The sequence below is a fragment of the Anabrus simplex genome, chromosome 2 (assembly GCF_040414725.1).
Source record: "Anabrus simplex isolate iqAnaSimp1 chromosome 2, ASM4041472v1, whole genome shotgun sequence".
Lineage (NCBI taxonomy): Eukaryota > Metazoa > Arthropoda > Insecta > Orthoptera > Tettigoniidae > Anabrus > Anabrus simplex.
This window is the reverse complement of record NC_090266.1, coordinates 129,801,564-130,012,754: the sequence shown is the minus strand read 5'-3', so window position 1 is coordinate 130,012,754 and position 211,191 is coordinate 129,801,564. Positions and strand designations below refer to the sequence as shown.

The window sequence follows — 211,191 nt, the reverse complement described above, 5'->3', positions numbered from 1 at the left end:
TTCAAAAAGAGAATAAACAGCAACAGAGAAAATAAATGGAATGTTATAGGGCATTCGACCAGTGCAGATTAATGTAAATAAAAAATGTGTGTGAATAAATTAATTCCATCCCCTAGTCTAAGGAGTTTGGACAGCTAAAGTAGGGGACTGTCTGTAGGGGTGAATTACAGTGGGGACTTCGAGGACCCTGGGACCGCTACGGTAGCTGTGAAGGCCCTTCAGGAACTCTGAAAAGTGGTGGTAAAAGGGGCTCTGGTTAAGACGCAGCAGGTCATTATGCTACTTAGGTTCCAGAATGGGTAAAGGAAAGAAGTAAAAAATGCAATGTAAATTTTAATCTTATACCAGTTGTACAGTATCATTTGAAGTAATTCCACATACTGTATATCAGTTGACTATATTTGTAAGTAGTACAGGAGATATTATAAGTTGAATTTTGTAAACAATGTAAATTTATTAAGGATGAGCTGTGTGTTTAATAGAAAAAATTGTTAGCGTAAATTATATAATATTGTATTATAGGAAAATTTTATTCTCTTGTTAATTTAATATTTAGTGCTTGACAATAATTTATTTTAGTGTACCATTCGCCACCGAGGTAGACACCTCATTTGCAAATAGAGAGATTTTGATTTGATTTGATTGTTCACATGAATGGCTTACTGCTGAAAGGGATAAAATTAGTTTGTGATAAGATGAAGGAGGTTGGAATTATAGGAACATATAGGCCTGGAAGAGAGGAAAGAGACATGGATGTATTTGAGAAAATAATAGATTATACTCATAAAAACAACAACAATAATAATAATAATAATAATAATAATAATAATAATAATAATAATAATGTGGTAATCATTGGGGAGATCTAAACTTGCCTGAAGTTGAAAGGAATGGAGCTGCAAGTGAAGCCCATGAACAGAAACTGGCAAATAAGTTAATTTGGGAGGGAGGATTTACACAAGTAGTACAAGAACCGACTCGTCTCAATAATTCCTAGATATATTCTTGGTTAAACCATGCGAAATTGTTGATAAAACTGAGGTAATTGAAGGAATAAGTGACCATAAGGCTGTAATTAATGGATGTAGGACCCATAGCAAAAATGCTTAATAAGAGGGTCAAACAAGACAACAAATTATACAGAAAAACTAAAGTTGATGAATTTGGTACTTACCTTAAATCACAATTCAGTTGTTAGGTAAGTGAAAGGAGTAATGTGGATACCCTTTGGGCTAAATTTAAAGGAATAATTTGGGAAGGAGAGAAGAGATTTGTACCTGTCAAGAAGGGTAACATTACCTCAGGTCCTGTTTATTATACAAGGGAAATAAGAAAATTAAAAAGAAAATGCACAATAGTAAACAGAAAAATCAAAGATGGTAGGGAGAATAGAGAAACCAGAAAACAGCTAATGGGGGAACTGAATAGAGTGAAAAAGGAAGCAAAAGAAAATTATATGAACGGCTGACTTCAACAGGGTAATGACCAGAAAGGGAAATGGAAAAAACTGTTGTCACATATTAGAAATCAAATAGGAAAAGGAATCCAAATTCCTACAATTGTGGGAGAAGGGGGTGAACACTATTTAACAGATACTGAGAAAGCAAATCTATTTAGTAGGGAATTCAGAGATTCAATAGAAGATTGTCAGGAGTAGGAAACCGTAACAGAAGATAGAGAGGGAGAGAACATGGGGAAATAAGAAGCTTCTCATTCAAAAATGAAGCTATTTTCAGAGAAATCCAACTGCTTCAGCAAGGAAAAGCAGCAGGAATTGATCAAATTACTGGGGATGTATTAAACACAATGGGGAGGTACATAGTGCCTTATTTAAATTTTTCTTTTTTTGACAATGTCATAAATAATAGCGTAATACCAAAGCAAGGGAAGGAATCTATACTAATACCAATTTATAAAGGAAAGGGTGATAAAAGGAAACCAGAGAACTACAGACCAATCAGCCTGACCAGTATAGTTTGTAAAATACTGGAGAGTTTAATAGCAAAGAACATTAGAGGGATACGTGATGTTAAAAAATGGTTCATGAGGAGCCAGTATGGGTTTAGAAAGGAACTTTCTTTTGAGACATAACCGGGGGGATTTCAGCAGGACATATCAGATCAGTTGGATTCAGGAGGCCAGTTAGTTTGCATAATCATAGATCTTCACAAAGCCTTTGATAGAGTGGAGCATGGAATATTATTAAAGGAACTGGTGGAAATCGGATTGGACGTAAGGGTTATACGTTGGATAAGAACGTTTCTAAATTCAAGGGTTCAGAAAGTCAAAGTAAGAAATAATATATCACAGGAAGAGAAAGTTTGTAAGGGAATTGCACAGCGTAGTATAATCGGTCCGTTACTTTTCTTAATTTACGCAAATAATTTAGGGAAATATATAACATCAAAAATAAGATTGTATGCAGATGATATAATTGTTTATAGGGAAATAAATAACATTGAGGATTGCTCAGAATTACAAAGGGAACTTGAGAGTATCCAACAATGGGTTGAAGAAAATAATATGAAGGTTAATGGAGGCAAATCAACTGTTACAACATTTACAAACAGGAGCTTTAAAACTGAATTTGAATATACATTGGATGAGGTAGTTATCCCAAAAGATGGCAGGTGCAAATACTTAGGTGTGAATTTTTAATGTAATTTGCACTGGAAGGGTCATGTAGATGACATTGTTGGGAAAGCATACAGATCGTTACATGTCATAATGAGGCTACTTAAAGGATGCAACAAAGAATTAAAAGAAAAAGGTTACTTAAGTATGGTTCGTCCATTATTGGAATATGCAAAGAGTGTTTGGGATCCTCACCAAGAATACCTAATAAAAGAAATAGTGTGCAGAGGAAAGCAGCAAGATTTGTAACAGGGGATTTCAGGAGAAAAAGTATTGTATCAGAATTGTTAGAGGAACTTGGATGGGAAACTTTAAGTAAGAGAAGGGAGAAAAGTAGACTTATAGGATTATATAGAGCCTATACAGGAGAAGAAGCATGGGGAGATATCCGTGAGGGGCTTCAGTTGGAAAATAATTATATCGGCAGAACTGACCACCAGTATAAAATTAGAAGGAATGTTAGCAGAAGCGATTGGGGTAAATTTTCATTCATTGGGAGGGGCGTGAAAGAGTGGAGTAGTTTAGCAGGGGTAGTGTTTGATCCTTTTCCAAAAGCTGTACAGATATTCAAGAAGAGAATAAGCAGCAACAGAAAAAATAAATGAAATACTGGAGGGCCTTCGACCAGTGCGGGTTATTGTAAATAAACGTGCGTGTGATTAAATTAATTCCGTCCCGTGGTCTATGGAGTTTGGATAGTCGAATTAGGGGACTGCCTGTAGGGGTGAACTACAGTGGGGTCTTCTAGGGCCCTTGAACCGCTACGGTAGCTATTCTAACCGGACACCACCCTCTAGGACCCCGGAAATATCCCAGCGGTGATGAGGTTAATAACCTTACCCCACCAGTTGAGGGAAAAGAAGGAGATAGGAAAAGAGAGAGAGAGAGAGGGAGAAAAAGAGAGAGAGAGAGAGAGAGAGAGAGAGAGAGAGACAGAGACACTGGTGTGAAGGTTGCTATTGTGTCCGCCCCAAGAGGGTAGTTTAAGCGAACACAAGAGAAAACAAGGGCGAAAAAGAAGCAACAAGTCACAGTACATCAAAAAATTCCAAGGATAAAAACGGCACCAGCCAACAACATGATACTAAAATTACCCAAAGGAAGAAAAAGAGACACTTACCCAAAACGTGGAGGAAAAGCGACTTAAGGTCCGTGGACAACCAAACAAGAAAATAGTTGCAGCGCTGCACCAAATGTGGTAAATGAAAACCAACTTTTAAGTGATATGAAAAAGGAAACTTTAATAGACATTTAAATGAGAGGTAACATTTCAAGATAATATTAGGAGTGGACCTAGGTTCATTATTAATTCAGAAAATACTTTGAACCATATTGTTTAAAAGAAAGTAAATACTTGACTAACAATAATTGGATTAACCTGCAAGAAATTAATATGATTAATAAATAAATACCCAATGAGGCAGCTTTAAAAAAAAAATGCAGACTTCATTTAACAAAATAAAGGAACTAAATCGTAAAAATCAACAAGGAAAAAAAAAACAACAGTGACCTCCATACCGTCAAACAAGATAATTAAATATTGATTTAAGTGTGATCGATCACGCGTTTAAGAAAAAAAAACAAATACCATGTTTAGTAAACAAACCCTAGTCCCATGACCTTTAGGCCGGTTGCCTTTTAACTTTACCACAATTCGTTCCAATTTCTACCAAGGACAATTTCCAAGGGCACACGAAATTAAAGGAAGGAGTTACACTTTCCGCCCAGCAAAAGAACGAGACGAAACGACCAAAGGTAGGCCGAAATAAATCACTTAATATGAAATAAATGCCAACGATACCAGGCAACAAAAATATTTTCATCCCACAAGAACACATCAACCAACAACAACCGCCGTAAAACAAAACCCCACAACAATTACCCAAACACACGTTGCCATAGTAACGGACAAAACAAAGCACGGTCTACAAAAGAGAAGAAACCAACGGTTTAAACTCAAAAATAAAACAGAGATCCCGGAAACAATGCAAAAAGAACAAAAAGGAGGAATAAAACCCAAAAGGCAAGGAACCCGAAGGAAAGCTAACCCCGCTACCTTGGAAACTGCGCCTTGGTTCACACCTTATTGTACAATCAAGTGCAAAAAAAACTTTTACAGAATTTTACGATAAACATACAATTTTTTTCCACCGTGCGAACTGCATTCTAAAATGATTAATTGCCGAAACCGTTTCCTAACGTTCACAGACGCACACGATATCCAGCACAATTTTCGAAGAGGAAGTCTTAATCCAAATATTATTATTATTATTATTACAGTTATCTTGAAGTACGCCGAAACACATAAATCTTCTTGCTTCCCCAGAAATACTTTAATCCAAAACAGTTACATACCTTTGAGTCCAGAAAAATTGAGAAGTTCAAACCTTGGCCATTGTTATTGAAGACCGGCAACCACGAGGCCGTGAACTAAAGTTGTTCACCAAGGATCCTGGGGATTATCGTAGCAAAAACATAATCCAGTGAAACAGTAGGAGGCCAGCAACTAATAGAGTAAGGGATAATCCCTCTTAAGTTGGTTTCATGGGGGTTTCAGCACCACCATCCGCCGCATAGCGGAACACTCACATACACGTCTATCCATGGCGGCTACAGGACGCCGACTCACATCGGCAAGCAAGCGAGGAGCAGGCCAGTTTTGCCTGGTAGGAGGACTGCGCATGCGCGACCAACCAGAGCTAGGAGAACGCCCCACGGCTTACATTAGCATTAAACGGGAAGTCGAGCATTGAATTGACACAGAAATTCTAGGGCTCACAGGCCAGTTCAAAATGTTTATAGGAGTGAGGCTCACATTATTTAATATCGTCTCAGCCCTCCCGCCCCGAATCGACGACAAAATTTCATGCATATGCCATCAATGATGTGGTGGTCCCACATATATACTAAATTTGGGCGAAGTAGTCCAACAGGAAACGACCACCAAGATTAACTAATTTCAGTTAGAAGTTCACATGACCAGGTTAATAGTCCAATACACAGTTCCATATCACATAGTTTTTAGAAATAATTGGCGGGGTGCGATCAACAACAGTGTCCAGAAACGTTAACCGAGCACTCGGAAAATCACCAGAGTAAAGTTTGTCATCAAATAGAGTGCACAATGACCAGAGTTCGCCAAATATTCAGTTTCACCCAATACACATAGTTTTCAATGCATCAGACAATGATATAGTTTATGACACATGACGCAGTTCACCTTGAGGTTCGGCAACTCTCACACTAATCACAGATACACTGACCAAAACTAAACAAACCACATGATTATAAGTCCACGCATCCAGGTTATTTTCTCAAGCACGGTGGTAAATTAATTTTTAATGCACGAATGCCTTTACAAGTCTCCTTTGATATTAAGGAAATGCATGATCTTGTGTTGCAAAGGGAGACAACAGGGGAAATGAAACGCACCGGAAAACCCGAATGGGGGCAAAACCACAAGAAGAGGGAGAAAAAAAAACAAACCAGGAAACATAAAGTAGGTGAGTCTTCAGTTACAGGATCCACAGATCCGCCAATTAACTTTACATAGGCTAGTTACCAACAAACTAGCTGAAGCCCAGAGCTCTCCACTTGGTCCAATATAGTACCGAAGGAAAAGAAGGGTCCATACCACGACAATTAAGAAATCAAAGGGAAACTACATAAAATATACCATGTTACTCTTCCACGAAGGACACTTAGCCATGATACGTGGAGAAACAATTAACAAGAACACATAAAAACATAGGGTACAATCCAACACCTAATACCAACCATGACTAAGACAGATATCCCGAAGAATCATGAACATAACGGAAGGGAAAGCAGTAATATTACTCAAGCACAAATCATCCACAAGAAAAATATATAAGTAAGGGTACGGGACCACTCCAAAGAATAGTCGTCCTTGGAACATATGGTTTAGAATAGCAGGAGTTAAACTAAGAGGGCACATGAATGACCTATCAAATTACACTTTTAGATATTGGAGTGACACACCCACAACTACAGAGTGGCGAACTCGTCAATCAGTCCGAGGGTCAAGAACGAGGGGTTGAGCAAAATACAAACCACACTGGGATCGGCAACTAATCCTAGATCACCAACAAAACACAGGTAAGGACTCAAGCAGAGAAAACTAATTTTTGAACAGACCAACGGGAAACCATCAGGGAGAAGGGACGCAGAAACCCTAGAGTTACAGAGAGGGAAGACAGGCAACAGTAGCATCGATGGGCAATCAGGAGACTCCTATAGGTTACCAGATGGAAAAATCGCGATCAGTCAGTCATCCATAACAGCCACATCAAGGTACAACTACCAAAAATAAATGCACGGGGCAACGTGGTACAGAATAGTAACCACAAACCTAATTCTGCGTGAGGAAGAACAAGTCGAAAATCCCAGAGCCAACAGATAACTAAGAATTGCCCACCCGAAGGTGTACTTCCTCGGAGTAGTGGATACCAAACCAACAACCAAATCTACCGCGACACAGAGGTAAATTAAAGGACAAATCACATCCCAACCAAGGTGTCTTGACAGCCAAACAACGTAATCCAAACACGATTACCTAAATAATGACAAGCTAGCAGCACGGGTTATTCATAGAGAGATAAAGGATAACTATCCTCAACGCGTGCTCACAGACCACACAAAACAGCACAATACAAAGCAGAAATTACAACAGCAAACCAGGTACAGATTAAGGACTAGGTCCATCCCACAGAAGCACAAAAGGAGAAATATCCTCAGGAAGGAAGTCCGACGGTACCACCGAAAACTCCACACGCCAACCGGTAGATAAGGAAAATTACACAACGTTACTAACGGTCCACATTTCAAAAGGATCCTAACAACTCACTACAACATTACCAAGTTACAACACAGGAGATACAACCATAATGCTGGCAGGAGTGTACCAACCGAACGCCCACAGAAAAAATCGGAGACAGATTTTCTACATAACCCCAAAACCAAAAGGTTAGGAAGATAAATTCAGCCCAAAAACCCATTACAGGAAAAATAATATAGAGGGTTCACGCATAGAAAACCACCTTTAGAACAGCCGCGAAGAGTGCCCCAAAGTAGGAGTGTCAGATCTCTCAATCATGAATGAATACAAACATCAGTATCCGGAACAGAAACACCTTTAAGACACGGAGTCCATGCAGAAGGCAAACAGGGAACTTATCCGACACCGAATGATCGAAACACACCACAATCAGAAATCGTACAATACTAAAATGGCACAAATAGCAACCCAATCATGACTAAGCACCACACATCTTCAGACACACGCACACAATGAAAGGATGACAAAATGGTAAACACTCAGGCACCAGACACACTCCCTTACATTCCATCTCAGGCACACCATAGCTCAGCAATGATTAAGTCACAAGATGATCAAAGGGTTCAGCGGGAGGAAACCATGCGGAGCCACAGAAGAAACAAAACTTTGAAATTACATACTAAAAGCCTAGAGAAAACAGAGGGACAACAAAGCACAATTTAAGTTAGATGTCATCAGATTTCCCCAATGGAACTTCGTTAGCGCAATACATAAGCATAAGGTTAGATAACGAGGATATCAATTCCAAGGTATTAATACCACCATCACAAGACAATAAAGGAAAGACAATTTCTAACTCAAGGATCCACACCTAGAAACCGTAACATACAAGAAGTACTAAATTAGAGTCACCAACACGAGGCACAGAAGGACCAGATTGGCTCGCTCGCCACCCCACAGTATGTGTGCTAAATTCACTAACGATACAGGTCAGTTACCAAAGGTGCATCCATCCAGCGGAAGATGCGGTACAATTTGCCAGATTAACCGGGTTTAATTTGAGAAACATGAACGCGCCTAATACGCCTTGCTACAGGGTCGCTTACTAAAATAGAAACGGGAGACAAGAACTCCAACACAGTGCACGGGCCTTGGTACCTAGGGGCAAGTTTTGCCGAAAACTTATTCACGGCCTTACTCATTGGGTAGGACTTAACATACACGAGATCACCAACATTGAATTTTGACGGTTTCCTACCTTTATCGTACTGCCTTTTGACCTTTTCGTATGACACAGCTAGATTCCTTTTTGCTTCGTTCCAGATCTTTTGAACATCATTAGGCCTAGATAGGTCTGGGAGAAGATCCTCAATACATAGCAGGTTAGACATAGGGGAGTACGGAGTATAGCCAAACATTAAAGACATAGGCGTCTTACCATGGGACTCATGAGTAGCGGAATTGAAAGCATGTGCCAACCAATGCAGACAGGAGTCCCATTTGGACTGGTTGTCATGATGATACGCTATCAACGCAGATTTTAAGTTCCGATTCAACCTCTCTGCATAAGAAGGATTTGGATAGTATGGAATAGTGGTGACATGTGAAATGCCCAACTCAAACAGATATCTTTTGAAGGAGTTACTGGTGAAAGAACTAGCGTTGTCAGATACTAAGAACTTAGGTGGGCCAAATGATGCAAAGATGGAATTTAGACAGGAGATAGAGGTACGTGAATTAGTGGACCTGGTGGGAAAGATCCAACAGAACCGGGAGAAGGCATCTATACAGACAAAAATGTGGGTGTTTCCCAAGGAAGATCGGGGGAGGGGTCCTACGAAATCTATGAACAGTCGTTCCATGGGGCGCGACGCTTGTGATGAAGACAATAATCCCACCCGGTTATTCAAATTAGGTTTGCTGATGGCGCAAGATTTACAAGATTTGACCATGTTCCTGATATCACTATCCATTTTCTTCCAAACAAAGAATTGCCTGATTTTCAAACGAGTTTTGAAATTTCCTAGATGACCGCCAAGGGGTGAACAGTGGTAATACTTGAAAATGACAGGTACCAGAACTTTAGGAACGACAATTTTGGAATTATGGTCCTTGCGACCCTTACAACAGAGAACACCCTTAGATAAGGAGTAAGGTTTCACTTCGATCCCGCTACTGATTGTATCAATGATCCTTTTCAGATCCGGATCAGTTTTTTGATGATCTCCAATTTCTTGATACAGCAATGGGGAGTCGGTGAGGATGGCACTAACTCCAACGGTATTGACAGCAAGCTTATCGACACATGGGTTGGCTTCCGCACAAGGATCACCTTCAAACATCCTGCTCAAGCCATCGGCAATGACGTTCTCAGACCCACGAATGTGGCGAACATTGAAATTAAAGGATGAGATCCGTAATGCCCATCTAGTTATCCTACCGGTCCTTTTGGGTCGGTTCAACACCCAAGAAAGAGCCTGATTGTCGGTTTCCAGATCAAAGTTGACGTGTTCAATGAAAGATCGAAATTTCTCCAGAGCAAATAGCACAGCTAGACACTCTAGTTCATAAATGGAGTACTTAGACTCCAGATCATTGAGGACCCTGGATACGTAGGCCACGGGCCTACGCCCATCTTCATGTTCTTGTAACAGAACGCCAGCGATAGCACGCCCAGAGGCATCAGTTTGGACAATGAAACGTTTCTCGAAATCAGGAATAGCTAACAAAGGTGCATTAATCAGAGCGACCTTCAATGAATTGAAAGCTTCCTCCTGGGCTTTACCCCAAGTAAACTTTACATTCTTTTTCCTAAGGTCGTTCAACGGGGCAGCCACTTCAGCAAAGTTAGGGATGAATTTTCTAAAGAAATTGACCATACCAATGAATCGAGCAACGCCCTTGACATCTTTGGGAGGTGGAAAATCCCTAATGGCTTGAGTTCTGGAATGATCTATGGAAACGCCTTCAGAAGAAACTACATGTCCCAAGAAAGACATGCTGGGTCTGGCGAAAGCTACCTTTGATAACTTCACTGTAAGGCCTGCTTTCCTTAACCGTAGCAATACTTCCCTAACGTGCACCATATGTTCCTCGAAGGTATTCGAATAAATTAATAAATCGTCCAGGTAATTAAAGACATAGCTGAACTTAATGTCAGAGAGAATGGAATTTAACAACCTCGACAACACAGCTGCTCCACAGCTTAGCCCGAACGGGAGTCTGAGGAACTCATACAAGTTCCAGTCGGTGATGAAGGCAGTGAGGGGAATTGATCTCTTCGATAATGGCACTTGGTAATAAGCCTGGTTCAAATCCAGGACAGTGAAAAATTTCGCACCTGAGAACCATCCAAAACAAGTATGAAGGTCGGGTAGGGGAATAGATTGGAGTACAATCTTATTATTTAGAGCCCTATAATCAATCACAGCACGATAACCACCAGAAGGTTTGGGTACCAAGAACACAGGGGACGCATACGGGGAAGTCGAAGGTCTGATCACTCCGTCTCTTTCCATTTGATCAATGATTTTCTTTAATTCCAACATACGGGGTGGGGAAAGGCGATAAGGAGGGGATCGAACAGGCTGCAGGTCTGACAACTCAATGTCATACTCGAGTACGTTGGTCAAGCCTAACTTGCTAGTGAACACATCGGGAAATTCCCTGCAAAGATCACGAACTTGCCGTGCTTCGGCATCTCCTAAGTGATTCAGATCAAGCCGATCGACGTCACTAGACATATCTGACACAGGATAACCCACACACAAAACTTTAGGCAATTTCAAGGGAACGTTAATCAATTCAAATTTCAGGTCAGGAGAAAATTTAAAAAAGAAATTTCGACACTGAGGATCCAAAACGACACCAGCCCAAGATAGAAAATTGGTACCCAGAATAATGTTACATGATAAATTGGATGTCACCAAGCACTTGATCTTCCAAGTGAAATTCCCAATCCTTAACTTGACCTTCACAGTCCCCAAAATATTTAAAAACTGACAATTAGCCGAAACGCATCTTAGATTAGTGGGTTTTATTTCCGGAAGTTTACACGAGGATTTCTTTTGACAATACCAGGCATAATTCATCAAGCATACTGCGCTTCCAGTATCAAGAAGAGCATCTACGGGTTCATTGTTGACTTCGACAAATGTGCACGTGCCAGAGGAGGGGGCATGAGCAGAAATACTATTGCACCTAGGGGGACACACCGGTTTCTTACGAGATTCAGGGTTTACAAACTTAGAATTGGCAGACTTTGCCCTTTCCCTTTCTAGTCATTGAGTACCATTTCTGTCTACCAAGGGGCAATTTCTTTTAACATGCTGTCTAGAGCCACAGGAATAGCAAGCGCCTGGACCACGTATAACGTCAGGGCAGGAATTTCTTAGATGACTTCGGGACCCACAGTTGTAACATTTACGGGCATTCCCTACTTTAGGTGTTGACGGAAGGACAGGACAATTGGTAGTAGTAGGGGGAGGGAAATTCACAGGTCTGGAGGCATCCCCATGTTTGACATCTTCAGCAAAGGAACAGGCCTCTTCCAATTCTTGAAAGGTAGTAGGGCAACGGGTTAAGGAAAGATAGGAGCGGTACGCAGGAGATATTCCTTTTAAAATTCTAGAGACCATTTCACTTTCTGGCACAGAAATTCTAAAAACCTTGCAAAAGAATCGCAGATCCAGCACATAAGTTAGCAAGTTCTCATGCAGGAACTGGGTCCGGAAACAGTGTTGGGGCACAAGACTTTGGAGAGCAAGAGAGGGAATAAATTTGGAAAGGACAAGTTCATGAAAGGTACTAATCGATAAATTTTTAGAGATAGCTTCAGAAATTTCTCTCTTTAGAATCCCTTCACAGTGAGGGAAGAGGGCGCGGAAAATCCCCAAATCGTCAACTGAGTACACATTACCAGTCTCGGTTAACTCCACCAGAAACCGTAAGAATCGAATACACTCATCGATAGAATTTACAGAAAAGGACTTCACTCCCCGAAAGACTTCCTTTAAACAGTTAGGCGATGACGCCGAATTTAGCTTAGAGACTAAGGTTTCCAGTAAAGGAGCAGTCACACAGCACTGACCTTGGGCATGGGTCGAGGACACAATTTGGTGGGAAGGGACACTCGGGGTAGGTACAGTAGGATTAAGTGCAGTAGAAATAGAACAATTCTCCATATCTCTGTTAATCAACAGCAAGTCTAGATCAGAGGTGATGCCAGAAACCACCGTTAACAATCTAGCACATTCTGACACAAAAACAGAATCAGGCTTAATAGATAATAAATCCTGAATTCGACCCGAGTAGTGGTCAGCTCTGGCCCTCAGCCGGTTTACTTGGGCTTTGGACGGAGGCAATTCAATAAACTCTTCGCGAATAATATTAATTTCGTTAAGATTGTCACAGATCAGGTTAAGGTACTCACCCACTCGACTCCTGTCAATAGAAAATACATTAATGGGGACCTGGGAGTTGGCTGATAGCAAGGCAGCACACTCAGCGACAGTACGGGCAGGTTCAAGGCCACGAATTGATAACTCGTACTCCAATTCGGCACGACGCAGGAAGGAGGGGTTCGTAACGGCACGCGCCATGGTAGCAAACATGGAACAAAATAATCAAAAAAAATTACACAAGATCCTTGCACTCCCTTTTACAATAGTTATTGACAATAACACCTTTAGTTTTTTAAGTCTTTGGTTTCCATTCACCAACATTCACTACAGCACTGCGCCAAGCAAGGGTAGGAGGGGAGGAAAATAGGCTCACAAGGCAGAAACAACAGAGATTAGGCAGCAGAGCAACAACAGTGGAACAACAAACAACCACCGCTCTGATACCACTCTAACCGGACACCACCCTCTAGGACCCCGGAAATATCCCAGCGGTGATGAGGTTAATAACCTTACCCCACCAGTTGAGGGAAAAGAAGGAGATAGGAAAAGAGAGAGAGAGAGAGGGAGAAAAAGAGAGAGAGAGAGAGAGAGAGAGAGAGACAGAGACACTGGTGTGAAGGTTGCTATTGTGTCCGCCCCAAGAGGGTAGTTTAAGCGAACACAAGAGAAAACAAGGGCGAAAAAGAAGCAACAAGTCACAGTACATCAAAAAATTCCAAGGATAAAAACGGCACCAGCCAACAACATGATACTAAAATTACCCAAAGGAAGAAAAAGAGACACTTACCCAAAACGTGGAGGAAAAGCGACTTAAGGTCCGTGGACAACCAAACAAGAAAATAGTTGCAGCGCTGCACCAAATGTGGTAAATGAAAACCAACTTTTAAGTGATATGAAAAAGGAAACTTTAATAGACATTTAAATGAGAGGTAACATTTCAAGATAATATTAGGAGTGGACCTAGGTTCATTATTAATTCAGAAAATACTTTGAACCATATTGTTTAAAAGAAAGTAAATACTTGACTAACAATAATTGGATTAACCTGCAAGAAATTAATATGATTAATAAATAAATACCCAATGAGGCAGCTTTAAAAAAAAAATGCAGACTTCATTTAACAAAATAAAGGAACTAAATCGTAAAAATCAACAAGGAAAAAAAAAACAACAGTGACCTCCATACCGTCAAACAAGATAATTAAATATTGATTTAAGTGTGATCGATCACGCGTTTAAGAAAAAAAAACAAATACCATGTTTAGTAAACAAACCCTAGTCCCATGACCTTTAGGCCGGTTGCCTTTTAACTTTACCACAATTCGTTCCAATTTCTACCAAGGACAATTTCCAAGGGCACACGAAATTAAAGGAAGGAGTTACACTTTCCGCCCAGCAAAAGAACGAGACGAAACGACCAAAGGTAGGCCGAAATAAATCACTTAATATGAAATAAATGCCAACGATACCAGGCAACAAAAATATTTTCATCCCACAAGAACACATCAACCAACAACAACCGCCGTAAAACAAAACCCCACAACAATTACCCAAACACACGTTGCCATAGTAACGGACAAAACAAAGCACGGTCTACAAAAGAGAAGAAACCAACGGTTTAAACTCAAAAATAAAACAGAGATCCCGGAAACAATGCAAAAAGAACAAAAAGGAGGAATAAAACCCAAAAGGCAAGGAACCCGAAGGAAAGCTAACCCCGCTACCTTGGAAACTGCGCCTTGGTTCACACCTTATTGTACAATCAAGTGCAAAAAAAACTTTTACAGAATTTTACGATAAACATACAATTTTTTTCCACCGTGCGAACTGCATTCTAAAATGATTAATTGCCGAAACCGTTTCCTAACGTTCACAGACGCACACGATATCCAGCACAATTTTCGAAGAGGAAGTCTTAATCCAAATATTATTATTATTATTATTACAGTTATCTTGAAGTACGCCGAAACACATAAATCTTCTTGCTTCCCCAGAAATACTTTAATCCAAAACAGTTACATACCTTTGAGTCCAGAAAAATTGAGAAGTTCAAACCTTGGCCATTGTTATTGAAGACCGGCAACCACGAGGCCGTGAACTAAAGTTGTTCACCAAGGATCCTGGGGATTATCGTAGCAAAAACATAATCCAGTGAAACAGTAGGAGGCCAGCAACTAATAGAGTAAGGGATAATCCCTCTTAAGTTGGTTTCATGGGGGTTTCAGCACCACCATCCGCCGCATAGCGGAACACTCACATACACGTCTATCCATGGCGGCTACAGGACGCCGACTCACATCGGCAAGCAAGCGAGGAGCAGGCCAGTTTTGCCTGGTAGGAGGACTGCGCATGCGCGACCAACCAGAGCTAGGAGAACGCCCCACGGCTTACATTAGCATTAAACGGGAAGTCGAGCATTGAATTGACACAGAAATTCTAGGGCTCACAGGCCAGTTCAAAATGTTTATAGGAGTGAGGCTCACATTATTTAATATCGTCTCACTATGAAGGCCCTTCAGGAATTCTGAAAAATGGTGGCAAAAGGGACTCTGGTTAAGACGCAGCAGGTCGTTATGCTACTTAGGTTCCAAAATGGGTTAAAAGTAAATAAGTAAATAAATGCAATGTAAATTTTAATCTTATACCAGTTGTATAGTATTATTTGAAGTAATTCCACATACTGTATATGAGTTGACTGTTTGTAAGTACAGGAGATATTATAAGTAGAATTTTGCAAACAATATAAATGACGTGTGTGTTTAATAGAAAAAATTGTTAGCGTAAATTGTATAATACTGTATTTTATGAAATGTTGTTGTTCTCTTGTTATTTTAAAATTTAGTGCTTGATAACAATGTATTTTAGTGTACCACTTGCCACCGAGGTATACACCTCATTTATAAATAAAGAGATTTTCATTTGATGAAGTGGCTCGCCCTGCTCTGAAAACAACTCACCACAGCTCTTTCTCCTTTTCCGATTATCGATTGTAATAATCTGGTAATCTAATTGTACTTCTTTGTTTACAAGCTGCCTTGTGTCTTTTCAACACAGACAGGTCCTGTGGCGATAATGGGACAGAAAAGGGCCAGGACTGGAAATGAAGTGGCCGTGGCCTTAATTAAAGTACAGCCGCAGGATTTTACCGGCGTCAAAATGGGAAACAATCGAAAACCATCTTCAGGGCTGCCGATAGTGGGGTTCGAACCCACTATCTACAGAATACTTGATCCATTTAGCGACTGCAGCTATCGAGCTCGGTCTAATTGAACTACTCTCCTCACCAAAATCAAATAACACTTAGCACGTGCTAGGCGGCCGCGAGGCATCTCATTAAAAATCGGCCGGTGTTGAATACCCTCCCTAAATACGATCCACCTTGCAGAATGTCACATTTGTGAGTTGGAGATTATGTGGTCGCCCCGACCAACCACCTGACATGAGCTGTGTCGGCCAGACACGTCCCATTAAGCCTACACACCACGCAATCTCACGGGTCCCAGAAGATTGGGTCGTGTATAGAGACTTTTATGCATCCAAACAGCTAGTAACATATTTGATACTTCTACAATTTGTTCTGAGGTATGGTTAACCATATAAGAAACATTTAACGGACGTTGGAAGCCTGAGTCTCGTAATTTGAGTATAACATATTAACACATGTTACAGCATTATTGTTGGCATGTCATGCATTGGTAGTCTTCTTCTTCTACTGCTTTTTCTAATTTTATTTGTATGGCAGTGGCACGGCCAGACTTTCGTCGCTGGGGGTTCAACAGACGTAAAAATATGCCTCCCCCTCAATCTGCATCAATGGTATGCACGTATACCCCTCACCTCTCCCGTCGTGGACCTTAACCTAAAATAAGATAGCAGTTTTGGAAATAAGATCGAATACGAGAGAATAAGACAACACATGCCGAAATTTACCACAGGCATAATAAAAATCTGTCACAATCAGTTACCGTATGGAGACAGCTTATACATAAAATCCAATCTGCGCTTTTTGAAGGACGCTAACATTATCTATAACTCCTTCGTCTTCGTTGAAGTCCACAGAGTATCGAACAGAGTCCTTTTCAACTGACAACATTGCAAGGGCATTATGTCTATCCTTAGACATTTTGCTGCGCAAGAAAGTCTGAATTCTCTTCAGGGTTGAATAGTACCTTTCTGCTTCCGATATCGTCATGGGAGTAGTAATAACTACCGTATATTTAAAAGTTTTATGCTTTCGCCAAAGACACTCTGCAATTTATTTTCTAAACGAAACTGCCAAAAGTCGTAGCCCCAGAAACAGGCCGAAAATCATTGCTCATGTTTAATAATTCAAGTCCGGTTCTCAGTCATGGTTTGTCGATAAATGGCTAGGCTTCACATAATTTGTACTAAAGTGAGTGGGAAAACTGCTTCTCAATGCTGCCGAAATTCTCAGCTTGAAACAAGCTTGCTGCAAGAGGGTGGTTTGTGAATTGAAACCTTTCCTTTCCTTGAAGAATGGTCGTGTCACTAATCTGTTTTGCCGCAACTCGTTTCGAAGTACGCAGCGGCCCTCGTGATACCTTCACTAGCGGGGACAATGTATCATGTTCAAAAGTGATGTGTAAATTTTATTTTCCCAAAACACTTTCATAGCAGCCTCGAAACCAGAATGTGCACCTTAGACTTCAAAAAGACCTGTACTTCGCTTTTGCGGCTGACTGTTTACAATGTCTACATGACGTATTATCTGATGGAAGACAGCTAACCAGAACTGAAATAACGGGCGCTCCAATTTTAAACGCAAATCTCTTGCTTGCGATATGGTGTTTGGCAGTCGAGATGTAGTTTTCATTTAATTCAGGCATTCGATGAGGGCATCTCTGTTCTCGTAAACTACTGCAACCGTTCTTGATTTAAAATTCCACCTGATGTTTGTAGCATAGGATGCTCTTCTACCAATAACTTCGTTCGTTACATCTGATCGCTGTGGACAGTTATGAAAGGAGCTGGGGATTTCACTTAAATATGAAAAAACTACGTGGACATACATATTCTGGCTTGTCGTCTGTGTTATAAGTTCAAAGAATGGGCATAACAGTGAACACAATGTGCATGCTTAAAATCTTCCCTGATGACAGCTTGCACCCTGAATTGAAACTCATTACATTTGCCCCATCGTACCTTAGTGAAATTAACTTATCTGGATTGTCCACAACTTCGTTCAAAGAAGATTTTAAACACTCTACTATTGTCTTAGCATCATGACTAGCGGGCGAGAGGAAACCCCAGATTCTTTCAACTGGCTTACCTTTGGGAAGAACACTGCCGTAGTTGATATATCGATGGTCTCGTCTGCAATTACAGAATTGAAGTGCGCTGTGGCCATTTCCTTCTCTATTTTCTCACGACAGGATCAAAATATGCAAAAAATAAATAATTATGAATGTCTTTAGAAGTGCCTTTGAAAACAGTAGCTTTGGACAAATGTCCCTTAATGCAACGTAAATATCGGAACCAAAATTAGGCTAACGAGGCTTCGAAATATGCCAGAATTCGACGATTCACTTGTTTCGTTATGTCCGCGCAATACCAACTCAAATGCGCCACATACCTTTACACAGTCGATATTTGACAGCATATAACGATTTTCCTGTACACGATCGTTGTCTATTTCCACAGACGTCCTGAAAGCAGAGTCGAGTCGTTATCGGATATCGTGTCAGTAGGTGTGGTAGAGGGACTCTGGATCACCTCAGCCTCTGCGCCAGCGCGGGTTCCAGCTCCCCCGCGGGCGCCTCTCACAGGCCAGGCTAGGCGCGTGTGGAATGTAGCTCCCTGCAAGGGCCTCTTGTTACCAAGGCTACACAAGTGTGGAATGTCGCTCCTTGCGGCGGCTTTCTACTGCTAAGCCTAGGTGTGTGTGTGTGTGTGTGATGGGTAACTCCACCTGTCATGGTGCTTGATTTAGTATCCTGTACTGAAGTCTAATGTGAGAGCAAGCACGCTAACTATGTTTTACTAACCCCACTCTCCCAGAGAGATAAAACTCTATGGAGTGTAACTAAGGGGTCAGTTCATACAAACCTTTTTAGTGATTTTTTCTAACCTACTTACCTGTAATCATTTATGATCTTGATTAGCTCTCGAATCGTTCATGTTGGTGCCAGGAACGGCATCCAGCCGTAAATCTTCATGATAGATAATCGCATTGTCCACGAACTTTCAATTGTTTATGTAGAGATAAATATTTTTCCCTACTAACTTACTTAAAATTATTTTATGTGAATGATTTTAAGCTATGAAATATCACTGTACTACTTGTCACATATCGAAGATAATTATTTTACTCAAGTAAAATCTGAAAACTGAGGTTGATTAAGAAATACCGTTGTTACTAGCCCGAAATAAGTTTACGTACTTACGAAATGAAAACAGATCGCCATTATGTTACATTCCGCTGCTTGCGCCGCCTTTTGTTTGAACTCCGAGGTCGACACACATATATGGGTGTGCTATGTCTGTGAATTCTTATTATATTTGTCCAAGGTGTCTAACGAGAGTATTTTGCTGAAAGAAAAAGTAGCATGATCTCAGAACTAATAAATAATTTAATGAATCAATTAGGGCACATGAAGTGCCAGCTCTTTAAATTATATCAGATATTTATGTCTAGCGCGGAAGAAAAACATCATGATCCTGGACTAATAAATCGTTTAATGAATCAGTTAGGGCACATGAAGTGACTGCTAGTCAAATTACATAGAAAGAGAAAATCAACGACATTAAAAATATAGACTGTTAATCTGATGGCCATCTTTGAACCTACTTGGACTACTGGCAGCCACGATGCTTGCAGGCAAAACATATGCTTATTTCCTCTGAATCTGCCATAGAAAGGATCTGCAGAAGTTATTGTGTGATGGGGGTACGGTCTATGAGAAAGTGTGCAAGGTTGAACTAACTAACTAACTAACTAACTAACTAACTAACTAAATGTAGGCTATGAATTCAGTAGAATGAAGTCATGCGAGGTTTGACCAAGAGAGGTCCGGTAGAAATATTAAAGTGGTAAAGCTGGTAGGATACCGTATGTGGAAGGAATGTTACACTCAGCCAGGGTGTTCTCAACTTTAGAATCTGGGGTTACCCCATTTAGTGGCCCATTACGACAGGCAGAGGATGGCGTAGAGATATTCTACCCCGCAACCAACGGACGTATGTGCTGCATGTCGCACAGCAGTCCTCAGAATGTAGCCATAAGTAGTAAAAAGCATAAAACATAACAAACCAGACAAAGAAGCAAAATTCAAAAGTTATACCAGAATGACACAAAGTATGTCATGAAAAGGCAGTGGTATCTTTCTCTACGCGTGTGAATTCCTCAATGAACTGCTGTACGTATAACATGTCTTTCAGTAGTGAATGTCTTTATTGTCAGTGCATGACGCTGAATTATCCATCCTTCTACATACGTAATTCTTGTTTTAACCAAGCAAATGCTCGGCGTATTCACTGCGCTTATTTCATTATAACATCAGTGCAACATTAAGCATGTTTGAAAATGTCGTGTTTACTCTTAAATATATCTTTAATTTGCAATAACGTATAATCTCATCAATTCATTGAACTGATAAGGGCTAACTGTCAAGTCCAAGAAGTGGCAGCCGCCTTGACAGTTGCAGGCAAAAGTTAGTTCGCTGTGCTTCAACCAGGGGCGCTGTAACGAGTATGTTTAGCAGCCTATATCTTTCATGTCGTTGGAGAAAATAGATAAAACGACACCAGAGAACTTTAGTGAACCATCGCCCTCTACTATGACTGCGTTAATACGCCTTCCCAATACAGCAATATGAGCGATATGGGCCTAGTTCCCATTTCTACCACCGAGCGCTGCTTCGCTGGCATTGAAACACGATTGATCATTACAGCACACGTTAAGTGTTTAGTATATTTCTGTTCACATATAAAGCCAATCACTCAAAAAACATATATAAATCACACCTTACACCTTAATAAATTCAAAGAAGAACATACCCCTCCGCAGCGGAAAAACTGTACAAAATAATGTTAACGGTTGGTAGTAAATACTGTAGAGAACAGTGGCGGCTCGTTTGGGAGGCGCTAAGGCGCGCGCCCCCCACGGGGTTCCATTAAATTCGGGAATTTTAATCTTAAATGTTAACAAGGGAAATATGTTACGTACTATAAGATTATTATCAAGGGCGCGAGTGGTACTGTACTGCGGCACGATGCGCTGCTGGTCCCGCGCAGGAGGGCGCTCTCTCATAGCGGACCAAATACTCCGAGTCTCACTTGACTGGCCTTGAGGGAGCCAATCAGAGGCGCAGTAGAGATGTGCTGTTCTACGGAGATCCCGGCGCGTTTCTGCCGCGGCCAATTGTTGCAGCCAACCTACCCGAAACACTGGTGATCTGATTTCTATTTAATAGGGGTCAGTTTATGGCATTTCTCTCCTAAAACTAGGGACTATTTTACTGAGGCACTTACCTGAGTTAAATGTGCCGGTATATATTTAAAATAGTCTTGTAATTTTTAGGATTATTAACTAACGAAACGAGTAACGACTGTAACTACTGTCTACTCGCACTTGACTCATGTTGGCCATACTCACTTGGAGAGCGCGATGTTTAACTTCGTGTTGATGAATGATTTCGTGAGGTGACTATGACAAGGTGAAATTAGGAGAAAGGTTGTGATTTATATGTAGGCGTAGTGTTATGTTTGCACTTCGTACGGTATGATTACCGTCGAACATATTAAAGTACTAACGTTTCCTTCTCTTTCTATCGAGAAGAAAGTCGAACTGAAGGAGTGTTTTAGGCCGACACTAGACTTCTTGTTGAAAAGACCGGAGACCAAGAAAAATGAAAATAGGGCTTTCCAAAGACAAATTAATTCTCCTGACGTATATAATAAGAACTCGCGGATATGTGGAAGTGATATCTCAGAAACCTTTTACTGCTTTCCTTGCCTGCTATTCTCCCGTTCTAGGAAAGGAGATAAATGGGTCACCACAGGGGTGGTGTCAATAGTACCATGGACTTTGAAATGCTTGGTGAAGTCAATGTCGTATCTTGTTTAAGTGATCACTACAGTGAAACTAATTCGTAAACATAACTCGATCGTGGACAAGAACAGGCAAATATTATTATTATTATTATTATTATTATTATTATTATTGAACAATAATAATAATAATAATAATAATAATAATAATAATAATAATAATTATGTATTATATTATATAATTATTATTCAATAATAATAATAATAATAATAATAATAATAATAATAATAATAATAATAATAATAATAATAATAATAATGTATGTGTATGTATGTTCAATGGTGGTGGTGATTATTGTTTTAAGAGGAAGTACGACTAGGCAACCATCCTCTATATAACACTAATCAGAGGGAAAAATGGAAGGGATCCGACACTTCGAAAAATGAAGATATCGGTCAAAGAAAGACAAGGGCCACGAAGGGCGTGAAAATGAAAGACTCCCTAGCCCTCGCAAACCTAATAACGTCGGGGTAGGAAAAGAACAAGAGTTGACCAAGAGAGTTCAGACAGGATAGATGAAAGTGAGGAGCCTGGCACAAGTAAGTGGAAGCAATGCCAGGACTCAGCTGAGGACCCCGTGGTCGCCAACCCACGCTCCAAAGTTCAGAGCCCTTGGGGCTCCTTTTAGTCGCCTCTTACGACAGGCAGGGGATACCGTGTGTGTTATTCTACCGCCCCCACCCACAGGGGGATGTATGTTCAGTCTTCAGCCCTAAGGCTGGTTGGATCCTCAACAGCTCTGCCATCAGCTGTCATAGATGGCCTACGCATCACTGAAGAGGCATACTAGGGAAATGAGGAGTGAGGTAGTTTCCCGTTGCTTTCCTCACTGAGTCAGAAGTTGCTGTTACATATCAGTCTGCCAAGCCCACTGAAATGCACGCACCAACCGACCCTATGAGCAACATTTTCACACCATTCATAGCAGGGACTGGCTGCAGAAGGAATGGCATTACTAGCATCGCTCATACCTCAGTCACTTTCATATTGTCAAAGCCAAGGATAAGACAGAGACAGATCAATGAAAGTAACAAAATTGCTCTAGCCCATACCAGAAGACATAGTGCACTGTAAACACTAGGTCCTGCCAGTAAAGGCATATAATAATAATAATAATAATAATAATAATAATAATAATCATCATCATCATCAAAACAATTGCATATGCATTGCACCGGATAGTGTTCGAAGTGTGTATCTTGATAACATGGTTTGAAGAACTTGAGATAATTGTGCAATTATGAAACTAAGGTGCGCCCCCCACTGCTGATATCCACGAGCCGCCACTGGTAGAGAATTATATTCACACAATTTTCTGTGGAAGTGTTTCGCGTCCTCGCGTTCAAATCTTGAAAAGATCTCTCTTATTCATGTGGCTATGTTATTTAAGAATACAGGAATAGCACACTCGCAAATAACTTCGTTTCCGGGCGAGTTGGCCATGCGGTTAGGAACGCACAGCTGTGAGCTCGTATCCGGGAGAAAGTGGGTTCGAACCCCACTGTCGGCGGTCCTCAAGATGGTTTTCCGTGGTTTCCGATTGTCACACCAGGCAAATGCTGGTGCTGTACCTTAATTAAGGGCACTGCCGCTTCCTTCCCATTCCTAGGCCTTTCCTGTCCCATCGTCACCATAAGACCTATCTGCGTTGGTGCGACGTAAAGCAACTAGCAAAAAGAAAAATAACTTCACTCAATAACTATGAATGTCCGATTTCAGAACAACTGAAGTGAGGAAAATCACGCAACACAGGCACTCAATAGTCACTCATAGATGCAAGAGAATTTTTATGAACAAATGGTTGTGCTTTCAATACAAAATCATGAATAACTTTCAAAATCCACAGTGGCAAATCAGATGTGTACTGCAGCATGCTGTTTTAATCTCTTTTATAAATCATGTCCATTAGCACTGTTGAGCACCTTGGTCTTTGTCAAAGGAATCAAGCATCTTGTCCGGCTACAATGTTGCTCTTTGTGCTACGGACACGTATGTCGAATCAATTTTTTATCGATAACTTATATTTGACAGTAGTACCTGCATTAAAAATCGTGAATATATGTATACGAATGGTATTTTAAATATTATAAGGCTGTTATTACTTCCGTCGCGAAAATATCTTTCAGGCGCAGCACATTCATTTTCTTAAACTTAGGCGGCTCGATGTTTTTGCATGTAAAAAAAATGAACCTGTTTCACAGTTTAATTTGATTGCATCTGATTCAGTTTCTTGATAAAATCGCCATTTATATCCTGAGAAACATCAAACATAGATATTTTTTGTGGGGAATTTCTTACGTTTTAGAATGTGTTATTTGTCAAAACCAAGAGGCATTTCACTATCAACAGGATAACAGATCTTCGGTTTAATGTGTTTTGAAGAAGACATTCTTCTTATCCTGCTAACATTAGTCTTACGATTGTCACTCACAATGCGCAACACGAAAATACCGCAAGCTTCGAATTCCTTTATTGTTTTGAGTGTTAATATATAGCTCTGTACCTAAAAGCCCCCTAAACAAGAAAAATGCTGCTGTAACCTTTATTTTGTAGTCACAGCAGAAATTATAAAACAGAAAAGGTTATTGACTAGGGTAATTCGATTTCTACTTTCGCTTGCACGACAATCATCTTGAGTAGTATTTATTCGCTCAACACGGAATGAAGCGTCTTGCTGTTGAAAGAAGGTGTCGAGTTTCTTGTCATATAACAACTGCTGTTCGATGGACTACCAACAAACACAATCTCTCTGCTTCATTTAGGCGCTGACTTTCTGCTAAGAGGCGCTCCTTTACTGAGAGTGTTAATGCAGTCTCGCAGTTATAATACTGACCAGGAAAACTAGTAGAAAGAGCCAGCTGTACTTCAAGCTGGCTCAGTCAACTAGAAAAAGAAACTCAGGATAGTAAGGAATTTCAAGTTACCCAATTGCACCAGTCAAGTTTTAGGGAGGAAGGGGGTCTGAGATTGCTCTTAGTAAACTGTCAAAGCGTAGTAAATAAACAATTAAAATTTGGTACATTGATGGAATCTTATGAGACTGATGTGGTGATAGGAGTGGAATCGTGGTTGAAAGAAGGGGTGGGTAATAGAGAAGTATTTCCAGAAGGGTACACAGTCTATCGGAGAGACCGAGGAGATAAAAAGGGAGGGGGGGTGTTTATTCTGGTGAAGGAAACTTACTGTTCACATGAATGGTTTACCGATGAAAGGGATGAAATATTAGGGATAAAATTAGTTTGTGATAATATGAAGGAGGTGGGAATTATAGGAACATACAGGCCTGGAAGAGAGGAAAGAGAAATGGAAATCTTTGAAAAAATAATAGATTATACTCGTAAAGACAATAATAATGATATGGTAATAATTGGGGGAGATCTAAATTTGCCTGAAGTTGAATGGAAAGGAGCTGCAAGTGAAGCCCATGAACAGAAACTGGCAAATAAGTTAATTTGGGAGGGAGGATTTACACAGGTAGTACAAGAACCTACTCGTCTCAATAACTTACTAGATGTATTCTTGGTTAAACCATGGGAAATTGTTGATAAAACTGAGGTAATTGAAGGAATAGGAGACCATAAGGCTGTAATAATGGATGTAGGACTCGTACCAAAAAGGCTTAATAAGAGGGTTACACAAGACAAGAAATTGTACAGAAAAACTAAAGTTGATGAAGTTGGGACTTACCTTAAATCACAATTCAGTTGTTGGATAAGTGAAGGGAGTAACGTGGATACACTTTGGGCTAAATTTAAAGGAATTATTTGGGAAGGAGAGAAGAGATTTGTACCTGTTAAGAAGGGTAAAATGACCTCAGACCCTGTTTATTATACAAGGGAAATAAGAAAATTAAAAAGAAAATGTAGAATAGTAAACAGGAAAATCAAAGAGGGTAGGGAGAGTAGAGAAACTAGAAAACAGCTAATGAGGGAACTGAATAGAGTGAAAAAGGAAGCAAAAGAGAATTATACGAATGGCATACTTCAAGAGGGTAATGACCACAAAGGGAAATGGAAAAAGCTGTATTCATATATCAGGAATCAAAAAGGAAAAGGAATCCAAATTCCTACAATGGTGGGAGAAGGGGGTGAACACTATTTAACAGATACTGAGAAAGCAAACCTATTTAGTAGGGAATTTAGAGATTCAGTAGATGATTGTCAAGAGTTGGAAACCGAAACAGAAGATAGAGAGGGAGAGAGACAGATGGAAACAAGAAGCTTCTCATTCACAAACGAAGATATTTTCAGAGAAATCCAACTGCTTCAGCAAGGAAAAGCAGCAGGAAGTGATCAAATTACTGGGGAGGTATTAAAGACAATGGGGTGATACATAGTGCCTTATTTAAAATTTCTCTTTGACTATGTCATAAATAATAGTGTAATACCAAAGGAATGGAAGGAATCTATAATAATACCAATTTATAAAGGAAAGGGTGATAAAAGGAAACCAGAGAACTACAGACCAATCAGCCTGACCAGTATAGATTGTAAAATTCTGGAGAGTTTAATATCGAAGTACATCAGAGGGATATGTGATGATAAAAATTGGTTCATGAGGAGCCAGTATGGATTTAGAAAGAAATTTCCTTGTGAGGCACAACTGGTGGGATTTCAGCAGGACATATCAGATCAGTTGGGTTCAGGAGGTCAGTTAGATTGCATAGCCATAGATCTTTCCAAAGCCTTTGATAGAGTGGAACATGCAATATTATTAAAGAAATTGGAGGGAATAGGATTGGACGTAAGGGTTACACGTTGGATAAAAGCATTTCTAAATTCAAGGGTTCAGAATGTCAAAGTAGGAAATATTGTATCTCAGGAAGAGAAAGTTTGGAAGGGAATTGCACAGGGTAGTATAATCGGTCCGTTACTTTTCTTAATATACGCAAATGATTTAGGGAACAATATAACATCAAAAATAAGATTGTATGCAGATGACATAATTGTTTATAGGGAAATAAACAACATTGAGGATTGTTCAGAATTACAAAGGGACCTTGAAAGTATCCAACAATGGGTTGAAGAAAATAATATGAAGGTTAATGGAGGCAAATCAACTGTTACAACTTTTACAAACAGGAGCTTTTAAACTGATTTTGAATATACTTTGGATGAGGTAGTTATCCCAAAAGATGGCAAGTGCAAATACTTAGGTGTGAGATTTGAAAGCAATTTGCACTGGAAGGGTCATATTGATGACATTGTTGGGAAAGCATACAGATCATTACATGTCATAATGAGGCTACTTAAAGGATGCAACAAAGAATTAAAAGAAAAAAGTTACTTGAGTATGGTTCGTCCATTATTGGAATATGCAAACAGTGTTTGGGATCCTCACCAAGAATACCTAATAAAAGAAATAGATAGTGTGCACAGGAAAGCAGCAAGATTTGTAACAGGGGATTTCAGGAGAAAGAGTAGTGTATCAGAAATGTTAAAGGAACTTGGGTGGGAAACTTTAAGTAAGAGAAGGGAGAAAGCTAGACTTATAGGATTATATAGAGCCTATACAGGAGAAGAAGCATGGGGAGATATCCGTGAGAGGCTTCAGTTGGAAAATAATTATATCGGCAGGACTGACCACAAATATAAAATTAGAAGGAATTTTAGCAGAAGCGATTGGGGTAAAATTTCATTCATTGGGAAGGGTGTGAAGGAGTGGAACAGTTTACCAGGGGTAGTGTTTGATCCTTTTCCAAAATCTGTACAGATATTCAAGAAGAGAATAAACAGCAACAGAGAAAATAAATGAAGTGTTAGAGGGCATTCGACCAGTGCAGGTTATTGTAAATAAATAAAAATGTGTGTGAATAAATTAATTCCATCCCCTGGTCTAAGGAGTTTGGACAGCCAAAGTAGGGGACTGCCTGTAGGGGTGAAGTACAGTGGGGACTTCGAGGGCCCTGGGACCGCTACGGTAGCTGTGAAGGCCCTTCAGGAACTCTGAAAAGTGGTGGCATAAGGGGCTCTGGTTAAGACGCAGCAGGTCGGTATGCTACTTAGGATCCAGAACGGGTAAAAAAAAAAAAAAAAATTGTAAATAAAGATATGCAATGTAAATAATTATGTTATACCAGTTGTATAGTGTCATTAGAAGTAATACCACATACTGTATATCAGTTGACTATATTTGTAAGTAGTACAGGAGATATTATAAGTAGAATTTTGTAAACAATATAAATTTATTAAGGATGAGGTGTGTGTTTAATAGAAAACATTGTTAGCGTAAATTGTATAATATTGTATTATAGGAAAAATTTTCTTCTCTTGTTAATTTAATATTTAGTGCTTGACAATAATGTATTTTAGTGTACCATTTGCCACCGAGGTAGACACCTCATTTGCAAATAAAGAGATTTTGATTTGATTTGATCTCCTACGTAGCGTGAAAGTGTGGATTTATTCGGCGTGCCAAACATATCGTTTCGGTGATCTTGAATTGAAATTAGACGAGAAATTCTGTTTTGAAGTAACATTTAGCCATTGATGACGTTATTCATTGAAAGCAAATTCATGAAACCAAATCCCACTTGCCGATCTGCTTTTCATCTTACATTAAGGCACACAGTAGTAAATAATATTATGAACATAAACATTAAAACGGTTCACGACCAAAGAAACAAGCCAAATAAGGAAAACACTGGCTCAAATTACACCAGGACTATTAGCAATGATCACTGAGTGTGTCTCGTCAAGCAGACTAATGCAGCTTCTCAGCGCTCCTAGCGCCTGAACTTGTAACTACGCCGTGTTCGCTCGTTTACATGTGTGACTGGGCGAATGAGAAGGCGTATTAGCGCAGTCATAGTAGAGGGCGATGAGTGAACAAAGACATCACACACGACAGTGTTCGACAAACAAAACACGGAAGCGCAGCGACGTAGCTGAAATAGTGGTTGTAAGGCAGTAAAGCATTTATAGCCTAAGGTTCCGGCATAATTTGTATGGTACTTTGTACCTTCGTTCATACATCGACTAAAAGTGAATAATTACATTCCTATAGGGCCTGTCGTAATAATATTGCAGTTCAAGCCCCCGGCGGAGTTTTGACAGAAATTATTGTAGACAACTTCTTATTTTTCGGCATTTAAGGACACAAATATCCTCCGTCCCGCATAGTAGGGAAAATAGTAGTAATCCATGAGCGGTAAAATTAATATAGGCTTAATTACATTTCAGTTTAGAATTGTAGTGCAGATACGGTATATTTAGATAGTACAGTATCTTACGTGCTACATTCGTGTGTATCTAGGTAAGGTAAGGGTTATTCTGCCCGAAGGCAGGTCCGAACCTCCGCAGAGGTGTTCCTGAGCCGGAGTTTACGTACGGTAGGGTGGCCAGTTCCTTTCCGCTCCTCCAATCCCTTACCCCCCACCAACAGCGCGTAGCAACCCATCCAACTCCTGACCATGCCCAATGTTGCTTAACTTCGGAGATCTCACGGGATCCGGTGTTTCAACACGGCTACGCCCGTTGGCCGTGTGTATCCATTAGAGCATAGTACTAATAACAATCTGCCTAATCATTTAGCTTTGTTCGTAATTTTTGCGTACAGTAGTTCATGCAAATTTCAAACTTGCAATTTCAATTTTTGTTTGTGGTTAGTAGTGACATACGGTACCGTTTTGTAATTAGGATACGTCTGAACGTAGTTTAAAATTATTGTAGTGTACTGTACAGTAGTATACGAGTAATATCTTACTAGAAATAGGCGTGCTTATTTTATTATTGTAGAATTTAGTGTAGTATAGCAGAGGTATCTGTAGAAACCCTCTTATTAAATTCTATTGTTATAATTAGGAGAGGCTTAGCTGCAGTATACAGTTGTGTAATTTGGTGTATTCATTTCGTTATTCAGTAATTAACAGTAGTTTTTATCTGTTAGGGTGTTGTAGGATAAACATAGAACACGACTAAGCAGTAGTATAGTGCAGTAGTATATTAATTACCTAATTGTTGTGTGATCTTTGAGTAATATCCTAGACAATATTTCGTTTCGTTCTTTTTTTGCACAAAACAAGTTATTTTATTTTTCCCTTTATTTACATTTTTTTCTATAAAGAATGGCTAAAGTGTGCAAGTGTAGGAACTGTGGTTGTGGCGAGGCATTGAGGGGTATGAGGGAGGAGTCTGAGAGTTTGAGGGAGATAATTAGGATTCTCTCAGAAGACAGGAAGGAAGATATGACTCCCTCAAACAATGTATAGGTTACAGTAGGTGTACAAAAGGAAGGGGGTAGGAAAGGGGGAACTGCAGAAGACAGGTTGTCTAATGTTCTATGGGGAAGGAAATTGCAGGCTAAGGGCTCCATTCAGGATCAAAACTTAGGACAGATGTCTATGAGAAATCGGTACGAGCCACTCCAGGTAGAGCAACAGAGGAAAAATGAGGAACAGGGAGCTGTTGCTGAGATGTGTGGAAGTAGCAGGAAGGAAAAAGGTAGGATAGGAAAATGTAGAGTTGAGGATAGGAAAAGGCAGGTGGAACAAATTCATGGGAGGGATAAACGGGAGGAAGAAGTAGCTTCTGCAGCTATCAGGAAAGATAGGGGTGACCAGGAGAAGAGGGGATCAAAGGAGGTGGGTAGGGTTGAGGGTCTGGTCATGGGAGATTCCATCGTTAGACACGTGGGGAAAGTGTGTGGAGGAAAGGGAACCAGGGTAGAATGTTATCCAGGAATCAGGTTGAGGCAGATGTTGAGGAAAGTAGAAGAGAGGGAGGAGGGGAAGGAGAAGGTGGTAGTGTTTCACGTTGGTACCAACAACGTAAGGCAAGCTGATATAAGTACCAACATAGTTGGAGATGTGTGGGACCTGGTAAATGCAGCACGGGTGAAGTTTAAGAAAGCGGAGATTGTTATTAGTGGAATATTGTGTAGGAGGGATACTGACTGGAGGGTGATTGGGGATTTAAATGAGACTATGGAGTGGGTATGTGGGAAACTGGGAGTGAAATTTCTAAATCCTAATGGGTGGGTAGGAGATAGGGATCCGCGCACAGATGGCCTTCACTCAAATCGCAGTGGTACGTATAAGTTACGAAATATGTTTAGAATGGTAATAGGGAAGTACATTCAGGGAAACGGTGTTGTCTAGGGAGCGGTGATGAGGGTACAGAGATCTGGAAGTCAGTAGGGATGACATAAAAATGTTAGTGTTGAACTGTAGAAGTATTGTAAAGAAAGGAATAGAATTAAATATCTTAATAGATATACATTTACCAGGTAGGAGTTGAATCATGGCTGAGGAATGATATAATGTATAATGGTGGGGAGGGGGAAGTATTCATTCTGGTGAAAGAAGAATTTGTAAGCTACGAAAAAGTTAAAGAATAGAAACATGAAATTCTAGGTGTAAGGCTCATTTCTAGAGATAATGGGCAACTTGATGTCTTTGGAGTGTACAGACCGGGAAAGATTAGTGCTGACACGAATTCAGAATTATATGATAAGACAATCAGCTACGTGGGAAACGGCATGGAAAGGAATGTGATTGTAGCGGCAGATCTTAATTTACCAAATGTCAGTTGGGAAGGAAATGCCAACGACCGGAAGCATCAATCAATACTGATCTGCATTTAGGGCAGTCGCCCAGGTGGCAGATTCCCTATCTCTTGCTTTCCTAGCCTTTTCCGAAATGATTTCAAAGAAATTGGAAATTTATTGAACATCTCCCTTGGTAAGTTATTCCAATCCCTAACTCCCCTTCCTATAAATGAATATTTGCCCCAGTTTGTCCTCTTGAATTCCAACTTTATCTTCATATTGTGATCTTTCCTACTTTTATAGACGCCATTCAAACTTATTCGTCTACTAATGTCATTCCACGCCATCTCTCCGCTGACAGCTCGGAACATACCACTTAGTCGAGCAGCTCTTCTTCTTTCTCTCAGTTCTTGGCAAACCCAAACATTGCAACATTTTTGTAACGCTACTCTTTTGTCGGAAATCACCCAGAACAAATCGAGCTGCTTTTCTTTGGATTTTTTCCAGTTCTTGAATCAGGTAATCCTGGTGAGGGTCCCATACACTGGAACCATACTCTAGTTGGGGTCTTACCAGAGACTTATATGCACTCTCCTTTACATCCTTACTACAACCCCTAAACACCCTCATAACCATGTGCAGAGATCGGTACCCTTTATTTACAATCCCAATTATGTGATTACCCCAGTGAAGATCTTTCCTTATATTAACACCTAGATACTTACAATGATCCCCAAAAGGAACTTTCACCCCATCAATGCAGTAATTAAAACTGAGAGGACTTTTCCTATTTGTGAAACTCACAACCTGACTTTTAGCCCCGTTTATCAACATACCATTGCCTGCTGTCCATCTCACAATATTTTCGAGGTCACGTTGCAGTTGCTCACAATCTTGTAATTTATCACTCCATAGAGAATAACATCATCCGCAAAAGCCTTACCTCCGATTCCACTCCTTTACTCATATCATTTATATATACACAAGAAAACATAAAGGTCCGATAACACTGCCCTGAGGAACTCCCCTCTCAACTATTACAGGGTCAGACAAAGCTTCACCTACTCTAACTCTCTGAGATCTATTTTCTAGAAATATAGCAACCCATTCAGTCACTCTTTTGTCTAGTCCAATTGCACTCATTTTTGCCAGTAGTCTCCCATGATCCACCCTATCAAATGCTTTAGACAGGTCAATCGCGATACAGTCCATTTGACCTCCAGAATCCAAGATATCTGCTATATCTTGCTGGAATCCTACAAGTTGAGCTTCAGTGGAATAACCTTTCCTAAAACCGAATTGCCTTCTATCGAACCAGTTATTAATTTCACAAACATGTCTAATATAATCAGAAAGAATGCCTTCCCAAAGCTTACATACAATGCATGTCAAACTTACTGGCCTGTAATTTTCAGCTTTATGTCTATCACCCTTTCCTTTATACACAGGGGCTACTATAGCAACTCTCCATTCATCTGGTATAGCTCCTTCGGCCAAACAATAATCAAATAAGTACTTCAGATATGGTACTATATCCCAACCCATTGTCTTTAGTATATCCCCAGAAATCTGATCAATTCCAGCCGCTTTTCTAGTTTTCAACTTTTGTATCTTATTGTAAATGTCATTGTTATCATACGTAAATTTTATTACTTCTTCGGCCTTAGTCTCTTCCTCTATCTCAACATTATCCTTGTAACCAACAATCTTTACATACTGCTGACTGAATACTTCTGCCTTTTGAAGATCCTCACATACACACTCCCCTTGTTCATTAATTATTCCCGGAATGTCCTTCTTGGAACCTGTTTCTGCCTTAAAATACCTATATATACCCTTCCATTTTTCACTAAAATTCTTATGACTGCCAATTATGCTTGCCATCATGTTATCCTTAGCTGCCTTCTTTGCTAGATTCAATTTTCTAGTAAGTTCCTTCAATTTCTCCTTACTTCCACAGCCATTTCTAACTCTATTTCTTTCCAGTCTGCACCTCCTTCTTAGTCTCTTTATTTCTCTATTATAATAAGGTGGGTCTTTACCATTCCTTACCACCCTTAAAGGTACAAACCTGTTTTCGCATTCCTCAACAATTTCTTTAAACCCATCCCAGAGTCTGTTTACATTTTTATTTGCCGTTTTCCACCGATCATAGTTACTTTTTAGAAACTGCCTCATACCTGCTTTATCAGCCATATGGTACTGCCTAACAGTCCTACTTTTAAGACCTTCCTTTCTATCACATTTATTTTTAACTACCACAAAAACAGCTTCATGATCACTAATACCATCTATTACTTCAGTTTCCCTATAGAGCTCATCTGGTTTTATCAGCACCACATCCAAAATATTTTTCCCTCTGGTTGGTTCCATCACAGCATGACCAACAAATAGCAAATAAGCTAATATGGGAAGGAGAGCTGATTCAGAAAGTGACAGAACCAACTAGAGGGAAAAATATACTGGACGTGGTGCTGATAAAACCTAGAGAAACTGAAGTAATAGATGATATTAGCGATCACGAAGCAGTTTTTGTCGTAGTTAAAAATAAATTTGATAGAAAGGAATGTTTTAAGAGTAGGAGTATTAGACAGTACCATCAGGCTGATAAAGCAGGAATGAGGCAGTTTTTAAAAACTATTTATGTTCGGTGGAAAACGGTCAATAAGAATGTAAACAGACTCTGGGATGGGTTTAAGGAAATTGTTGAGAAATGTGTAAACAGGTTTGTTCCCAGGAGGTGTAGACTGGAAAGAAATAGATTTAGAAATAGCTGTGGATGTAACGAGAAATTGAAGGAACTAACTAAGAAATTGAATCTAGCAAAGAAGGCAGCAAGGATAACATGATGGCAAGCATAATTGGCAGTCATACAAATTTTAGTGAAAAATGGAAGGGTATGTATAGGTATTTTAAGGCAGAAACAGGTTCCAAGAAGGACATTCCAGGAATAATTAACGAACAAGGAGAGTGTGTAGGTGAGGATCTTCAAAAGGCAGAAGTACTCAGTCAGCAGTATCTAAAGACTGTTGGTTACAAGGAAAATGTCCACATAGAGGTGACTAATACTAAAGAAGTATTAAAATTTGCATATGATAAAAATGATATTTAGAATAAGATACAAAGTTGAAAACTAGAAAAGCGGCGGTAATTGAAAATATTTCTTGGGATATACTAAAGACAATGGGTTGGGATATAGTACCATACCTGAAGTACTTATTTGATTATTGTTTGCTTGAAGGACCTATACCAAATGAATGGAGAGTTGCTATAGTAGCCCCTGCATATAAAGCATAGGGTGATAAACATAAAGCTGAAAATTACAGGCCAGTAAGTTTGACATGCCTTGCATGTAAGCTTTGGGAAAGCATTCTTTCTGATTATATTAGACATGCATGCGAAATTAATAACTGGTTCGTTAAAATGCAGTTCGGTTTCGGTAAACGCTATTGTACTGAAAATCAACTTGTAAGATTCCAGCAAGATATTTCAGATATCCTGCATTCAGGAGGTCAAATGGACTGTATCGCGATTGACCTGTCTAAAGCATTTGATAGGGTAGGTCATGGGATACTACTGGCAAAAATAGGTGCAATTGGACTAGACCGAAGAGTGACTGAATGGGTTCCTGTATTTCTAGAGAAACGATCTCAGAAAATTAGAGTAGGCGAAGATTTATCTGACTCTGTAATAATTAAGAGGGGAATTCCTCAAGGCAGTATTATTGTACCTTAACATTTTCTTATATATATATATAAATGATAGGAGTGGAATCAGAGGTAACGTTTTTTTCGGATGATGTTATTCTCTATAGAGTAATAAATAAGTTACAAGTTTGTGAGCAACTGCAAAATGAACTCGATAATGTTGTGAGATAGACAGTAGGCAATGGTATGATGATAAACGGGGTTAAAAGTCAGGTTGTGAGTTTCACAAATAGGAAAAGTCCTCTCAGTTTTAATTACTGAGTTGATGGGGTGAAAAGTTCCTTTCGGGGATCATTGTAAGTATCTAGGTGTTAATATAAGGAAAGATTTTCATTGGGGTAATCAGATTAATAGGATTGTAAATAAAGGGTTACAGGCCTTTGCACATGGTTATGAAGTACGTAGGGGTTGTAGTAAGGATGTAAACAAGTGGGCATGTAAGTCTCCGCTAAGACCACAAATAGAGTACGGTTCCAGTGCATGGGACACTCACCAGGATTACGTGAATCAATAACTGGAAAAAATCAAAAGAAAAGCAGCTCGATTTGTTCTGGGTGATTTCCGAAAAAAGAATAGCGTTACAAAAATGTTGCAAAGTTTGGACTGGGAAGGCTTCGGAAAAAATATACAAGCTGCTCGGCTATGTGGCATGTTAGCTAACAAATTTATGTAAATCATCCAAGACGATTTTGTATTGATTAGGTGGTCTAATAAATAACTTAATGTTATTATTTCAATCAAATATCATCAATACGGACCAAAAATGATATTTATTACATGTAATATGTGGCATGTTCCGAGCTGTCAGTTGAGAGGTGGCAAGGAATGATATCAGTAGACGAATAAGTTTGAGTTGTGTCTTTAAAGGTAGAAAAGATCACAATATGTACATAATGTTGGAATTCAAGAGGACAAATCGGGGCAAATGGTATAAGCAGCCTGAAGTTCTCTGCGATCCAATTATTTAATAACATCCATGTGGATGTAAAAGCAGCACCAACTGTGGCAAAATTCAAATAAAGTGTCAAGCATTATTTTTGGGAAAAGTACAGTGCTGTTAAATCAAAATATCGGTTGTAATTGAAGTCATTCTCCCAAACAATGTTGCAAACTGTCCGGATTTATTCTTGTACCTCTGCAACTTTTATGTTATGTAAATGCATATACTCGGCAATCTATTCTATGCTCACCCATTTACTAATAATCTTATAGACACAAACTATAGTTCATATGTAAGTGCCCGACAGTATGTAATGTCCCGTACAATTCCTATGTATGACCCTACAGGCTCGTTGGAATAACTGAAATAAATGAATGAATATTCATTTATAGGAAAGGGGGTTAGGGATTAGAAGGACTTATCAACGGTAACGTTCAATAAATTTCTAATTTCTATGCAATCATTTAAGAAAAGGCTTGGGAAACAGCAGATAGGGAATCTGCCACCTGTGTGACTGCCCCAAAAAAGGCCAAGAATTTCAAATTTTAGAAATGAGAAGAAATAGAAAATGCTGCAATTCTAAAATTAGAAGTTCATCGGATTTTTTCCATCACTTGACACACACATTTCACCTGGCTTGTTATCTCCTCTCAAACTTGGATTCTCAATCTTTTTCACTCCTCTCCTAGCCATTCGTGGTGATGGTGACTACAAAGACAGACTGTCAGTTCTGAATTTCCAACACAGCGATTTCGTCCTGTTTTTTAATTGTATCATACTGCAAAATGTTTAGACTAAGAGCTCCGCAACCTCTCTATAAGCACTTATTGTTCGTTTCCGTCTGTATTAATTGTTTTAAATTCCTTTCTTCTTAAGTTTGTATTGTTTTTATGTCCCTCATGACTCTCTTGTTTTTCATTCGTCCTTTCATCATGTTTTTAGCACTTTTTAGCCTGTATTGTGTAAATAACTTTAAACACCACTTATTTCGCTGAAGATGGCTCAAACGCATCGAAACATGTTTGAATTTTATTACCCCATCTAATGATGGAATTACGTTATGTATTGAATAGGAGGATACATTAAACATTTTTCCTTTGTGAAGTGAAAACCGTCAATACGGAATTATTATAATATCTTATAATAATACATGCTTTTACAATGTGCACATATAAAAGATGTTACATAGAGAACAATAAAATACAATGGAGTTTTATTGGCGACTACTTAACACCACTTAAACAAAACATGTGTCATGCATGCTTATTACCTACAACAATTGATTGTTATATCAACAATTTAGCCTTTATTCTTGAAAGCATGACACATAGCAATATTTCCAAATACGACAATATAAAATTTAGCGATGACCTTAACAAAAATTGGTTCAACTTCAGCAGCAAGAATAAGGAATGTGGATGGCTTGGAACATAGTGGTTAAAAGACTATTGCCCTTACTCTGTGATAACCTCAGATCTGTATTATTGGAAGCCATCTCTTTCCAGTTTCTACTAGGTTAATTTATAACCGTTCAGTCTTCAGTCTGTCAAAACTAACCTTGAGTAAATAAATTTATAAACTACCTGGAAGAAAAAGCATATTATAATAATAATACTGCTATTTGCTTTACGCCTCACTAACTACTTTTACGGTTTTCGGAGACGCCGAGGCGCCGGAATTTTGTCCCGCGGGAGTTCTTTTACGTGCCAGTAAATCTACCGACACGAGGCTGACGTATTTGAGCACCTTCAAATACGACAGGGCTGAGCCAGGATCGAACCTGCCAAGTTGGGGTCAGAAGGCCAGCGCCTCAACCGTCTGAGCCACTCAGCCCGGCAGAAAGCATATTGTAACAGCATTACCCCTGAAAAGAAACAACCTAATTAACATAGAATAACATGTTTCGTTCTTGAAAGAACACCATCACATTCTATCAAATCACACTCAAATATTTAGAAATAAATATTTAGTTTAATTCTGTTTAAATACTTAGGAATTTATCTTAATTATGTCCTCCTTTGTCTCTACTCCAGCATTTACTGCAAGGTTTTTGAAAAACCGATGATCTGTGATTTGCGTGGGTCCAAATGGCTTCAGTCCATCGACCTGCATCCACCAAGTCATGCCCCTCCCGTTGGCAACCCGATAAAAAAGCACCTTAGACTATCCCTAAATAGTTTGCAAACATATTTCAAATTACGATAACAATGATAATATTAGATAAATATAAATGAACTCAAAAATACTTTTCCAAAAGTGTTGAATAGGCGAAAGTGAAATAATGAAAATTACCAGTATAATATGCAGCCCATTAGATGCTCAGTAAGAACAACACTTGCACAGTTTACAAATGAGTTGTAATGAAACTTGTAACAACAACAACAGTATAACTGTTGGAAGTGCTAAAAATAAAAACACCTAAAAGTAATACATAGTGTGTCATTGATGACCTAGCCGAGGGGAGGGGAGTGACGTGACGGAGTTAGGTCAACGGACTGCAGCCATTGGATCTGTGTCAATGACAGAGCAATCTTCTTCTTCTTCTTCTTTTCTAGCCTATTTCAATCCACTGCTGGATATAGGCCTCTTCCATGTGCTTCCATCGTCTTCGGTCTTGAGCCACTTGGAACCAGCGTGTTCCAGCCAACAGCTATGGTTTTTCAAAAATCTCACAGTAAATGCTGGGGTAGAGACAGAGGCGGATATCATTAATATAAGTTCCAGATTTCATGAATCTAAGTACACTGACTGACAGAGCAAATGCAACACCAAGAAGGAATGGTTCGAAAGGGATGAAAGTTGGGGAAAAAACAGAGACGGCACGGACGAATAATTGATGTTTATTTCAAACCGATATGCAGGTTACACAATGCGCACGGCATCGACTCAGTAGGATGTAGGACCACCGCGAGCGGCGATGCACGCAGAAACACGTCGAGGTACAGAGTCAATAAGAGTGCGGATGGTGTCCTGAGGGATGGTTCTCCATTCTCTGTCAACCATTTGCCACAGTTGGTCGTCCGTACGAGGCTGGGGCAGAGTTTGCAAACGGCGTCCAATGAGATCCCACACGTGTTCGATTGGTGAGAGATCCGGAGAGTACGCTGGCCACGGAAGCATCTGTACACCTCGTAGAGCCTGTTGGGAGATGCGAGCAGTGTGTGGGCGGGCATTATCCTGCTGAAACAGAGCATTGGGCAGCCCGTGAAGGTACGGGAGTGCCACCGGCTGCAGCACATGCTGCACGTAGCGGTGGGCATTTAACGTGCCTTGAATACGCACTAGAGGTGACGTGGAATCATACGCAATAGCGCCCCAAACCATGATGCCGCGTTGTCTAGCGGTAGGGCGCTCCACAGTTACTGCCGGATTTGACCTTTCTCCACGCCGACGCCACACTCGTCTGCGGTGACTATCACTGACAGAACAGAAGCGTGACTCATCGGAGAACACGACGTTCCGCCATTCCCTCATCCAAGTCGCTCTAGCCCGGCACCATGCCAGGCGTGCACGTCTATGCTGTGGAGTCAATGGTAGTCTTCTGAGCGGACGCCGGGAGTGCAGGCCTCCTTCAACCAATCGACGGGAAATTGTTCAGGTCGATATTGGAACAGTCAGGGTGTCTTGCACATGCTGAAGAATGGCGGTTGACGTGGCGTGAGGGGCTGCCACCGCTTGGCGGCTGATGCGCCGATCCTCGCGTGCTGACTTCACTCAGGCTGCGCCTGTACCCCTCGCACGTGCCACATGTCCCTGCGCCAACCATCTTCGCCACAGGCGCTGCACCGTGGACACATCCCTATGGGTATCGGCTTCGATTTGACGAAGCGACCAACCTGCCCTTCTCAGCCCGATCACCATACCCCTCGTAAAGTCGTCTGTCTGCTGGAAATGCCTCCGTTGACGGCGGCCTGGCATTCTTAGCTATACACGTGTCCTGTGGCACACGACAACACGTTCTACAATGACTGTCGGCTGAGAAATCACGGTACAACGTGGGCCATTCGCCAACGCCGTGTCCCATTTATCGTTCGCTACGTGCGCAGCACAGCGGCACATTTCACATCATGAGCATACCTCAGTGACGTCAGTCTACCCTGCAATTGGCATAAAGTTCTGACCACTCCTTCTTGGTGTTGCATTTGCTCTGTCAGTCAGTGTATTTAAAAAGAAATAAACAAACAAGTTTATAAATACAATATTTGAGTGTGAATTGATAGAAGCGGATGAACGAAACATCATTCTATTTTAATTAGGATGCTTCTTCTTCGCGTGTTATTTTGTTACAATATGTTTTCTCTTTCCGGTAGTTTATAAATTTATGTAGTCAACATTAGGTTTAGCAGACTGAAGAGCCCAACATATATTAAAAACTGAGATCTACTGATATGTATACTCCTGCGCCCCAGCCCCCAATCATTTATGGTGAGTGCAACAAATGTCAAATTAATATAGGATATCAAAGATAAGGGGTGTGGGAGGCTTGGAACATAGTGCTTAACAGCCTATTGACCTTACTGTATGATAAACCTGAGATCTACTTAGAAGTGTATCAACATCTTTAAAAAGATACAAATTAAGAGAATATCAACTGAAGAAAATTCACACTCCAATTTTATCAGTCAGTTTCGTTACACCACGTCAATATGAGCCCACAACTCTGCTCTGAACTGTTGAGATAAAAGTCATAGATGGATTACTCAATTCAATATTTAACCTTCCAAAACCAGACTAGGACTCAAATAGCCATGCTGTATTTTAATCGACGTCGCAGAACATGAGCCACCTGGACAAGTGTTGTTGGATATATCCTCATTGGAAGATTCCACACCGTAATTTCAACGTCTGAACTACTAGGTGCTCGCCACACACCTTTACATTCATCAAAATGACAGGTAGATGGAGCAATTGTAGTGACAAATTCAAAATGGAGCCTCCATTTCAAAGACACTGCAAAACAGAAAAACAAAGAATTATGAAGTTATTTAGAAAAGTAAATATTTTGAATTAATAACAAGACAATACACTAATAAACAAAATGTCACTAACTAAAAATAAGAGAGGGATATCCACTGCAATTCATAGCCCCCCAATAATTTATGGTGACTGCAACATGGTGGTTAACAGCCTACTGTCCTTACTGTATCATAACCGGTGATGTACTGAAGTGTGTAGTGTATAATTGCATTGATAAGAGCAAGAATTGAGACAGAAGAGACTATGTCAAAACATTCTTGGAGTTGCCACCCCACCCTGGTCAGGTCAATGACACCTTGTATTTTAGTTTTAGGTATTTTTATTTTTAGTGGGGTTGGCGTGGCGGACTGGCTAGCCAGCTAGACTTATGCCACTAACAGAGCAACGGTTTTTCAACACCTCAGGCATACCAAACCTGGAAAACAACAGCAAGCGTTCAGCATACGAAGGAGTACCCAAAAATAACCGGAATAACATTGCCGTGGCGAAGTTTGTGTAGTACGCATTTCTGCCACTAGGTGTGTAGGCCTATAGCGCAACTCACTGCCAGTTCAGTGCAGCCTGTGTTGTCGAACTGGCTTGTTCTGTTCATCTGCAGTGATTGGTTTCGCTAGCGCTGTTTTGTTCTTGCTTTGTTTTCTATGATGACAAGTTTAACTGAACAATGTGCAGCTGTAAAATTTTGTTTTCTACTCAGTAAAATGCTGCTGGAACTGTTTAAATGTTAAAAAAAGCTTATAAAGAAGACGTTATGGGAAAAACTCAAGTGTACGAGTGGTTTGCTCAGTTTAAAAATGGCGATATGTTGATCAATGATACATCTCGTTCTGGACGTCCATCAACTGCCCGAATCAACGAAAATGCTGAAAGAATTGGAGAGCTTGTGCTCACAGTCCGTCGACGGACAATTGATAACCGTCAGAGATTAGAGAGTTATCTTGGAGCTCGGTTCAGCAAATTTTAACGGATTTCCGGGAATGAAATGGGTTGTTGCCAAGTTTGTTCCTCGGGTTCTGGCTGACAATAAAAAAGAACGTCGAGTTGAAACACGTTGTGTTTTGAAACAACAGCCTGAAACTGATCCAGATTTTTGGTCAAAGGTCATTCCTGGTGATGACTCATGGTGCTATGGTTACGACCCAGAAATAAAGCAACAATCATGCCAATGTAGGACGTCATTGTCACCCCATCCAAAAAAATGTTGTCAAGTCAAATCAAATATTAAAAAAAGGCTCATTTGCTTTGTTGATGCCAAGGGCATAGTTCATGCAGTTTAATCCCCCAGGTCAGACCATCAATCAAACCTTTTAGTTGGAAGTTTTAAGAAGATTGCGGAAGAGTGTTCGTCAAAAAAGACCAGATTTGTGGCAGACAGAAGACTGGTTCTTCCACCAAAACACGTCTGCACACACAGCCATCTCTGCTAGACAGTTTCTGGCTAAAATGGGATGGTTCCGCTGCCCCACGCACCTTACTCGCCTGACCTGGCTCAGTGTGACATTTTCTTATTTTCACGCATGAAAAGGGGCATGATAGGACACCGAATTGACAAAATTGAAGAGGTCAAGAAAAAGAGGGAGGAGCTGTCTGCCATTTCTAAAGATGACTACAAAAAAATGTTTCGAACAGTGGAAACACCGGTGGGGCAAATGTGTTAGTTGTAATGGAGAGTATTGTAAAGGGATAAGGTTGTTTTGTAAAAAAGTGAAAAAACATAGCTTTTAAAAATAATTCCATTTTTGGTACCCCCTCGTATGCAAAGTTGCCCACTTAAAACTTTCACCGCAAATATGTCTGGAACAACGAGAGATATTGAAAAATGGCTTTCATAGCCATGAAGGCAGGGAAGGGGCTAATAAACGTATATACTATGAATCAGTCAAAAACGTAAGAAAATATTATTTTCAACATAAACATACGTTTTCTAAATGGACACGCTCTATTGTTTCTTGCGCAATCGTTAACATGAAAAATCACTTAAGGAATGGAATGTATTTCATGGCAACAGGTCAATTACATCCCGACATATTGCAATGAGAAGTTGAGGCTTGAGATGAACGAAACGCGCAGCAGTTGCACATCCCGAGATTCAAGCGTGAACCTCACGTTTCTCTTAATCGTGATATGATTCACGTACGACGTATTTGCACTGTTATGAAGAGGCTTGAAACAATTCCTATTTCCAGTTACACACAATGGAAAATAAAGAAAGGTTTTGCTCGTTTGTGTTCTATTGATTTTTCCTACTGTACAGTACTAGAATGGACATAACGCTAACGAAATTGAACATCACCGGTAGGGGTATTACAAAATCAGTCGCTGACCAAGGATCAAGCAGAGGGGGAAAATGCTAGTATACTGTATGTAGTTGTACGTCAATTACATAATGTTACATCACAAGTACAGGACATGTTACTGAAGACTTTTAATTACTACATTACAACTGAAATTTTGCACATGGTGAAGTGATGATATAAACGTATGTTTGTACAGTTGTACGTAGAAAACAAACTTATTAGTAACAAACAAACATGTAACTTTGCTGTACGAATTATGTACATTCTGAAGTGATACAATACAGAGTACTGTACTGTACTGTCTTGTGTAGATAAATAAAACACGCAAGAGAAAACCGTTATTTACATATCCCTCTGCTGTGGCAGGAAACCCTATTCTTATTTCCATCCCTCTTAATAACAGAGCAAATATCATGAAGTACAGCGCCTGTCACATCGTAGTATGTCAATCACATCGCGATTAAGAGGAACGTGAGGTTCGCGCTTGAATCTCGGGAAGTGCAACGGCTGCGCATATCGTTTATCTCAAGCGTCAACTTCACATTGCAATATCTCGGGATGTAATTGACCTATTGCGATGAAACAAACGATATTCCTTATGAGATGTTTCATGTTAACGACTGCGCAAGAAATAACACAGGGTGTCCATTTAACAACGTAAGTTTATGTTGTATATAATATGTTCTTACATTTTTGACTAGCTCACAGTATTTACTTAAATCAGTACATCCCCTGCCTTCATGCCCGTGAAAATCATTTTTCCATATCTCTTGTTGTTCCAAATATATTTGCGGTGAAAGATTTAAGTGAGCCATCCTGTACATAGACGGACAAAACCCTCTACTCTAAGTGTAGTGTGGAACAGTGGTAATGAATACTGCTAGATAGTGCTAGTGATCAGTATACTGTACCGTGCATATATCCATCATGTTTCGTACCACCGTTGCAAGCACATGCACCACCTTCACCACCACTACGATCATCGTAACCCAGAACTCCATGGACTGTATGTTATAGACCCTGGCTCACTCTCGATCTGTTATGTGCTCCAGCACCGACCTACATCAGCCAACACGTACCTCGCACCAGCTCCCTGTAACCCTGTTTCCAACCTGGGATTCTCCACGTGTGGTCTCAAAGCAAATCATCTCCAGCCCTGCCAAAAGCATTGCCTCTAGGCCGAAGAAATTACCACAGAACAGCCATCTACAAGCGAATTTTCAGACTCAGAAATATAATCAGACAGTCCCCATCCCCAACACCTAACACATCTTCCAGTATCGAATTTGCCCCTCTGAGGAGCCAGACGACACATCACCAACCCTAGAACCCTCCAGAAAACCCCTACTGGAACCCACTCTTTTGTCCTCCTCCAACCACCTCCCGAATACCAAAACCCTAGAACAAACATCTCCAAGCTCTTACAATTTAATTTTAAGTGGGAGGACATTGCCGACATAGCCATACCAACAATGAATTAATTATTAAAATCAATGGTGAGGAAGCCGCGCTACACAACTCCGTTCAACATCACTAGGGTTCGGAAGTTTATGACCTTAAGAAGTTCAAAATATGCAAAAAATATGCCCTAAAAAGTAGCTAACTTTGACCTGAAAGGGGTAAAATATGATAGGGATTTTAGGGATAGGTAGCAAGTATTAGAGTGTCACTAACATTAAACGTATCAAAAAGTGATAAGCAGTAATACAGCACACACATTTAATTGTGCAAACTGTCAGAGGTGCAGTAGGTAAATTAAAGCTTTATACATTCATTCAGTATTGTAGTCCTGAGGTGCAGTTGTCATCTCATTCTTTTTCCTAAGCATTAAACAGAAAATAAGTATCAGCATGCTTTCTGGTATCCATCAGCGTATGTTTGTACAGCATCTCTTTCTCGGAATCATGACTTCTAAACTTGTTTCCTATATCTTTTGAGGGGGGAGGGCAGTGGGGGAGAGGAATACATCTACCACACTATTTTGAAATCCTGTCTTTTGAAAATCGACGCAGATAACGTGTACCTTATTAAAAGCAACAGCTCAATTTAAACAAAAATGCTCAAAATGTAACCAAATATGACCTTATATCACTAAAATGAGCAACACATGACTAAAGCAATAAAAATGGCCTAAATGTGCATTTATCTGCATCATAAAATTGCTTCAAACGGCGTCAGGAACCCATCATTCCTAGTTATTTCTCAGATTTAGGGTGAAATGACCTCAGGATAGAAATATCACTTTTCCTTAACATCCCAACCTTAAACATCACCCTTGAAACCTCTTTCCGTCCCCATAACCAAAACCCAATCCCCACCCAAACCCACCCCACAGCCTCTTCAGCTGTGTGATATGAGGGGTAGGCGTGGGAATCTCCAAAGAGACTATTATTCAGAAACTGAATGCGGAGGGCATTACGGTAAGGAAGGTCTTTCACATCTGGAACATTTCCGGGCCCACCTACATGGTGTGGATTCTCCTCCCCACATCCCAGGATGTTGATCGCGACTTGGCCAGTGGGCACTACCACCGGGAGGAACCCACCCACGCCCCAGTACCACAACCTATCCTTTGTGTAAGATGGCTGTCCTACTACTATCATGACAGTACGCACTGCACTGCAGAACATCCGTTATGCAGTCATTACTCTCAGGCTCATCCCACGTCATTATGCGCCGAAGTCCAGCTCCCCGCAATATACACACCTGCGTAGAATCCCATCTCACCTACCACTCCTCCCGCCGCCCACTTGTCCTCCCAACTCACGGCTATCGCTAACCAGGCAATCAACATCCACTTCTAAACCTCCAACTCCAGCGTCAGCACTCGCTTTCACTTCACTCGCGTCAAGTTGCTAGTGTAATTACGGCCCTTGTCCCACCCAGATAATCCGGGCCTCCAGACCCAATCCCCATCTTGCTCAGTATCCTGTCATTCCAATCCGAACCACTACACTTTCCAGCCCTCACCACCCAAGACCTCTCCTATGCCATTCTCCTTAACGAGATAATTCCCCGCCCCAATCAGTTCGCACACATCACCGGCTTCACCGTCCATAGGGCAGACCACCTCGAAGGCATACGTCAGGGGGGCAACCTGTTCACCCCTTCCCACCTGTCTCCACACCCCACTCTACTCCCTCTCCATATCCATCACTGTCTTAACTCCGCTCCCGGATCCTCCACCTAGCCACAACCTACCACCGGACCCATGTCTACCCCCCCCACACTTTGACTACACTACCTACCTTAGCAAAACTTTCCTCTACTTCCTGCTATCCAACCTCAACCACACCTTCAGATCCTACCGTGCCACGGATTGACTCCAAATCCTCCTAAGCGACCAAGGTTGCCCTTTCAACCCCATCCCCAGACACACCTGCCCCGTCTCCAACATCACCCCAGATGCTGTAATAACCCATAACTCCCTCATTCACCTACTCAACGCCCAGCTACGCCCTAGCATCAGAAGCGACAACCTCCCGGACCTCTTCCAAATATCATCCACTAATCCTTGCCCTGTCCTCCCTCCCCCAATCACAAATCCGAAATTCTCCAAAGCCACAGCTACCCCTCTCTGATCAAACCACCGTCGATACCCTTAACACGTTCATCCTGTCTGCCATACTCTCCGCCTCAGAAACCAGTATCCCCACCGCTCTACACCACCCGCCCCCGTCTCGACCCCGACCTTCACACCCACCCCACTTGGCCCACCTCCAGAAACTGTCCCAATCCTACCTCCATGAATCCATGACCATTCGGGATCCCCTTCTTCCTTCACCTGCATCGCCAAACCCTACGTACTATCAGAAACTACCTAGCAGCCCATAACTGACACACCTGGTCCCAAATCTGTACCAACCACAACTCCCTCCACACCCAACCTGCCACATTCTCAATAGCCTCCCTACACCAAGGAGAAAATGGAGGTCTTCACATGCCATTAAAAATCACTGTTTCAACACCTAATGCAACCCCACATAGATAATACCGACGCTCAACTATATCTATCAGTAGCCTCCTTGCCCCAATCACCCAACACCCACTAGAGACCCCTATCGCGCCAACCCAAATCCAATAAGGTCGGTCCCAATCCCGCAATACAGTCCTGGACCTGATAAAATGCGCTACCTTCACATCCGCCACGCTCCACTCTCCCTCCTAACTATCCTAGCTGACCTCTACACTTTCATCCTCTAAAACTGATTCCACCTCACATCGTGGAATCGCACCACAATACTCCTGTTCTCCAAATCTGGCAAACCCCCATCCGAACTAGACAATTACCCGATCACAGTCCTGGCCAAAACGCTCTATAAAATCCTGGTCCGCCCGATTCGGCTTCCACTCTAAACTATCCACAGTCTAACCAGGGCGAGTGAGGAGTACGGACGTGCAGTGTGAATTGTACCAGGTGAGCGGAGTGCGACGGAGGTGCGGGCAGGAAAAGTTGAGTGATATAAGGAAGATATCTAGCGTCGAGCAATATAGGGCCATCATTGGAAGATGGCAGGGTGGTAAGAAGATTTTTACAGCCCAAAACAATGAAGCCAGCTCAGGGAGGAGGCTGTAAGGCGAGATGCTGTTGGTGGCTTCGGTGGTCACTGCCCTACTGGTTACTGGGGTGTTGAAGTAAACCCAGGACCACAGGGCAGTGGCAATATGAATTGGAAGGACGTGGAAGCAATAAGGTAAGTGGTCAAGAACGTTATAGAAGAACTTTGCCCCTTTGAGCAGTTAAAACAAATGCTACAAGAACAAGGCAAGGAGCATGAGAAGATGACAGGTGGATCCAAGAAAGCACTAATGAAGTCAGAGGCAAAATTGAAAACAGTGAGAGAGAGGTAGTACTTTTAAAGGAGAGAATAAAAAACATGGAAAAGGAGGTAGAGACGTTGAAGAAAGAAGTTGAAGCCCACAGACATGAAACCATGAAGAAAGCTATCTTTATTTATGGAGTACAAGAAGAGCAGAATGAGTCTAGGGTGAACATAATATACAAGGTAGTAGATGTAATAAAAAAAAATGAAAATAAACTTCAGTGAGGTAGATATAGATGACGTAAAGCGGATAGGAAGGCGGAGGGGATGCAGACCTATAAAGGTCACGTTGATATCCTCATTGATGGCGGACATAATAATCAGGAATGCTGGAAATCTACGGGAAAAAGTGTGGATTAAGAGAGACTGGGGCAGAGATGGGATTAGAAATTTCAAAATCCTGAGAAAGCATTTGATTAGGGCAAAACTGCAAGGGTTGAGAGCTTATGTTATAGGCCAAGTGCTGATGGTGTCCAATGGAAAATGGTCTCGGGAGTGGGGAGTAGAGAAGGTTTTATCCATGGAGGACGATTTACATAAGGACGATACGAGTGTAGATGAGGGAGTGCAGGTGGAAAATGTGCATATCACTAAGAGAGGAGCAACGTGTAGAAGTGATTCCTTTGAAGCAATCATGACAAGAGTTGATGAACAAGCAAATGGTAGGAGAATGGAAGTAGCCAGGAATGTAATAAATGAACTAGTGATGGAGGTCTGCGCGAGAGAAGAAAGTAGGGGACAAGAAGCAGTGATGGAAGCTGAGGCACAGGAAAGGTCGAGTTGGCATAAACGAAACGAAAATAATGGTTGCAGGGAAGGAGCTGATTAAGGGGCGCCTTGACTAAAGGGAGAAGCCTGAGTCTGAAGGAGCTATGGGGTAAAAAGGGCAAAACTAATGAAGGAGTAATTGCGAGAAGCAAAAAGACAAGTGGCAGTAGTAAGTAATATGGAGTGTCTTCGAAATGATTAATATTGAACGTGATTTATCTGATAAAAGGTAATTGTATCTGAAATGTCCAGTGTCTTGTGTATATAGTACAAAAAGGAAGTTGTATTTGGTACGCAAGTGAACGGTGGTCTGTGGTGAGAGTAGGTGTGGTCATTGTGAGAAAGAGGGAGAGGATGAGGTGGAGCTGGAGGTATATATTATTGAGTCGGTAAGTATAGGTAGAGAGTTTGTTAGTGTGATAGTGTTATCTGTATGGAGGGAACCTGCTGAAATGTTTAAGTGTGGAGATGGAGAAGTGATGGATCACGGAATAACACGATTCAAGAAATGAGAGGGAGGAGAATTGATAAGTGGTGTTTGTTTATAGGAAGTGTGTTGTGTTTATTTTAATGAGTCGTAATGGTAAAATTTTACGATAAGAGAGGTAGCGAGGTGACAAGTTGTTTTTAAGTGTATTGTAATTGTATGTATGGTATTATTCAAGTGATGGTGTATTTAGGTATAAGATGGATGAATAGTGAAGTTCAATAGAATTATGATAAGAGAGGTAGCGAAGTTTAGAGGGTACTTATTCAAGTGAAGGTGTCTTAATGTGTATTATGAAAGGTGATGATGGCTGGATGATAAGAGAGGAAGCGCAGTTTAAATGGTATTGGTAGATTTAAGTAAAGGTGTCTTTATGTGTATTGAGATCGTATTGGTGAGTGATTTATTAGTTAATGATAAGAGGTAGATATGTAATGATGTTTAGATGTTAGATCAGAGTTTAGTTGGATGGATGATAAGAGAGGTAGCGAAGTTTAGATGGTATTTACTGAAGTAATGGTGTCTGTATGTGTAGTGTAATTGTTATGAGTTTGGAGATATATAGGAGGTTGGATGGTATTTATTCAAGTGATGGTGTCTTTAGGTATAACATGGGTGGATTGGGGAGTTCGATGGATGGATGATAAGAGAGGTAGCGGAGTTTAGATGGTATTCATTCAAGTGAAGGTGTCTTAAGGTGGTTGTATTTGTAAAGTAAATGAGGAGAGGTAGCGAAGTTTAAATGGTATTTATTCAAGTGGTGATGTCCGTATGTGTATTGTAATTGTTAAAGTTAATGTGGCCTGGAAAATGGTATTTATTCAAGTGATGTTGTCTGTATGTGTATTGTAATGGTTGAAGTAGTATGTGGCCTGGAATAGAAGTGTTAAGGGAGGTTGGAAGAATGTGTGTATCGGTAAATATGTGACCCGGTGAGGTCTTAAATCATCCTCCTGTACACTCACATGTTATTTGTGCGACCCCCACAACCTATGGTCTCATCACCTGGGCAGCCGTAGGCAATGCCAACCCCAACCACTTTCGTCCTCTCATCTCCATCGGACGAAGGACCGTATGCCACACACTCAGTCTCCCATTCTGTTACTCTACTGCTAACCTCAATGACTATGACATCTTCCCCCTCCCTAAACTCGACTCCTACGTCCTCACCCAATTCCAACGTTTCTACCAGCAAGCCCTCGACGGAAATCATACCGACCTAAACCAACTCCTTCATGGTTTCCCCCTATGCCCTCCCTACATTTCACCCAAAACACCTTCAACTAATACCGGTCACAACCCCAACCCTAAAGTGGTGCCTGCAAGAGTACTGTGATGGAAACCGTCTACCCTGCAAAAGGTCCCTCTCTCCCCATAACCGTCCAGCTTCCTATCCTCACCCCATGTACCCGCACACCCCCACCCAACACAAGGCAATGATCAACTGAATATTTCACTTAACAGTACAGACTAAAACACGTCAGGATGGTGAGCCCCGTCGACTCCTACCCATTCTGGACACAATTGGGTAAAACCAATGTAAATCCTGTTTGGTACATACATATGTAAATTCAAATCAGAAAACCACTGTACACTCTGTTAAACATACCGTACACAAGACAAAACCCAGTCGATGAAACGCTCAGAATACAATGTACAAGACTTTGCAACCATAACGTTGGTAACCTCCCACAAATCCATACAAAATAACCAGTATCCGCTGTGAAATAACCATGTAAATTATGACCAAGATAAATTATATTCTTCATGGATAGGCTGAATTCTGTACAATATGCTATACGTAGACTAATTTCACCGATACCAAACAAGACGACAACATGTTCATATACGATAATAACAAAACTATTCCATAGTAGACCCAATTCCCTATCCAATGTATAATGCTTAAATAGGTTTTGTAAATAGACCCAACTCTATACCGAATATGGAAATGTATTCTCTACTTACCAAACCTAGAAGAAAAAACCTGTTACCCCTACTGTAGTGAATGTAACAGAGCGATTGTCAGAAGAGCTGTCACAGCACCGGAGTCGTCGTTATCAACGATCCAGCGTGTGACCCGCACACATGACTGTGTCCAACATGACCACCAACATACGCCTGAGCGAGAGAAATTTGCTCTCGCGCAGCCCGTTACGTCGCTTACCACTCACGCCTGTTCACCGTCTAGCCAGATTACAGTGGTGCCGCGCTCGAGCAACGTGAAACTCCGCTGACTGGGGACGTATAGTTTTTAGTGACGAGTCTCGGTGGCCTGACGACAACAGCAGACGTGTTTGGAGACGTCCAGGTCAGCTTGGGGATCCTGCCTTGAATATCGCACGCCACACAGCCCCACAACAGGGGGTGATGGTCTGGGGTGCCATCTCCTTTGATAGCCGGACCCCTCTGGTAATCATTCCTGGCACACCGACAGCACAGCGGTATGTTGATGACATACGGCCGGTTGTGTTACCGTTCCTTCAGCGACATCCAGGCCTTACTTTCCAACAGGATAACGTCCGGCCGCACACGGCACGTGTTGCTATGAACTATCTTTAACCTTGCACTAACCTTCCTTGGCCAGCTCGGTCGTTGGATCCCTCTCCCAAAGAACACATTTGGGACGTCATGGGAAGGCGATGGCGAACATCCCGGAATGCTGCCGATTTAGCCCAACAGTTGGAGACCATTTGGCACGAAATTCTGCAGGACACCCATCCGGGAAATTTATCAGTCTATGCCAAGTCGAGTGACAGCTTGCATCCAGGCCAGGGGTAGACCAACACCGTATTGACGTCCTCAATTTGCAACGCTCTAACGCTGCAATAAATCATTCAATTGTTCTGCACTTTAGATCGTTTGTTTTTCTATGTCTTTTCGACACATCCACTGATTTTTACCGCCATCGAACAATTCCTTCCTGGTGCGTCGTTTTTTGTTATACATTGTATTACCATTATAAATATTATTAATGTTCACAGTACTGTAACCTATCAAATTTTCCTGAGGTTCATTTCAAATTGCTCTCCAGAGGTAATTATGATAAATTCATAAGTGGCAGACGAGGGTGACCTTGCTTCTCAAAATGAAAGTTATTGTAATGCACGTCATACCTAGTCTTGCCCTACCTAGTAAGTTGAAGTTTGTACATCATTATTTCGGCCCAGTCGACAAGACTTTCACACACGCTTAACGTCTGTCGTTTGTTTACACGCCCGCGGCCTTCTCGAGAAGGGTGTTGTCAAGCGGTGCTCAGAACTGCCAACCTCTGTACTTAAGGACTAATGAGTGAGTAGTGCTTCGATAGGTGGTGTGGTGATTAATCATTAGTTCAATCCGTGAACCAACATTTACACGGACGCGTAACGACTGTCGTTTGTTTCCTTGCTCGCGGCCTTCTCGGAATGGATGTTCTCCAGCTGTGCTCAGTGCTGCAAATCTCTGTGCTTAGGAACTATGCTTCGATAGCTGGTGGTGGTGATTAGTTACACCATTGTTACACGGACACGATTCTAGCTGTGCAGTCGGATAGGATAGGATCTGGACAAGACCATTGGTCTGGACGGTTAGAAGCCGCGAAGCGGCCTTAGGCCTCTAGTTTCGTGAGGAAACACGACTGGCCTGCACGGTTAGGAAGGGATCTGGACAAGATTCTTGCCGTGCGGACGGTTAGGATAGGATCTGGACAAGATACTTGCCATGCGGACGGTTAGGATAGGATCTGTACAAAACCATTGATCTGGATAGTGAGAAGCCGCGAAGCGGCCCTAGGCATATTACATTTACTTGCGCTCTTATAGTGCTGCGGTTGGTAACGGATTATGATTAATTTTCTTCACGGGAAGGAGATCACATGCCATTTTACATTGGCCAATAGGAATACAAGTAGCTACTTCAGAAGTGAAAATGGCGTGTAATAATCTTAATTAAGTTATAAAAGTAAATATACTTCTTGGGGAGGGATGGTGGGTTCCTGGAACTCGCAATGAACACATCTCTCCTCTGAGACGCTCTACAAGTAAGATTGCAGTAATTTCCACTTACTTGTAACATTAGAAATATGTTGGCTCACGGGCTGAACTAATACCGGTGATTATTGTTACACGATAGACCATTAGTCTGGAGTGGTTCTTGCCGTGTGGGCAGTAAGGATAGTATCTGGACAAGATCTGTTATACAGGCACATGCAAAGGGGGTCTGGAGGCGTAAGCCCCCATGTTAGAAGCCGCGAAGCGGCCAAAGGCCCCTAGTTTCGTGTTGAAACACGATTGGTCTGGACTAGTTCTTGCCGTGCGGACGGTTAGGATAGGACCTCGACAAGGCCATTGGTCTGGAGTGGTTCTTGCCGTGCGGACGTTTAGGATACGATCTGGAGAAGACCTGTGATATAGGGACAAACAACGTTACATTTTCTTGCTCTTTTATTGTGCTGAGGTTTGTAACGGATTATGATTAACATTATCGACGGGAATATCACGTGCCACTTTACATTGGCCTATGGGATGCAAGCAGCTACTTCAGAAATGAAAATGGCGATTAATACTCTTCATTATGTTATACAAATAAAGAATCACGAATCCTTATTTGCCATTGACCATACACAATGAAATAGGCTTCGTCAACTCATAATAATTTAGTTCTTAATATTACTTGGGCTAAATGAACATACACCTTTTAAAAAAAACTTAATACTAACATTATGCATTTCTAAGAATTCAAAGGTATTATAAAATGGATTTTCTATTAATCAATCATACATTTTCCTTTCAAAATTACTTAAAGGATTAGACCGTGCAGAATGTGGTAATTTATCAAATAAACTTAAACAACTGATTTTATGCGAGTGAGCAGTTTTTGACAGCCTGTGAATTGGGATGTCAATGTCTGCCTTGCCCCGAGTATCATGAAGGTGAATGTTTTCTCTAGTACTGAATTCATTTATGTTGTTTTTAACATCTGTTAAAAATATATAAATATACAGATTTATAACTGTCAGTTTTTTAAGCTTAATGAAGAGCGGTCGACAATGGTCAATTGCATCAGCCCTACACATTGTTCAGACTACCTTTTTCTGTATTAGAAGAATATTATATACATAAGAAGAATGCTCCCATAATAACAGTCCATAAGTAATGTGTGACTGGAAGTGACCAAAATATGCCATCCTTATGCTAACTAAATCTCTCAATTTCCATATCAAATAGGCCACTCGTGATATTTTTTACAAACATGATCAGTGTGTGTTTCCAAGTTCAATTTGGCATCAAAGGTATATAAAACCAAAAGTGTGACTGACTGACTATCAATATCTTTGGATAATCATAGTGTAAGAAATTGAGTTTTATCCTAATTGCACAATAGGTTATTGGATGAAAACCAATGCATTGCAGTTGCAAGAGCTTCCTGTGACATCTGATTCAAACCTGAGATGCTCTGTTGCTTTGTAATTAACGTTGTATCGTCCGCATACGATATAACAGCATGACATTTGACATTTTGCGGTAAATCATTGACTGCCAGAATGAATAAAAATGGACCGAGGACAGAGCCCTGTGGCACACCAGTTGTAACGTTCTTCAAAGTGGAATACCTATTTTTAATTCAGACAAACTGATATCTGTTATTTAAGTATGACTTAATTATGTTCAGTGAGGGATACTCGACGCCATACATCTCAAGCTTTGCAAGTAAAATTTCATGATTAATACAATAAAAAGCTTTACTTAGATCACATAACACCAAAGAGATCGCCTGCTTATTTTCGAAAGCCATTAATATCTGATTAACAATTTCAAGAACAGCAGTAGTAGTACATTTACCTTGTCGAAACCCAAACTGACAGTCGGATAGGAAATTGTAAGTTTCAAAATAGTTGCTAAATTGATTGTACAAAAGTGATTCAAATATTTTAGAAATTATTGGAACAATTGAGACTGCATGATAGTTCTGAAGAAATTCTTTGTCCCCACTTTGAAATACTGGAATAACTTTAGAAATTTTAAGTAGATCAGGAAAAACTCCATTCAAGATAAAAGCTAGAGGTTCAGAAAACAAATGTATTATTCTTTTGATGATGTAATCAGATAACCAATAGCAATCCATAATCTTAGAGTTTGATAATTTAAGCTAACATTAATTACTTCATCAGATGTGATTTCAACCCAATGGAAAGTGTTTCGGCAGGGGGGTTGATTGTGAAGAAAGTCACGCGCAGCTGTACCTGTTGCCTTAATTTGATCTCCGATTTCTTTTACAGAGTTTATGTAATAATTATTCAGTTTTTCCAGAACAAGAAATGTGTCTTGAGTTCGAGTAGGGATGTTTTCTTGTACTATAACATCCCATGCCACCTTGCATTTGTTGGGTGCATTCTCAATATATTTTTCACAAGCGAAAGTTTTGGCGTGGATAAGTTTTCTTTTATATAACATTTTACAATTAAGATAAGCTTCATACACGCCATTCTGATCGGTTCCTCCTTGACAAGAGTTTTTATAAATTCTATACAGCAAAAGCATTCTTTCTCTATACTGAGTCAATTCATCAGTATACCAGTTCAACTTCTTGCTTTTAAGTTTACCATTATGACCTATTTCTACCAGTGGTGAACATAAATGCCACTATTCAACCAATTTATTTAGAAAGTTTCCAAATACAGCTACAAGATCATTTTCACCAACTTGAAATTCAAATACAAAGCCCCATTTAATTTGTTTCAGATTTTCAATAAATATGCAAATATAATCATCACCCTGACATTTTACCCACATCAGAACAGGTTCGTCATTGTAAATTATGTCAGGCTGGTTAAGGTATAAGGATATAAGCAAGGGGTCATGATCTGCAAAATCCCCACCAACAAGTCTAAGTTTATACAAATCTCTCGAAAAATGTACAATAATATGAGGATTGGGGCAAAAGTCATGGCAACTGTTTTTTTCTTGTAGATATGTGAACGGATCACAAACGTATGTGTCGTGTGGAAGTTCTCCAGGCATAATGTGTATGCAGAACAACAGATGGCTCTGTTATAGCTGGTAGTAGCGCAGCGAAGGCTGTGAAATCAGTCAGTTGGTGAGTGTCGTGCGAGATGGAAGTAACCCGTGTTGAGCAGAGCGCTTGCATCAAAATAGCCGTTCCCCATGGGAGAAATGCGATGGAATGTCACAGTGAATCAGTGGAAGCCCTTGGGAATAATGCCCTACCATACTGTACAGCAGCACGGTGGGTAGGAAAGTTTCAGCAAGGACGTGTGTCAATCAGTGATGAGCAACGTTCGGGACGACCTGTCAGTGTACGGACCGACGTGGCACGTGCCATCATCGAGCAGCTCCTGGATGAAGACAGATGATGGACGCTACTGGAGTTAGAGAGGGCAAGTGGCATCGAGAAATGCAGTCCACAGGATATTGCGCAATGAAGTGCAACTGCGCAAACTCGCATCGCGGTGGGTACCGCATGCACTGATGGAAGTTAAAGGGAGAGTGCGTTATGCAATAAGCTCCGACCACCTTGCACGCTGGCAACAGGACGTCGATCAATTCTTGTCACGAATAATCGCCATCGATGAATTTTGGGCCAGGGCATACGAATCAGAACTGAAACGTCAATCCGCGGAGTGGCGACATGCTGGATCACCAAGGAGGCAGAAGGTTCGTCAGAATCCTTCCCCATTCAAATTGATGGTGATCGTCGCGTATACGTCAGGGGTGTCATTGTTTGCCACTTTGTTCCACATGGCAGAACAGTGTACGCACAGTACTACAGGGACTTACTGGTGCGACAGGTACGACGTGGCGTTCGGGAGAAACGTCCAAATCTTGTGGACGGTGCAATAATCCTGCACGACAATGCAAAACCACATAAAGCAAAGTATGTAGGGCAGCTACTGCGACGTTGGTGATGTGAAGAATTGGAGAACCCACCGTACTCTCCCAACATTTCGCCCTGTGACTTTCATCTCAGTCGAAGGATTAAGGAACCACTATGTGGTAGGCGGTTTGCAACACGAGAGGACATTGCTAACGCTGTGCGCCAACAGGTGACCCGATACACACATGGTATGGCAAATGCTGAGGCAGATGGTATTCAGCGCCTCCCCAATCGTTGGCAGTAGTAGAGGACTATTTTGAGGGTCTTTTGGGCCCAGATTTGTCATGTTAATTGTATGTGTACTGTGTTGTCATTCTTTTGCACCGGGAAGGCCACATTGCCCTCTATACTACCGTAATAAATTAGTGTTACGATATTTCAGTGCTATTTACTGTCCACACATGTAGTTCATGTAGTTAACAACTTGTCCTTTACTCTTATATGCACATTTTCGAACCGGACTGGTATCTTCAAGAAAAAAAAGTTGCCATGACTTTTGCCCCAACCCTCGTATTATCCAAGCATGCATTATTACGTGTAGGTAGCTTGTGCAAGTTAAATTTGGAGTTCTTAGTAAATTCAGAAAATTTCTAGAAATCAACCCATCTGAATATGCCATCTCTATGTTATAATCCCTACAAACAGCAAATTTGGCCTTAAACTTCAACATTTTTTCCATTACTAATTCAAAATTCTTAAGAAATACATAAGCATCAGCATTTGGAGATCTACACAAACTAACAATTATCAAATTCTGATCAACCAGCTTCACACAACTAAATTCTCCCTCTAATTCCACACAAATTTAAAACACCCTCTAAGATCCCAAACCAAACCAAACCAAACCCCATGGCAGTACAGCCCTTGTAGGTCCTTGCCCTAAAAAGCGACCGCTGCTCAGTCCGAAGGCCTGCATATTACGAGGTGTCGTCTGCTAAGCACGACGAATCCTCTCGGCCGTTATTCTTGGCTTTCTAGACCGGGGCCGCTATCTCACCGTCAGATAGCTCCTCAATTTTATTCACGTAGGCTGAGTGGACCTTGAACCAGCCCTCAGGTCCAGGTAAAAATCCCTGACCTGGCCGGGAATCGAACCCGGGGCCTCCGGGTAAGAGGCAGGCATGCTACCGCTACACCACGGGGCCGGAACCTCTAAGATCCCAGCACCCCCATTTTTCTTTTTACTCCTACAAAACATATCTACAACAGTATATCCACGGGGCACAAAATATTTTACTTGATTTTCAGAAAGCCAATGCTCCGATACACAAATCACATCAACTTTCTCGGTATGGCAAAAGTGTTCTAATTCTAACAACTTATTTCTAATGCACTGGATATTCACTTGCAATAAATTGAGAGATTTACTCTTGCTATCCTTCTTTTGGATGCCATTTACCTCTCGGCAACTACTTTTTGTATCACTTATTATTGGTGGAAATGTATGACCTGGAGTTTCATGTACTGGTATTTTATGAATAGGAGAATAACATGGTACCTGTGTTTGGCTACTTACTAAACTATCTTTGATTTGATTTGGTGACCGATCTGATTCGGTCACAGATGCTAATTTTGGTTTACAATTACATGGCCTCTTAAAATTCATAACATTTTCTAGTTGACTGAGCCAGCTTGAAGAACAGCTGGCTCTTTCTACTAGTTTTCCTGGTGGGTCTAATAACCTAAGGGAGTTGCATTTTTCAAAGTACCGGTATCGGTACGTATCTTATGATAAATAAAATCGTGAACAATATTAGCAATCTTTCGTTTACTTGAATTGTTTAGATTGAGGTCATGTTTTGTATCAAAGTGTCTCTCGAAACTGCTGCATTCAATGACCTGAATATTCCGAAAATGTTTACAAATTTTAACAATATCTGTATTGACCTTGTCCACTTCAGTGTTCACACACGAGTCTACTCAAATCATGCCTGTGGGGCACGTTCACTACAAAGACGTTAGTGTGAGTCAACTACCCTAGTGTATTTTTAAGTTGTGACCTTACATTCTTGGCGTCGTCGTGAGCTAAGTCGTTCGTCCCACCGATGATAAGCACTGCATCGCCGCTCCCGAAGTTCCTAGTTGCTTCTTCTACGTTTTCCAGGACAGTGCCGAAAGAAGCTCCTGGATATGTTTCTCCGGTTGCTGCTATATTCTCGTCGTTTATCACTCCTGCAATTCCCCTTCCTTGGCTATCACCAAACACGGCTACCTTTGCTGATTTAGGCCTAGCTGGGTCTTGATTCTGAAATCTAGGCCTAATTTTTAACCTCAGCAAGGCAACGGTTCCCGATGATTTGGTTTCACGCGTGCGATCACTTTCTTCCAGAATTAAATTATTTAGGACAGAAAACATATTTCTGATGTTTATTTCCGGAAATTCAGTTGCAGATTTCTTCTTAGCCGGCCATCCATGAACTACTTGACACCACGTGCTCGAGTTTGTTACTGCATCGCTCTCTACTATGACTGCGCTAATACGCCTTCCCAATACAGCAATATGAGCGATATGGGTCTAGTTCCCATTTCTACCACCGAGCGCTGCTTCGCTGGCATTGAAACACGATTGTTCATAACAGCACACGTGAAGTGTTTTGTATTTTTCTGTTCAAATATAAAGCCAATCATTCAATAAACATATTTGAATCGCACCTTACACCTTAATAAATAAATTCAGTGAAGAACGTACCCTTCCGCAGCGGAAAAACCGTACAAAATAATGTTAACGGTAGGTAGTAAATACTGTAGGAAATAAATATATTCACACACTTTTCTGTTTAAGTGTTTCCCGTACTCGCGTTTAAATCTTTCAAGGATCTCTGTTATTGATGTGGCTATGTTATTTAAGAATACATGAATAGCACACTCGCAAATAACTTCACTCTATAACTATGAATGTCTGATTTCAGGAAAAGTGAAGTGAGGAAATTCACGCAACTCAGGCACTAAATAGTCACTCATAGACGCAACAGGATTTTTATGCACAAATGGTTGTGCTTTCAATACAAAATCATGAATAACTTTCAAAATCCACAGTGGCAAATCAGATGTGTACTACAGCCTGCTGTTTTAATATCTTTTATACGAGTAAATCAAGTCCATTAGCACTGTTGGACTGCTGGTCTTCTCAAAAGAATCAAGCATCTTGTCCGGCTGCAATGTTGCTACATTTGTGCTACTGACAAGTATGTCGAATCAATTCTTTTATCGATAACTTGTATTTGACAGTGGTACCTGCATTAAAAATCGTGCATATCTGTATACGAATCGTCTTTTAAATATTATAGGGCTGTTATTATTTCAGTCATAAAAATATATTTCGCGCAGAGGACATTCATTTTCTTAAACTTAGACGGCTCGATGTTTTTGGATGTAAATGAACCGGTTTCACAGTTTCATTTGATTGCATCTGATACAGTTTCTTGATAAAATCACGATTTATATCCTGGGAACCATCAAACATAGGTTTTTTCGAGTAGGCTAAAGAATTTTTTACTTTTCAGAATGTGCCATATGTCGAAAGAAAGAAGAGGCATTTCACTGTCAACAGGATGACAGATCATCAGTTTAATGTGTTTTGAAGAAGACATTCTTCTTATCATGCTAACATTAGTCTTATGATTGTCACTCTCAATGCGCAACACGAAAAAACCGCAAGCTTCGACTTCCTTTATTGTTTTGAGTGTTAAAGTATGCAGCTCTGTTCCTAAAAGCCTCTTAAAGAAGAAAATGCTGCTGTAACCTTTATTTTGTAGTCACAGCAGAAATTGTAAAACAGAAAAGGCTGTTAACTAGGGCAATTCGATTTCTACTTTCGCTTGGATGACGGTCATTGTGAGTAGTTTTTATTCTCTCAACGTGGAATGAAGCGTCTTTCTGTTGAAAGAAGGTGTCGAGTTTTTTGTCATATAACATCTGCTGTTCGATGGACTACCAACAATCACAATCTCTCTGCTCCATTCAGGCACTGACTTTCTGCTAAGAGTCCTTTACTAAGTGTGTTACCATTCCAGTCTCGCAGTATCTCCTAGGTAGCGTGAAAGTGTGGATTTATTCGGCGTGGCAAACATGTTGTTTCGATGATCTTGAATTGAAAGTCGGCAAGAATCCTTTCTTGAAATAACATTTAGCCATTTATGATGGTGCTCGTTGAGAGGAAATTCATGAAACGAAATCCCACTATCCAATCTGCTTTTCATCTTACATTAAGGCACAAAACAGTAAACAATATTGTGTACATAAACATTAAAACGGTTCACGACCAAAGAAATAACCAAATAAGGTAAATACAGGCTCAAAATTACACCAGTACTCTTAGCAATAATCACTGAGCGTGTCTCATCAAGCAGACTAATGCCAGCTTCTCAGCGCTCCGCGCGCCTGAACTGGTAACTACGCCGTGTTCGCTCGTTTACATGTGTGACCGGGCGAATGAGAAGGCGTATTAGCGCAGTCATAGTAGAGGGCAATGGTTACTATTAGCGGTATATCACCCGAAGAATGGTCAGTCCCATATTCAAGCGATCGCAGTCTTTCTTTTAATTCTTGATTTTCTACTTTAAGAGCCTCATTGTCCTTTTGTAGAATGTTTATAATTTCTAAAGCACTTCTGTATTCTTCATCGTTTATTTTTGGTGCTTCATCGTCAACGCTGTCGCCAACTACAACATTCCGAACACACTGCTCACAAATCCAGTCAACATTTTCATTAGTTTTTACGTCTCTAGGGCAATTTCCGCACTTATAATGCCACCATCGATCAATGAATCACACAACATTCCATTTTTCACTAATCTTCGACATTTCCCGCACTTTTCGTCACATTTTACTGTTAATTTACTCGAAGGATAAAACACTACGTCGTCATTGCTGGGCTATTTGAGGCGGGACGGTGAGTTCCTGGACATCACAATGAACACATCTCTCCTCTAAGACGTTCTCCAAGAAAGATTTCATTAATTTCCATTTACTTATAAAATTAGAAATATGATGTCGACCGGGCTGAATTAATACTATTTGTAGGCCTACATCTCTTAGAGGCAGAGTGTAGCTGAAATTCCGAACATTTGAATTTGAATGTACATTTGAATGTACCCTCTAAAAATTGATGTCCATGTTCCTCTCAGCAGGCAAGGATCAATTTTTGGAGACAGTGAATATCAAATTTGCAATAACAGTAACTTTTTCTTCATTAATTTCAACCAAACATGAACAGGGCATCCTTCAATACAGTCAACTGCTTAACAAATTTAGGTGGACACAACTTGCTCAATATAATTTTATTCCTGTTTTTCCTACCTTAAGAACTGTAGGAGGGCCATAATAACTGTAGATGTTAATGAATGAATGACGATGTAAAGAGATTTGAAAATGCTTTCACAGTAGTACAAGAGAAAAAATTTCATACCTTACTTAGTGTTTAAAAAATATATATAGTTGTGCCTCTACATGAGTCTGGTCCTCGGTCAGGTCCTTTAGCTGCTACGAGAAAATGTGCGCTTTTCATTTGATCGAGTATTTTATATGATAACATTGATTTTAATCGCTACAATCCTACTGAAGTCATTGTAATGACCTATGTTGACTGCAGTTGAGTAAACCACAAAAAGCAGTCTTTTTGGGAATTCCGTAGCGAAGCAAGGGTACATCAGCTAGCTATTACATATGTCCATATTCATTCATGATGTATGTAGTGTTCTCCCATGAAATTTTCATTACCTGGGTGGCAGGAATGAGTAGCCAGGCGGGGAATACTACGTAAAAAATAAATATGATAAAATTTCTACTTGTTCCCCTAAGGCGATTAACACTAATATTAGACAGGTAAACATTAACTGCAAAAATAGCTATTTTAGTGTTATAACGAAGAAGACGTAACATAGTAGTTTGAACTTCTAGTGTTCTACTGTTCGTTCATAATCACTCCGGTTGCTGTGGAGAGTCAGACAGGTTTGGTACATCCCACAGAATCGAGTGCTCGCATGCGATTCCACACCAATCCACACATCGCTCATGCACAACACTACGGGGTAACCGGAACTCCAATATAACTCGTGCAATTATCCTGACAATAATGAAGATTTTTCATTTAAATAAACAATTTTACAGTGTTTACATTTCGATTTTGAACACATAATGACTGAAATATGTGTAGCCTCCATAGCTCAGGTGGCAGCGGGCCAGCCTCTCACCGCTGGGTTCCGTGGTTCAAATCCTGGTCACTCCATGTGCGATTTGAGCTGGACAAAGCGGAGGCGGGACAGGTTTTTCTCCGGGTACTCCGGTTTTCCACGTCATCTATCCTTCCAGCAACACACTTTACTATCATTTCATCTGTCAGTCATTAATCATTGCCCCTGAGGAGTGCTACAGGCTTCGGCTGCCGGCACAACCCTATCATCGCCGCAAGATGGGGCCTCATTCAATCCATCCCTGACCTGGTCACTGACTGGAAAACAGGTTGTAGGTTTTCAATGACTGAAATATGTATTAATATTATGTAAATCGAGTGTGTTAGGAGCACGCAGCCGTGAGCTTGCATTCGGGAAATAGTGGGTTCGAACCCTACTGTCGGCAGCACTAATGGTGGTTTCCCACTTTCATAACAGGTAAATAGTGGGGCTGTACCTTAATTAAGGCCGTGGCCGCTTTCTTCCCACTCCTAGCACTTTCCTATCCCATCGTCGCCATAAGACCTATCTGTGTTGGTACGACATAAAGCAACTTGAAATATTATGTAACTAGCACATATGTAAGTTATGATAGCTGGGTGGTCAGTGAAAGGTCCTAGGGAGAACACTGTGCATGGGTTAAATATTGTTGAAGAGTTCAAATTCAATAATTTCAATTTGTAAAATTGTAATGATTGGGTATTAATGTATTTAATTTTGTATTACAAAACACCCGGCAAGTAGGCTACACAGTGTGGTCATGTATCGGTGAGATTGCGCTCGGGCAGTGGTGGGTTCGAACCCCACTGTCGGCAACCTTGAAGATGGTTTCACTTCACAGCAAAGTCCCTTGGACACGGTAATGTCGCGGAAGTTAGCAGCATATTTTTCATAATACTGTACGTAAATTGGACGTCGATCTTAATAGGTGGAGCTATCTTGTGACGTGGCATGGGAATGATTTGTGCATGATCAGCTGCCATTTTATTGTACGTAGATCCTGATACTACATATTTCTTTCACTTTATTGGAACTCCTCTCCTGCGGATGGACTGAAAGGAAGCATTATTGGTACGTCTTGCATGTTGTGAGATGGAACAATCACAGAATCTGTAATTGCTCTCTTGTCCTTTAAGCCCACAAACATATTCATGATTCTATCCTTTTCTGTATAGCAGAGAAATTTAGATATATCCTACTGTCACATAAAATAGAACATTTTAAAGTACTGTAAAGAGTGCAGAACAATGAATACAAGGGATGCATACAATATTGTACCTTGACATTGTTCATCTAAATGCAGATGATTGATTGAACGATATGTTGTGTTTTGGTGCAATATGTAGAAACAGAGTACATGCTATCTTGTCTTGTTTCTTCAAAAACTACTCTGCCAGAGACTTGCCATCCTTTAGCAGATGCAACAGAAGTACAAATCTCAATATTGCTCAGTGTGTGGCCCTAGGTGCTTCATTTGACAGACTGAAAGATGTATCATATAGTAAGTTTCTTGAGAAAATACAAATGGTGTTGCCAAAATCTTTTGACATGTCAGTGCAATGTTAGACTGCAAAAAGAGATAAAAGTATTATGTTGTAACTTGTCAGTTCCAGTCTTTCTATCATAAATGAATGATTTCGTACTTGTGTTGTATTGTTTTCTAGCTGATGAATATTAATTGATGATTAACACTACTGAATGTAATGTCATGAAATTATATTATACTATGATCACTAAAATTTTGGGAAAATTTCTACACAATTCTTATACGTGTAATACTGTGGACAGTAGGTAGAATATAGCTCCATAAATCAAAAGAGCAGTTTTCATTTCACTTTACAGCTGCCTCTGTGGATCAGCGGTAGAGTGTCGGCCTCCGGATCCACGATAGCGGGTTCAAACCCTGCAGAGGTAGTCGGATTTTTGAAGGGCGGAAAAAAGTCCATTTGACACTCCATGTTTGACACTCGGTTTAATCGGTCCGCCATCTAAAGGGGGCCTAGAGTGAAACGGAACGTCGAAATTGACGAACAGACAGCCAGATGGCGTCAAATTGAAATGTCTGCACACGGTAGCTGAGGCCATACGATTATTATTATTATTATTATTATTATTATTATTATTATTATTATTATTATTATTTCAGTTTACCTTAGAATCCTACAAACTTCCTCCTTAGCATATGAGTTTCCTTTAATCACTTAGGTTCCTGTATGTGGCTTTCTTTCTTACAATGTATTTATATTTCATTTCCTGCATAAGTGGCATAACATGGTACTACTGACTGTTGAGGTTGACTTAAATAGTGTTAAAGAGGACTGACGTACGAGGTGATGTTAGTGTCTATTTCTGTCGTAGTTCTTAATCTGTGATAAGGATTGCCAATCCCACTCACCTTCTGGTCACTTCCTTTTCCTTCCTTCCTCCCTTTGTGAGTTAGTTTCTTTCTTCCCCAGCAAAAAAAAAAAAAAAAAAAAAAAAAAAAAAGAAGCACAGGCCAGGCCGGTCACTCCCATCCTTCATGAGTTTGTGAATTAGTAAAAATAAAATTATAATAAGCAGCACAGGCTGGTAAGCTTTCCTCCAACAAAAATATTATTAATAATAAAGCACAGGCCAACCTCCAGGTGTATCATTGTTCAGAATGAAGTCTTTCAGAAAAAGGTAACAGAAAGAAAAGAAAATGAAAGGAAAGATTTGAAAGAAATGAAAACAAAGAAATGAATATATGTAACATAATATTTAAGTGTGAGGGGGAGGATGAGAACCTGGGTACCCGTCGTGCTAGTCGATTTAAATCGCCCGCCCGGTAATTTAGTTCAGACCTCCTGATGGCCACAGACGCTAGCGTGCAATTCCAGGCAATCTTTATGGCAGCTCCCAGCAATCTTTGCAGCAGCCGTTGCGTACAGAAGTGAAAAATAATGTTGAGAGTCGCCTCGTACTAATTCTCTTTGATCAGACATTAATACAAAAACAACATGGCCGAAGCATCGGTTGAATGTAAACAAGCTTGTGGTACATAAACATAACCTTCTGATTATCATATTGAATTTGTAAGTTGTAATAATAACGTACAGAGCACTTTTCTTTGGGTATCGGTAATAGAACAAATGCTATCTAGAAATGTCTATCTGGACAAGCAATATGTGAAAAATTCAAAATATACGTCTTTTCTATCAACTAGTAGGGTTGAGGAAATAGGTAAGACAGGATTGCATTCTAAAATAACAGTCCTCGTGGTAATATCTGATGCGTTTCACAGAGTCGTAGTTTAAATTCAATTAAATTCAGTCAATCACCAATGATCTGAATTTAGGGCTGTTGTCCAAGTGGCAGATTATTTATGAATTGTTTACCTAGTCTTGTCTTAAATGACTTCAACGAAGTTGGAAATTTATCAAATTGGTGTAGATATGGTAGTGGGCAGGCACCCTTGGTAAATTATTCCAGTCCATAATCCTTCTTCCTATAAATCAATACTTGTTTTGATGATGATGATGATGCTTGCTGTTTAAAGCGGCCTAACACCGAGGTCATCGGCCCCTAATGGTACGAAATGAGATGAAATAGAATGACAAATTAAAAGTCCAAAATTCTCCACTGACCAGAATTCAAAATGTGGGGACGAAGAATGAATGGATGGATGTGAATTTAAAACAATCAGTGGATGCGACCCGCAATGCCTTACATTCACAGATTCTGACATAAAACAATATGATTACTGACCAAGGGACTGCTGCTATAGCATAACATTGAAACGATGAATCTTGCAGTTTAAAGGGGGTCCAAAATCCAAGTTATCGGCCCCTCATAACGGTACTTATCGCTAGGAATTTAGAACCATGCTATTTGTCATGCTGCAGTACTAATCAAAAGTAGCAGAGACTCACGGTATTCCACACATTATGGTACTACTCACAGGTTATGAAATTCGACGTATACTACAGACCAATGGTTTTCCTCACATTGCGGCACCATTTACAGGCAACACAACCCTATGGTGTTCAGCACATAAGAGTACTAACCACAGGGACCTTTCCCTATCCCATGGTGTTCTTCATATAGCGGGTACTAATCATACGCAAGGCAGAACCATGGTAGCTATCATCCCATGGTCCCGCTCATATGGTGGTACTAAGCACAGGTATTGCAAAAGCCGACCGCACTGTGCTCCTGCATGCTACTAATCACAAACCTATTTGGTACCTAATATAGTGGTACTACGCGCAAGTAAAAGCGACCCATGATGTTCTCCACGTTGTGGTACTTATCACAAGTAGTTTCATGGTTGCAAGACAATCATCCCTTGGTCGCACCTTTTATTCGCCTCTTACGACAGGCAGGGGATACCGTGGGTGTATTCTTCGTCTGCGTCCCCCACTCACAGGGGGTTGTGTGTTTGGTCCGCAAGAGGTATTTTATTTCCCTCAAGTCCCCACTATCCGACACCTGGGAGTATCATCTCTCCCCCTGCTACGCCAGCGTAGTGGGTTCGTGGAATACTTGTTTTAGAAATACATTTATTTGAATGACCTTTTCATTACCATACCCTTTTAAATATAATAGCCTACCCCGTTCAAGAGGTTTATTAGAAACATAACCCGGTCATTCATTTCAATTCTCTCCTAAAAATTATTCTGATAATGACTCACCTAGCTGTTATACTGCATCTGTTTCACTCCAGAATAATCTTTGTCTCTCGGTAGAAGAATCAATTTGAAATTCTCTGATGGCATATGCATTTTCGTATCAAGCAAATTAACACTCAAATTGTTGACAACGTAAATAAGTACTGCAAGCGACAGTATATCATTGATACCTTGTCCTCTAATTTCTAATTTCTTCATTCACAGATAGCTTTATCACTTTTTATAACCTCAAAAGGCATATTAATTAGAAAATATACTATAGAGCGTTCCAACCTTAAATTGCAGTACAGCAGTAATGGGATAATTCCGTCTCTTTCCTTCTCCCGTGTTTTGCGGGTAGCGCTGTCCTACTCTAATGCAGCGGGTTTGCCAAATATCCGTAAATCAGAATGTTATCGTTGAAAATGGGTGAATATCGTGTTGTGTACAGAATTTCAAGGCGCATTTGATGCCGTTAACAAAAAAAAATGTAAAAAAATAATTTAGTGTGAAAATGGCAATATAAAGGAAAGTTTCGCCAAATGCAAAATCTTCATTGCATTGAACTTATCATGTCATAACTCATATTTTATATTCATAATTTTCCTAATTTTTTCACTGCTGGTAAAGAAACATTTCAGCTCGATGTAGATAAGTTTATTCTTAAATTTAAAAAATAACAAAATGCAGTTATATGCGTTTATTTTCAGTCATGTTCCGGGAATTTTATGTGCAGGCACGAAAAAGTCAGTCGCTGGCCAGCGCCTTTCCTATTAAATTTACATGGGGGGTCAAAGCGAGGCAAATGGTCTTCAGATATGGAAGTTATTTTTAAAACAATCCCGAAGTTCTTATCTTGCTTAGTTCTTAATTTGTGATAGGAAGAATATCTCCTTGAATTTTGGTTTCGCGCGTGACTCGGCTGGCTGGCTGGCTGGCTGGCTGGCTGAAGTACGGTAACGATCTCCCAAATATGCGCTTTTAACATTTCCAGACAATCGCACGCAGTGCAGTACTCATTTCGTCAGTAGTATGTATAATAGTGATTAAATACATATCAGTGACATATGTACAATTCTTGAGGGCAAGTGTATTTCGTTTGTGTGGTTCGTGAGTTCGTGCTCGTGCGTGGGGATCTAATTTCTAAGAAAAAGTGCAGAAGGATCATGGCGTGGTTAAAGCAAAGCAGACGGTCTTCGGATATGGAAGTTATTTTTAAATCATACCTCAAGTCTTTATCTCGTTATCTCTTAATTTATGACAGGGAGAACGTCTCGTTTGTTTACGTTTCACGAGTGACTCGGCTGGCTGAGCTTTTAAATATACTGACAGCCGTGTGCAGCGGTGTTCATTTTATCAGTATTATAAGATTGATTATATAAATATCAGTGATATATATAATATTTAATGGCATGTGGCCTCCGAGGAGACCGAGTGCAGGTCTTTCGAGTTGACACCACATAGGCGACCTGCGCGTCTATAAGAATGTGGCCCTACCTGTGATGAATTCTAATGCTGAAGACGGCACACACACCCAGCCCCCGAGCCATTGGTATTAACCAATGAAGGTTAAAATCCCGGATCCGGGCGAAAATCGAACCCGGGGCCCTCTGGACCAAAGGCCAGCACGTTAATCATTTAAGCCATGGGGCCGGACAAGATCAGTAATAAATGTATAGTTCTTGAGGACAAGTGGATTGTGTTTGTTGTGTTTGTGTAGTCTGTGTAGTTGTCAGTTTGTGCTCTTGCGGGGGGTTATTAGCTCGAAGAAAAAGTGCAGAAGGATGTACAATGGATCGTCAAATTAAAAAGAAACGTTCCGTAGGTAAACTCAGGGGAAAAGAACGCAATATTATAATGAGTGTCCTGGATTATTTTTTAAAGACTATGACTATGAGCAGCGCAGTCAGTGAAACAGCTAAAGCTACAGGTTGTTCCGAAAGAACAATCTATGCTATAAGGAAGGAACACACACACATGGTCCTTTGCGAACTCCCGCAAAAAAAGCAAAAAAAGAGAAGGACGGCAGAAAAATGCAAGGAAAATTAAATATGATGAAATTGTGCGAAGTGGAGTGCGTCGGGTGGTTCACTCTCTTTTATTTGCTAACATACCACCGACATTGAACGTGATTTTGAGCGGGTAAATGGAGAAGATTCTTTGCCACGATTTTCCAAAACTACGTTGTATCGCTTCTTACATGCTATAGGTTTCCGTTATTTAAGACGGGGTAATAAAGCAGCTTTCATTGAAACCGATGAAATTATTAATTGGAGGCACAGATATCTCAAGGGAGATAAAATGTTGAGGGCACAAAATAAAGCTATAATTTACACAGATGAATTGTGGGTAAATATTGGGCAGACAGTGACAAAAGAATGGAAGGATGCGACAGTGAAAAGTGCACGGCAGGTCGCCATTGAAGGGGTGAGTTCGGGACTTAGGCCACCGAAAAGCCGCGGACCGTGATTTGCCTTAGTCCACGCGGATAATGAACATGGTTTTGTTCCAAATGCTGAACTAACATTTTTATGCCATAAAAACATAAGACAATTAGGCAAATTACGTGAACGAAGTAAAGAAAAATGAAAGATTTGTGGAAAGCAGACGAATTACAGGACGATGTCGACGATGAAAAGTTTTTAATACGACTTTCTTCATCGTCCGGATCATCCTCAAGTTCATCTCCCGAACCCGGTTCATCCAAAGCGGGAACATCAGGCCTTGCAGAAATGATAGAAGATGTACGTCCAATGTCTGAGAGCAACGCCAGTGATTAAGGTACGCTGTATTTATTTTACCATCCTACAAATATTAATTTATGAATGAATGAACTTAAAATTACAAAATTACAAACGAAAAATGTGGAACTGTGACGCCCTGTTTGAGTTACACTCGAGCGTGATCTTCACGAGTCGATTTCGCAACAGCGCGCTCCATCTACGCTGTACTGCAATTTAAGGTTGGAACGCTCTATAGGATAGGCACCAACACAGAGTTTTGGACTTATCTGGAAAAAATAGCTCATAAATTCTTTGAAATCATTTAAGAAAAGAGTAAGTAAAATCTGATAGAGAATCTGCAATCTGGGTGGCTATCTTAAATGCAGAGCAATGATGGCTGATTGATTTATTGATTGATTAATCATCTCCAGAACAAAATAAGGATACAATACTGTAAATTTTTCTTTTAGTTGGTTACATAAATCTAGTAGATATGACCATGAAGTATTAAAAATAGTCCAAACAAATCTAGAAGACAACAGAAGGACCTTAACTTTATGATTACAAAGGTGAGGGACAAATCAGCAAAGGAAGAATTTCCTGTGAATTGTTATTTTCACTTTGCTGTATTATTAACCATGTCAACAAAGCTGGATTAGAAAATAAGATCAACAAGGTGATGATAATACTTGCTATAAACTACAAATTATGGTGAAACTCTTACCAAGTTCAGTTTCAAATGCTGGAGTTACATACATCGGAATGGGTAGGACGAGTCGAGAACGTCTCATACAGAAGGACATCTCATGGTGCTTGCTGTAATTCGTGACAGAAGAACTTTGGTTTGTCCAACGCCGGAATCCAGGTGCTATTTCTTCCTCACTTTGCAGTATCACTGAAAAATAAAATACAACCAATCAAAAGATATATCCCGGCAATTTCATAATTTCACAGCCATCCTTTTTCTTTTAGACTACATTATTTTATAAACTGAAAAAAAGGAGTATCTTTTCCTTTTGCCACTTTTCCCACTCTCCAATGGGGTCATTGGTACGAACTGTCATACATGTGGACTTGGCCTTATTTTAGAGCCACATACCCTTTCTCATGCCAACCGTATGCAGAGGGATGTATTCATTACTGTGAGTTCTGTGGTAGCAGGTGGTGGTGTGTGTATGAAGTGGGTGTTCTGGGACAAACACAAGCACCCAATCCCCAAATCAATGGAATTAACCAAATGCACTTAAAATACCCAAACCAGGAGGGAATCAAACCCAGGACCCTATGAACCAAAGGCCTTGAAGCTGAACATTCAACCAAGGAGCTGGATCCCATTTAATCACATGGTTCAGATTTCAATAAATAGTTATCAATTCTACAGATTTTCTACCTGCAATCACTTATGACTAAGATGGTTTATACAAGGGATGGGGGTGTAATGTCTGACTACTCTTTATTTCTTGCAAATATGCAGGTCTGATATGAAACATAGAAATATAAGAATGGAAGGGAGCATGTAATGTTCCGTGGAATATTTGAAAAGTGCAGATTATGTGTATCAGGTGTAGGACCAAAAAGCAAGCAATCTTTCTTAAATGACAGCCTCATGCAATATGTATTATTATTCAGGAAACATAATCAGCATTAGAGAACCAAAAGCAGAGCACACATGTCAAAGAAGTTCCCAAACCATGCACAACAAGCTGTCAATGATTTGAGAAAAGTAGAACACCAACATGGACATCCATCATGACATCTAATGCTTCACAGCGCAGGCAATGTCTTCTTGAGTCTACAACGATCTTCTGCACAAAAAATTCCTTGACTTTGGCTTTAGTCAAAATCACATGGAGATGGTGAGTATGGTGGGTGTTCCAATATTTTCTAAATCCACCACTTGAATAGTTTTTGTATACCCCCCCTGCTGAATGCAGTGTTGTGCTGTCATGGAAAATTATGGTATTTCCATGCAGTACAGCGTTACTGCACACGACACATCGGTTCAGTCACAGATCACTCCAACTGGTTCCAGCTGCTGGTTATTTCAAGTTGCCACTGAAATGTTGTCTACCATATGACAGTTCAGTATGAAAAGACACTCTTCCCGAGAGTGTCATACAACATTCTCAGCATTTCCTTCCAGAAAATGGCAATTTTGTTACTGCCCATTCCGCACAAGTGACTTACCACTGAAATTGTAACCTGCCATCTAGAAACGTGTGTATTTATTCTGGAACATACAATCATATTGTGGTACCATAGTTTGTACCTTTGAGATAGAAATGGTCGGAATGATGTATGAGGGTAGCCCAAAAATTAATGCACCATATTTTTTTTCTTCAACAATTATTTATCGAACACAATGCAACTTACACAGAAGAAAGTATTATGTTTCTTCTACACTCAATATTTTTCCAAGTAATCTCCTTCCCATTATATGGGTTGGACTACAATGAATGTACAGATTGTTAAAGTGCATATGGAAACAGAAACATGTGTCAGAAGGGTGAGGAAAGTCAATAATAATACCAGTCTTTAAGAAATGGGACAAAAAAGTGTGTGATAACTATAAAGGGATCACACTCTTACCACAAGTGGCAAAAATACCAGAAAGGATATTAGAAAGGAAAATGAGAAGAAAGGTAGAAGGAGAGTTGCAAGTGGAACAGTATTGCTTTAGCAGTGGGAGATATACAGTTGGTCCAATCTTCAACATGAGACAATTAATGGCAAAAAATTTGGAATATGGAAAGGATCTGCACACGACATGCATAGATCTAACAAAGACATCCGATAGTGCTCCCAGGGAAAAGGTTTGGGAAACCATAGTCAAAGAGAGACCTGGTACACAAACTGAAGAAATGGTACAAGCAATGTACAACAACTACATAAGTAGCACACAGACTCCAGTTGGAAAGGCAGAAGGGTTTAGAAATGAAACAGGACTAAGTCACCTCTTTCATTTCTGATGGTTATGGATGAAATTGTAGAGGAGACACAGGAAGCAAAATGGAATAGGGAGATGAAGTTAATACTATTTACAAATGATATCGTGGTCTGGGGAATGAACAGTAAAGAAGTACATAGACAGCTTGATGTGGAGAATTGAAAAGTATGGCATGAAAATCAGTGCTGAGAAAAGCAAGACCATGGTGATATCATGGGAAGCCAGACAAGGGAAAGGCACTGTGAAAACTGGTGGTCAAAGCCTTGAAATTGTTGACAGTTTTAAATATCTAGAGGGTGAATTAATGCACAATACAAGGCTGGACATGAAGATTAACAAAAGTAACAAGGCAGTGCATTCTATCAGATACAGGGATTAGAAAAGAATTCAAGACTGCGAAATGAGGATGTGAGAAAGGTCAGAATGGAAAAACTAAATGAGAGAATTGATAGGAATAAACCAAGATGATTTGGACATGTAAAGAAGATGGAGTAGATAAGAATACCAAAACAAATGATAGAGATGAAGTTCGAGGGAAAGAGAGGAGGAGGGAGACCTAGAACCAGGTGGATCAATTCAATAAAGAGGAGTGCACGAAGAAGAAACCTGGAAGGGGACAAAATGATGGGCAAGGGAAGGTGGATGGAGATAGGAGGACAAGGATGATGATAGGTAGCAGCAGATTTTGAACTTGTAAGTGAAAGGAGATTTTTTAAATGAATATCTTGAGGCAAAGAAGAAACTGTTTCTAAATAAAAAGGGAGCTTTTTCACTGTTAAGTTTCAAGTTGCCCCTTCTTTATTTTAATGGATTAGATATTCTGGAGCTATTGGGGCAACATAAGTTGCAGCTAGTTTAGCAACTACCGGGCGAGTTGGCCGTGTGCGTAGAGGCGCGCGGCTGTGCGCTTGCATCCGGGAGATAGTAGGTTCGAATCCCACTGTCGGCAGCCCTGAAAATGGTTTTCCGTGGTTTCCCATTTTCACACTAGGCAAATGCTGGGGCTGTACCTTAATTAAGGCCACGGCCGCTTCCTTCCAACTCCTAGGCCTTTCCTATCCCATCGTCGCCATAAGACCTATCTGTGTCGGTGCGACGTAAAGCCCCTAGCAAAAAAAAAAAAAAGTTTAGCAACTTGGCAAACTGAATGGGTAAGCATGCATGTGTGTGACTACGGTTTATATTGAAAATACATTGAACTGTAAGCAAAGAAGTCAAACAACAAGTTTTCATGTCACCTTATTGGTTAACAATGATGGACTGATCAATCCCCAATTGTTCATTGGCTGCAGACTACCTATCTTACTCTTGCTTGGGTTTGGGGCCCATAGCGTGGTCTCCATTGTCCATCGAAAGCTTGCATTATTATCTCTGTAATCGTGCTAGTGAGCGGACGCAGGCTCCACCTGAGGTACTCTTGGTTGTGGTATGTTTATGTAATGGCATTCTTGTTCGATCTTTTATTTTTTAAAAGTCTACAGCCATGACATTAGGAATTTTCTGGTCTCCGTTGGACATTTACGTACATATTGGACCATGGGATTAGGCTGTCTTTTCTGTTATGGACATTTGTGTATGGTGGGCACTTTTCTTTGTAGACTGTTGTGTTGTGGATATACTTAATTGGACATCATTACCTACAACCAAAAATTGTACTGTAATATCAAGGAAACTGAATAAACAATTATTGTTCCACGCTGTTGCCGTGAATATTCATACCAGGAGACAAGTTAAAATATTTTGTCATAAAAGGTTGCTGCCTGTTGATTTAACCAGTCGATGACAGCCTCTTCCCGTTGTCAACATTGTCAAATTGTTTTCTAGAGAGCTGCTCCTTCATCTAAGGAAGCAGGTAAAAATTTGACAGTGTGATGTCCGAACTGCAGGGTGTGAGTGAAAAAGTCTTTCAATGAAATTTCAAAGGCAAGTCCTGTGCTCCTCTGGAAGTACGGGATCAAACATTTTCATGGAGGAGAACAATTTGCAGAGAGAGTACATCTATGGGACGGTTCTGAACAGCCTATCAAAGATGTCCAAGAGTGGCAATATGGGCATCAGTGGTGCATCTAGGTACAAATTCAATTATTAGGACTCATATAAGGCACCAGAAAAGAGATGCCATGTTTCTGCGGTGATGCATTTTTAATTTGTGAGACTTTTTTGATGAGTCTGAATGATTAATTTAAAAATGATCCAAAAGTTTATTGAGATCCACCTATTCAATACACATTGGGTTCTTAAAAATTAAGATTTACATCTTGTCATTCCAATTTAACGGGACATGTTTTGCCCATTGTATGGGCATCATCAGCCGTAATCACATGCCTACAAGATAAAGATCAGGATCCTGATTACTCTAGTCAAAGTGTTACATAAAGAAATATATGTGTTATAAAAATGAGGAAAACTTGTTGTAAGTTCCCAAAATACAATTCACACAATTAAAACATGTTTAAAAATATGTACGAGATAAATGAGTAATGTTGGTGCAATCTTACAATGAAATCCTTAAAACATTTTTAAAATAGCCAAACAGTCCTTATTTACGTAAACGATACGAAAGTCTACGGCTAAAATTATGGCCTTGAGGTACAAAATCAAAATGAATGGAATCTGGTTAAAGGCAACCCAAATTTGAAGTCGTAGAATGATAACAATGAACCTTAAGTGGCTTAGTACCGGGTGAGTTGGCCGTGCGGTTAGGGGCGCGCGGCTGTGAGCTTGCATCCGTGAGATAGTGGGTTCAAATCCCACTGTCGGCAGCCCTGAAGATGGTTTTTTGTGGTTTCCCATTTTCAAACCAGGCAAATGCTGGGGCTATACCTTAATTAAGGCCACAGCCACTTCCTTCAAACTCCTAGGTCTTTCCTATCCCATCATTGCCATAAGACCTATCTGTGTCGGTGCGACGTAAAGCCATTAGCATAAAAAAAAATAAGTGGCTTAATCATTTAAAAAGGATGTTAAATATTTTTCTAGAAAGTTTATAATAGGCCTCTTTTCATAGCAGTTCACCAGGAAGGAAATGGGTGCGATTCCCAGCCAGGAAGTCGAAAAATTTAAGAAACAAGATTTCCAATTCTGGAGGTGCATATGGTCCTGAGGTTCACTCAGCCTACACCAAAAAAGGGGAGCAGATTAATTCCCGAGGGCAAAGGTGACCGGGCGTAGAGCTAACCACTCCACCCCATAAAGTGCAGAGGTTACAGATAGTGGAAGCCTTTACCTGACTATTATCATAGAGTCATCCCCTGCGAACCATATGACCTTGCCGCGGTGGGGGAGGCTTGCATGTCCCAATGAAGCAGATAGCTGAGCCGCAGGTGCAACCATAACGGATGGGTATCTGTGGAGAGACCAGACTAACGAATGGTTCATCGGAAGGGGGGTAGCAGCCTTTCGGAAGTTGCAAGGGTGGTAGTCTGGATGATTGACTGGTATGGCCTTGTACTAATACTCAACATGGCTTTGCTGTAACTAACTCCCGAGCACATGCAGCTCTCTCTGTATGAATGATGCACTGATGATGGCTTCCTCCGGGCAAAATATTCCGGAGGTAAATTAGTCCCACATTTGGATCTCCGGGTGGGGACTACACGAGACGGAGTGATCATCAGGAAGATGGATATTGACATTCTGCGAGTAGGAGCGTGGAATGTTAGAATTTCGAATCGTTGTGGTAGATTAGAGAATCTGAAAAGGGAGATGGACAGACTAAAGTTAGATGTAATTGGTAAAAGTGAAGTACGTTGGCAGGAAGAACAGGATTTCTGGTCAGGCGACTACCGAATTATCAACACAAAATCAAACAGAGGAAATGCAGGAGTTGGTTTAATAATGAATAAGGAAATAGGGCAGCGGGTAAGCTACTACAGCCAGCATAGTGAAAGAATTATTGTCGTCAAGATAGACACCAAACCAATGCCCACCACAATAGTGCAGGTCTATATGCTTACTAGCTCAGCGGATGATGAGGAAATCGAAAGAATATATGAAGGTGACAAGAATCTAATTGTGACGGGAAATTGGAATGCAGTGGTAGGTCAAGGCAGAGAAGATAATACAGTAGGAGAATTTGGACTGGGACAAAGGAACGAAAGAGGAAGTCGGCTGGTTGAATTCTGCAGTGATCATAATTTAGTCTTTGCCAATACTTGGTTCAAACACCACAAACGACGGCTTTATACATGGACAAACCTGGAGACATTGGAAGGTATCAAATAGATTTCATTATGATTAGGCAGATTTAGAAACCAGGTGTTGGATTGCAAAACTTTCCCAGGAGCAGACGTGGACTCTGACCACAACTTGTTGGTCATGAAATGCTATCTGAAACTGAAGAAACTGAAGAAAGGAAAGAATGCAAAAAGATGGGATGTAGACAAGTTGAAAGAAAACAGCGTGACGGATAGTTTCAAGGAATATGTTGCAAAAGGACTAAATGAAAAGGCTGAAGGAAACACAATAGAGGAAGAGTGGATAGTCATGAAAAATGAAGTCAGCAGAGGTGCTGAAGAAATGTTAGGAAGGAAGGAAAGATCAACTAAGAAGCAGTGGATAACTCAGGAGATACTAGACCTGATTGATGAACGACGAAAATACAAGAATGCTAGAAATGAAGAGGGTAGAAAAGAATACAGGCGATTAAAGAATGAACTGAATAGAAAGTGCAAGATAGCTAAGGAAGACTGGCTGAAGGAGAAGTGCATGGATGTCGAAGCTTGTATGGTCCTAGAAAAGGTAGATGTTGCATACAGCAAAATCAAGGAAACCTTTGGAGAAAGGAAATCTAGGTGTTTGAATATTAAGAGCTCAGATGGAAAGTCACTTCTAGGGAAAGAAGACAAAGCAGAAAGATGGCAGGAACATATCCAACAGTTGTATCAAGGTGAAGATATAGATAATTTGGTTCTGGAACAAGAAGAGGCTGTTGATGCTGATGAAATGGGAGACCCAATTTTGAGGTCAGAGTTTGACAGAGCTGTGCGCAACCTAAATAGGAACAAGGCACCTGGAATTGATGACATTCACTCTGTATTACTGAGTGCCTTAGGAGAAACCAGCAGGGCAAGGTTATTCCATTTAGCGTGTAAGGTGTATGAGACAGGAGAAGGCCCATCCGATTTTCGGCAGAATGTTGTTATACCTATTCCCAAGAAAGCCGGTGCTGACAGGTGCGAAAACTATCACACCATCAGTTTAGTATCTCATGCCTGCAAAATTTTAACACACATTGTTTACAGAAGAATGGAAAAACATGTTGAAGCTGAGTTGTGAGAAGATCACTTTGGCTTCAGAAGAAATGTAGGAACACGTGAAGCAATCCTGACTTTACGTCTGATCTTAGAGGTTTATTTTTATTTTTATCAGTTTCATTTTCCGTATTGACAGATGTTGTATGTTATAGGCAAGAAAGTTTCCACCTTTTCAATACAAATTTATTTATATAAAAATTCAATCTACAGTACCGGTTTCGAACTTTTTACATACGGTCATCCTCAGCTGTACACTATTACCTTCGCATAAGTCAAGTTTTATTGATTTGCCTTGTCCATTATACAAGTCATGATATAGAGTATGTCTTACGTTCTAATTGGGCATACTTAAAGTTAAAATTGACTATATATACAATCTAAAACAACTGTGGGTGAAATTTTTAGGCCTAAAAATCGTGTATGTGAATTATTATTAAATATACAGATATATTATCATTTTTAAAATATGTGGTACATGTTGAATTGCATGTTAAAATATACAGTTCGTGTTAAAATCTGTTACAATAAATAGGAAGACTTTGTTAAATTGAGTTTGGCGTCTTGGATTCGTCGAATTTTCTTGTTTTCCAGTGTGAATGGAGAATGTCCGTATTTCATTCGTGAGCAAGGTTCTTATTTTAGTCCTATTATGAATTATGCTCATTCATTAGTTTAATTGATGGACTTCTTCAATGTTAATAACATGTTTGATGTATAGCCAGAGGTAGTTATGTGCAGTTGTGGTCAAATATTGCCAGAAGTATTGGATCCAGTATATTTTGCAGTAAGTGTCAAATGCAGAATGGTGGATCTTTTCTGGTCTATAGTTGCTGATATGTGTCTGTAAGAAACGAAAGGTAGAATTAAGAAATTTACCTGAAGAATGCTTGTTTGTGTATGTGTTTCTAGTAGAATACTTACTATTGCTGCTATGGTTGGGTTGTGCTAGCTTTGGCTGCCTGGCATGTACTGTATCGTGTTCTTTTGGTGCTAGTGTCCGCTGCTGTAAGGGGAATGGAGGGGTGGGTGGGGAGAGTTGTTGTCGTAGGAGTAGGGGTGGAGTTGGGCCTATCAATGATCTGCGCAATGGCGCGTGTTGAACGTGTTTGTTGATTATTTTAAGATAATAGTTTTTTAAGGCAGGGATGGCTTTGCTGAATATGGTGTTGGTTTTTTCTGTAATTTCGTTTATATTGTAATTAGGATTGGTATATTGATCTAGTGATATGTATAGTTCTTCTGTAATATTAAGTAAGGGGCCTTTGGGGTTTATGTTAAGTATTTTCATGTCATTCTCAATGTTCGTAAAATTGTGTTTATATTCATTAATGTGTTGGCCTATTGCGGAGAAGTGATTATGTTTTACGGCATTGACGTGTTCATTATAACTGATTGCAAAATTCCTACCGGTACGTCCTATGTAACTTATTTCGCAGTTGATGCATTTAATACGGTATATTCCTGAGTGGTGGTATTTATTAGTATTAATGACTGTCTTGGTATTATGTAAGATATTAGTGCTATTGTGTGATGTCTTGAAAGCTATTATTAGGTTGTGTTTCTTGAATATATTAGTTAGTGGATATACAGGGTGAAGCGTAATTCGCGCACTCGGGCGTCGCAGCGCGACTCCTCACATGCCAGCAATAAAAAAATGTCTCTTACAAATTTTCGTCTTGCGAGTATATCCGGTAGAAAACGGACGTTGAAGAGTAACAATCTGGCAACACTGTAACCATATGTAGGGTAACTACCGCTGTCAGCACGTTTTTGTCGTGCTGCACAGTTGGTGCAGTGGATAGAGTTTTTGGTTGGCATGCAGGAGGTCAATGGTTCGATCCTGGGTTGAGGCACATTTTTTATTTGCTAATTTCCATCTGACATTACCTACTGTAATACAGTAAGACACCGTTTCTGAGGTCACATGTATCCTACATTTACAACATTTTGTAACGCTGAAACAACAAATACCTGGTTAGACTAATAGAAATAGACAGCTGAAACAAACAGGTTTCACATCTAGTAGATGAAGTGCTGCGAATAAATTCACGCCCACGACGTGGAAAGGGTGCCTTTCAAAGCTGACCAATGAAAACGATTGTTCGTCCATTTCTAGGATCGTAGTATGTAAGTGCAAATGGTTTCTAGAGGACCCACTGCAATCGCTGTTGACGATTAAGATGCCAGATACCATACCACCTGGACTACATTTACGAAATAAAAAACATACGCCTCAACCCAGGATCGACCACTCGACCTCCTGCATGCTAACCCAAAACTCTATCCACTGCACCAACTGTACAGTACGACTAACTTCTGCTGACAGAGGTAATTACCCTACATATGGTTACAGTGTTGCCAGATTGCTACTCTTCAACGCCGTTTTTTGCCGGATATACTCGCAAGACAAAATTTTGTAAGAGACATTTTCTTATTGCTGGCATGTGAGGAGTTGCGCTGCGACGCCCGAGTGCGCGAATTACGCTTCACCCTGTATATGCGTATTATTGAAAGTAAATAGTGCGTTGTCTTTTTTAGGTTTGTCTATTTTCGTTAATCTAGTTTTTGGTAGAGATTTGATTTTTTGAATGATAGTATTGATCATTTCTTTCTTGTAACCATTATTTTTAGCTATCTTGTGGATTAATCATATTTATTCATTAAAATCAGTTTTTGATAATGGTATGTTGAAGACTCTGCGGATCACACTGTAGTACGCTGCTTTTTTTATGAGTATTGGGGTGGATGGAGTCTATTTTGATTGTCTTCATTCTATGTGAAGGTTTCCGGTATATTTTGTATGATAGGTGGTTTTCGTGCCGGGATATAGTCAGATCAAGGTAATTTAATTTCCGGTTATTTTCAGTTTCTTTTTTGAATTTTATATTCGGGTCTATTGTGTTTAATTCTTCCAGTAAGAGGTTTTCGTTAGTATGTCTATTGTTGATGACGACAAATATGTCGTCAACAAATCTACACCAGAAGAATATGCCGTCTGTTTTGTTAATGAAAGTGTGTTCTAGGTGATCTATGTATATTTCAGCTAATATACCGGAAGCAGGTGATCCCATTGGAAGGTCTTGTTGTTGGTAAATTGTGTCGTGAAATTTGAAATAGTTATTGTTAGTGGCAAATTCTAGTAATTTAATGAATTCTTCAATTTTTGTTTGCTTAATTTACTATGATTTTTGAGATTGGATTGAATAATTTCTATGGTTTTTTATGGTAGGAATGCTAGGGTACATATTGGTTATGTCGAATGAGGCAATGGTATGGTATTGTTCTATTTGCATTTCCCTGGTTTTATTGCAAAAATCTATTGATAATTGTAAGGTCCTGTTCGATAGTTGTGAAACAATGCCCTGTACCCTTCATGTGAGAACTCATGGCTGAGAACTTGTTGTGATTATTGGCATTATAGTGCTCTTGATATCTTGTAAAGAAATTCCTGCCTGTTTGTCTGATATACTAAACGTCACATTAGGTGCATTTGAGTCTGTATATGCCTGAACATGAATAGATGCTACTGTTTGAGTTGAGTGTGTTGGGATTGAGAAACAGGTTGCGGTTAGTGATTGTTGTCCTAGAGGCAATGTTGATATTTTGCCTTTTTAAGGCATTTGTTACCTGGTAAATACCTGGATTTTTTTGGTTTATCTGGGACGAAGTTTGTTGCTAATTTAAGTTTAATTTTGTTAATTATTCAGTTGACTATTTCTGTTTTAAAACCCTTACGTTTTATCAAATTCTTTACATAATTGATTTCTGTTTTTAGGTTCTTAGGTCTTAAAGGGATTTTTAAGGCTTTGTAAATTAAACTGTAGAAGGTAGCCTGTTTGTGCGAGTTAGTGGGTCCTGATGAATTTTTAATTGTTTGTGGGGTATGAGTAAGTTTTCTAAAAATTTGGAAATCGAATGTATTCTTATTGCGTGTTACCGTGATGTCTAAAAAGTTGATGGATACGTTGACCTCGTCCTCCTTGGTGAACTTGGTCGAGAGTGTTTAAAAAAATCTAAAATATTGTCCCTGTTGTTAAGATTATTATGAATTATTGCAAAACAATCGCCTACGTACGTAAGCCACAGGCTGAGTCCCTTTATTTTTAACGTTATTTTGTGGTGTTCTAATGAATTCATGTATATGTCGGCCAAGATGCCTGACAATGGATCACCCATTGCTAGGCCATATTGGTGATAAATGTTGCCGTTGAAAGTGAAATAGTTGTTCTTTAATGCAAAGTTCAGAATCTTAATAAACTCATCTATTTCAAGCGTGATTAGATTACTGTGTTTGGAAAGGTTTTCCTTAATAATGTTTACTGTTTCTTTTGTCGGCACGTTAGAATACCTGTTTGTAATATCATACGAGCACATTAAGTGGTTGGGCAGTAAGGTGAATTTCTTTAAAATTCTACAAAAGTCAACCGAGTTCTTTACCGGGGATTTGTTGTTAAATCTATAAAGACTTTTGAGAAAATGATGAATGTACTTTTAAGTCTTATAGGTTGGGCTGTTTCTGCAATTGATATTGGGACTCATGGGTATGTCTTTCTTGTGTAATTTAGGTAAGGCTATGGCCGTGGGAATATTAGGGTTCATGTGTATTGGTTCTTGCTGCTCTTGCTCATTGAGTAAGAAAGTTGAACTCTTTATTAATGTCTTTAAATTTGGTTGAACTGTAGTAGTAGGGTCCTTGTTGACTACCGGTACTGAAAATGTCCCATCTGCAAAAATGTTTTCTGTTTTTGCAATATAATCACTTCTGTCTAATAAAACTGTGGTTTCTCCTTTGTCTGCTTTAGTTACTAATATGATATTGTAATTAATTTTAGTTTTCAATCTTTGAATTATATTTGTGTGGTTGGAATCTGAAGTTTTATTTAATTCCTTGGTTACTGTTGGTAATATCTTTTTTATTTCATACCTGGCATCGTTTTTTATTTCTAAGGGGGGTTTGGAAATATTTTCCCCGTTTCTACCGTCATGGTAATTTTCCCCACACTAGTCAGCCAATCCCAGGCGTGCTCAGTCCAAACTATGTTAAAATAATGCCCTAAAATACATACACCCTGGATTTAGATGGAGAACATATAAGTAAATACGGACACGGTGAGGTCAATTTAAACTACAAATAAAGCAAGGCGAAGCATGACGTCAGTTTTGGAGGAAAATCTGTTTATTAAAAATAAACAAGATAAATATTTAAATACAGCAAAAGTATCAAATAATCCAGATTTTACATGACTCAGATTGTTGTTTTTTTCAGCTTGATAAAGTCTATCTTGAGAATCAGAATATATTACAAATTTACAATGTATTCTGACACGCATACTTGACATATCAAATCAAATCTTGAAGTTTCATTAATTTGAACACATGGGCTTGCGTGCTCGCAGTATGCTCCTGGCTTACTTTTTATGAACACTTTTAACTGTAGATGAGTACGCTCCCCATTTCTGCACACTTGACATTGCAGTGGGGTCCCTAACCTTAAGAAAAGACGTGATCTAATGCACAAAATGGGAGGGGGGGGGAATATTTAACCTAACTGTACAATATATATAACACGCTGAGTGGTAAAACATCCTACGTACAAAATATATATACACCACGAGTCATGAGCAATTTCATGAGCATAACAAACTATGTGGATAGGAACCACACAAAAATCAAAATCATATAAATGGCAAAATATATACATTCAAAGAAACAAAAACATGATATATTTTCCAGGGCTCACCAAGAAAAGCATGTGGCATTCACGCAACTCGCATCCACTCAAAGCCTCAATGGAAATAAAAGGAAACATAATTACACGTTAAGCAACACTTCCTATTCAACGTAGGATCCTGAAATAAAGTATATGGCACAAAATCAATAAACAGGTGGACTTTAAAATATCACACACAAATCATCGTGGATACCTGAAATGAAATTGCGTGACACAAATTTTTAAAAAATTACAGAGAGGCTTTACCTTTCAACACTTAATTCAATGTTGTATCCTGGAAAAGGTTACATTACACAAAATATTCCTCAGTGCGGTTATATCATAAAAGAAAATCCGAACAAACGTCGCAATGTAAAACTCTCGTCAACTGCAACAACTGTAGAGACATGGACAGAAACAATAAAACCACAAAGATTAGGCCACTCAAATAAAACTCTCCTCGGTAGACAAAAATATCAGCCTCGCCAACACACGGCGGGATGACTCAAAGTGGAGATCCACGTCTCCCAAAAATAAAGCAGCAAATACCAAAACCACAGGGTCCAACCCTTTACACACGCTGCTCAACAGTCTATCCGAGGCAAGTCACATAAATAAGAAAATGCAGGCCTTTCAGATGAGGAACGCGTCCTCTTACACCAAATCACACTAAATAAAATCTCATGTCCAAAAGTTGCAAAAAACGGAAGAAATAAGAAGGACGTCATCTAACAATTGCTCGCATGAAAAGAAACAAGACTGCGCTGGTCACAAATCAAAGCACACGTACTCAAAGTAAACATGAATAATAAAATGGCCAACTCTGTAATAAATATGATAAACTGAAAATAAGAAATTGCCATACTGACAATCGATTGAGCTCCCATTAATGATACTTTAATCTAGTCCTTCCTGACTTTAATTTGAATCCTTATTTACATTTACAATTAAGCACCGAGAGGTACACTGCGTCTCCAACATCAAAGCAAAACAAATCAAAACAATATTTATAAGGCTAAAATAAAAAGACTGACTCGTAAAAGAAATGACGCTAAACACTCAGCTAAATAAATCAGAATAAAATCTAAGAAAGCAAGCTGCGACCTCATGGAAACGATCCACATTTATGTTACAACATGTTTTCAAAATGGCGCCCGGTAATGACGACGTAGTGTTTTATTCTCCGAGTAAATTAACTGTAAAATGTGACGAAAAGTGCGGAAAATGTCGAAAATTAGTGAAAAATGGAATGTTGTGTGATTCATGTGATCGATGGTGGCATTATAAGTGCGGAAATTGCCCTCGAGACGTAAAAACTAATGAAAATGTTGACTGGATTTGTGAGCAGTGTGTTCGAAATGTTGTTGTTGGGGACGGCGTTGACGAAGCACCGAAAACAGTCGATGAGGAATATAAAAGTGCATTAGAAATTATAAACATTCTAAAAAAGGACAATGAGACTCTTAAGGTTGAAAATCAAGAATTAAAAGAAAGACTGCAATCGCTAGAATTTGGGACTGACCATTCTTCGAGTGATATACCGGTACAAGTAACAAACTCGAGCACGCGGTGTCAAGTAGTTCGTGGATGGCCGGCTAAGAAGAAATCTACAACTGATTTCCGGAAATAAACATTAGAAATAGGTTTTCTGCCCTAAATAATTTAATCCTGGAAGAAAGTGATCGCGCGCGTGAAACCAAATCATCGCGATCCGTTGCCGTGCCGAGTTTAAAATTTAGGCCTAGAATTCAGATTCAAGACCCAGTTAGGCCTAAATCAGTGAAGGTAGCTGTGTTTGGTGATAGCCAAGGAAGGGGAATTGCGGGAGTGATTAACGACGAGAATATAGCAGCAACCAGAGAAATATATCCAGGAGCTTCTATCAGCAGTGTTGTGGAAAACGTAGAAGCAGCAACTAGGAACTTCAGGAGCGGCGATGCAGTGCTTATCATCGGTGGGACGAACGACCTAGCTCGCGACGACGCCAAGAATGTAAGATCACAACTTAAACATACACTAGGGAAGCTGACCCACACTAACGTTTTTGTAGTGAACGTGCCCCACAGGCATGATTTGAGTAGAGACTCGTGTGTGAACATTGAAGTGGACAAGGTCAGTACAGATATTGTTAAAATTTGTAAACATTTTCGGAATACTCAGGTTATTGAATGCAGCAGTTTTGAGAGATACTGTTATACAAAACATGGCCTCCATCTAAACAATTCAGGTAAACGAAAGATAGCAAATATTGTTCTAGATTTTATTAATCTTAAGATATGTACTGTAAAACAGGCAACTCCCTTGAGTTATAATACTGACCAGGAAAACTAGTAGAAAGAGCCCGCTGTACTTCAAGCTGGCTCAGTCAACTAGAAAAAGAAACTCAGTATAGTAAGGAATTTCAAGTTACCCAATTGCAACAGTCAAGTTTTAGGGAGGAAGGGGGTCTGAGAATGCTCTTGGTAAACTGTCAAAGTGTAGTAAATAAACAAATAAAATTCGGTTCGATGGAATCTTATGAGACTGATGTGGTGATAGGAGTGGAATCGTGGTTGAAAGAAGGGGTGGGTAATAGAGAAGTATTTCCAGAAGGGTACACAGTCTATCGTAGAGACCGAGGAGATAAAAAGGGAGGGGGGGTGTTTATTCTGGTGAAGGAAACTTACTGTTCACATGAATGGTTTACCGATGAAAGGGATGAAATATTAGGGATAAAATTAGTTTGTGATAATATGAAGGAGGTGGGAATTATAGGAACATACAGGCCTGGAAGAGAGGAAAGAGACATGGAAATCTTTGAAAAAACAATAGATTATACTCGTAAAAACAATAATAATGATATGGTAATAATTGGGGGAGATCTAAATTTGCCTGAAGTTGAATGGAATGGAGCTGCAAGTGAAGCCCATGAACAGAAACTGGCAAATAAGTTAATTTGGGAGGGAGGATTTACACAAGTAGTACAAGAACCGACTCGTCTCAATAACTTACTAGATGTATTCTTGGTTAAACCATGGGAAATTGTTGATAAAACTGAGGTAATTGAAGGAATAGGAGACCATAAGGCTGTAATAATGGATGTAAGACTCGTACCAAAAATGCTTAATAAGAGGGTCACACAAGACAAGAAATTGTACAGAAAAACTAAAGTTGATGAATTTGGGACTTACCTTAAGTCACAATTCGGTTGTTGGATAAGTGAAGGGAGTAACGTGGATACACTTTGGGCTAAATTTAAAGGAATTATTTGGGAAGGAGAGAAGAGATTTGTACCTGTTAAGAAGGGTAAAATGACCTCACAGACCCTGTTTATTATACAAGGGAAATAAGAAAATTAAAAAGAAAATTTAGAATAGTAAACAGGAAAATCAAAGAGGGTAGGGAGAGTAGAGAAACTAGAAAACACCTAATGAGGGAACTGAATAGAGTGAAAAAGGAAGCAAAAGAGAATTATATGAATGGCATACTTCAAGAGGGTAATGACCACAAAGGGAAATGGAAAAAGCTGTATTCATATATCAGGAATCAAAAAGGAAAAGGAATCCAAATTCCTACAATGGTGGGAGAAGGGGGTGAACATTATTTAACAGATACTGAGAAAGCAAACCTATTTAGTAGGGAATTTAGAGATTCAGTAGATGATTGTCTTGAGTTGGAAACCAAAACTGAAGATAGAGAGGGAGAGAGACAGAGGGAAACAAGAAGCTTCTCATTCACAAACGAAGATATTTTCAGAGAAATCCAACTGCTTCAGCAAGGAAAAGCAGCAGGAAGTGATCAAATTTCTGGGGAGGTATTAAAGACAATGGGGTGGTACATAGTGCCTTATTTAAGATTTCTCTTTGACTATGTCATAAATAATAGTGTAATACCAAAGGAATGGAAGGAATCTATAATAATACCAATTTATAAAGGAAAGGGTGATAAAAGGAAACCAGAGAACTACAGACCAATCAGCCTGACCAGTATAGTTTGTAAAATTCTGGAGAGTTTATTATCGAAGTACATCAGAGGGATATGTGATGATAAAAATTGGATCATGGGGAGCCAGTATGGATTTAGAAAGAAATTTTCTTGTGAGGCACAACTGGTGGGATTTCAGCAGGACATATCAGATCAGTTGGATTCAGGAGGTCAGTTAGATTGCATAGCCATAGATCTTTCCAAAGCCTTTGATAGAGTGGAACATGGAATATTATTAAAGAAATTGGAGGGAATAGAATTGGACGTAAGGGTTACACGTTGGATAAAAACATTTCTAAATTCAAGGGTTCAGAAAGTCAAAGTAGGAAATAATGTATCTCAGGAAGAGAAAGTTTGGAAGGGAATTGCACAGGGTAGTATAATCGGTCCGTTACTTTTCTTAATATACGCAAATGATTTAGGGAACAATGTAACATCAAAAATAAGATTGTATGCAGATGACATAATTGTTTATAGAGAAATAAACAACATTGAGGATTGTTCAGAATTACAAAGGGACCTTGAAAGTATCCAACAATGGCTTGAAGAAAATAATATGAAGGTTAATGGAGGCAAATCAACTGTTACAACTTTTACAAACAGGAGCTTAAAAACTGAATTTGAATATACTTTGGATGAGGTAGTTATCCCAAAAGATGGCAAGTGCAAAGACTTAGGTGTGAGATTTGAAAGTAATTTGCACTGGAAGGGTCATATTGATGACATTGTTGGGAAAGCATACAGATCATTACATGTCATAATGAGGCTACTTAAAGGATGCAACAAAGAATTAAAAGAAAAAAGTTACTTGAGTATGGTTCGTCCATTATTGGAATATGCAAACAGTGTTTGGGATCCTCACCAAGAATACCTAATAAAAGAAATAGTGTGCAGAGGAAAGCAGCAAGATTTGTAACAGGGGATTTCAGGAGAAAGAGTAGTGTATCAGAAATGTTAAAGGAACTTGGGTGGGAAACTTTAAGTAAGAGAAGGGAGAAAACTAGACTTATAGGATTATATAGAGCCTATACAGGAGAAGAAGCATGGGGAGATATCCGTAAGAGGCTTCAGTTGGAAAATAATTATATCGGCAGGACTGACCACAAATATAAAATTAGAAGGAATTTTAGCAGAAGCGATTGGGGTAAATTTTCATTCACTGGGAAGGGCGTGAAGGAGTGGAACAGTTTACCAGGGGTAGTGTTTGATCCTTTTCCAAAATCTGTACAGATATTCAAGAAGAGAATAAACAGCAACAGAGAAAATAAATGAAGTGTTAGAGGGCATTCGACCAGTGCAGGTTATTGTAAATAAAAAAATGTGTGTGAATAAATTAATTCCATCCCCTGGTCTAAGGAGTTTGGACAGCCAAAGTAGGGGACCGCCTGTAGGGGAGAAGTACAGTGGGGACTTTGAGGGCCCTGGGACCGCTACGGTAGCTGTGAAGGCCCTTCAGGAACTCTGAAAAGTGGTGGCAAAAGGGGCTCTGGTTAAGACGCAGCAGGTCGTTATGCTACTTAGGATCCAGAACGGGTAAAAAAAAAAAATAGTAAATAAATAAATGCAATGTAAATATTAATGTTATACCAGTTGTATAGTATCATTTGAAGTAATTCCACATACTGTATATCAGTTGACTATATTTGTAAGTAGTACAGGAGATATTATAATTAGAATTTTGTAAACAATATAAATTTATTAAGGATGAGCTGTGTGTTTAATAGAAAACATTGTTAGCGTAAATTGTATAATATTGTATTATAGGAAAAATTTTCTTCTCTTGTTAATTTAATATTTAGTGCTTGACAATAATGTATTTTAGTGTACCATTTGCCACCAAGGTAGACACCTCATTTGCAAATAAAGAGATTTTGATTTTTTGATTTTGATATTTACATTTGTACCGCGAGGTGTATCTGAGGGTACTTGAGGGGTCCGGGCGACCTCAACTGGATATCGGCAGTGGCGGCAGGACTTGCCGTCAAAAATATTCACATGCATTTACGGCAGCAAAGACACTCTAAAGCTGAAGTTTAACAGGTTTCCACCCATCAAGAAAAAACTTTGAAATTTGCTTTTGTTTTCTCCAAAATGAAATATTTTTTTTTTCAAAATTCCTCTGTGTCACCCCTTAGAAGGACATTGAGGGGGTGGGGGGGAGGTCTGTACCGGGAGGTACATCTCTACGCCGCACATTTAAATCTTGCGCCTAAAAGAACTCCTCTACAGGAGAAACACTGAACTTGAAGCATTTAAACATTTACTCAGAAGATGTCACTACCATAATTTTGTTATTGTGAATTTTCCAGTACTTAGTGAATTTTAACTTGTTTTTGTTTTCCGTTCATCAAGAAGTTTGGACGCTCTCACATAGATGTCACGGCTAGAAAACTATAATCATGCACCCTGGTGTGAAGTGAAAGAACGTTTTTGAAGAAGTTTTTATTCATAAGTTATTTTTTTACTAAATTATGTTCATTAATTTTGGGTTGGCAATATTGATCTTTCTTTCCGCCAGTTTTGAATTTAGCCAATAATGAATTTTTGTAATTAATTTTCAGCCTATCACAGGCTTCTTCGATTCTGTGTGTAACTTTTATATCCACCAATAAAACCCTGTGGGTGTGTCTTGAAAGGTCTCCAACTTTCCCCGAGGGTTTATAAAATGCACATTTTCACATCTCTTGGCCATTTGATCGTCATCTAACTTAGTGTGTGCGTCAAGCAGGAGGCAGGAGGTGCCTCTTTCCCAGGCAGCAGTTTTTTAGCAAGGTAATGGCCGTTTAACATCTTTCTTTCTTGCTAGCTCCGCAGTTTAACCCGAGGGATAGGTCCGAAATTTTAATATGTAACCAACTTCTCTAATTTGCAAGTTCTGCCGGCTAATGTGAAAATTTCATAAAATCTGTAACTGTAATTCGGGGATAGAGAGTGATTTACCCTCCTGAGCTCCCCTTCATATTGGTTTGAGGTGACAACGTTTTGTAACTGGTTTTCTTCCTTTCCATAGTGTCTTAAATTATTCTTATACAAGTCACCTCCACAGTTTGGGAATAGCCCCTGTTTCATCGGCCTAGTGCCTTTTAGGTTTCAAGAATGCATATTTAGGAGTGCACGTACACGCCTCCATTCAATTTGAGTTTCGGGCCATTTACTTAACCTGCTATTTCTTCTACACAAAGGCCTGGTAGATTGGGTATGCGATACCCGTTTCAAATTTTTGTAAGTTGGGCAATGGAAGGCCAAAAGTGTGTAAGATATTTTTGGTGTCGCCTTGTATAGGCGTGGAAAAGTGAGAGCATGTTTGCTCTTTCTCTAGAGTTGAAAAGTGCCTCTGCGAGGTCTGATATTGTAATTGTTAGAGTAAGGGCTCCATGTATTAGGGGATTTCTGTCCTCAAGTAAAATTGTGTCTTTGTAAATTTTGAGCTGCTCAATAATTGTGAAGCGAGGGGCTGGAAGCCCTGATTATTAAACAGTCACTAAATTTTGGATGTTCTTGCCTTGTATAAACCTTGTCATGGTACCTGAAATGTCATCGTTATTTAACGAAGTGAAAAGTTGTTAAAATTTTGTTGTTGATTTTTGAAATTCCAAAGAAATATAACCTTTGTTAAAGTTTTAAATCCATTCATGAATTTGTACTTAGACCCATTCACCCCGGCACCGTCTTTCACCTCTGCTGATCCACGGGTAGCCCCGTAACAACATTAACAAGCTTCCTATCATTTACTTTAAATAGGACGTAGTATTTTCAAACAAAGCTACATCTACTGAAATTAAATATCAAAACTAACCTATCCCCTTTTGCAACATTAAACACGTTCACACTCACATAATTACATTGAAAACTCTGCACTCATCTGTTTCGCTTAATTATCGCCGCCCATCTTTAGGAAACAGCCGACCCAATCTTGTTCTTAGCCAGCCATATCGATGATGATGCTGCCTTCAGAAAAGACTTCGATCAGTCCTTTTGTTTCCATTGAGGGGTAGAAAGGTGATGTCGTATTTTCCGTTGCTGCTTCCGCTTCCGGATGTCGTCTAAAACATCCCCTCGGTCACGATATAGAAACTAGGTCAAAATCAACCTGCCGGTTACTAGAATACTTCAGCCAGGGGTGTATATATATAAATAAATGCACAAAGTGGGCACTCTTGAACAGTGTGTTATATGGTTTGGCCCTCCACTCCACAGTCACATGCAGCAGATGTACGGAAACCCCATTTCTTTAAGGTGTGACCACACATCCCTTGACCCGTTCTAATGCAGTTCAGCTTCGACCACGTTTGGCAAGGTAGTTGGAATCCCTTTACCTTCTTTGTAGGATCTTCAACCAGGTAAGCATTGTCGGGTCGATGTTCGTTTCAACATTGTTGCCACTTGAAGGTAATGTTGAAAGAACTGATACCTTCTAAATCAACCCAGGGTGGCTTGTGTGATTTCAAACACGTTCTTGGTGGATCCTGCAGAGCATCATACAACGGAGAGTTCTTATGAGAGGTGATCATCATGAGCAAGCTTACCTTAGCTGCTTTCCTCCTCAGATCTTGCAGAGTGATATTAGCTAGGACTGGTAGCCACTGTGTGGGAGCAGATCTAACAGTACCAGTGAAAACAATCATGGTCTCATTGAGTTGCACGTCAGTCTTAGTGGTATGAGCACTGTTTTCCCATACAGGGGCACACTATTCACCAGCAGAATACATAATAGCAAGTGCAGCAGAACGTAGAGTATAAGCGTCTGCACAACAGCAGCTTCTGGCAATCTTGCGAAGTAGATTCACTCTTGAGCCAGGGTTCCTCGATAACTTGATGCACTGTTGTTTGAGTGGCAAGGACCGATCCAGAGTGATTTCAAGATATATTGGATTGTAGTAATAATAATCATTTCGTGTGGCCATTTCTAGGCGGGTTCAGCGCTTGTTATGCTGCCCCTCCGATGAGGGTGGGTGGCTTCTGCCATGTGTAGATAACTGCGTGTTATTGTGATGGAGGATAGTGTTATGTGTGGTGTGTGAGTTGCAGGGATGTTGGGGACAGCAAAAACACCCAGCTCCAGGGCCATTGGAATTAACCAATGAAGGTTAAAATCTCCGACCGGCCAGGAATCGAACCGGGAACCCTCTGAACCGAAGGCCAGTATGCTGACCATTCAGCCAACGAGTCAGACATTCGATTGTAGTTATGAGGTATTTCGATCCATCGATTATTTAGATGGAATGCAGTAACCTCAATCTTGTTCCCATTCAGTCGTGGAACCACTTCTCTTATCTACTCCCGTAACTAGGTCAAATATTTACCATTTATAAAAGGCTGGACTGGAAATTGCAAAGTTTATGCCCTCGGAAAACTATTTACACAGGCAGGCGACTACGCATTTTGAAATGATTAAATGGAACTGTTCTCTCCCTTTGGTAATCGTAAGTTAAATGACATTCTTCCAGTTTTAGAAAACTTGAATAGATTAAATGCAGACCGAGTGTATTCCAACAAAATTTTAAAAGTCCCCACACGATCAATCGCATAAATAAAAACTTCTTCTTACGATGTTACCTGCACAGAATCTCGCCGAATGATAGGGTAACTAACTGACGCGGTCATCGTTTTTATTAACTCGTCCTCGAAGACGCCATCGTATCCTCGATCGGAGCCATCTCTTCCCTAGACCAATGCTTAGCAATATCAATGGTGGCCCTATCGTTTCATTTTTTTTTTTTTTTTGCTAGTTGCTTTACGTCACACCGACACGGATAGGTCTTATGGCGATGATGGGACAGGGAAGAGCTAGGAGTTGGAAGGAAGCGGCCGTGGCCTTAATTAAGGTACAGCCCCAGCATTTGCTTGGTGTGAAAATGGGAAACCACGGAAAACCATCTTCAGGGCTTCCGATAGTGGGGTTCGAACCTACTATCTCCCGAATACTGGATACTGGCCGCACTTAAGCGACTGCAGCTATCGAGCTCGGTATCGTTTCATTGGCTCAACACATCGCGTACCCGACGCTTACTTGAAACATATCTTGAATTACTAGTTTCATTTCCGTATTGATAGTTCACTTATGTATAGACAAGAAAAGGTTCCAACTTATCAATACAATTTTATTATTGTAAGAATTAGCTTACAGGACCAGTTTTGACTTTAAATAGTCATCATCAGCTGTACATGAATACCTTTACATATGTGTCAAGCGTTAGTTAGTATGCCTTATTCTAAAGGGAGATGCGATGGGGATGCATCTTGTCAAAATGTCCAAATTGGGCATGTTGAGTGTAAAATGGTTGTATATTATAATTCAGATACTTAGGTATAGAGCTGTCTCCTTAAGACTAGAATTTGTTTGTGGAACCTAACTTAAGCTTGAATCTAAATTACAAATACATCAAACACATTATAATACACAGTACATGTTAAAATCACACATTAAAATACACAGTACATGTTAAAATCCTTTAAGATAAAGAATATAAAACATTTCATAGAAATGAACGTATGCGTCTTGCGTGTATTTATGTTCTCGTTTTGAGTCCAATGTTGTAAATAAATCAGTGCTTGTGTTCATAGGCAATGCTGTAGTTCTCTTTGGAAGAATTACTGTATATTTAAATGTCTCCACTTGTATGTGGTGAAAAGCCTCTGTTGTTAACAAAATCCAGTTATATAGACAGAGGTAAGTATTTGCAGCTGTGAGTGGAATATTATCTTTAAGTATTGGAGGAGGTTGTGGTCTTGGTTGTATGTAAGTATTTCTTGATGCAGAGTGGTGGCTCCTTCCTCATCTATAACTGTATGCTGATATATATTATCTGTGGAAGACGAAAAAAAATGTGAGTAGGGTTATAAGCCGAAGGAATGCCTGTATGTGTGTGTGTTAATGTGAATGTGTACTTACTATTGGTGCCATGGTTGGGTTGAGTTGGATTTGAGAGCTTGGCGTGTACTGTAACACGTTCTCCTTGGGTTTGTGTCTGCTGCTGAGAAGGGAATGGATAGAGGGATAGGGAGAGTTGCTGTTGTGGGGTTATGGGCGGAGCTGGGCATGTTGTTCGTCGGTACTATGACGCTTGTTATCTTCTGTTTGTTGATTGCTTTGAGATAGTCATTTTTTAAGGCGGGGATGGCTTTTTTGAAAATGGTATTTGTTTTTTCTGTAATTTCATTTATATTGTGATTGGTGTATTGGTCTAACAGTATGTACAACTCGTCTGTTATATTGAGCAAGGGGCCTTTAGGATTTATATTTAATATTTTCCTGTAATTTGCGATGTTCGTGAAGCTGTGTTTATATTCTTCGATGTGCTGGCCTAGTGTGGAAAAATGATTTCGTTTTACGGCATTTAGGTGTCCATTATATCGGATTGTCAAATTTCTACCGGTACCTCCAACATAGCTGGTCTCACAATTGTTACATCTGATACGGTATACTCCTGATTGATCGTACTTGTTGTTACTATTGATTATCTTGGTATTGTGTAAGATGTTAGTGCTATTGTGCATGGTCTTGAATGCCATTTTTAAGTTATGTTTTTGCATTGTTGAAAGCAAATAATACTTAATCCTTTTTAGGTTTGTTTATTTTTGTCAATCTGGTTTTAGGTTGAGATGTGATTTTATGAATAACTGTATTGACCATTTCTTTCTTGTATCCATTATTTTTTCTATTTCGTGGATTAGACGTATTTAATCTTTTAAGTCATCTTCTGTTAAAGGTATATAGCTTTGTCTAGTTTTGTTGTATCGAGATAGTTTAAGGTGTGATTGTTTTCAGTTTCTTTGGTAAATTTTATGCAGGGGTCTATTGTGTTAAGTCTATCCAATATGATATTTTCGTCAGTGGATCTATTATGAATGATGACGAAAATGTCGTCAACACATCTGCACCAAAAGAATATATTGTCTATTTTGCTGATAGATGTGTATTCTAAGTAGTCTATGTAAATTTCGGCCAGTATGCCAATAGCAGGAGACCCCATTGGTAGGCCCTGTTGTTGGTAGATTGTGTTGTAAAATCTAAAATAGTTGTTATTAGTGGCAAATTCAAGTAGCTTCATAAATTCTTCAATTTCTAGAGTGCTTAAATTGCTGTAGTTTCTTAGATTAGATTTGATTATTTCTATAGTTTTCTTGGTGGGAATATTGGGATACATGTTAGTTATATCAAATGATGCAATGGTATGGTACTGCTCTAGACACGAAAACCACTTATCATACAAAATATACAAAAAACCCACACATACATCGAACATGATCAAAATAGATCCCTCCATCCCAATAGTCATAAAAAAGCAGCTTACTGCAGCATGATCTATAGAGCTTTTAATATACCGTTAACAGAAGATGACTTAAAAGAGGAAATACGACTAATCCAAGAAATAGCTAAAAATAATGGATACATGAAAGAAATGGTCAATACATAAATACATACATACATAAATACATACATACACACACACACACACATACATACATACATTATCATTATAGACTGTTATGCCTTTCAGCGTTCAGTCTTCAAGCCTCTGAGAATTTACTAAACGTAGCCACAATTCTCGATTTGCAACTAGTGTTGTGGCCTCATTTAGTTCTATACCTCTTATCTTTAAATCATTAGAAATCGAGTCTAACCATCGTCGTCTTGGTCTCCCTCCATAGCAGAGTCCATTATTCTCCTAGGTAACCTATCCTCCTCCATTCGCCTCACATGACCCCACCACCGAAGCCGGTTTATGCCTACAGCTTCATCCATCGAGTTCATTCCTAAATTAGCCTTTATCTCCTAATTCCGAGTATCCTCCTGCCATTGTTCCCACCTGTTTGTACCAGCAATCATTCTTGCTACTTTCATGTCTGTTACTTCTAACTTATGAATAAGATATCCTGAGTCCACCCAGCTTTCGCTCCCGTAAAGTAAAGTTGGTCTGAAAACAGACCGATGTAAAGATAGTTTCGTCTGGGAGCTTACTTCCTTCTTACAGAATACTGCGGATCACAACTGCGAGCTCACTGCATTAGCTTTACTACACCTTGATTCAAGCTCACTTACTATATTACCATCCTGGGAGAACACACAACCTAAATACTTGAAATTATCGACCTGTTCTAGCTTTGTATGACCAATCTGACATTCAATTCTGTTGAATTTCTTACCTACTGACATCAATTTAGTCTTCGAGAGGCTAATTTTCATACCATACTCATTGCATCTATTTTAAAGTTCCAAGATATTAGACTGCAGGCTTTCGGCACAGTCTGCCATTAAGGCCAAATCGTCAGTATAGGCCAAACTGCTTTTTACATTTCCACCTAACTGAATCCCTCCCTGCCATTTTATACCTTTCAGCAGATGATCCATGTAAACTAAGAACAGCAAAGGTTAAAGATTACAGCCTTGTCTAACTCCTGTAAGTACCCTGAACCAAGAACTCATTCTACCATCAATTCTCACTGAAGCCCAATTGTCAACATAAATGCCTTTGATTGATTTTAATAATCTACCTTTAATTCCATAGTCCCCCAGTATAGTGAACATCTTTTCCCTTGGTACCCTGTCATATGCTTTCTCTAGATCTACGAAACATAAACACAACTGCCTATTCCTCTTGTAGCATTTTTCAGTTACGTGGCGCATACTGAAAATCTGTTCCCGACAGCCTCTCTGTGGTCTGAAACCACACTGGTTTTCATCCAACTTCCTCTCAACCACTGATCGCACCCTCCCTTCCAAGATGCCAGTGAATACTTTGCCTGGTATACTAATCAATGAGATACCTCGATAGTTGTTGCAATCTTTGCTGTTCCCTTGCTTATAGATAGGTGGAATTACTGCTTTTGTCCAATCTGAAGGTACCTTACCAACACTCCAAGCTAATTTTACTACTCTATGAGGCCAATTCATGCCTGCCTTCCCACTATATTTCATTTCAGGTCTAATTTCATCTATTCCTGCTGCCTTATGACAATGGAGTTTATTTACTATCCTTTCCACTTCCTCAAGCATAATTTCACCAACCTCATTTTCCTCCTCCCCATGAGCTTGGCTGTTTGCAACACCACCATGATGATTTCCTTTTACATTGAGAAGATGTTCAAAATATTCCCTCCACGTCTCCAGTGATTCCCTGCGATCTATTATGAGTTCACCTCAATTACTCAAAACACTGTTCATATCCTTTTTCCCTCCCATAATAAGATTCTTTATTACTGTCCAGAAAGGTTTCCCTGCTGCTTGACCTAGCCTTTCCAGGTTAGTACCAAAATCTTCCCACGACTTATTTTTGGATTCCTCAACTATTTGTTTCGCTCTGTTTCTTTCATCTACGTACAAATCCCTGTCTGCCTCGGCCCTTGTTTGGAGCCATTTCTGATAAGCCTTCTTTTTACGTTTACAGGCTGCTCTCACTTCATCATTCCACCAAGGTGTTCGCCTTTTCCCATCTTTACACACAGTTGTTTCTAGGCATTCCCTTGCTGTTTCTACTACAGCATCCCTGTATGCCACCCATTCAATTTCTATATCCTGAACCTGCTTACTGTCTACTGTTCGAAACTTCGCACTAATCATATCCATGTACTTCTGTCTAATTTCCTCATCCTGGATATTTTCTACCTTTAATCGTTTGCGGACAGATTTCACTTTCTCTACCCTAGGCCTAGAGATACTTAGTTCACTACAGATCAGATAGTGGTCTGCATTATCGAAAAATCCACGAAAAACTCATACATTCCTAACAGATTTCCTGAATTCAAAGTCTGTTAAGATAGAGTCTATTATGGATCTGGTACCCCTAGCCTCTCATGTGTAGCGGTGAATAGCCTTATGCTTGAAGAATGTATTCGTAACAGCTAAACCCATACTAGCACAGAAGTCCAGCGAACGCTTCCCATTCCCATTAGCTTCCATATCTTCCCCACATTTACCAATCACCCTTTCGTATCCTTCAGTTCTATTCCCAACTCTAGCATTGAAATCACCATTAGCACTATTCTATCCTTGCTGTTGACCCTGACCACGATGTCACTCAATGCTTCATAAAACTTGTCAACTTCATCCTCAACTGCACCCTCACATGGTGAATACACGGACACAATTCTTGTCCTAATTCCTCCAACTGACAAATCTACCCGCATCATTCGCACAGCTGCAGTCTCCTAAAAAGCATGTAGAAAAAATAAAAAGCATCCCACCTTATAACAATTCACCAACCAGCCATAGTTAACACGACAAACACAAAATTCTCAGAAAAACGAATTAACGAAAGGAAGGCAACGTGATCAATACTATGTTACCGGTTGAGTCCAATATTTCCAAACTCCCCTTAGAATTACAAACCATACCAGGTACAAATTAAAAAAATAAATTACCAACAGTAACCGAGGAATTAAATAAAACTTCTGATTCCAACCCCACAAATCTAATTCAAAGATTGAAAACTAAAATTAGACAGAAACTGATATATTACAAAAACAAAAAAGTTTTTTGCAGATGGGACATTTTCAATACTGGTAATCAACAAGGACCCTACTACTACAATTCAACGAAATTTAAAAACACTAATAAAGAGCTCAACTTTCTTACTCAATGAGCAAGAGCAGCAAAAACTAATCCACATGACCACTAATATTTCCACCGGCGGAGCCTTACCTAAATTACACACGAAAGACACATCCACGAGTCCAATTATCTATTGCAGAAACAGTCCGACTTATAAGACTTCATAGTACATTCATCATTTTCTCAAAAGACATAATAGATTTAACAACAAATCCCCATTAAAGAATCGGTTGACTTTTGTGATATTTTAAAGAAATTCACTTTACTACCCAACCACATAATGTGTTCTTATGATATTACGAACATGTATTCTAACGTGCCGACAAAAGAAACAGCAAACATTATTACGGAAAACCTTTCCAAACACGGTAATCTAAGCATGCTTGAAATAGATGATTTTATTAAGATTCTGAACTTTGTATTAAAGAACAACTATTTCACTTTCAATGGCAAAATTTATCACCAATATGGCCTATTTAATGGGTGACCCATTGTCAGGCATCTTGGCCGACATATACATGGATTCATTAGAACACAAAATAACATCAAAAATAAAGGGACTCAGATTGTGGCTTAGGTACGTAGATGATTCTTTTGCAATAATCGATAATAATCTTAACAATAGCAACAAAATTTTAGATTTTTTAAACACCCTCCACGAAAATATAAAGTTTACCACGGAGGACGAGGTCAATGGATCCATCAACTTTTTTTTAGACATCACAGTAACACACGATAAGAATACATTCGATTTCCAAATTCTTAGAAAACCTACTCATACCCCACAAACAATTAAAAATTCAACAGTACACTCTAACGCCCACAATCAGGTCACTTTCTACAGTTTAATTTACAGAGCCTTAAAAATCCCATTACCGAGCTCGATAGCTGCAGTCGCTTAATTGCGGCCAGTGTCCAGTATTCGGGAGATAGTAGGTTCGAACCCCAAAGGCACACCTTAATCAAGGCCACGGCCGATTCCTTCCCACTCCTAGCCATTTCCTGTCCCGTCGTCGCCATAAGACCTATCTGAGTCGGTGTGACGTAAAAGCAACTAGCAAAAAAAAAAAAAAAAATCTCATTAGACCTAGGAACATAAAAAACAGAAATCAATTATATAAAGAATTTGGCAGAACTTAACGGTTTTGAAACAGAAATAGCTAACTGAATAATTAACAAGATTGAACTTAAATTAGCAATAAACCTCGTCCCAGATAAACCCAAAAATGTAATTTTGCCACTTTCACCTACAATAATCCAGGTATTTACAAGGTAACAAATCCCTTACAAAAGCAAAATATCAATATTGCATTTAGGGCAACAAACACTAACTGCAACCTGTTTCTCAATCACAACACACTAAACTTAAACAGTAGCATCTATTCAAGTTCAGGCATATACAGACTCAAATGCACCCAATGGGACATTTCGTATATCAGACAAACAGGCCGGAGTTTCTTTACAAGATATCAAGAGCACTAGAATGCCAATAATCACAGCAAGTTCTCAGCCATGTGTTCTCACATGAAGGATACAGGGCACTGTTTCACAACTATCGAACAGGACCTTACAATTATTAAAAGAGTGGGCAAAGGAATATTAATGAATGAATTAGAAAGCATTTATATTTATTTAGATCAATACTATAGCAAAAACCTTAATCTGAATGACTTCGTTGAAATAAAAAATCCCTTATATGAGGTTTTGCCGAACTTGTTACAATCACTAAATTTAAATGAAAATAAAATTCTTAAAAAATCTTAAAATAACATCCGTAAAAGCTCCCACCATTAAAGATAACTCCCTCCGTGTCTGCCCCTACTAACCTCCCACAGCCAACAGCACGTAAGCTTAACGCTCCGACCATCTCCTCTCCCACACCACACACCCCTCCCTCAATTCCACACAGATACAATATAAGAAATGCAAGTGTCACTCGTTCTGATGCTGCAAAGGCAACTAGTTCACACCGCAAAAATCAGGAGGGTAAGTAAATGTATACACAATGTTTCCTGCCAAATACTGCAGTCTCTTCTTTAAATATTTAAACTTAATGTCTTTCTACCCTCCTTTTATTACAGATTCTTCACCACACAATCACCAATAGTCGTTCTCAACATTCAAGCTATAGCCCACATCAAGCATGAGCGTTCCCATTTGACTATTAGCACAACGAAGAAAGACTCATATCAGCTAGTAGAGACATACACGGCAACACTCAGCAGTGAACCTTTCATCATTTCTTCAACAAAAAAGAAGACTGTGGACTCACCTCACAAATACGTGTCAAACAACAGTAACAATAACTCCATCAAACACACAGCTGTATACTCTATGATACTAGGCCTACTATAAACATTCTACAAAAATATTTACGACTTTTTTAACTGATTAAGCCACTTAAGGATCATTAATATCTTTCTACGACTTCAAATTTGGGTTGCCTTTAATCAGATTCCTTTCATTTTTGATTTTTAGCCATAGACTTTCTTATCGTTTATGTAAATAAGGACAGTTTGGCTATTTTAAAAATGTTTTAAGGACATCAGTGTAAGATTGCACCAATATTACTCATTTTACTCGAACATATTTTTAAACATGTTTTAATTGTGTAAATTGTATTCTGGGAACTTATAACAAGCTTTCCTCATTTTTATAACACATATGTTTCTTTATGTAACACTTTGACTAGAGTAATCAGGATCATGATCTTTATACATTAGGAATCAGATTACGGCTGATGACGTCCATACAATGGGTGAAACATGTCCCGTTAAATTAGAATGACAAGATGTAAATCTTAATTTTTAAGAACCCAATGTGTATTGTATAGGTGGATCTCAAAAACTTCTGTATCATTGTTGAATTAATGTACATTTCAATACGGATCAGTCATGAGATTTGCAACATGTAAGAGCCTGAATGATGTCACTCAAATGACTGCCATTTCCTGGTCATGTGTGTTGAGCAAAACCAGTTTTTCATCTCGTGTGAAAATTTGGTCAATGAGCTCATTGCCATAATGTTGAAAATATTCCAAGAAAGTTAATTCAGAACCCATCCATTCAGCTTTGTGCCCATCTGTGAGCATCAGTGGTTCTCAACAGGCATTGTGGACCTCCAAATGTTAAGTGATAATTTCAAATGAAACTGTGCAACACACTTCAGGACACTGTGCACGCATCTCAGTAATTGCAAAGCGCAAATTATCTCATATGATGCAATCAACCTTTTGTTTCAGTTCACCGCTGATGAAAGTGGGCAATCTGACCTCTCTGCATCATGAAAGATTATTCTCCCTTGTTTAATTGCATGAACCAAATCCTAACACTGGCCGCTTATATTCTCCACAGTCCCCCATGAATATCAATTCGTCGAATGTTTTCAGCATTCAAAAAATGAATAAATGATTGAATTTCATAGTTTGTGGGATTATCAATATGCCACTTCATTTCTAAAGAACGCAACACTCAACAACTGAATACATTATGTACCCCCAAAATCCACCAAGCAAACGTATGTACGAAAGTCAATAAGTATCTGCATTTTTGCTCTAATTGTCTTTAGGTTGGCTCTATGGCGTTGTGTGCTCACCAGCCGCTAGACGGCACCGTTGTCTACATCTGTGGTGGGTTTCAGCATTATCAGATCAGTACAGCTTGCCCTAATGTGACATAAATATGGCTGTACCACGTTTTGTTTGCACCAAGGAAGAACAGTGTTCTGTAATCCTATTTTTGTGGTCTGAGGGTGTAACAGGAGCATAAATTCGTAGAAGACTTTCAGTACAATACGGGGACAATGTTTTGCAACAGTGAAGTGTTTGCCAGTGGATTGAACAGTTTAAAAGGGGTCACACGAGCGTGAAGGATGAGGAAATATCCGGGCATCCATCTGCAGCCGTAACTGATGTTAATATTGAACAATTGCGTGATATGATCCTGAATAACAGAAGAGTGACTGTTGATGACGTGGCAAACCATATGCACATTAGCCATGGTTCTGCATATGAAATCATGCATAACAGGCTTAACTTTCACAAAATCAGTTGGAGATGGGTTCCAAAACAACTCAATGAAGAGCAGAAGCACAATCGTGTGAGAATCTGTCAGCATCTACTGGACTGTCATGCTAACGAAGGTGAAATGTTTCTGAAACGCATCATCACTAGAGATTAAACATTGGTTCACCACTTCGAACCAGAGAGCAAACATCAGAGCATGGAATGGAAGCATCCCGGATCCCCAGTCAAAAAGAAATACAAGAGTCAACCTTCTGCAGGAAAAGTGATGCTCACAGTGTTTTGGGACCCTCAAGGACCAATCCTGGAACATTACCAGGAAAAGGGGGAAATGTGAACAGTGAATAATACAGTGATATGCTGGTAAAGAAGCTGAAACCTGCAACTAGCAACAAACGCAGAAGTCGATTGTCACAAGGAGTTCTTTTGTTGTATGACAATGCACATCCATATACCGCCACCCACACCACTCAAACTCTTCAGATGCTGCGTTTCAAGGTGTTGGAGTATCCTGTGTACAGTCCTGATCTCGCCCCATCGGATTACCATCTGATTGGTCCACTTAAAAATCATCTAAGAGGCCAACGATTCAACTCCGATCAACAGGTTAAGGTGTTTGCTGTGCAAACAAAAACCTTTTTTGCAGAGGCTATCAGAAAGCTTGTGAAATGGTGGTCCATGTGCATTGAAAAGCAGGGTGACTATGTAGAAAAATGATATCATTAAAAAGTGCGTACACTTACAGGAAGGTGGAGTCAAGGAAAATATGGGTGGAGCCAACTAGCACAACCTTGTTCTATTCTGCCTCCATACAGCAATGTTGTGTTATCTAGCGGTGCATTATACTACTTACTGCACAATATACTCACTACAGCAGTGCTAGGGCCGTTATAATTTGTTAGGTCTCGTATATAAAGCGTGTGAATTCGAGGGACGTAATATTACTGACACTGCAGTTTTAGTCCACTGTCTTACGCCATAATATTGCGACATCTGGACGATTAATGTTAAAGGGTCAGGCAGTTAAATTTAATACACTGCTCAGTAGGGGCTAAAACATTTTGGCTTTTGTTCATTGACTACAACCCTCATATTCTATGTTCCAAATCAAAGTAAAATATGAGACAACAAAGTGATAAAATGTCAGTCAGATATAGTGACACCTTTTGTTACATCTAACACTGATTAAGGACTATGTACTTAAGAAATGTACTTGGATTTTCCAACAGAGTCATATGAACAAAATCCTCAATTACAAATCATGCAAATACCGAACCTAATTTTCATCGGACAAAGCTTCATTAAATATGGTGTAAATGCCAGATATTTTATTTAATTCCTATTGAATTAATACATGCTGCAATATTGAACCATAAATTTATGTTATTTCAATGTATTGCAGATATGCACCAACACCTGTTGTAAAACGAGCTTCTAATGCACTAGGTATTCTAAGTAACAATAAGCTATACATCATCATCCTACATTTGGTTGGTTATACAAATGAATACTTCACAACATGCAGATAAAATAATACAGAAATACCCCACCTGTACGCATTGGACAGTGGCTTCTGTAAAATCAAACATTCCAATAATATCTTCACCCAGCTTATATTTTCGCTTGATTAACCAGAATCGTACCACTCTCCCTCGACGATTTGTAATGTTGTACAAGCACGCTCTCCTCCTGGCCATAACATTCTGAAATAACAATATAATTATAAAGACAACAGTGTCAATTTCAGTCTTATTCAACATCAGTAAATATGTCAGTCTAATAAGCCAATGTTTGTGATGACATCCAAAAATTAAGTTTTCAGTTAGTTCCTACAGAATCAAATTTGAAGACATTTTGATTCATATCAGAGAGATCATTGAAGGGAACATACACTGAGTGGCCTAAAGTCAAGGGAAGGGGTGTCCCATTAGAGAATGTCCCGTGTATGACCCCTGAGCGTTGCGGCTAGCTGAGCAGTCTCCCATAGACAACAGAGTCCTGAAGATGGCAACACGTCGCAAGTAAACAGACAATGAACGTGGGATGTTCATCGGCGCAAGGGTCATAGCATAGCGGAGATTACACGCAAATTTGGGTTTCGGAGGTCGATAGTATCGAGGGTGGATCTTCAATATTGCAGAGAGAATGTTACCATCCGCGTAAACCGCCACACGGGAAGACCACAGGTGTTTAACGAACGGGTGTCACGTCGCCTCCACAGAACCATACTGGGCGCTTGGCGAGCTACTGTGAGTCACATGACTGGCCAGTTAAATTTTGGGAGTCAGGAACCCATTTCTACCAGGACTGTAAGAAGGCAACTACAACACATAGGTTTCACCAGCCGACAGCCAACTTGTGTCCGTTTGCTGACTCCTCGACAAAGAGGTCAAAGACGTACATGGCCCTCTGAACATCGGCAAATAACCATGTAACAGTGACGGTGTGCGGTATGGTCCGATGAATTCCGGTTCCAGTTGTATAGAGTTGATTGGGTACATGAGCCTGTGGCGTATGTCCCATGAAGTTATGGATCCTGTGAGTCAACAAGGTTTTGTCCAGGTGGGAGGTGGTTAAGTTCTGGACTGGGAGGCGTTCTCATGGTCGCAATTAGGCCAACTGTCTGGCTGCAGGGAGCGCTGACAGGTGCACGTTATGTGGACATTCATTCAGATCATCTGCATCCCTTTCTGAACCTAGAGTACCTTGATGTAGATGCCATGTTTCAGAAGGACAATGCGCCATGTCACCATGTCACTGATCTGTGGTGGCACACAGGTGGTTGGAGGAATACTCCAGTAAATTTACAACCATGGATTTTCCCTGCAGATCCCCCCATCTTAATCCAATCAAGCATTTATTGAATGCTGCCGATTCTAGTGTACACTCCATGAACCCTGCACCAACTACATAAGAACAATTGTGGGTAGCAGTGCAAGACGTGTGGGTCCAGATCCCTCCACAATGATTCCAACATTTTGTAGAGTCAGTGCCTGGCCGTATTGCTGCCATTTTGAAGTCTCGCGGATTAGCGACTCATTTTTAACATCACATTCAATGTCTTCCCATGACTTTTGGTCACTCAGTGTAGAGCAGTTTAGCTGTGAAATATTATATACCTGCAGTAATTGAACACCCAATTCAAGAGGAGTCTCTCCTTGTTGAATCTCCAAAAATGGATTACTGCAAGTTAATTTTTCGCTATCACCAAATGCACTGCTTTCTGGCGAACCTGGGAAAAAAACACAAAAAGGTAATGTACTTTTCTATTGGGTATCCTGTTCATCACAACAAAAGCTGAACAAAGGCAAAACTGTCAATCTGCAAGGAAATAAATAGAGAGGAAAAAGCAACAAGTCAAGATAAGAAATAACCAGACCAGACGTAAAAAATTATTTTAACAATATGTAACTGTCAATCAGATGGAATAAGGAAGAGGATGAGTTTGGCAACAGAAAGGAGGCTATGACGGAGGACTTACAAATTAACTGGTGAGCAATATTGAAGAATCTCAAAGTAAGGAGAAAGGCAGAAGAAGATAATCTATTGATGAATTTAACAATAAAATGTTTCGCAGTGGGCGTTAACATGTATGTCACTGAAGAGGCACCTGTGTTGTGTGCATATACATCCACTGTTGTTTCTCTATGTGTACAGAAAAGTTGAAGAGTCACATAAAAAATAATTCCATGTCCAAACAAACAAAGTTAAAAGAAATTTTACGTTTATGTTTGGGTTTCTCCTAAATATTTCCCTTTAAAAAAAAAACCCACTCAAAACTGGCCCCTTCAGTTTTCCTAGGGTTATAACACAGAGTATGTCAAAAGCAGCTGATGCTCATGCCTGCCAATACCCGTGGAACTGTTTGCAATGGGCGGGAGTTATACTCCCGAATGTTAATTGTGAATGAGCCACCCGCCCGAAGGTCAATGTAAAGTGAGTGCCTTGAGAAACAAGCTCTCTTCAGGCAGCAAGAATTGGAACACAAATAATTTACACAATTTTATTTAATGGATGGTATTCTCGGCAACTACAAAGCACAATTCCACTCCCTCTTCATCAGAAAGAATTATACAACACCACAAATGATAAATAGCGAATTAAACTTCGTAACAAAAAATTGTTTATTTTTATTCCTTCCTTTTATTGTATAAAACTAACATAATCAACATCAATATAATGTTAGTATTTTTTGAAATGTCAACACTTTTGGATATTTTAACGGTTTTTGGAAAGTTGAGATTTTACCACTTTTTCTGGCAATCGTAGTTATTCAAGGTGATCACCACTAATCGCTCTAATGTGATGTTCCAACTTTATTGGTATACATCTGGAAGGGTTTAATATTACATGTGATAAATATCATTCTTGATCCGTATTGATGATATTTGATTGAAATAATAACAATAACAATAATAACAAGACTTATTGTATTGATTAGGTGGTCAAATAAATAAATTAAACAAGGGTTTAACAGGTCGACTTCTTTTAAAAATCCAACTGCATGTATTGATATACATAGATATTTTTCAGAAAATGTCTGTGTCATTTGTGAATGTAGATGCAGTTCTGTGGTTATAAGTAACATTGATTGTTGTCTTTTAACGTAAAATGTCAACATCCAGAAGTTGTAAATTGACAGCAGACACGCTCTGTTGTGTTTGTGGACATTACATTGGATCAAAACAAATGAAACATAAAATTGTGCCCAGTACAAAATTCTGTGAGGCGTACCGTGCTTATTTCAGTGTGCATGTTCAAGACCAACAAGTTACATGGGCTCCCCATGTGACATGTGGCTGCTGCTCATCTGTTTTAGAGGGTTGGCTACGTGGAACAAGAAAATGTATGCCATTTGCATTCCCTAGATTATGGCAAGAGCCTACAAATCATCACGACAACCATTACTTTTGTACGGTGGAAAAACTATATTACACATCACCAAAGTACCAAGAAAAGAAAAAAATATTCCACATCCTAGCCTACCGTCATCTATTGCACCAGTACAACTTAGTGAAGAGCTGCCAATTCCATCACAGCCAAAACAGAATATTAATGAAAAAGACATAGAGATGAATTCAAGTGATGACAGTGTTTTCAGTTTTAGTGATGACAGCAATTTAGAACAACAACTCTTTACTCAGCCAAAATTGGAAGAGCTTGTCACGGAGTTGCAACTAACCAAATCAATGGCTGAACTGCTTTCAACCAGTCTGCCACAATATAACTTGCTCAATAAATCCTGTAAAATAACAAAATACGGGGTAAGGCACAAGAATTTTGCCTGCTTCCACCAAATGTACAGAAATCTTTGTTTATATCGTGATGTTAATTGTCCCTTTGAACACATTAAGATTGCTCATCAATCTGATCAATGGCATCAATGTACAGACAGTTCAAGAACAAGTCTCAAAGCTGTCGCACTACACAATGGGAACAAGTTTCTTTCCATACCAGTAGCTCATTCTGCACAACTTAAGGAGACTTTTGAAAATGTGAAGCTGCTCTTGGAAAAACTAAAATATGGATGTTACAAATGGGATGTTTGTGGTGATTTTAAGATTTTGGGATTTCTTCTGGGGCTTCAAGGTGGCTACACAAAATATTCTTGCTTCCTCTGCCTGTAGGATAGTTCAAACTATCACATAGGTAATAATTTATTACAGTAAATAACACGATAAGCCTGTAAACATCGATTTAAAGTGAGGTTAAAGAGAATTCACGGTAATTTCACTGGATAATTACGATACTTAACCGTTTTTTTGGATTGTTGACGATTCTTGCTACATGCACATGATAGTAGTGTAAATAAATACAAAGTCAGCTGATTCATTATTCCGATAATTTGCAGTCTTAGTTCCCTGCATACTTTGTACTTTCCACCTTCGTTTATTCATCGAGTAAAAGTTAATAATCAAATTCCTATATCCCAGTAATATAGTACTTCAAACCCCCGGCGTGTTTTGACAGAAATCATAGTAGACAACCCCTTATTCTCAGCATTTAAGGACACTTTTATTCTCCGTCCTGCGTAGTAGGGAAAATAATACTAATCCACCAGCGGTAAAAGTTCATATAACCACACTTCAGCTGAAAATTGTAGTGTAGATACATTCTAGTATACTGTACAGTACATTTAGATAGTGCCGTATCTTGCCTGTTATATTCGTGTGTTATCTTGTGTGTGTATCTATTAGAGCGTAGTATTAATAATAATTTGTCTAAGCATTTAGCTTTGTATGGTTCATGTTTGTGGGTTACTGTAGTCACATCCTAGTTCATGAACCATGGGTAACGGCTGAGTGGCCTAGTAAGTGGTCCTGAGAGTCGGGATACCAGTTGCTATGGAATGGGAGTGGGCATCTCAGACATATTCTGAGTCATGGCCCTAATTGTGCTCAGGCGACTTGGACTATACAATTCACCGGTGGTCCATAACACTTTAGAGGAGGGATCCTCACTTGGACTATGTGCAAGTAGGGTAGCATCCTGCTTCATGAATTTGCCGAGCTCAGAACATTTTAAGCAAGCCTCGGACCTATGGGAGTAATGGAGTCCCACTCCAATTTGACAGGCGAGGGACTCCTTGGAAACAACATGGCGAACGAAATGGAATTCGATGGGGAGCTATCAATATTAATGGGGCTTATGGAAGAAAGAAAGTAGAACTGGCTGAGTCAGCAAAGTGGATGCATCTGGATGTGCTAGGAGTAAGTGATATTCGGGTAAGGGGAGATAACGAGGAAGAGATAGGAGATTATAAAGTGTACTTGACGGGTGTTAGAAAGGGAAGGGCAGAGTCTGGGGTAGGGCTCTTTATCAGGAATACCATTGCACGCAACATAGGAAACTGCAGCTGTGCGAATGATGAGGGTAGATTTGTCAGTTGGAGGAATTAGGACAAGAATTGTGTCCGTGTATTCACCATGTGAGGGTGCAGATGAGGATGAAGTTGACAAGTTTTATGAAGCATTGAGTGACATCGTGGTCAGGGTCAACAGCAAGGATAGAATAGTGCTAATGGCGATTTCAATGCGAGAGTTGGGAATAGAACCGAAGGATACGAAAGGGTGATTGGTAAATGTAGGGAAGATATGGAAGCTAATGGGAATGGGAAGCGTTCGCTGGACTTCTGTGCTAGTATGGGTTTAGCTGTTACGAATACATTCTTCAAGCATAAGGCTATTCACTGCTACACATGGGAGGCTAGGGGTACCAGATCCATAATAGACTATATCTTAACAGACTTCAAATTCAGGAAATCTGTTAGGAATGTACAAGTTTTCTGCGGATATTTCAATGATACAGACCGCTATCTGATCTGTAGTGAACAAAGTATCTCTAGGCCTAGGGTAGAGAAAGTGAAATCTGTCTGCAAACGAATAAGGGTAGAAAATCTCCAGGACGAGGAAATTAGACGGAAGTACATGGATATGATTAGTGAGAAGTTTCAAACAGTAGACAGTAAGCAGGTTCAGCGTATAGAAAGTGAATGGGTGGCATACAGGGATGCTGTAGTAGAAACAGCAAGGGAATGCCTAGGAACAACTGTGTGTAAAGATGTGAAAAGGCGAACATCATGGTGGAATGATGAAGTGAGAACAGCTTGTAAACATAAAGAGAAGGCTTATCAGAAATGGCTCCAAACAAGGGCCGATGCAGACAGGGATTTGTACGTAGATGAAAGAAACAGAGCGAAACAAATAGTTGTTGAATCCGAAAAGAAGTCATGGGAAGATTTTGGTAATAACCTGGAAAGGCTAGGTCAAGCAGCAGGGTAACCTTTCTGGACAGTAATAAAGAATCTTAGGAAGGGAGGGGAAGAAAGAAATGAACAGTGTTTTCAGTAATTCAGGTGAACTCATAATAGATCCCAGAGAATCACTGGAGACGTGGAGGGAATATTTTGAACATCTTCTCAATGTAAAAGGAAATCATCCTGGTGGTGTTGCGAACAGCCAAGTTCATGGGGAAGGGGAAAATGATGTTGGTGAAATTATGCTTGAGGAAGTGGAAACGATGGTCAATAAACTCCATTGTCATAAAGCAGCAGGAATAGATTAAATTAGACCTGAAATGGTGAAGTATAGCGGGAAGGCAGGGACGAGATTGCTTCATAGAGTAGTAAAATTAGCATGGAGTGTTGGTAAGGTACCTTCAGATTGGACAAAAGCAGTAATTCCACATATCTATAAGCAAGGGAACAGGAAGGATTGCAATAACTATCGAGGTATCTCATTGATTAGTATACCAGGCAAAGTATTCACTGGCATCTTGGAAGGGAGAGTGCGATCAGTGGTTCAGAGGAAGTTGGATGAAAACCAGAGTGGTTTCAGACCATAGAGAGGCTGTCAGGATCAGATTTTCAGTATGCGCCAGGTAATTGAAAAATGCTACGAGAGGAATAGGCAGTTGTGTTTATGTTTCGTAGATCTAGAGAAAGCATATGACAGGGTACCGAGGGAAAAGATGTTTGCCATACTGGGGGACTATGGAATTAAAGGTAGATTATTAAAATCAATCAAATGCATTTATGTTGGGCTCAGTGAGAATCGATGGTAGAATGAGTTCTTGGTTCAGGGTACTTACAGGGGTTAGACAAGGCTGTAATCTTTCACCTTTGCTGTTCGTAGTTTACACGGTTCATCTGCTGGAAGGTATAAAATGGCAGGGAGGGATTCAGTTAGATGGAAATGTAGTAAGCAGTCTGGCCTATGCTGATGACTTGGTCTTAATGGCAGATTGTGCCGAAAGCCTGCAGTCTAATATCTTGGAACTTGAAAATAGGTGCAATGAGTATGGTATGAAAATTAGCCTCTCGAAGACTAAATTGATGTCAGTAGGGAAGAAATTCAACAGAATTGAATGTCAGATTGGCGATACAAAGCTAGAACAGGTAGATAATTTCAAGTAAATCTAATGCAGTGAGCTCGCAGCTGCGATCAACAGTATTCTGTAAGGAGGGAGTCAGCTCCCAGACAAAACTATCTTTACATCGGTCTGTTTTCAGACCAACTTTGCTTTACGGGAGTGAAAGTTGGGTGGACTCAGAATATCTTATTCATAAATTAGAAGTAACAGACATGAAAGTAGCCTTAATGATTGCTGGTACAAACAGGTGGGAACAATGGCAGGGGTACTCGGAATGAGGAGATAAAGTCTAATTTAGGAATGAACTCGATGGATGAAGCTGTACGCATAAACCAGCTTCGGTGGTGGGGTCATGTGAGGCGATTGGAGGAGGATAGGTTACCTAGGAGAATAATGAACTCTGCTATGGAGGGAAAGAGAAGTAGAGGTAGACCAAGACAACGATGGTTAGACTCGGTTTCTAACGATTTAAAGATAAGAGGTATAGAACTAAATGAGGCCACAAAACTAGTTGCAAATCGAGGATTGTGGCGACGTTTAGTAAATTCACAGAGGTTTGCAGACTGAACGCTGAAAGGCATAACAGTCTATAATGATAATGATAATGTATGTATGTATGTATGTATGTATGCATGCATGTATTTAGCTTTGTTGGTAATCTTTGAGTACAGTAGTTCTTCCAAATTTCATTTCTGTTTGTGCTTAGTAGCGACATAAGGTACCAGTATCGTAATTAAGATATGTCTGAACGTAGTTTAAAAATTACTGTAGTGTACTGTACAATAGTATACGAGTAATATCCTATTAGAATTTAGTGTGCTTATTTTATTATTGTAAGAAATATTTGTGTAGTAATGGTGTAATAGAAGTTTCAGTAGAAACTCTTACTAAAATTCTGTTGTTGTAATTAGGGTAGGCTTAATTGCAGTTTGGAATTGTGTAGTTCTTGTGTATTACTTTCGATATTCAGTAATTAACAGCAGTTTTTATCCTGTTAGGGGTTGTGGGATAAAAAATAGTATACGACTAAGTAGTATTGTTGCTTGCTTGTTGTTTAAAGGGGCCTAACAGCGAAGGTCATCGGCCCAAGTAGTATTGTAGTGTAGTTGTATATTGATTACCTTATTGTAGTGTAATCTTTGAGTACTATCCCAGACAATATATCCCTTCGTTCATTTATTTTTTGCAAATTTATTTTATTTTTATTTTCATTTTTTCCGTAAAGAATGGCTAAGGAGCGCGAGTGTACGAACTGTGGGTGTGGCGAGCAATTGAGGGGTATGAGGGAGGAGTTGGAGAGTTTGCGGGAGATAATTAGGATTCTCACAGAAGACAGGAAGGAAGATAGGACTCCCTCAAACAATGTACAGGTTACAGTACAGGTTACAAGAGGGTGGGGAAGGAAAGGGGGGAGTTGTAGAAGACAGGTGGTCAAATGTTCTAAGGGGAAGGAGATTGCAGGCTAAGGGCTCTATTCAGGATCAGAATTCAGGACAGGTGTCTGTGCGAAATCGGTACGAGTCACTCCAGGTAGAACAACAGAGGGAAGATGAGGGACAGGGAACTGTTGCTCAGATGTGTGGAAGTAGGAAGAATGGAAAAGGTAGGTAAGGGAAATGTAGAGTAGGGGATAAGAAGAGACAGGTGGAACAGGGTCATGGGAAGGAGAAAAGGGAGGAGGAAGTAGCTTCTGCATCTATCACGAAAGATAGGGCTGACCAGCAGGGGAGGGGATCAAATGAGGTGGGTAGGGTTGAGGCCCTGGTCATGGGGGATTCCATCATTAGACACGTGGGGAAATTGTGTGGCGGAGAGGGAACCAGGGTAGAATGTTATCCAGGAATTAGGCTGATGAAGATATTGAGAAAAGTAAAAGAGATGGAGGAGGGGAAGGAGAAGGTGGTAGTGTTTCACGTTGGTACCAACAACGTAAAGCAAGCTGATATAAGTACCAACATAGTTGGAGATGTGTGGGATCTGGTAAATGCGCACGGTTGAAGTTTAAGAGAGCGGAGATTGTTATTAGTGGAATACTGTGTAGGAGGGATACTGACTGGAGGGTGATTGGGGATTTAAATGAGACTATGGAGTGGGTATGTGGGAAACTGGGAGTGAAATTTCTAGATCCTAATGGGTGGGTAGGAGATAGGGATCTGCCTTCACTTAAACCGCAGTGGTATGTATAAGTTAGGAAATTTGTTTGGAAGGGTAATAGGGAGGTACATTCAGGGAAACGCGGTGGCCTAGGGAGCGGTGATAAGGGAACAGGAAACTGGAAATCAAGTAGGGATGACATAAAATTGTTAGTATTGAACTGTAGAAGTATTGTAAAGAAAGGAATAGAATTAAGTAATTTAATAGATATATATTTACCAGATATTGTAATAGGAGTTGAATCATGGCTGAGAAATGATATAATGGATGCAGAAATTTTCTCACGGGAATGGAGTGTGTATCCTAGAGATAGGATAGGAATGGTGGGAGGGGGAGTATTCACTCTGGTGAAAGAAGAATTTGTAAGCTAGGAAAAGTTAAATATGAGACACATGAAATTCTAGGTGTAAGGCTCATTTCTAAAGATAATAGGCAACTTGATATATTTGGAGTGTACAGACCGGGAAAGGGTAGCACTGACGCGGATTCGGAATTACTTGATAGGATAGTCGGCTATGTGGGGAACGACATGGAAAGAAATGTGATTGTAGCGGGAGATCTGAATTTGCCGGATGTCAATTGGGAAGGAAATGCGAACAACAGGAAGCATGACCAACAAATGACAAATAAGTTAATATGGGAAGGACAACTGATTCAGAAAGTGATGGAACCAACCAGAGGGAAAAATATACTGGATGTGGTGCTGATAAAACCAGATGAGCTCTAAAGGGAAACTGAAGTAATAGATGGTATTAGTGATCATGAAGCTGTTTTTGTCGTAGTAAAAAATAAATGTGATAGAAAGGAAGGTCTTAAAAGTAGGATTATTAGGCAGTACCATATGGCTGATAAAGCAGGCATGAGGCAGTTTCTAAAAAGTAATTATGATCGGTGGAAAAGGGCAAATAAAAATGTAAACAGACTCTGGGATGGGTTTAAAGAAATTGTTGAGGAATGCGAAAACAGGTTTGTACCTTTAAGGGTGGTAAGGTATCGTAAGGACCCACCTTATTATAATAGAGAAATAAAGAGACTAAGAAGGAGGTGCAGACTGGAAAGAAATAGAGTTAGAAATGGCTGTGGAAGTAAGGAGAAATTGAAGGAACTTACTACAAAATTGAATGTAGCAAAGAAGGCATCTAAGGATAACATGATGGCAAGCATAATTGGCAGTCATACAAATTTTAGTGAAAAATGAAAGGGTATATATAGGTATTTTAAGGCAGAAACAGGTTCCAAGAAGGGCATTCCAAGAATAATTAATGAACAAGGAGAGTGTGTATGTGAGGATCTTCAAAAGGCAGAAGTATTCAGTCAGCAGTATGTAAAGATTGTTGGTTACAAGGATAATGTCCAGGTAGAGGAGGAGACTAAGGCCAAAGAAGTATTAAAATTGACATATTATAACAATGACATTTAAATAAGATACAAACGTTGAAAACTAGAAAAGTGGCTGGAATTGATCAGATTTCTTGGGATATACTAAAGACAATGGGTTGGGATATAGTACCATATCTGAAGTACTTATTTGATTATTGTTTGGTCAGAGGAGCTATACCAGATGAATGGAGAGTTGCTATAGTAAGCCCTATGTATAAAGGAAAGGGTGATAGATGTCTGTCTGTTAGGTCATCAGCCCAGAGGCTGGTTGGATCCTCAGATAGCACCACCAAAGGTTATGCGGTTATAAGGAAACCCCAAAAACCAATGGCAGCACCAAAATGAGGCTACTAGGCAAGATGAGGAGTGAGATAGTTTGCCATTGCTTTCCTCACTGGGTCAGAAAGTACTATTGCAGCACGACTGACCCTATGAACAGCACCTTTCATAACACTCAAACGCACTAGTCATGCTCTGAATGCCATTACTCAGCACTACCCATACCCCAGCAACTTCCATATTGTCACAGCCATGGATGTTGACTGGGACTTCGGTGGAAGCTACACTTTACTCTGGCCTGTGCCAAGAGATATAAAGCTGAAAATTACAGGCCAGTAAGTTTGACGTGCATTGTATGTAAGCTTTGGGAAAGCATTCTTTCTGATTATATTAGACAAGTTTGTGAAATGAATAACTGGTTCAATAGAAGGCAGTTCAGTTTTAGGAAAGGTTATTCCACTGAAGCTCAACTTGTAGGATTCCAGCAAGATATAGCAGATATCTTGGATTCTGGAGGTCAAATGGACTGTATCGTGATTGACCTGTCTAAAGCATTTGATAGGGTGGATCATGGGAGACTACTGGCAAAAATGAATGTAATTAGACAAGACAAAAGAGTGACTGAATGGGTTGCTATGTTTCTAGAGTAGGTGAAGCTTTATCTGACCCTGTAATAATTAAGAGGGGAATTCCTCAAGGAAGTATTATCGGACCTCTATGTTTTCTTATATATATAAATGATGTGAGTAAAGATGTGGAATCGGAGGTAAGGTTTTTTGCGGATGATGTTATTCTCTATAGAGTAATAAATAAGTTACAAGATTGTGAGCAACTGCAACGTGACCTCGAAAATGTTGTGAGATGGACAGCAGGCAATGGTATGTTGATACACGGGGTTAAAAGTCAGCTTGTGAGTTTCACAAATAGGAAAAGTCCTCTCAGTTTTATTTACTGCGTTGATGGGGTGAAAGTTCCTTTTGGGGATCATTTTAAGTATCTAGGTGTTAATAAAAGGAAAGATCTTCATTGGGGTAATCACATAAATGGGATTGTAAATAAAGGGTACAGATCACTGGACATGGTTATGAGGGTGTTTAGAGGTTGTAGTAAGGAAGTAAAGGAGTCTGGTAAGACCCCAACTAGAGTATGATTCCAGTGTATGGGACCCTCACCAGGATTACCCGATTCTAGAACTGGAAAAAATTCAAAGGAAAGCAGCTCGATTTGTTCTGGGTGATTTCCGACAAAAGAGTAGCGGTACAAAAATGTTGGAAAGTTTGGGATGGGTGGAATTGAGAGAAAGAAGAAGAGCTGCTTGACTAAGTGGTATGTTCCGAGCTGTCAGCGGAGAGATGGCGTGGAATGACATTATTAGACGAATAAGTTTGAATGGCGTTTATAAATGTAGGAAAGATCACAATATGAAGATAAAGTTGGAATTCAAGAGGACAAATTGGGGCAAATATTCATTTATAGGAAGGGGAGTTAGGGATTGGAATAACTTACCAAGGGAGACGTTCAATAAATTTCCAATTTCTTTGAAATCATTTAGAAAAAGGCTAGGAAAACAACAGATAGGGAATCTGCCACCTGGGCGAATGCCCTAAATGCAGATCAGTATTGATTGATTGATTGAAGTAGAGCAGATGATCAGCATTAAACCAGGAAAGAGTGACCAACAAGAATGTAACTCATTCCAAGGGCACACAATGTAAAAATTGAGTCCCATGTGTCCAGAGAGAAGATTCTGTTACTACGACTCCATGTCAAACAATGACTTGCTAAAAAATTCAACAAAGGTTTAAATACACACATTGAAGCTCTGGGCATCATCAGACAAATGTTTCCCAAGTTATCTGAAGCAAAACTAAAAGTGGAAATTTCACCAGACCTCGGATGCGTGTGATGATAAAATGAAAAGAATTTATAGATGTAATGACTCTCGATGAACGAAATGCTTGGGATGCTCTTAGAATGGTATGCTGCAACAGTTCTTTTGGACAATAGAAGTGAGAATTACATGAAACTGATAGAGAATTTGATGCAGAGTCATCATGTACTTGGATGTAAAATGTTGATGAAAATGCACTATTTGTTTTCTCATATTCATTTCTTTAAGCCAAATTGAGGAACTGCAAGTGAAGAACATGGTAAATGCTATAACCAAGTCATTCACTGCATGGAAACAAGGTATCAGGGATGCTGGGACTGTGCTATGATGGGAGACTATGTGTGGGGTATAGTATGAGCAGAGGGGTCACAAGGTCATGTTCTAATTAACATTTTTGAATGTCACCACTGTTGTATGAAGAACGTGTTATTCAAAAATTTTTGCACTTGATCCCACCCATTCTGGAGGTACTATATGTTAAATTTCTATAGGACTAAAGTTGTATTAAATAAGCATGCAATATTTGTAGCTTTTAAAAAATTGAAAAATTCATCATCACATACAAAATAATGGCACTAAAATGATAAACAGAAACTTTGTCAAATTTTGTTACGTAGTGTCATTCACAACTATATATACAAACATCTAAAATGAACAAATGAATGTGTAAACTGAAGAAAGAAATGTATATTTCAGCGCTGTAAACTGCTACTAAATAGGGGAGACTACGGTAACTTGCACCCTGAAAAATATACATTATGTTGAATACGTTGCAACTATCGTAGGCAATAATGTGTTTCATAAAGCTACAAGAAAACAAAATGAAATAACAAACGGAGATATTAATTCTAACACATGCTTCCTCAAAGTGAATTAAATTTGACATTATAAAAAAATTAGTATTCATCTTCTCAGATTGGTGCATAAATATATAAAACGAACATATAAGTATGTAAACCTGAGGAAAGAAAGATAAACATTATATTAGCACTTCATTTCATTGACATATTTAGGAAAATTATATTCCCTAACAAACCTAAAATCTGCTTCTTTCCACTATAATATGGACCGGGTGAGTTGGCCGTGCCATGAGAGGCGCGGCTGTGAGCTTCCATCTGGGAGATAGTGGGTTCGAATCCCACTGTAGGCAGCCCTGAAGAAAGTTTCCCATTTTCACACGAGGCAAATGCTGGGGCTGTACCTTAATTAAGGCCACAGCCGCTACCATCCAACTTCTAAGCATTTCCTAAGCCATCATCGCCATAAGACCTATCTGTGTCGGAGCGACCTAAAGCCACCAGCAAAAAAAAAAAAAAAAAACTTATAATAAGATGCTCAAGCTACCAAAACACAAAGAGAAATGGCACAGAAACAAACTGATTAAAAGCTCAGATATTTGCTTTATTGTGCACAATGAGAATAGCATGCTTGGTTTCTGGAGATAATGGTGTTTTTCACATTTCTACAACAATTTTTGCCTTAATAAAGTTTCTTTCGCTGGAAGTACTGGTGTCTGGAATACAAAAAACTCTTTTTGACCAGCAAAGCTAACTTTGGGTACGCATGTTCATATTTTATCCATCAAAAGATAACTTCTTTCACTGCAATATTAACGTTAATGGCTACAGATATACAGTATATCTGCTAACTTCATCACTTCCTACAGGAACAGATACCTATCTGACAATCGCTTTCTGTTTCCTACGAATGTTGCAACACCAAAGGAGAACCTAATGAAGAGTGGAAACATTTTCTCCTTTCAGTCTCAGTCTTCCACAATGGACCCTTTCTTTTGTGCTGCTCAGCAAAATTTCTTTTCTTTCTAGTCCGGCTCCATGGTAAAATGGTTAGCGTGCTGGCCTTTGGTCACAGGAGTCCCGGCAGGGTCGGGAATTTTAACCATCATTGGTTAACTTTGCTGGCACGGGGACTGGGTGTATGTGTCGTCTTCTTCATCATTTCATCCTCATCACGACATGCAGGTCGCCTACGGGCGTCAATCTAAAGACCTGCATTTGGCGAGCCGAACTTGTCCTTGAACACTCCCGGCACTAAAAGCCACACGCAATTTCATTTTTTCTTTTCTTTCTTACTTTTTTTTTTTTTTAAATTTTTTTTTACAATCAACTTTACAAATGTTATGGCAGTTTTAGGAGATATTCTACCTTTACAAAACAATTCAATTTATTTCTTTTCAGAATAACAATAAATCACGGTACATGTTTTGACCTCACTGGAAGACATCTTCAGCCATCAGTGTTCAAAAGACAAAGAGAACAAGGATATATTTAACATTTCTAGATACTGGATAATCTTGGTATCTAGTCATGTCTCTGACCAAAATCTGACACATTAAATATCGTCACACTATCACGCATGCATCTTAAATTAAAACTATTAAGTCTAGTCAAAAAACCAATTATAAAACATACAAGTTCCATAACACACATTATACACACAAGAACACATTGTGGTTGTTAAGTTTGAGATCTGTTAATAATGGACTTTAGTTGAATACAGATCTTCATAGAAAGATATTATTGTTGTATGTAACAGTGCTTAAATATATAAGTTAGTATTCGTTAAAATATTAAGATTTTTACACTTCTCTGAAAACAAGAATAAAATAAAATAAGTTCTACACTTTTTGCTGAAGGCTGTGGTTCCTATTAGAATCAACTGTTCTTGAGGGGGAATTTCCCTTAAAAGTCTGCGAGACGAATGCCAGGCTTGATTTCATAAAGATGTTATATAGGAGAAGTATCCTCGCCTGTCTCGCACCAGCTAGGTCAGCCTGTGTGCTGCCTTGAGTTGTACAGTACCATAACAATTGTTAAGGTCAACAATACAGGCTTAGAATGAATTTTATTTCTTGTAATTTGCTTTACGTCGCACCGACACACATAGGTTTTATTGCGATGATGGGACAGGAAAGGGCTAGGAGGGGGAAGGAAGCTACTGTGGCCTTAATTAACGTACAGCCCTAGCATTTGCCTGATGTGAAAATGGGAAACTATGGAAAACCATTTTCAGGGCTGCTGGGGTTCAAAGTTTCGAATTCACTATCTCCCGAATGCAAGATCACAGGCGCATGATACAAACCACACCGCCACTTGCTCAGTAGTTATGTTTGAATACATCGAATTGATCATTAAGGGACTCCAGCATTTGAACATGGCTATTCCGCCTTGTCTCCGTACGATGATAGTCGATTTTCATTTTGTTATCAAATCACTCTTTCTAAAATGAAATATGGTGCATTTGGATGCTTCCTTAGACAAATATATCTCTCCAAAGCTCTCACAATAGTCTATCTCTTTCCTTCTACAGTCCAAATATGTGCTTTAGAATGATATCCAATGGCCAGAATCATGATTTAATATTATAAGTAATATGTGACATGTTTAGCCCGTATTGTCAACTTTGAACACTTTAAAGATATTAACATGAAAAGTTGCACCGGGTCACCATGATCAAATGTTCTGAATGTGGATGTTTTAAAACCTGTCATGTTTATATAAAATCATATACATTGACGTACATTTACAGATGTCCTCAAATTAAAATCAAAATGAAACATGTTACCAATCTACACCAACATTATTAAATCGGAAGGAAGTGGATTGCAAATTTACACCTATTAGAGTTAGCTCATAAGAAAATACAAAAATACCTGGTATTCAGTAATACTGTTATAAAAATGTCATTTCTAGGTGTCTTACATAGACAACAGACCATCCATGTGTGTGCCTCACTACATGCAGTCATTACATACCACCTATCCTTGATTTCCACAAACAAACTTGTTACAAAGAGGACAGTAATGATATGTCTTTGTGTCCTTCTTGTAGGGACAAAACTCATATCACTTCCTTTCTGGAGGGCTTTCGTAATGGTCTGTTACCTCTGTGAGAGTTCCCTCATGTTCCTCGAGTATAAATAAGATTACAGACCTTAATCTCTTTGGCAGACTCGTCTGGCTGCAGTCTCAATCTCATAAAATCCACAACCAGTTTCTGTCCTAATAACTTCAGGAAATTTCTGTGAACCATACACCTGATCCCATGTTTTTGCCATTACAAAAAAAAAAAAAAAAAAAAAAAAAGAACCACTACATGTCCTTTGATTGCAGGTAAATTAAGGATAAAGTGTTAATAAATACAAATGTACGAGGGCCAATGGCCATAGATGGTAGGCCCCTTTAAACAACAAGCAAGCAACAAATGTATGAACAAATTAAAAGTATGACAGTGGAAACAAACTGCGCACGAAACTAGTAGTAATGGGTCACTGTGACACGGACATGCCAACAATGCACAAGTAATGGGCGCGAACTGAGATATGGTGGCCGGGTTGTGTAGGGAAGGGGCCGCCAGAAAGGTACTACTAGGAGGAAGAGCAGTTACTGGCCGGTTGAGGAATTGAAAGGAAACGTGTGGTGATGGGTCGTGGTGACCCAGCGCCACCTTTCTCAGGTATTATAAACATGGAACTTTTAACGTCAATATCTTTAAACTGTTCATGATTTAATATTCACCCCTTGGTCTGAGACAAAGGTTATACTCCAGTTGTTGTATGTTTGAGTCATCAGTCCATAGACTGGTTTGATGCAGCTGTACATGCCACCCTATCCTGTGCTAACCTTTTCATTTCTACGTAACTACTGCATCTTACATCTACTCTAATCTGCTTGTCATATTCATACCTTGGACTACCCCTACCATTCTTACCACCTACACTTCCTTCAAAAACCAACTGAACAAGTCCTGGGTGTCTTAAGATGTGTCCTATCACTCTATCTCTTCTTCTCATCAAATTTAGCCAAATAGATCACCTCTCGCCAATTCGATTCAGTATCTCTTCATTTGTAATTCGATCTATCCATCCCACCTTCAGCATTCTTCTGTAACACCACATTTCAAAAGCTTCTAATCTCTTTCTTCCTAAGCTAGTTATCGTCTATGTTTCACTTCCATACAATGCCACACTCCAAATGTAAGTCTTCAGAAACATCTTTCTAATTCCTATATCAATGTTTGAAGTGAGCAAATTTCTTTCCTTAAGAAAGCTAGTCTGCATTTTATGCCTTCCTTATTTCTGCCAGCGGTAGTTACTTTACTGCGCAAGTAACAATATTCACTACTTCCTTTCAGACTTCATTTCCTAATTTAATATTTCCTGCATCACCTGCCTTCGTTCGACTGCACTCTATTACTTTTGTTTTGGACTTATTTATTTTAATCTTGTACCCCTTACCCAAGACTTAGTCCATACCATTCAGCAGCTTCTCGAGATCTTCTGCAGTCTCGGATAAAATAACAATATCATCGGCAAATCTCAAGGTTTTGATTTCCTCTCCTTGGATTGTCATTCCCTTTCCAAATTCCTCTTTGATTTCCTTTACTGCCTGCTCTATGTAAACACAGAAAAGGAGGGGGAACAAACTGCAGCCTTGCCTCGCTCCTTTCTGGATTGCTGCTTCTTTTTCAAAGCCCTCGATTCTTATCACTGCAGACTAATTTTTATAGAGATTGTAGATAATTCTTTGTTCTCGGTATCAGATCCCAATCACCTTCATGGCCAAGTGCACCAACCTCGTTTAAGATTCAGCTAACCAGTGTGTACGTAAACATGGTTTAAATTTAAGGACTGGTTAGAGGGAAGTGTGGAGCACCATTCTTAATCAATGTTTAGTTAAGCATGTTTAGCTGGCAGTAGAATTAAACACTACCCTGATGTTTAACTTGGTAGCGAAGAATAGTGAACGCGCTTGGACGATTTCGTGTTTCCTTTGTTAGAACCACACCTCTCAGGAAGGAGAAGAAGAAGAAGGAGGAATATTAATTTATTCTTTGCTGGAAGCTGGAAGTACTTATTAGAAACATGGATGAACAAAAGAGGAAAAGGTCGTCCAATTTTTCGGATTTTGAAACCGATATTGTGGCTGAATTAGTGATCAGACACAAAGATGTCATAGAAAATAAAAAGACAGATGGAGTTACAGTAAAGCAGAAACATGAAACATGGGAGAAAATCGCAGAAGAATTCAATTCTATTGCAGGTAAGCATTATATTTCTCTGTACTATTGTGAATTAATACAGTATTTCGAGTTAGGTTATGAAAATCGGTCAACAGAATATATAGTATGGCAGATTATTTCCTGTACAATACGAGTACCGGTACTACAAAACTACAACTAAAAGGACTTGGGTTTATTTATTCCCGTAAAATTGTACGAAAAACAATATTAATACACCCGAATATTATCATTCTATTTATCTGTGCTATTGCGATTTAAAGCCTTCTAAATTCAGATTAATTTTCAAAAGCAATACTTCAAAACTATAATTAAAAGTAGATGCTCCTTAATTTCATAAATAGTGAAAGCAAAATAGTGTTGTCACTCCAGCATGTTATAGTTCTGTTCTGTGTTTTTTTTTTTTTTTTTTTTTTTTTTTTTTTTTTTTTTCAGGTGTCTCTTGCAGGAGTGCAAGAAATTTGAAGACCTGTTATGAGAACTTGAAAAGGAAAACAAGAAAAATATGTGCAGACAAAGTGATGATGAACGTAACTGGTGGTGGTAACTTTAAGCCCACATTGTCTAAAACTACTGAAAAGGTTATGGCCCTAATACAACCGACTATCACACCACTTATGAACGCTCATGATTCGGATGCTTTATACCAAGGACATGTGAATGAAGGTAAGTGTATGGACACAGAGTACACTAATGCAATTTGTATCAGGCATTTAACAGTTAACTTCCAACTGAACATATTAATTACACGTTTTCTTCTTTTTTCAGTTTTAGTCCTTCCGTTTGATGACGTGGAACTGGAAGAAAGATGTAACGAAACTGAAGCACACGAAACAGGAACACTGCCAGCTGTAGTAGCACCATCTGCTGACGCGGCAGAAACTTGTAATCAAAGTCAAGGTCAAGCGGAAGCACTGAATCCCTTAATCAAACCTCCCATAAATTCATTGACTCAACCATGCCTACCGTCTTCACATACAGCAGTACAACCTTCAACATCAGCTGATACTGTATTATCAAATAGAGATAAATCTCGTCGGCGTAGACTGTCAACACCTAGAGATAAAATTACAGATGCCTGTGAAAGAAGAATTTCAGTGTTGGATTATCAGTTAGAAGTAATGAGAAAGGAACATGAGAAAGAAATGGAAATAAACGAGTTAAAACTAAACATTATGAAAGAAAAACTAAAATACTGGCAAAATATGAACAAGAACGAAGATAGGCCAAACTAAGTGGTTTTGTAAAGCAGGAAGTGTTAAGATTAGCGTACTTTTATTTTCATTTTCTATAAAAGTCAAGTTCATTTGTGCTAGTAGGTTAGGACGATGAGGAGTGTGACCGGTCGATAGAATACTAATTTGCTAAAGTGTATGGTTTTTCTAAAAGTTAATAAATTTCACTCACCTGAAATGACCATTTATTAAAGCCTGGCGCACTGCTGTGCCAGCATTGTCATCATTTCTGTACATTTGGTGTACTGGATTTAATTGTTCGCCATCTTCGATATCAGGACCTCGAGCTTGCTGGAGCTCTTCGATAATGTGCTGAACCATTAAATCATCCGGAGGGTTTTCTTCTCTTGTTGAAATTGCAATATTGTTCAATACTGCTGTAGCAACAATTATATTTAGAGCTTTATGGACTTCACACCTCAAACCAACAGAAAGAGCAGGAAACCTCCGCTTCCATACACCACACTGTCTTTCTACGGTATTTCTTGTCTTAATATGTGCCATATTGTACATATGCTCTTCTCTGGTTTGCGGATTAAGCAGAGGTGTTAAGAGAAATGGCTTGCACGGATATCCACTATCTCCCAATAAATAACCATGTTGTATTTCACCTCTCTCGAATTGTGCCCTCTTACGGCAGTTCTGAAATATTGTACTGTCGTGGACAGAACCAGGCCACCTAGCTACAATATCTCTCATGAGTAAATTACTGTCACTTATTGTCTGACAATTTATGGAAAAATAACCTTTTCTATTCCGAAATATCTCGGCATTTTCTCCACCTGGAGATCTGATGCGAACGTGGGTGCAGTCGATGGTTCCAATTACACCAGGGAATCTAGCAATATTAAAAAAGCTTTCCATCACCTCCCTCTTTTCTGCTTGCGATGTTGGGAAATAAATATAGCGTTGACTGAAGGAAGCTATAATATTACTCACGTCGTGTATAATCCGAGCTGCTGCTGTTCTGTGTATATTAGTAGTATCACCTACAATTATGTTAAAGGAACCAGTAGCATAATACTTCAATGCAGTGAGCAGTCTGTTGATAGCAGAAACAGGATTATTTCTCTGCGTTGGAAACTGTAGGTTATTTTGCACTGTTTCCAGAAGAAATGAAACTGTTTGTTTAGATAAGCGAAACCTATCCAAAAATTTCCTATCACTAAGTTCTTCAAAAGGATCACCTCTCTCCACTATTATACCTTCGCGCTCATTTCCATTCTGCTCCAGATATTCCAAATATAAAAGTTCATCTTCAATATCATCTCCAAATCTGGCAGCCATTTTGCCTTCACTGCTAATCACTGTTTATGTTTGGTAACCGCTCGAACTTGACTGGTTAACTTTAACCGACAATAATCAGGGATTAAAGTATTAATCAGGAATGATGCTCCGCAGTTTCATTTAAACAAGGTTTTAGAAGAATCTTAAACGCTGATTACGCTAAACGGGGTTCGTGCACTTGGCCATCAGAATCTTAAATAGCTTGGTGCTATTAACATTATCGAATGCCTTTTCTAGATCTACGAATGCCATGTACGAGGGGCTTGTCCTTCTTGATTCGATCCTCCAAGATCAGACATAAAGTCATGATTGCTTCATGTGTTCCTACATTTCTTCTCAAGCCAAGTTGATCTTCTCCCAATTCAGCTTCAACTTGTTTTTTAATTCTTCTGTAAACAATACATGTTAAAATTTTGCAGGCATGAGATACTAAACTAATGATGCTATAGTTTTCACACCTGTCAGCACCGGCTTTCTTGGGAATAGGTATAACAACATTCTGCCGAAAATCAGATGGGACTTCTCCTGTCTCACACATCTTACACACTAAATGGAATAACCTTGCCATGCTGGTTTCTCTTAAGGCAGTCAGTAATTCGGAGGGAATGTCATCAATTTCAGGTGCCTTGTTCCTATTTAGATCGCTCACAGCTCTGTCGAACTCTGACCTCAAAATTGGGTCTCCCATTTCATTAGCATCAACAGCCTCTTCTTGTTCCAGAACCAAATTATCTACATCTTTACCTTGATACAACTGTTGGATATGCTCCTGCCATCTTTCTGCTTTGTCTTCTTTCCCTAGAAGTGGTTTTCCATCTGAGCTCTTAATATTCATACACCTAGATTTCCTTTCTCCAAAGGTTTCCTTGATTTCCCTGTATGCAGCATCTACCTTTCCTTGGACCATACAAGCTTCGACATACTTGCACTTCTCCTTCAGCCAGTCTTCCTTAGCTACCTTGCACTTTCTATCCACTTCATTCTTTAGTCGCACAGGACACGCTCTATTGGTGAAAAATATCTAATTCCCTCCATGGGAATTTAGAATTTTCCATTCGGAATTGCTAGGCGGGCAATAATTCCATTGTGGAGATTTATCTCCCGTATGCAGTTATCAGACTGTGCTCTTATAAGGGCTTCTGATAAGTTCACCTGCATTCACCCCAGCGTCAGTGGGTAGGGTCTGACACATCCCACTCTGATGAGTCTAGTTTCAGACCTAAGACGAAACGCTGGTTAATAGAGCAAAACGCCTGCAAAGCCTTACATCTGATATGTTTTTGACAATGTAGCCAACTCGCTCAATTAGATGGCCTTTCTCATTAGTCATTACCAATCACTTTTGCCCAGGTAGTGATGCTGTTACTTTGGTGTTGCACGAGGAACTTTTCACAATGGAACAAGCCATGAGAAAGTACAGGCTGGAATGGATAAAGGAGAGCAAATTTTGAAGTTCATACACTGGCAAAACATGAAGATGAACAACATTTGGGAGGCATCTTTGCACATCTGAAAGATGATGCCTATTCAAATTTGTTCATTATTTGACGAAGAGCCAGTAACACCACTCTGACCTTGCAAAGCAAGCTTGCTTCAAATACATGCTGTATATTTCGTGAGCGTTGGTTCATTATTAAGTTCGACTTTTTCGATAATGCTCTTGCACACTTGTCTTTATGGTATAGTGTTCCTTCTTTTTCTAGACCTTTCTTACTGTTAAGTGGAGATTATGTAGATTGTTGGTCGAATTGTTCAGATTTCATTAAGTTGGATAGTTTGGAGTACGACCTGTAACCGGCAGGAAAATGTTACTATTAATTAAAAATTATTTGAGGGTATGTTGCCTAAAGAAATTGTTTGCATTTAAAAAAATGAAACTGTAAAGATTTAAAACATATCCCTATCCTTAATAATGAAACAGTGCAAGTGACAACGAATGAAATCAAGATGTTTTAGTTTAGAATTTGCATAATTTTAATCTTAACTAACAAACACAACCGCCCCCATCCACCCTCCCTCACCACTTAAACGACCCTTACTAATACATTTTAATTTTAATTATGAAATTTTTATGCTTTTTCACCTAAGCTTTAAACGAAACAGCTGATGATGAATGCTAAGCAATCGAAACATATTCTGTAAGTTTTTAACGACAAATTTAGCCAAAGGCTAAATAATAAAAAGTATCGATCAGGTGGAACCTTTTACTTAATTGTTATCTTGAGCAGGAGAACTCTCGTCGTTATTCCAAGGAATTTGACAGCGGATTTGTACATCAGATTGGTGACTGAACTGTTCGTCCGCCATTCATTCGCAGTATTCAAGGAAGGTGTTTTTCAACAGGATAACGCTCGTCTTCATACAGCTGCTGTCACCCATCATGCTTTACAGAGTGTCAACCAGTTGTCTCGCCTGCGAGATCACAAGACCTTTCGCCCAACGAGCAAGTATGTGACATTATGGGATGACAAATGCAGCATCATTCATTACCAGCATTAACTGTTGCTGATTTGACTGACCCAAGTACAATAGGTGTAGAACCCCATCCCACAAAATGACGTATGGCACCTGTATGATACAATGCATGCACGTTTGCATTCTAGCATTCAAAATTGAGGCAACTACAGCGGTTAATAATGTACCAACATACTTGAACATGTCACCTGGAATCTTTAATCAAATAACTATGTTGCCTAGACAATTGCTTAGTCTAAATTCCATTCCCCTAAACAAATGTCTTCTTGGTGTTAGGATTTCATTTTCTGCCAGGGTAAAAAAGGGAAGTGAAGAGAGGGGGAAAAACTGGCAGAGGAGGTGGTTGATCTTGGATAGTCCAGGATGGTTCTAAGCGACAAGTGGCTGACAGTCTGCAGTATCACAATGGACTCTTCTTTCTCTCTGACTGATGACATAGTAATTACAAAATATTACCAACTCTAATTGTCCATACTCTTGTCTGTTCCCCCCCCCCCCACCCTCTAGTTTTCCTTTCCCTTTTTTCAACCTTATTACTAGAGCCCGGATTTCCATGCAAATGCATGTTTTTAAATACGCTAGCTACACTTCTCAAACTTCGCAAATATTCATTTTATGGCTTAACAATTCCAAATAACCGTTCCTTTTCCCTGCATGTTTGCATATTTTGGTCTTTTTAGGAGGAAATTCATGCATAATGCATATTTGGATGATTTTGGATTTAATGGTGAATATTTGGACGTTTAATATTGCATACTACGACTTTTATTCTGACTTTGATGCATATATATTGTTAACTTCCATGATAATGCCTTTTATGAATGTTAGTTTGCAGAATTTGGGACACTTTTTCCACGTTATAGGCTACAGTATGTCTATTACTGAGAGATGGAGAGAATGTATTCCTGGCATCCTATGTGACATCCAAAGTTAGTAGCCTACATACGGTACAGGTCCTATAATCCATTTAACCAAACACTTTCTTATCTGTAGCTTGAGTAAACAATGACGTAAGTCGGAAGGCCCCATGTCGATCTCTAAATCTCAGGAATAAGGTGTCCCAGTTTTACAGTTGTGAATTGCTATAAATTGAACCGTAAATTGTGCATTGATCATTGACGGCTCATTTTTCGTCTATGTTAGACGAACAAAAGGAAACTTGTATCGCACTTGTGTGGTGCCGCGTTACTGAGGTAGCAGCTTACAAACTCTGGTTTTGCATTGAACTCTCTTCCGTTGTTATCCTGGAATTTCCTACCCGGAACTCTCACTCGTCACACGTCTCTGTTATCGCAGCAGGCAATCGTTACCAGTTATTGAGGACATTCAAATGTGTCTGCAATCATCGCACGGAGAAGTAGCTGCCGCAGCTAGAGATAAGTTGGAACAAATTAATTGGTTGAAATTCTGATTTTGAATTCGTCAAACTTATAAAAGACGTATTGTGGTGAAAATGCAAAAGAAGTACAATTTGACCTCACTTTGTCAAAATGTCTTCATTAAGGTATGCATCTATCACTTCTTGTGATGTAATAAGATCATTTTCTGTGCTTAAAAATGTGCTGACAGATAAACGGATGAACTTAAATCAAGACAATTTGGAGAATTTACGGTAGTATTTGTACAACGTTTCAAAAGGAACTGAATTTTGATAGTGCATATTTTCCAGTTTATTGTGCATGTTTTGCCATATGAATGTATGCATATTTTGAGATTTGATAGTGCATGGAAATCCGGGCTCTACTTATGACTAACATTACCTTCAGTCAGAAGAACACGCAGCGGGACACGCAGTAATTTTATTGGGCAGTCGACCCTCTGCATAGCAACAGTTATGTAATAAGCGTATTTAACTGCCTGACCACGATAAGAAGGAGGTGCGTCACTAGGCAAATCTTCACTATAGAGATCTGTGAAAGAGAATGAAATTAACAATATTAGTCAACACATCTAAATAAAGTAACACAATACAATGAAATAAACTAGTGTCCAAAATTAAAGGAAAACCACAAAACAAAAATTTGTGTTCAAGCAATGCTACCAAATTTGCCAGAGTGCAAGCAAATATTATACTATGAGCATAGTGCAGTGTTTGAAACAGAAGGTGGAGTTAATGTCCTACGACAATTATCACAGGGCTACATCTTATACTATTAAAGAAGCAATTCCTGTATGTACTACCTTTCCCCAAATGGCCCCAGAGATTTTGAAGAAAATCACAGACTACAGGTTTTTTTGGAACTAGAAATCGATTGGTAATGGTCTCATTTTCGAAAAGAATGGCTTATAAAAACAATATAATGATGGCTATGACAATTACACTGTTTAGTGAAGAGATCCAGCAGTACATGTGGTGGCTGAGGTTGTAAAGGCGTCTACGTAAATCTTATGGTTTGGTGCCCAGCTTCAATGGTTCAAGTCCCAGTAGTCGCAAACATTCTTACCATTAGACCGTCCACCAGCAGGTTGTTTTAAATACGTTTGTGTCAACGAAGTGATTGTACTTCACTACATTAATGTGACAATCGTCTGCTGGCAAAACAAGCGTGCACAATGTTTATCTATAGGGCTATACAATGATGAGAGAACTAGAAGAGGAAGTAAATCGGCAAGCTACTGCACAAGGAATGCCACCAACCACGTTAAAGATTTATGTAGAATGCCAGAGCAGGCTGATCACAGAAGGTTTAATATACTCTCCTATAATGAGGTTTGTGCACTCTCTGCAGTCTTTACACTTAAGTAACAATGGTTATCATCTTAATTTACAATTGCATACTCCATATGCCCACCTCCGTGGTGTAATGGTTAGTATGATTAGCTGCCACCTCCACCCAGAAGGCCCGAGTTTGATTTCTGGCTCTGCCACGAAATTTGAAAAGTGGTATGAGGACTGGAACGGGGTCCACTCAGCCTCAGGAGGCGAACTGAGTAGAGGGGTTTTGATTCCCACCTCAGCCAGCCTCAAAGCGGTTTTTCGTGGTTTTCCACTTCTTCTCCAGGCAAATGCCGGGATGGTATCTAACTTAAGGGCACAGTCGATTCCTTCCCTCTTCCTTGGCTATCCCTTCGCATCTCCATCTGCTCAGTATAGCAAATGAGACCACCTAGTTGAGGTACTGGTCCTCCTCATTTATTCCTCACCAAATATCTCACGCTCCAGGACACTAGCCATGCGACGTGTATGGTCAACAAAAATGGACTAAGAATATATTGATTCAACCATCCTAAATCATTTCAAGAAGTAACATCTTTAGTAGACAATGAAAAACCGAAGTATCAGTGAAACTACGACATGAAGTTGGGCCCTCATAGAACCAAATTTTTAAACGAACATAACGTGTATCACAAGGACATAAAATCATCACAGGTGAAAAATCTAGCAAAGAAACGCATATTATAAAAATCACCCTCATCTAGGATGTACCATGCAACAACATCACTTTCAAGCAAGACATGCATTTGCTATTTCAGTGCACAGAGAGCAGGGCCAAACTTTCGAGTTTGTTGGTGTGGACCTAATAAACATCAGTTTTTAAACATTTACATGTCATTTTCTAGAGTCAAGAGGCCGAACACATTAGGAGTACTACTGCCACAGGAGAATCTACATCATTCTCACAATATAGTGTGGAAAGACGTGCTGGTTAACATGTTTAACATTTATTCATATATTTTTAGAATTAAGGTTGTACTCCATTAATAATTATAAAGCACTTATCATATTTTTGTTCAAAATACACAATAAATGACTTATATATAACTATATTTTTTCATGATAATTTATCACCCTTCAAAAAGTATAAATAAAAGTTTACAATGATTCCGAGCAAAGCTTGTTCGAACCGGTACAGAAACTAAACCTCACACATGCTACTAGGATCAGTTTCTCATCAACAGGTGAAGATGTGTACAGAAATTAAAAGTTCTAGCTATGGAAGAAAGAGGTCATTTGAAAACTGCATTCTAGTGGTGAGAAACTGTGTGACTTACGACAGGATAGTTTACAATTCTGAAGCGGCCTGGTGGATGAGAGTGATTCATTGTGCTGTTTCTTGAATGTGGCAGTACGGTGTAGGGACAGGAAACAAGGCCTGAATTTGACCCCGGGTGACATAATTAAGAGATCATTATATGGCACTCACAGTAAGAAGGTACTGTGAGAGAACAGCACACCAGTTCACATCAGACCTTGTAGCAGCATCTGAAACATCGCTATCCCCACAGACTATCCAAAGAAGGCCAAGATTTGTAGCCTTCTGATGTTATAAAAAAAGGATACCTCTAAATTGGTGCAATCAACTTGTCAACTTGACTGTGTGAATAGTGGGTCAATGTTCTGTTCACAAACATAACAGAACTCACTCAGTCTCCAAGATGTTTCTTGAAGGATTTACATCTGGAGAGAATGAGGAATTTTATTTCAATTTGTAAACATTTGTTCTCATGGATGTCAACGCTCGTCGTCATTGACTACACCAGGGGGGTTGATTTCTTGGTAGGTGAAGATATTCAGTTCATGGAGTATCCTGTTATACTTCTAGATTCAAATCCCATTGAGTAGGTTTTGGATGCTGTTGGGGAGAGGGACAAGTTGTTACACACAAACTCTCCAAGAGATACAGCACGTAGAGCTCAGCTGGCGAGTTGCACCACTTGCACATGGTTTCAGTCCATGGAATGGATTCAGCTGTCCAAGTTCTGTTAGGGATATCAGTTCAGTCTGTAACAAGCTGCCCGGTGGGTAAATTCACTGTACAGTAGAACCTCGATTATACGTTCCCGGAAACGACATTTTCCTGTATTATTCGTTCAAATTACGTGGTCCTGCGAGCATCCTAATTAAATCACGTTGTAAAAATCCTGCATTATCCGTTCCTGGAAGAAACGATTTCCCGGATCAACCATCCAGAAATTTCAGTCTAATCAACGCTAAATCCTCGATCACACATTTTTCAAGAAAAGGACGGCTACGGCATATTTAAGGATCTTGGTGTTGACGTCCCGTCATTGTGGTACTGGTAATTTGAAGAAGTACTGTACGGTACTGGAAAAGCGATCGGCTATGAACCTGCATAAGGGATCATCTTAGCATCGCATTTGGGTAGTATTGTTTAGAAAATCATCAGAAATCATAAAGCAGAGAGTGCCCACGACAACTGGAAGGAGACAAAGCGCATTTCGACAGCTCTATTTGAAGATGGAACGAGTTTCGTCTAATGTTCGTACTTGCAAAACGTCTACATTATTTCCAGGGTTAGATGTTTATTTTTTTACTTTCTTTGAGTGTATCGCCGAACAGTTTTTCGGCATTTCCCTCCGGGCACTGTATAGTCACTGGGCTTTCAGGCAGGAATTGAAACTGCTCCTTCTTATGTAACACAAATTTAGTATTTGAAAGTTATCGTATAGGATTATGTTGTCGAGACCAGAACAGATGTTGCACCTTACATACATAAAGCCATGTGAGGTTTTGGGATTGCCTATTACAGTTTTCGTCCCAATTTAAGACTGGGAATTTCATGTTTTTGTTATAAAAGCAGCAGTCGTTTTATTTGCGCACGTTACATTAAAAAAATTTGTATCATTTCTCACTCGTACTGACTTGTACACCAAGCGCGCTTTTCAGCTGAGCTCAAGGTTGCGAATAATCGTAATTTCGGAAGTGTTAATGATATTTTTCTCTTTCCAATTTGATTTTGAATAGTGACAGGCAGAACTAAATATAATGCATTCGAGAACTTGAGGACTGATACATTCGAAATCATATTCTCAAGTTCAACATAACCTTTAAAAGTCGATATAGGCCTAATTTGCGCGGTAGCAGATTTCCATAAACTAAGAACAGTATACCGGTGACCAAATTACAATGCAAGATTTAAAAAAAAAAGGATTTTGCCATCATGTTGGACGGTTTTTTATGTAATGTGCTTTATTTTATTAGATTAGCGAATGAAGTTTGGCTTGGCGTTACGGGTACCGGTATTACTTCTACTACTACTACTACTACTACTACTACTACTAAACGTTTTCATTCCTCCCCTGAAGGGGGAGGCGGTCCTCTTAGACTGTGACGCCGTTGCTCAGGCCGGGAGATTTGTTACGGTGAAGGAGATGTGCAGAGAAGGTGAGGGGGTTGGCGACCGTGGCCTATACTACGAACTGTCCCAGCATTCGCATTAGTGCAGGAGAATGGAAAATCATTTACAGTTATGAATTTCATTGGTTCCGTATTGAAGGGGGATTACAATAAAATTAAATTCTTTCAAGGTCCACCTATTCAATACAATGACGTTTTATTGTGATTTAATCACATGTCAAATAGTCAAATGGTACTAGTTTCGGCATCTATGTGCCATCATCAGCCTTGAGTACAAATTAAAACAAGATATATATTCCTAAAACATCTAAAACACATTTTAACTCATTATAAAATAACATACAATTAATGTGGTGATACATGAAATACGATAAAATTATGATACAATTGGTGTGATATAAAATTCTTAAAATTCCAGCTGTTCGTTACATAATTCAGTCTGTGTGCATCCGGGATAAGTGAATTTTTGCAGTTGTATGCTGTCTATGTGAATGACATTTGTTCCTTTAGATATTAGGTGGTTCCAGGGAAGTTTACTTTGATCATATAAGATCGTGATGTAATTAGAGATGAATTCCCACTTCAATTTGAACCTTCAGCAGCATGTAAACGTGTTGTTACACAGACGGAGCCGGACGAATTCATCTCTAATTACATCACGATCTTATATGATCAAAGTAAACTTCCCTGGAACCACCTAATATCTAAAGGAACAAATGTCATTCACATAGACAACATACAACTGCAAAAATTCACTTATCCCGGATGCACACAGACTGAATTATGTAACGAACAGCCGGAATTTTAAGAATTTTATATCACACCAATTGTATCATAATTTTATCGTATTTCATGTACCACCAAATTAATTGTATGTTATTTTATAATGAGTTAAAATGTGTTTTAGATGTTTTAGGAATATATATCTTGTTTTAATTTGTACTCAAGGCTGATGATGGCACATAGATGCCGAAACTAGTACCATTTGACTATTTGACATGTGATTAAATCACAATAAAATGTCATTGTATTGAATAGGTGGACCTTGAAAGAATTTAATTTTATTGTAATGGAAAATCATGGAAAACCATTCTCAGGACAGCCGACGGGTGGTACCAGGCATGATGTCCGGCACTGTGCCACTGGCCCGTCTCCCGAATGCAGAGGCGTGGAGCCACGGTAGAGCCGGTGCCAACTTTCCTCTGCTCGGTTGGCCGGTCCGAGTACAGAGCGTATGAAACAACAACCCACTCTGCATCTACCGACGTACCGGTATTAGATTTTTCGAAGAGTTTGGCTGATCAAAGTTGCTGAACTGTAATAAGTTTTCAGAGGAATATGACGAAGTTTTCGGAGGAAACTGACGAAGTTTCCCCGGTAAAACTGAATGTAAAGTTTCGAGATTTTTAAGTCGCGTCCCGGTAATAAAATTTTGTAGCCAGCCCCGCAGTCTATCTTGCCTGCCTCTCACCCGGAAGGGCCCGGGTTCGATTACTGGCCAGGTCAGGCATTTTTACCTGGATATGAGGGCTGGTTCCATGTTCAGTCAGTCTACGATTACCTTTAATTGAGGAGCTATTTAATGGTGATATGGAGATCCCGGTCTCGAGAGCCAGGAATAACGGCCAAGAGGATTCGTCACACTGACCAAGCATCACCTCGTAATCTGCAGGCCTTCGGACCGAGGGCGGTCGCTTGGTAGGCAGAAGGCCCATTGGGGCTGTAGTTTGGTTTGGTGTACGGACGTTTGTAAGATTAAAAGTATACATATTTCATTTTTTGTGATGTTTAGCCAAATTGTTGATGGTCATTCGTTCCCGGATTTTCAGTATTCCCGTGTTGTACGGTTTTTTTCCGTGGTCCTTCCAAAAACGGAGAATCGAGGTTCCACTGTAGAATCCTGAGTTCCCTGTCTCACTCTGTCGATTCTCTGGTGTACACCCCATCCTCTTCTTTTTCTTTTCTTCTTATTATTATCATCAATATCATTATTATTATTCTACTTCTTCCCTGGTAGTCTAGCTCACTTGATGTGCATTTTGGTGTCACAACATTGCAGCCAAGCTCTACTGTAGGAGGAATGGTAGTTACTGGCACAAAATGTGATTAGGAATCTTATATACGGAATGACGCATTACTGGCAAAGTGGTGTTGCTGCCACAGGTGATCACACACAGTATTAGGAGAATCACAGGTTTCTCTTTGTTGGAAGTTCCATGCAGTTTCTTTTCTAATGGAATGAAACTTCTTCAAAGTCCATGCAACTTTCACTCCGATACAGCAGAGTCCATCTGAAAACAGACTGATGTACTGAAGCAAGTTAGCCATGTGGTTAGGGGCACGCAGCTGTGAGCTTGCATTCGGGAGATAGTGGGTTCGAAACCCAAAGTCGGCAGCCCTGAAGATTGTTTTCAATTTTTTCCCATTTTCTCACCAAGCGAATGCTGGGGCTTTACCCTAATTAAGGCCACATCTGCTTACTTTCCACTCCATGTCCTTTCCTATACCATCCTCGTCATAAGACCTATCTGTGTCCATGTGTCGTAAAGCCAACTATATTAAAAAAACAGACTGATGTAAAGGACTTCAGCTCAGCACCCACTTCTTTCTTACAAAATAGGGGCCGATGACCTAGATGATGATGATGCTTGTTGTTTAAAGTGGCCTAACATCTAGGTCATCGGCCAATAGCTGGTACGAAATGAGATGAAATGTATTGACAATTTAAAACTCCAAAACGATCCACTGACTGGAATTCAAAACGTGATGGCGAAGAATGAATGGGTGAACATGAATTTAAAATAATCAGTGGGTCCAACCCGCAATGCACCACATTCCCAGAAACTATCTTAAAACAATATCATTACTGACCAAGGGACTGCTTCTAAACTACAATCCTGAATCAATCCAAAATCCAGGTCATCGGCCCCTCATAATGGTATTTATCGCTAGTAAAGTAGAACCATGGTATCTGTAATGTTGTGGTACTGATCAAAAATAGCGTAGACTCACGGTATTCCACACATTACGGTAATACATAAGAACCTTGTTTATCTGGATTAAGTGGGACCGGAACCAATCCGGATTGTTGAAAATCCAGATAATCCGGAAAAACTGAAAAACAAATACAGTACATGTTATATAATCTATTAACATAAGTTGTACAGTAAGTTAATGCCTTTTTCAATTGCACAAAGAATATAAGAACACTTTTCTTACATTTACGACTCTGTTTTATGCACTAAAATAATGTGAGTTTTTTTCTGTTTTACATTTGCATATCATTTGCGCGCAGCACGATCATGAAGATGTTTTACTAACAAGAGTTCTGCTGGTGTGGTTTCAGTCAAGGATTCTAAATAGGCCATCAGTTTGTCCAGCATCATTGTTGCCTCTCCATGAGTCATTGTTTCATCTGATGGAGTGCCGGTTTCATTTTCAAATTCACCATCAGTGAATTAGTAGTGTGTTGTATTCAGAAGAGCCATCCTCGGCCATCCTGGGAATGGTTTTCCACGGGTTCCCATTCTCAGTTCCAGGTGAATGCCGGGACGGTACCTTTGATAGACCGTGGCGGAATTACTTCCAATTCCTATCCTTAATTATCCTTAGCGGAGAACACATTCAAGAAGAGTCAACTCTGTAAAAGAAATACTGTACAAGTATTTCTGATCCGGATAAACCGGAGATCCGTATTAATGAGGACCGCATAAACGAGGTTCTTGTGTACTCACAGGTAATGTAATACGCACGTGTAATGCAGACCTATGGTGTTTCTCACATTGCGGCAACACTAACAGGCAACGCAATCCTATGGTGTTCCTCACATAGGTGTACTAATCACAAGGACTCGCACTATGCCGTGGTGTTCCTCACACAGTGAGTAGTAATTGTTACCTCTACTACAGTGGTAACACAAAACAAGGCATAAACACAGTTAAAAGGGGAAGGTAAGAGCACAATATCAGAAATCACCACACACTCGGAAAAACATTAGCTGGCATTACGCGGATCTTCAACCAAAACATGTACGTAAATATCAGTAGGGCCAACTAGTGAACAACAAACCGGGAAGATGAAAGGGGTTGGGAACCTACCAAAGGCATAGACACGGCTTAGATAGCGGATTCCAAAAATAAATCGCCGTGATCCTTGGATTTGAAAATATTATTTACAAAATAATTTTACAAATACATTCCAAATACAATTCCAAGTTACGAGCTTTAAGTTCAGTGATATACATAGCTTATTTCGTAGCAGTGTAAATTCAAATTTCAAATCAACTATACATCTAGTTACCAATGCAGTGTTACAATGCAATTTACAGTGATGTGAAAAGAGTTATCCAAAATCTAGCGTACCTCAAGTGATACACAACTACCAGAGGCAAACCCCACGGGAAATAATATTAAACTACAATCTACATATTTTAGTGAAACAAGAAATGGGAATGCCTTGGAAACGAACAGGTACGTTCAGCTGAAAAACTAAGGCGTCATAAGTAACTAATTTGGTGAATCTAGGCGAGGTTAGGGCAGACTCCTGTATGAAAAGCAAATCGGAACATAACGGAAATTTTGGCAGGAACGGAATTCAAGAGTGCTTACCCGAGGAGAGTGCCATCCCGGAAACCGGAGGACGTCAACCAGATAGGCTGCTCGCAGACAGATAGACCAAGACCGACAAAATTCAGGATACAGAATTCATTCGAACACTGCCTCGCTCACTATATATAGGAACTTCCGGCCTTGGAGCAGCCAATCAGCGTACACGAGTTCCCTATCACCACCTAGACTCACCAATCACAATCTTACTTTCGATCGCGAACTTTGAATAACATTCTAGAATACGCCTGATCGCGAATGTCGTCTTTCCAGAACAGTCAGAAATATTTTCTAGAATACATTACCCACAAAACAACACACCCTGTTCCATAATTCATGTGACATTCTGGATCCTTCCAGGAAATATAGAACAGACAGTACAGGTTAGGTCATTACGTTATATCTTCCTTTACAAATAACAGTACAGGTTAGGTCATAATAAGTGAAACATCATATTGTACTTCACAAATAAAGTCTTAAAAAAAACCACTTTCTACTTGCACTACATAGTTCACTTGTGACAGTAATCATAGACAACGCAGACCCACGGAGCCACTCATATAGTGGTACTAATCGCTGGAAACGTCCAAATCTGCAGTGTTTCTCACATAATGGTAATAATTACAAGCAGTGTAAGCCTGCGGTTTTAGCATGTAGTGGTACTAATCACAGGTACTGTAAATCCCATCCTGATTAAGACTCTGTGGCTAGTAACCACAAACCTATCTCGCACGTAACATAGTGGTACTACAGGCAAGTAAAGGTGACCCATGGTGTTCCCTGCGTGACAGTATTAATTATCAAGTACTCATGGTTCTAATTCGATCATTCCTTGTTCACCCCCTTTTGTCGCCTCTTATGACAGGCAGGGGATACCGTTGGTGTATTCTTTATCTCCGTACCCCGCCCACAGGCAGTTGTGTGTTTGGTCCCCGAGAGCTATTTTATTTCGCTCAAGTTCGCCAGCAAACCGGTTAGGACCCCTATACACCACATGGGTGTATCACCTCTACCCCTGCTATGCCAGCGTACTAGGTTAAGAAACAAGCATCACCATCAACTTACAGAATTTGTTTTACAAGTTGCCTTATGTCACATTGACGCACATCAGTCTTATGGCGCCAATAGGATAGGAAAAGGCTAGGAACGGGAAAGAAGCAGCTGAGGCTGTAATTAAGGTACAGGCCCAGCATTTGTCTGGGGTGAAAATGGGAAACCATGGAAAACCATCTTCAGGTCTGCCGACAGTTGGGTTCGAACCCACTAGCTCCAAATTCAAGCTCACAGCTGCACACCCCCAACCGCACGGTCAGTTTGCTCCCTATCTTACAGAATACCGCTGATTTCAATAGCGAGCTCACTGCATTAGCTTTATTATATCTCGGTTTGACTATATTAACATCCAGGGAGAATACTTACTTACTTACTCCTTGACGCTACGGTCCTTGCAGAACCTTGGTCTCCGCAACAATCTTCTTCCAAAGCTCTCTGTCGATTGCCTTGGTCCTCCATCTCCGGACTCCCATGGTACGTAGATCAGCCTCCACCTCTTCTATCCATCGCTTTCTTGGTCTACCTCTACATCGTCTTCCACCTGGATGCCCCTCCAGCACTTTCTTAGGTTCTCTTGTAGTCTCCATTCGATGGACATGTCCTAGCCAACGCACTCTAGCAGTCTTCATGAAAGATACTATATCCTGCTCTTGGTACAGGTCTCTAAGCTCCTGATTAGATCTAATACACCATCCCAGTGCAGTTTTAACTGGCCCAAAAATCTTCCTCAATACCTTTCTTTCCCATGTCATTAACCTATATTCTTCTGTTTTATTTAATACCCAGGTCTCAGCTCCATATGTAACCACGGGTCTAATGACAGTCTTATAAATGGTCAACTTAGCTTTCCTGGATATTTGTTTATTTCTTAATGTTGGAATTAAGGCAGCCAGTCTAGAATTTATTTCCTTTTTTGTTTCATTTTGTGAAGTAATCAGAGAGCCTAGATATCTAAATTCCTGTACCCTTTGGAAACACTTTTCTCCACACCTAAGTGCATTTGGAGGTTGACTAGATCTGCAACTCACTAGGAACTTAGTTTTGTTGTTATTCACTACCAGGCCAATTTGCTGTGCTCCCCTCTCCAATTCTTCATAGGTTTCGAGAAGTGCATTCTTTGTACGAGAAATAATGGCCACATCATCTGCATATGCCAATATTTGAATTAGTCTATGATATATGTTCCTTTCACGATTTGCAGTGATGGTACGCACAGCTGTTTCTAAAGCAATATTGAAGAGGACAGCAGACATTGGATCTCCTTGCCTCAAACCCACTTTTACATCGAAGGTTCGCGATACTTTCCCTTGTACGCATACCTTAGATTTACTTCCACTCAAAGCTGTTTTTACCAACCTAATCAGCTTCCCAGGATAACCAAGGGCTTTCATTTCGATGAGTAGTTTTCCTCTTTGCACTGAATCGTACGCTTGTTTAAAATCAACGTACAGTTGATACAGTGGTATGTTATATTCATAGCACCTCTCCAGGATGATCCTCATTGTAAAGATATGATCTATTGTTAAACGGTTTGCACGAAATCCACACTGATATTCTCCAAGATCCTGCTCTGCTTTGTGTGTTAGACGCTTAGCTATTATTATGCTAAAGATCTTGTAGCCTATGCAAAGCAGAGATATCCCTCTGTAATTTTCACATTTCAATTTATTTCCCTTCTTAAGAATTGGGTACACCAAAGCTGTTTCCCATTCTTCTGGTAATTTCTCTGTTCGGCGGATTTCCAGTATCAACTTATACAATGCTTGTATCAATACCGTTCCACCATATTTTAACAACTCAGCTGTTATTCCATCTTCTCCTGGTGACTTATTATTCTTCATCGATAAGAGGACACCTTTTACTTCCTCCAAAGTGGGTGGTTCACTATTGCATTCCTCAGATTCATCTTCATTAGATTCACTATTTGGCAATTCTAATTCATATTCTTCATTTTGTATTTTAACTGGATTCAAAACCTCCTCAAAATATTCCGCCCATCTATCTAATATTTCCTGGGTATTTCCAAGTAGTTGCCCATCCTTATTTTGTATGCAGCTTACTCTTGGTTGAAATCCACTTTTTCTCTGCTTTACGTTTCTATAAAACTTTCTACTTCTCTTATGCTCATAATCTTGTTGCATCTCTTTTATCAGATCTCTTTCCATTTCTCTTTTCTTTTTTCTACAAAGATTCTTGGCTTCCCTTCTACATTCCACATACGTTTGGTGAGTAGCTCTTGTTGCCCGTTGCATATATATCATCCTTGCTCTATTTCTTTTCTCCAAGGCTATCTTTACTTCCTTATCATACCAATCCTTCTTTGGCTGTTTCTTTCTTTCTCCTAGTACCTCCTGGGCTGCATTTGTGATGGCTTCTTTAATCACCCGCCATGATTCATCCACTGTTACTGCATTTTTATGGTTTTTCAAACCTTCTTCAACCTGTCTTTCATACTCCTTTCTCCTTCCATCATCATTAAGTTGTTCTTGGTTAAATCCTTTCCTCCTTTCTGCTTTACCTCTGACTCTTACCGCAAGCTTTTGTATCAATTTAGCTTTCACCAAATAGTGGTCTGAATCTATATCTGCACCTCTATAAGTACGCACATCTTGTACATCAGACGCATGTCTTTTATCAATCAGTATGTGGTCGATTTGATTCTTGGTGTTCCCATCTGGTGCCTCCCAAGTTTCTTTATGAATTCTCTTGTGCTCAAATGTAGTGCTACTGATTACCATATCCTTTGCTGTAGCGAAGTCAATAAGCCGTAACCCATTGTTGTTACTTTCCAAATGTAAACTCTGTGCTCCTATTGTGGGTCTAAATTCTTCCTCTTGTCCCACTTTTGCATTGAAGTCCCCAATTACTATTTTAATGTCATGTCTAGGTGCCTCATCGTACTGTTTCTCTAGTTCTTCATAAAACTTATCCTTTAGTTCATCCTCCTTTTCTTCCGTAGGTGCGTGTACGCTTATAAGTGTATAATTGAAGAAGCGGCCCCTGATTCTCATGATACAGATTCTTTCATTTACTGCCTTGTAAGACATTAAGGTATGCTTCAGTTGTTTAGATATCATATAGCCTGTTCCACAGATGTTATCGCCATTCCCACTGTTGATTAAAGTATAATCCTGTAAATCAAACATCTCAATTTCCCGCCATCTAATTTCTTGTAGAGCAGCGATTTCAACATTATACTTTCTTAGTTCCTCTTCTAGTTTTCTGCTATTCCCTGGCTGGAGTAGGCTTCTCACATTCCAAGTCGCTAATACCAATCCATAACCATTTCCTCGCCTAGGTCGTATGTCAATTTTATCCGTCCGGTTTGTTCTTACTCTTTGCGGCTTCTCAACAGTTTATTTTTTTAATGGGATAGAGTTGACAACCCTATGCCCAACCCCCAACCTGGAGGACCAGGGTATCCCTTTTAGTCTGGATCATCACCTTCGACCTGTCCGGCAAGGGAGGCCCTACCAGTAGCTAAGCTACCGCCGGCATAGCTCTCAGGATCTTTTGACCACACAAGCCCCACCACCACGACAAGGTAAAGATACCATCGATGGGGCCAGGGAGAATACATACCCTGAATACCTGGAAGTGATCCATCTGTTCCACTTTTATATTTCCCACCCGACAATTGAGTTGGCCATGCAATTAGGGGTGCACAACTATGAGCGTGCATTCAGGACATAGTGGGGTCCGAACCCCACAGTCGGCAGCCCTGGAGATATTTACCCACCAGGTACATGCTGGGGCTGTACCTTAATTAAGCCCATGGCTGCTTCCTTCCAACTCCTAGCCATTTTCTATCCCGTTATTGCCATAAGACCTATCTGTGCTGGTGCAACGTAAAGACAATTGAAAAATTTTAATGTTATTGGCTTTACATCCCACTAACTAGTTTTAGTTTTCAGAGGTGCCGAGGTGCCAGAATTTAGTTCAGTGGTAGTTCATTTATGTGCCAGTAAATCCCACAAGGATGGCGTATTTGAGCACCTTTAAATACCACCTGACCCAGTCAGGATCGAACCTGTCAAGTTGGGGACAGAAGGCCAGCGCCTCAACCACCTGAGCTACTTAGCCAGACTCTGAAATTGAAATTACTTTTTCTGAAATCTTATACCCTTTTTCCAAATACTACTGAACTTAAGATTGAGAAGATATAGTAGCAATCAAGAAACAAAAACAGAGACATCTATCCAAAGAACCAGAAAATCAAAACACAGTGGCCAGCACTGAGCTGAGATCTCAAACAGGGGTATGGCCTCACGTGCAGTGTTCTGGAAAAGATGAAATCTCCCGAAAACCAATTAATGTACAAAACAAATGGAAAGGGTAGAAGTAAATGGCTCAGAGGAAATTATCACTGAAAATTATGGATCGCAGTTTATACCAATCCTTGGCTGACAAGTACCTTAAAGGCTAGGTGTCTGGAGAATTTAAACAACGACGAGAGGTTATTGCCAAGGATATATTTGTTGCCAATGATCTTCAAAACCTATAGTGAGCCCTTAATGGATGGAATGGTAGTAGAATGCACTCATTGCTCATAGCAGTGCTCCTTACTGCTGTCACAAATGCAAGTGCCATGAGGAGACTACAAAGAAATTTGCACAAAACCAACATGATGACAACTGACAAGGCAAATCTGTTAGCTAGAATGCTAGCGCTCCAAGGAGTATAGCTTGTATAGCTTGTTACAGATTTATTGTCCCTTAATTCAAACATCTGCAGTAGAAGAAAATATAATACTAAAATCAAAAGAATAACTGCTATAGCCAAGATTGATATTATTGTTATTAGTGGAATACTGTGTAGGAGGGATACTGACTGGAGGGTGATTGGGGATTTAAATGAGACTATGGAGTGGGTATGTGGGAAACTGGGAGTGAAATTTCTAGATCCTAATGGGTGGGTAGGAGATAGGGATCTGCGCTCGGATGGCCTTCATTCAAACCGCAGTGGTACGTATAAGTTAGGAACTTTGTTTGGAAGGGTAATAGGGAGGTACATTCAGGAAAACGGAATGGCCTAGGGAGCGGTGATAAGGGAACAGGGAACTAGAAATCAAGTAGGGACGACATAAAATTGTTAGTGTTGAACTGTAGAAGTATTGTAAAGAAAGGAATAGAATTAAGTAATTTAATAGACATATATTTACCAGATGTTGTAATAGGAGTTGAATCATGGCTGAGAAATGATATAATGGATGCAGAAATTTTCTCACGGCACTGGAGTGTGTTGATATAGATGTTGATTCCCATAGGGAATCTGAAATATTTGTCCTGAATGAGTAAATTTATAATACCAATATAAATGGTCCGTTATTGGACATTATAAATTTTCCAGCTAACTGGCAACCAAGAATGAGTTAGCTGGAAAATTTATAATGTCCAATAACGGACCATTTATATTGGTATTATAAATTTACTCATTCAGGACAAATATTTCAGATTCCCTATGGGAATCAACATCTATATCATCTGATGGCCAAGCAGGCATCAATTTTTAGTGATGAGATAAAGTCTCTTAGTGCATTGGCACTGCCGGTGGCTCCAGTTAGCCTACGCAGTGGCCTCCACGGTATGCACCAGCCAGCGTATTGGTAGGTGTGCTAGGTACCAACTGATGAGCCCACCCTAGCACACGAGGGCGAAATGCTGGCAACCAAGAATGAGTTAGCTGGAAAATTTATAATGTCCAATAACGGACCATTTATATTGGTATTATAAATTTACTCATTCAGGACAAATATTTCAGATTCCCTATGGGAATCAACATCTATATCATCTGATGGCCAAGCAGGCATCAATTTTTAGTGATGAGACAAAGTCTCTTAGTGCATTGGCACTGCCGGTGGCTCCAGTTAGCCTACGCAGTGGCCTCCACGATATGCACCAGCCAGCGTATTGGTAGGTGTGCTAGGTATCAACTGATGAGCCCACCCTAGCACACGAGGGCGAAACGCTGGCAACCAAGAATGAGTTAGCTGGAAAATTTATAATGTCCAATAACGGACCATTTATATTGGTATTATAAATTTACTCATTCAGGACAAATATTTCAGATTCCCTATGGGAATCAACATCTATATCATCTGATGGCCAAGCAGGCATCAATTTTTAGTGATGAGACAAAGTCTCTTAGTGCATTGGCACTGCCGGTGGCTCCAGTTAGCCTACGCAGTGGCCTCCACGGTATGCACCAGCCAGCGTATTGGTAAGTGTGCTAGGTACCAACTGATGAGCCCACCCTAGCACACGAGGGCGAAACGCTGGCAACCAAGAATGAGTTAGCTGGAAAATTTATAATGTCCAATAACGGACCATTTATATTGGTACTGGAGTGTGTATCGTAGAGATAGGATAGGAATGGTGGGAGGGGGAGTGTTCATTCTAGTGAAAGAAGAATTTGTAAGCAACGAAAAGTTAAAGATGAGACACATGAAATTCTAGGTGTAAGGCTCATTTCTAAAGATAATAGGCAACTTGATATTTTTGGAGTGTACAGATCGGGAAAGGGTAGCAATGACGCAGATTCAGAATTATTTGATAGGATAGTCAGCTATGTGGGAAACGACATGGAAAGAAATGTGATTGTAGCGGGAGATCTGAATTTGCAGGATGTCAATTGGGAAGGAAATGCGAATGACAGGAAGCATGACCAACAAATGGCAAATAAGTTAATATGGGAAGGACAGCTGATTCAGAAAGTGATGGAACCAACCAGAGGGAAAAGTATCCTGGATGTCGTGCTAACGAAACCAGATGAACTCTATAGGGAAACTGAAGTCATAGATGGTATTAGTGATCATGAAGCTGTTTTTGTGGTAGTTAAAAATAAATGTGATAGAAAAGAAGGTCTTAAAAGTAAGACTGTTAGGCAGTACCATATGGATGATAAAAGCAGGCATGAGGCAGTTTCTAAAAAAACTATGATCGGTGGAAAATGGTAAATAAAAATGTAAACACACTCAGGGATGGGTTTAAAGAAATTGTTGAGGAATGCGAAAACAGGTTTGTACCCTTAAGGGTGGTAAGGAATGGTAAAGACCCACCTTATTATAATAGAGAAATAAAGAGACTAAGAAGGAGGTGCAGACTGGAAAGAAATTGAGTTAGAAATGGCAGTAAGGAGAAATTTAAGGAACTTACTACAAAATTGAATCTAGCAAAGAAGGCAGCTAAGGATAACATGATGGCAAGCATAATTGACAGTCATACAAATTTTAGTGAAAAATGGAAGGGTATGTATAGGTATTTTAAGGCAGAAACAGGTTCCAAGACGGACATTCCAGGAATAATTAATGAACAAGGAGAGTGTGTATGTGAGGATCTTCAAAAGGCAGAAGTATTCAGTCAGCAGTATGTAAAGATTTTTGGTTACAAGGATAATGTCCAGATAGAGCAGGAGACTAGGGCAAATGAATTATTAAAATTTACATATGATAACAATGACATTTACAATAAGATACAAAAGTTGAAAACTAGAAAAGCGGCTGGAATTGATCAGATTTCTGGGGATATACTAAAGACAATGGGTTGGGATATAGTACCATATCTGAAGTACTTATTTGATTATTGTTTGGTCGGAGCAGCTATACCAGATGAATGGAGAGTTGCTATAGTAGCCCCTGTGTATAAAGGAAAGGGTGATAGATATAAAGCTGAAAATTACAGGCCAGTAAGTTTGACATGCATTGTATGTAAGCTTTGGGAAGGCATTCCTTCTGATTATATTAGACATGTTTGTGAAATTAATAACTGGTTCGATAGAAGGCAATTCGGTTTTAGGAAAGATGATTTCACTGAAGCTCAACTTGTAGGATTCCAGCAAGATATAGCAGATATCTTGGATTCTGGAGGTCAAATGGACTGTATCGTGATTGACCTGTCTAAAGCATTTGATAGGGTGGATCATGGGAGACTACTGGCAAAAATGAATGCAATTGGACTAGACAAAAGAGTGACTGAATGGGTTGTTATATTTCTAGAAAATAGATCTCAGAGAATTAGAGTAGGTGAAGCTTTATATGACCCTATAATAATTAAGAGGGGAATTCCTCAAGGCAGTATTATCGGACCTTTATGTTTTCTTATATATATAAATGATATGAGTAAAGGAGTGGAATCGGAGCTAAGCCTTTTTGTGGATGATGTTATTCTCTATAGAGTGATAAATAAGTTACAAGATTGTGAGCAACTGCAACGTGACCTCGAAAATGTTGTGAGATGGACAGCAGGCAATGGTATGTTGATAAACGGGGTTAAAAGTCAGGTTGTGAGTTTCACAAATAGGAAAAGTCCTCTCAGTTTTAATTACTGCGTTGATGGGGTGAAAGTTCCTTTTGGGGATCATTGTAAGTATCTAGGTGTTAATATAAGGAAAGATCTTCATTGGGGTAATCACATAAATGGGACTGTAAATAAAGGGTACAGATCTCTGCACATTGTTATGAGGGCGTTTAGGGGCTGTAGTAAGGATGTAAAGGAGAGTGCATATAAGTCTCTGGTAAGACCCCAACTAGAGTATAATTCCACTGTATGGGACCCTCACCAGGATTTCTAGAAAATAGATCTCAGAGAATTAGAGTAGGTGAAGCTTTATATGACCCTATAATAATTAAGAGGGGAATTCCTGAAGGCAATATTATCGGACCTTTATGTTTTCTTATATATATAAATGATATGAGTAAAGGAGTTGATTTACTCGATTTGTTCTGGGTGATTTCCGACAAAAGAGTAGAGTTACCAAAATGTTGCAATGTTTGGGTTGGGAAGAATTGAGAAAAAGAAGAAGAGCTGCTCGACTAAGTGGTATGTTACATGTTATAAACCTCATTTTAGGTCCATATTGAAAATTTACAGTTCAACAATAAAGGTGTTTTAATTTGTTCCACCTATTCAATAATTTTATTTTCACTTATAGTGGTTACATAAATAGAATCTTAGTTTAATGGGATATGTTTTGCCCTCAATTAAGGGCATCTTCAGCCTAAAAACAATCATCAAAATACAACTAATATTAAAAGTGAAAGCTAAAAGTTTAGCCAGTTATTAAACATTTTTATGTTCTGAATTTTTACATTCTAAAATGACAAGAAAAAATAAATTTGCCAAACCACGTAACAAATTGGTGTACCAAATACAGTAGAGTGAATGTCAACACACATGATACCGTGACACAGCAAAGGAGTCTGTACTATACACACAACAGGACAGAATGTCTCAACATCGTTGAACTTGTTGTTTACAACAAGAGGCATTGCACACAGCTAGAAGAAGACCCAGTTTGAACACACTGCACATAATGTAACACTGCAACAAGCCTATAATGGCAATAATTAAGACACAAGTATGTTTCTAAAACGAGCGAAGCAAATTTTATAATTTTCATACAAGTGTCTTAATTACCGTTATAATTGAGTTGCATATGACTGTTTATGATAGACAATAATTATAACTATATTTTTTAAATATTAATCAATTTCTGTTGAGCTGTCACTTGACAGTTGAGTTTACTGAACAGAGCGCAGAGCGCATGCGCTGGGTTATTGATTTTCCGTGAGTGGATCAGAGACCTTGACAATATCATATATTTTCAAAGCTTTGATAGAAAGTTATCATAACCTAGCTTTATTTCAAATACAAATTATTTATTGTACAGTTGGTGAAGTGAATTTGTGGGAATGTGCCGTGTGGTTGTCGAATATTGGAAATAGAAGGTGCAGTGATATTAATATGTGTGTCCGATACGTCTGATTTTGGAAACACCGGGCGAGTTGGCCGTGCGCGTAGAGGCGCGCTGCTGTGAGCTTGCATCCGGGAGATAGTAGGTTCGAATCCCACTATCGGCAGCCCTGAAAATGGTTTTCCATGGTTTCCCATTTTCACACCAGGCAAATGCTAGGGCTGTACCTTAATTAAGGCCACGGCCGCTTCCTTCCAACTCCTAGGCCTTCCTTCCCATCGTCGCCATAAGACCTATCTGTGTCGGTGCGACGAAAAGCCCCTAGCAAAACAAAAGATTTTGGAAACAAGTGCGAAGCTAGTGCGTTGAGCGCAGGTGCGATGCTATCCTTACCTAATTGGTCAAACAGTTATATCATAATGAAAATCTAAACTCTGATTGGTGGAGAACCTGTATCATAATGAAACTTGAACTATAATGAGCCTCATTAAGATACAGTTTTCTGGCATATAATATTTATATTTTGGCATCGTCGAGCAGAAAATATTTTAAAAGCTATGGTACGTGTGTAAGAAGTACATCAGAGGACATGGTACTATGCTTAAGTGACAAAAGCATTTCAAGGGAAGATGTGGATGTTCAAGCCAGCAGGAATCCAGAAGACAGTATATGAGATATATTAAATAAGCCATCAAAATAGAACACAATCAGTGAATGACATCATTAAGCGATATCAGTTATAGTCAAAACTCAGCAGTATATAGACAAGATCTAAATATGTCTAGTCTGGCCATCATTCTCCAACATCCCATGATCTGATGCATGAATGACATGAAGTCTGTGGTTGATTTTCTTTTTGTAACTTCATAGATGGTGTTGATTCAGATCCTGACGTACAAGGAAAACATGCAATTAAAAAACCATTCCAAGCTCTGTCCGCTTTTAGTTCTGTGCACCAACTCACATAAACTGCCCTCACTGCCAAATGACTGAATATCTAAGTTCATCTGCATGTCAAATATCTACTGATGGTATACATTAGGATTTACTCTGCACTATTGTTAAGTATCACAACATGGTAACCAGGCCACAAACTAAACTGATATGGTATATAAGTATTGGAAAGGAACAAATAAGCGCCAAATCAAGTGATATACAGAAGGACAGGAACGAGAAAGTAACACACAATAGGACGAACACAATGACAGGTGGGAAGAGGGAGTAACAGAAATAGGAGACAACAACAAATACAGAAACACATATCGTTCTACATTGCGATTTTATTTTACGTAAATAAATATCACACGAGAACACGTTCGCTTCCTTATATAAATTACTTTATTTACACTGTATGTCACAAAATTCAATTATAAACAGTCGCAAATGACACTGTATACAACTCTCAATAGCGGGTACCCTGAAGTCGATTTTGAGCAGTACAGATATAAACAACACTGACTCGCGTACTATAACATGCACTCTCTTGAATTCACCGCCTCACTCACTCAAGTCCAATACTCAGACTGTCTCACTGACTGACAGCTCGATATTTATACTACTCGATCAGCCATCTAGAATGATCGACTTCTGGAAGAGTTCTTACAACACTCTAATCGAACACACTCGAAACATCGATCGAACAGCTAGTTGAATGGGTACTCGAACATTTGTTGACTATTTACTAATCCATATGGAAACATCTACAACATTCGTAATGTCTCTAAATGTATCTGGATAATAAAACCTTACAGTAAGTTTCCAGAACCATTCATATATACCAAATTATAGTACAGTAAGTCTAACATATGAACATTATGGAATTTTCTACCGCTTTCGACTATATAGGGACAAGGACTATCTCCACATCTACATGCACTTTTGTTTTCAAGTATCTAGGATGTCCCCTGATCAATCCCTATTAAGACTCATTGAGGGACCATCTTTGACAGTGTTGATGACCGTCCTCCTGATAAAGCTGGGAAGAGATGGATGTTGAAAAACTAGGATTGATGAGGGGAGAGCCGATCCATTTGAAGATGGTAGTGTATGAAGATGTGGAAATTGTCATCATCCTTTCGTGCTTTCAGGTTTGTCCTTGTATCCTCTTTCTGTTCCTCCCTCTTCCAACACAGACCTACCAATCTGTTTGTCCTATTATGTGTTCCTTTCTTATTCCCATCTCTTTATATATGATTTGGTACAGTATATAGCATTCATCAATGTTAATCAAGTAAAATTTGAAAATTCTCTGCCTTTATCCTATTTTTCATGAAAATATGCTAGTAAAATGGAAGAAATTATTATCATGAAGTTCAATAAAGTATAAGAGCAAGCAGATCTCATTGGTTTATTTATTCTCCAAGAGAGATATCAGCTTATAAATAGTAAGCGCCCACGGAAGTCCTCAAACAAGAACACAATTACTTTCATTGTTGAGTACCAGTTTATTAACAGGTACTGTGCGCATTGCAAGTGTGACGGCAATGTGTGCATCAGCTTTCAGGAATCAGTGTAATGTGTATGCTTACACGTCGCGGTAGTTGAGGGCGAATCTTTTAGTTCAGATAACTGAAGTCAGTGATTGTGGTCCTAGTAAGGTTAACAATAATTGTTCTGTTGTGGGGTGTAATTTTACATACAAAAATTGTTACCTTGGAACAAACTCTCTTCGTTTCTGAATGAAAACCAGCATGCAAATAGACATTCATCATCATTTTACAGTTCCAGTTTCCCGGGTACTGTTGGCAAGCCTCTTCCATTCTGTCTTATTGAGATACGTCCCGTTGTTAATGACGTCCTCCAGTGTCCTTCCCCGATCTGCAATGTTTATTTTTATGATGTCCATTCAGTAGGTTCTTGGTCTTCCCACCATCTGTTTCCCTGCTGCATGTCTCTCCAAGTTAACATATGCTGTCCTTGTTGGCATCATCCTCATTACATGCCCAAACCACCTCAGTCTGGACATCAAACAACGATGTAACAATCCCAGCTTCCTTCCTAACCACGTCATTCCTTAACTTGTCCAGTTTGGTTTTTGAATTGTGGACCTAAGGAACTTCATCTCGGATGCCTGCAACCTTGATGAGTCCTTCTTAGTGAGGGATCAGATTTCGATACCGTAGGTTAAGACTGGTATGAAATACTGATTGAACATCACCGGCCTTGATTTTGTTAGTACTCTGGGATCCCAGAGGAGTGTTTGTACTTGCTGGTAAAAGTGACAGCTCTTCTGCACTCTATTTGCCACCTCCTTTGTAGCTAGTGTATCTCGACATATTACACTGCCGAGGTATGTAAAGCTTTCCACACTTTCTAGTGCATGGTTTCCAAGCATGATGTTCGCTGGTCGTCCCTCTCTGTTTATTGCCATCACTACTGTTTTGAGTTCGCTTATCTTGAGATTGAACTCCTGGAACTTAACCTTCCATTCATTGAGTCTCAACTGTATTTGTTACTCAGTTTATCCCCAGGTCATAACATCATCAGCGAAGGCCACTGCATTTTGTTCACCAGATGTTTTGGATTTTTGCTTTGAGGAGGGACACTATTGACAGACGACCATGGCCTCCAACAAATACGAGAGCTATTTTTTTTTCAAGGTCCGATTGGTCACGAAATGAAACAGCAGTACAAATTTGACACTTTTCTATTAGTAACACTTACTGATACATCACAGCTATTTTTCAACATAGTCGCCTCGCAGATTGAGACATTTGTCGTAGCGTGGTACCAACTTGTCAATGCCCTCTTGATAGAACGTTGCCGCCTGCGCCTGTAACCATCTTTGTACGCCGGTCTGCAGCGCCTCGTCGGTGTCGAAACGCTGTCCTCCTAGCCAGCGTTTCATGTGAGCAAAGAGGTGAAAATCTGATGGAGCCAGGTCCGGACTGTATGCTGGGTGATCGAAAACGTCGTACTGGAAACGCTGCAGGAGGTTCGTGGTGGCAGCTGCAGTGTGCGGCCGAGCATTGTCATGGAGGAGGACAATGCCTGATGACAACATCTCTCTCCTCTTATTCTGAATTGCCCGTCGTAGACGTTGAATAGTCGCACAGTATGCGGCTGCAGTGATGGTGGAACCACGTTCCATGAATTCCACCAACAGAACTCCTTTCCGGTTCCAGAACACAGTAGCCATACACTTTCTGTTGGAGAATGTTTGCTTGAATTTTTTTGGATTACTCGGGGAGTGCGAATACATCCACTGTTTGCATTGCTCTTTTGTTTCTTCCGTTTCAAAATGAACCCATGTCTCGTCCCCTGTGACAATTTTTTGTTCAAAAAATCCGGTCCTTCATCATGGTTGCGCTGGAGAAACGCTAAAGCGGCGCCCATTCGCTGTGTTTTGTGACGGTCAGACAGCATCTTCGGAACCCATCTCGCACAAAGTTTGCGGTACTGAAGTGTCTCACTCACAACTGTGTAGAGAGCTGACCTGGAAATTTCAGGAAACGAAGCACTCAACACAAAAATTGTGAACCGACGATTTTCTCGAATTGCCTGATTCACACGCTGAAGACGATCATCGGTTGACACACGCTTCCTTCCCTGGCCGCCTGCATCATGGACATCTGTACGCCCTGCTGTAAAGTTCCTGCACCACTGTCGCACTTTGCTGTTGCTCATGCACGTTTCACCATACACACGACTTATTCGGCGATGAATTTCGGCTGCATTGCACCCCTCAGCCTGAAGAAATCGAATTACACCGCGCACTTCACACTTGGCGGGCGAAGCGATTGTTGTAGCCATGTTTACGAGCGCGTTGCACGTTCACTACTGACGGGACTGAGGTTAGGCGCATAACAGTCATTTTAGAGACGTTGCGCAACACATCTGAGCAGCGGTTCATCATATATTCGCGGGCGTTTGACTGTCACGACCGATCGGACCTTGAAAAAAAAAAAAATAGCCCTCGTATTATCAAGTCTACAGTCAGCATTTCATTAATGACACACCTACGAGAGAGCCCGATAGCCCAGAATATATACCAAGATTACACATGGCCCTGCAGTCACACAAGTTGCAAGATGCAGTAGATAATGGTACAATGGGGTACAAGAGAAAACTCTCAGCCATAGGAAATAAGAAATAGAAGAGAATGTCAACATTGCAGGAATTTCCTTCTCGCTCGATAACAAATGATGCAAGTACAAAGACAAAATCTGGGCTGCAGTATAACCACGGTTGTTCTTCTTTAATGCACACCCCCAGGCGAATTACGGAACATTATGTGATAAGGAATACTGACCCACGTTCATGTGCTCATTAGTCCTGCCATACCTAACAGCAGTAAAACTGGTATGTTTATTTTGAAGGAATTACCTTACCGCATGGTCGTAATCAGCAACTTGCAATGTTTTAACTTTATGAGCTTGCTGACTGTCAGATATTCGTTGCTTCCTCTCATGAAACCATGCTGGACACCCTGACTGCTCCTAGGTCCGAAATGCAATATCACATGTCTGTCACCTTTACACTGGCATTATAAAATTGCCACTCGCACTCAGCCTGCATAATCTGGATAATTATTGGTCTTATTTGAAATTTCAAATTAGGCAAATTAACCACTCGCTTTCAATAATTGTATAACAATTATCAAAATTATTCTTTTTGCTCTATTCGACGACTCCACTTCTCAATTGTTCCACAATTGAACTTAAAATTACAGAAGCTTCATTTTCGTATTCTCTTTTTAGTACGTGAGAACAAGCACAGCCAATGTCTTTTATTTTTCCAAAAGGCTCTTTGTTAGAATGAGGTTCCTATATATTTCCCTAGAGTAAATCGCAAGTTTCATTGCTTTATCGTGAAATGTTTCTTGGTTGTAAATTAATTTCTGAAACCATATCTCAATACTGTGCAACGTATGCTTAGAAGGAACAAATACGCATTACTACTTACAAATTTTATGTGGAATAACATACAGTTATCCCTCACCCTGCGCAAATCGTCTTTGAAACAGCTCCTTTAGTTTTCAAAATTCCCTTTCACATAATAACTTAAAGAAGGAGCTCAAATTCCTAAAAGATCTGGCCTCAATTAGTGGATACAAAATAAATATGGTCAATCGGATCATTAATAAAGTAAAACAGAAGTTAGCAACTAATCTTACTCCTGAAAAAAGTCCAAAATCGCAACATTTACATTTTCTAATTCAGCCATTTTTCAAATAACTAATTCTATTTTTAAAAAACGAGATGTTAATATAGCATTCAAGACACAAAATACAAACAGAAACATTTTTTTCAACCACAATAGTATAAATTCTAACAATAACCCTCATCTAAATTCAGGTATCTATAGATTAACATGTGTAGAATGTAAATGTTCATGCGTTGGCCAAACTGGAAATAGCTTTCTCACAAGATACTTAGAACAAGTGATTGCTGCAAAACACAACAAATATTCTGCGATGAGTGCTCACATGAGAGAATCAGCCCAACATTTTACAACTATAGAGAAAGACCAAAAAATTATCAAAAAGATAGAAAAGGGAAATTTAATGACAGAATTAATATCTATATCCATTTAGACCAGCATTTCAATAGGGGAAAAAATTTAAATGATGAAATCAAAATAAAAATCCTTTACATGAACAACTGCCTAAACTTTTACAAACGCTTAATGTAAAAAAAATGTAATTTTGCCAAAATTTTCATCCCCAAAAGAACTAATAATCACAGAACGTTAAACAACACAACCCCTCCCAGCGCCCCTACTAGACATTCCCCTTCCAAAACCACACCTACTAACATTTCTCCACCTACCCCTACTCCCTCCCCTCAAATCCTACCACATCACTCTTACAAGACAAGGAGTAGACGCGGAACAACATGCAGTCACCACACAACCTTGGATAACACCAAACTGACAAGCAGCAATTGGAGGGGTAAGTGAAGTTTCCAGAAGTGCACACTTAGCTATCAAAGCAACTTCCGATACTTACAAGATTCCTTTTCTTGTTACAGACATTCATCAAAGATAATCTAGTTAACAACTTTTAACCACATGTTCGTCGATTTACGGCCTTTTCAATTAGGCCTTATTAAATCCATTAGCTCGACTCATGGTTACTGACGTCAACAAGAGCATACTCATTCAACAGCATTCGCTGAGGTCAAATGACAACAAGTATTTGAATTCCATGAAAACCAAAATTCATCCTGTCACAAATTCAATTATCCGATCGACAAGATCTTGGTATTTTTATAGACTCTTATCCTCAAGGGATAATAAAAACTTTTTAACCCGATCTCATTTGCAAATAAATTTTCAAACTTAGTTCTTAAGATTGAATTTCATGTCATTATAAGATTTTAGACATGCTACTTGTTTTTTAAATATTTTAGAACAACTCGTTCTACCATAATTTTAATGTATCTTTTCCTGGTAAGCAATTGTTATTAAGGCATGTCACCAAAGATTCTGTATTTTATAATATTATAGTAGAGTAAATTTAAGATTGATTTTTTTTTTTTTAATAGGATTAATATTTCTTAAGTCATTATTTATGAACATAACCACTCTTCGAGATTTCAGGTTTGGCTGATGATGCTCTGTAAGGGAGCGAAACATGTCCCACATATAACTCTCCATTAATGAAGATATTTTAAATGTAACAATATTTTAATATATTGAACAGGTGGATAATAATAAAGCTTTGTTATTGTAATTGTTCCAGTGTGCCGGTTCACTGTGACAATATCAGCTCATCTAAAATATCTTTTAGAGGATTCACAGAGTACTTCCTCATGGGTTTCCCATCCTAATGATCTCAAAGAAGAGGCTACAGCACTTCTCACTTTGTGATATCTTGCGTTCACCAGCAATTCACCTTTGGGGCATATGCCCAGCATGTATCCAAGAGTTCCAATCTCATTGCAGTCTGGAAAACACAGCGGGGTATGCTGGAACATTGACCTCGTATTGCGCGAACTGCTGTAATGTTGTATGACATCTTCAGAACGTTTGCCCATTCGGAACATGACACCCATTTTTATAGCTCACACATGAATTAATTTGAGGGACATCGGAGTACAGAACGACTCCCTTTCCTCCCAAGGTATGCCTTGACCACATCATTTATAAGTTCATTATGTACGCATCTACCTGTCCTGGTTGGCAAGTTGTTTAGGTTTGATAGGGCTGAAGCCTTTTCCACTGGAAGATTTCTGAGGAAGTGAAAATGAGCATCACTGACGTGTAATAAGGTATTACATAGTTAATGTGCTGAACTAAGGCTTCGCGGATGGTCCTCATCAGCGCTAGACCTCGATATCTTATCAATCTTATCAATGTCCTCTAAAACCCCATGTTTGATCTTTGTTAATGGCATACAATGAAGACAATTTACTTTGTCATTAAAGTTTGTACTGGAAAGGAACAAAGCAAGTTTGACACTTGTTTGTACCTTTCCAACAGAGGATGGATGCCCAGTTGTACTTCCTCTTAAAACAATAATCACCACCATCCACCAACACATTTTCAATACTATCCTACACTTCCTGCATCAAAACAGAAGATCTTTAAAGATGGCCCCTCAATGAGCATCGATGTCCACCCTCCTGATGAAGATGGGAAGGAGAAAATGATCCCTTTGCAGGTTAAGAAGAGATCTGTGTAGAAGAACAGGGATTGATGAGGAGATCGCCTATATAACTGAAGATAGCAGTACATGAGGATGCGGAGACTGCCCTGGTATTTTTTGTAAATTCTTGTCTTTCTTTGATTTTTTCTCTCTGCCTACACTGAACTGACATTATGTTCATCCTATTATGAGTTCCATGATTTGTCATTAAAGTTGATGAAGAGTTATACAGTAGTGCTAAGAAGTATTTTGTGGATAGTAGTTTTTTGTAAATTCGTTTAAGAAAACAGTTTAAATTACATAACATTAGTTAACAATGTACACACATTGGAATTAGTGTTAAATAAACTCCTATTTAAGCACAACTATCTTCCAATTTAAGAAACTTTAAATTTCATTAATAAAAAGTATATTGTAAACAGAAAAAATACATCAACACACAAACAAATTGTCAGATGCTGAGATATAAATTTGTTTCAATCAATTTAGTTACATATCCGTGAGCACTGATAACTGCAACAAATCTCCATGGCATAGAATCAAAAAACTTCTGCAGAAGTACAGATGAAAGATTGGTCCATTCCTCTTATAAAGCAGCAAAGAAATGACCCTTATTTCAGCAATTCGTACAACATAAACATAGGACCAATTTCTCAGCGACATATTCAATGGGGTTCAAGCTCAGTCCAAAACTCTTTTCTTTGAAAACAAATGTCGCATGGCAGAGGATAATTTTCTTATTGAAATATCCTGTTTTGAGGCATATTCTTCCTTCCATGTGCTATCTTGTCACACCCTACAATGTCACAATACATAAAACAGTCTAATATCCATTCTATTTGTAAGACAGGACCAACTCCATGGCTAGAAAACCCACCCCATCCCATGGTGCTACCTCATTCATGTTTAATGCTTGGTACTTTGTATGTATATTGTTTCTCTGGTTTCCTGGTTGGCAAATATACCTGATACCACCAAAACAGATGAGGCTAAATTTACTTTCATCACTCCATAACATCTTTAACCAACGTTTACTCTTCCGTGTGACATACTACTCTGCAAACTCTAATTCAGTTTTTCTATTTATTTTTGGACTGATCAGTGGTTTTATTGCAAGTTGTCTACTTTTTACATCAGCACCTGCTCAATGGTGCTTTACAGTGAAAAACATACTCAGGAGCTAAGTGCTACCCACTTTTTCTATCCCTCCGAATGGTAGTTTTTCAAGGCCGACCTGAAATGTGTTTGTTGTGTACACTTCCTTTTTTTTGTTTCAATCAATTTTATTCACTTACCACCGAGGGAGATGGCCATGTGGTTAGGGGTGCGCAGCTGTGAGCTTGCATTCGAGAGATAGTGAGTTTGAACCCCATTGTCGGCAGCAATGCTGGTTCTCTGTGGTTTCCCATTTTCACACCACGCAAATGCTGAGGCTGTACCTTAACTAAGGCCAAGGCCGCTTCCTTCCCACTCATAGCCCTTCCTTTTCTATCGTCGCCATAAGACCTATCTGTCGGTGCGGCGTACAGCAACTTCTTAGAAACTATATATATATCTTTACTTACCAGCTGTTGAGAAATCCTGAACTCCCTAGCAATATCAGATCGGGATTTCTCCACTTTTAATGCATTTAAGGCAGGCTGTTTTAGATCTACAGAATATTCCTTCTATTTAGCATGTTCACAACAACATCTATATTCCCATTTAATTGTATGATATTGTATTCGGAATATTTCACAAAATACTTAATGAGTCACATAAAATAAGCTTCTATGTATGCTAGTTAAATATAACTGGATCTTAGACATGCGACAATGGTAACATGTTGCTACACACTGCATGACTCAACTGGGACCCCTGCCCTGCTGTGTCTACATGCAAACAGTGCTGATAACACACAATAAATAGCTACAAAATACTTGTGAGCACTTCTATACCTAAAAATACTTACAAGACCTGTTTTCTCCAGTGGTGAGGCGAATATTGCAAAAAAGGATTCTTGGTCTAGTTGAAAACACGATGCGAGCCCTCTCTTCTCTACAAGGCGCAAAACATGTATCTGAAATGAATCATTCAGTTACATAGAACAGGTAAACAGACACATTGTATTAAATATGATGTTTGAATGGATATGAAGGATTAGTGCAATGAATGAGAAATCACTGATAATTAATACTGACAATTAGTCAAATAGTACTATCAGCGAGGCTTTATAAAAAACATAAGCAAGAACATATTCCTTTTACATCCTCAGAAGTTCAGATAGACATATATATGCAGTTGTAAGCAAATGCCACATCCAAAACTGGACATTGGTGAACAAGTCAAAGGCCCCAGCTAAGCCGGAAAACACCGACCAGCCATTCAGAGCCAGAGTTTACATGTGTAGAATGATCAGTTCCTTTCAGCTCCTTTTTTAAAATTATTTGTTTTGTGTCACACCGGCAAAGACAGGTCTTATGGAGACGATGGGATAGGAAAGAACTAGGAATGGGAGGTAAATGACTATGGCCTTAATTAAGGTATACCCCCAGCATTTGCCTGCTATGAAAATTGGAAACCATGGAAAACCACCTTTAGGGCTACCAACAGCGGGGTTTAAACCTATCATCTCCTGAATGCAAGCTGACAGCTACGCGATTCAAACTTTACAGCCACTCGCTTGGTCTTTCCCCTTCTCCTCACATCGAAAGGACGTGGGAAACCTATCCAAGTAGTGAACAGGTCCAAAGTTCCTTAACTTAGGAGATCTCACAAGATCCAGTGTTTCAACATGGCTATGCTGTTGGCCTCAGATACATAGTACCATTGCCTTTTTGTGGTGTTACGCAGTACCGGCACCATTTTCTCAAAAGAAAAAATTAATTGTATATTATTAAGAATATTCCTATCTCATTTCCTATGAAGTGTTGGCGTATGGCTTAAAATCAAGTTTATCTGTCTGCTCTTGTTACATTTCTACAGATACAATGTGTACAAGTACACGACTGAAATTTCTGTAAACTGTCATTCTAATATGCCTGTTCTATTAATCATTTGTGTCGTCAGTTCGGAGTTGAGGAAAAAGATAGAGATAATCTTTGTCTTGCTCTTTCTTATCATTCCAAATTTTGGGCTACTGGAATAAAATAAAACAGGGGATTGGTTTTCTCACCCTTCAGCAAACTGTTCCTCTCAAGGATAAGCTAACAGTATCTGTACTGCACGAAGTGGCATTAATACCAACAAAGAAGAAAATAACTGATAAATAGCTTAGTTAATCTGGGGTTAATATGTTTAAATTTAACTACTTTCATTGTTTTGAAATAATTTGAAAAGCATAAAACACTTGATTATGCTGCCGAGACAAGCAAACTCATAGTTACTTAGTAAGAGCAATAATGGGTGCATGTGATACACAAATTAGAGAAGTGAAACAAATAAAATAACTACCTATTTGTACTGGTGTGCAACAAAAGAAAAAACATGACATTCTTTTGAAGTGAATCAAGAAAACTTAATGTTATTGGCTTTACATCCCACTAACTACTTTTACGTATTTTGAGATGCCGAGGTGCTGGAATTTTTTCCGCAGAAGTTCATTTATGTGCCAGTAAATCTACCGACACGAGGCTGACGTATTTGAGCACCTTCAAATACCATGGGACTGAACCAGGATCGAACCTGCCAAGTTGGGGTCAAAGGCCAATGCCTCATCCGTCTGAGCCACTCAGTCCGACTGAATCAGGTGAATGTGAAGAATATATCGCAAGTACTGACAGAGTTACTGCAGCTCAAGAGGAAAATGATTCTGACCATGGTGAGCCCAATTGTTGAATATCAACTCAGAAAAATAATTTCTTCCAGAGAAATGACTGGTTTTATGAAGAAAAAAAAAAAATGCTAGGTTGTAAGGTGTGCCAAGATTTTACAAGTATAGGATTGGCAAAGCAGCAGTCATTGCCTTAACTAAAGTACAGCTCCAGCATCTGCCTGGTGTGAAAATAGTGTAATATGTATTTATTATCATTAATTGCCATTCCTTTGCCCTGGTTTATTAGGACATTCAAATATGATATGATACCATAAGATTCATGTTTCTTGTTTATATACATACTGTATGTGTATATATACTGTATTTGAAGATATAGGTGTAAGTAATCACCATATGCTAAACATACATACATACGTACATACATACATTATCATTAAAGACTGTTATGCAAGCCTCTGTGATTTTGCTAACCGTCACCACAGTCCCCTATTTGCAACTAGTGTTGTGGCTTCATTTAGTTCCATACCTCTTATCTTAAAATCGTTAAAATCTTCTCTCACCCTTCTCTTACCCTCCATAAGAGAGTCCATTGTTCTCCTAGGTAACCTATCCTCTTCCATTCGCCTCACATGACCATACCACCAAAGCCGGTTTATGCGTACAGCTTCCACCATAGAGTTCATTCCTAACTTAGCTTTTATCTCCTCATTCCAAGTAACCTCATGCCACTGCACCCACCTGTTTTTACCAGCAATCACTCTCGCCACTTTCATGTCCGTTACTTCTAACTTATGAATAAGATATCCCGAGTCCACCCAGCTTTCGCTCCCGTAAAGCAAAGTTGGTCTGGAAACAGACCGATATAAAAATAGGGGTAATTTCATCTAGGAGCTGACTTCCTTCTTACAGAATAGTGTTGATCGCAACTGCGAGCTAACTGTATTAGCTTTACCACACCTTGATTCAATCTCACTTACTATATTACCATCCTGGGAGAACACACAACCTAAATACTTGAAATTATTTACCTGTTCTAGCTTTGTATCACCAACCTGACATTCAATTTTTTGAATTTCTTACCTACTGACATCAATTTAGTCTTCAAAAGGCTAATTTTCACACCATACTCATTGCACTTATTTTCAAGTTGCAAGATATTAGACTGCAGGGTTTCGGCACAATCTGCCATTAAAACCAAGTCGTCAGCATAGGCCAGACTGCTTACTACATTTCCACCTAACTGAATCCCTCCCTGCCATTTTATACCTTTCAGCAGAAGATCCATGTAAACAACGAACAGCAAAGGTGAAAGATTACAGCCTTGTCTAACCCCTGTAAGTACCCTGAACCAAGAACTAATTTTACCATCAATTCTCATTGAAGCCCAATTGTCAACAAAAATGCCTTTCATTGATTCTAATAATCTACCTATAATTCCATAGTCCCCCAGTATGGCGAACATCTTTTCGCTCGGTACCCTGTCATATGCTTTCTCTAGATCTACGAAACAAAAATCAAATCAAATTCTCTTTTTTTGCAAATGAGGTGTCTACCTCGGTGGCAAACGGTACACTAAAATACATTGTTGTCAAGCACTAAATATTAAATTAACAAGAGAAGAAAATTTTCTTATAATACAATACAATTTACACTAAAATTTTTTTCTATTAAACACACAGCTCATCCCAAATAAATTTATATTGTTTACAAAATTCTACTTATAATATCTCCTGTACTACTTACAAATATAGTCAACTGATATACTGTACAGTATGTGGAATTACTTCAAATCATACTATACAACTGGTATAAGATTAAACTTAACATTGCATTTATTTACTTTTCTTTCTTTTAACCCATTCTGGAACCTAAGTAGCAAAACGACATGCTGCGTCTTAACCAGAGCCCCTTTTGCCACCACTTTTCAGAGTTCCTGAAGGGCCATCACAGCTACCGTAGCGGTCCCAGGGCCCTCGAAGTCCCCACTGTACTTCAGCCCTACAGGCAGTCCCCTACTTTGGCTGTCCAACTCCTTAGACCAGGGGATGGAATTAATTTAATCATACACATTTTTTATTTTATTTACAATAACCTGCACTGGTCGAATGCCCTCTAGCACTTCATTTATTTTTTCTGTTGCTGTTTATTCTCTTCTTGAATATCTGTACAGATTTTGGAAAAGGATCAAACACTACCCCTGGTAAACTGTTCCACTCCTTCACACCCTTCCCAATGAATGAAAATTTACCCCAATCGCTTCTGCTAAAATTCCTTTTAATTTTATATTTGTGGTCTGTCCTGCCGATATAATTATTTTCCAACTGAAGCCTCTCACGAATATCTCCCCATGCTGCTTCTCTTGTACAGGCTCTATATAATCCTATAAGTCTAGTTTTCTCCCTGCTCTTACTTAAAGTTTCCCACCCAAGCTCCTTTAACATTTCTGATACACTACTCTTTCTCCTGAAATCCCCTGTTACAAATCTTGCTGCTTTCCTCTGAACACTATCTATTTCTGAATATTCCTCTCGTAGCATTTTTCAATTACCTGGCGCATACAGAAAATCTGATCCTGACAGTCCCTCTGTGGTCTGAAACCACACTGGTTTTCATCCAACTTCCTCTCAACTAATGATCGCACCCTCCCCTCAAAGATGCCAGTGAATACTTTGCCTGGTATACTAATCAATGAGATACCTCGATAGTTGTTGTAATCCTTCCTGCTCCCTTGTTTATAGATAGGTGCAATTACTGCTTTTGTCCAATCTGAAAGCACCTTACCAACACTCCATGCTAATCTTACTACTCTATGAAGCCTTTTCATCCCTGCCTTCCCATTATACATCACCATTTCAGGTCAAATTTCATCTATTCCTGCTGCTTTATGGCAATGGAGTTTATTTACCGTCCTTTCAACTTCCTCAAGCATAATTTCACCAACATTATTTTCCTCCTCCCCATCAGCTTGGCTGTTTGCAACACCACCAGGGAGATTTCCTTTTATGTTGAGAAAATGTTCAACCACCTCTTCAGTGATTCCCTGGGATCTGTTATGAGTTCACCTGAATTACTCAAAACACTATTCATTTCTTTTTCCCGCCCTTCTCAAGATTCTTTATTACTGTCCAGAAAGATTTCCAAGCTGCTTGTCCAAGCCTTTTCAAGTTACTACCAAAATCTTCCCAGGACTTCTTTTTGGATTCAACAACTATTTCTTTCGCTCTGTTTCCTTCGTCTATGTACAAATCCCTGTCTGCCTCGGCCCTTGTTTGGAGCCATTTCTGATAAGCCTTCTTTTTGCGTTTACAAGCTGCCCTCACTTCATCATTCCACCAAGATGTTCGCCTTTTCCCATCTTTACACACAGCTGTTCCCAGGTATTCCCTTGCTGTTTCAACTACAGCATCCCTGTATGCCACCAATTCTCTTTCTATATCCTGAGCCTGCTTACTGTCTACTGTTCGAAACTTCTCACTGATCATATCCATGTACTTCTGTCTAATTTCCTCATCCTGGAGATTTTCTACCTTTAATCGTTTGCGGACAGATTTCACTTTCTCTTCCCAAGGCCTAGAGATACTTAGTTCACTACAGATCAGATAGTTGGCTCCATCATCAAAAACTCCCCGGAACACTCGTACATTCCTAACAGATTTCCTGAATTCGAAGTCAGTTAAATTATAGTCTATTATGGATCTAGTGCCTCTAGCCTCCCATGTGTATCGGTGAATAGCCTTAAGCTTGAAGAATATAAAAAACATATCAGATGTAAGGCTTTTCAAGCATTTTGCTCTATTAACCAGCGCTTCGTCTTAAGTCTGACACTAGAATCATCAGAGTGGGACGTGCCAGATCCTACCCACTGACGCTGGGGTGTATGCAGGTGAACTTATCAGAAGCCCTTAGAAGAGGCACAGTCTGATAACTGCATATGGGAGATAAGCGCTGGTTAATAGAGCAAAATGCCTGAAAAGCCTTACATCTGATAGGTTTTTACATTTTTGACATGCTCTATTGGTGAAAATATATAATTCCCTCCATGGGAATTTAGAATTTTCCATTCGGAATTGCTAGGCGGGCAATAATTCCATTGTGGAGATTTATCTCCCGTATGCAGTTATCAGACTGTGCCTCTTATAAGTGCTTCTGATAAGTTCAGGTGCGATCCTTCGTACCTCGCATGTCCACGATTGTTTTGGCTGGCCCTCTTCTCTGCTGTTACTCAGTCGGCCCATGAATAATTAAATCGGCAGATGCCTAGTTGGCTCTCGCCTCCTCCATCCACCATGGATACCCGACTCATCACTGGCGTGGACACCCTTCTCACCGCAGATCACATTGTCGATGAAATTCAAAACTCTGGCTCCTCCATCTGTGATGTTCTCCGGCTTCGCGATCGCTCCAATAATAGCTGGTAAACGCAGGTCTTGGCCTACTGCCACGATCCAGATGACGCGACAGCCCTCCAATGCAGCGGAGCAACCATCAACGGCAGGCTTCATGAAGTCCTACCTACTCCTGAGTACATCCTACAACAAATGCGCTCTCACCCCAACGGTATTCCCAGTGTTCACACCCGCATCCACCTTGCTCACTTCAGCATTCCCTACCACCCCCCACCTCCAATTGGTCCACAGTCATTACTACTACTACTACTACTACTACTACTACTACTACCTTCACTGCTTCTGCCCTTTCTACCATTACTAGTCACCCCTCTCTTATCATGTCCACATTTTCTACCTCCCTCCCTCCTACACTACACAGTCCCCAGCAACCCTCTGCCAATCACACGGATGATACCCCTGCAGCTCAACCTGCTTCCCAAGGACAAGAAGATGCCTCAACTTCCATCCACCAGCAGTCACCATTTCTGAGCTGTGTCATCCATGGTATTGACCCCGCTATCACCGAACGGGATATACAGGATGAACTCCAAATGGCAGCATCCCAGCCCGTCGGGCGTTTCATATCTCCAACACCAACGGCCCGACCTTGATAGTTCGCCTACAACTTACCTCAGCAGCTGACGTAGAACATCTCATCACCACCGGCGTCCCTTTCCGCAGGAGAACTTACCGTGTGGAGCATTTCCACTCCCCACCACGTACCGACCACCCTCCAACACTTGCCCCTTCTCATAGCCCCCCACCAGCCCCGCCACCACCAACCGTCAACCCACCCGCTCCACAACCGAACTTCATCATACCGCCCTTCCCGATATTAGACCTTCTTCGCCTACTTGCCACTTCCATCACCAATATTACCACAACCCTCTACTACCTTCTATCACAACACTACCCTACTCCTTACTCCACCTTCATACCGAACCCACCCAATATACCAGCTCAATATATGTAACACACTTATGAAACTCTATGTAGCAACTTTTCTGGACTGCGCACCCGAGATACGTCGATATGTCAATAAATTTCTCCTCCCCTGGTGTTTGTAGGGGTTCTGCCCATGTGGGGTGCTTTGCGGTTCCTCCCTGGGCCCCGGTTTGTTGTCACGGTGTCCTTGCGCTGATTCATCAGCTACTCAGTCAGCCCAAGAATAATCAAACGGCAGACGCCTAGTTGGCTGTCGCCTCCCCAATTCACCATGAATACCTGTCTCAACCTTGGTGTGGACACCGCTATCGCAGAATATAAGATTATCGGCGCACTTCGACAGTCCAGCTCCCCAGTCCGTGATGCTCTGCGGCTCCAGGATCGCAGCAATAATCCAATGTCAACGCAGGACTTGGCCTACTTCAGAGATCCAAACGACAGCCTTCCAAACCACCGGAGCAACCATCAACGGCCATCTTCATGAAGTGGTACCCACTCCTGAGTACATCCTCCAACAACTGCACTCTCACCCCCGCACTCTTCCCAGTGTTGATCCGTATCCACCTCGCACACCTCCGCAGTCCCCACCGCCCCCCACTTCCATCTCGTCTACCGTGACTACTACTACTACTACTACTACTACTACTACTACTACTACTACTACTTCTTCTTTCACCATTTGTGCCCATACCCCCCTCCACTTCCATCCTTACCACCACTACTAGCCACCCATCTCTTATCATGTCAACGTATACCACCTCACTACCTACCACAATATACAGTCCCCAGCAACCCTCTGCCAACCACATGGGTGCCACCGTCGCAGCTCCGCCAGATTGCCATGGCCAAGCGGATGCCACAACTCCAGCCCAACAGCAGTTTCCATCTCCGAGCTGTGTCATCCGTGGCATTGACCCTGCCTTCCCCGAACAGGATATACTGCACGAACTGCAACTGGCAGGCGTCCCAGCCCGTCGGGTGTTTTGTATCTTCAACACCAACAGCCCGACCTTCATGGTTCGCCTCCAACTCTCATCCGCTGCCCACGTAGACCATCTACTCACCACCGGCGCCCGTTTCCGCAGGCGAACCTACCGAGTGGAACACTCTCGCTCCCCACCCTGTACCGTCCGCTCCCCTCCTCCTTCCCCTTCTCATACCACCACCGGCCCCGCCGCCCTAAGCCATCTACCAACCTGCCCCACAGTCACCCGTTTTTCTACCGCCCCTCCCCATCGTGGACCTACTTCGCCTACGCGCTACCTGAATAACCAACATTACCACGACCCTCTATTATCTCATGTCACAATACTACCCTACTCCTTACGCCAACTTCACCCCGAAACTCCCCATTGTACCAGCTCAATATATGTAACTACTTCTGTAACTCTCTGTTATAATCTGTCTTTTTATGCTCCTGGCTGCGGTGGTACATCACCTCCCTCCGACATATATCTATGGCACCGCAAGTGCCATCTTTGAACTGTGTGTTTCCAGTGCAGTGTTAGTGCTCAAGCTCCTTTTTCGCAGTGTTGTTCCTTACTTCGTTCTTCCCCTGTTGAATTCTGTTTTTTGTAAAGTGTCCTTAATGGTGTTGATTAAGTTTTCTAATACGTGTTTTCACTTCAAACCTTTCAACACATTTACTTCATCTGTGTACTGACTTATTACCCATACTCGTATTCTCTTAACTTTTATGTTCTTTCTGTTGCTGGTAAGTTCACGCTGGGCTCTGTGCTGGTTTACACTATTCTTACCTTTTCTTACAGATATGCACAATGCATACCCCTATACTTACGTGTTTTACTAATTTTTCTTTCTACTTATAGGGCCTAAGAGCGGCCCTGAATAAACCCCAGCGTCCGTGGTTAGGGTCTGACACATCCCACTCTGATGAGTCTAGTGTCAGACTTAAGAAGAAGCGCTGGTTAATAGAGCAAAACGCCTGAAAAGCCTCTGATATATTTTTGACATGCTCTATTGGTGAAAATATCTAATTCCCACCATGGGAATTTATATTCGTAACAGCTAAACCCATACTAGCACAGAAGTCCAGCAAACGCTTCCTATTCCCAATAGCTTCCACATATCTTCCCCACATTTACATTTTGTATCCTTCAGTTCTATTTCCTACTCTCGCATTGAAATCGCCCATTAGCACTATTCTATTCTTGCTGTTGACCCTGTCTACGATGTTACTCAATGCTTCATAAAACTTGTCAATTTCATCCTCATCTTCACCCTCACAGGTTGAATACACTGAGACAATTCTTGACCTAATTCTTCCAACTGCCAAATCTACCCACATCATTAGCTCATTTACGTGGCTAACAGAAACTATGTTGCGTGCAATGGTATTCCTGATAAACAGCCCTACCCAATACTCTGCCCTTCCCTTTATAATACCCGTCAAGTACACTTTATAATCTCCTATCTCTTCCTCGTTATCTCCCCTTACCCGTATATCAGTCACTCCTAGCACATCCAGATGTATCGTCTTTGCTGACTCAGCCAGTTCTACTTTCTTTCTTCCATAAGCCCCATTAATATTGATAGCTCCCCATCAAATTCCATTTTGTTTGCCAAGTTGTTTCCAAGGAGTCCCTCGCCTGTCAAATGGGAGTGGGACTCCGTAACTCCCATAGGTCCGAGGCTTGCTTAAAATGTTTTGGGCTCGGTAAATTCACGAAGCAGGATGCTACCCTACTCACACATAGTCCAAGTGGGGAACTCTCCTCTAACGGGTTATAGACCACCGGTGGATTGTATAGTCCTAGCCACCTGAGCACAAGGAGGGCCATGACTCAGAATATGTCCGAGATGCCCACTCCCATTCCATAGCAATTGGTATCCCAATTCTAAGGACCACTTACTCGGTCACTCAGCCGTTGCCCATGGTTCACGAACTAGGACGTGACTACAGTAACCCACACCATGAACCACCCATATGCTAGAAAGTAAATAAATTGGGTAAAGATTTAAATATTTCACAGCAACCTTATAAATACAAACAGAGGTGAAAGAAAACCTCTGTCTCTTCCCCTCAGTTGCATGATGGTATGAAATGATTGCACTGGTTGTTTGGTTTTCTCCACTCCGTCTCTGCTGTAGCCAGACTTGATGGCCTTGCCAGTTATAGACGGCCATTACAGTCAGTTTTGCTTGAGATGTCGTGATACACACATACTTTATATTATTTTGTGGGGAATTTTCCACACTTTCATACCTTTTGGGATGGAAATGTTTTGTTAGTTCATCCTTTAACTTATTTATATCCGGAAATGTTTTAAATCTCCGTTGAAGTTGCTACTGTGACATCCCCAAGAAGTGTGGTGACTGTTAAAATCTTCAATATAATCTCCAGGGTGAGTTATAGCATGCAGAAGGGGATTTGCTGATGACTTGTTTGGTGGTTTACTCAGAAGTGATCACTACCCAGGAAACCATCAATGGCACACCCGTAGATGCTCTTGTACACTGACTATGTTTCCGTGGCTAGTGAAGAAGGATAGAGGCTTGAGGCCAGGGATGCAAAGCCAGATTTGCTGATAAACTTAGATTAAACATTGCAAAAACAGATAACATAGAGTAAAATACAGATTGGTCATTTTTACTTCTTGTTAATATGTGGTTTTTCCAAACTAGATCATGGTCTCTCTAAATAGGAGTGTGCCCTGTACCCTTCTCTCAGTTTTTCTGATAACCACAGAGTAATCATTTCCATTTTAGGAAACACAATTGCTATGAACAAATGTGAACATTTTGACAGAGCTGACCCGTAAGTATGGTCAGTGCAACAGTTCCAATATACATTCGTGATATCTGCAAGAGGAGAAATAAAGTATCTACAAAATTTACCTAAAATATGTGAGACAAGACAGAATTAATGGTAGTCCCTCTCATTGCTTGAAAAACTGAAAATAAAATACCATGTGCATTTGGACAAGTTTTAGGGTCAGACATTACACACAGGTTGCACAATAAATTCTTTATAACTGTTGTTGTTTGAGTCATCAGTCCATAGACTGGTTGGATGCAGCTCTCCATGCCACTCTATCCTGTGTTAACCTTTTCATTTCTACGTAACTATTGCATCTTACATCTGCTCTAATCTGCTTGTCATATTCATACCTTGGTCTACCCCTACCGTTCTTACCACCTACACTCCCTTCAAAAACCAACTGAACAAGTCCTGGGTGTCTTAAGATGTGTCCTATCATTCTATCTCTTCTTTTCGTCAAATTTAGCCAAATCGATCTCCTCTCACCAATTCGATTCAGTATCTCTTCATTCGTTATTCGATCTATCCATCTCACCTTCAGCATTCTTCTGTAACACCACATTTCAAAAGCTTCTATTCTCTTTCTTTCTGAGCTAGTTATCGTCCATGTTTCACTTCCATACAATGCCACGCTCCACACGAAAGTCTTCAAAATCATCTTTCTAATTCCGATATCAATGTTTGAAGTGAGCAAATTTCTTTTCTTAAGAAAGCTCTTCCTTGCTTGTGCGAGTCTGCATTTTATGTCCTCCTTACTTCTGCCATCGTTAGTTATTTTACTACCCAAGTAACAATATTCATCTACTTCCTTTAAGACTTCATTTCCTAATCTAATATTTCCTACATCACCTGCCTTTGTTCGACTGCACTCCATTACTTTTGTTTTGGACTTATTTATTTTCATCTTGTACTCCTTACCCAAGACTTCATCCATACCCTTCAGCAACTTCTCGAGATCTTCTGCAGTCTCAGATAAAATAACAATATCATCGGCAAATCTCAAGGTTTTGATTTTCTCTCCTTGGACTGTGATTCCCTTTCCAAATTTCTCTTTGATTTCCTTTACTGCCTGTTCTATGTAAACATTGAAAAGGAGAGGGGATAAACTGCAGCCTTGCCTCACTCCTTTCTGGATTGCTGCTTCTTTTTCAAAGCTCTCGATTCTTATCACTGCAGACTGATTTTTATACAGATTGTAGATAATTCTTCGTTCTCGGTATCTGATCCCTATCATCTTCAGAAGCATAAATAGCTTGGTCAAATCAACATTATCGAATGCCTTTTCTAGATCTACGAATGCCATGTACGTCGGCTTGACCTTCTTGATTCGATCCTATAAGAACAGACATAAAGTCAGGATTGCTTCACGTGTTCCTACATTTCTTCTGAAGCCAAATTGATCTTCTCCCAACTCAGATTCAACTTGTTTTTCCATTCTTCTGTAAATAATACGTGTTAAAATTTTGCAGGCATGAGATACTAAACTAATGGTGCGGTAGTTTTCACACCTGTCAGCACCGGCCTTCTTGGGAATAGGTATAACAACATTCTTCCGAAAATCGGATGGGACTTCAACTGTCTCATACATCTTGCACACTAAATGAAATAACCTTGCCATGCTGGTTTCTCCTAAGGCAGTCAGTAATTCAGAGGGAATGTCATCAATTCCAGGTGCCTTGTTCCTGTTGAGGTCACTCACAGCTCTGTCAAACTCTGACCTCAAAATTGGGTCTCCCATTTCATCAGCATCAACAGTCTCTTCATGTTCCAGAACCAAATTATTTACATCTTTACCTTGATACAACTGTTGGATATGCTCCTGCCACCTTTCTGCTTTGTCTTCTTTCCCTAGAAGTGGCTTTCCATCTGAGCTCTTAATATTCATACACCTAGATTTCCTTTCTCCAAAGGTTTCCTTGATTTTCCTGTATGCAGCATCTACCTTACCCAGGACCATACAGCCTTCGACATCCTTGCATTTCTCCTTCAGCCATTCTTCCTTAGCTACCTTGCACTTTCTATCCACTTGATTTTTTAATCGTCTGTATTCTTTTCTGCCCTCTTCATTTCTAGCATTCTTGTATTTTCGTCGTTCATCAATCAGGTCTAGTATCTCCTGAGTTATCCACTGATTCTTAGTTGATCTTTTCTTCTTTCCTAACATTTCTTCAGCAGCCCTACTGACTTCATTTTTCATGACTCTCCACTCTTCCTCTATAGTGTTTTCTTCAGCCTTTCCATTTAGTCCTTGTGCAACATGTTCCTTGAAACAATCCCTTACACTCTTTCCTTTCAACTTGTCTAGATCCCATCTTTTTGCATTCTTTCCTTTCTTCAATTTCTTCAACTTCAGATGGCATTTCATGACCAACAAGTTATGGTCAGAGTCCACGTCTGCTCCTGGGAAAGTTTTGCAATCCAACACCTGGTTTCTGAATCTCTGCCTAATCATAATGAAGTCTATTTGATACCTTCCAGTGTCTCCAGGTCTCATCCACGTATACAGTCGCCGTTTATGGTGTTCGAACAAAGTATTGGCAAGGACTAAATTATGATCAGTGCAGAATTCAACCAGCCGACTTCCTCTTTTGTTCCTTTGTCCCAATCCAAATTCTCCTACTGTATTACCTTCTCTTCCTTGACCTACCACTGCATTCCAGTCTCCCATCACAATTAGATTCTCGTCAACTTTTACATATTGTATTAAATCTTCTATCTCCTCATATATTCTTTCGATTTCTTCATCATCTGCTGAACTAGTAGGCATATAGACCTGCACTATTGTGGTGGGCATTGGTTTGGTGTCTATCTTGACGACAATAATCCTTTCACTATGCTGGTCGTAGTAGCTTACCCGCTGCCCTATTTTCTTATTCATTATTAAACCAACTCCTGCATTTCCCCTGTTTGATTTTGTGTTGATAATTCGGTGGTCGCCTGACCAAAAATCTTGTTCTTCCTGCCAACGTACTTCACTTATACCAACTACATCTAACTTTAGCCTATCCATCTCCCTTTTCAGGTTCTCTAACCTACCACAACGATTCAAACTTCTAACATTCCACGCTCCGACTCGCAGAATGTCAGTATCCAGCTTCCTGATGATCGCCCCCTCTCGTGTAGTCCCCACCCGGAGATCCGAATGGGGGACTAGTTTACCTCCGGAATATTTTACCCGGGAGGAAGCCATCATCAGTACATCATTCATACAGAGAGAGCTGCATGTCCTCGGGAGTTAGTTACGGCTGTAGTTTCCCGTTGCTTTCAGCCATGTAGCAGTATCAACACAGCTAAGCCATGTTGAGTATTATTACAAGGCCGTATCAGTCAATCATCTAGACTGCCGCCCGAAAACTATCGAAAGGCTGCTACCCCCCTTTCGATGAACCATTCGTTCGTCTGGTCTCTCAACAGATACCCATCCGATATGGTTGCACCTGCGGCTCGGCTATCTGCATCATTGGGACACGCAAGCCTCCCCACCGCGGCAAGGTCACATGGTTCGCAGAGGCAGCTTTATAACTATAAATGAATAAAACTAGAATTTCCACTCCAGTGATTTGTATTTTATAGTAATGGCTTCACAAATGCATTGGAAGTGCTCAGGCTAATCAATGATAGAACCAAAATTGTTAGCGAAGGAATATAGATGGCAGTCCAAGAAATGCATACCCTGGGACACATTTCACAAATACAGTCAGCTCTTGATTTAACAGTCTATTAGGTGCTCAGGATTGTTCGTAAAAGCAAAAGATCATCACGTCTCAAATCTCAGAAATATTATGGACAAGTAGCAGTTGTGTACCCGTCATTGACGGATTAGTTTCTGCAGTTTCAGCAGTAATACTATCTGGAAATGAACGACAGCACAACAGACAGAGCACATTTAAACCTAAGTACAACACGCAGAGAAATGTTAATGCTGATAAGTTTTAGCGGCTTAGGACATTACAGGCCATCATATTTTGTTTTCTTCCAGCTTGGTGATATGGCATTCAAGACCTCAGCTTTCAACCTCCCCTTCCTATTTATGATTCCTTCATTCTTTGAGTGATCACTATTTCATATTTTTCTTAACAGTCGCTGAACTCGTTGCTCGCTTCTGCCTAGTTGAGAGGGGGTATACTTTAAGTCAAAAGAAAAAACTTTCTCAGCTTCTAATTAACAGATTGAGATTTTTTTCTATTTTCTTTACGTCGCATGGACCCAGATAGGTCTTATGGTGACGATGGGATATGAAAGGTCTAGGAATGGAAAGGAAGTGGGTGTGGCCGTAAATAAGGTGTGAAAATGGGATATCAAAGAAAACCTCCTTCAGGGCTGCCGATAGTGGGGTTCGAACCCACCATCTCCCTTATGGGAGCTCACAGCTGTGCGCTCCTAACCGCACGGCGAACTCGCCCGGTATAGATTGAGATAAAACCAAGTGCAGGAAAATTCTGAATATGTATACCTTAATACTGGTAAGTTCAATTCAAAATGGATTAAGCAGTTCTTGTATTTATTCAATTCAAACAGAATGGCAGGCAGAGAAAACATTAAAATCTATGGAGATTGTCTCCACACAGTATATATTATCAACACTCTCAAAATTGTGACAAACATATTCGTAATAAGCAGTCGCCTCTGGATCTGACAAGGCAACTAAGAACGAGATAATGTCATTCAGGTGTGTTCTCTAACCACCAATAGTTTTGGATCTGCTGAAACACTTCTTCATCCTAGTCAGCTTTCAGATTGCCCCATAGAATATCTTCAGCTATCTCCTCCTGGGTCACCGTCTTTGATGCCTAGACATTCTTCATTATCACTCTCACTGATATTATCACCAGCCTACTTTAAGGTTTCACATAAGTCAGAGGTTTTAAAACCTCTAGAACTGTATTCTGTTTCCTTTCTATTCAATAATTTTTTACAGCCACTACGTAATGTTTATCTCCTCGGACACTCCTGGCGCTAAAAGCCATACGCCATTTCATTACCTAGTGTTGTATCGATTTGTTTATGGACTTTTCCATAACTCATAGCATTGGGGCCATACACTTCACAAATCTGGCAATGAATCTCTGCCAGCAAATACTTACTGTCAAGAACTGGATAACTGACCCTATCTCAACAGCTGATGGGGTGCTCCATCATCTTAATAAGATCCACTTACACACTATGATGACATCACAGTACCAATGTAGCGAAAAGTGTGTGTTTGTGCGCAAGGGATGCCAACAGTCAGTGCGGAAGCGTGAAAGAACGAATGCATAGGATTTTAAAAGATATGGACAGCCAGTTCTTAGTTAACAAATAGCCTTCGTATTTGTCAAATTATGTTCACTCAAACTAAAGTACACAGAATCATGGTCTGCTGAATCGAAAGTTTACAGCACCTCTCAAATACAAACAGTTCACCCACATCACCATGATCGTTCAGGAATTAATATTAGATGCAAAAGCTAATGATGAAGGACAACTGTTCCAGCTGAAGAGAAAGCCAAGTCCCCAAACTAGATTTTGATGAGTCTACGAACAGTCTACACTTTATAATTTTAGGTTCGTAATCACATGTCTCCACTTTATAGTTTTAGGTTCGTAATCACAAATATACACGAGAATCAAACGAGTGGTTCATGGCATGTAGCTCTTAGCTTGCATTCGGGACATAGAGAGTTCGAACCCTACTGTTGGCAGCCCAGTTGGTTTCCCATTTTCACACCAGGCTGTACGCTAATTAAGCCCATGGTCGCGTCCTCTCCCAATCCTAGCCTAGTCACATGGAATAGTCACAGAAAGACTTCTAAAAGTCAGTGCAATGTAAAACAAGTAGCAAAGAAAGAAAAAAATACATGAGAGTGCATATATAGCTACAGGAGATTTAGAATGTAAAACTAAAAGCCCTAGTTAGCTGCCACTAAAGGAACACTCGTCAGTATCATGCTGGAGGAGATTCCAGTCCTTCAATGCAGAAACCGAAAATTTCAGTCTGATTCAGAAGATGTACTTGCTAGAAAAAAAGAAAAAGAAAAAAAAAAGGATTATCATGGCCCTCATCTCACAAATCAAAATTTAATGCTAGGTTAATGGAATAATATACACAGGAGTCCTCATTGTCAGTACTTCACCGTGTGTTTTGATTTGGCTTTTTTTTCCTTCAATTTTCTGTTGTAAAACAGAACAGTTTGATGAATGAATTCTGTGATCCATACCACATAATGAATCACTCACACCAAGTAGCTGATATGAGGGGTCTATTTATCATCTTAGCCTTTGACAATAAAGTCAAAATGTACTAACTCATAAGATTGTTGAACTAATGGAGTAAAAAACTGGCAACATTTCTATCATCAACAAGTTCTTTCAACATTGCCAGAAATTTGATCTCCTGGATGCTGTTTGCATGCTGAGTAAGACCTAGAGACATATCACTCTTCAGACAATTACAAACTGTTTCTGTAAGATATGTTTCAAACTTGAGTCTAAACAGGAACAGTTTGAAGTTTCAGATTTAGCAGATGATGTACAACTGATGACAATGTGCCATTTACAGAATGAATGAATGAATGAATGAATGAATGAATGAATCAATCAATCAATCAATCACTATCGATCTGCTTTAAGGCAGTCGCCCATGTTGCAGGTTCCCTATCTGTTGCTTTCGTAGCCTTTTCTTAAATGATTGCAAAGAAATTGGAACTTTATTGAACATCTCCATTGGTATGTTATTCCAATCCCTAGCTCCTCTTCTTACAAATGAACTCTTGACATAACAGATCAAGGAACAAATGCATTATCGAGTCTTCTGATAACAAAAATAAACCAGAACTACAGGCACAAGAAACCACTTCTCAAGCAGTATCATCATCATCCTTCTCCACCCTTCCCCTTATCCAGCTTCTGCAGGCTCAGGACATTTATGGCACTTCTCCATCTTCCTCTCTCCTTCCACCATTCCTCTTCCATCATTTTGTCCCATTCCAGGTTTAATCCTCTTGCACTCCTTTCCAATGAATTGATCCACTCTGTTCTAGATCTCTCTTAGTCTCTGTTTCCCTCAAACTTCATCTCCATCATCTGTTTTCTTTTCTTTTCACCTTCATCCTCTTTACATGTCCAAATAATCTCCTATCAATTCTCTCATTTAAGTTTTCCATTCCAACCTCGTTTCTGAATCTGTCTTTCTTCTCATACTTCTTAGATATTTCATTACCCTGGCTTGAATGCTACTCTCTTCCCTACCTGTCACTGTTCAGGTCTCAGCCAAGTAAGTCATAATACATTTTGTACACTATCTCTTTACATTTCATTGGAATTTCCTTATTCCATACAAGGATTCTTGCACTCTTGTCCTGTTGCATCCTCCTCTTAATCTACATCTCCAGCCTTGCATTCTGGAATGATGAAATTGTCAATATTTTCAAGACTTTGATGCCCTTCCCTTGTTTATTCCCTCTTGTTATCACCATGGTCTTGATTTACTCTGCACTGGTTTTCATACCATTCCTTTCAACTTTCTTGTTCAGTGCATCAAGTTGTACTTCTTATCAGATCATTCCCCAGACCACAATATCGTGTGCAAATAGTAATAACCTCATATCCCTATTCCCATATGCTTCTGCTGTCTCCTTTAAAATTTCATCCATAACCATTAGGAACAAATGAGGTGACAACACACTCCCCTGTCTTAGTCCAGTTTCATTTATAAAGTCTTTCCAACTGGAGTCTGTACGCCGTTGACGCAGTTGATGTAGAGTGCTTGCACCATTTCTACGGTTTGTGTACCCAGTCTCTTTTTGACCATGGTTTCCCAAACCTTCTCCCTGTAACTTAAATATCTAACCTTTACTTGAGTATTCTTGTACACAGAAACGGTAATAAAAACGAAAAAAATTGGATGTGCATTGGACTAGACAAAAGAGTGACTGAATGGGTTGTTATATTTCTAGAAAATAGATCTCAGAGAATTAGAGTAGGTGAAGCTTTATCGGACCCTGTAATAATTAAGAGGGGAATTCCTCAAAGCAGTATTATTGGACCATTATGTTTTCTTATATATATATAAATGATATGAGTAAAGAAGTGGAATCAGAGTTAAGGCTTTTTGCAGATGATGTTATTCTGTATAGAATAATAAATAAGTTACAAGATTGTGAGCAACTGCAACATGGCCTCGATAATGTTGTGAGATGGACAGCAGGCAATGGTATGATGATTAAAGGGGGTTAAAAGTCAGGCTCTGAGTTTCACAAATAGGAAAAGTCCTCTCAGCTTTAATTACTGCGTTGATGGTGTGAAAGTTTGTTTTGTGGATCATTGTAACTAGATGTTAATATAAGGAAAGATCTTCATTGGGGTAATCACATAAATGGAATTGTAAATAAATGGTACAGATCTGTGCACATGTATATGAGGGTGTTTAGGGGTTGTAGTAAGGATGAAAAGGAGAGGGCATATAAGTCTCTAATAAGACCCCAACTAGAGTATGGTTCCAGTATATTGGACCCTCACCAGGATTACTTGATTCAAGAACTAGAAGAAATCCAAAGAATAGCAGCTTGATTTGTTCTGGGTGATTTCTGTCAAAAGAGTAGCGTTACAAAAATGTTGCAAAAGTTTGGGCTGGGAAGAATTGGGAGAAAGAATACGAGTGGTATGTATTAAATAACACTAGAACATGTCTTAGTTCAGTTTCATTTATAAACCATTCCGTCTTTCCAACCGGAGTCTGTACACTGTTGACGCAGTTGTTGTAGAGTGCTTGCACCATTTCTATGGTTTGTGTACCCAGTCTCTTTTTGACCATGGTTTCCCAAACCATGGTACAGTAGGCTTCACAGTAAAGTCCTAACTTTTCAGATTGTATTGTACTGAATAGGTGGGAGAACAATATAAACATTCTAGTGTCATTTAATACAAAAACTTCCAGTAGGGACCAAAAAATGAATTTTAACACATGTAATAAGTGGTATGTGATACAAATTCTTATAATTTTATTAAATACCACCTATTCAGTACATAATATTAGATCTTCAATACGGACAAAAAATGAAATTTATAACCTGCAATAAGTGGTATGTTCCGAGCCGTCAGCAGAGATATGGCATGGAATGACATTAGTAGACGAATAAGTTTGAGTGGCGTCTTTAAAAGTAGGAAAGATCACAATATGAAGATAAAGTTGGAATTCAGGAGGACAAATTGGGGGAAATATTCATTTATAGAAAGGAGAGTTAGAGATTGGAATAACTTACCAAGGGAGATGTTCAATAAATTTCCGATTTCTTTGAAATCTTTTAAGAAAAGGCTAGGAAAACAACAGATAGGGAATCTGCCACATGGGCGACTTTCCTAAATGCAGATCAGTATTGACTAACTGATTGAACACTATCGTATGCCTTTGTTAGTTCTATGAATGTCATAACCAGATCCTCTCCATATTCCCAATTCTTTTCATTAATTACCTCATGCTGAAGATTGGATCCACGGTGTATCTTCCACTTCTAAAGCCATACTCTTCCTCTTGCAACTCACATTTTACCTTTCTTCTCATTCTCCTCTCTAATATCTTTTACAGGATTTTTGCCACTACTGTAGTGATAAGAGTGTGATTCTTCTATAGTTATTACTAGAGCCTGGATTGTACGCAATATAAAAATGAGAAATATGTACATAAATATATAGCTAAAAATGACAATATATGAAGTTAAATATGTAGTAAATAAAAAATATGTAACTTAAATATCTGAGCTTTATTGGATGTGCCCGCCCCGTGGTGTAGGGGTAGCGTGCCTGCCTCTTACCCGGAGGCCTCGGGTTCGATTCCCGGCCAGGTCAGGGATTTTTACCTGTACCTGAGGGCTGGTTCGAGGTCCACTCAGCGTACGTGATTAGAATTGAGGAGCTATCTATGGCGAGATAGTGGCCCCGATCTAGAAAGCCAAGAATGACGGCCGACAGGATTTATCGTGCTGACCACACAACACCTCGCAATCTGCAGGCCTCCGGGCTGTAGTGCCATGGGGTTTGGTTTGGCTTTATTTGATGTATTCTTGTGCACAGAAACGGTAACAAAACCGAAAAAAGTTTAAAGTGCAGACATTATTTCATTGCTGTTCGGGAAAAGGTCATATCTCATAATGCCCCTCCTATCCATTATTTTCCTTAAGACTGGTCTCGCCTCCCAGCCACATATGGATGTGCAGTCCATGGTAACAATTTTCGTTTGTGTTCATTTTCGTATGTTAATGTGTAATGGAAAATGAACCTTAAGTACATTATACTGTAGGAGTGCATATATAAGTCATGCAAACATACATTCCTAAAGTGTGGCACAGTAAAGTTCATTTCCCTTTGCACATAAGCATACGAAAATGAACAGGAGCATCGTTCAGATCAACTGCACATTCATATGTGGCTGGGAGGCGTGGCCAATCTTAAGGAAGAGTTTTGGGAGATACAACCTTTTGCCCAAACAGCGACGTTTTAACCTCTAATTTTCATTTGGAGAGGCAATTAATAAATAAATATTTTTCCAAATTTTCTGCGGTCATCGAATGCCTTCTGTCTGTTAGGACGTCCTTATATATAACTTTCATCTTCACATGAAGTCACTGGTGTGTATTTCAAATGAGGAATAGGACTGGTAGATACGTTCCCATTTTCAGGGAGCTGCACAGACTCACCAATAAGTACAGAATTTGACATACATTCGAAGAAATAATTGTATCCTGGGTTCTTTTTCAATACATCATTTCATTTTAGTGAAACACACTCACTGATTGCTCGAGGAACACCACTCAATTTACTGATTGCATCTTCCACTATAGACATGGAGGGGCTATCCAGAAGTTTCCAGATTTGTAATGCTGTTCTGAATCCAACTAAAATGGCTTGTGATGTACGCAATCGACGAAGCCACCTTCGAATATTGAAACGCACCCATACACTCATGCACAGACGCTGCATTTTCAGGAGGAAATGTTTCCACCACTGACTTCCCTGCTTCAAAAGTTTCATTAAAGGATTTCACAGCTTCTATCCACGCTCCCCATTTGGTAATAACACTCTATGAAGTTAAGGCACATCTGGTAACAATTTCTTGTAGCACTGCACACAATAGGGAGATTGGCAGAAAACGTTTCTTGTTGCTGATACTAAAACTTTCACTTCAGGAAACTGTTCCCTTATGGTCTCAACCACTCAATGTAATCCATGTTGCCAAACATGTTAAGTGGACCACATTGGGATAGAACAAAGACAACACAACTGCAGCATTTAGCATATAGGATACAGCATCTGAGCAGAGCACAAACACTTCTTCTTCATTAATCCCTAGCACTTTAAGCCCATTGTTGATGAATCGCAAAATTGCAGCATGATTTGTCTGTTCCAGTGGTTTGCAGCAAAATTAACCCTTTGGGGTCCAATTTAACATTAGGCAAGTATGGGAAGGAAAAACTCACATAAGTAAAAAGGTGAATATTTACATTAAAAATATGAACTGAAAATTTATTAATTATCAGGCAAATTAACCACATTATCAGGGATATGTTTTCAAACTATTGTACTTCCGGAAGTATTTGTTCAGGTGTAGTCCTGGGTTCACTGGAGAGGTCTCACAAAAGAAGGATATCTCCTTTCTGCGTCCTTTCGTTTTCTTGTCGGAACACATGGCACAGTCCTTGGTTATTTTGTCCTCATGAGCATTTATGATGTGTAGCTTCCCGTTCAGTCGAAATTCTTCTTCACAGCTGCTCCGTAGGCCGTGTTTATGGGCATTTTTGTTCCTAACGTCCCCAATAAACCCCGTGATAACTTGGTGTCTGAAAGTCTTGTGATTTACCTCAGGCTTACTGTATATTCTGCATTTTGTTGCATATTATATAGGTGAAAACTGTTCACCAAAGCTACCTCCAGCACCCAGAAGTACAACTTCCTCCACCACTTCAGGATTTTCACTACAAAAACGTAGGGTGAGCAGTAGTGATCAGGACGATCGACCCCTCCCACCCGCTACATTACTGCTTTCTTGACTATCTTCCACCTCAATTTCCTCCCCCTCCTCACTCGAATTATCATTCTCAGATTCGGGAATACTAATCTCACTACCAGAATCCATGAACATCTCATCGTCAATATCGCCACTATCACATAACTGTTCGTAAATATCGCTAGATTCCATACCACGGCTGGTGGACGCCATGTTGATAATGAATGTAAACACAGCAGTGACAGTGAGGAACTATCTCCAAAGAAAATACAATTCAGCTTAAAGAAATTATTAGCTGATGGTAGCAGGTAACAGAGAAATGCCACAGTTGTATACTGCGTACAGCTCAGCACCATTTCTGCTCCAGCAAACGAAATATATAAGCTTAAAGTTATGTCCGACTAGGACTGACATAGGACCGGAACTGAAAATTAACAATGTTGGACTGAGCCCGACTTTGGGCTCCAAAGTGTTAAGTAAGACTTACGTGGAGCCTCTGGATTCAATTTACTTTCTAGGGCATTTGCAATGAAACAACCAAAGTCATCAGTCGATTCATCAATCACAACCCATACGTATGAATCGCCAAGTTCAGCTCTAATCGTTCCCAAAGTGTCAATGCAGCAGGAGTTCAAATTGTTTTTCCAGAGTATTGATTCATCCGGAATACTGAAGTTGCAATATTTGCGTAGGAATCATTGAAACTTTGGCACTCCAATTTTATACCATGGTATGTCTGCAGCGGCCAATGCCATGCATAAATCTCTATTAAATTCACTGATAGAAGAAGAAGAAGAAGAAGAAGAAGATTTCAGCGCCCCTTGTGTCAGAAGAACTTGTTTCTTCGATGGAGCACATTTTATATTTCTTATATGAAGATCAATTTTTAAATGCTGTTCTAATTGTGACTTCATGGAGCACCGAATACGTTTGTCACACACCCTGCATAGCACGATTTTACCATTACTCATCAAGAAGGGATGCTAGTTTGGATGGGACTGGTACCATAGAGATTCGCTAACTATGACTCAGAATGTGGTTTGAGCAAGTGTTTACTTTCTCAGGTTGTTTTTGCCAAGCAGTCATCCCAGCCGCAGGGTAACTTTCAATTTGTGTCTTTCTCCGTAGTAGCAGCGACATGTCATTGACCCACCCTTCACACTGTATTGTTTCTTCTTAAGTAATGTACAAACCATCAACATAGTTAAGGGATGCGATCCTTTTCTTTTTTTGCAATCTGCTTTATGTGGCACCGACACAGATAGGTCTTATGGCAACGATGGGACAGGAAGGAAAGGCCTAGGAAAAGGAAGGAAGTAGCCGTGTCCTAAAGTAAGGTACAGCCCCAGCATTTGCCTGGTGTGTAAACGGGAAACCACGGAACCATCTTCAGGTCTGCCGACAGTGGGATTCGAACCCATTATCTCCCGGATGCGAGCTCAAAGCTGCGTATCCCTAACCGCATGGCCAATTCGCCCGGTTGACAGAATACTACACTTTATATATTATTCAATTATTTTTAGATGTTAGAGACATACAGGCTTCTTAAACTACTTTCAAGTGTTTAATTAAACACTTAGATCTATGTAATACTAGTGACAAAAGAGTGTGTTTTCTTTGAAATGCGAAATATCCTTCTAAATATTTAAAACTAGCTGATGTACCTGTGCTTCACTACGGGATTCTCAGAAAGACTGTCTTTGTGGTTTTCCTAACTACAGTTAACTTAGGCCATTACAAAAACATCAGTAGGAATGTAAGAATTAAAAAGCAATGTTATCATATGAAATACTCGCTCAAATGAAAAACCGCACTTTTTCTCACTTATTATTACTATAGACAATTTAGCTATCTAAAATACGTAAATGCTGATTATTCATTGGATGTATTCGCATGCTGTGTTCTACTTCTAGCTAGTTTTCATTTTAGCAATTGGCAATGCATACCACTAACAGCAGTAATCCCTCTGACCATTGCAATACTTTTCCTTGTCACACTTCCCCTTCCCCGCCCAGCCATTCAACCTGTCTACCTGCTAGTCCATTACCCGAACCCCACCCCTTGAAGCTACAACACACATTCTCCAGTCAGCTCTAAATAGACATAAAAGCGCACTTCACATGTCACCTTAATGCCCAGAATTTAGTTTCTCAAACTCGTATAGATGAACTAAAAGCGATTTTCATTCCACTGTCCTTTGATATCATCTTATGCAGTGAAAGTTGGTTGAAAGTCAAACATCAAGCTAAGAATCTTGAATTACCTGGCTACTGCCTTCTGAGGAATGACAGACTTGACAAAGGGGGAGGTGGGGTCTGTGCTTTTGTCTCTTCGCGCTTGAAACCTCAAATTATCTGTCAGTCGCCTCAACAGTACGAGCGTAAACCTGAGTACATGTTCATAGAGATACAGGTCGCTACTGTTAAATGCTTGGTTGGTGTAGTATACAAACCGCCTAAAGCTCGCCGTCTGAATGACTTAGAGACTGATATTAACAGACTGTTACCTATGTACGAACATTTTATAATGATGGGAGATTTTAATACAAATCTTCTAGATCCAGATTCTTCCGAAGCCACCAATCTATTGAATACGTTTCAGGCATGCAGCATGGCGGTCCTCCCACTTTCTCCCACTCACCACACTAAAACTTCACACACACTACTGGACCTAATAGTAACGAACAACCCTGACAGAGTATTACATTACGGCCAGACATCTGCTCCCGGACTGTCAGCCCATGACATCATCTTTATGTCTTACGCACTGCAATGCCCTAAACATAAACCTAAGTACGTGACTTACCGAGACTATAGCCGTATTAACAACGAAAAATTATTGGAAGACGCTTTTTCGATGCCGTGGCAGGAGATAACTCATAAAACTAATATTGACGACATGGTCACCACTTTCAATAACATGATACTACAAATTTTTGACAAACATACCCCTATACGAACAGCACGCGTCTATAAGAGACTCTCCCCGTGGCTAAATGATGATATTAGAGCAATGATGGCTAAGCGGGATGCAGCTCATAGGAAATATAAACATTACCCGACAGAGGAAAACTTTATCTATTACAAACGACTATGTAATAAAACGACTCAGACAGTAAGAAACGCTCGACTATGGTACGCCCATGACCTTATAAAACCTGACGTAAGACCCGCTACTTTATGGAAGCCAATCCGCCATTTTGGACTAAATAAACCGGACAAGGTAGACGATTTGGAAGTTTCTCTTGATGAATTGAATAATCACTTCGTATCCTCCCATGTACAATTAAACGAACAAGCAAAAGAAAATCTTTTGTGTGCAAATTACAACACACCACCCGTAGGCAGAGACAAATTTTATTTTAGTTATGTCTCACCACTTCAAGTGAAAGCGGCTATCATGCGAATCAAAACTAAATCCACAGAGGTGGACAATATATGTATTATAATGCTAAAGAAAATTATCTACGCTATTATTCCAGTATTGACATTCATATACAATTTCTCCCTTCAAAATAGTGTATTTCCAACTGTCTGGAAAATGGCCCTGGTGCATCCTTTACCAAAGATAAAATCTTCTTGACTAAACAGTGACTACAGACCTATGAATATACTGTCAATAGTAGCCAAGGGACTTGAACACATAGTGCATAATCAAATCACCAACTATCTCAACGACCACGACATATTAGACCCACACCAGTCAGGTTTCCGACGCAATCACAGTACATGTACTGCCTTACTACGCGTGACTGATGATATAAGACAGGCTATTGACAAGCAAAAACTGACTATCCTAGTATTATTGGACTTCAGCAAAGCATTTGACTCTGTAGACCATGAGTTGCTCCTATCCAAACTTTATCACCTAGGGTTCTCCTACAGTACTCTGAGATGGTTGGGAGCTTATTTACACGAACGTCAACAACGTGTCACCAATCAAGGTGCATTTTCTTCGTGGCAATATGTAAAAAGAGGTGTCCCACAAGGGTCAACCCTTGCTCCTTTGCTATTTTCTGTCTATATCAACGACCTAGCTAATCAGCTGACACATTGTAAACGTCACATCCATGCTGACGACGTACAATTGTACATCCATGCAAAACCAACAGACGTTTTGACAGCAATCGAGAAAATTAACATGGATCTAGAGGCCATAAGTAAATTGTCTTACCAGCATGGACTTATTTTGAACCCAAAAAAGTCCCAAACTATAGTAATTGCCCACCCAAGACTTATTTCCGACAATTTCCGCATGTCCATCCCCGACGTACAACTTCAAAATCAAGTTTTGCCCTTTTGCAAGAGCGTAAAAAATCTCGGAGTAACCATTGACCAGCACCTCTCATGGACGGATCAGGTAATATCTGTGAGTAGACGAGTTTTTCCTACGTTGCACACATTAAACAATTTCAAATTTACTTTTCCGATCAGTTTAAAGAAGAAACTAGTTGAAACCCTCGTTCTTCCAATATTCGATTATTGTGATGTAGTTTACAAAGATGTGAAAACCGAGCTTCGAGATAAACTACAACGTGCACAGAATGCCTGTGTAAGATTTATATGTAATCTGAAATTTTCAGATCATGTTACCCAGTCTTACGTCGACCTCGGATGGCTACGCCTTGAAGACAGACGCAAGCTGCATACCCTGACTTCATTGCACCGAATCCTTACCTTACAATCCCCATCTTACCTGTATGAACGATTTCATAGTCTTTCTGAAAACCATGATAAAAACACCAGAGCGCTGAGCTCGACACTGCTCGCTATTCCTAAGCATAAATCCTCAACCTACAACAATTCCTTCACTGTTGTGGCCAGCCGTGAATGGAACTTCCTTCCGCAGGAGGTCAGAGGGATATCAAACCACGGAAGATTTAAATGTATGTGTTCAAAATATCTCTATGAAACGAGCTCGTAGTGCGACAGTCTTCTTCTTCTTCTTCTAATGGCCATTCTTCTTCTTCTTCTTCTTCTTCCCATGGTCCTTCTTCTTCCTCCTCTTCTTATTATCATTATTGATTATTATTATTATTATTATTATTATTATTATTATTATTACTATTCATCAGTAGTGTTAGAAAGTACTCAGCTGTGCTTTTCCTGCATAGTTATCCTTATCCCTATCCCCATTTTGCAATGTTTTTCACCCACAGTAAACACATGAAAACTGAACATTCGTCAATGTGATATACTTCTGGAATTGGACAAATTAATTGTAAATATTAGTAGGTTTATCTATATTATTATTATTATTATTATTATTATTATTGAAATTGTAATTCGTTCTTTGTTGTATGTTAATTTCTTCGCAGGAAGCAAAATGTTAATTTATATTGTGTATTATAATAGTTATTTTTATGTACAGCAGGATAGCATAGTACCGTAGTAATTTGTTTCAGTCTCTTTTTTCATTTATTCAGTATGTTATATATTTTTATGTTAATTATGTATTTCACTGGTTAAGTGTAAGACAGGGACACGTGTCCCTAACTTTGCAAGTTAAAATAAATCATGTCTATCTATCTATCTGTCTACTACGGTGCCGATCTAACAGTCCAAAGTTCCAGAGCTGGTATGACCAGGCCGCAGACAGCCGTGAACACTCCTCTGCCATTGTTCCGTTAAATATACACACTGTTCATTCCAATCAGTGCCTCAGGGTAGGGATTGAACAGCTCGAATGCTATGATGAGCCAGTTTGTTACGTACCAGTGGTATCAGAAAATTTATGAAGCAGAGGAATGGCAGGCTTAAGAAGAAAGTTATTTAACTCCCCAGCTACTTCCCGCCAATATTCAGACAGGCTGTTATACTCGGTATGACCGGGCAAGTTGGCCGTGCGGTTAGGGGTGCGCAGCTGTGAGTTTGCATCCAGGAGGTAGTGCGTGTGAAAACCACTGCCGACAGCCCTGAAGATGGTTTTCCGTGGTCTCCCATTTTCACACTAGGCAAATACTGGGGCTGTACTATAATTAACACCAGGGCCCTTCCTTTCAACTCCTAGCCCTTTCCTATCCCATCGACGCCATAATACCTACCTGCGTCGGTGCGACGTAAAGCAGATTTAAAAAAAAAATACTCGGTATACAACAGTAATCCCATCTATCAGGCATGACTGGCAACAGAAGACACAGAGCACATTTACAACAAACAATGGTCAATGTAATCTTATTGTTGTTCAATGTTATGAGCTTTCTGTATTGTAGTCCTTCACATTTACTTTTCTTTCAACTTTGTGATAATAGGGCGTCATAAAAATTATCTCTAGCGTAGACTGTAGTTCCTTAATCCCCGACTTAACATAACGATTTTCATTAAATCCTGTTTACCCATTTTCTCATGACTTGGCGCTGATATGGACTTAACAACAAAAATCCAAATTCATGAATATCTCTGTTATCATAACCGGTACGGTAAAATGTACAAGACATAAATGATTGGAAATTTAATACGAAATAACCTTAGTAATGTAGCATTTGTCGATAAGACCACATAACACAAAAATTTGAGAATTAAATTTTAGACCTTTCACTAAAGTACCATAACACTCAGCATTAATAAAATTATTTATGGCCTAGATTGTAGTGACTTATCTTCCGACTTTGCATATCGATTTTCAATACGATAGGACCACTTATAACATAAAAAATTGAAAATTTGAATTTAAGCCTTCCCCTAAACTAGCATTTCTTTCAGCGTGGATAAGATTATTTATGACCTAGATTGTAGCGACTTATTCCCGAACACTACATACTGACTTTCATTAAATTATCTTCAGACGTTTTCTCGTGATGCGTGTTCATACATACATACATACATACATACATACATACATACATACATACAGACAGACAGACAGACAGACAGACAGACAGACAGACAGACAGACAGACAGACAGACAGGAATTACATAAAATTAAAAAGTGCATTTACTTGTTACTATGGACACGACCGATACAGAATTACCACATTTTATAAATTCTGAGCAATGTAAAGATAAAACTCTTATTTTATATGTATAGGTATGGAATATTTAGGTAGCAGGTAAGGACCCTCTTCAGAGGTAGCCCTGCCCAGGGATTGGCGCCCCTGCCTATGTGAGTCCCAGAGCATACTGACCCGGTGTGTAACATACGGTAAGGGTCTCAGCTCAGGGTTACGAGTGAAGCCCTCAACGGAATCTACAGCAGAGAAGATGGACCTCTGAATGGTGGAGATTGCGGAAGAGGCAGCCCAGTACTCAGGGAATAATATGAGTACGGTTGGCATCAGCAGCATCTGTTTCCCATATTAGGGGCGGCTGCTAGGGCGTCTGTTCCCCATGTAAGGGCCGGCCTAAATAATTATAGTAAATTTCTTTACTAGTTCACATACGATGATAAACAACGACGCAGATGTCACTAACCCAGGGGGGTATCCAATCTCCCGTCACCAATGGTGGCACATTCAGGCCTTCGGATTCTGGGGAGCCTGAACTCATCGTGCGGGGAAAGTCGGAGTTGCCCAATATCACCAATTTATTGAGACCCAAAACTGTCACACACTTTGGAAACATCAATATTCAAACCCTCTGTAAGACCGGAAAACTCAAGCAATTGACCGACATCCAGCATAAGCGCAAAATTGCAAAAACAGCAGTCCAAGAAACCCAAGTTACTGATGATGTGGCTTTTGAGTCAGAAGGTTATAAGTAATTAAGGGGAAACCAGTGTCCAAGAACACACATGGATCCAGCGTTTTTGGTACAGCCATTTTAGTACGACGTGACATAATGGATTCTGTCATCGGATTTACATCAGCTAGCGAACGAATCTCCCTGTTATCTCTAAGATGTGGCAACAAGGGATACTCTATTGTAAATGCACATGCTCCAGTGAATGATGACAATAAGAAGAACCCTGAAAGGGTCCAAAGTTTCTGGCAGATGCTAGAAGACGAGATCGCTAAGATCCGCGGTCATCATGTCAAAATCCTCGTAGGTGACTTCAACGCTCAGCTGGGAAAAGAACAACAGTACCAAGATATACTGGGGCCTTACACAGCACATAGACGAACAAACACCAATGGCAAGCGCTTAACTGAACTGTGTAGATTATAACAGTCGAAGATCATGTCAACAGTTTTCCACAGATAGGCAAAATATCAGACCACCTGGCAGTCACCAAACGCAGCTATAGGATCATTTTAGATCGATCATGTAGCAATCAGTGTAAAATGCAGCAAAGAGATCATGCTTGGTGATAGTCTCTTTACAAATGTATGTGTGTGCTTATATATAGTGCTTGGCCACAGGAAAAATTCTGAATCTGTTTTAAGGTAAGAAACCACAACCAATACTACCCTAGTACTTTATTTTAAGTAAGTGGCGTAAGGTATCATCACTGGGTGATTTAAATTTTGAATACTGTATTCCAAAGTTATTTTAGATATGCCCAACTCAGTAGTGTAACGGTTAGCAACCCTCTTATGGTTCCGTATTGACTTTAAATATCTAGTATAAAGTCCACCTGTTAAATAAACACTTGCCATTTGTTAAATGGTCTGTCTAAAAAGCTTGTTAAAGCTTAAATTCTTTGAGAATTCTATCTTAGATAGTTAGCTACCCTCCTTGGAGGCCCAGGTTCGACTCCTGGTAATGCCACAGATTTCAGAATGGCACGAGGGCTGGTATGAGCTTAAATTTTATGTGTGGCTCACCCCCATTGGGGGTGTGCCTGAAAAGAGCTGCACCACCTTTCGGTAAGGATATGAGTTTAGTTATCCCTAAGACTTGGAATTTAGAATGTTGTTCTGCATAAGGAAGTTTCAAAACAACTAGCTTTTCATTCTCTCAATATTGTTCACCAAAATTATGGAACAGCTGCTAAGTTTAGGGAGTTGGTTATATCGGTTAATCCATAAAATCAAGGAAATGAATAAATTTTTAGGGAATCAGTTTGGCCATTGATAAGTAGTCTGCCAGGCTGAGTGGCTCAGACAGTTGAGGCGATTGCCTTCTGACCCCAACCTGGTAGGTTCGATCCTCGCTCATTTCAAGGTGCTCAAATACATCAGCTTCATAACGGTAGATTTACTGGCACATAAAAGAACTGCTAAATAAATTCTGGCAATTCGGCATCTCCAGAAACCGAACAGGTAGTTTAGTGGGATGTAAAGCCAATAACATTATTATTATTATTATTATTATTATTATTATTATTATTATAAGTAGTCTTGTGTGATATGCATGCTTACAAGGCAAGGACTGACTCGTGATGTGATATGATGACATGAAGATTCAGGGAGAAAAAAAAAGTAGTCAACTTTTTGTCGTAATCGAGTTAGCGATGATATACTGGGCACCGGCAAAGCTTAACTGAGTCTACTACATTTCCAACTTCAGTTGTTCAAAGCATATGATTTTGTAACGTTTTATTTATCTAGTAATATTTTGAAATTAAAATGTTGTTATCTTGAGTTCTGAAGGAATTGACTAATTTGTTTTTTTCTCCTGACCCTTCATATGACTCATGAAGGAATGTAAATTATTACCTCGGTTGAAAAAAGAGGCCTGCTCGGCAGACAGGGAGTTGCTCTCTGGAAGGGCAACCTTACTGTTCGTTGTACAGTGGCAGTGGATCTGTGCACTCGCCCAAGCCAGGTCTTTGAATGTATCACTGCAACAAATTATAGACAGCACTGAATATAACATATCTTTCTTTATTAAACAGTAAAATGTAACGGTAAAATTTTTCAGTCAGTCAAACACTAATTATAACCTATAACACTATAATATACCTGTAAAACAAGAAGAAACGGATAAAGAATGGCATGTTTTGTTCTTGGAAGAACATAATCAGATTCTATCAAATCACATGTTTTACTTTTTTTTTAATTGATGAAAACTGTTTAGGACTGTAAAAACATTCATGTTTAAATTCTGATCATACCGTTTAATACGTGAAAGTTAGAACTCATCTTAATGAAGTGCAGCAGCAGTAAGTCCTCTCTCCTTGCTAATCCAACAAAGAGTGCGAGTGTAATGCTCCATCACTAGTGTGAGGCCAGCTGGCTAGTTTGTTGGTAACTCTCTGTTACATAAAGTGATGACACCGGGTACTTTGAATTGTACCTTTAGTTTTATTATTATTGTATTTTTTTTAAATGTGTGATTTGATAGAAATGCTGTGACTTGATAGAATCTGATGATGATCTTTTAAGAACAAAACATGTCATTCTTTGTTTGATAGAATCTGATGATGATCTTTTAAGAACAAAACATGTCATTCTTTGTTTAATAGTGTGTTTTTTAAAGGCATGTTATGGTTTTATAAGTGATATAATTTAGTTTCCATATGTTGTGTCAACGACCGATAATTAATTAATTGATCAAAACTATAACCGTAACATACTTATGTAAAATAGGGTCCAAACTAATAAATAAATAAATAAATAAATAAATAAATAAATAGATAAATAGATAGATAGATAGATAGATAGATAGATAGGCTGAAAAACTCCAAAGTTTGCTTAATCACTGGAAATTATGACTTCCATCTCAACAAAACAGGCTGTAAAGTTTTTAAGTACAGGTAAGTTATGGTTATGACTATATATTTTTAAAAATATTGTAACCCATCACTTTCCTTTCCTCTTCTTTGTTCCTAAATTGCATCCTTTGAAATGAATTTAAAACTTGCATTTATAAATCACTAGCTGTATAGCAAAGAAAAGTAATGTGTATGTAATGTAAATGTAATGTAATGGTATTCTGCACGGCATGTGCGCATTTTTCAATAATAATAATAATAATAAATCACTAGCTGTAATACTCATCATTAACAGGAAAATTACTAGCATCCACACGATTACCATTTTTTTTGATGCCACAACTTGTTTCTGAGATTATATGGCACATGGGTGAACATGCAGCTGTCAGCAGCTTGTCATGTATTACTTCTATGTAGTTCTGTGTGAAACATTTCAGTTTCATCTATATTGCTGCTCTTGATTTGTTCTCTTCTTTCCAGTATAAAAACCAAGAACAGTATCAGGTTAATATTCAATAAGTAGACTGCAGACGAATGGACAAAGCCTTTAAAAGTTGCCAGGATGAGTTCCATAGCAACTCTCCATAGAAATATTTACTGGTTCCTGGACTTAAACTTTCCTAGGACTAAATATAACTTAAAAGCTTTTCAGGCTGTAGAACACACAAGTTCGATATAAATATTACACTATAACATAGGTGTAAAAACATAATGTACTATTAAACAAGGAATAAAAATGCAAACTATTAAACAAAGAATGACATGTTTTATTCTTAAAAGAACTACATCAGATTCTAGATTCTATCAAGTCACAATATTTGGAAACATTTATGTTTATTTCTGTCCAAAAACCAGGAATGTGAAATATAGAACTTATCTTAATGAAGTCTTGCTTTGTCTCCACTCCAGAATACAACGTGAGGTGTTTTAAAAACCGTTGCTCACAAATGAATTTCATACAACTGGCACTGGTATTTCCCTTCTTTTTCACTTGAACAGTAAAAGGTAAAGAACAAAAAATTTTGTAAATAATGAAATGAAAACGTACAGCCTGTTTTCCAGTCTTTGACCGGGTCAGGGATGTAATGAATGAACCTGATATAGGCTATTATTACAATGGGGTCGCCACTCCCAAGGTGATATTAATGACTGATAAATGCTATAAAATGATAATGGAGAGTGTTGCTGGAATGAAAGATGACAGGGAAAACCGGAGTACCCGGAGAAAAACCTGTCCCGCCTCCGCTTTGTCCAGCACAAATCTCACATGGAGTGACTGGGATTTGAACCACGGTATCCAGCGGTGAGAGGCCAACGCGCTGCCGTCTGAGCCACGGAGGCTCTTTGTAAATAATACCCTAAACAAATTCTGTCAAGAGCAATATTTTCTGTAAAACCATCAGTAAAAGATATACATTGAGTTTTATATTTAAGGGTCTTAAAGAAGACCCCTCTCCTGCTTCATATTTTTTTGAACAAATTGTAGCTATGATCCTACTTGCCTTCATCCTAAACTAAAAAACCAAGTTTCATAATAATCCACCAATCCATTCTCCCATGACACTGTAACAGACAGACAGACAGACAGACAGACAGACATAAAATATTAAACTGAACCCGACAACGGCTATTACTCGTCCTGTCTGGTATAAAGCCAAGCAAAAAGGTACCATTCAAAATGTATGGACAGAAATACAATTTCATATACATTCACTGGCAAAAAAACCAAAAACTTATGTATTTCCGACCACATTTAATACCGGAGCTTCTCCAATCCTTGTATGAATAAAATATTATGACATTATGACAAAATGGCAATGTGTCGTAAGTTATTTAGCCCGTCTGAGAAGTTTCAGCGCAATAATTGGGAAACTTTAATGATCATGACAACACCACCACCACCAATATTGCCATTTCCTGCCTTTGGACAAGAATAAGCACATATATCTGTATTAAAGTTACATGCTGTGAATTCTCATGCCACATATTTATGTGGATAGGCCATTCTTGCCGGGCTGAGTGAATAAAGACAATTGAGACGCTGACCTTCTGACCCCAACTTGGCAGGTTCTATCCTGGCTCAGTCCGGTAGTATTTGAAGGGGCTCAAATAAGTCATCCTCGTGTCGGTAGATTTACTGGCACATAATAGAACTCCTGCGCAGTAAATTCCACCACCTCGGCATCTCCGAAAACCGTAAGAGTACTTAGTGCTATGAAGCCAATAACATAAATTCTGGGCCACTCTCCACAAGAGGGCAGATTTTGATAGAAGTTTTTAAAATTTTAAATATGTTTAGTTTTACTTGATATTATTTTCTAGTGTTACATTTCATTATGCAAAATACTACATAAGTAGTATATGTGAAGTTTATATCTTATGACTACTTAAGTAGGCCTACTGGTACCAATCACTGATCAGTACAGTTTTGTATATAACCTCTTTTAAAAGTGGTATGTTCACAGATGTAAGAAAATAATCACAGAGATGAGAAAATGATTGCACAGAGTGGAGTATCTGTTGCTGTATGAATGCTATCTTACACCTAACCTAACCATTGTAAAACCTTCAACTATTTTGTTTAATTTATTTTAATTATCTTTTATTAAATGCTAAGTAAGTCAAACATGTGATTTCCCTGTAAATATGTAGGATAAATCTGTATAACCTCAACTATGTACGGTATTGTATATTTATATAACCTCAAAATCTATTGACTAACATATGATTTCCCGGTAAATGTAAATTCGTATAAACCCAAAATCTGTTCAGTTCAAAACTGTAGAAGACACTGTAATATCCGTATAATCCACTATCATTCTGATATATATGGAGACTTCTGCAAGCTGACCATAATGTTTTATTATCCAGAGAAGTGTAGAAACTACAGGAATTATGTAGATTCCTTCATTGTGGGTTTGTATATTGTTATCATTTAATCGAACATTCAAGTTCATGTAACAATACAATTCTGATTAGGATTGATGCTTCTCAGTGATTGAAAAAGGTCACTAATCATCCATCATTTGGAAATATAGTTAAATTTGTTAGAAGGACCCATAAAGAACAATTACGCGCCAGGTACAAGGTCAAGCAAAACTTATCCACAACCCAGGTCGGCACGTCAACTCCCAACCAAATCTATAACAGTCAGTTGCCCCAACTAGAAGAGTTTTATTTAAAGGTGAAGCAGCTGCTACGTGAAAAAGACTATAAATACCTCTGCATTGGTAGAAGTGGAAAGATCATGATTAGGAAGGTAGTTGGAAGTCCTATACAAGTTATCAGTAGTATTGAGGATCTGAGTAAACTGTGATCTCCATGTATTTGCATTTACAACTACAACATGTGACAAAGTTCGGATGTACTATCAACATAGATGAACAATGCATGACAGTGACCTTGCCGTCCTTCAAAGTAGTCCTCTCCCATAACTATGCATTGCTGAGATCCGCAATACATGTCCTGGAAACTTTGCAAGAAGGCTTCCTTTGGGATGGTGTTCAAAAGCCTCGTCACGTTTCATTGGATGTCAGGAATATCCTCAAATCTCTTTCCTTTCAAAGCGAGTTTGAGTTGTGGGAATAGGAAGAAGTCTGGAGGATTGAGATCTGGTGAGTATGGGGTTGTTCAAGTTGCACCACCCCCTTTTTTGCCATGAACTGTTTGACGATTATTGGCTGTGTGTGGGTGAGCATTGTCATGGAGAAAAAACCGTGAACCTCGTTGTGCGTACTAGGGTCATACCCTAAGTAGATGTTTCATGAAACGGGGGTGGAATGTTACTTAGAACAGATAGCCAGTGTGTGTTAGTAGATCTAATACATCCTGTGATGAGGCGCACTGCTTGATTGAGCTGTTTGTCAATGATTTTAGTGTGAGCACTGTTTAACCATGTAGAACAGCAGTATTCTGCAACTGAGTACGAAAGAGCCAGAGCTGTGTATCTAAGGACTGATGCATTGGCACCTAAGGTGGTCCCTGTTAACTTCTGTAATATGCTGTTGTGGGTTTTAATTTTAGCTGCTACGTTCTTGAGATGCATTTTGTATGTCAGTGATCTGTCCAGAGTCATCCCTAGGTATTTGGGTTACTGCAGTATTGGAGAACCTCATCTCTGAAACTGACTGTAGGATTGTAATTTGAATGTTTGTTCCGCAGATGGAAAGTTGATACAAATGTCTTTTGAGGATTCGGTCGAAGAGAATTATGTTCAAAGTATTCATGCAATATCTTCAGATCTGATGTTAATGAAGCATCAGCTTCGGGAAAACTTTAATCCTGGGCTATCAAGGCAATATCAGCATAAATAAATTTCTTGGACTTGGTATTTGGAAGATCGTATGTGTACAAATTAAAAAGTAGTGGAGCCAGCACAGAGCCCTGCGGGAGCCAATTATTTATTCTGTGCAACCTACTTGTAGATTTTTCTGAAAATACTTGAAAATATCTATTGCTCAGCATATTGCCTATTAGAGTGGTTAGTTTTCGACAAGGGATGACACTAATGAATTTGAGCACCAGTTTTTCATGCCAAACGGTATCATAAGCGGCAGTTAGATCTAAGAAGACACCCATGCTTATCAACTTCTTCTCAAAGACATTTTCGATATGAGTTGCTACTGCTAGCACCTGTTCCTCACATCCTCTTCCTGGTCTAAATCCAGCTTGTTCTATAGGGACAACTTTGTTGATGGCTGAAGAGATTGTATTGTGGATCAGTCTCTGTAGTAGTTTGAATGTGACACTAAGGAGTTTTCAACTTTTGAAGGGTCTTTGTTTGGTTTTAGTATAGCAATGATCTTGGTTTTCTTGAATAGTGGAGGCAGATGACCTGTTTCTACAATGTTGGAAAAGAAGGTGTTCAACCATCTAACAGTAGCTGGACAACAGTGTAACAGAAATTCAGGGTAAATGCCATCAACACCTGCTGCCTTTCCAGGTTTCATGCACTTCATAGCTTCTATAGCCTCTTTCAGTTTAAATGGGGCAGAGAACTCAGATGATTGTGGAGCTGACCTTTTCCTTTTATTCAATTGATGTCTGACTTCTCTTATGATACGTTTTTCCTTTCTTGATTTGGAGGTAGTGATCAGGTGTTTGGCCATATCATCTAAGTTTATGTTACATTTTTGCCTGATGGTATTTTTTGCTGTATCCAACTTCCGGATTAGACTTGGCCTTTCTTCTGGAGTGGGTATGGTCCACGGACTCAACGGTTTCTTGCCATTTATTTCGTCTGTTTCCATTTAGTGATTGTAGAAGGACAAAGGCAGTTGCAGGATCATCATTGTCTTCATAATCCTTGAGAAGCTTTTCGCTGTTTTAATTCCAGCCAGAGATATACTCTTTGCAGTAACCTCTTGGTACGCATCATTTTGCTGCACATTTTAGTATACTAATAAATCAGCTGTAGTTGTTGAAAGTGGATTTTATCCATCTTATATTGGAGTCAGTCTCCTTTGAAAATTCTGTCCAATTTGCTTTGTTGAAGTTCCATTGTGGTCTCGGGTAGGAGAGGATACGAAGGTTATGCAGAAAGTTTTTAGCCGTGCTTAAACCGTAATTCTGAGGACAATGGGATTATTTCCATTTGAAAGAGCAATGTTTTTTTACCTTGGAACATGAGCGCGCAACCCCTCCTAGCGGTAGTTCCTCCACAGCGAGGGAAGAAAGCACAGGCAGTGCTGAGTCAGACACGGTGCAAGGTGGATCTGTCGCGCCGCGATTTTCGAGCAATGATTTTTTTTATTATAAAAAGGAATTAAGTGCCGAAGAATGCCATTTTTCTTTGCTGCACGCTTTTGGTAAGGCTGCGCCTTCTAGAGCCACAGTTGGAAATTGGTTTCGCGAGTTTTCAAGGGGTCGGTAGTCAATTGAATATGAACCTCATCCCGGTCGGCCAGCAACAGCTGTGACTCAAGAAAACATTGATGCTGCGAGGGAAATGATCTAAGCAGACCCACATCTTACATTTTGTGACATTGAAGGGACCTTAAATATTGGGTCAACAGCAGCGCAGACCTTCGTTCACGATTATTTAGGCCTTACCAAGGGATGTGCCTGTTCGGTGCTACATTCCCTGACAGGAAGCCAAAAGGAGGAGAGAGTGGACTGGTGTCATTTCATGCTAGAAATATGCAATGGAGGGCAGTCCGAAGACACCTACAATATCGTCACAGGTGATGAAACATGGGTCTACCATTATGACCCTGAAACAAAGAGACAGTCTTCTGTGCAGTGCTTTCCAGACGAGGAACCACCCACAAACATTCGAAGAAGTCGGAGCTCCGGAAAGAAGATGTGGCAACTTTTCCTTTTTACGATAATGGGGCATCTCACCTTTGTGACCCTGGACACACGTCGTACAGTCAATGCTGAATGGTATGTGAATGACAGTCTTCCCAAAGTCCTCGCCACTTCGAGGTCACAGCACCCAAAGTCCATGAGTGGGCACCTTCTGCTGCATCACGACAATGCATCTGCACACAGTGCTGCCAGAACAATGTAATTTTTGGAAAGGGAAAAAGCGCGAGTGTTACCTCATCCCCCCTATTCACTTGACCTGGCCCCATGTGTCTTCTTTCTGTTCCCTAAGACCAAGGAAAAACTACATGGGCAGCGGTTTTCATCAGATGAAGAGGCCATTGCAGTGTACGAGAGTGCACTAAGTGACATCCCGAAAGAAGCTTGGACTGAAACGTTTTCTAAGTGGTTTCAGAGAATGGAAAAATGTATACGTGCTAATGGAGAGAATTTTGAAAAGTTGCAATTGTTGCTTCGCAAATAAATTTTTTTTCTCACACTCTGCTAAAAACTTTTGGACATAGCCACCGTAATGGGTATGAACAGACCTGTCTGGAGAATTACTGGCTGGTGCTGGCTGTGAGGGAACCTGGCTAGCACTGTGCAATGTACAGCAGTGGGAAAGTTTGGAGACTGTGTAATGAAGCACAGGTCAGGTATATAGCCATGATTCCATCATGCAGAGATAAAATTTGCCTTATCTTTACCATCATAAACAAGTTTGAGGTATTCTGTATCCATCCAGTCAACAAGTTTCCATCCATTTTCATCACACTCCTGATATCCCCACAGAGTAGGGTACAACCTGTGACAATAAAGTTAGCTGAAGGAAGTCAGAACGGTCGATCCGGCAACACTGGCGACACGCAATGCTGCACCTGCGTACCAGCAAGTTTTGACCACCTGCTCCCAACGTTGTTCAGTTGAGCATCGTGTGTGTGCCGAGTACGATCTCTTTGACACAGTGCGTGTATAGTGTGTTAGTGCTTGACTGCGAACAGGAACATAAACAACCAAAAGATCATCTACACTTTTGTTTTAAGCTTGGCAAGACACCAAAAGAAACGCATGAGATGCTGGTACGTGTTTATGAAGATCAAGCACTGTCCTGGAAGTGTGTGTACGAGTGGTTTGCCCGATTTTGAGGAGGCCGGGAAAGTGTTTCTGAGAACCCAGATAGCGGACGAGTGGCGACCGCCGTCAGTGAAGAAAACATTGACAAAGTGAGGACATTAATCATGAATGATCGGCGATTAACTGTGCGCATGATAGCGGATGAACATCAGATTAACTGTGAATCTATGCGACAAATCGTTACCCAGAAGTTAGGGAAGAGGAAAACGGGTTCTCGTCTTGTGCCACATCACTTGACTTATGATCAGAAGCAGGCACGTTTAGAGGATTTTGTCGTAATGGCGGATGCGACACCAAAGTCCTTGAACTGTAATAGTCACCGACGATGAAACCTGGTGTCACAGGTATGACCATGAAATGAAACGGCACAGCACTGAATGGCGTTCTCCGGTATCCCCTCGTCGGAAAAAGGTCAGAGCCAAAAAGTCACACATCAAAATGATGCTCATCAGCTTTTTCGATAGTCAAGGCATTATCCACAAGGAATTTCTACCTGAGGGAACGATGTTGAATGCTGCATGGTACACTGGAATTTTGACCCGTTTAATGAAATTTCTATACAGGGCACGTCCCCAGTATGCACAACAAGCTTCGTGGTTTTTTGTTCGTGACAATGCTCGCCCAACACAGCCAACATAGTCAAACTGTTCAAGGCAAAAAGGGGGGTGGTGCAACTTGAACATCCCCCATATTCGCCAGATCTCAATCCTCCAGACCTTTTCCTATTCCCACGAATCAAACTCGCTTTGAAAGGAAAGAGATCTGACGATATTCCTGACATCCAACGTAACGTGACAAGGCTCTTGAACACCATCCCAAAGGAAACCTTCTTGCAAAGTTTCCAGGACATGTATCGCCGATCTCAGCAGTGCAGTTATGGGAGGGGACTATTTTGAAGGGCAGTAAGGTCACTGTCGTGCATTATTAATCTAATGTTGATAGTACAGGACTATTCACCAAACTTTATTGTTACAGGTTGTATATACGCTATTAGTTGCTGATAGGAGAAATATCTTCCGTTTTATCTGCCATTGGGAATGAAGTCCTCTTCCACCATCTAAACTGCTGACATTTTCTCCTTTCCAGTGAATTTATTTCTCATTTTCTACACAAAGGCTTCACCTGGCCTTCAGAGGGAGGACCACACCTTTTGGTTACCCCTTTAGGTGACAAGTTTTGTAATGGCAGCTTGACCCTCAGCCAGACAGTCACAGTAGTACACAGTTAAAAAAAGTACACGCAGCTGACCTCCACTGTGGGTGTGCCAGGAAAGAGCTGACCACCTCGTGTTAAGAACGTAAATTTTCATTTAGCTGCAAGTTTTAATTGGAAGGTTCTGAAAGCAAAACCAAAATCTCTAGAAACATAATAGTATAACTCCACGGGATGTTAGAGTTACGACTGGGCAGCCCTCATAACTGACAGATTACATAAACACACGCTGCAGTCAAGCGCGCGTCCCACAACTCGCTCGAGTATCTGGAACTGTTTAGGAATGTCGAGCTGCTGCTAAGTAACTGCTATCATACAGCACATTCAAGGTTCGACTTTGGAAATTTCCAGTTGAACCTCACAGTTAATTTTTGGAACGGAGCTTCCTATACGACGTAGTTGATTTTAGCAAAATTTCAAGGTAGGTTTCGATATGAGTTAATTGATAGTTCCCTTGTTAGAGGTTTCTAGACCAAACATTGAAGAGTACAACAGTCCCCAATGAGGGTATACGTATGAAGGCTTAAACAAATGGGTGATATTCACTAGAATGGTCAACAGCCCCGTGCATTCAATGCCGTAGTGTCCATAAAGGTGAGGGCATTTGTCATTAATATGGACTACAATCAGGAAGGAATCAGCTGTGTCCTATGAGATAGTTTCATTTCTGGCATTCATCTGGAGCAAAAGTTAAACACTATCAAATCACTTTTAAAAAACACTTGTTTTTTTTCTTTTTTCTCTTTTCCATGGTGTTTCTCTTCTCTCCCGAGTTACGTAAAGTTGAAGAGAAAACCTTCAAACTAGCCTGAAATTTACGACAGAGGACACAATAAAACCCACACTGAACAGACAGGAGTTTTAGCACAAACATCTAAAGCACAGAAGTAATTACAGTCATTTCATTTCAAAGAAAAAACTGCCACCAAAACAAACATAAAGTTAAAGATGAAATATGTGTGTATTCATAAAAAAAGACTTTCCTTTCCACAAATGGAACATCACCCTAAGCATGAACAAAAGTTCTGGAGCACAAATAGCCATGGAAGATAAACTCTTCAGAAGATAAAAATTACTGGCAAGGTTGCAAAGGAGAGGTCAAGAATCCATCATGGCCCAGCCTGCATGACAGCATAACATGCTCCAGAATGCTGTCAACTTAGGAGCAGCTCGTGACAAGCCCAATGGTTTGGTTTGAATAGATTACTGGCTAGTGACAAGACCAATGGTCTGGGGACAAGCAAAAAGGGCCTACAGTTATAAGCCCCAGGTTTCTTGTATAACCTGCACAGTATTGACTAGTGACAAGATCTTTGGTCCAGAGGGGTTAGAACATAGGCTAGGGACAAGCACATGAGGTCAGCACATTCTATATTCAACAGTGGACAAAACTCCAATTAATGAATATTGACTTACCCACTATGAGGGAGGAGGTATACAATGTGCTCAAGCTAGAATAAATTTGACCAACGCCTGTTTCCCAGTAACCACAAGGCTATGAAATGTGTACAAAATTTATTGGGGAAAGGTTCCTCTCCAAAAATGTACCCTTCATGGCCCATGAAAAAATTAATTGAAATCCCCACACTTCAACTTCCAAATCTCTGCAACATATTCCACAATTCGATTGCTTAATTAACCCGTGACTAACTAAAATTTCAGTGAATTTCCCTTGCTGCGTACTTAATAAATTAACGTCAAGGATACTGCAACTACATTTGGCACACGCATGACATATCATTTTCCAACTTAGAGTGTTTCATTATTTTCAAGAAAGGTGGCAACTGGGGACCATATATGAGGTGAACTCTATCAGAGACAATAGTAAACTGCCCTTCAACCAATAGGAACACAGAAAATGGTTGCATTTCACAGATTAACACAGTCTCATTTTTAATTTTTCGGTGGCAAAAGATAGGTTAGTGATCCAAAATGATGCAGCTTGGGCAACGTCACTAATAACAAACAAGCGCTGCCAACCTTGGGGAATAAAGAGGAGAAAATTAACCACTGTACTGGGTATATTAGGTTCATTCCAACACGAATAAGTGACCACCCAACGCATGCGCAGTTGAGTGACAGCGTTTCAACAACCACCAAACCGATCCCAAACTGAACCACGTACTCACACTGTGCGTTCCAACACACCTCAAAATGCATTCACAGAATGTCACAACACGTCCACGCCCTGTGGCATTTACCAGTAGTATGAGATATGCACAACAGAATAAATGCATGAGAGAGGAATCTCACTGGATAGACCACATCCATTTCCACTCTTGTTCTTCTCACAAATTATTTACATTGCCGTTACATCTATTATGATATTTGTGAACTGCGGAGTAATAAAAATGGAAAACGATGATGATTTTCTTGAATCTTTATCTAGGGAAGATGAGTTGGATATGCATTCAGCACCGCCTAAGAACAGAAATGAAAATTATTTATGTCAGTTTTATTGTTTCTTCCGGAATTCCTATGGTTTGAATCGTGCCATTCTGATTTCACTGTCCAAACTCAATAGTGATTTTTCTAGTTTTTTTTCTTTTCTTTTTCTAATGGTAGGAAAATCAGGAAGACACAGGGTCACGGCTATATACAAGTTAATTAGTAATTTAAAACTTGCAATACTGGTAGATTAAAACAGAAACCTAATAACCGAAACATACTTCCCAGGAGGAACAGTACCGCAGTACGACGATGAAAATTTTTTCTATCATTTCCGAGTTTGTCGCGGTGTAAATGAAAAATTTCACACCAGTTCCAAAAAGGTGACAAACATAAAAAGCACTATGGACAGTACAGAAAAATTTCTGAAATTTACCAGGATACTGTCAAGTTAAAGAAGTATCCGACTCCTTGGCGCAATGGATAGCGTTGAGGCCTTCGGTTCAGAGGGTCCCAGGTTCGATTCCCGGCCGGGTCGGGGATTTTAATCGCCTTTGATTAATTCTTCTAGCCAGGGGACTGGGTATTTGTGTTTGTCCCAACACTTTCCCCTTCATATTCATACAACACACCACACTACCAACCACCACAAAAATATGTAGTAGTGATTACATCCATCCATATAGGGTTGGCGTCAGAAAGGGCAACCCGCCGTAAAAGCAGGGCAAAATACACATGTGCAACACAGTTCGCACCCGCGACCCCACAGGTTGTGGGAAAACCGGTAGAATAAGGAAAAAGAACCGTCAAGTAAAAGAAGTCCTGCCTGACAAAAATTCAGTACCTCGGCGTCTCTGAAAACCAAAAAAAAGTACTTTGTGGTATTCAAAAACAATAGCATTACTATTTATTTTGCTAATAATAATAAAATTTACTCCTTGGATTCCACGTGATTTTAGGGACGGATGTAATTTATTGTATTGCAATTCAGTACCAGTATTAGTAATGTAAACTGTGCATTTATTCCCCTTAGTCATTAAAAATAAGAACGATCTGCAATCATCCTCTATCTTCTCTTTTTTTTAAGAATTTTCTTTACGTTGCACCTACAGAGAGAGTACTTATGGCAACAATGGGATAGTAATGGGCAAGGAGTGGGAAGGAAGCGGTCGTAGCCTTAATTAAATTAGACCTCCAGCATTTGCCTCGTGTGAAAATGGGAAACCATGGAAAACCACCTTCGGGCTGCCGACAGTGGGGTTCAAACCCACCATCTCCCAGATGCAAGCTCACAGTGTCGCTCCCCTAACTGCATGGCCAACTCACCCGGTGGAATAGTCTTCTGTTTTGGATTTCAGGTTCTAAATTTTCTGCAGTACATTGGTCACCAAACAACCAGAGTTCGAGATAACTCAGACAGGTTTGATATAACCATAAGTTCGCTGTACTGGGTAATCAAGAGAGTGGTATTATTTTTGAGTAATTTATGCTTTCCATTCTTTCCCTCGACAAAACTACAAACAACAGAACAGCGCAAGATGTTGGGATATACATGTGAAATGCCTTGTTTACACATCAGATAGCTGTCCACGAAGTGTTCCAACACGACCCAGTTTGGGACCAGCCCCAGACCAATCCCAAACCAGCGCAGGCGCAGGAGATGATGCATGAATCCGTTGGTAAACGTCAGCAACCTGAGCGTTGGAACGAACCTATTAGCATATTGGTGTGGATTGCTTAGGATATAATCTCGTCAAAACCACTACTTTAGATAGCTTACGATATGGTCATGCCAAGAACACTGCACAAGGCCACCCACAGCCTTCTAGCATCATGAGACGAGACCAAAGGTCTGGACAAAACCACTGGTCTGTAGTAACATCGTGGATAGTGCACTCACATCCTCCACACACCATGACAATTTCCAAATTTGCAGTTCTCTTATTTTTACCAAATATGACAGCCCAGTGCCCGGCCATAGTGAGCCCTATCGGAGAAAATATGAAACTAGGCCGGCCAATGACACAGTCTTACGATTTTTTTTAATGCTATTTGTTCGGGGCGTCGACCTATGAAGATCTTTTGCCCCTACTTCCACCACATGTGAGGAACCTGCGTGTGTTATGTAAATGGCAGAACTGTAAAGTGGTGAATGTGAGGAAAGCAACGTTAAGGACGACACAAACACCCAGTCTCCAGGCCAGGGATATTAATAATTTACAATTAAAAGCCCCTGGACCGCGGGGTTGAACGTCTTAGTTTTTACTCTTCTATGGACAGGACGACAGACTCCCTGGGAAGTAAAAAAGAAAGATATCTCTTCCTACTACTCACGTACAGTATTGCTGAAAATCAGTTTTATATGTCTCTTCTCTTTCCTAAATATTCCCACCAGGTATGGAAGTGCCACCAATATTTCTATATACATAAGAATACTTCACAGGGTGGATTGGTGGGTCCCTGGCAAATATAAACATACATAAACATACAAACCTGCCAGTAAAGTACTACGCTCCAGAACATAGGGATAGAATTCAACTACATTTAGCTAATGTCCAAAGGTGCAGTTGATGATGCAAAAGATATGAAAACAGTACAAACCAATTTTTCTCACATATACTGTCCAGTGGTTTTCTAAAAAATAAATTTGAGGCTATGCGCTGCAATCTACTATACGTTAAACGGTGTCACTTAACCTTTAATTACTCGCGCGGGGTCTTTGAGGCCCCACTCCCTTTTTAAATTGTTATATTTTCCCGAAGTGACTACGTGTGACCTTGATACATGCAATAGCTTCATGTAGTGGGGAGTGGAGCTCAGTTCAGTAGTTGGCTCATTGTTGCCAAGTAAGGTACTCAGTGGAGAGCAGTGACCAGGCCTGAAAGACCCCACGCGAGTAATTATGTATGAAAATAAAGTAAGGTAACTCTTTTCCTATTCTGACACATATTGCTTATAACTAACTATTTATTTAGTTTTGATGATGTGAACGTGTAATACACATATTTTGGCCAGCATCCGAACCTCTTGTGATGTCTGGGAATTGTTAGTATACAAGAAGTAAGCATATAACGTACAGAATTAGGAGCTTCTTTGACATGAGATGCAGTGCAGCAAATAGAGCGATGTGTTATTGATTTCTCTCATATTTTCGGGTTACTTCGATTTGTATTTCGCTTTCAGATGAATATGGCTGGAAGGCACAATCGTCAAGTACAGGATATTAACAGTGGCTTTTAGAGGAAGAAGAAGATGATGATGTCCCAGTTGCTTCTGATCCTGATCCAGACTGTGAAATATTGAGCAATCACAGAGCGGTAATAGTGATCTCCAGCATGCATCATGACAGATACAGAAGAGGCTGAGAAGAAGAAATCGGAAATAGTTCTGTTTTATAACAGCACGAAAGGTGGTGTAGACACAAATGACAAGTTATGCCAAACTTAAAACGTAGCACGACAAACCAACAGATGGACACTCGTTGTTTTCTATCATCTCTTCAATGTGGTTGGTATCAACGCTTTCATTGTATGGAAATTCAATTCCAGCCACAAGAAAAGCATGCCAAGGAGAGTATTTTTCAATGAGCTGGTGAAAAAACTCATTAAACCATGGCTGTTGTTGTGTGCTGCTATACCTAGCTTGCCTAGAAATCTCAAGAAAATACTATGTACAGATAATGGTGACAGGGAAGATGTAGAGGAGCCAGACAATTCAAGAAAGACATGCGTGATTTGCCCGAGGTCAAAGGACAGGAAAATAAAAACTAGATGTGAAAAAAGCAAGGAACGTGTCTTTGGAGACCACATGAAGAAAATATGTGAGAAGTGCGTGTAATGTGAGAAAAAGAACACTGTCATGAGCTTAATGTTACTTTATGTGTAATGATTTCTTGTAAACATGCTTTTTAATGTGGTGCAGTGTTTGCAGTAAAATAAGATGCAATTATATTGTAATTAGAGTATTTTTTCAATGCATACACGCGAGTAGCTAAAGGTTAATACTAAGTGGAAGTTACCAGATTGCAGATTGAAATTTCAGTCAATCTATGTATCAAGATATGAAAAAATTACCGTACGTGAAATAGTGCCATATAATAAAACTCACTGTTGGACAATAACACGGGTTAATATTAGCTCATTAAATAACATGCGATAATAAAATGATTATAATTCACCCACCTGTTGCTCTGAGATCGCATGTGGAATGGAACAGGCGGGTTTGAGAAAGTAATAATGCATTCCACAGTCTGGCCAGCCAAATAAACCGGACTCCTGACAAGTTTCGCCGTAACTTCAATCATGATTAATACTATAATCGTAAAAACTACGAACCAAAACCATATAATTAATACAACACTTAAGTAGAATATCCAACTCAATGTTACAATCCAACGACTTATTCACAACAATCCACCAGTTATACACACCAAAACTCCCTCGTCTATTCTGTTCTGTTCGTGAAGTTGATTTGGGCTCGTTATTTCACCCAGACACAATACTGTATTATATGTGTACTAGTTCTACCGTTGCCTACGCTATAATACAAGGCCTTGAAATGCACTCGTGGAAACGGGTTGCTTCCTAGTTCACCATTCAGCCGCTAGGATCGCGGACTTGCCCCCTTGTATGCGCATGGCCGTATGTGTCAATAAGTAAAGTATATCCTAAATAAAAAGAACTGAATGTTTTTGCGAGTATTGACAGTACTTTATTTATAGAGCGGTGCTGCATTGGCTTGGATATGTCATTGAGGTTTCAAAATTTTCCTTCTGAGGGGCTTCTTATCAAGTTTCAAAACATTCTCTCTTCTACTTGAGTGGCTCAAAGCAATGTTGTCTAACAGAGGTCTCAGAAATTTTCATAGTAGAAAAAGAGATGGTTTGTCGCCT

General features: G+C 39.8%; 1 protein-coding gene across 1 annotated transcript; it reads right to left on the bottom strand.

Annotated features, from left to right (window-relative positions):
- Nucleotides 1-40,192: 40,192 nt before the first annotated feature.
- Nucleotides 40,193-210,702, bottom strand: LOC136863927 (RAB6A-GEF complex partner protein 2-like). Its single transcript, XM_068226487.1, has 9 exons — nucleotides 210,482-210,702; nucleotides 194,263-194,387; nucleotides 161,833-161,940; nucleotides 131,605-131,754; nucleotides 107,354-107,466; nucleotides 105,785-105,937; nucleotides 88,635-88,641; nucleotides 71,512-71,682; nucleotides 40,193-40,986 (listed from the first exon to the last, which is right to left on the bottom strand). The coding sequence occupies exons 1-9, from the start codon at nucleotides 210,601-210,603 to the stop codon at nucleotides 40,775-40,777; spliced, it is 1,161 nt and encodes a 386-aa protein (XP_068082588.1). The 5' UTR covers nucleotides 210,604-210,702; the 3' UTR covers nucleotides 40,193-40,774.
- Between the last annotated feature and the right edge of the window lie 489 nt (nucleotides 210,703-211,191).

What these genes read in the sequence shown, in the direction of transcription:
- LOC136863927 (XM_068226487.1), bottom strand. Translation starts at nt 210,603, where the DNA reads ATGATTGAAGTTACGGCGAAACTTGTCAGGAGTCCGGTTTATTTGGCT. An exon ending in GGCCTCTTTTTTCAACCGAG is followed by an intron (nt 161,941 to 194,262) that starts GTAATAATTTAC and finishes GATTCATTTCAG; the next exon opens with ATACATGTTTTGCGCCTTGT. An exon ending in AGCATTTGAAACTGAACTTG is followed by an intron (nt 40,987 to 71,511) that starts GTAAGAGTTTCA and finishes TCTGTTTTGCAG; the next exon opens with TGTCTTTGAAATGGAGGCTC.